A 288,358-nucleotide genomic window follows, 5' to 3' on the forward strand; every position below is an offset into this window, starting at 1 on the left:
CCCCTTAGTGTGTGTCTCTTGAAATTTAATGTCAATATACACAAGGTTGAAGCAGTGATACAGTATCAGTAGGCCCGTCCGTTAGTCAAGTCACCCAGTGTCTATTTCAGTAAAGTCATGGCAACCGTAACAATAGGCAACAGCAGACAAAAATGGCAGACATGCCTAATATAAACCAGACACATAATCAGAAATAACGACTAGTACTCTAATTCAAGTATCATTCTGTTTCACGGACTAAAGTTACACCTCTTACAAGTTACACACCACAGTCCTAACATCCTAAAGTACTCCATTACAGCGAGATCGCCATTGATAAAAATCTGTGGACTATTAGCTGATGAGTACCACCGTTTTTATGAGTCAGAAATCAATGAATGATTTTTTTCAGTTTCTCAAACGCAGAAAGCTGGTGGTAAAACTCGACGACACTTTTGCATGACTTATCAACTTCGGTAATTCATCTGAAATTACGTTGACTAAGCATGACACGTTCCCCAAAATGTCCCGGATATATGCGTCAGTGGTCCCGGACAGTCGGATGACATGGTCAGACTGTATTTACAGGCGTATGCATGTGGAATACTACTCGATGAAGTGGTGTGAATACAGGTTTCAAAGCAGTCTTAATAAGGTGACATCATCACGAATAAACAGACTAAGACCAGGAACATTAAAGTGCTCCATGCAGGACAGACAAAATGTACAGTTGTGTTGCCGTTTTCACAGTTCATCTACAAGGCTTTTTTTTTTTTTTTTTTGTCAAAGCTCAATGTTAGGGGATAGAAAACGCAGAAATATTTGTTCAGCTTTTCGCACGGTTTGAAACATTAAAGTGAGATAAAGTCAACAAATATTCATGTTTCAGGTACTAGACAGGGGTGAGGATGAAGTTACTTGTGTTTTTTAAAAAAAAGACAGCAACCTGCTGTTAAAGGGATAGTTTGCATTATTTAAAGTGGAGCTGTATGAGGTATTTATCCATAGTCAGTGCACTATGTACAGTAGATGCCGGTCAGCATGCCCCCAGTTTGGAGAAGCACAGAGGAGCACCGGAACAGAAGCTAAGCAATGAACTGCTGTGGACAGGGTCAGTAGCAAAATGTATTTTAGCCACTTAAAAAATCTATATCAGTGTATCCTATATTCAGAATATTTTGACAGTTTACTTTGCAGCATTTCTTTTGACAGGAAAGCACTGTTATGTAAGCCAAATATCGCTCTCTCTAAAGCAAACCAACTCCACAGGCAGAGACAGTAATCTTACCTCATAGTCTACCGCTGCTTCGATCAATAAGCCTAGTGTATAGTTCATGTTTTAGATGATGACATCAAACTATGCTGCAGTCTCATTTCATCAGATTGATTTCAACATTAGTAATCAGTAGGTTGTTTTTTTGGTCCAGTTTATCAATAAGCATTAATGCACCAATAGCTTTCTTATGAAACAACCATAAGAATCACTATCACATTGCGTTGCTGATCATCTTGAACTTCTTCATGTATCTGACGTTGCCTGGAAATTATGTTTCATGCAATTTGAAACCTGCAACTAGTTGCATGAACGTTCCTCTGTGTAAAGCCTTAGTTTTTGTGTTATTGTGACTTTGGCGAATCTGAAGTAACCTTTAAAACAGTGTCGCACCAGCGGCCTAAGTCTCATCTTCTTTGAGGTAAAATTACAGTTTTTGCAAAAGGAGTCTGGTTGCTGTAGATGGAGTGATATTTGGCTTATATAACAGCAGTTTCCCATCAGAAAAGGCTGTCTGATGGCAAGGTAAAGTGATGAAAATATTCTACATATAGCATACATTTATAGCATACATTGCATCAATATTTTGATTAAATTGGCCTTTTTTTAGGTGGCTAAAATACATTTTGCTGCATCCTCAGCAGTGCATGACTTAACTTCCTACAGCGGTGCTCCTGCTGCTCCATGATGTAATACACCGACTATGGACGAGTACCTCATACAACCCCGCTTCACATAATTCGAATTATCCCTTTAAATCACGGATGTGTTGAGGTGGAACATAGAGTGGAAAAGCAAATTCGACACAGGTGTACTGTAGTGTCCCAGTAACTTGAAAGTCACCCCTGTCCTTGTGCTGTATTGCATCAGTACATTCACCAACGTCTACATACACAGAAATGACATTTTTCAGCAGGCATATTCTGCACTCCAGTGAAAATTCAACTGAAACCCATAAAGTATAATATTGGTTTTATATTGCGGTTCAGACAGCGCGCGCGAGAGTTTTGATTGGAATAACAATCAACAGAATTTATCCAGTCAAAAATATACTAAAGCCTATTGTATGTATTTACAAAAGTATAGTTTTCAATACACACAATAAGCGGATATCGTATGGTCACGTGGAGTACATATATCAGCTTTTTGGACGGGAAATACAATACAAACATGCGTGTTTTTACGAGTACCTAGAAGTGCCCACAGTAAACGTGACGTTTTACATTTACACATCAGCATATCAATCCAGAATAACCAGCTGCAATGAAGGCATATAAGAATATAAATTAACCCAACAAACTCCATATAGAGTAAATATCTATGCTTTATCAAAATGTGTCAAACATAAAAAAAGTCTTTTTTTTTTTTTTTACATGAATTGGATAAATGTAATGGCATGAGATTCTTCTGATGGTCACAGCACCAACTGGAATTTAATGACGTGGAAAAAAAAAACAAAAAACAGCATGAAAACAAATTTCTTGTTTTGAAATAAAACTATATAGAGCTGTGGCTCCCTCCAGTTTTAGCTATTTACAAACTTTTCCAGGCACACCATCAATGCCTCATGAATTTTTGAATAAAAGTATTTCAAGAATTTTGTTCATTTCCGCATCGTGCACAGCTATCATTCTATTGCTCTGGCTACATCCACTTTGTCATCTTTCTCCCTCTGTGCCTTTTACTGGTTAACATCAAATATTTATTGCTTCTTTATTCTTTAACAAGCTCAGCACTCTTCTATCTCACAACCGCCTCACTCCTCCACTCGGGTTATTTCCATTCACAGGTGAAAAGGGAAAGTTTAGGGATTCACTTTTCTGATGATTTCTCCTCTTCGTCCGCCCAAACTTTTTTCCCTTTTGTCTTTTAACGGTAAAACCTTGATTTCCACTTTGACTTCTCCTTAACTTTATATTGTCATTCTGTCCGCTCTCTCCGTGCCGTCCCCTCTCTCCCTCTGTCTCATGCCTTCGTCCCGAACCCCCCTCCTCCTCCGCTCTGCATGCTGAAGTACTCGGTGAAGGAAGGGAGCCGGGGAGGCAGCGGGGGCGAACGTGCGGCCGGGCGCGGGGGTATTGGGGGCGGTGGTGGGGGCAATATCGACGTCAGGTCGGCAGCAGTGGTGATTATCTTCTGCTCGCTGTTCCTCGGCACCTCGGGTCCTTTACGGGCCACCGTCTCCTCCACCGTCTTAACTGGGTCCTGGAAGGAAGAGGAGGATGGTTTTACACTTTTGACCTGGTCTGATCAGGATGTAGGTTAAGGAAATATGTTGCCCCTGACATAAAGTGGGTCTCTGTTGACACTGTGACGCCACATGATACATCACATTTTGACAGCTTCCTCTACAGCTCACAGACGCTCTCGGTGTTATGTAGGTCAGGGTAACTTACACATGTACAGGGTTTCCTGACCTCTAGGTCAGTTACTTTACTCTCCACAAACTGAACCCACTGCATGTTAGGGCAGCCCCCTGGAAGTCGATTCAAATTGGAGACCCCCCAGTCAACTTTCAAGATCCTTCAGGTTGAGCAGTTACGCTTTTTCTTACTTTTCTTTTACAATAACAAGATAAAACAAAAGCTTACAAAAATGCACAGGGATAACATTTCAGTGCAGAATCAAACAAATTTTATATTATTCAAAAAATCCATGTGACAACCTGCACAGGTGGTTAACTGAAAGTAAAACCAGAGGTTTTTTTAGCTCTGTCATGCTGTTGCTTTGTTCTGGATACAATGACAGTTTTGTGGTTTGTGGTGATTTAAAGAACCCCTTTTTTTTTTTAAAGTTTACAGCCTAACTGTAATGAAAGTGGAGGGCAGGTGAGGCTCTGTCAGCCACTACAGTCATCCCGACGCACTGCAGAGCAGCAGGGCAGGTAATGTGCTGCACTGGGATTTGATACCTGAACTATGAGCAGCAGGATACACACACTGACTGTAAGGAAATCTGATGTTTGCACATCACAGGTGACAAAAAATCATTAAAGCACTGAGTGTTACTGGTAAAACATTCTCCTGTAGGCGGAAATAGGAGTTTAGTCCATGGCTGAACTGAAAAAAACAAACAAAAAAAAAAAAGGAATTATCAAATCTTCGTAGTGAATCTGATTTGAATGACAAAATTAAGAATCAGGCAAAGCCCTACTGCATATTAATGTTTTAATTTATATTCACATTATTCATAATAATGTGTGTATATAGTAATTATTTTGAATTATTGTTGAATTATCGTTATCGAGTCCTGCCTTCATGTCGTCCACGTAAACGTGAAAACACAGTATGAACAACACCTTCCTAATGATTTGGACTGTTTAATCCACATCTCATTTATCTTTATTGTGCGTGTGTGACGATCTTAAAACTCACAGTTCAGATCGTGTCACCGTTTTGAGTCCTTGATGAGCGCTATGTGCTTCACGAGTCATCGCCTATCAACTGTGAAGGCTGTGCGGCAGGCAGGCCGCGATGAGCGAGTGAAGCTGTGTGTCGAAGGGACAGCAGGTATCGCTAAATTTGTAGTAAACATCTTTGATCTATTTTTATGATGGCAAGCACCCCTGAAAATGCTTGAAATCTCAGCCTACAGGATTTCACTCAATGGGGGCGAAAGCAATGGCTTTTGAATTAGTCGCTCTTGCCCCAATCATTGATCATCAGCGTAAAACACAGCATGCATCTGTCTCATCTTTTCACCGCAACTCTGCATCGATATTTGAGTTATTAAACAATAAGTGGTGGTAAAACACGACTTCATACTATGATTAATGCAATTATGTGCAATTAATCCACATGAACTGACTATGTTCTGTTTTCAGATGCAGAACTTAGCATTCTATGTGCTGCAACACATAACTGGCATCCGGCATTTTCCCAAAGTTACTAAAACCTGCAGTTAGAAAATTAAAATCCTCCAGCTTGATTGCTTTTATATTAATACAGTATTTTATGCAGACAAATTTGTTTTATCCGGAAATTGGTTTCTAGACAATTTTCAATCTGGCTTCTGACCACATTATAGCAGAGAGAGACGGCTGTGACGAACTCAAAATTCACCCTGTGGGCCAAATACTGCGAACACTAAGACTGTACACCACACTCAGATTTACTTTGTTTTTCCACCAAACGACCCTGGTCCAACAGACTACTGTCAACACAAGTAATCACAGGCAGCTACATTTACTTCAGCAACAACAAAGAGGAGAGACTCTTATTTCCCACCTTGATACCGCAGTAATAAAGACTAAAAGCCAAGTTGAAAAGTCAGGGTGTTTTATCGTACTTTTTTTGTGTGGTCTCTCCAGTGTCTTCCAATTAGATGTCTACAGCCAATGCAGCAATTCTGATGTTAGATTTCTAACAAGAACCAGGGGAACTAAGCACATCAGTCCTCTACACTGGCTTTCAGGAAGTTAGACAATTAATTTGTAAGTGCTGGATTGTAAAACACATAATGGCTTACATCAGAACATCAAAACCAACTTCCTTCATCCCAAGACACTTTCAAATGTAAATTTAAAACTTTTCCTTATCTGAACTTTTTGTTATAATTTAGGATATTAATTACTGCTGTGTAACTTTAATAATGTCAGTCATTAACCAAACCCCCAAATCAAAAGTACATATTTTCCTCTTGACGGTCGTGCTGTTGATCTATCTAGATTGTTTAAGTGTGAGTTTTGGAGCTCGTCGTAGAGATGTCTGATGTCTGGTTACTCATGAACAAGAGGCTCGTGCTTGTGACAGTGTGGGACGTAAACATTAATGCTGTCCTCCATGGCTGAGCTGTGACTGTTCGTCCATGAGTAGATGCACACTTCCTTCTACACGGAAGTGACGTAGAAAAGACGTACAAACCCCAATTCCAAAAAAAAAAAAGTTGGGATGCTGTTGTGAAACACATAAATAAAAACAGAATGCAATGATTTGAAATAAAAAATGGTGGCGTGGCTTCATAGTAAAAGAATTTGGATACTAGACTGAACTGCCTGCAGTTTTGTCCTGGCTTCCATTGAAAATGTGTGGTACATTATGAAGAACAAAATATGACAGACGCTTACTGACTGTTGTTAAAAGCAAAGTGGTAACTTTTTTGTTGCATCTTGCAGGCATCATATTCAGAGTGTATATTAATAAAAGACAATCAGTTAATCAGTTTGAACATTAAATATCTTTGCACTGTATTTAGGAATTGGGGTTTATAGTTCCTACATGAAACAGTTCACCAGAAGGTCTGTGAATTATTCTGAATGACTGTGTAATGATTTCTGGAATGAGATGTTGCTGTTGAGTTTTTCAAAAAATATTTTAGCACCACAGGCAAATGTCTCTATGGTTGATATCTCCAAAAATCTGCACTCAAACCAAAACAATCTAGATGGATAAATAGCACTACCGGTAAGAGGAAAAATGTGTTTTTGATTTTGGGGTTGGTTTTAATGTCTTTTTATACACCGATTATTTTGCCTCTGTGTTTGAAAGGTGCTGCACTTGTAAACTTGTCTTTCCTTGTCACGACTTTGTGTGAGCTGTCGTACATTTTGTCAACATTGCACCACGTATTTGGGTCGCTCTTTTGTGCATTATTATTCCTGCTAGTGTTTGCACACTGTATCCGCGCAGATGAAAATTTAGAGCTCTTCTTCTGTCACTCATTTCTTGGCGGTGTGAAAAAGAAACTTCCACTGACTCGAAAGCTCCCTACAGCTAAACAATTCATCACAGCAAACACGACACCTTAATTTGGTGTTGTCAGAGTTTCCATTTAATCATTATTTCCTTGTGCCCGAGTGTTTTCATATCAGTGCGTGTGCTATGTTACGCTCGACTTACTGTCATTCACCTGACGCCCCACAGGAGGAAACGGCAGCTTCCACCAAGAAAAAACCCTTGGAAATATGTCCCCTCACAAACTGTATTGTTACACTGATGTCTTCTAATTTGAGGCGTCTTTGTTGGATGAGACAGCATTTAATTTCAAGCTAGGTTTGACATGGTAAAGTTTGCATTTTAAAAGCATCAAACATCTTAGATTAATCTAATTACATATAGCAAGCACTGCAGAATAGTTGGGGGACGTTTAAACTGGCTACAGACTCACATACTACTGTAGTACTTTTCAGAAATGCTTCATCACTCAGATGAGCTTTATCAGAGCTGTTCTACTGACGAGTTCTGGCTTCATGTTTCATGAGCTCGATCTAAACTTTGAAAAACTGACTTTAACTCTTAGTGCACCTGACTCCTGCAGCAAAATACAACTCCTCCTTAAAATAGTTAAAGTTAAACCTTTTGGACATTTTAGAAATTTCATTTTAAACCTCCCTCTACTTGCAATTGTTTTACATAGCTGTATTTTATCTTTTATTTAATTTATCTATCAAATTATCTACCTCGATTTTTAGGGTTTTTTACATAACTCTATTTTGATTATTTTAATTGATCTATCAGATTATCTTCCCTAATCTGAAAGTTTGTATGGCTTTTTGTGGTATTGTCTTTGTCTCTTGTATATCTAATTGTTGTCTTTTCCTTTTCTTTGTTTTTGTATCATTGATTACATGTCACTGTAAATGCCAGTCACCTCTCAGTGATCTTTTGAGTGTAAATAAAGGTTGCATAAAATTATATGCTGTTCCTGAGCTAAAATTTGTATAATTAGTTGACTGTTGATTGAAAGAAAATTAGCAACTATTTTGAGCACAGTTGAATCTTTTCTTTTTTCAAGCAAATGTCAAACATTTGCTGGTTTCAGCTTCATAAATGTAATAATATACTGCCTTTGTCATTTGTTTTGTCCATTAATTCATTCATTTTGAGTTCCCTAACTTTGTGACAGTTTAACAATATTTAGTTGGAGGCTTCACATAAGCACACTGGGTTTTCTGCCTCTCTGCACTGTATATTATTATCTTTGTCACTTCCATGTACTTTGTAAATTCTGCCAAAATAAAGCAAAAATAAATAAATAAAAGAAATAATAATAGTTTTCACATGAATTTATCTGCTCATTCATTTGGATAAACACAACACTTGCTCTTCAGCTTCAACAACTTCACTCCACAACAGCGGGCATTAAGCATCCCAAAACATACAAAGTTAAACTCACTGATTGGATGGAGAAGAGTTCAGTGAAGTTGGGCTGAGAGTCTCCCAGGAAGGAGCTGTTTCCATAGGCGTGATGGGGGAAACTCTCCGCCCCCTCGCCTCCTTTTGGACTGGACAGAAGGATCCCTATCTGGGACGTCCGAACATGATACGGGAAATTCTTATTGGCTGCTGAAGGTCGCGTGATAATCTAAGGGGCAGAAGGACAAAAAGAGCTGGTGATTTCTGATGCTTCGTATACATATATAATCTATGTAAAACAGTATATATAGTAGCTAACATATATTCAGAGAACATAAGGTCCAAGTGAGAAGTGGAAATTGCAATGCATGCAGTGAGCATGAATATAAAAGTGAATGTTCGTGAGCAGCACGGCCCATTAGTAAAGAACAATGTGTCGAAGGTGAGGAGGAGGCAGATAATGATGTGTGGAGGAGACAATCAGCATGAGGCAGTTATGACTCAAGAATAGTGAATAATGTATGACTGACAGTGGCAATAATGACTCTTGAATAATGTCAACTATGTAAAAGTGCAAGGGTCTGCAAGAGCCCAAGTGTGTGCATGTGTGGTACGGACGAGGAAGACGATGTGAGCGTAGAGGTGGATGCCGAGCTGAATGCCGTTGACGATCTTCTCCCGGGCCCAACGGGGAATCCCAAAGTTGGCGATCAGAGCCATAACAGGCACCGCGAAGAACCTGAGGAAGACAAGTGAGCAGATTTAGGATAATGGCGCAGAGAAAACGCATTAAAAGGGAAGATGAGAGCAGAGTTTGATGGTGAGAGGCAGAGAGAGGAGAAACAGATGTAAAGCACGGGGAATGATAAAGATGGGAGGAGAGGAGTGGCGTAGATAATGAAGCGGGAGATAGTGGCAGCAATGAGAGAGAAATACAGAGATAATATTAGTCTTTGTAATCGACTCTTTATTTCAAGCTTTTGCTATTATACACAGTGAGTGAAGGGCAGCAGAGAAGCTGAGCAGTGTGTGTAGAAGGGTTTTTTCTCATGAAAAATGCCACTTTCCAGTACAAAGCTTTAAAGTATCAAGCACACATATATGCAAGCATAAATTATTCTAATTGAAGAGACCTCATCAGCTTAGTAAAAATAGATATTTTCCTCTAGCAATCATTCGCTCAAGTACAATTATCTACAGCGTTGTTAGAATGCACAGGCTGGGCACACAGTGTTGTAAAACGGTGGTGTAAAATAAACAACTTTTCATTCCCGGACTGCTAAACCATCAGCTATCTCGTGCACATTTTTACCAAGCGGCATAAATTATTCAAATTGAAGAGACCTCAAACAGAGAAATGTGTATTTTCCTACTCCTGCAATCTCTCACTCAGGTGCTATTATCCACAGCGAGGGCAGAGGGGAGGAAGCTGTGTGGCTCTCACCATAGTGTATACGTGGTGAAGAAGGGGACGTAGAAGGGCTGTTTCTCAGGGTAGTGTTTCAGAGAGACCAGCACGGCGTAGCAGAACCACACGTAGGCCAGCAGCTGCAGACCCATCAGGCCGTAGCCTGCAGGGCTGTCGTAGGCGTACAGCACTTCACCTGGGTCAAAGAACTGGCACAGGGACAGGAGCCATTAGGCCAAATTGAGGACACACACATTACAGTTTTTCTCAAATGCTTTGGCTCATTTTTTGAAACAGTCTTAATAACCTCTTAACTGTAAGGGCCATTGTCACAACTGTTTCATGGGACATCACAACTTGAATTAATGTCTGCAAAAGGTCATCCTAGGGCTGTACCTGACCCAGAATTTTATCAGTTGATTTGGATTTGGCTGTTAAATACATGTATTCAAATATTCATTCCTTTTTTTTCCAGTTTGGTGCCACACTAAACTTCTATATCATCCTACAATAGCATGTTTAATCAGTAAGATCAGTAAATAGCACCACAACACAGTATGTTTCCTATGAGACAAGACTTCCTGCTGTCCATGGAGGACAGCAGGAAGTCTTGTCTCATAGGTTTCCACAGTCATGTGACCCAGGAGAGCTAAAAAAAACATCTGGGCTACTTACTGCACAAAAATTATACAAAAGTACTGATAATGTTTGGAAATGATGCAGCCACCTACATTTTGTATTTATAGAATGTTATCGATATTCTTTTAAAGAAATCAATACTAAATGGGTAGCTTGGGAGAATCGATACATTGATCCTGTGTTTACTGTGTGAAAAACGTTTACTGTACTTACTGTTTTGCACACATGTGCCAAAACTTTTCTTGAATAAAGAAAAACGTCAATCAACAAATCTGCTTTAAACAACAAACTAATAGTTCGGAGAAGCTGAGCTAAAAATTCACACAAAGTAGAAAAGAAGCATCTATTGGCTTGACTTCACATTAGAGTCGGCGCCCTAATTACTAAGATGGATGACTTGTGGTTCAGCTGATGCACAGCAATGACCGAGCCAAAGCTCAGCTCGTAGAGTTCTCTGTGTGAGTCTTTGACACTCTTTCTCCACAACTAGGTCATCAGCATGTGCGTGCACATGGTTTTTGTATGCGTGTGTGTGTGTGTGTGCATGCGCGTGCTCGCATCTGCGGACACTAGATTGCATTTCACAGTCCAGTGACTGGATAGCATTGGCCACCATACAGGGTTACCCTTGCTACATAATGTATAGGTGTGACGGCTCGGTGTGGAGCTTCTTGGGATCCGACCAGCCAACCGGAGCCTGTCAGGTCCCCATCTGCAGGCCCAGTACAGTAAGTCTTTATTTCAGTACCAATTGTAACCTAGTTCGGCGTATTTTTAGCAGGAACTCCCCTGAGTTTGGAGCTCTTTAATAGAAAGGACCATGTAAGAGGGCAGGCAGCAGATAAATTACACCGCTTCACATCCACATATTGCAGCGTGAGAGATGGCTATAGGCTGCGGCGTTAAATATAGCACAGATACTTCCACAGCGCTCTTCCCTCTGGGTCATTACCACGCTGTATTCAAAAGATTGTAATCCACTGGCCCTAAATGTACCATCATTACATCTGCCTTTGCTGAAGCCTCTGCAGAATGCAGAGATGTATGTAACTGTAACACTGATGAGGGTGTTATTAATTCATGAGCTCATATGCTCAACATCATAGCTGCTTCCGTCTTCACACATACAGAGGCAGAGTATAATTAATGAGGGGAGATCTCACAGTATGCTGATTAGTAAGTCTAACTTTCCAGTCCCAGGATACCTTAAAGAAACAGTCTTTGATTTAAGATTTATTATCTCAGGTACAGAAGGAAGTACTGCAAACCTCTTTAGCTGTATTTGTAGTTGGGATTTTGCCTGTCAGGATCTATAATTTGTAACTCATCAAGGATTTTTCTCCCTTAACAATCAACTTGATGCATATTCATAATTAGCAATGTATCAATGTAATGAGTGATTTGACAGGAAAAGCCATTACAGCCCACATTAATCTGTGGGCCCAACTCCTCTATGAGTCATTAACGGATTATTAGAAAAAAGCCAAAGAGAGCAATAACACAAGTGCGTCGAGCATTGTCAAGTCAGAAATCTAGCATTCAGACGCTGCTTTCAAGTCACATGAGAAGAGGAGGAACTTGAATGTGTTCACACTTTTTACGAACTGAATTTAAGAAGGAAATAACTGCAGTAGAGTTTGCTTTTAGTAACTACTGTGCATATTTTATTAGTGTGAATCAGTGCTGCCACTAAAGATTGTTTTCACTGCTGATTATTCTGTCAATTATTTCCTCATTTAACTGATTAATCTTTGTCTATGAAGTGTTAAAAATGCCAATCATAATTCCCCAGAGCCTGAGCCAAAGCCCTCGTATTGTTTGTTCTGTCAACTCAATAGTCCAAATTTACATAATGTGATAGACATGATATAATAGATAGAACAACAACAAATCTTCACATTTGAGAAGCTGAAACCAGTGGAATTAAACAACATATTATCAAAACTGTTACTGATTCATTTTCAGCTCAAGTGAAAGCAACTCCCAATTGTGTCAGACTTCTACTTCTTCCTACTTGTATTTATGAATAACAGATATTCTTTTTCCAGTTGGCAGCTCATATTAACAGAAAATCGAACTAAACATGAATATATAACAATTATTGTCCATCCAACTGTTGATGAGGAAAGTGTAGGAGCCGAGTGTTGACTAGTGATGAAACACTGAAACTAAAAAAAGATGGAAGGATCATTACATCAGTACAGAACATTCTGCAGACTTTAATGTCAGTTGAAGCTTGTGGGAGATGCAATCTTAATTTGGAGACCAACGGCAAATAAACAAATCCAAACATTTCTTCATCAAAGGTCATAGAATGCAGATATGTTCTCCCAGTAACTTCAGTAGAGCTTGCAACAAAGTCTGGCACCAAGCAGAGCAAAAAAAATGTCCTACAGTGATATAATGAGCCTTCCTTATTTTTCAGTTTACTTGTCGATATATATAAAATGAATCATTAACCATTTTGATAATAAACAAACCTAGTGCCTTTGGGTTTGAAGGTGTCACTTTAGGCTCATCACAATTTTCGCAATTTATCTTAAAAAATTCATATATTACTAAGCTAGAGGAGTGCACTCTGTAAAGTGCAGATCTCCACCAGGCGACAGACGGTGAAGCACATATTGCAATGCCACCACAACTGCCAGATGCAACCAGCTGAGATCTGCATATATTTGCAAGTATTTAAATTTTTATATATAGTATGGTGTAAGTTTTTTATTTAATCTGAATGTATGCAAAGTTTTAATAAAATGTTTTTGTATAGTATAGTCGCTTAGTCTCAATTAGATCACCCCCGTAACTGAATTTAATTACGACAACTGCTATCGTGTTTATTTTTTCAGGTTTATAAGAAAACAAAATGAATCAACGTAGAAGATTTTGGAATAGAGTCTGCATCTTTGATTTGTTTACTAGCAGACCTTGAATACTCCAATATGGCAACAATGATGAAGCTGACAAAACAGGGTTATCGAGTTAATCTGCAGATGCTCCAGTTAAAGATGAAATTAAACTTTTCTATGGACGCCATGACAATGGCTAAAATATGGCCTTCAACAGACCAGGTAAGCCTTGTTTTTATTCTAGCTGTTGTTGATGGCTTGTGGCCTCTCCTGGTTGGTTGAGAGGAGTGAGAAGTCAACGGGCAGAATAAAACAGAGCAGCGAATAACATTTTTTTTTCTAGATTTTTCAAAAATTGTGAATCACCACAATTACAAGTCCTTGAGCATTCATACATACATAAATGTGGACAAAAATATTAGGCCAATGAGTTAATCAGTATGCAAAATAATCTGAGGACAGTCAGTTAGGCTTTCTGAGTTTTATTCCAGTAGCATTATTGCTATACTGCATATAAAAGTGGTAAATAAAATACTTTATGAAGTAAACTGCCACATTTAGCTGTTCCTGCTTAGCAAGATAGTGGAAAATAAATAACACAGAAGATATAAATATGCGACGCCCTCTCCTGGCACGCAACGTTTCCACCAACTCGTAGCTGTATTTTTAAAACCAGTGGGAATTTTGAGTTTGATTTGTGATGCCACAAGAACAGCAGACCGAGTTACCAACAGTTAAGTCAGCGGCTATTAGATCATTTCCACAAGGTATTGGAAATGTGTGTCTGAAAGGCACACATGTTGTTGAGCATGTGACGTAAAAAGAATCAGTTTAAAATAATATTTCTGCGATAATGATGCTTGTTTCCGTTATGTTTTAGCATTAAGCTCAAGGACTGAGCATGAATTATTTATCTATATCTTAAAAAAATCTATTCAGCAACAAAAGAACTGATTTTTTTTTCTTCCATCCCTATTGGTTACTCACAGATGTACACAACCTATCGTATGATCTCCACCAGAATTATGCCTAGACAAGACAATAACTGGCTGTAGTGTGCAGAGTGGGTGGTGCATTGTGTGTGTGTGTGTGTGTGTGTGTGTGTGTGTGTGTGGTGCTGTACCTCTGCCTCATAGATGAAGAGGATGACGTAGGTGATTGTGTAGACAGTCATGTAGATGCTCAACTTAACCGACCCACTGTGACTGATTCTAGCCCTGACACAAAACAACACACACACATAAAGACGGTCAGAGGTCACACAGAAGTTAGCAGGAGATAAGAAACAAACACACACAAAATCATGCATCGGTTTCTTCACACTGAAAGCAAAGACAGCTTAATCAAAACGCAGCTATTCAATACTGCAGAGCACAAAGGACTTGGTGGGCTCAGCTCTGAATATTCTATATATAAAGTGGCTGCAGACGTTCATGGACACGGCAGGCTGTGAAAAAGGCTGTCCATGCTAACAAAAGCAGAAATTAATGCTTCTTTATTTGCACAGCAGCAGTCAACAAATAGAAGCATTTCAGCGTTAAGCCTTCATCAACATTTCAAACATCCTTTTGCTCAGACTAATTCAACACCACACACCAGAGAAAAGATATCAAAGTCGTGGGGTAGTTATCTCCAAACTGTCAACTTATCAGTTAGTCCAGATAAACAGACGTGTTTTTGGCTTGATGGTGAAGCAGTTTTAAGTTTATTCACTGGGGGTTTAAGAGGATTTAATAAGTGAGCGAGATCACAGAATCTTCTGAACCCAGAGGAGGATGTAATCCTGGAGTCAAAAGAGCCTGCTTTAAATCTTGCAAGCTCAGTTTTCGCTACAAGAGTTCAGTCTGGAAGATATCCACAGAGATTCAATGGGGCCCGAAGCAGGATCTATCTTGAAAACTATGAGCAGTGGTTTAGATGATGAGTCACCATAAATCAAAACCTTGTGAGCAGACTATTTTAGCTGTTTAGCATCATTGTGCCCTTTTCTTACATACAACTGACTAAGAAACCGACTTCTGGGTATAGCTTGGCAGAAATCTCAAGAGCAGCTGGCATGTTTGATAACCAGACTTTCAAATTGGAATTGGACAACTGGAAAGACGTCTGACAGTCAGGCGAGCCGGGCATTTGTCCAGTCAGGTGTGAGATGGATACATGCTGATGTTCCAGCAAAGGAGAGAGCACTCGTAAATCATCTATTGTGCAGGCTATCTGAAACGATGCCTGTCGCAAACAAATGTCCGCTAAATGTTGCCAGAAAACAGCGAGTGAACCAAAAATGTGTCAGCTGGCTTCGAAGGGCGATCATAATCCTTCAGCAGACACAAAACACACAAAAAAATGACATGTAAGTTCACACCAGAGCAGCATCTGTCTATCACACTCCCCTGACGTATCAGGTGTTCATCAGCCCCCAGCTAACTCACAGACTTTTTGACTGACACCTAACATCGTCATGTCATGAGTTACAGTGTCATGACTGTCGTAGCGAGGCCTGATGAAAGACACTGGCAGCATAAACACGCCCGCAAAAGGTGACAGGCTTGCATAAACAGAGACACACATACAGGCACGAACAAATACAAGTGCACACACACGCAAGCTGCAAAGAAAAAAAAGTGCAAACCCCCCACCTGGTGACAGTGAAACCTTTGCCCAACAATATGAGCATCAGAAGGAACACCAAGAAACTGACGGAGAACAGTAATTTCCCTGGAGACAAAGAGAAAGTGAGAGAGAGGAGACCGAAAGTGAGAAAAAGAAGACAGAGGGGGTAATTAGGCTGTGGTTTCCGAATCTGTAATATCAGAGGGGAGGGATAAAATCAGGTCGCCGCACACACACACACAGGCACACACACACACACAGGCACACACACACACACACACACAGGCCTGGGGAGTTACAGATTACATGCAACGGAATTACGTAATTAGGATATAAAAAAAAGGTAACTATGCAGATACATTTATTAAAGACGGTGATTATTAACAGGATTACAACTTTAATACAGTGGTTTTCAAAGTATGAGGCAGGCCTCCCCCAGGGGGCTCCAAACAGTTTCAGGGGAGGCTCAGTGAATGGAAGTGAAAAATTAATCCATTAGTTATTGCATTAGTTATCAAAAAGAGATCAAATTAAATAGCACAAGTGTGTGTGATTTGGTTAAAGTGAGTTCAGAGGTACAGTATTGGAGACTTTTCCCATTTTTACCACTTTCACAGGGACATAAACTAATCAATGCCTTTTCGACAGACCTTTTTTTATGTATTTGGTATAGTCTGAAGTCATATTAGGCTATATTAGCTCAACTGTTGTGTGTCAGTTGTATCAAATAACATAATCATGATCCCACAGACATCCAGGGATGAAAAAAACTAAGCGAATAAACTAGCATTTCAGTAGTCTCTCAAGACGCTCATTATGACGACCTCTAGTGAAAAAAATGCCTTCACTGGATGGAAATTTCACCATTAATTTGTCTTTAAATCAGAGAAGGAAGAACATTTACAGGTAAATCCAACCACTAATGTTAGCTGCACAGAAATCCAGTTAGCTAACTACAGCTAGCTCAAAGTCCTGTTCATACAGATTAACATGAACTAGTTAGTATGTTTATAGTTCATATTTTTGAATTCTGAACTAAGTTTACAGTCCAAAAATGAATGAGGTCATGTTCATTTCTTCTCTCTTTTTAAATTTAATTTCAAATAGAACCACCTACTGTTTTTCTAATTTAAATGGCCAGAATAATGTTTTACACACCAGCAGACAGCAAACTTGAACATATTGTTAAAATTTCCAACTGGGAACTGAGGCTGAACAGTTCTGAAGAAACATCTAAATGCAATTATTTTAACTGATATTGCAATTTGTGACATGATTTGCAATATTAGAGGAAAGGATATTTATTACATCATTATTCTCCTTTACATTAAACATTAAAATGATTATGGTGTGTTACTTTTCCAGAGATCTGTATTAAACAAAGATGTTTTCTGAAGTCTAGAGAACAATTTGTCGGCTAGAACACCTCTGCAGCACCGCAACATGTAATTTAAAATGGTATTTTGGCACACATTTTGCTGTTAACAAACATTGCACATTCTGTAATTTTAAAATACCAGTGGCAGATGATTTTGATAAAATTCTGATTAATTGTTCAGCCCTACTGGGAATGCAGAAATTCTTACTTTCCAGTTCAAACTGAACGCATCATGATGCATGAGAGCTGCAAGGAGATGAAGAGAGAGACGAGATAGAGGAGACGACTACAACTGTAAAAAAACATGGTGCTGTCAGTGTTAACAGAGACTCTAGTCTACAGTGTGGCCCAGATCATACACTACATGCTGCATGATCAAAGAAAGTTTTTTGTTGTTTTGTTTTTTCTTTAATCATGTCGCTCTCTCTTTCTGCTGTGAGTCTGCATCACTTTTTTTTGATCAGCTGACAACGTGAACATCGTTACCTCTCTCAGGAGTGAGCGACACTCACATTAATTAGTTGCAAACTGATCCATTCGGTTCACCATTCATCAAAAACATTCATGAAGAACTCTTAGTGCATTCAGGCATAACGCTGACTGATGGTGTGAGGGTAAAAACACAAGCCCCAGAATATGTTCATGGTAGTTTACTTGACGTTTGAGTGCGAACGGCATACTTAACGAAGCACATTTAAATGCACATAATTACTGCTATTGATCTAAACAATTTCACCATATTTGGTATCCAAAAGAATCATAAAGTAGTAAAATTACAATTCTTTAATATTGAGATACTTGGATTACGTTACTGACAACAGTTTTTAACAATTAATTAGTAATTGTATTGGAATACATTTTTAAAGTAACTCCCAGCCCTGCACACACACAGACACACAAAACTCTGCATGATCCTGCCTGTGCCCATCAAACCAGCTATTGCACTTCTTCACCCGCACACACATCCATCCATCATCATCCACTCATTCATTCTGCTTGGGTAGCGAGTGATTTTCCAGCACAGAGGCAGTGTCAGTCAGTCAGTCAGTCAGTCAGTGGCTGATGCAGGAGGAGGAACTCACCGAGTATTTTCAGGCTGCCATTGCCGACTCCATCTCTAGCATACAGGCCCCAGTAGACACAATGGAACAACAGGCTGAGCACTGCCAAGTGAAAAAGATGCAGGGAGGAGACAAATAAGAGGAAGGGAGAAGGAGAGGAGGAGAAAAGAGGTGGGGGAGCAGCGAGACGAAGAAGAGGAAAGGTAGAAAACAAGGAGAAGTCAGAGTGAAGTAACGAAAAGATAAACAACAGCGGAGACAGGGAGATGATAATGAGGATAAAGAAAGCACAGGAGGGGTAAGAAGCGGAGGAGAGAAACCAGACAGAAAAGAATTGATAAAAGGGGATGAAAAAGGAGCAGAGGGCTTGAGAGAAGTTGGAGGAGAATTTAGAGGTGGCAGGAGAATTGAGAAGGGATTTGGACAGGGGGACAAGCAAGGGAGAAGGAAGAAGAGTGAGAGAAGAAAAAGGAGAGTTAGTGGTGTTCGTCAGTAACAGCACGCTCCAGTGAACACTGTAGAGGCTGTTGGCAATAGTTCCCATTCAGAGGCTAATAAGGGTGATAATATCTCGTCTCTTGAAGTTGGTATTACGGTATGAGATGCTGCAGCCATGTGTCATCTTCTGTGTGAGTGTTATGGTACAGTATAATGTGTGTGTTATTGTTTGTGTGTATGTGTGTGTTTGGAAAAGAAGATCTCACCCTCTACACCTGCCGCCGTCATAAACATTTTGTAGGTTGTGTGAAGAAGCTGTCTTCCCTTCAGATTGTCTGCAGGGAGGAAAAAAAAAAACACAAGAATAAGATAGAGGTGATGGAGGTGTGTGTGTGTGTGTGTGTGTGTGTGTGTGTGTGTGTGTGTTGGTGGGGATAGAGATAAAAAGGATGGCGATATGCTAACAGATGGCGAAGGAGAGTGAGAGAGGTACAGAGAGAAGGGAAACAAATAATAACAAGGGAGGGAACGGGCCAGATAAATAAGCGGAGCGACCATTAGTATGCATCCATCTTGTGATGTCCGTCTCCAGATGAGGCTGTATACATCTTCTCTATCCTCGCTCCCTAATCTGGGAGGAAATATTTTTAATGCGTATTTAAGCAGGCAATTTTACTACCAAAACACTCCTACAAACATCAGTGGCCCAGGGGGAAAATTTACAACTGGAGGAAGGGCCATAAACATTCAAATACACACTCGCAGCTGCCCTGTGTATAACCACAGGCCTGGCCAGCCAAATGCTGCTCTGGCTTCCTCAGAGGTAAAGATGACTGTCAAAGGAGCATTTCTTTCACAGATGAAAATCCTGGATTTGAAAAAAAATCAATATTGGGATCTGGTATATTAAGAGTTTTTATTTCAGCTTGCAGAGCAGACCTGTGTCTCAAAACAATTTCTAAAGCATACAAGGGCTCTCAAGAGCTGGGGCGGATTGAACACATCCAGCATGAAAAAAATAAGCAGGAAAGCAAATAGGGCTGGGTATTAGGGGTGTAAGAAAATATCGATACATGTTTCGTGATACTGTGTAGATTCTAAAAATGTTATCATCATACATGCAAAGATCGGCAGTGGTTCATTTTGCATTGTGTTTAAACCCTGGTAGTGTTGTTAAAAGGTAAACTTTTTTTTAAAACTCAGATTTAATGCACATGGGCGTCTTTATACTGGGACAGTTTTCTTACAGTTACATTACAAATAATTTATTTTCTTGCTCACATTATCACAGTATATTGAATCTTCATGCCTGTATCATGATACATGCAGTTTTGCTAGATTCTTGCCCATACACAGCCCTACTGGGTATTGGTACATTATGGTATCGACTGAAATAACCCAGTGCCAGAGTTAAACAGATATATCAGCGCCCTGAGATGTACATACATAGAGCAGACATGTATAGCTATCAGGGTGTTTTTGCTGCCTAATATTCACACTGGACCCCAAAAAATCAGTACCAGCCAGGCTCTACCCAGTACCAAGTCAAATGATACCTGTATTTGATCATTTTTGTACCTTGATGTAGAAAAAAATGACTATTTGTACGGTTTTGCTCGCAGTCAATCACCATAGGCATTCTATGATGTAATATGACGTGTGATTGGCCCACTACCGCAGCAGCTACGACCCATACAGTCTGTGGTGTGATGAAGTCAAGTGTGCTGTAATAGAGTTGACAGTTAAATGTACCAAGATGCCACCAAAATGTTCCAAAGTATGGCTACAGTACACGGCTGCGGCATCTGATAAAAATAAATGCGTACAATATGGAACAATTATGTCAGAAATCCTCCCATTTACCTGATGGGTACTGAATGAAATAGAAATAAAGGTTTCAGATGAAGTACTCTATTGGTATCAGTATCACTTTAACAGCACTGGTATTGGTACTCATATTCTAATTTTTTAAATGATAACCATCCCTAAAACTGAGGGGAAACTCATCCACTCCTGGGAAAACAAGCAATGCAAATCAACCAACTCATTGTCTTGGAGAGAGTTCAATTAGAGAAACATGGTCAGATACTTTATACAACCAGCACTTCAACAATCTAGAATGAAGCAGACAGCGTGCTGCAGAGGCTGTGGGACTGTGGGAGCAAATCATTACCATGTGTTTTGGGGATGCTTTGAGATTCACAGCTACTGGAAGACAGTCAGAGACAGCATGGAAAGGGTTGTAAAAACGAACACTGGTCTTGTACTTGGGTTAGATGCCACCACAGCTCTTGGCTTTTCTAAAACATGACGCTGTTCACCAGGAAAAAAAAAAGCCATCATGGAAAAATGCTTAAATCAAGGCTGACTCACATTAGCAGACTGGTTTAATGTGATGTAAGGCATTTTGGTGAGGGAAACATTAACATTTGTTTTGAGACTCAAGACAGACACATTTAATAAATGCTGGGCAGGATGGATTGAGTCTTTAAACCCCTACTGAACCGATTTCTGGTATAAGTGCATCAGGTATAAAGCAAACAGCTGTTAAAATAAAAAAGAAAGAAAGAAGAAAAGAAAGAAGAAAACATCCTGTCATCTTCTCTCGACTTCGGTGTTTTATAACCTTTTCCCATTCTTCACAATCTACATATGTCTATGACGTGAATATTGTTCTCATTTATGTACTATATAAGGAATGGCCGCTTTCAAGCCTTTTCCCCTATGTGTACAACACTCCACAATGTTCATTTTATGTCCTTTGTTTGATTTTAACTTGTGCACATAAATGAAACTCAAGCCTGCATGTCAGTGAATATTCCAATGAAGCTGGCAGAGGCAACATACTGTACACATGGTGAAGAAGATACCGCAGTTCATTCAAAACCTTCTCCCAATCTGCATAAAATCACAATAAGATTTCAGCAGAATCCAAGAGTCAGAAGATGTATTTGCACCTCATTATGTAGCTTTAGTCCTCTCCAGTATGGCAAGAAAAGCAAGGAATAAACTTCCCCCTTCTGACAGGCCCACTTCCATTTGACTACAAAACACTAGAATGACACTGTAGAGGTTGATTTGGGGATTTTGAATTACATTTTATGCCAATTTTGGAGCTTAATATCCATATTTCTTTCACTTTAAAAAGGATCAGTTCACCCCCATTAAGTATTTCCTCGTGCACCTTTTGTTGTATCCAGCCATGCAAATGGTTTTGGTTTTACAAGCCCAGATTTTGAGACATCTGTGTCTCAGATTTCTGCCTTCACACTAATGAAATGGAGGTGAATGGAATTTATTTTGTGCTACTCTCTGCATAAAAAACACATTAAAATTTCTTATGTAAAAAACATTTCTAAAGAACTCTAGGCTCCAGATGTGAACTTTGACTTGAAAATACCTGATACCTTCCCCCAAGACCAAAGATTAAAAAGTTTGTTGTTTAAAGAGTGTGAATCCATGAATCCATGAATTAATCTCCCTTAATTTCCTGAATCAACACTAACATTATTCATTCCCAGCAACCTGAGACTTTAATTCCCCAGATCCACTTAGTTTGAACTAATCTGACAGCATCAAATCAAGTTGCAGAACAGAAACATGAAGAACTAAAGTTGCGTAACTGAGCTCCAGTTTGAAAACATGAAGATAATTTTGTTTGCATATAAAAAAGCTTTTGCTCGATATGTGCAGTTGCTCGAAGAACTGCAAAACAAGACTAACAGTAAAATAGTTAGCGAGCTAATGATTAGCTAATGTTAGCTTAACAGCTAAAAAACTTTGCAAATCAATGAAGCTGGAAAATCATTGTCACATTATGACTCGTTAAGGACTTGGGACTTGACTCAGGACTTACTTGTGACTTGCAAAACAATGACCCGGTCCCACCTCTGGTTTCTACCAAAGAAATATTCCCGGTAAAAACTATTCACAGTGTGTTCTGTGGGTTGTCCAGAGTATTTGTTGCCGTTTTATTTTTCGAATGACTTTCTTTTTTTTAAAGCCGTTGGCACAAAAACTAATTCCATTCACCACCACTGTGTTGAGGAGGCTGCAGAAAACTCAGAAACAGATATTTTAATGTCCTGGCTGATAAAACCAACACTATTTGCATAGCAAGTCTCAACCTGAGGGTCGGGAAGCCCTGAAATAATAATTAAATGAATGAGGAAGAAATATTTCTGTTATTCTGTAATTTTTTAAACGACTTTTCTCAAAGTTGCATCATTTTTCTAATATCCAAGCAGTTTCAAATGAGAGAAAGTCAATATAATTTGAACAAATGATAAAAAAATAACATGTTCTATGTGGAATGGATGATCGGAGAGTGATTTGCACTGTTCTGTTTTTTTTCAGATTATTTGCTTTTGCTGTGTTATGAAAGTTTACTTTTGTTTGATTTATTTGTGCATGGTGAAAACTGGGGCAAAAAGCTGGGATATTCAAGTTTAACACAAAGTTTATTGATGAAATATAAAAAAAGGGGTAAGACTTGATAAGTATTCACTTCTTCCTTCTGGTTTTCCAACATGAATAATTTATTGTGAGTTTGCTGAATGTTTGCTGTTAAGTTCATTTGTTATTCTTGTTTTGTTTTTTTTTAACTTACTTTTTTATTTATTTTGCATGTTTGAGATAAAAATCTAAGTTACATCTTTGTAAAAACACTGATTTCTTTCACCTCAAGCATCTAAAAATCCTTCAAAAGAAAGAATCTGAGAAGGAAAAAAATGTCTTTGATTGAACTGCTCATAACTCTTCTTCATTCTCCAACATGTGATGATGTGGGGCCATTGTTTAATTTTAAGGCGTTAGAAGCTGAAAAGGGAACCAGAGCACCAGAGCTTTTGTTCTCAGCTGCTTCAGGTTATTTGAGCTGTGACCTTCATGTGACAAACTCGCTTCACTGACCTTCAGGCTACCACTACCTTCTCCATTCAAGCGTTCACCTTTACATGAAAACCTAGCCCAACTCTCTCCATCCTCTCTGTGCTGCTCACGCTCTGTTCTGACAAAATCAAGGCCCCGAGAAAAAATAGGCACATGCTCCACCTTTACATATCGGGGGAAACATGAAGACTTACTCCAATCCCATCAAGAAAACATGTAGATTTTATTATAGATCTGAGAAAAAGGACACTTAATGACTGCTTCGGGCTTTGAAAGTCAGAATAAATTGGCTTGCTCATGGAAGGAGAGGGAGAAAGAGACGTACAGTAAGTGGAAAAGACGGTACTTACAGGCAAAGTAGCAGGACAGGAGGAACACCATGGAGAAGATGACCAGGAACGTGATGTCTGTCTCCAAGATTCCTGAGAAGAAGAAATGAATAATTGATAAGAAAGAAAGATGGAAAACACAGAGGAAAGCGGGAAAGGGAGAAACAAAAGGCACAAGAGGGGAGATGAAGAAGAGAGGGGATGATAGAGGAAGAAGAAAAAAAGCTAATCTCTCCTAATGCAGTGGCTTAGCAGTGAATTTCATGATATACCATTTTATCAGCCATATACTAATATTAGTTAGTTAGTATCCTAATAAATGGGATAGGATGATACACTTATCCTCCGATTCAATACAGTCACGATACTTGGATGCCAATTCAATATGTAGTGCGATTCTTAAGTACTGCGATTCTACAAGTGTCATTCGATAGTATGATTTATTCTGAATTTTTGTTTGCTTTGTAAACACCACACCATGAGAAAAAGTTGAATCATACACTTGTAGATACTATATCATGAGTCATTATTATCACAAAAACACTGCATATCATGTGTCAGTTAGCCTTTTAGTTTTATTTTAGCACCATCATGCATATAAAAATAGCAAATTAAATACTCTTTGAAGTGAACTTCAGCAGCTCCTGCTCAGCAAGCTAGTGCCATAAGAAATATATAAAATAAGATGTTAGGCCAAAATTAGGAGAGCAGTAGTGTGTAGTACTTAAAGTGCTACATCTGGCTGTTCCTGCTCATCAAGCAGTAACAATAAATAAAATATAAGATAGAAATACATTTGCTGCCCTCCCCTGGCACGCAATGTCTCTTCTGTTTAATTAATAATTCTGTATTTTGAGCTTGAGTTTTGACCCTTTGAAGTCGCTGTAGCTGGTCAGTGTTGAAGCCTAATAAGTAGACAGATAGACTGAGTTAGCGATGTGAATTCAGCAGCTATTATTTTGTTTCAACAGAGCAGAGGAAATATACCATCAGTCTGTCGGCTTATATTAAACATGTTAAGAAAAATTGATCTGTTTAGGAAATTATTACAGCGATGCTAATTTCCCTTACAGTGTCAATGGGAATTCCCATTATGTATTAGCATTGACTTAAGGGACCAAGCGCCTTGTACAGTATATATGTTTAAGAAAAAAAATGAATTCAGGAATCATAAAAAAAGATTTATGACACTTAAGAGTATGAGTTTTTTCTCCAACCCCTACTAACTGAGATGTAAACTTTTTATACATTTTCAAAAGAGATATTTGTTGACATTTATTTAATGCTTATTATAACGCTAATTAACGGTTTGTTAATGCTTATCTCAGAGGATTAACTAATGTTAATAGCATCTTTATAAACAATTAAATAACATATGAATTAATACCATAGTTAACATGAACACCATTAGTAAATGATTATTAGACACATTGGTTAACTTTTCATTAACTGTTATTATTGCTTATCACAGGATTAACTAATATCAAATGATAGACCCTTACTATACTATACTATATAAAAAGGTACAAAAACAGAGGGATTAAGACTCCAGAGAGGCAGGTATGAGATGAGGATATTGGATTAGTTAAGAATTAGAGTTACAGGAGGAGGAGGATGGGGGGGCAGAGATGTAGGAATAATTCATTTAGAAGCTACTCGGCCCTCTTCTTCTTTTCATCCCTTCCTCTCAGTTCATCTATCATCATTAATTCATTCAGCCGTCCCTTCATTATTGTAATTTGTTCAGTTCAGTGTGCTTTATTGGCCGTGCTAAGTGGTGTTGGCTTGTGCCATCAGCGATTCGTTCCATAATCTCTCTCTTTCTGTCTAATCACTCTTACCGAACTCGTCTGCAGAGAAATGCTGCGTCCAGAAAGACTGCCCATTGGTCAGTTTCATCTCATACTCCAGCCGCAAGCCATCGCCCTGCCAGAGAGGAGAAAAACATAGACAAAGAAAAAAAGAGAGAGAGGAGGCAGGTGAGACTTCTTCTCTTACACAGTTACAGGTTTTGTGATGCGTACAAAATATACATTAGTGCTTTAAGCTGCACTGGACAATTCTGCAGGTTGAAATGGCAGTAAGAGGTAACTCTTAAGACGTCTTTTTTTTTTTTTTAAACTTAGTCTTTTATTGTTGATTTTTTCATCCATATATTTGCATGTACAACAATCCACGTTCAAGACAAAACAAAATTGTAAAATAAAAATATAAAATACATGTTTGGGAGTCGCATCACCAGCAGTTCATCTTTTGTCTTAGTGTCTTAATCTATATCGGTTGTTTCTGTCTGTTGTCTTTGTCGCTGTTTTTAGCTTTGAATAATGTCCATTTCTCCCACTTTTCTTCCATCTGTGCTTGTTGTAGTCTCAGGCGATGTGTCAATTTTTCCATTGTGTAGATTTCTTCTACAATCCCAATCCACTGGTCTTGACTGGGAGGATCTTCTTTACCCCATTTCCTCGTAATAGCTTTCTTACCTGCTATCAACAGTATTTTGATCAAATACTTATCCCTTACTCTTATAGTCTCTTTAATAAAATTAAAATTACAGAAATATAGCACCATGTAGCTCATAGGAATGTCATACTCCAAAATCTTTTGTATAGTTTTGTGTACCATTTCCCAAAAGTTCTGTACTTTATAACATTTCCAAAATATGTGTGAGTGATCTGCACTCACTGCTCCACATTTCCTCCAGCATGTTAAGTCGGTACCCTTATACTTGCTCTTGACCTTGGGTGTAATAAAAAACCGAATTAAATTTTTCCAGGAAAATTCCCTCCATATCCGTGAATTGGTGGATGTCTGATGATTTTTCCATATATCTTGCCAATCCTCATCTGAGATTTTCACGTTAAACTCTGATTCCCATTTGTCTTTTATATACTTAGTTGAGTGTTTATACACCATCAATTTTTGGTATAGAGCAGATATGATTTTAATTTTTATTCCGTTGTATGAATTTATTATAATTTGAATCACACCATTCATTTCCATGGAGGGATCCACCCTGATTTCCTTTTTATAATAATCTCTTAATTGGAGGTACCTGTAGAACTCATGCTTATCTAAACCATATTTATCTTTCATGTTTTGGAAACTCTCCAGCTCCCCGTCCTTCTGTAAAGTGTACCATGCTGTGACTCCTTTGTTTATCCACTGTTTGAACCTTTTATCATACATTGCTGGTTTAAAATTACTGTCAAATGCTACCCATTTAAGCACATCTCTTTCTTTCTTTATCCTGTAGTTTTTCAGTACTCTGAACCATAATTCCAATGTAAACATTGTAATTGAATCCATACAATTTTTAATTTTCTTGTATGCATCCTCATCTCCAATTATGCTCTGAATTGGGTATCCTCCAAATTCTTTCTCCATGTCTTTCCACTTGGCTGTATAATCTGGTGTACACCAGCATACGATATGTCTTATCTGGGCAGCATAAAAATATTCTTTGAGTTTTGGGAGTCCCATACCCCCCTTATCCTTTGGTAGCTGGAGAGTTTCATACCTTACTCTAGGTTTCTTACCTCCCCAAATGAACCTTGATATTATCTTATCCCAGGTCACAAATTGTGTTTGGGGGACCTCTATAGGTAAGGACTGGAATAAATAAAGAAGTCTTGGTTGTACATTGATTTTAATAGTCTCAATTCTTGAATTGAGGTCTAGGGGCAGAGTAGACCATCTCTCAATGTCTTTTTGTATCTCTTGACTTATCTTATTATAATTTGCTTTGTAAAGTTTGGACAGTCCTTTAGTGATGTTAACCCCCAGATATTTAATTTCCTTTGTATTCCAATTGAAATGAAATGATTCCTGAATCTCTTTTGATGGAGTATAATTAAGTGCTAGAATTTGTGTTTTTGAGACATTAATTTTATATCCCGAAAGATATCTGTACTTTTCTAGGAGGTTCATCAACACAGGTAGTGACTTATCTGGTTGTTCTAAGAAGGTTACAACATCATCAGCAAAAAGTCCTATTTTGTGTTCCTTGCCATTTACTATAACCCCCTTAATTTCTTCGTTTTGCCGTATTGTTTGTGCCAGTGGTTCTATGAAGAGAGCAAATAGGGTAGGTGATAAGCTGCATCCTTGTCTGGTTGATCTCTGAATATTAAATTTGTTAGTCAGGCTTCCATTTATTTTGATTCTCGCAGTGGGCTGATGGTATAATGTCTTTATGCACTGTACTGCTTTACTGCTGAATCCAAATCGTTCTAACACTTTATATAAGAATTCCCAGTTTACCATATCAAACGCCTTTTCTGCGTCTATGCTTACTAGTATAGTACTTCGTTTTTTCTTTTGTGCTTGATCTACAATATGCAGTACTCTTCTAATATTGTCGTGTGTTTGACGTCCTCTTATAAATCCTGTCTGATCTTCCTCTATCACTTCTGTTATAAAAGTATTCAATCGGTTAGAAATAATTGTTGTATATATTTTATAATCTACATTTAATAGTGAAATTGGTCTATAATTCTCACAATGTTCTTTATCCCTTCCTGGTTTTGGTATGACTGAGATGATAGCTTCAGCCCATGATGGAGGTATTTTATTGTTGTGGAGTGTCCAGTTAAAAGAGGCAGAGAGTAGTGGCGCCAGCTCCTCCCTAAACATCTTGTACCACTCTGCTGGGTATCCATCACTACCCGGGGATTTATTATTCTTCAATGTATTTATTGCATCTTTCACCTCCTTTACTGTAATATCAGCTGTTAATGTCTTATTTTGTATTTGACCTATTGATGGTATATCCAGTGAATTTAAAAAAACTCTCATTTCCTCCTCATGTGCGGATGTAGGTTGTGTATATAATTTCTCATAATATAACCGAAAGATTTCCTCTATTTCCTCTGGTTTATCTATTAATTTATTTGTATGAGGATCTCTGATTTTATGAATATTATTTAACACTTGTTGTTTGCGTATTCGCTTTGCTAACAATTTCGCTGCCCTTGAACCTGCTTCGTAATAATTTTGTTTCAAGAATCTGTCCCTTTTTTCAACCTCATCTAGTAATATGTCATTTATCCTTTTTTTCATCACATTGATTTCTTGATATATCTTTGGATCTTTTGTTTTCTGATAGCCCTGTTCTAATTCCCTCAATCTCTCTATATTTGTTCTATATGACTCTAATTTAACTTTTTTTTCGTGTGCTGTTTCAGCAATCAATTTTCCCCTGAGAACTGCCTTCATGGCATCCCATAATATTGTTGGGTCTACTATTCCATTGTTATTGTCTTCTATATATCTTTTTATTTCTGCTCTTATTTTTTCTTTTCGTCTTTCACTGTTCAGTATTCCCACATTCAATCGCCATATAGTATTTCGTTTTCTATTTCTTAGGCATAATTTTAAATAAAGTGGATTGTGGTCTGACACATCTGCCCCTCCTATCCTACATTCTTTCACTCTATGTTTATCACCTACATTCATTAAGAAATAATCTATCCTTGAATGGACTTTGTGAGCCGCTGAGTAATGCGTGTAGTCTTTTTCTTTAGGATGTAGGCTTCGCCATATATCCATCATTCCCATCTCTTTTAATGATACATTTATAAATTTTGTTATCTGCATTTTAGTTACTTTGTAACTTGTAGTATCCATACTATGATTCATAACTACATTTAAATCACCTCCACAAATTAAAATTCCTTCTGTTTCTACTGCTATAACATCAAAAAGGGCCTTGAAAAAGTATTTATTGCTCTCTGGAGGCGCATATACATTTACCAGTGTAACTTGTTCATTTTCTACTTTTCCCTTTACTATTATATACCTTCCTTCTTTATCTTTGATTTCCTTTTCATACTCAAATTGTGTTGTGTTTGATATTAATATTACCACTCCTCTCCTGCGCCCCTCTTTGTAAGTACTGTGATATAAATTCCTGTAACCATACCTTTTTAATTTTTCGTGTTCTAGTCTGGATAAGTGTGTCTCTTGTAAGAATAGAATTTGTGCTTTTTCCTTCTTCAACTTTGTCATTACCCTTTCTTTTTTCAGTCGTGCATTAAGACCATTCACATTCAGCGACATTATCTTGATGTTGTCAGTCATAATTATGATTCACTACTCCCTGAAAATGTGCTCCCAAACAATGCAGAACAAAATAATCATGAACATCCATTAACCGAACATAAACCACAGATCTGGCAAACTTCCAACCTGGGGGTATTCCTTTACTTCTCCCCAAATCCCCGTTGGTGGGTGAAGGGGGAATCCTCATCTTTAATAAGGGCCCCTCCCTAGACCTTGAACTACACCCAATTTGTGGGGTACCACAATATCTAGACATGTCCAACTTAAATAACTCGACCTCTCTCAGTCGGTTTTTAACATATTTTATAAACTAAAGAAGTCTGAATGTTTTCAGATATTCACACTGTGGATCTCTTCTTTTATCAGTCATTTTAACCCCTATATGAACATAATTCCGTACAGTGTTTAGTAGTTAAACTTTGTTAATTATTCTGTTGTGGTCTTTGTCTATACCTGTTTTTCCATTGTCCACTTAGTTGTCTCCTTCCTCGAGTAAAACGTTTCTAAGTTCTCCACTGGTAGTTTTGTAGCTTTTCTCTCGCTCGATGCGCTGTCCCGGGTCCCCGTTCTTTCCCCTTCACTCGTTGCCACACCTCCGCTCCTCGCTGCCTCTCCTCCGCCGTAGGTGGTGTGTTCCCACCTGGCTCTTCCACATTGTAGCCTCTCTCCTTCATGTTCCGCGCGGCTTCCCTGGCACTTTGGTATATCTTCGTTCCGTCGTCCCAGTGTATCCGTATTTTAGCGAGCGGTGTCTGAAAACGGATACCTTTTTCCTTAAGTACTTTTTTAATGCCCGCATATGCCTTTCGTTTCTGGACGATTTCTGATGGATAATCGTGGTCAAAATATATTTGTTTGCCCGCTACTTGTATCTTTTTCTGCCAGGCTTTCTTCAGAATCATTTCTTTCGTCTCGAACTGTAGGAAGTTGACCACGATTGATCTGGGGGCAGCGTTCAGAATCGGTTTTTGTGCGAGGGCTCGGTGGGCTCGCTGGATCTGTAGATCGGTTCCCTCAGGGAGCTCGAGCTCGGCTTTTAAAAGTTCCTCCAAATATCTGGTTGTGGAGCTCCCTTCTATGTCCTCTGGTAGTCCAAATACTCGAATATTGTTTCTCCTTGATCTTCCCTCAAGGTCGGTCAATTTTCTTGCATTCGACGTGTTTGCTCCATCATCTCTGTTATAATATCGTTAGCGTCCGTCCTCCACTCCTCAACCTCTGCTATGCGCGTCTGAGCTTCGTTGATGCTCACCTGTTGCGCCTGTAGCTCTCGGTTGTTCTCTGTTAGCTTACGGTCTATTTCTTGTCGGAGACTGGTTATTTCTTCTTTCATCTCCCTCTTCAGCTCGTCTTTAAATGTGGTCAGTTCATGGCGTAGCTCCTGTTTCAAGTCCTGAATATCTCTACTGATAGTAGCTAGCCCGGTTCGCAGCATCTCCGTGTTGTCGTGTCCATCCATTTTCTCAGTTGAATCTTTTTCGTGTTCGCTGACCTCGTGTTCGGAGATTTCTTCCATAACAGCTTGCTTTTCGATGTTGTCTTGCTTTTTATTATTTGTCCGACTTCTTCTCTTGCTTGTCCCACTCATATCTTATTTTTGTCTGTCGAGTTCTGCTTCGCTGTGGGCATATTTTACCCGACTCTGGAGAGCTAGTTGACTAAGCGTCTACCCTCTCCGCCATCTTGGATCCCTCCCTTAAGACGTCTTTTTAAATATTATTCCTGTGACATTTTGCTTTTTCATTATAAAGCTGACATTTGAGGCCTGCACAACCTTTTAGGGGAGAAAAAAGATGTGAGCTGGACGTAAAACCAGCATTTTACAGTTTAAGTGTATGAACCTCAGAGTACTGGATCACTCAGATCGCACAAGTAGGAGGGAAAAGGGCAGCAAGGGATGGGTAATAATATAATTATATCTTTGTATCTATATAGAAATATCAGTATAATATGATATGAGCTCCACACAATTGTAAAATATCACAAAGAATTACATCAAATCATCATCAGCAAATCATTTAAGTCCAAATGACATTAAAAAAATGCATTTTTTCTGCTACAGCATTTGTAAATCATATGTGCGACAATCTCATTTGAAAAATGAAATCAGACCCAACGGGGACAAATTTACACCATTTCAGATTTTTGTTTCATGGAGGCCCTGCTTATCTTTCAAGATAAAAGATGTAAAACAAGATAATGAACACACATTTTTGGATATCTAATAAAAGAAGCCAAGTTCTCAAATGTTAACAGGTTAAACAGCCACACAAGAGCTTTCAAAAAAAGAAGAAAAAGGGCAACATTGTGATCAGAATATATAAAATATGAGAATGAATAAACAAGTTGTGACCAGACATTTGACAGCTGATACTCACTGTTGCTCAGTTGGTACCAAAAAGTAGGGATGCACAAAAGTATTGTCATATCACCGCTACCAGCAAAAATACGCTTTGAAAAGAAATATATTAACATTTCTGCTGATCTGACAGGCTGATAAGATGATGCTTTAATTATACACACACGATGCAAGTATGTCTGCAGTGTGGAGGTTTGCTGAAATGTTGATAACAAAGTTACTATTTGCAATGACTGCTCATCATCTGCCATCAGAGGAAGAACCAGATGACATTCTTTCAACACTAATTTAACTTCCATTCCATTGATTCAACTGAGTACGTTACGTTGCCTGGTTTTGTTGACTTGCTCAGATTTTGATTTGGTCATTTTCTGTTATTTTTGTGCTTCTACCATGGATACGTAGGCTATGTAGCATTTTTGTCTGTTTTTATGATTGTGAGTCTGCACAGGGCCTTTTATTTTGAAACTTGACGGGATTCTCTTTGCCATTTCTGTGTCTGACTTCCTGCCCTCTGATGTGACATCAGTCAAAAATAGACTTTGAGCGTATCTGACGTGGAGCAGAGGGGAGAGCCTCTTCTGGGACGCGCCAAGGCACTGCTGATAGAATCACAAGCATTGAGTAGAAACAATCAGCTCCGGTGCCCACAGCATCCACACTCAGTGGTATCAAGCCCTAAGAGCTGTCATCCCGATCATTATGACGATTTTTTGAAGAACAAAGACAAAAAACTGTCAGCGGTAATTTTTGATTTTGCCTGGTAAATGTGTAAATTTTGAAAAGCATTGTATATTATCCCTGCATCTGCCAGTCGGCCATCACAGTATAAGCAGGCAGAATAATATGTTAATTCTACTCCAGAAGAGACTTGTTCTCTGAAATTAGGTGGAAAAAATATGTGCACATATTGGCCTCAGTAATTGGCCAAAATGAGTTGGAAAACATCAACATATCAGATCCAATATGGTGCACCCCAACCAAGAAAGTATTAAGTTCAGCCAGCCAGCCTTATCAATAATGTTGATATGATGACCGAAAGATCACAAACGATCAACAATGCAGCCTTTAAGGCGAGGAAAACAAAAATTTAAACCACCAAATTAGGAAAATTACACTACCCATTTCTAATCTCATATCTCAATATCAACACATCACTCCGCTTGTAAGGACCAGTGTGTAGGATTTAATGGCATCAAGTCGGGCTACTGTAGAAACATGGCGGTGCAACATGGCAGACTCCATGGACTAGACGAGGACCTCTATAGATATAAACGGTGCATTCTATGGAAACAAAAACACAATCATTCTTACTTTCCTGTGATTATACACTATTAAAACAGAGTTATGCATATTCGATTCCTGCCATATTCTGCCAATAACTCCACATAAATCTTACACACATTTACGCTCAGAAAGCTTGTGTCTGATCTCTAAACTACAATCATGACGAAAATTTTCTTACATTGCTCAGCTGCTGCTGACCATGAGACATTTTTGTGTTTATTATGGTCATTGATTAATTTTCTGCAGCAGAAAATTTCCACTGATATCCAGTGTTCACACCAGGATGTCATGTGAGTGAAAAGGGCAAATGCATCACAGTCAATGGGCTACTATTCTCTGTTGCTACTTTTGGACCGCTATTTTAACATAAGATTCCTGCCTGCCACAACTTGGAGTTTAAATCACACAGAGCTCAGATTTATTCCAACTTTTTCTGTTACGGGAGGAGGAAAACATCCGAATCCTCCTTGGAGAGACACATACATGCAGTGTAATTGTGCCATATAGACAGTCGGTCCCCCAGCTGGCCTCAAAGTGCCTCGGGATCCCCCAGGTGTGCAGAGGAAGTTAGTGGAGGAATAAAAATGAATCTAGGCTGTTCTGCCTACTGTGCTGCCAATGAGAAGATGACCCAGATTAGCAGGCAGGATGGATGGATGGATCATATCCATAGCAACAGTTTTCTCTGCTTTAACTCTTGTTTTTTATTATTAATAGTGCAACACATATCAATTATTTCTTAGGCTCATTATAATTCGATCAGATATAATTGTTCTACATTGTGATGTTATGAAAGAGAGCACAGAAAGGGAATATTTAGGTAGGTAAACATGCAGGAGCGGAGAAACACCTTGGAGAAAACGAACGTGTGCCTGTGTGGTAAACCACAGTTGGAATGATGTTAATTTTTGGCAGCCGCACAAGTGAAAAGTGTCAAACTAAAGTGAATTTGGGAGGTGAGAAAAAAGAGGGATGGGGAGTGAGAACAAGAGAGGGGGAGAGAGGGAAAGGGGGGGTGGGAGATGGGTTGACAATCAGAGCACAGAGAGCTCATTTCACACACACAAGTTCAAAGCCGATGGAGTTCGCGCTTGTTGCGGTGGAGCGAGGGAAAAGGGAGAGGGAGGGAAAAAAGACTTTGATTTCATTTGGCAGCCTGAGACTCCATCTCACTCCCTCTATCAAAAAGGGCGAGAAGCATGGAGCGTGCACTGCCACAAAATCAATACAGACACAAAGAGCAAGGAGACAGAGATAAAGAGAGTGATAGATGAAGAGGAGAAGAAAGTTAAGAAAGCAGGTAGAGAGAGAGGCAGAATGAGGAAAAAAGGAGCACATGTAAAGAGGGAAGGAGAGATGGATGAAGAAGAGAGAAGGATAGATGAGGGAGGACGAAGCTGCACTTCATACACAGCGGGAATTCTCCCTCTGTGGGACTGACAGGATGATTTTGGGGCTTTTTTGTTGGTTTCAGGTGTAAAAGGCATCAGCTTCTGATATACTGTACTGATATATCACACACTGAGGGTGTTCTCACCCAAACACCTGTGCAGTCTCATACATCTCATGCTCCCCTGGGCTGCTGATAACTGCATTTAAAAAGGGACTTCTGAGAGTCTTTTGAGATTGTGCATCTCATGTCTCAGGAACACTGAGTGTTTGGTTACACCTTACAATTACGGGTACCTGCCTGAGTGTGAAAATTGAGTGTGCACAGTCACTTATGCACAATGAACATCTGAATAAGGTAATATCAACACCCAACCACGGGCATTTTAGTAATAATTTACAAAATAAAACTTGCAAATATCCTGACTTGTACTCCCTCGCAGTGTATTCAGTTCCTTCATTAAAGCTTCTACAAGAAACTCATATTGTTTTGATTTTGGAGGCCCCTTTGGACAAAAGCGGTAGTGTTTCCAATCCCACAACCACAAAATATTATGTCAAATATGTAATTATCTAAGAAAAAATCTCCTTCTGCTTCTCTTTAACTGGCTAATACACTAATCACTTGAACTTTGCCTAGGAAATTGGTTGCTTAATCTGATTTTAAGGAGAATCCAACCCAATGGCAGGCATTAAGAACAGCTATATAGAAAAGACAGTCTTCTCACTGATGGTCTCATTTGCTTATGTAGGTCATAAAGATGCAATAGTATTAAATTGAGACTGTGTCATAAACAGTTAAAATCTCCTAGTATGTTAGTATATGTAAGTAAAAGTACTAATACCACACTGAAAATACTCTACTACAAGTAAAGATTCAAAACACAGTATAATCAGAAACATTTACCAAAAGTTTCAAAAGTAAAAGTAGTCATTCTGCAGTGAAATGGTCCCTGTCAGTGTTTTACTGTCATACATGATGTTTTTGGATTAATGTTACCGTTATGTAAAGTAAAAGTACTTGAATTTTTACTGAAGTACAGCACTTGAGTAAAGCCACAGAAAAACATTATACAGCTGTTTTCACAGGCGATGTAACACCAACAATAACAAATTAATTGACTATGACATGGGTACAGTGTCCCATTAAAATGCTGTAATAACAATATCCAATGTTCTTTTGGAACCTGGCTGCAAGAATTTGCTCCCACTTAGCTACAAAGCTATAAAGGCCTGACTCGGAGTTGGTCTCCAATTTATCCTGAAACTGTTCGATGAGGTTGAGGTCAGGGTTCTCTGCAGGCAAGTAAAATTCTTCAATAAACTCAGAAAAAAAAGTTTCTTTATGGTGGAAAGGAATGGGCCTACCCCAAACTGTGTCAACAAATCAATAGTCAGCCTTCTAAAAGATCACTGTATGCTGTAGCAGTAAGATTTCCCTTATTTTAAACTAAGGGTATAGAGCTGACTATAATCTGACATTAAGACAACTAATCAAGAAAATAATCATCAAACTGTTGTTGAAAGGTCTCCCACAGGCCCCCCTGATGGCTATCATTGACCAGGCAAGTTTATACAAGACTGCACAAACCATGCATGTCAGTATGCTGGAGCACACAGACTCAAGAGTCAGAGTCAAACGTTGGTTCAACAAACGCTAGTTAAACTCTGATGAAGACACATCTGGTGTCAAAACATTAGTCTCTGAATAAAAGTCCACAAGCTCCAGTATACTTTAGATTCATTTTCCAGGTTCCTCTGTGACAAGATTATCCTGCCCTTGAGAGCACCAGACAGGCCTGCAATTCCTTCTGAGTCAGTTAAAGCGCATTTCATTTGAAACTCCTCTCCCTGGCCGTAGATTCGGAGTACCACAGTTTAAGTGCAACAGATAAAGAATCTCCTCCTTGTTGACTGTGCAATACTCCTGCTTAATCTGTAGGTTTAGCATTTTAGAGATTATTTGTGTATACTGTATGTGCAGAAAACATTTTTATACTTCTGTTTTTGTACTCGTGTTGTTTTTGTTTTTACATTGAGTCTCTGACTGCAAGATAAGTTTCCCATCTGGGATAATAAAATGACTGAACTGATAGTGAAAAGCAGAATCACAGTCTAAAGTATTGCACTTGGTGTTTCACACTACGAGCAACACAATCTACAAATCATCTGGTCTGTTCATTTCCTATAAAAGGTGAGCATATCTCCCAAAAGACTTGCAACACTGCCAAATACTCCTGTTGTTATTTCTTATTTATTACAATAAAGAAGTGTGATGTTTCAAGTCCAAACTGGCTCCATGATAAGAATCCTTCCTCTGTATGAGAGATACAGTTTACAGTTTTATGACTGAGACTTGGACAAACCACAGCAGATGTGGGTGTGTTTCTACACTGTTTGTTCTATAAAGATGAGTCACCTGGCCAAGTTTACAGCTGAGAAATTTTGGCCATTTTAGCAGCGTGCGCCCATTAACATTCAGTCTAATTTCAGTGGTTTCTTGGCTCCCTGCTGAGGTAATTTTGTTTCATTAACAGTGGCTCAGCTCAGCATAATAAAGCAGAGGTTGATTACAGCCATTCAAAGCTTTTCCGTTCCTCCACTTCTGTCTGAAAGACCACAAGGATATTTGCCACACAAACTAAAGCTCAGACAACAGTTGCTGTGGTCAATGGCACACAAGGAAGCCACATTATGGAGCTGCACAATTAGTTCTACCTAACAAGTTAGGAGAAATATGTTTTATGTATATGTTTTGTGCTTTAAAAACTTTGTGCCTGTACATGGCAATGATGCAAATAATAGCTGGACTGCACAGCAACAGTGGGGGACCTGAGTCTTGAAGACTTGACTTTCTTGACTAATATTCACCTAAGAACACCTTAGTGCTACATCATGTCCGTCTCAAAAAATATCAGAGTTTTACAGTAGGTCTATATGGTAATACATGATTATTATTACTATACATCAAATAGTGAGGGATGAAAGCGTTTTTTGGTTGAACTATGGGTGCAAATAGTGCAGTGATTTGCAGTGTTGCCTCACGGCAAGACAGTTCTGAGTTCAAAGTTTGTGGTTGGGAAAGGGCCTTTCTCTGCAGAGTTTGCTCCCCGTGTCTGACTGGGTTCTTTAACTTCACTTTGACAGACAAACAACAGTAGCGTATGACTCACCCTTGCTTGTAATTGTGAAATTACGATGTTGTGCTCAACTGACAATTCACTTAAACCATAGATTGTAAATTAAATAGGAATTCAGCCTATTTAATATACAGTCTATGGCTCTAACTAACAGCGTTTTGGCTGCACCGAGCCAAACCGTACCGCGCCAAATTACAATTCCATTGTCACTTTCAGCGTGCCAAGCTGCGCCGTGCCGTGCCTGAGATGGACCTACTCTGGAGTGGGGCCAAAGCGAGCCCGACCCTCCTCCAAGCAGGCTGCGGTGACGGTTCTCCCCTTCAAACAAGCCAGTGTCTAGATACATGTGCAAGAGAGCAGAGAGAAAGATGTTTCTTAAAGTCTCTTTATGTTCAGCTCTCAGCACTTTTGTAGCCTCTAACAGAATGTTTAGGAATGGTGTTTCTCTCCTCTGTTGCTGTTTGTACTTTCAGGTATCTGCATTATTTTACCATTTCATACTCGCTTTCAGCCTCCTTGAGCCTCCTTGAGCCTCCTTGAGCCTGTCCAAGCGGGTAGCTTTGTTGTGATGGAAATGCAAACTGCTGCCGAACTGGGCTGATGGGCCGAGTCAAACCGAGTTGAGCCAGACCAGCTCTGTGTATGGAAAAGTGCCATATTTTGACTGCTGTACTCATTTTCCATGCACCATTGCTACATATTGCTCCTTTAAGTTACCTTATTCAACAAATGGCTCCACCAGACAAAACAATGTCAAACCAGGTTCAATTCCTACCATTTCTAGAGTATCAATTTATCATGAATTAACAGATTTTTTTCCATCGACAAGCTTGGTCAGAGCAATCACATGACTTGCTTGCCTAATAGCGGGGACTTGACTTGCTTGCTTCTCACGACAATAATGTGAGACTTGCTTGAGACTTCAAGGTTAAGACTTGAGATATACAGGATTTTTTGGGGGGGGCTTTTGCCTCTATTATGGTAGGACAGCCGAGGACATGACAGGAAAGGAGGTAGAGAGACTGGAAGACGTGCAGCAAATGAGCCGCAGGTGGGAGTCGAACCAGCAGCCACTGCAGAGGACTGAGAGCCCCAGCACATGCTGCACACGTTCCACCAATTGAGCCACAGGGGCACCCAACAAAAGCTTTTAAAAATTTTTGAGACTACAAATTATCAATGGAAATTTTATTAATACAAAGAGGAGTAAAAAGGAGAAATGCAAACAGCGTGGTAATTTTAGTGAAGTTTGGTTACCCTGGCAAAACCTTCATCCTGACTGCCAGAGGTCCTCTGCTCTGTAATTTGTGATGACCTGAATTTTATTTATGATGACTGCCCCCCTCCCCGGCTGATGAAATAATGATTATTTGCAGCTTTGAGATTTCCTGCTATAATTAATCAAGTGAAATTGCCTGGAAATGTTAAATAACCTCAAATTTTACCATTTTGTGCAGGTGAGTCAACATCTGGGGACCGAGAGCAGACATCCTTTCATTTTAATAGCTTAAGATATTGATTTAGACCCACTTCAGGTAGAGGTAAAAACTGAGATGGAAACTACATGAAAGGAGAGTTGGATAAAAGAGAGCAGGGACAAAGAGAGGAAAATATGTAGTAGCACATTAAAGTGATGGTACGTGGAAAAATGCGTGGAATGAGCAGGAGGCAAAGAAGAAACGAGACCAGCGTGGTGGTGAGATGGAGAGGAAAAACACAATTAGAGACAGGCTGACAGACAGGAGCAAGAGATGGAGAGGTAAATAGATATGAAATGGCGTGGAGCACATCACAGCTTGGTGACAGAGAGTTGAAAGAGAGTGGGACGCAGCCAAAGATTGTGAGCGACAGAGGTAAGGGAGATGGAGAGGTGTGAAAGCGAGAGGGAGGCGAGGAGGCGAGCGGCAGGAAGCGAGGGGTGGAAATTGGCTGCGGGGCGCGGCGTGCATATGTCCCCGGGCGTGGAGACGTGCTTTTATACTTTAGTCCAACAGCATTAGGCAGCGTGTCTATCAGCGGACGCTGGCGTGACACTAAACCACACTCCACAGGAAGCATTCGTTCTAATCATATCCCTCTTGAGTCTGTGCTCTCAACTGACAGCACAAAAACAAACCAAAAAATAAATAATTCCCTCTCTCTTTCTCTCTCTCTCTCGCTCACACACACACACACACACACACACACACACACACAGAAGCATGACCCGGAGCATGACACTGATGTAACCCAGAGTATGACACTGATAGGCAGGCACACACACACAGTGGTTCACATCCAACAGAAATCATACTTATTCGCCCTTCTCCTCACCCACTTCCACAAACATGAAAACACTGCACACATAAAAAAACAACAACAACAACACACACACCTATTCCTGGGATTCGTCCTTGACTGGAGCCCTCAGTGTAGGTGGATGTATCATCACTGAGCAGAGCTATCATTATACAGGCTCATGATTTCTCCACGAGTACCCCAGTCCAGACTCGCATCAACAAACAAAAACACCGCAGCTAACACTTTTTGCTCTTTTTCTCCCGGCACAGCATTATAACAACACTGAGTCCCATTAAAAAAACAACACAATGCTTTAAAAGTCCCTAAAGCTAGTTAATCAATAGGCTACAGTGGAGCCCTTGTAAGGCATGTTTAGCACAGTTTAAGAAGAGAGTCGCATATTAAGAGCTTTTGTTGTACAAAGCCCTGTGGCATGGGAGAGAGATAACGTGCTTCACGGTGTCCAAAGGCAATCCAAAGACAGATGCACAGATATAAGATGAGATGTGATACATGAAAAGAACAGGACAACGAGGTATGAGCGGCATTATTATTTGGGATTAGGGGCTGCATTATTGAAACTTCCTAACTTGCAGATCCTCTATTTAACAGATTGGTAACTCCACTTTCTTGAAACTGTCCATCGTTGTTTTTCTCCATTTTTTTTTGTGTTTCAAGAATAAAAACCGACAGCTACAAAGTTGTTTAGTTCAGCGATATGACAAACGTAGTGTTGGTTGCTAGGTAACAGAAATAAAAGATCACACTGGATTGAGTATTAAGGATTTAGAATGAAGTAACATAAGATAGGATTCCCAAAGTTGTCCTAAGTTTCAGTTTTCCACCTGTAATAGTAGCTAACTAACAAACTAGCTAATGGAAGCTAACAGTAGTATTTGCCAACAGTAGCTAATGGTAGTGTTTGCTAACAGTAGTGTTACCTAACATGTTTAATCCGTATGGCTGCTCCTGTCTTACACAATGGATGCCAGATACGGCGGAGACTGTGTCTGCTATCTTCGTACACTGTCTTTTATTTCCCAAGTTAGCCTTGTTGTAAATTTACCAAAAACAACATGATGATTTCTTTTGATGTCTTGAATTTATGTGCAAACATTGTCATCATGTTTCAATGATTAAAAAAAGACAACAATTACAAAGTGGTTTAGCTTGCAGAGTGTTGGTTACTAGGTAACAGACATAAAAGTTGCTAAGAAATATTGGCTTGAGTATTCAGGATTTTCTCACCTGAGATAAGATAGGATGAAGTAAGATAAGATTCCTAAAGTTATTAGGATTGGCTTCTGTCAAACCAAATTGAGAAAAATCCTATCTTAGATTCCACTTATTTTAGTAATTCTTGGTAGAATATCAGTTTTCTAAATCACAATCTTTATATCTGTCTCATTTGGATGAGTGCCGTAAAATTACAGGGTTAAATTTCCTTGCAGTTTTTTCTTTACATTACTTTACTTCTAGAATTTAAAAAGAAGCCTGGTGAAAAATGCTCAAATGGAAAAGCACATACTGGCACAAAGAATTATGCTCAAGTTGATTTAAAATTTAAAAAGGGAGGCAGTACAAAAAGTAGCCTTAAAACATCCAGGTTTTCACAGATCCTTCCTCAGGGTGTGCGGGTGTTTATTCTTGCCTCAGCTTTCCCCATTTTAATATCTGATGCTGCTGCTTGCACCTGAAATCTGCTTTTTTTGGCTTGACTGCAAAAACTTAAAAACTATGATTTAAAATATTAAAACAGTTCTTTCCTCGGGTGTATAAAAAAAGTTACTTTTCAATTAATTAATGGATATCTAGTACCAATTAATGAGTAATCCGTCTTCAACTTTGATGGGTAGATGACGATGACAGGGATGATGTTCGTTCATCTGATGAGCAGCAGGAATACGTCGCCATGGCAACCACCTAGTAGTACACCTGTCCTTACAGAGGGGAAAAGCCAGTGGGGTCAGGAATCATCAGGAGGTCATTGCTTACCCCACACTTGCTGAGAGCGATGTACCACCATCTCTCCCTAACAGAGCGGAAACTGCGGCCGCCCACGCAGCTCAGAACCTCCTCGTTCCCATCTCCCTCCACCTGCAGGGGGGGAAAAGGAAGAAGAATTGCATGAGGGAGGGCGTACAGGATGTTGTTATCCTAAAATGGCAGCACGTTTTACCTCAGAGACACATTGAATTATCACAGTGGAGCGGGAGCCTGATTTATCAAGATACAAACATATTTCACACTCCCAATATAGCCTGAAATGTGGCAACAAGATCCACTAACCACCACAACAACAGAGTCACGCTGGCAATCACACGTTCGTAATGTGATAAACAAACACGTTGGTTTGCTTATTGAAAATGAGACAAAAAAGAATATCTAAAAGAAAAAAAAGGTGTCAGAGGAAAGAAAGATCTTTTGCACCCTTTCTGGTTGACTGGGATGCATCATCAACAGTGGAAATGTGTGAATCAGTAAAATGTTACAAAAACACATTACAGGCCATTAGCTCTCAATGCATCTCCCTCTCTCTGTATTTGTTTGCCTCTTTTACATATTTCTGCTCTTTTTTTGCATCACAAAAGAATATGCAATAGAAAACACAAAAATAAGTTCAACTGTCTGATGTTAAAAAGGAATAATGTGGTTCTCTGCACTGCTCATATCACAACACAGAGAGGTCAGAGATCAATGTAGTTACAAACAGAATCCGCACATTAGATTCTGTGGGATTCTCAAGTGTGCCTGTATGTATTTATGCAGTAGACCATTTGTTAATTTTTAACAGGGGAGATGGCCCAATGGGAACACACTCATAATGATAGGATTGTTTTTCGTAACCCAGTTTGTTTTGTTCTTTGAACTGACTCATGAACAGCTCTTTTGGTTGATGAAACTGACAGAGGGGCAGGACTGAGAGAAAGAGGCACAATACTCTACTTGCGTAATGCAGTGTGACATATATCTGTCTTACAAGCTGTACGCCTGTTTACTTCCTGTCGACACTATAGTAATACTACAATGTAATGTCCTCTTTATTCAAACTCAACAGAAACAAAATAAAAGTCACCAAAACCATTTTGTTTATCTGTCCACTGTTCCAACAATCACCAACTCTGGTTTGGTTCCAATAAACCCTCAGTTCACAGAGTTAGATATGAAAATATCAGGAAAGGAGCGAGAAGGAGGTCAGACATCAGAGAAGCAGTGGGGAGAAACAGCATGTGCAGCAACAATATTTTCATATCTAACTCAGTAAATTCAGGGTTTATTTCAACCCAAACAGAGTTGCTGATTGTTGAAACAGTGGAAAGGTGAGTTTTATTTTCTTCCTGTCAAGTTTGAATGAAGTGTGTTTAATGATGATAAAGTTAAGTCTCTGCTTAAACAAAACGTGTCTCACTCTTTTTTCAGTTTTTTGGGGGAAGAGGGTTTTCTAGACCATCGACTGTTACAGTGAGGACAGGAAATGGGGAGAAAGAGCAGGGGATGACATGCAGCAAAGGGCTGCAGGTGGGAGTTGAGCTCTCAGCCTCAGTGCATGGAGCACACGCTCTATCAACCAAGCTACCAAGCTACTGTATTTCGCTCCTTAACAAAAAGGTCTATTCCTATATGGAACGATTTCTGCGTCCAAAAGTGAAATATTTCATCAGAGGGTGTCATCAGAGGGTGTATGCACAGGCTCTGTGTGGACTTGATCCAAGTAGAGACAGACAGTAGTATAAATAGAACTAATAGATGTCTGTGAGGTCTGCAGCTCTGTGCACGTGTCCATTCGGGACTATAACAGAGGCCTTAGAATAACTGAACCTGTCAGTGGTAAACCAAACACTTTCAGTGGATGTACTTTGACGGTGCACATCGGGATCAATATTACACTGCAGCCAGCTGCAATCTTCAGCTTCATTCAAACTCGACAGAGACTAAATAAAACTCACCAAAACATCTTGATCGTCTTTCCACTGTTTCAACAATCCCCAATTCCGGTTTGGTTGAAATGAACCGTTAATTCACCATGTTAGATGTTAAAATATTCTGGCTGCACACACCATTTCTCCCCACTGCTTCTCTGATGTCTGGCCTTCCTCTTGTTCCTCTTCCCATGATATCTCACATCCAACACCATGAATTAAGGGTTTGTTTCAACCAAACCAGTGTTGGGTTAGGCTCACTGGAACAGTGGAAAGATGAGCCAAGAGGCTTTTGATAAGTCTGTTTTTGTTTCTGTTGCATTTGAATGAAAATGACGATGCTAACTAGCTAGCTAACGATTATCTAAGACACTGAGGTGATCAAAAACACTATATACAAACAAATGGAAAATAATATACACACAAAATGTTCCAAGCTTACTTGTAAAAGTGAAGTAACTTAAGGATGAAATATCCCTTCAGTTTATAGCTGAGTGTAACATTGCTATAATGTTGACAAGAAGTAAACAGACATGCAGCTCATAAGACAGATATACGTCACTCTACATTGTACAAGTAGAGAAGTACTAATCCATCTGTTACTTCAGTACCACAGACAGTGCCATGATTTACACAGCTAGGCTACTGATATTTCAGAGTCATGGCTGGGTCCATATATTGTAACTTGCACAAACCTCAGTCAGATAAAGGATCGGTGAGTCAGGCAGACTAGACTAATGTATCCAACTAAACAGCCTCTCTGCCCCTGCTCTCTCTCTGCTACTATGGGAGGGAGAGTCGGGATGGCAGGTCAACAAAGGGGATGCATTTTGCTCATTTTGCTCATTTTGTTAACAAGGGAGATGGCATCCCTTGTCATCTCCCCTTAAATTGTCTGCAGTATGTATACAGATGTTTGTGTGTATGTGCTCTTACCACACAGCCTGACCAGGTGTAGCGTGTTGTCAGGTTGATGACCTGGTTGTTCTCAGGCCTCAGCACCGCTTCTTTCTGGTAGCAATTCTGACAGGAGAAGATGCAGTAAAATCAAAGTAGGAACAATGTTTAAAACATTCAAAACTGGCCTGACTGAAATGTCTGTCATACCCTCAGGCTTTCTCATCTATTTCTATTTTCAGTTCTCACACATTTAATAAAGTATTTTTCAATAAAGCGCAGAACTGGCCAAACTTGTTGCATGTAGCTGCGGGTTACACCTACGTTCTACTGTATGCATATTAAGTAATAACAGAGCTGCACTGAAAACACAAGAGACTGTTTTTTCCAGTCCAAAAAATGCCTGAAATGAAATGTGTTTCATCAAAATGTAATTGAAATTATGGCCTCATTGCCTTATGGTCTATTGAAGTTGCTGTAAGTGTAATTAAAATTGATATGTTTTGTCTCCACTGTGATGGATTTCTCCCTGTGTGACTGCTGAATATTAGTGCAAAGTGATGAGAGTAGAATGACGTCGTACTATTCGATTCTGGGAAACTGACACAGAAAGCTACATCTCAACAATTTGTCACATCTGTGTGTCAAAACATGCCAACAAGGATGAACCACCAAATGACTACATGGAAAAAAATGCACAACAGTAAACTGACTGTCTTTCGGTTGCTTTGGGAAACACTGATCAATGTTTTTCACAATTTTCTGACATTTTATGGACCAAACAACTAATCGATTATTTGAGAAAATAACTTACAGATTAATCGACAATGAAAATAATTATCAGTTGCAGCCATAATTTACCTACATTTACACTTAATAACGATAGCAACTATTTTTTAATGGAGAAACTACTTTAATAACACAAGACACAGTTACATCTGGTTCTGGGCTTTAAAATGGACGAGTGTAGGGTACCAACATCCGCCTACTGTAAATGGCTTTGTTATACATTATTCATGGGTTGTGAAAGGAATTTAATGTTGATTTTATAGACTGCATCATGTTATATCTCATGGTACCAGCTGACTGTGGCATATACAGGCAAATACAACACAGATTAAGAATTCATGTGTGCTGCTCCTACAGCTGAGGCTAAACTGAGGATATTACATGAATCCACTCTCTCTACTATAAAAACCACAACTCTAAAATTTCTCAGAGCTGAGACTTAAATTCATGGACTCAAACAGTGTTACACTGTATAGACTGTGGATGAGAGAATATATTTGTGAAATCATCAATGTAGGAATTAGGGCTGCATGATATGGGGAAAAAATCATATGATTATTTTGACAGATATGCTGATGTGATTCACACTTAGTGGAAATGATCGATTTTGCATCATAATTTGTGGGCCGGGACATCTCTGCAGCACTGCAGTACTTCATTTTAAAGCTGTTTTGCCACAGATTTTTCCTTAAAAAATTACAGCTTCTGCAATCTGGATATTGCACTTGGCCATATTGTGATTTCGATAATATTTTAATTAATTTTGAATCCCCAATAGGAATATTACAATAAATTAGGGCTGCACAGTTATTCAAATATTAATCTTGATCATGATTTGGGCTTCCCACAATAAAGTGAACATGATCAAGGGTGATATTGACGTTTAATATGTGCGCTCTGTTCATATAAAACTCCACTGCATATCAAATCAACCGCTTCCCATACACAGCCAGCCACCCTGCAGCGGCAGCCTGTTCTAACTGTTCTGGTTGGTGCAGCTGCAGTACAGATTAGAAGAGTGACAAAGAACAGAAAGCAGACGGGCAAAAACGAAAATCAAACGTCTGAAGAAATACGTGAAGAGCTTGTCTCTCAAAACTGATCACCATCTTCATCTGCTAGGACGTATTTTGGATTTAGGGCAAGTGATGTTGAGAAAGAGCAAATCATCTATGGAAAGAATGAGGCTTGTGTCTGTAAAGCAACACAACTAACAGCCAAGAGTGACACCGTATATCGTACCATCGTTTCAATGCAGCACAAAGTGAAAGCAGTGTTTTACTGATTTAATTTTGTGTAAAATGTTCTGGTACAATATAGTGATGAAATTATAATCTGTGATAAAATTCCTAACAATTAGTCTTATCATTCAAATTTTAATTATACAACCAAGTTTCATTACTGCACTTTGAAAAACTCAAGATAAATATCGTCAAAAGTTGCAGGAGCAACGTGGGTTTGAGAGGACACAAAACCATTTCAAATCCTTGAGAGGTTTTCAATATGAAACTTGGTGAAATAATTTCAGTGTGTGTATAAGTACTTTCTGAACATTCATCCAACCTACAATAATACTAATAATCATGCACTGTGCATAAGTCTAATTTTCATGCACTGATCTGTACATTGTACAGAAATGTACACGTAGAAGTGAAAGCATTGCTCTATTAATTTAAATTGCAATAAAAAATATTTTGCCATTAAAATCAATGAATGATAGTGATCAATAATTGTGATCTCAACATTGAGCAAAATATTTGTGCTTATCATTTTGGCCATAATGATGCAGCCCTACTCTAAATGCATACAGTGCAGTCTGTTGGGTACGTGGGATGCATTTTCTAATGTTCTGGCTCTGTTCTCAGATTGGATTTGACATAAAACAATGACTACAAGGCTGAAGTGCTGACTTTCACTTTTAAGGGTGTTCAAGTATTGTTCATCCAATGATTTTGTTGGGTGAGCAATATCAATAATAGCATTTCTATACATCAGATGCACTGATTTTGAACAGTCCATTTAAGAAGATCCAATGTGATGAGTACTGAGCTAAAATAATAGAAATCTGTCCCTGTCCAAATACTTACAGACTTTTCTATCAGATAAAAAAAGGACAACTATCTGCAGAAAATCTTCCTGCTGTCATTTTTTGTGGAGCTGCTTCAGTCAGGCAGAACGCTCTGTTCACAAATATGGATTGTACCATCCTTGATCACTGCATGTATCATCAATAATACATCATTGCCTGTGAGTGAAAAGCCTTTCAGGAAGTGAGAAAGGCCGCTTTGTTTAATTCTGAGCAGCGTGAGCAGCGTGTGATCCTTTAGTTCAAGTGAAAATGTGAAAATTAACTAAATTGGAGTCACGGGGCTTTTTCATTACAACAATGTCATGCGAATTAGTAAATGGAGCTTTATTTCTCTTCAATAATAGGTTGTCAGAAGACATGATGCAGAGGGTGTCAGTATCTCACCTTTTCAGGCCTCTTGTACACAGCTGGCCACTGAGAACTGTCATCAAAGTAGAGCAATATGTTCTGACAGCAGCGAGACTGCACAGAGGAGCGACAGGGAGAGAAAGAGTGCACAGATCAGAGAGGAGGCGGTGAGACGGTTTGAGATTTATACGACAAAAACTGTTTCCAAAGTCTGCAGGCTACGACAGTAAGGCAAGGCTCGGGTAAAAGAAGACAGAGCGGAAGAACAAAACAGACGCGTGGAAAGATAAAGCGGGGGAGAGCAAAAGGAGAAGGAGGAGATAGAAAAATAGAAAAAGAGGACGAGGCGTGTAGAGCAGGAACAGCCGGAGGAAGAAAAAGAGAGGAGAGAAAGAGCGATGGCATCAGTTGAGATAAGGTAAGAGGAAGGGAAGAAAGAGAACTAGTTGAGAGAAGGATACTAAAGTAGAGAAAGAAAGGATGAATGAAGAAGAAGAGTAACATACTTGTGCTGCCAAAGAAGAAACTGTGGGCAAGCTGAGGCAATGTGGAAAATTGATTGAGAATAAAAGATGTAAAATAAAATGCATAATGCAGTCAAACACAAACACACACAGCTACAATAAGTCCTCCTACCTTGGGATAGCGGAACCGGAAGTCTAGGCGTCCAAAGTCGGTGAGAAAGCAGAAGCGAGTGAGGAAAACCCAGTCCTGGAGTCAAGACACAGAAGACAAAAGGAAGAAAGATTAAATTAAAAACAAAAACAACCATGCTAGCAGAACCGTAAGGCTGTACTGCACAACAGAGCTTTGAGTAGGGCTGGGAACTTAACACATTAAAGGTATGGCCTAAAATAACCCAGTACCAAGTAGCATTGAAGCCTCTCCAGTCAAACAACACCTGCATTTGATCCTTCTGCACCCAAATCTGGGAAAAAAAAGACTATTTGTATCGTTTTGATGTATTTCACAGAGTTGGTACTTCAGTGTGCCAAGATGCCACCAAAAAGTTTAAAAGTAATATGCAGTGAATTTGTCATCCCTTGACTTTTCACGTTCAGTAGTATCATCATCAGAGGTTTCACAAAGATAGATCGAAGCCACAGACAAAGTCTAAGATTCAGACTTAGATAAAAGTGTAAATTTATCCATTGCACAAAACAGTTTAGTTCTCAACTGTCTTAAGTAGGACTCATTTGCCATGCATTCTGGGTAGATTAAGACTTTTTCAACCTAAAAAACATGGCTGAGTGAGCAACCACTTAAAACTCTGTTCCATTTATTCCACCAGAAAATGTTTCTGTTTTAAAAGATTTCACCAAAATACAGCATAATTGGAAATTTAAAAAAGTGTGACTGAAAAAAAAATAAATTGCTAATTAGCACTAAACACAAAGTGCAGCTGAGGCTGACTGCAATATTATTAATTTTCCAGAGGCAGAGATATTTTAGACTGGTCTGTCGTGTTAAGCCAGTCTTTAACTCGGTGTAAAACAACAAGAAATATGTGTTCTGAGTTTGTCACACTACTGAAAACATGTTTCATTAACAATCCAGCCAGATTTTAATGATATATGATGATGACAGTATATTAGATTAGGTGTCAAATCTTAAAAAACTCTGCTGTATCCAGTGTCAAACACCACTACAACCTGAAAATGACCTGAAACATGAATGCTCCATCCAGCGGCCTTACTGGACTTGTACGGACATGTCTGAACCACCAGAACCAGAGGACAGTGACCTATCAACTCACTGGAGAAACAACTTCTCTCAGTCTACAACAGGTTGGTATTTTTTTTAGGCTGTAACAGTAACTGGTCGGGGCAGTGTTGTTCATGAGTCGATTCACGGGCTTATATAGTGTTGTGGGAACAGGGCTCCAGCACGTAACAGAGCCATATTTCAGGTCCACCCAAAAAATCCTACACTAAAATAAATAACAACAATTTAACGGTCCGATTCAAATTCTGCACAACATGGTTCTCAGTGTTCTCAAATGTTTTTCTCAATTTCTAACAAGTATAATGTCTTTAGAAGAAAAACTCTGAATTCCTTTTAGACAGACATTCATTTTGCTCCTAGATTAGTCTAATGCAAGTTAGGCCGTTTCACAAAATAAGTAAGTTCTGCAGTGTTACTCACCCTAACCCTCAGGCGAACTCAAAATAAGCAGCACCATGTTTCCATCTTGACAATTATTGACACCTGCTGTGAAGTGGCACCAAAAGGAGATGAAATGGTACTAAGCCCTGTGACTTTAAGAAGCTCTGCTGCAGGTCTGTGCTGTGTTGAGAATTATGCTCCTGGAAGTTTGTGGTATTGTTTCACTTATTGTTTTTGACTTTTTCCCAGTAAAATGTCCTTGTAACTGTTGAATTCTTCCAAAAGGCAAACATTTTCTGATGGAGCGAAGGGAACAGAGTTTTGATGTGGCTGCTGGTGCTGCCATGTTTTTTAGTTTGAAAAAATTACTTAGAATTTATGGCAAATGAGTCCTACTGGGTAGCTGAAAACTAAACAACTTTGGGAAATGAATGAATTCACCCATTTTAAGACTGACTCCAGGTTTGATCCTAGCCACATTCACAGTCTAACTTCGTGAAACTCCTGATGATGGTGCCACTGTAGCTGACTGCCTGTATGTAAGTAAAGAGATAGCAAATGTTATTTCAATTGACCCTGAGAAGAAAAAAAGAAATAAAATCCTTGAAGAAGGCTGTTTGCACTGCTATGTATGGGTTGTGACCCAGGTCTATTTTAACCTGTACAAGCATTGTATCTGCAGTCTGAACAAGGGAATTTCAACCATTTAACTTTTAGCCAGAAGAGTATTTCTTTTCTTGAACTTTTGTGTTCCCTACCAAAGAGCACTTAAATGACACTTTTTTCACATTCTAAGCTTTTCAGACACTTCAATCCAACCAGCTGACCAACGTATCGCAGACCCGTTTTTTTACAGTGAAAATCACACCGTATTGCAAACATTGACACAAAGTAAAATTCATAGCAAACTTAATAGACTACTAACTTAATGTGGGCTCTAACTACAATATTTTTTTTAACAAAGCCTCATTTTGATCCACTCCTGTTTTCCCTGTTACTGAACTATGCTGTTAATTCAAACTCAACACTTCAGTGGACAGTGCAAGTTAGCTGTGAGGTGCAGAGAAACTTAACATTAAACTCAGCAAATTTGATTTTTTTTTATAACGTACTTTTATAATGAAATAAATACATGTCATGTACATTTGACATCCATGGTTTGTTGTTCCCTCTATCAGTTTATAAATGTAAATGTTATGGAAACTGATGATGTACTTTTGTAACTTTTTGTAAATTTTGGGGCCCAGGGAAACACCAAATTTCTGTTCAGGGCGAGCTCTTTCTCTCTGGCCCAAAGTGGTGGAGTGAACGGCCAACACAACAATAGACCAACAGACTGACATCCTGTTATGGGGAGGCATATGGAGGCAAAAGATGCAGAGGAGGGAAGGGGAGCCGTAAGGAAGAGAAGAAAGGAAATTAAAGTTAGAGAGGAAATTAACACAGCCATAAAGAAGAAAAAGAGAGGAGAGGGGGAGTTAAAAATAAGGGCAGAGTTTCAGAAAAGTTAAAGGGGTGGAGGAGAAGTAAAAAAAGAGGTTTATGGAGACGAGAAAAGGAATAAAAAGTGGAAAGAAGGGACTGTGAGGTAGCGCCAAGAGGGTAAACTTGTAGAGAGGGTAAACAGAAAGGGCATTAAGGGGCTGCTGAGCTCATTAATAAGGGAGCGAGGCAGAGAAGAAGAAAAAAAACACTACCCGTTCTTAATATTATTCAGCCATAAGCTTGGCAGCATGAGACCAGATAATAGTGCTGATGGTGTACTTCACTGAGCTTACATAAGGCACTGCAGCAGGATCGGCATGGCGGATCAGTCAGCGGTGGTCTCTATATGCTGTAGATTCTATACAGCTGTGTAGATATGGATCATAGTGCTGAACACAGCACTAACACCACATCACTTATATGTTGTTTACACACAGTTTTCTTTATCTGGAGGGCTGCCCGGTGTGAGAAGGCCCGTACTGAGGCAGCCAGGATAAATGAAGTGTTTTGAACCAGAATGAGACGTCAAATCTTTAGGAAAAGTAATAGCTAGTCTTGCAAAATTAACACAACAAATGGCAAGAATATATATTAAGACAAATGGCCCAAGTAGAGAGAAGCCAAGGCTGGATTTAAAAAATACTACAGATTTCTGGTAAATGCCTTTTAGTCAATAGGAATCGATCCTGTTGACCAACAGAGAATTAATTGGCAACAATTTATAGTCAATCGATTAATTATTTCAAGGAGAAAAATGCCAAAATTACCAGTTTAAGAGGTGTGTATTTGCTGCTTTTCTTAGTCTTGTTTGACTGTAAACTGAACTTTATATTTTGGAATGCTGTCCAGACAGTTAGCAATATGAAACTTGGGCTCTATTATACTGTTTTCTAACATCCTTTAAACCAAATGATTAATTAAACAAGCCGGTGAGAAAAAACAGCAGATGAAGCCATAATGAAAACATCATTAGTTGTAACCCTAATTAAATAAAATATGCCAAACTTCTCTGGTAAACTGCCTTGCAAGAACTTTGCCAAAAAAAAAAAAAAGATTTTGAAATTAAGTTTTCTGATTTTCTGAATTTAATTAAGACATATCACATAACAAGTAAACAAAACTAAGAATTTGATCAAGCATTCAATGGCAGTTTTGAATTCTTGACTATTTTTTATCATTATTTAACATGTATTAAGTTTAATTACGTTATGAATGAATTTATGAATACTTACTAAGCAAGTAAGTAAAGTGTCATCAGGGCTGTAATGAAAAAGAAGTTATAGATGTTTGCTGCAGCTGTCCTGCTGTGGATAAACTATAAACTTCCATCACCCATATACGAGTCTGGAATAATGGAAACCAAATCTTATATCTGCTCTTATTGTTTATAAAACATTAAGCCTATGGCTAAGTAATCAATAAATATTCAATTGCACATCATTTCATTTATTGGATTTCAAATGTCAACTGTTCAAAAGTATTTACAAAACTATTCAAACTGTTCAGAGACCCATCTCTATTGATAATCGCCTATCAATATGTGCATTCATTGTGAAAATGGGCAAGTTAATATCCAGCCAGCATCACTGGAAAGGGAGTTCCAAATGTAAATGTTTGCATTCAGATACATCGCCTACATCTTTGATAATAACATATATTTCACCTTTTATTTAGCCAGCAGACTGTATTTTGTAAATGGATCACCTCATTGAGCTCATCACACTCAATAACAACAACTGGTAATGGGTATGTATGTATGTGTGTTAATCTGACTAACTGATAAACAAGCAATCACTATTTACCATTTGCAAACCGTAGCTGTGCTTTTTTGTGGAGGATGTTTGAAAAACTGATGGATGCTGACAGATGTGCATACATGGCACAGTACTTTGATTATCATCACCCTGCGAGCGCCGAGGCTGTGCTGTCTGCTAAGGAGACAGCGGGTGAGAGGGTGAGAGGAGGGAGAGAGGAGTGAGAGAGGAGGGAGAGAGGAGGGTGTGTGTGCAAGGCAACACTTAAGAGGAGGGGGGGAAGGTGAGGTTGTGTTCCGAGCTGTCAGAAACCATCATAAAAAGGTTGAGTAAATGCTACTTTGTATTTAAAAAGCTATGTAAACAGAATTTATGTGCAGTTACCCCCATTACAGCTGTAGTGTTATGCACCCAAGTGTTTACATGGGCTTCCAAAACAGTATTTTCCCCTTCTCTGTCTTTCTACTGAAAATGAGGAAATATCAGATTATACTAAGACTAAAAAATCTGACAAAAAAATCTGTGTCCTTCACTCAATGAAAAAAATAATGTTCAACTATTCTAATAACTGATTAATCATTTCAGTCATTTTTCAAGCAACAGTGCAAAGTATCTCCTAGTTTCTGCTGCCAAATGTGATGATCTGCAGCTTTTTCTTAACCTGACACAACAGATGGTTTGTTATACCGAACCATCTGGGAAGTCGTCCTTAGAAACTGTTTGGAAAGGGGCAGGCACTTTGAAGAAAAAAAAAAAAACACTTGGCAGGTGATAGGATGAGCCATCTGTCTATCACATCCAACACTGGCAAACTTCAACAAATCAGATCAACACTTCCATGGACACTTTGAGGTCATCACACCTTAAACTATGCCCATAGCTACCAGGAGTCCCTCCTACGACGCTGATTGGCTGCATCACTTTTGGGGTGGACACTAACAGATAACTTTAAGCCTGGCAAAATGGATTCTCAAGTGACTTTGTGATCTTGTGAAGCCATCTGCCTCGTAGGGTAAGCTTTTTCTTGCCTTAATAAATAAAATTGCCTTCATATAATAAACTAGATATCTTTATCTTTCGTTTTGTGTTTAAAAATGTTTTTTAAAAAAAGAAAAGAACATGGGTTGGTATGGACCACACAACAGTATGAAGGTTTAGAAGGATTAGTAGAGGTTTAGTATGAGGTTACCTGAGGATGTGTGGGACAAATAGTCTACCACAAACAGTGTACTGCTTGGATTCCTTGAATCTGGTTCTGTCTAACTTCAGCTCTTTTTTACATTAAGTATTGTTTATAACACAAACTATGTGGCAAATTAGATTATCACAAAACATAAATTAACCATTACTTCCACTGCTTTTCTGTATCATAGCAACCAGAGCGTCTCAGCTGAAATAACGCTGTTCCTCAGCTGGGAAAAAGACGCTTTGGTGGACAAGGAAAAGGCCAGTTTCCCCGTACAGCGCATTTCGCTGACAGCTGCAATCTAGTCGTCCTTTGCCTGCAGCCACTTCCATGTGATGGCTCTCTTGCTCGCATTCAAAAGAACTTTATAAAGATATTCATCCCGGGCCACGGGTTTGTCCAGGATTTGCCAAGGTATAATGTGACGAAAGAGCAATCAATTTCTATTCCAAAATATTCTTTGGCAATCTCGTGCCAATATGAATGGATTAGAGGGCAGCCCCAAAATATATGAAATGGTTTGCCATTGATTTACCACACTGCCTCCAACATCCATCCCATCCCTGAGAACCCCACTGTATGAATTTCAATTTTGGAGTCACAAAAAAATCATATTATGTTCTTCCAGCTGAATTCTTGCCAGGATATTGAGTTGGTCCTACTAGCCTGACTTTCCAAATATCATTCCAATCATCCTCAGATATCTCCAGGCCAAATTCTCTCTCCCATCTCTGTTTGACCCATACAATAGAATAACTTTTGGAGTTTTGTAATCTATTAGAGTGGTACAGTGAACACTGCCTTTCTGTGTGGAGACTGCATGTTCTCCCGTGCCTGTGTGGGTTTTTGCCGAGTGCTCTGGTTTCCCCCACCATCAAACACATGTATGCTGGGTCAGTACCCTTGACGATGGCTTAGAAATGGAGTTGGTCCCCAGGTGCTGCACGGCTGCCCACTTCTCCTAAAACTGGGACCGATTAAATGCAGAGAACAAATCTGACTGCATAACTGTACTTGTATGGTTGTTTATGTCACAATAAAGTTGACCTTTATCTTTATTATATCTTCATGATACAATATATGCGTCCTAGGGCTGCCCCCTTAGAGTTTACTTAACTGTTAGACAATGAGAAGTCTTAAACAACAACAGCCTCAAACTCCAGGGATCTGTGCCTCGTCATTAGGTCCAGGGAGATTGTTGCACATGGACCTTTTCTCTTGTAACACTGAAGTCATCAGCACATAGCTGCTAATTGTGCTGTAGCTGCCATCAGCTAGTTAGCTCAGTTAGCGGTCCTATTGGACCGGGACACAGTTTGATAACTGGGAATACAGCCCCTGAGGCGATTTAACGTTGCAGCGGCTGCAACCGAACTCTGGTGAAGAAGACACAGTGGGATCAACCGCGGATAAGAGGTGTGAAGCAGTTGTGGAGCGAGTTTGTAATTTAGTGAGTTAACTTGTAAGTGTAGATCATCCATTGTGTTGATAAGTCTGCAAGTATTTGTTTTTGTGTGAAGTTGGAAGTTATTTATTCCTGTGTTTTAAACAACAAGGTTATAGTGCGTTGAAATAAACTAACTGTTCAGTCTTGTTGCTGGTTGTTCTGGCACAGTCAGAATCATTAACCTTTTTACGGTTTTACGGTTACAGCCTCAAAAATACATATTTAAATTAATACCATAAACACACGGGCAGCAGCAACGTCAGGTTGAAATCAGTCTTGATGTTGGGAAGATGATGCACAATGAAGTGAAATCAAAGCAACAAGCCAGTTTTGAAAAAAGTAAGGAGTAGAAAGTACAGATACCTGTGTTAAAATGTCAAGAGTAAAAGTAAAAAGCTGTCAGAATAATAAATGCTTAAGAAAAGTAAAGATACCTGTACATTCTACTTAAGTACAGTAGCAAAGTATTTGTACTTCGTTACTTCTCACCTTCTCCTAAATCATTAATTGAAAAAGAAAATTATCATCAGATGTAATTCTATCACAATTTAGATCAGGAATTATCTGATCAAAGACCGAGTAAACAAGAGCAAGAATCTGACCACTTTTCAAACTTCTTCACACATATATTTATCAGTGCTCCAAACACACTTTGGTCAGTACGCAAGAAGAAGTGAGCTTCAATATTCAGCTGCACTCAGATCTGTAATAATGATTTGATGTATGACTACTCATGCTTTCTTGCTCCTAACTGGAGCACTATATGTTATCTGGATATGATGACAAAACACAAACAGGCATTCATTTATCATTTCACAGAACAGTCAGTCGAACACTTAAATTATTCTACTGCAATGTAGCTTCTTCAGACCAGGAAATAACAATTGCATGGTGCATAAATAACAAAATCCCAAGTGATAGAGCCTCTCATATCAGGATATGATTTTATATTGATGTATCTCCAAGTTCTGCTTCAGGTAATTTTATTTCCCCTAAAATCAATTTTACTTTTCAAATGTTAAAACAAGCGGATCCAAAATATGACCACAACTGCATCTCCAACCACGCACACAAAAATCTGTTGCACATTTCAGCCTCTTCATGCACTTCTTTTCCTTATTAAAATGGGCCTTAAGGTTGCTTGTTATGAACTCTTGATCTCCACCCAACCAGAAAAACTCCCCTTGCACCATTATATTGTAATTACCTCTGCCCTGCGTTCTCCCTACATAAACAAGCACAGTAATTTCTGTGCTGAGAAATAAAGTGCAACCAGAGCAGTGTAGCGTGGCTAGCACTGCTGCCTCCATATATCACAGCAAACAAAACCGCAGCCATATTTCAGACGCTGCCAGCCAGCTTCATCCCCCCCGGAGCCTCTGGGTTATAATTCATGGCAAACTCCAAAAGTCACTGAAGCTGAGACTCACTCCCACCTCTGTGTGCGTCGTCCTGGGTGACGCTTAATGCTGTAACCATGACAACCGGGGCAGCAGAGGGAAGCGCTGACCCAGAGTTGAATCCCTGGAGAGAGGAGAGAGGGGTGGTCCGGTTGGGATGATGAGGGGGGTATCATTTAACTCACCGCACGCCAAGACTGTGGTAGACCCTCTTACTGTCGGACACACACACACACACACACACACAAACACACACGAAATTCCCTGTGAGGATCTATTACACACTCTTACAGCATGCCATGGCTGGTCTGAAACAAACATTCATACCCACACTCATCCACCCATGCTCCCCCCACCCACCAACCCCTCAGTATCGCCATAGCAACCACAGCATGCTTTACTTTGTAGCTGCCATAGAAACATCAAAAGGCCAGGACGTTCATTCAAACACATACTGTTGTCCCACTCTTGTACATTTGTCCTTCAAATGACCTACTCAAAAACCCAGCAGTAGTATAACAGCTCCGACTGAACAATGGTGTTCAAAGCAGGTAATTACTAAGACTTCCCTCTTGATATATGAGCCAATTCTTTGAGCTTCACACACACACACACACACACACACACACACACACACACGCACACATACACACACACATTCACACAGAAGAGGAAACATTTGGCCATGGATTGTGAATCCAAAGCATTCACCCAACTAGTTCCTGGACAAAGTTTCTGTGAATTATGTAAAGAGTTAACAGCTGATTAATGAAACGGGCAGGAAATTAATCAGTATGCAGGACACAAAGTTAGCGCCAGCCATCAGCCAAATGCTGGTAAGATATGCAAGTAGCTGGTATAGGGATGTTTTGCTTTCAATTAAGGTTGTTACTGAGTAATCATTAATTTCCACTAAGATTTTAACCAATTAAAAATCATTAATTGATAATTAATCAATAGTCTAGAAATGGCATTAATTATGCCTCATTTGCCATTGTCTGGTGGAGCCATTTACCGGATAAGAAAACTTAAACGTAAAATGAGACAAGCAACAATTAATAGTTTAGTTTAGTCAATTATATTAATCACCAACTATTTTGATAACTGATTAACTGGTTTGGTTGTTTTTTAAGGAAATTCTCTGATTTCAGTTTCTTAAATGTGACTTTTTCTGGTTTCTTTAGTTGTCGGTAAATTGAAAATCCCTAGGTTGTTTATGGACCAAGCAGATCCAGTCAGCGTTACTGAAGTGACAGGTAGTTGTGATATAGCTTTCATTTGTGAGATCTGTCCAGGAGCCGGTGGTCAGAGCTACATGTCTGCCAAGGCTAGCTTTTCACAGTATTTTTGTTTTTGTTTTTTGTCCGTATTATATGCTTAATTTGTGTTTAATCTTTTGAACAGAGGTTCCCAAAGAAAGCAAAATGAATTTCAGTGCACACCAGTGTTTCCCCTACCTTACTTTGAAGTTTTATTTTGAAATTACCGCACTTGTTTCCTCTATCTGTCTCTCCGCTCATTATCTGCTATGTTTCTGCCACTGTTACTGTGCAGAGGTCACTGATGATGTGCTGTCAGATTCATTTGGCACAATAACTCGACTCTCTCTGTGTTTTTCACGATGTTGCACCGTCTTGTCGATGCTCAGTGTATTTACTGTACAGCTGCAATTGCGGTGAAGACTTGTTTCAGTAATTAGTCTGTTCCTAAATTAGCCTCACCAAGCGATAAGCTAAATAGCCCAGATAGCTTACCCTGTATTACGGTAACACTTAACGTGGCCACTGCAACAGTTGTGAGTGTGTGAGAATGCTGATCTCATTTCACAGTCCTTAAATGCTGTTAGTTCATGCTGGCTATCAGTTGCAAGTCACAGATATGTAGCAAAGAGCTGAAATCCAACTGATGACTTTGTTCTGACCGGAGCCTGGTACGCAACCACCCTGTGCCAACAAGTGTAATCTGTCAAAAAATATTTTCTGTGGCTAAACAAAATGTATTAGAGATGAGCCAACATGAAAAAGGAAACACATTAAACACTGATCATAAGTATATGGACACACAAACATTACACCCTTATTCCATTTCTAAGGCATGGACATTAAGATGCTGCTATAACAGCCTCCACTCTTCAAGGAAAGCTTTCCACAAGATCTTCAAACCTTGCTGCAGGGATTTATTCCCTTCAGTCACCAGAGCATTAGTGAGGTCAGGCACTGATGTTGGGCAATAAGTCTTGGCTCGCAGTCAGTGTTCCAGTTCAGCCCAGAGGTGTTTGATGGGCTTTGAGGTCAGGGTTCTGTGCACACCAGTTGAGAATTCCTCAACAAACTAAATTTCTTTATGAACCTGGTTTTGTGCAATGGAGACTGTCATGCTGAAAGAAGAAAGGGTCTTTGCCAAATTGTTGCTGCAAAGCTGAATGCAAAAGAAAACTATTTTGACAACTGATTGATAATACCGGCCATTTTTCATGCTAAGTTGCCACACAGTCATTGGTCCCAGTATCTTCAATGTGAGAATTCAAGATTAGACTGAATATTTCTACATTTTGGGCTATTTGTCAAGGAAAAATGAAATTTTATTTGTAGAAAAGCTTGTCGTAGGCAACTGGACTTGGTAGACTCCATCTGCCTACGACAAGCTTTTGTACCATGACCTGGACGACAGAGAACCTTCACAGATATGACATTTTCTATACTTTTTAAGTCCTAATCTAAACCATGAGAACACCCTAGGTGCACAGATAATGCCCACATATTGTTGACCTAGTGCACTGATGTACAACATAAAAGTGCTTAATATTTATCCTTGATTAGGTAAATCTGTTGATTTATCTTAATACAGAATTTCACATCACCTAGCCCTACTAATTGGCACAATTATAATAATCAAGTCAGGATGGCAAACGTTTAATGGCTGAATTTAGGGTGTTTTTTTCACAAAGTGATGATTGTGATGGGCATTTTTCACTATTTTCTAATATTTATAGACATACTGAGAATTAGTGTTAGTGAGAGGAGAAACAATTGGTTGATAAAACAAGTAGTCACCAATTTAATGGACAATTTTAATAAAAAATTAATTGCATTTTTCAAGCAAGAATATCAAATATTCCCTCTTGGTCTGAGATTTATTGTGTTATGCTAGTAGTAGCAGTAGGTGATTTGAGGTGTTATATCATCCCTCTTATTAGCAAAATGACCAAAGTGTCTCTCCCTTGTTAAGCTGCCACCCCCCACTCTAAATCCTCTAGAACCAGAAAGAGTGCAGGGAGACAGGGGTGGTTTTGTTGAATATTAGTCTAGTCTGATTGAAGTTTGTGAAAATTAGAATCTATGGCTCCGACCATGGCTCTGAAATGTCATCATCCATGATACTGTTTGTGGTGCTAATTTAGCTTCGTGCTGCTAGCCTAAAGCAGAGTTGAGCAAATGACTGCAGAGGTCTTGTAAAATCATCTCTTTCTAACCGCACAATTTTTTTTTTAATTTTCAGATTTGTAGCTTGCAGCCTCAACTGACGCTGACTAAAGTTACATCAAGTTATGCAGTTTCTCAGATTTCACACAGCTACCTCTGGAGCCACAGAAGGCTTTATGAAACTTTTTCACATGTGTAGTGGTACTCCAGAAGACCTGTAAAAAAGGCTAAGACGACATCAATAAGCCAAGCTGTTATCACAATTCACTATCAGGTTCATGTTATTCCACCGATGTCGACAACTACACCAAGTGGCCGCTAGTTAGCCCAGTGCTGTGCGTGTATGCGTGTGTGTGCGTGTCTGCCTGTGGAGAGTAGAAAAGAAACTGAGCCCTGGAGAACAGCAACAGTGGATGAGGTGTCTACCTTAATCCCCTTTTAGTCTTCTTATTTCCCCATGGCCACTGCATTGTGATGCAGAATCACTCAGCCACCTCCCCAAGTGTGTGTGTGTGTGTGTGTGTGTGTGTGTGTGTACGTACACCCCATTAATCAAGTGCTATGCCTTGATGCAGTTTCCGGTCAATTCAGCATCTCTCTGCCTCATTCTCTCCGTCTCTTTCTTTCTTTTTTTTTGTTTCTTTTCTTTCTCCCTCACAGTTTCTCTCCTTTCATCTCTGCAGCTTTCTGTCTTTTCTCTTTCTCTCCAGATCCCTGTTTGCTTGCTAAGCCTCATTAACAATTAATTACCAATCAGCTAGTCAAGTCACCCCTGGACCGCTGGGCTTCTCAATGATTCATTAGTCAGGGTTACACAACGTCGCGACACATAAACACACTCACACACACGCACACAAACACACTCAAGCTCTGTCCCTCTCTGGATGTTTCACACGAGTACACACAGACTTTGTAGACATGCAAAGACACACACACGCATTGAAGGGAGCATATGGACACATGAAAACACTCTGTCACATGCACACACCTGCTTACACACGCACACACATATGGTGCCTGTATCTAATCACAATGTGCTCATTAAAAAGAGATGCAGGTAAACTGATTGAGGTGGAAATTCTATGCATGCAGGTTTCCCAAAACTTACTTCAATGTCAACTTGAGGGATTTTGTAGCGACTTTCAAAGTGTTGTTTTCTGAAATTGAAGAGTTTAGAACTGCCATATTTTAAAGATAAGACATGACATTAATTAAAATAAGACATCACATACTAGGCCTCTTTACTGCTTGATCCTATTAAGTCTATAAATCCTGTTGAAATCCTTAATATCAGAACTGCTGCTGTATCAACCCCAACATCCATCACTGTGTTTCTCCCCGGGATGTGAGATGCTGATTTTAGGATGGCGAGAGGCCCAGTGAGCTGAGGCACGCTGAGGAATATGGGCCTAAGATTTTTAAATTAGAGAAGGAACTTTCAAGGGCATCTGTTCGTTCTCATTAATTTTCAAAAGACAAAAGTTTAAAGACCTTTCTGGTCTAATCCACAAATTTCCATTAACTCTGGAAACCAAAGACCAAAGACATTTTAACCTGTCTACAGCCAATTTTTTTTTTTTTTTTTTACAGAAGAACCGCTCGATGCAGAGTCTCTAAATCCTTAAATCCAAAGAGAATGCAGAAAACTGGGGCTGAATGATTATATTTAATTTCAAAATCGCAATTTGAAAAAGCTGAAATTTCAACTATAAACCATGTACTTAAAAGTCTTAACAAGCTATCAAGTAAGTTTAAACTGTTGAATGAATGCACGGCTTTTTATTAATTCTACTTAGCTGTAGTTACTAAACATTAATTCTTGAGCTGGCTAAACAACAAAAAGGGAACTTTCATCTGTTGCCTGATTAATAAACTCTACAAACTGGTGTCTTTCCCACTTGGACTACATGTGGGCTTCTTTTCATCTTGGAGACATTGGCCAATTTACTGATACAATAACGAGGTTTTGAAACACGAATGAAATGTTTTGGGTGAGTTACGATTTTTTGCAGACATGCGATATAGTTGTGATGCTAAATAATTTTGAGCCTAAAATTTGTTATTGTTTTAGTTTTTTAGTAGCTGTACTATGTCAATGACCTTTTTATTTGATTCCATTTGATTCCTGGTGTCAAAATTATATGAAAAAGTGGGTGCATTTATCTTAATATTTTGTCTGGTTCAGGACTTATGAAAATCTCGACCATCTGCATGGACATCTAGGCCTGGACAATTAAAAGATAGTGATATCTATCTGTGATAGACATGGCAGCAATAGCAATAAGAAAGTAGTTCCATATGCCCCAGCTCATGGAAAGCCTATCATATCCCCTGATAATGGAGAAAACTGCAATTGACATGGGAACAGCCAGTCATTTCATAGATAAACCCCATGTGTGCTCCCTCCCTGGCTAATAAACCCTAACCCTACCCTATCATTTCATATCATACACGTGAAACAACTTCGTGCAAAATGAGAGCAGATAAGAAAGGATCGGTCAGCTTGCTGGTACGGCAGTTTTGTTTTTTGAGCTGGGCAACAACTATCAGAGTGTGAGGGGTTCAGGCATGTGGAGAAAGCTCGGAGTGGAAATGCTGCTGCTTCGTCAAAAGAGTCAGTTAAGGTGGAGCAGCTGGAAAGTGTTGCTGGAGAGTGGGACATCATGTCCGGCCTGCTGACACTGCAACACAAGCCCCCAGATATGGATGGATGGACAATTATTAGAACATTACTGTGAGTTAACTGCAAGAATAGCTTCCCAACCAACACTAATATATTGATAGATATATCAGTAGATATCAATATCTACTGATAGAAAAACCACTATCATCATAGACTTTTCAGCTATATTGCCCAGACCTATGGACATTAAGTCCAGATGGCCACTAAACAAGCCACATGGGACATCAGTTGACCATGGAAACAACAAAAATCACTAATTAGACACCATTAGAGACCTAAAACAACATGTTACAAAAAATGCAACATGGGTGCATGGGAACCTACTTATCACACTAAGTACTTCTACCTCATTAAAAATTCCAGGTTCTACAAATATGCTAATTTTGTTCATTTCTAAAGTTTTCCTACTGGAAACAAGGTGTCTCCTCAAGTCTATTTTCAGTGTACAGTACTGGCGGCTTCAAGTCTCTAGATCATTTACACGTCCATCACACTTAAATAAGTTGCAAATTGGACCAGGATTGACGGCAAGCTGCGATGTCACAAATCATGCTTGCAGGCCCACACCTTAAAACCAGGGGCCTCATTTATAAAATTATTCTTGATTTATACTAGAACTTAGTCTCAGGTCTTAGTTCTGACAGTGTGCATACGTTTGATTCATACAAGACACTGAGTGCAACTTAAAATTGATGGCACCTGCTTCACAATCATATTTCCCCTTACAGCACACTAGCACAAACGAGGATTTAGTCAGGAAGTCCATGTACCAAAAGAGAAAAGCAAACTTTTTGAAAGATGAGATCAGAGTGAGGGCTGGATGCCATTCAAAAATGTACTAATAACTTTTTTTTTTTCAATACTGGTTCAACAGTTCTTTTTTCAATACCATTTTTTTTACAATCCATTTCAATAAAACTAAAACTACATTACACATTACAGCACAAATCTTTGGTTTAATTTTTCAGCTCCTTTTTATATACTCAAAGCAGCTTTATATCATAAAAATATAAACAACGTGATTAAACTTCAGTTGTTGATTTCAACTTGTTTTAGCCTCAACACCTTGGGACCTTTTTTGATTCAAAGCAGGTTCACAACATAAAACAAATTGAATAACAAGGAAATTTTGGATATTCGACAGTATTGAAGAAAGTTGGGCGATGCCACAAAAGTATTTAAGTTCAGTACCCAGCCCTAATCACATCTACGGTGGAGGTCTTTAAAACCAAGTTCACAACCAATTGCAAAGTTCACCACAGACTTCAGCACATATACGTCCCAAACTGCAATACCCTGACATAACCAGCAGGAAAATCACCAAGTCTACACTTCACCTAGATTATAGAAGATTATTTCCAAGTCAAAGCAAGGTTTTATAACTACTTTCACGTGGTTCTCTGCACAAGTCATACTCAAGATCGAAACTGGCTACAAGTCCATTTTAAAAATAGGGTCCCAGATTTTTAATGAGCACAGAGAAGCTTTCAGCAGATGAATGTGAAAATACCCTTTGAGTGTCAAACTCTGCCCATACATTATTCTGCACAGTGAAGCTCAAACATTCAACTGTAGGAACAAGAGGAGAAACATATTTTTTTTTAGTTATTAAGAAGTTCACTCTTCTCTGCCTGACTGGTTTGGGAAACAAAAAACTCAACATCAACAAAAAGCAGCTGCATTAATTATTATTTTTATGAGTATTTATGCAGAAACGAGAAGAAATTAGGTCTATACTTTGTACAAATAATTGCAATCAGTGTTGATCAGAAAATTTGCAACTTACATATTTAAAAAAAAATCAGTGTGTCTCACTGGAAACTGAGGTTTGACACCTATAGCAGTAAGTGTGTTCTGTCAAAATATAACTGAGCAACACATCAGCCCAACCTGAGGTCAGACGAGGACTTTGCTCTAGGAGAAAAAGTTTGTCATCAGTCTGCTGCAAACTTCTACAGCTTTATGGACATGGACACAGGGGAAACAGCCTGAAGCGCAGTGTGGATTTACTGCCTTGCTCAGGGGTCCTGTGCTGTTGTCTGCTAAAAGAATGAAGGGATTTTATTTGTTTCTTAGATTTTCCCAGCTGGATTCAAAACAGCGACCTTCCTCTGACCTTAAAGCTACTACTGAGGGACGTTTTATCAGTGCCTCCACACGGCACAAGCAGCCACTAAAGCTAATTGTACACATCGACCAGCCCAAATAAAGCTGTTGACCAGTCTGAAGCACTGATGCCTTTGGATAACTTTCATTCTGTTTCTCTGCATGTCTACAGATACTCTACAGGTTCAGCAGTTCATCCCCCACAGTGTGGTAAAACACCTTAGTCAATTTACAGCGCTGCACTAACTCTGCCTTCACCTCCGCAGACAATGATACAGCTATAGCATCATGGGACTGAAGCAGAGTTGTTTGTGTGTGTGAGCGCTGAGGTTTATTCTGTGTGTGTACATGTGTGAGAGAGGGGATGTGGACTGGAGCTGTTGGATGACATTGGGGCAGGAATCCATGAGCAAGAGTGATGATATGTTAAACTGGACACATATACACAGACTCTCTCACACACACAGTATCAATATGTCAAGTCTACTGCAGCCTTATGTCATTCAGAGCGCTCTGTTGTTTTGCTTAGGTTGTCAATGATCCACTGAATGGTTCAGAGTGCAGCGCTGTAAATTGACTAAGGCGAGAAAACCACAAGGATAAAGAAAAACACTGACAAGCAAGGAATAAAGCACAATACTCTAACTATTCAGTAAAGCCAAAAGAATTACTTTACACAGATTTGAATCTTAAGTGTTAGCAGTTAACATGTACACCCTCAGTTCCTGGTATACAAAATACCAGTAGTGCAGCCGAGGTCATGTTCTGCACAGATCCCTCAAAAACGATTCCAGCAAGTCTCACGATGCTTGTTCAGCCATTCTCTTCCTGTGCTGATTCCCACCGCAGATCCAGTGGCCCTTCAGCACTGAACTCTTGGATGGCTGATGTCGGTGTCAAGCGACACCAAAATGAGCTTGTCAGTCACCTCTATACTTTCATATGTCACATTCGTTTGTGATGTTGACAGGTTAGTCGAACTTTTCACCCCACATTCAAGCAATTTAATTTGCTTTGCTATAGATCCTTTAACAGTTTGTAAGCAATGAGCAAGCTGCACATGAAGTTTGGCGACCGAAGTATGGCGGATCACATCAGCTTGTCGTGGGTGCTGCAGTTTTGATTGCATCATCAGTCCAGTCAAGACATTTAATAGCTCGCAGCCATAGATGCCACCGATTGCTCAGAAACAGTTGTGATCCTGTCCGAATTCTGTACAACGTATGTGCCACATTGTCTGGTTCTGGGTCTGACTGCAGAAATGTCCCTAATTCAACAAATATTAAAAATTAGCTTATTTATGTGCACGTTTTGCTCTTTGCTGTCCCTATTTTTTTATACGGTAAAAACTAGTTGCCAGTGATGGAAACCAAAGGCCAAGAAACTGCTGCATATTTCTCAAAATAGTTGCCAATAGCAACCTAGCATCCATCACTGTTAAGCCCTGTATTGTGTCGCAGAGATATCAACTGAAATTACCATGCTAACCAGGTAGCTTCAGCCCACCCTGTCTCATAATACTACTTTGTAATACTACTACTAATATCACCACCTTGCCTACAATGTTTCCCAGTGGTAACTTGCAGCATTCCAGCAAAAAAAATCCACTGCTCACTGTACACCTCAACTGCAAATATTCTGATTTTATTATGAACTTCTGATCCATTGAGGTTTTAGATTTGTAAAATTTTCTTTGACCTGAGAAAAGTGAATTAAATATCTGTGGCTTCATCACAATGTTAAGTCTATGGGTCAAATGGGAGAAACACTACTGCGCATGTTGAGTGGACCACATACTACCAAAGTAAACCCGGAAGCAAGAATTTTTTTTTTGCATATGCACCAGGTGATCAACTCTCAGTGAACTGAATAGGTGCCATCTATTTTGTGCATAATACATCAATGGCACTGACTGATGCCCAGCCTCCCTCTCGTGCCTCTCCTACACCTCTCCTGTCCCCACCTGAACCCGTTGTGTTTTTGTCCTACCCAGAGTCAGAGTCATGGTAAGAGATGCTGTAAATCACATTAGTGCAGTATTCCCTGTCGTCCCTGTTGTCATCGGGCAGTGCTCACTCTGAGGCTGCTGAGCACGGTTCCACTGGCTATTCACATGGTCCAGTTCTATTGCTGATTCTGGTGCTGCTCCCTGCCTGCATTCCCCGCCGTTTCCCCCCTGCTCCTGTCTGAAGACCTCCTCCTCCTCCTGGCAATCCAAAGCTCCTGTGCAAGCAGTGCAAACACCAACCCTACCCAATGCTCTGAGTGAAAATGCCAAATATCGATTGGCACCTGCCTCTCAAATAAAAAAAGTTTTTTTGTAGCCTTTAATGCTAATAAACTGAATATCTTTGATTTATAAATGCCTTTTGACAAACCATAAAGTTTGAGGACATCACCTTCAGCTCTGGGGGTTTGTGATGGACATTTTCACTGTTTTCTAACTATTATAAACCAAACAATAATTAAGAAACTATTCAGATTAATCAATAATAAAAATAAATGTCAATTCCAACATACAAAGCCTACAATGTATAACATAACAGACAGGGCCACTAAAACTATATCCTTTTTACTGTAGAGGAAAAGTAGATGCCCTTCTAGTCAAGACCTGGAGAGTCACACACACATACACAAACATGCAAATGCCTGCACACACACACTCACACACACACACACACACACACACTTGGAAGTTGCCCAGTGCAACCTATTGCCGGCCACTGAGCAGCTCCACTGGAGCAGGTGTAGATTCAGCGCTGTGTTCAAGGGCATCTCAACAGCCATGATGGATGGAAGAGTGCCTCTTGTTCAATTTATCCATTCAGATCCCTGTCGTCATCCTGGGGATTCAAACCGGTGACTTCAATCTTTCAGCTCATGACGCATTTTTAAATTTACTGTAGTCAGAGTTCAGGGAATGTGAGCAAAACAAGTCACTGAGCTAGAGTGAGAATTAAAGCTTGTTGGCTCCAACTGCCTGCTGGCTGATAGATTCAGCTCTTGGGTTTTTACAGGGAAGCCAAGTAAGGTGATACAAGTAAGCTGATATACTGGTGCTCTGTAGCTAAGTATTTCACCTTTTTTGAGGGGCTTTTTTTCTGCCAAGTCACATTTTGGAAACATGAAAATCTATGGCATATGAAACACATGAATGCACATATACTGCATTTCAATGAGGGATATTTCTGAACATGGCACTAAGGCTCTTTTTTTAACAAACTTCCATCACACTGTGACCTGAGCCAAACAGTGCAACAACACAGTCACCTCGCCTGCTGCTGGTCACTGAGCAGGAGGTATCAACTGCTGAGGGTGTTCGTGTTTAGAGCCTGAATGATATTAAGTGAAAAAACCCCCACTATCTGTATATTGGCCGATACTGTAAAAATATCTATACACTGAACTTGAAAAAGGATGAAATATACATAAAATCCTGCTTATAAAAATTGAAGAAATAAAAAGAATCTGCACTATGTGTTCTGTCAATAACAAAAAAAACTTTTCAGACTGGTGCATATCGCACAACATAGCATATATCCCAGTACTGATATAGATCAATCTAGCTGCGATTAGGGTTGGGTGATTGGACGAATATATTGTATGTCAACAATGACCTGAATCCACCGCTGGTTGTTTTTTGGGGGGTTTTCTGTTGAGTTTATATGAAGTGTATTTTACCTGGAGTTAACGAGCCAATTAAGCTTAACTGGTAATAATCGTTGCAGTTCTAAAACATACCCTGATTTATCATCTATTTTACTACAAATAGGACTATAATTTACACAATGACCATCATGCTGGACGGAAGAAGACTGAAAATAGCAATTGAGACCATAAACTCATTAGGAGACTGTTTGCTAAGATCATAATCAAGTGACGAGTAGGGTAACTTTCTCATAAGACTGACTTTTTGCAACCAGCAGAGTCGCTCTCTGCTGGCCATTAGACAGAATGCAGGTTTTCAGACCCGGTGGCTCCGTCTACTTATTCTGCTGTCTGGAAAAGATTTGTAGCAGTCGTTCATTTTGTGTCGTGTTTAAAACCCTGACCTCAAAATTAAAAATTATTATTTTTTGATTCTGTTTAAAACTGTTCCATGATTTACACATATGTTGTTTGTCAATTTAAAACATAATTTCACAAGTCAAGACATATTTAGTTTGTGGTAGGTTTGTCAGAGTTTAGACAAGTTTTGTGTAAAACTGCTCAGTGAATTACATGTCTCGTCTCACACGACATATCATCATCATCAACACCAGTTGTGCTGCCCCTTGTAACAGTATTTTACTTGTTTTACTCAGCAACACCTGGTAATTTTATCAGCTGTGGAGAGAGAGAACGAGTAGGACCTGCTGTTGCGTGATTACATCCCAGCACAAAAACACAGAGGCATCACAGCTTCAGTGGCTGATGTTAGTTTCTGGAGGAAAGTCATAACATCACTTATGCAACTTATGGGTGTGTAGTCTTTCCAGTTATGCATCTTCATGGTCTTGACTTGAAAAACTGTCTTTTAAATTGACAAACATCATATGTGAGATACGTGACACAATTAAAATGGGATCAAAAAATAATTTGTCTCTCAACATTGTCTGCAGTTCATATTTTTTCCTTAGTTAGGTCCAATGGTGGTCAACTAGAAGGGGTTTGACTTAGGAGAGCTGAAATACCTATCATGATGGTTAAGTTTCACATCAGTCAGTATCGATAATTATTGATCATGTAGGTCATGACTGGCAACATGCTGTGCACTCCAAGGGGCAGAAGCTGCTAGGGTGATAAAATGACAAAATATCTAGGGCTGGCGATTTGACGATATAATCAACGTCATCAATTCTGAAAATACATCGATTTGAATATTGTGTGTCGACACAACGTTACGAACTGCTGCGGCCAGTCAGAGCATGGATTCACCCGGAGAACAAGTTGCAGAGAGCCAGCCTCGCTGTGAGAGTATTTTAGACAGAGATGCAACAGTTCAGCTCTCTTTAGCTCCACAAACTGGACATGAGTTAATCCAGCAGGACAAACTGCTCCACATAAGTGCTGGAAGTGAAGCATCGAGCGACCTGTCCTCCTCCTGCAGCAGTAGCATCATCCTGTTTACTTTCTGTCAGCACCCAAACATGATATGTGAGGATTATCAGCACGTGAAACATGTTTTTGTTAGTAGAAGTCACTTTAAATAGATCTTCTAATTTTCTACAAGCTTCTTCATCACCCCCGTGTTAAAAGTGATGCTTGCACCCCAGCTGTAACTTTAACCCTCACGTCATCTCACGAGGTTGTTCTGTCGTTTTGTCGTTTCTGTTGACTTTTTCCAGGCACGTATGACTCAGAAATGGCTAAAAATAACATTACAGACTGTCTGTAATTCATTTCAGCTGCCATAAAAACTCTGAAAAGTACTGTCTCTGGCCCACACTGATGTAAAAATGCACTGCCAGTGATCATCTTAATCGCATATGACTCCAGTGATCATGGCATAACTAGTTTAAGATTTATGTTAAAATACTGACTGTCCAGTACAGTGACGGGTTGACAGTAATTAGTTATTAAATTAATATGCACCATAGTTCCTTTTGATTTGAGGTCCAGTGTTTTTCTGATTAGGCATCTGACATGGAGTCTATTAAGCCCTATAATATCACAATATTTTTGATGAAATACCTCAATATTGCAAAAATAATGTAGCGATTACTATTTGTGCTTTCACAAATTATTAAAACAATGAGATTTTCTGATAAATAATCATCAGTAATGTGGAGATAATGACTAAGTAGGTAAAGGCAAAAAAATTGGACAGCTAGAACAGTCTGGTAAGTTCATGATATAATGATAAAATATATCACAATATCTAGTCTCATATCACGATACGATGTAATACTGATTATACTGTCCAGCCTTATAATTTAGTCTCTCTTTTCTTTACTCTTGGTTTGTATCTCCAGCCACAGCTGACCTGAGACTGAAAAGGTCAAACATGCCCCCTGTTGTTTCACAGAGATGAATACTTTGACTTCCACAGCACAGTTTTTGCAGGAACTCCGACAAAATTGCCATAATGCTCTAAATGGACCATGAATAATCTGAATTAAGGTTTATTTGGCAGTGTTGTTACACAGGCTACTCTCTCTGCATACTGGTGGCCTGGTCTTGTTGAACTCCCAACAAAATGGTAGACGGCCCCGGTACTGCACTACACTCGTGTTATGTCAAACTTGATCCAGAAACTCGTGAGGATACCGAGCAGGGATGTGGAACAGCAGGTGGTAGCCTGCTGAATTACAAAGAGCTCCAGCGTGCGAGCGCGGCCGCACAGTTAACATCTCCAACTCGAGGACCATGTCAGGGCAGCGATGATGTCGATGCTGACCGAGGACCTCAGCGGTACAAATCCGGCGCTGCCTGCGCCCCACAACGCGAGTCATATGACGCACACCTGTAACGGCTCCTCTCATCACAAACATCTCCGCCGCTCGTTTACGTTGAGGCACGTTAATGAGCCGCGTTTGGCTTAAAGATGAGCGACCACAGCTGGGGGGGGGGGGGGCTCGACGGCAGCCGCTGACTGGTGGGATGCCGCTTCTCGGCGGGGCTTCAATGTTGCCAAAGACCATCATAATGAGGGTGAAACATACGCCACAGATGACACGCACGCAGATGGCGCGCAAATGTAAGGCAGAACAGAGGTGAGCGTGTTTCATATGGCCGCGGTTAACATCCGAGGCAACTTAACGGTCGCCTCTTCGTGCGTCAGTCCGTCACAGAGGCACCTGCGAGCGGATACGCAGTCTCTCCCTCTCCCGCTGCTCTCGGTCTGTGGCGGTGTCATTGTCGCAACTAATTAAAGAGGTGAAGAAGAAGGAGAAAAAGACGGCGGCTCACCTCTTTCGTGTTGACGACGCCTTTGACGTATTTCCCGAGGACCGAGTCCACGAAGAGGACGCTGGACAGCACCGCCAGGCACAGGAGTCTCTCCCCGACCCTCACCTCCATCTTTCTCTGTCCCCGGCTGTAGCTCGTCTGCTCCCCGGGCTCCTCTGAAGCCTCGCTCTGAGCGGGAGCGCGCACGGAGGAACGGCTCGAGCGCGTTCACGCCGGTCCCTTCAATGCCTGTGGCCCCCTCCAGCAGTGGAAACTGTATGATGTGTGTGTGTTAGTGTGTGTATGTTGGGGGGGGGGGTTACAGAGTGCGCGCATCCGGTTCCGCTCGTGCACTGAGAATGCGACACGTCCACACATTAAAAATGCCATCGCTGATTGCAATCATGTTTTCATTAGAGGTCACACACCTCTAATGAAGTAGCTCTGAGACAGATGATGCCTGGCCTCCAGGCTCAAATTATTATATCACTAATCAGCAGGATATAAAGCAACAGGAACGAGATCTAATTGGCTGTATTACTGATGAATTTCCTCGAAAAGTGTTATATTTTTAACACCGTCTTCAGCCCTGTCACCATTTAGAAACACCATTAGAAGAAGTACTGAGACCCTAAAAGTAGTTATTAGTGCGAAGTAAAACACTCTGTCACAACTAGGGGAGACTGGGGGCAGTTATACCATTTTTTACATTTTCTTTCATAACTCACACTTGAAATACATCTTTTCATATAAGAAACATATATTAATATTTTCTTGAGTAATCAATTAATTGTTGTTTGCCTAAAAATGGAGAAAATGTTGATCACTGTTCCCCAAAGCCCGAGGTGACAATCCTCAAATGTCTTGTTTTGCCCACAACCCAAAGATATTCAGCTGACTGTCATAGTAGAGTAAAGAAACCACAAAATATTAACATTTAAAAAGCTGCAAATCAGAAAAAAATGACTTATTTTCTTAAAAAAGTCTCAAACCAATTAATTGATTATCAAAATAGTTGGCAATTACTTTAATAATTGATTTTTTTTGTTGCAGCTCTAGCACTAATTAATATTACAGTTGATATATTCTCACTAATGGATGAGAGCAGTCGTAAATCATGTCCCACGATTACATCTCCTTTGGCTGAAAACAAGCACTGTAAAAGCAGCCAGTCAGTACTGTGTGTGTGTCTGAGGCTTCATCACAGGTTAGTTTATGATGTTACTGAGTAAATGGCAATCAAATGATTGTGTCTTTAGATTGAAGTGAATCAGAAAAGAGTCTTTGCGATGGTGTAACCTAAGTTTTTATTGTGAAAAAATATGGCTGTACCATAAAACTCTTGCTTTTAGAATGGAGTGCACTTGCAAAATAAACTGTCTTAATGGCCGTTTAAAAGTGACAGATGTCTGAAATACATTATCTGAAAATTTAATAAGGTAGTTGTATGCAGGTTTGTCCACTTTGATGGAGGCAGACTGAAAGGACCCTTATTTCTTTAATTGTTTTCTTTATAACGATGCCAATCGTTATTCTGAAGACTTATCATAATTGCTTACCTGACCAGCCAGAGGATTTGGGCTCCTAGTAGCTAAACAGCTCTCTCTTATTTTCAGTGTTTAAACTGTCGAAGACTTAGGAAATTGTTTTGACTGCCAGTCAAATTAGAGTGGTTGTTTTCACCCAACAGGGGAGAAGGCATGACACAGGAGCAAAGTATGCCAGTAGCTCTCAGCCATAAGGACACGACTAACTAACCTCTGGGTGGTGGTGATTTTTCTGTGTATGTGGCTCAAATTCTTCTAGATGTCAGGCATCAAAGCAAAAGTCTTTCTGTTTTTGTAGAAAGGGCAACTATTCTAGAGGTAACTAGATTTTAATTATTTGAATTGAGTTTAAAGTAACTTTATATTTTAATTTGTGAAATATGTTTATTTAGAAAACAAGGTGTTTTACATTGGGCCATGTGGTTCATGAGTAATTGGAACAAAGTTTTACCCTTTCCACCAATCTTGCATCCACAATAAAAGCTTGTATGCTAGCTTTTTAGCATAGTTTATTCTCGTCTGTTTTCAACCAATAACCTTGAGATAAGTTTTCACTTCACAGTCATCTAAACTTTAGACCACAGAAGAAAAATACATCCAAAAAGTGACTCGCTTACCTCAAAATCAGTTTTTCTTGACCATTTTTGCCGAGGTGAAATGATCCTGCTCCTTAAGTGTCATCACTCGGGCTTGTTTCTGATTGGAGGAATTGAATGCGTTACAGTTGACCCTGGTCTCCCCTATAATACATGCATTTAAAATAAAATTTAAGGATAGAAGTATGAAGTTATGCACAATGTCCGCTTAACAAGTATTATATTTTTACATACATTATATCATTAGATTTTACTTTACAGTTCACTTTTAAATCATACACGTATTTTAAGCTAGTTTTGTTCAAAAAATGGCAAACGATACATTTGAAAAACTCAGCAGCAGTGTCTCTTTACAGAAATCATGGCTAAATTACTCAAGATAATCCACTGACCTTGTTGTGAGCAGTTTCATGTTGAAACTACTTTCCTGGCCATGATTTCTGTAAAGAGGCCTTCCTTTTAGCTTTTCAAATATGTTTTTTGGTGTTTGAAGTACCACAAGCTGAGTGCCATCTAGTTCCATTATAACTGAGAGAAGACAGACATCTCTACAGCTGATATCTCCAAGACTTGGCAACTCAAACCGAAACAATCTAGATGGATAAATAGCACTATAGGCCAGAGGTGAGATGTATTTTTTGATTCTGAGGTGAACTGCTCCTTTAATGGTGTAGCTGATCAATGTGAAGCAAATTATTACTGACGTCTACACTGTTGGGTAGTTAAATCTATATAAATGCATCATATTTTATAAGCTCATTATAGGTTTCATGTTTTGTTAAAGTATAAAATGGCACCAAAAAGAAATATAAGTTCCTCAAAACTTTCTACCTCTGTGTCAAGAAATAATGATCGATGAATAATGGCACAGAGAGCTTTCTGCATCGTGAATTATTTTTGGATTTGATCTGACACTTTCACTGTTTACAAAAGGTCATCTTTGTTATTGACCTTTCCCCAAGTCCTTACTCAATCAAAATTTTAGGAGAATTCAATTAAGAGTTTTTGGTATTCACAGATGCAATCGTAAATCAAAATCATATGAAAAAAATCCAAAGCCATTAGATATACTGAAGATATCTGGCCAGCTAGATTGAATTACAATCTCCGTTTCTTCCTCTCAGTGACTTTTAGTTAACCTTTAGTGTGATCAATGCAAAGAAAAGGTTAATCCTTGAGCTTGAACACAACTGAAGAGCGGGTTCATGGGAGAATATATTTATTTAGATAAAAATCAACAAAGGGAGAAACCAGCCTGCTTGTGGTTGAATCAGACAAAACATTCTAGTATGAAACCTGCAAAGAAAATGCAGTCAAATCAATCAATCTGCAATCAGATGAACAAATCAGAAAATAAAAATATCTACATGAATCATATAATGTTTAATATACATTCTGTCTTTTTTTTATTCACAGGTTTGCACTTGTGGTGTTTTCAATAAAAGAAAATTTAAAAAAACAAGAAAACTTAAAAACAGCTTTGTTTCCAGTCTATGGCTTGTTTCTTTTAAAACGCTATCATCATATTCTACATCAGAGCTGCATTGTACAGTGTGAAGCGATTTGCATACGGAGCGCTGACAGGCTATGACACTGGCTAGCACCTGCATTTTCAATGATACCAGTTAACAGCAAACACTGAATGGTAAAGACAGCACATCTGTTACAAGACTCTGGCTTCAGTCTTTGGTTCTGCTCGAAACTTCAACCATACATAAAGGAATTGTAGTGAGTTTTTTTCTCATCATGAAACATTTCTGAGGAGCGGTTGAGGTCAGTCTGAAATGCACTGATGCATTTTTGTAAAAAATAAAGTTAACAAGTTTCCTGTTAAATCTACTTTAAAACAAGTGTTGTAAAATATATGCTGGAATGGTAAACATGAAGTCCAACCTAGAGATGATTCAAACACATTGCACAGCAGTAAACAGCGTAACCACATTTCCGAGACTGAAAAAAAACAAAAAATGATGCTGGTGTGTAACTGCATAGATTTACCTAAGACCTAATCGTGGAAGCAGCTGGCTCATTTTTGTAGCAGCGTTGCACGTTGCATTGCACTTCATCAAGAAAAAAAAAGAAAAAAAAAAATCAGCCTAGGGCAAAGAAAATCTCAAGTGAGAAGAGCTTTCGAAGAGTAAAAGTGTGGAGGTATGCTACAGTACAACCTGATAATTGAACCAAAACAAACAAAAAAGCAGCATTACACCGAACTACAGCTAGTTTGTTCTCACAGGGACAGTTTGTGATTCTAAAGTTGTTCTGTGGATTGTCAATAATTAGACAGTATGAAACAGTAACACAAATTGAAACAATACCAAGTCAAACATTTCGGCTCCAAGGCCACGTTCAGACTGCAGGTACAAGTGTTCCAAATTAGATTTTTCTTTTGCTCATATGTGACTCAAATCTGTTTTTTTCGTGACAGTGTGAAATAGTACAAATCACCTGGAATCTGATCTTTTCAATTCTGATTTGGGACACTTTCATATGTGGTCCCAAATCGGATACAGATCCGATTTTTTGCAGTGTAACCTCAGTGTGAACAGTCCAATCAGAATTCAAGTGACTGTTATGTCACTCACTTGACTGACTCATCTTGCTGCAAGACTCTTACGGAGAGGTGCTGACAGATGTATAAACATAAATAGACAGGATGCAATGATTTGCAAATCCTTTGATCTGTATTCAATCAAATTAGGTACAAAAACCAAAGTTATTTAATGTTCAAAGTGTTGTTGTAAATATACACTCAATCTGAACTTGATGCCTGCAACATGTTTCAAAAAACTTGGGACAGAGACATGTTTACCGGCATGTTTGTGTTGCAATAGTAACAGCAATAGTTTGGAAACTGAGGACACTAATTTAAAGTTTTGACGGTGAAATTCTCTCTTATTCTTGCTTGATATACGACTGCAGTTGCTCCACAGTCCAGGGTGTTCACTGTTGTATTTTTTGCCACACATTTTCAGTGGGACACAGGTTTGGGCTGCACATGCAGAATGTGACTGCTGCACTGTCTTGCTGAAATAAGCAGGGACGTCCCTGAGAAAGACGTCATCTGGATGGCAGCATAAGTTGCTCCAAACCCTGTATTTACCTTCAGTAGGGGTGTATGTTTACAAGAAACAATTAAGTTTTTCAGTTCGAACATTAAATATCTTGTCTTTGTACTGTATTCGACTGAGTGACATCCTGAAATCTCCTCCAGTGTTAATTTTGACCAAAAAATTGAATTTAATTTTAGTTTTTGTTGCTTGCTGAAAATTGTAGTTAGAGCCACAATTTAGTATTTTGTTTTAGTTAAGAGTTAGTCATAACTTCTCTTCCTCACACTTTCATGATACTGTAATGGATTCTGCAGAATAATATTTCAGTATTATTATTTTTCCATTTACATCGTCACAATTTAGTCATGAAATGAAAGGATGTCAATGAATACTTAATGTCAAAATGTTCTGACATAAAAATAACAGAGTTCTTCTACAAATTCACTAGCTTCCTCTGCACATCAATTTATAAATAAATGTGAATGCTGACTTTTGTGGTGTTTTAGATCTGAGCAATAAATCAGATTTCAGCACTAAGACTTGCAGTGTGAACGTAGCCTAAGTTGCAGGCAGCACATAATCATCAGCAGAACCAGAAAAATATCAGGAATTGGAGAAACTAAAAGGTAACACTGAGCCATCTCTGCACACTCGTGTGCAAAACACCAGATGGGCTCTCTGGTCCATCACCTGCACTCAGGTTAGCCTGATGCGCGAGTGGTCATGGAGGGTAAGAGGCATATGGAGGTCAATAAACAGCAAGTGGGTGTATTTGACACAGTTTCTTTTAAAAAAAAAAAAGTTTTCTAGTAGCTCACATAATTTATACAACAAAGTGCTAATGACCAAACAACCCTGCTGAGCTTCATCAGTGTTTTCACTACTGATGAAGAAGCAAGTCGATGTATATCAGACAAAAACTTTATCCCATGGAGGGGCTTGACTACATCAACAAATAACAGATGATTAATACAACCAATAGTTTTTTGACTATAAAGTGCCATTGCCATCTTTATATGAACACACGACACAAACAAAAAGGACGCGCCCATGTGAGCTCATGTTTCTCACACACCACAGAGGCTGGTGTGATCACGTGACTGAGCACATGCAGACTCCACTTGAACCACACATACAGGCACCAAGTAATGAAAAAAAAAAAATATATATATATATATGTATACAAAAGCTCAAGCTCAAAATACACTTGCACAGATTGACAAATCAACAACTGCGAAAGTGCAGAGTGAGCATAAACAGCGGCTAGTAAAGCAAGTACAAAACTTCAGCCCAGCGTCTCCGAGCGGATGAGTGTATTACTTTCTTCCTCTTCACGGCCCTGGTTCTCTCCATCAATCTGACTAAAAATATTGCGGTAAGTACTGCGAGCTGACAGAACTGAGCATGGTCTAATCCTGTAGCATGACTTTGCAGCTGAAAATCCTGCTCTTCTACGGGGGGGGGGGGGATTTTGCACTCGGAGCTTCAGCTAAATCCTATTCATCACACAGCATCCCTTCTCTACAGACCTGGCAACCCGCGCCCTGTTACCAGGCAAGGGCAGGACAGTGCCAGCATTGTTGGCATCTATATTTAGTTGGACCTGATCGAGAGATTGACCCTCCGAAGGACATTTTTGTGTACTTCAAAGTGCTTTGGTGGCAACACGCTCAAAGAAGTGTCCTCAGATTATCGAAAACAAAGTCGGCTCCAAACGTGATGGTCGGGACCACCAGCCAATTTTAGCTGGCCAAATACAAGTTCAGTGGCTTTTACACAAGCACTCGTGACAATGTCTTTTCTTGCTCAGGGTTTTGGAGCTTTGCCTAAAAGCCGACGATTTGTTCACACAGATTGTCAGGCAGGAAATACCCTGGCTCAAGAGAAGTGGTACTTTGACACACTGCATACTGTGCAGATAAGTAGTGTGAGCAATAACGCCTGGCAAACAACAGGGACCACCTGAGAGGAAATCAGTGCAATGGAGTTTAAAATGTGTAGTGATAGCTGAGGGTGGGTTTTTTTTGCTGCCCCTTTCTCTCTTACTCTACGCCTGCAGAACGGGAATTTCATCTTCCAGTCTTACAGTATTAATAATAAAGATGAGTAGTCTGGGCTGCACCAACAAGGATTAATTTTTAAACCTGACTAAATCATGGTTTAACTATAAATTATACTGCATATAATCTTCAAATTGAAGAAAGATTAAATTTACAGAACTTACTTTACTCTAAACCTATTAGATTTAATTCTGTTGCACCACAACTTTGAACTCCAATTAAAAACGTGATCCAGTATTAACTTTAAACTTACACTTGAGGAGGTGTAACTTTTGGAATGAGAAAAATAATCAAGTTTCTCTTCAAAAGTTTAGTGACAACATCAACCCAACTGAGTTTTATGATGGCTGTCTTCCTTTTACTTCAGTTAATAATTCAGTTAACACGTTTTTTCTCAAAGGAGGGGAACTTAGAGCTTCTCTGATGATCCATCATTAATAGTCTAACTAGGCTAACTTTTCAGCTATCTAGCAAAATAAAACATTAACTTTTTAGCTAGCTAGTGAACAATGTAACATTTTGTTAACTTTTTAGTTAGCAAGCAGACAATATGACTTTTCTTTGAAAAAAAAAAGAGATTTGCTAGGTAGCAAATAATAAACAATGGGGAATACAGAGCGGCTTAAAGTGTCTTTCATACCCTCAAAGCATTAAAATAATTTTTTAAAGTTATTTTTCTATTTTAATTTGGGCCAGGAAGCATCTCCATATTGATTAAACTCCAATTCATTTGGTTTACTAAACTGAGATTAGTTTTTAAATGTGCATTGGAGCTCTGCTTAATTTTAAATCAGAATTTACTCATTTTGAAACTAGTTTTGCTAAATTATGATGATAACTAATCTTAGATTAAATTAATCTTTGTTGTTGCAACCCAGTCTGAGCCTTTTTCAGAGATCAGAGAGCAAGGATTGTTCTTAAATGACATATAAAAATGGGAGCCAAGTTTTCAAAGCAGTACTTGTCTTCAAAAAGTAATGCATCTCAGTGCATCTCCACAAATTTCACTGTAGCCATCAATAAAATGCAGTCCTTGCATTACTAATATCAGCACTACACAAAGCAGCATCTAGATAGGGCTCTGTGTCCCTGTGTTATATTCTACATTTACTTTATCTCATCAGTATGCATTACTGGGAGCGGGATACAGATTAATTGGAAAGGCCGGGGATGTTGGAGCAGCTGTGCCAAAGAAGCAGAGGTAAATATTGAGCACATTCACAAATGTGGAATAAACAGCATAAGATTACATTAAACAAAGAATATAGTGTACAAATCAACAGACAGACCTGCAATGATTCAGGGATTAAAATACAGCAATAAAAAAAGATATAAATAACAAAAGTAATACTACTTGCATAGGGTCAATAATACGATTAAAAACTGCAACAGAATCTCAAGAAACAAGTGAAACTATTCATCCAGTTTGGAGCCTTTCAGTCTGTTGTGTTTTAACTGTGTAATTCTATTTGGGAGGGAGTCAACAGAGTTACTATCCACAAAGTGAGCTGTATTGACTGCCAAACTGGCGTAATGGAGAACACAATGTGGAGTTATTAAGTGTGATTTAGAGTGCCTCCCTAAAGGACAAGTGGCCATTTTGATGGCGATGACTCTATACAGAAGCATATAGTGTGCCCACCACTGTCTGATTAGGGCCTCAAATGACTGCCTTGGCCGAGATGAATCACCCATTCAGGCCTCATCTCAAGATTCTTCTGCACTGCTTTATGTCCGAGCCTCCGCTGTCTAACGGCAACTCTGTTCAATATGTGTGCTGCATGCGCGTGTGTGTGGGTGAGTGCTGGTCTTTGATCTAAGTAGCTGCTAAATTACCATTTTATTCTAAAACATGACTGTCTTTTGTGGGTGTGTTCGTTTTGTCTGCCAGATTTGCGTCGGTGCATGATGGTGCACAGACAAGTGGCAAGAACTGTAAAGCAGAGGAAGTTGTATTTCAATGCTCTTCTATTCTTTTGTCTCTCTAAAACCGTGCAATTTCTTAGAATGCCCCCCCACCCCCTCTTTCTGCTTTCTGCTTTTAAGGATACTTTCTCTCTCCCTTTAAGGCATTGCTCTGCCTAAATCTGTCTGACTTTCATTTACTCTTTCTCCCTTCACTCCTTGGGTGACTGCAGTCCTTTTTTTTTTTTTATCTAACCTTATTTAAGGCCCGATACCAGCATCTGTGTTATTCTGGGCTGCTACAGTGACTAAGTCCTCCCCATCAACGATTTTAGCCCCTATCCCTGCCGTTAGCTCCACTCCCTCAATGGGGCCGACGAAGAGAGAACCAGCTTCCCCAGAAGAACCCGACACACCCCTATCGGTCCGTTCCAGCTTGCGGTGCTTGCGCGGCTCCGGGGGTGTATCCGTCTGCGTGAACACGGCGCGAATTCTCTCCACGCAGACGTTGGCAGCCTCCCGCGTCTCCCTGGAGAGTTGTGATAGGCTGAGGAAGCCGTGGGGGAGGTCGTCCACCACACACAGAGTGACAGGCTGGTCTATGCTCCTCAAACGCTTGGCAAACATCACAGAGTCGTCCAGCATGGGGTCTAAAGCACAAGCCTGAGAGAGGAGAGGCGAGAGGGAGGGAAAAGGGGTGGGAATGATGAAAAGCAAATTAGGATTCCCTTCAGACATGTCAAGAATCTTAATTAAGGGATGAAGAAAAGGAAGCCAAGCGTCCCAGTCTCTTTTGTCCCTGATTTCTTTACATTCTCGCTGACTCACTCTAGCCACTTTAACATCAGCACCAATTTCTTCATTTTCATATTAACACCCTTCTCACAGGAGAGAGCAGGCTTCAGCCTCCCCCATCTCTCCCATCGCACTGTCTGTCTCACTCTGATACAACAATATGAGCAGTGTGTACAGTCCTTGGTACTCTTATCTCTTGACATTTTGATGCTGCTTTGTTTTACCTCTCCAATTCTCCCTCTGCTCCACTCTTTTCTTCGCCATCATAAAAAACAGCTCTTATCAATTGTGGTTTGCTGGTGCATGCTCAAAATTACAATATTACATCTGATAACCTGTTGAAGAAACATTTGAACAAGCAGATTTTTCATAGAGGATGATGTGTGCAACCAAATCAACCAGACAAGTGTGCAACCAGACAGTTGCAAGAACTGAAGAGCCCTTTAACCTCTTCAACTCTGCAGGGACGTGGACCAACATTAGTCTCTTTCAGAGGCTGCAGTGGGCTCAATTTTAAAGCAAAGTGAAAATAATGGTATCACATGAAACTCAAGACCTAGAGGAAGGAGGCCAAATAACACTGCAAAGTCAGGCTAAAAATTTGCCAGACCATTGTCAAAGGGGTCCTTGACCTCTCACCTCAAGATATCTGAATGATGGGCTCTACAGTTTCCCAAAAGTCTTCCCTTTACAGGCCTAGGGTCACTAAATAGAATTGGAATTGCATTAACTTTGTTGCTTTGTGGAAGAAATTTGGCTCACTGAAAGTGGGTGATAAAACTCACCTCACTGGATAAAATGACCTATTGAGACCTTCAGAGGCATTCAGAGGATCAATGGCTTTCCTAGTTATAGTGATAATAAGGGAGTTTCTAACCAATCCCGCAGGACACAAGTGGTCACCATCCAATCACCAAAAATGCTGTTAAAAGCTTTTGATAACAAATCAGATCAAATCAGAGTTTTTCTGTGGTGTTCAGCAAGGTCTTGGTGTCTTAATGTGGTAGTTTGGAGGGTTTTTTTTTTGATTGGTTGTTATCATTTCTTAAATGCTCAAAATGGTTAAATTATGCACCAAATCTGTGTAATAAATGGCATCAACCCAAAAACTGCTGCAATAACTCCTGAGACACGGGAATTTTGCATTGAATGTTATGCCATTGTTAGACTACCGAGTTTTGTTTCGTAAAGATGAACAGATCATTAGTTTTATGGCCTGACAACTGCCATTAACATTTTCACATTCTTCTTTAAAAAAAATATTCTATATGGTATCAAGTGTGATAAAATGGCCAGTAAGCTACACTGTGTCACCTTTTTAAGCATTCTTCTTTTCTTCAAATTGGTATAAGGTAGTGGAAGAGTTTAATCCACTGTCAGTTCAAGTTGAGTGACCTTTGACCCATTTATATTTAACTGTATAAGGGCCATCCTTCCCTGTTTTCCCTGCATTCATGCCAACTATTGCGTCCCCTTACCACTATATGTACGGGAGGCAGCCCTTTCAGCATACTATCAGGAGCCAGCAGTGGAGAGCAGAAAGGATCCTTGACCACAGGAGAGCTTTCCACCTTCATCTCTGCCAGTTGCTCTGAGCGCAGTGGCTCAAACCCCAGAGGAAACTCCCTGGGGTGCTCCAGCTCTGATCCCTCCTCGCCAGCAGGGGGTGGTATGGCCACTGAAGATAGGTCTCTGGTCACAGAGGGATCCACATCCTTGGACAGGAAGAAATTCACATCTTCTGGCTACATAAAAGAAGAGATAAAAAATAATTCATGTGAGTTTAGACAGCACTGAGTGGTCAAGGGAGAGGGTAATGTCAAAGAAATGAGAAGAAAGCCATAAAATATTTGAAAACAAACTTGATTTGAAATACACACATAGCACTTTGTCCTTGTGAAAATCTCCTAAAAACCTTGGCTCATTGCCTGAGAGTCTTGGCTGAACGATCCCCATTTCAAGGAGGAAAAACGTATTTAAAATCTTACATCACCTCTGCTTGCTATTTTTCCCAAGCCAGCCACTAATCCAGTCTGCCTGTGTGAAAATACGCGTGAGGATAATCTGCAATACCTTGCCAGTACCCACGCAACCAAAAAGTTTTGATATTCAGTCAGCATTTTATGGGCAAATCTGTTTTTGAGGCATGGGTGACATAATCTGAGCTGAGTTAAATGAGACGAAGCGTGCACGTCATTGCAGGTTATGCAGCATTGTATGATAGAGGGCCAAAATATCTCCGTGCTTATAAACTGTTCAACCTCTTAAAAGGCTGTGTGCTAAATCTTTCTAATGCAAACTGTATGAAAGCTGAGATAACCTGCTCATGGATGGGCTGATTTCTCCTCAGTGCAATGGTGCAATAATCATCATCAAATTACAAACCTTTCCATAATCACAAGATTTAATTCCCAAATAAATCCGCACGAACAGCCCAGTGTTGTTTAACCAACAACCCTTAGCTGTTTCATAGTGTTAACTTCTTCTGGATAAGAGCACCAACTGAGAGCATGCTAATCTCAATGTAAACATTTTCAAGCGTGACATACGGTGCGCTCGGAGAGCAGCGGTGCACTATGAGAGGTTGAATTGTTGTGGGTTCCCAAGTCCTGGCAGGTCTGGCTCTTCACAGATAATTTCCTGCTGGGGAACTCTGAGGGCTCAACGGGAACAGGGGGGTCGGCATGTGGAGAAGAGATGGACGCCTCTGATATGCTCTTCCTCACTGTGTCTAAGAGACGAGATGGAGAGAGGAGGCAAATAGATGGATGAATGAGACATTTGGCAAAACAAAAATCAAACAACTCCAGTGTTTCCCATTAATTACCTAGACTGAGGCAGCCCGTCACAGTCTAGGTAATGAACCGAGAATATTTTTAGACCTCTCATAACAACATAAAAGGTCTAATGTTGCATTTTAAGCCATTCTTTCAGCAAAGCATCTCTCTCCCAATCGTTCAGCCCCTACATTCCCTACTGTATACATGCACACTCACACACTCACTATGCAAGTTGCATATGGCACCGCAAATTATGCAAGAGCCCTGCCTCCCCCTCGTGTCTAAGCAGGTGTCATTGTTTACAACGCCGATGACAGGATAAAGTGGAACTATCCTTCTGGTCATGAAAAGAGAAAATAAAAAACAAGCAAATAACAGTAACGTTAAAAGCATAATATGCAACATTCTCCCAAAAAAAAAAGTACTCAGATAAACAAACTGTTTAAATCATCACTTATGACCCCCTAGAAATGTGTGGTGGTGACTGTATCTGCAGAGACTCTTTAGCTCTCTGTCTGTATCTTATTTTCTCATGGGTCTTGCTGTTTCACCTACCCAAAACACTGGTATTGGACATCATGGGAATGACACTCAACAATCAACTATCTTTCTGATGCGTTTACGAACAGCTCAGACAAATCCTACTGATTCTACCTTTAAGTTGATATCCTAACTTGCAGTACATCTGGTCTGGCTGTGTCTTGATCTCTGTATTCTGTGACTTTGTGCCTAACAAAAGTGAGAGTGAAGTACAAGTATTTATTATTATTTATTAAACGCCAACGGGCAGTAGTGTTTATAAACTGCAGCTCTGGAAAGATAACCTGAATAAAAATTCAGCAGGTTGTCTCATCTGATCTGAAATCGTGAATGATTCCTCTTCATTCTGACCTGACAAAGATCCAAGCCAAAGCTCAGTGTTATATTTTATTATTTTATATTTTCTACAATTTCTCATTTATATTAAAGCTACTACAAGGAACTTTCATATTCTGTTAGTTTTTTGAAAGAAAGATCTCCTCTGGCTTCTTTTTAACTGGCTAATGTACTACTCTCTGTGACTTTGCTTGGGAAAATGTGAACATAGGATCTTCCAGTCTGCATGCCGTAAATCGCTTCGGCTGATTTCAAGAACTCCTCAACCTGATGGCAGGCATGTATATATATAGAAACAGCCAAACTTCTCACTGATATATACACCTTTTCACAACAGCCATATTGATATGAAATAGTAAAGTAAACACAGTTGTTACAAATGATCCTAATTAAGATCCCGTTGTTCCCACAGCAGAGCCTTTTCAGTGTACCAGCACTCATAATAGCAGCACCGTGACTCTGTTTGACCTGAATGGAGCTGAACCTTAATTAGACTCATTGGTAACACCTGTGTTTAACCAACTATTTAGAGTCAAAATGGCTGCTGTATTCAATAAATCTATACATTTATGTATAATAGTGCACTTTAAAATGCCCCCAGACACACCTAGGGGGTACAAAATCCACCCACCACAGTCTCACAGAATCCTGTAGGAAACACAGGAACGTAGTAGTTCATTAAAAAATAAACATTAACAACACAAAAGTGCAGTAAAGGGTTCATACAGGATGAAGAGGCCACTCAAATTTACTCAGGGTCAAAAACAGCTGGAGGACATGGGGAAAAAATTACACCAACAGTAGTACACAACCACTTTCACTTCTTCTACTGTTTCCACTTATCATGTGTCCTCTGGTTGACAGCCAACAGTTAAAAGCCTAAAATGCAAATTGGGATGTATCAGGAAGAAGAGAGGAGAAGTGGGTGGAGGAAATTCAAATAGTGCTGTCATGGTGATATCATTCGCCCGCCCTGAGCCGTCAAAACACAGCTGTAAGAGTCGTCATGGCTGGTCTCTCCACGAAGCGCTACCTATCTCCCATCTCTTTAATAATGAACCATCTCTGCGCCATGATGGCCTTTTAATAATGTACACCCACCAATGACATTCTCATTAGTTTGGGCTTGCAGCTGTGGGGGTGTCACCTAGCTAAAGGGACACCAGGGAAATTACGATTCGCCACCAGATTTACGGTGACTACAATTAACAATTACTGTCAGAGCCCTGCTGCTCCAAAGAGGTGAATTGATATGAATGGGGAGAGGGGAGTGTTACGCAACAGGGTGGGATAAAGCGATAATTGGTTAGCTGAATGCTGGATAAACGGGATCCATGTCAATAACCTCCTCCATATGGTAATGAACTTTGGGGCGGTTGATGTTGTTGCACTCATAACACTTAAATAAATTGGCTTAATGAACACTGAAAACGTGGGCGGTACACACACACACACAACCACACACATTGAGATCTCTGTTTTCAACAGTTAGATGTGATCAAAGACACAAACAGATTGCATCTATAGAAAACTTCCAACACCGTAGCTGCCAAGCAGAAAACATTTATGCCACCCACATCTCGTCTACCATTCCCACCTGGCTGCACATACACGCACAAACACACTCATGCACACAGTCACAGTTGGTGGTATACCAGTGGCTCCCGGTGGCGCCTCTGCAGCTGTGCTGGGGGTGGCTGAGGCTCTGTTGGGATCCAGCAGCGAGTGGATCCAGTTGGAGGCTCCCTGTCGGAAGTCTCTGAGCAGCAGCGCTGTGTCTCTCCTCACCAGGCTCAGCGTGCTCACTTTCTCTACCTGCGTCTCTGTCTGTGGCTCATTGCCTGGAAAAGGAGTCACGTAGGAAGGTTTAGAAGGGAAAGATAGATGTACAACAGAGATTAAAAGTGTTTTTGTTGTTTGTGTACAAGCATGAATGAGCAACAAAAGAGAAGATGGGAAAGCAATAATAGGAAAGGAATAATAATAGAGTAAGGAAAACCACTGAGAGTGGGTTCAGTACCACCACACAGCAGTTTGAGTGAATAGAAAATGATTAGTGTTTTAATTCAGTTATTGAGAGGCAAACAGGACAGACAATATCTGTGGAATTTGGCATTGCTGGACAATTACTGCAGTCCTTCTGTGAGACAACAATTCTACATGTATGAATGACAAAATATGAAACCTATCCATATAATAATAAGTTTAGTTGTTTTAGTTAGGGTTTTTTCATATACACAATATGACACAGCCAACCTTCATGCGAGACTAAGTATTTTAGAAAATGAATATTTGCTGAAAGATTTTTCATTTTTCATTCTTATGAACTTGTGCAGATTCCACTGAAAACACGCCTGTTTTCATCAGGCTGATTGTCTGGTCTCCAGTATTGCTGCTTGCAGCTTGTTGAAGAACCACTCATCACACTCAACGCTGTGTAAGGTTATCCAAACGTTAGCATCATAAGCCAAATGAGGTGAAGCCTTGTTGGGTACCATTAACGTAATCTAAGGCTGCGCCTAACCATTAGTTGTTGTTTTTTATCAATTAATATAACAATTCTTTTTTGAATTAATCAATTAAACTAACAACTCATTTATTGATTTTCTAAAACTTATTTCATTATTTTTATGTCTTTATTATGATTCAATTAATATAATGATCATATTTAACAGATTCTAAGAACTTGTCTCAGTAATATTTCAATATTTTATTCAGTCATCTAACAATCATAATCTAATTTCCACAGTGCTGAGGTGTTATGATATTAATGATAATGGCAGACCCCACTTGTCAGATGCATGATCAGAAAAATGTTGGCCCTCAAATTCAGAAGGACACATGAATGATTAGGCAGTGATTAACTGCCTGACATAGCAACCTTTTCCCTGAACTGAAGAATCAGTATTTTTACTTAAGTACTTGACTTATAACTTAAAAATATTATCACATGGATTTATTTCATTGCTGAAGTAATATGCAGTTAATTTCATCACTGGAAAACATAATTTTGCATCAGTGTGGGGCAAGGAAAATAAATGAAACAATTTACAGACTGTACCCACAGTCTGTAACATAGTTTAAGTCAATTTCTCACTCGTACATGGCTGTTAAAGTAAATACAAAATATAAAATGACCAAATAAATTAGATCACAAATGGTGAAATGTTAAATTAACAGCAGCAGTGCAGAACATACTTTTAACACTTGAGTGAAGACACATTTAGAAAATCAACTTTAAGTGACTACTACTAACAAAAACACATTCTCTGTGTTGATAATCCTAAGTTTTTGTCCTTGGTTGGAGACAAAAACTAAACAGGACGGTGCTGTCTTTCAGTCACTGCAAAACGCTACATCAACATTTCAGAATTCTCAATAATTTATCACAGGTCACTACTTCACACTCGACACTGCATGGGCCCCCAGCAAAACCCCAACCAAGTGTGAAAAAGATCAGATGAATATTTGTTGAGAAAAGTGAGGAACACACATACAGACAGAGAGGTTGGTAAACACATGCTCAACTCTGCTGCACAGAGTGCTGTTTGGCTGTTTACTCCACGTTTATTATGATTGGATGTGTTGGGTGTCCAAATTGCACCAAGTTCAACACTGCACTCCCTTGGGTCTCGAGCAATACATCCTGCCGAGTGTGAAGTAGATCGGATGAACGGTTCTTGGGAAAGGCGAAGGACATACATACAGACGGATTATACTATCATATCTAAGGCAATTAATATGATCATTATTACTGTCCTAAAATTAAAAGATGGGCAGTGCAGACAGTAGCTGAATGACTGATTAGTTGACACAACATCTATTTCAATTTTGCTAATCAATCAGCTGCTTTAGCTGTTGTCAAAGTTGCTTGCTTTCTCATCATAAAATCAATACTACCACAATGTTTTAGCTGCTGGTCACACTTGAATTTGAAGACATTGCTTTATCAGAGTGTGATTACATTAGTTACTCCAGTAGTCTTTCAAATCGGAGTTCAGGGACCAACAGGGGTCCTTGATTGGACTGCAGGGGGTCCTAAGCAAAAGAAGGAGTGGAATATTTTAACTTTTATCGCATTTTTATTTTTTTTTAAATTGGAAGTCGGAAGGGAAGAAATAAGGTTGGCCATTTTTACTGATTGTAATTCAAAGCGCTCCTCGGTTGATCACTGATTGAATATGAAGACTATTATCTTCAAACCTAAAACTAAAAAAAAATATTACTCGACAAACTCCTCTCACACTGGGAGTCTCTGGTCTAATGAGCATCTATTTTGGGGTCCTTGAAATGAACAAGTTTGGGAGCCCCTGAGTAAATTAATTGTAATAGAATAGACTAATTTATAATGAAAATAGCTGACGAAAAAACCAAAACCAAAACTTCATAATCTAATCATGTATGTTGCACAAGTATCATGAATGATTAGGTTATTAATCATTATTGTTAACAAACACAACTAAAGCCCAGACCATTATGTTAAGAGTATGAATGATGGAATAATGGAGCAACAGACAGCAGAGACATACAGAAACCTTAATCCCCAACTTCATCTGATAAAAAAAAGAACCCTGGCTTCATTTCTTTTAAAAACATACAGACACACTCCTACCTGCGTAGGCGCTGAGACACCTGGAGAGCACACTGAGCGGCAGCAGGGGATCCATAAGTGTTAGCAGACGGGAGGGCGAAGCGTAGGCGGTCAGCAGGGTAGCTGGGTAGGCTGCCACGATGCCATCTGGCATTCGCACGCCAAAGGCAGCAGCGCGCATCGATGTCGTCACACTCAAGTTGCCTCCCGCACTGTCACCGGCCAGACACACTTTCTCTCCAGTCCATCCTAGAGAGATAAAAAGTGAAGACAGAAGTGATGGAGAAAAAACAAGAAAGAGACCAAACAGAATTCAACAGGGAGACAGAAAAATGGAACACAAAATAAAAGGAGACAAGGAAAAAAAATCCTTTATTCTGCAGCTATGAGAAATCCACTGAGGTGCAAAAAAAGCAGTGTGACACACATCAAGTAAGACTATCTCTTTTCTCTGCACTGCTGAATTTGTGGCTGCTGTGGGGGCTGTTGTCTTACTGTCGTCCTCGTGGCTGGATATTGTCTTCTTGTACTACAACACTAACATATTACTCTGCCATCACTGTTAATTTGACACAGTGGGCTTCAGCGGTCGGATGTACCCCAAACCAACCAGATGTCTTTTGTTTTCTGCCTGAATATTGAGCATCACAATTTGTGTGATAATGCATAACAACAGGTACAGGGAAAGGGTACATTGTTCTGCCGCATGATTACTTTCAAAGTGATGAATGAATCCTCTCAAGAGATACAAGGAATATAGGTGAGGATTTACAGAAGCAGTCCAAAGGACACCTTCACTGTGAAAGTGAAAGTGAGTTTTACTGCTTTTGTTGTGCCTGGTCAATACGTCTAATAAACCACTTTCTTTTACTTGCCTAATGTACATTTCATTTCAGCTGCATACACTTTTCCCATGACATTAAAGAAACAGATAAAAAGCCAGCACTCCAGCATAGGTTTAGGGGATATATTGAATATATCTCATATATTCTCATATGAATTAATAAGCAATATAGAGGATTACCATATCATTATATTTGAGTTTTCAGTGTTTCAGCTGGTCGCAGACGTTGTTACTTTAGTTAGCCATTAAGTGTGTAAGGTCAGGTTGCAGTATAATAGTTTGTGTTACTATGCTGTCTACTTGTACTCTTCACACAGAGTTGGTCCAGACTAAAACAGCTAACATTAGCTAGTTAGCAGCTTCAAGTCATTGTGATTTGCTTCATTATGTGATTGCGCTTGTTACTCTACTCCTATATACAACCTATAATCAAACAAATACAGAACAACAGACAGGATATTTAATGTTCAAACTAATTGGAATGTGGACTTGTCAGACCACAGCACAACGTTCCACTTTGCGTCAGTCCATCACAGATGAGGGCCCTGGGAAGTCTGCAGCGTTTCTGGATGTTGTTGATATACGGCTTAGGCTTTGCATGGTGGAGTCTTAACTTGAATTTGTAGATGCAGCATGAAACTGTGTTGACCGACAACTGTTTTCGAAACTGTTCCCGAGCCCATGCACTAATATCCTTCATACAATTATGTAGGCTTTAATGCCATCTTTAATGTAGTGCTGTGAGCGGCGCTTTAAAAGTTAGTTTTTGGCCTTGTCCCTTAGGTGCAGAGATTTCTCCAGTTTCTCCGAATCTTTTAACGATATTATGGATTGTAGAAGATGAAATCCCTAAAATCCTTGCAGTTTTGTGTTGAGAAATGTTCTTAAACTGTTTGCCTATTTGACCACACAGTTTTTTCACAAAGTGATGAACGTCACACTATCCTTGCTTGCAAATGACTGAGCCTTTTGAAGATGTCGCTTTAATGCCCAGCCATGATACCATTATGTGTTATCAATGATCCTGTTTACCTGTGTTTCAAACAGGGGTTTTTAAGCATTCCACAGTTTTCCACAGTTTTTCACAGTCTTTTATTACCTCTGTCCCAACTTTTTTTGGAATGTGTTGCAGGCATCAAATTCGGAATTAGTGTAAAAAATAAATAAAGTCTATCAGTTTTGATATCAATTATCTTGTTTTTGTATTGTATTCAAATGAATACAGGTTGAAAAGGACTTGAAAATCACCGCATTTGGTTTTTATTTACTTTTTACAGGTCATTGCAACTTTGTTGGAATCAAGGTTGCATTTTAACTGTGTTTAGCCTGATTTGTAGCTACTTATTGCTAACTCACTTTCATAATTCATTTTTTCATCTTTTTATGCCATCTTGCTCAGCCCTACCCCGGTATAAACAATACTGTGTGATGTGTGTGTACCAAGTAGGTGGTGGTTTCTCAGAGCCCAGCAGTAGGCATAGAAACACTCCTCCAGGGCCCTTGGGAAGGGGGCCTCAGGGGCCAGAGAGTAGTCTACTGACAGGATAGGGACACCCAGTTCCTGGGACCAGCTCTTCAAATATGGCTGCACAAGACAGAAGAGAAAGAAACAAAGGGGTGAATTTATGAATGGAAAAACACTCAGTTTCACAGTGAATATATTACATGTTAAATTTATGAGAAACAACAGCAGCCACAATAAAACACTAAGGCAGGGAGACGGAGAGAAGAAGAGATGTGGTGGGAACAAGATGTGTGGGGTTGAACATTAAGAAGCAAGAATGAAAAGTTATGAAAATTATGTGTCCCTCTGATGTCATCTGTCTGCTTTCTGGCTTACTGTCTAGACAAAGACAGAATGAGCATTGCCCTCACAGTCACCTTCATTTTCCTTTCTTCTATAACAAAAGGTGCCCACATGTCCTAGTTTGCTACCAAGGAAAAAGGCAAAGCCAAGGGGATGGTGTGGATTTACATGGATGCTCTACAAAAACAAACTCACTGTCAGAATACAAAAAGTGTTTCTCCTTTTCTTGCTGCTACACTCAGGTTAAGTGTTTACTATTCTCATGCCAACCTAAGGCAAGTGCTTTACTTCAAAACTGCAATGCAGTGACCTTGAAATGTGAGAAAGGTATCCAAATTTGTCATGACAAAATATTCCTTCCACAGAGCATTCTTCCTTTCCCCCTCTGTCTTTATCTTCTCTCAACACCTTCCTGAATAGCTATGACAGGGCTGGCGGTGAAAGTGACAGCTCTCCGTTCACAATACCAGGAAAAGCGCGCCGTGTGTATCTTTGTGTATGTTTGTATGTCACCTCAGCGACCAGTGAATCACTATGGGGAAAAAAAAAACAAGAAGCAGCTCCAGCAGTCAGCTGTGCTGTCTTAAAGCTCTACCTGTCACAAGAAATCTTAGAGTGAGACCGCTGACAAGTGTGTGTGCAGGCAGTTCAAGCACCATTCAGGTCAGTGCAGATTTGTACCAATCAGCAACTCCTAAGGTGTGTGTGCGTGTGTGCAACTGTGCGTGAACAGCAGCCATTGTTGCCAGGCTACAATAAGTGTCAACATATGCCAGAGTCCATGGGCAGGTCCGTCAGTCAGACAGTTCATCATCTGCCTGCATAAAAGCAGCTAAGGACTCACAACGAATGGTGTGTGTGTGTGTGTTTTTATTGGGCTGGGACCAAGGCTAGTTAATTTTACATGACTCAGGAAACTCTTCTTGTATACACACATCCTGTTCACAAAGAAAAATGCACACACACCAACTCGGTGGGTCCCAGATCTGTTCTCAAAGTAGGAATTAATGGGAGCTGCAGTCCCACTCATTCTCAGACAGGCAGAGCAGTTAATCTGCAAGCTTATACCTCTACTGGCTAAACACTGTGTCTGTGAGTGTGTGTGTGTGTGTGTGTATGTGTGTGGTCCTTTCCCAAGTTTGCTAAATGCACAGATGCCAGTGCATCCATTCCTGTGATCTCAACCTCATTGGGCACTAAGAGCACCAAAGTCTCCTGCCACTGAAGGACACTAAGTGAGCAAAAAGGATTTTGTGAGATATTAGACCGATTGAGAGGGAGGATGTAATAAAAAAGGAGAGCCCCGAAGAAGAAGAGAGAAGGATAGTCTGACAAGTCTTCCATTAGTGCCCCGGGTAATCTTTCTCTGCGGGGTTGTACATTTCTCCGTTAATTCAACATGACAGCCCTGTTCACCCCCGTCTCTGATTGCTCCTCTCATCCTCTGGTTGCTACGCAGCTGCAGATCAAGGATGCCCATGTCCTTGGCGATTTCACAGAACGCTGTCTTGCGGTAGCTATAAGTAGCTTGATGCCACATAAAGACCGCACACAGCCGCAGATGACCAGATCAGCACAGAACAAACTTAAAGGAGAGAGGCGTGGGCATAAACTGTGTTAAAATAAGCTTTCTCATTAAGATGAACTAAGCAGGTTGGATGCTTCCTCCTGCTACTGTTTCATATTGTCAATTATGTAAACTAATAAAACTGGTTGATTCATTTTCAGAGAAATGACAGAAAGATACAAAACAATCTTAAGACATGAAGCCAAGGCTTATGTGTGTGCGTTGGTGTCACTTTTTTGTATCACAGTGGTGTAGAAATTAAATCTAGGACATGGGCTCCTCCTCTATAAGTAGAAAAGACAGATGAAGTGAATGACAGGAAGCGACAACTCACATGAAAGAGAAGAGCCAGCTTTGTGCGCACCTTGCCAGTAGAAAACACATGGAGGGAGGGCAAATAGTCTCTATTAAGTTTTCAGGGATTAATTGCAAAATAATTAGCTTAACGGCTCATTACGTGCCACAGTATTGACATAGGAAAAGACTCAGACTGGTAACCCCTCTGCTCCTCTTCTGTCAACTACTCCTCAACACTTTAATTAGTTGGGGTTCAATTACAATTAGTTTGAGAAAACACAGCCTGAAGTTGAACTGCTGAAGAGATGAGAAGGTGAACTTAGCTGCATGACCGCTGAGGCTACACTGGCTCAAATCCTGGAAAAACAACATCTGAGCCAAGTGTCTAGTGGTGAAGGTGTAGTGTTGTCAGTATTTGGATATGTAGGTGCCATGTGACATGACATTTCGACCAACTGTTCCATTACAGATATCACAAATAGGTCAAATAGTGTCACATACATTGAGTCAAAATACTACATGATATAAATATGTGAATAATCCAGATTCAGTTTTTCTTGCTAAATACAGGGTTGCTACACATTTTCCAATTCAAACTTCCATACTTTTACAGACTTTTTTTTAGGAAAAATTCTTTTGTGAACAAGAACTGGGAAGAAGGGGGCAATGTTTTACATACTCTTTTTTCCTATTTATCTAGACCTGGAAACTTCTAAAAAAAAAAAATCACAATCCATACTTTTACATACCACGTCAATAACAGTAATCACAGCTCTGAGCAACTTTGGCTGGAAAGGACAATCTCACCTCATGAGACTTGGAGGTCTGGGCCACAAAGCCTCCCCCATGGAAGTGGATCAGCAGGCAGGGAGATGAGGGGAGGCGCTTGGTCTTCAGCCCCAGTGACAGAGAGATGGCTCCCCCCTCAGAGCGGGAGAGAGATAGCAGAGTCTCGCTGTCCTGAAAACAGAGAGACAGAGAGCTGATAAAAGAAGATTGAAAGAATACAAAGAGAGGAAGGTTCACAGAAAAATAATCAAGATTAGCTGAGTTGGTTTAACAGTTAAAAAAAAAGTTACATGATGACAGGCTGTGATGTTTACATCACTCTGATAGCTGCCGACAGACTGTGTACATTGCAAACACAGGCTTGTTTTCATTGTTAATATATTTTATTGCTAGTGTTAGCGACAGGGCTCCTTTGAGAGAGGGATTAACTAGCTGTTCTGCAGCAGCTTGCTGCCAGCCTTCCCTGTGCCTGCATGAACGCACACTAACTCCCATTCATTAACAGAAGAAGGAGGGAGGGGAGCTGTGGCTGAGAGGGAGGGCTTCCGCTGATGCAGGCTTGTATTTTGAGACATTAAAAAGGATACTGTTGTTTGGTTGGAGCATGATCAATGGCTGAAAGTGTTTGTTGATAGCATGTCTGGTTAAGTGCCAGGCTACAGAGAAAGGAGGGGAACAAGCTTGGATTGGAGAGATGGAGTCTCCTAAGAGAATTAGGTAAGGAGGCGGAGTAGGAAAAGTGAAGAGTGATACCTGTGACAGAGGAAGAGAGAGAGAGCGATAATGAAGGGGATTAAGCCCATGAGGATAAGTCGAAGCTGTCATTTACTCAAGCAGCTTGGAGAAAATACCAGATATGCTATTACATAGTATGATAATATTTTAAGAATTTATATGACTGGTAAATGCAAAATGGTTTAAAAAGATAAACAGGAGGAAAACAGTCATAAACTAGTTCAAACAACAAATGCTTAATACTTAGACAGGCCTGAAGGAAGTAGCATTAAACAAGTACACAGCAAATATAAGCTTTCATAAAGCTTTTTATTGCATTTTCCACTGTGCCACTGAAGTCTGAACAGAATAATGATTTAAGTACCTGTCCTTCACGTAAGTCATAAGAGATGAGCCTCATCTGAACCGGAGCAGTGCCGATGTGTGCTGATGGCGGTGCTATAGTCACTGATGCTCTGTGGTTGGCTGCCAGGGGAAGGTCAAAGGGCACAGGGGGCACAGAAAGAGCCCGGTTCACCTTAACTTGAGTGGATGTCATACTGGCAAGACTCTGGAGGAGGAGAGATGATGGAGAAAAAGAGAGAAAGAATTGAGACAGAAAGGCAGAGGAAGAGAAAGAGAAGAGTGCAAGTTACAGAGCGAGTCAGGTCACTGGAGAGAGGGAGAAACCGGATGAATAAATCATGAATCCTATTGAATAAATTGAATTCCACTCTATTATTACTAACGGCCTGTAGGCCAAAATGCATAATGATGGAAAGGTATTTTTACCAGAGGAAGAAAAATATTCCTAATACAGTTTTAACATTAAAAACAGAACTGCATTCTTATCTGTGTCCATGTGTTGGCGGTAACAACACAGGCTACGTGTAGTGTTATTGGATTTGTGTAAACAGCAGCATTAAGTGTCTACTCACTGACAGGACTTCGGTCTCAGTGATGTTCCAGAAGGTCTTCCAGAAATGGACATCCAAGTTCTGGGTGATGCGCTCAAATTCTGCCCCTCTCAACTCTGGGTCGATGGCGTACTTCCCTGAGGTAAAGAATGAGCTGGCTGCTACTCCTGGGGGAGGAAGGACGATGCAAAGAGGAAGGGTATAAAAATGAGTAGGAGACACCAGAGAAAAGGAATGGAGCTCAAATTAAATTGAGGAGGTGTTTGAGTGAAAAATTGAAGCAAAAAGTGACAAAAGCTTGACATCATGGGAATGAAAATTCAATTTCAAAAAGACAGAAACAGAAGAAGGGAGGGTAGAAACAAGGGAATCAGTGCTAATTATTAGTCATAAATGCCATTTAATTTTAGTCACATTTTAGTTATCTGAATTGTTTTAGTTTAAGTCTAGTTTTAGTTGACTAAATATCAAAAGATCTTAGTCGACTAAATATGTCATATTAGAGTAAGTGTACCCTAATACATAAAACAAAATTAGAAAACAACAACTCATTGAGAATACAAAAGAAGGAAGGTGAAAGGATGGGAGGAATGAAAGACAGTCAAGAAGGAAATAAAGAACTAAAACACAGAAAACCTCAGAGATGTAGCCAGTGAGAACAGTCACCAAACTCTAAAACAAAAGTTTTAAGTACTCAAAGCACTATAATCTTATTTAGCCACATTGATGTTTCAGGTCTACTGTACTACTGCAATGTTGAAATTTTATCCTGCTTTCACTGCTCTGCAAAAAGTCAAGGATGTGCAGTTAAGAAAAAGGAAAGGAACTGCACTTTCAGACACTAGGACCTCAGACAGAATCTAAACCACTGGTTCCCAACCTGGGGGCCCTGACACCCACTAGAAGTTGGAAGACCTTTATAATTTTAAATGAGTTTTCATATATATACCATTGAAATAACAGAGTATGCCTTTGTCTCAGCATTTCTTTCATTTTTGCAAAGAAAACCAAATTAAATGGATATTTTTAAATCAAAATTTTTAATTTTGATTATTATTTAGAAGACCAGTGTGTAGGATTTAATGGCAACTGGACTGAAAACACCACATCTTACTTTCCTATTTCTAGCATGCAGGAGAACCTGAGATGGCTATGAAATGCACAAAATGCAATATGCCACATCTACAACCAGTGTTTGCCATATTCAACTGCTATGTTTCTGTAGTAGCTCCATGGAAGAGAAAACCCTGCCCCTGCAGACACAACTCATTCTACAGTAATGAAAACACAAAGATTCTTATTTTCCTGTGATTATATACTAATGAAAAGGACTTATCAATATTAGATATATTCAATTTCTACCATACGCTGCCAATAAATCTCCATAAGTCTTACACACTGACCTGTTAAGATATAAACTAAAAAGAATCTCACAGGATAAGAGCATGGTCAAGCCCTAGCCACAGGCTGTATTCAGAGAATTTCACTGTCTGCTTAACAGCCACCTTCTGTATAAGGAACATACACTGTTTAAACAGCTAAAGAGCTAATAGTACAATGGCCAAGTGCCAGGGATAAGAAAACACTTAATTTGTCAAAATGAAGCCTTTTAAGTTTGTGTGATTATTAAAGTAAAATAAAATATATAATACAGAGAATTGCATAAAAAGTTCCTTAGGATATCAAGAAACCCTGATTGTTTTACACAAATTCCCTGCAGTTGCTGCATTCACTATTTGGGTTAGCCTAATTATACAGTTTTATCAGTTGTTCTGTACTGTTAATCCATTGAATTCAATGTGAAATATCCATGAAATAGCCCAAGTCAATTAGTCAGGGGTCATCAGGAAAAAGGTTGGGAACCACTGTTCTTAACTAGAAACACTCAGGACAGCTAATGCAGCTCACAGTGCTGTGTGCAAAATCATTATTTAGGATTACAGGAGCTGTAGGACAGAAGCAACTTCTTCATATAGTCATATAGCCTGAGTTCACTACAGAGGACTATGATGAAGGGGTAGGGAGGGGTTCCAGTACACTCACCATATGGAGCAATACCGCTTGCCTCCACTGTGGTGCAGCACAGAGCACAAGAAACCATGAGAGTTGAAGGATTCCTTTTTGAACGTTAAATATTAACGTGTGTGTCTGTGCGTGCGTGCGCAGTGAAAATGTGTATATGATTGCAATGTTCTTCTATCTCTGCCTCTGTACATAACTGTGTGCATGTTCAAAACATTCTGAAATATAGACGAAGCACACCAGCTAGCCCTCGAGATTCCAAAGGATGAAAGAGCATCTACTATCCAAACACACAACATCAAAAGGTACACCGTCAGGGGCCAAGGAGCAATGTAGAAGAGGAGCGGGGATGAGTACGATCTTTGAATGAGAATCAAGTGGCTGGATGATGAGAGGGTACAGCTGCAGAAAATATGATGCTGACCTATTCCTGACTGATGGCGTCTGTAGTTTTCCCCAAAGGCCACGAGGCCGATAGCGATGGTCTGGAGACAGGGCCGGATGGCTGGAGTGAACTGGAGGGAGGAACGTACAAAAACAGAGACAGACTTAAAATTCTAATCCATTATCAATAGTTCATTTTAAAAACAAGAAATAGACTACAATTAAAACAGCAATCATTCAACCAGAGAAAGTCAAACAGAGGCGATGGGATATCAGAATATCAGATGAGTCTCAAACATTATAAATTGATGCAGACAGTACTAGGGAGGTTTCATCATTTTTTCCCTTTAGTTTGATTTTGACCTCTGTCCACTGAGAGTTCAGCCTCTCTCGTTAAGCTCCACTAAGAACAGAGACTGGAGCTGTAAAGAGGAGCATTTCCCTCCATCCATCCAAATCCTTTGCTCACTTTTTTACCTGCAGGTTTGAGCAGCAGGTGTCGTTTGTAGCTCTGTATTCTTTTCCTGGCTTTTACATATTATACTTCTCACCACACTCTCTTTTCAGGGTCAATCCCTCTGGTCTAAGATGTCAGTAGTCTATGAGCACCAGGTGACAAAATAGCCCATGGCACAGTTTTTTTTTTTTTTGTTGTCTTCTTACTTCAACAGAATTATTTTTCTAACGGATGAGTACTTTTTGATTTATGGGCTATGGGAGACCTGTGTGGGGAGTTTTATTCTGTACTTGATAAATCCCAATATAATAACAAATATGATTTTTTGGAGCTACAATGTAAAAGCACCTTTGCCAGAGCTTCAGATATGGGTACAATGAGTTGCTTGTTTGCAAGTTTTCATTACCTTTTCTCTTTATTGTTTTGAGATATTTTATTATTAGAAATAAATATCCTTTCAGTGTCAACTGCTATTGTGAGTGGTAGGCATGTGTAAGTTTGTTCTTGTTGAAGATGGTTCACATTGTTAAAGACGCACGGGGAACAGTACAGGATGCATTGATTCAGGGCAGAAACACACCGCACACTGAAGTGCTCCGAAGTGTTCCCTGCCTCCGTTTAGCGCTCATGTTAATCAACTGGCCTGGACACACACACATAGCGTGAAGCTCTGTGGACGGCTTGTGACCTGCAGTGATAGTTTTGGCATCTGATCCATTTATGTCTGCGCTATGCAAGCAAATCTGGCAAAAAAAGACACTGTTAATCAATTATAAACTATGTAAATTATATATTACATGTGATATAAATGTTCTGATTCTGATAAATGATGAAATATGCTTCCTGGATTGTCAACTCCCCCAATATTTCTCCAAATAATGAAATATTACAATCTGCCATCCACTATATTCATTAGAAATAGAATCGGGGCTGTTTGTGGTTGTATATTTTTTTTAATTATGAGGAAGAGAGATGAGCAGAGCAGACAGGCAGGAGGAAAGGAGGCAGGGAGGGTCCACTTTTTATCCAAGAACACATAAAAATGATAAAGCTCAGCTCTGTGTATGATTAGAAAACAGCAGAGGAGCTGAATCACTTGTTGACCGGCACTGAAAAACTGCACTTCTAGTGCATCCAGCAAGGCTGCTGATCGCTACAATATTTACATATTGCAGTGCTTTGAGGCACTTCAGTATGTTGTGTTTTTCTGACGTTATGCTTCTGTAAAGCAACAACAGGAGGTGGGGGGCAACAGACGGTGCCCTGAATTTACAGGCAGGTTGCTAGGATAGGAGGAAGATAGGAGTGTTTGCCGGGATCGTTTATGCCTAGAAATGATGTGCTGATCAAAACTGAGGCTACTATAGTGATATCTATATCTATATTGATATCTATAGTGAGTCCAAGATATTTTAAGTTATGGACCTGTTCTACTGTCCTGCCATGTAATGGCAGGGGCACTGGAGGTGGATGAGAAGTCAAAGGGAACTGTAGCAAAGTCACCCCTCATTACATACAGCAGCTAACTTTGTGCACATTTAATTACTTCCTGCCTTTGTCTCTACTTTTGTTTCACCTAAAATCTCAGTTCTGGACCATCAAGCAGGAGCAGGGCACAAAATTAGCACCGGCCATCAGCCAAATGCTGGTAAAATACACAAATGGCTCACAGATCTGCTTCATTCTCCCACCAAACAAAAAAGAACAATTCTAACCTATTGAGAGACTTGTAAAATGTGAACATTCATTAGCCATTGGACAAAAAAGGTAATTTTGCACCCTGAGAATGATGTACTGCCATCTCTGACCTTCCCCGTTCTTCTCTCTTCTTTCTTATCTTTCCCACTACCCATCCCTGTACCACACAGCTCATCTCACCTGAAAGCCAAGGCAACGCCCATAGAAGCAGCCCTTGTGCATGGATGAGTATTCACGGACGAAGCTCTCACTGAGGCCACTCTCATCCTGGAAAAAAAGGTTGTCGTGGCTGTTGTCATGCAACATACGCTGAGCCAGGTAGAGCAGGGCACGCAGCTGGCACAGAGCATTGCAATAGGCCTCCATCTCCCCCGCATTGTGTGCTACTCGAAAAAAGATGCTGCGGCGGTTGGTGGTGATGTAGCGGCCCTTCTGGATGATGTGGAGAAGGCAGCAGCGCACCACCTAGAAAAGTATGATCAACATGTCAATAAAATGCATGAGAAAATGTGCAATGCATCTTTCTCTATTAAAAATGGGTAACTTAAAAAGCAAGGTCAGTTTAATTAAATTACGATCAAATTAGGTAAAGTTTGTCATTAGGTAATAAAAGGACAGAACTTTTACAAAATGATATACGATATGTATTCTTGAGATAAACTATGATAAACCTCAGGCTATTATTTCTTTTCTAAAAGGGGATGCAGAGTATTTTGCATTAGGACAAAGCAAATCGTATTTCTTTAATTGTGCTATCATTTAAGGGCCATATCTCCTGGGTCTACTTCAGTTGTAATTAAGATTAGAGCAGCAAGCTTGAAGGAAAAAAAACAATAATGTATGATAGCATGGCTGAATGCAAGCACGTGAAAAGCTTACTGCTTCACCATGGTGTTACAGATTAGTAAATGTACCACTGTGGGAATGAGAGGGATTATAAATGTGGAAATCGAGAGGCTAGAAAACAGAGCAGCATTCATTTGCTGCTTGCACAACTCATTTAGTTGTGGTGGGCTGCAGCCATGGAAGGTCATGATGTTTCATCAATAATTGCAGAAGATAAAGTACAGTGGGTACACTTGGGGTAGACATTCTACAGCTGGAGGAATTTATCTAACCTGATTTGCAACATAAAATCAATTTGTTAAACAAATGGACTGACCTTGAAACAAACTGTTATAACTATAGCTTCTGTTCCCTGAAGGAGAGGAACAAGGTGCAACACATGTAGTATGTTATATCATGTCCCTGCATGGCCTGACTGAATACACATCTATTCACACCTTTAAGGCAGATGATCTGTGATGAAGTACAGAATGTGACATTACAGTCATCCCTCAGTTCAATAGCTGCTCTTCACCGAGCCCAGCTGTGCAGGGGGCAACCAAGTGTTATATCTTGTTCCTCTCCTTCAGGGAACAGAAGTTATAGTAATTACATTTTGATCCTCTTCATTTGATTCACGTGGTACAACACATATAGTACGGGGTAGTTATTCATGAGAGCAGAGAAGACACTAAACTGAAATCAAAATGTCTGGCACTCTAGTGCATCATAGTCCCTGCAGAAATGGCAGACTGAGCCACCGAAGGAGTTGTCACGTCCAAACAGTAAAAGTCAACAAAAGTATTAGTGATGACCAACCGGAACTGCAGAACAGTTATCCCTCACAGATACTCACAGTTTGGGGTGCAGATATCTCCTCCTCTTTTCAGGTATTTTTAATCATCCAGCATCCATCCCATTGGGTTTATGGATGTGCATATTTTTCATTTTTTAACCCTCTGACAATGCCCATGATGTTGCAACACAACCAGTCCAATGTGCCCTTGCTCACAGTGAGGCAACAGAAAACCTCTGTGGTTGTAAGCCAAGAGATAGCTTAAACAATCTCAAAGCCGATGTCCAGCACATAAACATCAACGCTGCAGTTCAGAGTGCTTTCACAGGGCTCCAGCTCAAACATTGCTAGCCCTTCAGCACACTCCATGTGGTCAGTCCAGTTATGAGTTACGACAAAGCTGGGTCCCTCAGCACTTTCTCCACAAACATGACCCACTCCTCCAGGGTTGAGTGTCAGAGCTGATGACAAAACACGCTGGATTTGAACTCAGTCAACACTCGACTGGCGTGAACAATCCCCAAACAGATGAGACATGCCTCATGCTTGCCCATGTCATGCAAAGACTTCTTCTTTGCCATTTAGGCTTGGTGTTCATTTCGAGAGACAAAGCTCATGGGCAGAACTCAAAATTAGGAAGCCATACTCTCCAACTGAGGCAGTAGTGGCTTACAGCAACACAGGCCATTAAGTTTACTTCAATCTGATAACAGCTACTGAAGAAACAGACCTAACTAGCTACAGCTAGCTACCCCGACACAGCATAGTGGTTCTTTACAGGGTGAGAGATGTATATACACATACTTCACATACTTCACTGTAGATCATCTGCTTTAAAGGCAAGGTGTCTTCAGTCAGACCACACAGGGGTGTGATTCGATGGGAAAGGGAACAAAGAAGTACCAAGAGCAAGAGCAAGGTGAGCAGTTTCTCATAGTGTGAAGAGAACATTGATAAGAATGTATTGCGGTATTGGGGTGGGTGGGTGGGTGGGGGGGTGCTATTCTGAAAGCTACACTGGGTTCAAATGAGAACACAGACACAGATTCAAATGAAGCTATAATCAATTATGACAATAATAATTACTTAATCGTTTAATTTATAAAATGTCAAAAAATTTCTAAGAGCCCAAAGTCACATCTTTAAAGCGCTTCTTTAGTCCAACTAACTGTCCAAAACCCAAAAACCCTTCATTAACTATCATAAATAACAAAAAAAGGTAACAAGTCCTTATATCTTAAAAGCTGGAACCAGCAAATGACTGAAATAATTAGTTGATCGTCAAAATAGTTGGCAATTAATTATCTTTTGATCAATTAATCGACGAATTGTTGCAGTTCTATGTCTAAGATTTGAAAGCATCGCACAGCCTACCTTGACCAGTGAGCGATAGCCATTTGCAGGTATGTGCGGGTCAAAGTCAAAATGATGGTAGACCGATGCAAAGCCGGAGATAACAGGCTCCAGACTGCGAGCGTGCTCCTGGATCAGCTTCATGACATCCACCAGCCGCCGTGCTGCATCACCCTGCGGCCCTTTGGCTCCTCCTGAGAAGAACGTGGCATTCTCTTCACACACACTGTACAGGGCAGCAAAAACTGCCTTGGTGTCCATCACTAGGAGCAGTGAGACAGAGAAGAGAGGCAAAAGGTTGGAACCAAACAGAAATCAGTGATATGTAGGAAAGGGTCCTTGAGCATAGAAATATTAATATGCCTTTACTAATTATTAGTGTCATTCTTTATGTACTCTAGACGGAAAATTATTTTTCATTAGGCAGAGATTATTGATATAGGGACTCTTATCCAAAAGCACCCACTGATCTCATAATTAAATATGCCATCTTGCCGACCCCAATGTATACTTAATATTTGTATTATTTCAATATACTTGTGTGCATAAGACTGTCATTACAGTGTCATCACCATGTCATGACATCCGTAATGAAGCTGAACAAGTCTTTATAAATGTTTATGACTGTTGACATTAGGTGTGAGTTGGTCAATTACATCTTTTTAATGCAAAGTTGACAATAATGGCCTTGTCATGACAAAATGACATTATAAAAATCAAAAATGTCTTTTTTATGACAACTTTACTTTTACCAAGACAACATAGCCCGTCTGTATTTTTGTCATGGCAACTTGAACTTATCAAACTTAAAGAAACTATGTACCTTTATGTTTTAACATTACATTAAACTGTCAGATGTGGTTGGTTATGACACTGGCTGTCATGGAACCATGATAACTGTGTCATGAATATTCTCCTTGATTTCAAGTAAAGTGGTACATTTCAGACTTATCATAAAGATGTCATTAAGTTTTATTACACTGTCAAATGCTTTTATAATGTTGTGAGGAATTATTTGCTGTATAAATATAAATAAATAAAAAAAGTTTCTTTGAGTTTGATCATGTCAGGTTGTCATGACAAAGACACTGACAGCTTAGGCTGCCTTGGTTGTCATAACAAAGACATCATTGGCTTTATTAATATCAAATAACATAACTGATTATTGACAGCCGTCATTAACATTCATAAAGATCATCACAATAGAGATCATGACATGGTTATGACAGTGTAATGACAGTCTTATGCACACCCCCTCAAATAAAGTGTTACCCATTATTTTCTTCAGTTTTAAAAACTACACTTTCAGCTGGTATCTGGTCCTGTAAGAAAAAAAGGAGCACCCTGATCCCTATTCTGCACCACATATGCACTTGTTATCAGTATGTAGACACTGTACCAGGTGGGATATCATTGGATATATCCAACATAATGTTCTCTTACTTCTATTAACTAATCCCCCATATCCTGGCGTATAGGAGCTCATTGATTGAGACGTGTTAAGCAGGCCTTGAAATTAAACGATGTAAATCCGGGCTAAGCAGCCAAAATCCACCGAGATCTAGGCAGACATGCATGGAACAGGAGGAGAAGGCAGAGGCCCCTTTGCTAACGTCATGCTGCTGAGAACAAACACAGATTAGTCATACACTGACAAAAACACTGAAACACTCACATAGGAGTCCCAAAGGGAGGTATACAGCTGACAATAAACAGCTGAGTGTGTTTACAAAGTGTGCCTGTATCCCTGCCCTAATGCAGCATGACAAAGATCTGGAGCTATGTCCCAGTTGGATTCCTACTGTTGGACTGAGCTCTTCTGCTAAGTCACCTGAGACCGCTGTTTCCACAACACCTAAGTCTGGGAACCTGCTGGTACTTACTGTATAGGGTGACTGGCACGTTGAGAGATATAGGAAATAGGAGAAGGGATAGTGGACACAGAGTAAAACAAAAGAAAAAGAGACAGCTGTGCCTCCCTAATAAATTACAAAGTGAGAATTTTAGGGGCCAAGCTGACAGAGAGAAGGAAAACAATTTCTTTGTTATGGATGGCTTTAAACCACTTACCTTGGAGGGTTGAAGGGCATTTATAGAGAGATGATTAATGGTCTGTACCAAATTACTCTTCAAGAATGACTTTGCTGCGTTACACTATCTTATCGTATCTTATACTTAAACCATACCTAATGAACATCTCTAATTACATCAGCTGCACTTCAAATTAGCACACACCCATCCGCAAACTTTTGCTATTAAAACTTCCACTGAGGCTAGTTCAACAAAGCAACACAATAAAAATAAATAAAAGTAAAGACTATACAGACCCCCCAAAGCGACATCTTTCTGTATGGAGCCGAGGTTGCCTATGCATGCAAAAAAGTGAACAATCATAATGAAGCCCTTATCGCACAATTATTCTACTATTCCCTGCCATTTAGGAAGAGTAATGGGAGAGGCAATTTCAGCTTGCTGGGAGGAATCATAACCCTCTGACATCTGGGAAGAGACATTTATCAGCCAGACAACTTCTGGCACACACATACACACATATTCTATTAAAAATCTCTTCAGCCATTGCCCGTTTTCTCATTTTCCCATCTTGTCTTTGCTACTCACTCCAATACTTTTTCAGCAAGTTTTTTTAACCATACCCTACAAGGCAAGACACCTCTCAGTGGGCAAATTTTCCCATATCAGATGCCAATTTTGTCACAGATAAGAGTTTAGCAAGTGACAACAACAACAGTATATTTGAAGTAGTTTACCTTGTGATCCAACAGAGAGCATTCTAAAAATTCACTATGAGCTTGACCTATTGCATGGCCGATTGACAGATCAGTAAACTAAGCTAGTTATGTTGCTTGCAACACACGAGGAGGACACTAGCCAGCAAAGTTGTCTTGAGTGGGCAATCATGACACCAAAGCATCTTAGAAACAGCGTGTGCAGTATCTTTGGTATAGATGTCAAAGTAACTAACAAAGCTGTTGCTGACTGTGTTCAAAGTAACAAGAAATCTCAAGAGTCACCTGCTAGCTTGCCACCCAAGGAAGGTTAGACCTTGTTAGACAGGTGTAATGTAAAGTTAATAAAACAACAAAGACAATGCTGTGAATGTAAATAGAATTAATTCAAACAAATCACATTTAATTTCAAATTCGTTCAAATTGATTGCTGGAAAACATGACAACCTTTACTGGCTCAGATTACGCTAAAAATGCACGAGGACACAGCTCAATCCAGTTTAGTGTGCTACCGAGCTGTTCCTTGGCACTGGATCTGGAAAACATGCCTCATCTGCTCAACACAAATTTTACAGAGATGGGCCTTGTGACAAACCAGAAATCAATGACCACTCAGAAATATGTTATGCCACAGCTCCACTAATTTATGTTTCCCACCGTTTGTTTCTACTCTAAGGCATACTGTTCAAATGATCTGCAATGTGCAAACTGTGTGATTACATGTGTGTGACGTGCCCACGATAAATGTCCCGCTGGCCCTGAGGTATAGAGATAAGCCAAAGATTGGCTACACCCAGCAGCACTGCACTGGGAATACTTTATTGATTATGATACCATGTTCTATCTACTCCTGCAAAGCTTAATGAAGCAGCTTGGGGCCTAATTTCACATTGATTCAACCATGTCAAAGGAACACTTTCTGGCAGTTCATCCCATGACTTTGCACTAAAACAGAATTTACATTGTGCTATTCAAATCGTATTGGACAGTGAGGTCATCCACAAATATAGCAAAACTATCTGCCTCCAGGCATCAAGACTTTTTTTTTTTTTTAATTTTGAGCTTTTTTTGAGCTCAGAAAATATTTTACCCAAATGACTTAAGAGCTTTAAATAAGCACGCTACCAAATCCCAGTAAAATTTCAACTGGTTTTGTTGTTACATTCCAGTTGTTTCCTTATTAACTGTCTCTGCAGGAGTTTTATAGTAGGATTTGTCTCTATTTGACAGCATCACTATAATTTGTCTCTCCAATCATCTTTAAGAGACTTCCAAAAAACAAGCTGTACAGCATTATGAGAAAACATGAATTACATTTTTGGGTGGATATTATCTTTGATCAAGTCTCAAATTGCAGTCTCATATTGCAGTGCTGTAGCAGGAAGAGAAGGATCAGGGAGACACAAAACATACCAGTTTTATAATAAACCACACTAAAATTCTAAAATGTTTCATATTACCATTTCAAATCTTAATTATCATTAAAATGGGTGTGATTACAGCACTTTGAAAAACTTTCCAGCATCAACCAAAGTTAGCAACAGTCTCCCAGACAGAGGTGCATCAGCAATGTGGGTTTGTTTTGCATCAGTGAAGACAGTGTCATGGTAAAGTTCATGATGCTATTTCAAATCATTGAGAGGTTTTCAATATAAAACTTGGTGAAAAGATTTCAACTTGAAAGATATCAGCACTCTTTGAACATTTCACAACATCTTAACAACACCACAATAATACTGATAACTGTGACAATTTTGTTAACTATAATATGAAATACTACATACTGTTTCATCTCTACCATCCACTTACCTTGAAATACTATGCAAACTTTAATGGTACATATTCATCATAAAGATTATGATGAAAGCTTTCAGTACTTGCATTTGTGATGTCAAAATAATTCAACTGCTAACAACAGAGATGGGAAACTAAGTACAAAACTTTGTTACTGTACTTAAGTAGAGTTTTTATGTCTGTACTTCTCTTGACTATTTATTTTTCTGACAACTTTTAACTTTTACAAGTAGGCTATACCTTCTACTCACTACATTTCCAAAACAGGTTTGTTTAATTTCAATCCATTTCAGGAAAATTATAATTATTATTATTATTATTTTGCATCATTGCACGCTGCCTCCCCAACATCAAAACTGATGTCAACCTACAGAGAAGGGACAATAACACACAGAAAAGATTATTCTTTGTGTATCCACCAGCACATATCACAAACGACAGACGTAATACGACTGAACAGACAAGACAGGCAGACTCAATCATGGAGAAAAGGTGAGGTTCAGTTAGCTTTGTACAAAACAGCCTGTATTAATGTCCTTACTTTTTACTTTATACTTTACATACACTTCAGACCCTGTATTTTTTCACTTCTATTTGAGTAAAGAAGCTGAATCAGTACTTCTACTTTTACCAGAGTCTTTTTTCACACAGTCATCTACACTTAAGTACAGAATTTGTGTACTGTTTCCACCGCTGGCTAATGACAAACACACATAAATCTGGGATTGTTGCTCCATCTCAGGATTTGCCCAAGAACAAGTGGATTATACACCGAGCGTGAATATTCTGAACCTGACAACACAGTTACTCAATGTGAAACAACTCAACTCATTATGTCAGCATAAAGCTGGAAACAGCAAACACACACACACACACACACACAAACACAAACACAAACACCATCTATAAATACACATTCATTTGCCTTAGGGGACACAATGGCTGCTTTGGTCAAGCCGTCACCCAACACCATGCAGCAGGACCAGCGACAGCAGTCAAACCAGTTTGGGCAAGCAGCCAAAATGAAAATTACATTGCTTAATTAGAGCGGGGGGTACAACTCTCTCAGCTGGGCAAGCCAATAGGCCTTATGTTGACAGAGTAAGCTAGACGTGAACTTTATGAACCCCTGGATCAGCATAAGCTGTTTTAAAACTTGCTTAATGATAATGAAGCCCACGCACATTACACCCCTATCTAACTGCAGGAAGTATATCATATGCAAATATAATGCAAATGAGCACAGTTACGTGAACCAGTACAATCTTATCGAGAGCTCACTCAGAGTTCAAACATGCCACGGCCCAGTGAAGGCTTCACCTCTGTTTGACATGAGATAATGCTTCAAACAGAGAAACAATAAAAGGCACAACTACACCCACCAGGATACCATCAATTAAACATCTATGGGAGTACAGAAAGACATAACTCACCTGCCTGCCTTATCACCTCTGCCTTTTGTGCATCAGCAAATAGTCTTTACACCTACAATAAGCTATCTCTAGCTATGTTAATAGTAAGCTATGTTTCAGCATCATCCCCTCATGTGTTAGTGACACAAGCGGCCACTGAAAACTCACTGTAACCATTAAGTTGCAACTGGTCTCTCCACATTAAAGATGGATGAGAGTGTGCATTAATAAGTCATGTACAACAACTAACACCAGCAACATTACAGACATGATAATGACTCCTACGGGGCCCATGTACAGTGTGAATGTTTATGTAAATATACCTACAGTCTGCTTCTATCATAGCATGTAACTGATGATATGGACTAACTACCGAAAAGCTGGAAGAGTAAAAAAAGCAAAAGTGTTTACCGGTGTCTGAGTTCAAGGCTCTGTCCTTGTCTGTCTCCTCTCTTCCACGAAAGCAATGAGGGGAAAAAAGACAGAGAATGAGAGATAGACAGGGAGGGGGGGTGGGAGGCAGAGAGGAAAGAGATAGGGTTTTCCAATTGGTTTTGTTCTCCCTCTCGCCGTCTGTCAATCCCTTGCTTTACGATGTGACTCTTCCCCTGTCAGCCTGTCATAACCAATTCTACTCAGAGGGAAAGTGCTGGCCTTTTCTTTCCTCTCTGCTTGTCCCTCCCATGCCTCTTTTTTTTTTTTTTTTTTTTTTTTTAAAAAAGGGTAGGGAATCTACAGAGACAACCCCAAACCCAGTTAACTGTCTCCCTGTGACAGTAGGGCTATTTTGCTATTGGCAGTTCAGTTTGCTACTCCCTGTGGCCTTCAACCTAATTGGCAGATCTAGTACAGACAGATATTGGCAGGGACACTAGTTGTCATGAGATTATGAGATGATAAAAATATTTCATTTGTGGCTTTTTCCTTTCAAAGCATCTTGAGTGCTTTGTTCCATTTAAATAAGGCAATGAAATAAATGTAACCAGCAGTAAAAGCAATACTGTAAGTATTAGTTTAAGGAGCCATATGTAGCAATTGTGTGTCCAAACATGTGTACTGCAGACCAAACAGTGTGTTGGAGCCACAGGCAATATATAGGTTAAATTCCTTTTAAATAAACAATCTGCAGTTAAAATGACTGGTTTACCCCACCCACTCCTCACCAGACTTGAAGAAGCTCAGGCAGGCTGCAGGAACACTGACATTGTAAATCGACAATAACGTGTGACAACAAGTCCTACACTGTAAGGTGGTCAGCTGATAAGTGTCAATTGTCTGTCAATGTAAAGCTAAGCCTGATATCCTAAAAAACAAATGCTCACTGCTACTGCTCTGCAGTTCGGAGTTCTGTGACTGCCTGTCTTACTGCCTGTCTGACTCCATTAACATATTGTTCAATTCAACATAAATAAACATCTACTCCTTCTAAAAGATTATTAATGATTTCTGACAACTCATAAACAGACACTTACTCATTTGGTGATCCTTCAGCATTAATTTGAACTCTAATAAACATGAAATAGACAAACAAAAACAAAAGTTACCGATCAGAATAGAAATTTCAAGGAGGACACTGAATTAAGTACTGTGGTCAGAGAAACAAGTATCATAGTCAGTTAAAGGATTATCACAGTAAATAAATTGCAGGTTTGATAAAATACATTTTGGCTTTAAAACCTAAAAAATATAAATCAACTGCTTATCAGAACCCCCAATGATGTTGTAAACGTCTTTATTTTGCCTGTCCAACAGACAAAAAACTAAAAAGGTTTACAAATAACAATAATGAACAAAGAAAAGAATGAATATCCGTACATACTACTATAACCAGCTCAGCAATGGTTTTGAAAATTCACTTGACAGTTATCAGCAAATCAAAATTTTCACAATAATTTCTAATCATTAAGTTTACAATACTCCATCAAACCTACTTCGGTACAAGTCCTGCATCTGCAACTAGTGTCTGTCTGTGTGAGACCTTTGATTTTCAACATTCATGGAGCACCTTTGAACATATATCTGCTATTTGTGTACACAGCAGGAACATGCTGTATGGCCCAGCTATTGAGAAATACTAATGTTTGGCAACGAATACAGAACATGGACAAGGCGTGCACACCCAAAATAGAGGGTGAAAATGTTACTCAGGCAATCTATTCCAGGGGAAAATATGACCTTAGTTTAGACTTCTTGGCTCATATCACAGATGACAGTCCCATAACTCCAAGTGAGACGTGGCCCTTAACCCACAGAAATACAAAAACATATCCAAGAACAGTGAGAAACAGACAACACTGAACAACACCCTCTCCTCACTGAAAGTGAACATCCAACTATCGTATCACATCACTTAACATTTAGCGGTCTGTGTTCACACTGAATCCATTAATTATGCTCTTATTTTATGTAATCAAACCAGATACTTAGGGTTGGAAATTAGGACCAGTCACCAGCCAAATGCTGATAAAGGATGACACGACATAGTGATGGTGATGATGGTGCATTGTGAGTTTGATCATTTATCTGTCAGTGGCTGATAGATGTTCACCTTTTATTTCCATCCCAGTACATATCTATCAGCAGCTGCATGCTCTAGATCAGACTGGAGACATAACCACTACAGAAAAAGTTGGGTGAGTACTTGCCATTTTCCTATGCTTCTAGCCTAATTTTCAAACATTTCACACATTTCACATTGTAATATTTAGATGTTTCCCTACTGGAAATGACGTGTAATATAACCAACAGCAAGTAGATTGTTATTAATGATGGTCAATTACCTTGATAAGCCAGCTCCCTGATGATCTCCCTCCAGCCAGCTGCTACCTTATTTAGGTATTTGCAGTTAAATGAACCGGTATCATATAGATAACTATACGATATAGCGCAGATCACAGTGTAACTGCACCCTAAATACATGTGTCATATTCAGTTAGGTCACAGCAGTTAGACCATGGTGATTTTTTTTTTTGCTTCTCATTTTTGTTAATTCCAACCATACTGTTTTCAGTCCCATTTGTTGCACTTAATACACCTTTTTTATATCAGTCACTTTGACATGAAATAGTAGGATAAACACAGATGTTACCAATGATACAAATTATAGCTCCCTTCCAGTAGGTTAAAACAGAGTCAGGGTGCTGTGATTGTGCATGTTGGCTCATCCACTACACTAAACAGAGCAGGATATTGATTAGTATCACTGACAATATCTCCATTTACCCTATTTCATGTTAATATGGCTGCTGTGTGAAAGGTTTATGTTTGTTTACCTATAGGCTTATTTCACAAAAGACATTTGGTTGTGTCACAATAGGAAATACACAAATGTAAATGATAATGCTGATGATGGCTGAATTCCTTCAGCTACTACTGAGTCTTGATTTGTAAGGATCAACAGATCATTGGTTTTATGCCCTGACAACTGTCATTCATATTTTTGAATTCTTCTTTCAAATGTCTAGTTCTAGTACGCCGCAGTCACAGAAAAGTACCTCAAACTATAAGGGTTAGTTACATTACAGCAGTCAGCCATAATGTGGCAAGATAAGCATACATTGATTGTTAATGAAAGGCCATATTATGTGAAACGTTACTTATCATGGCTCAAACTAGAAAGTGTAAATACAAACAATGAGTCGTCCCTTTGTCTGGGAAAAAATGGTCAATTTACATTTATGACAAGATGTTAAAGCTGTGCTGCCCTCCTGCACAAGTGCAAGAGGTGCTCTAATGGTCTAATAGTCTAATGTTGACTTCTTAATGTCAGTGTGATTAAGTGTTCTGATCTTGTCTAGACCGTTTCTAATTCACGTTTTGTTTCTCTTTATCAAGCCTAAACAGACCCATTCTGAGAAAATGTGAATTCTGGGTGAACACAAGGCCAAAGATATGAAAACACAGTGGCTGTTCCTCAAAGTCAAACAGCACAATGTCCTCATCTATAATGGAAACAAAAATCTAAACATTCATCACATGTTGAGACCAGACAGTGTTAAAGGGAAACAATATTTTGTTTTTCTTCTGAAAGATATGGTATCTGCCAAGTCTTTCTGAACTTTGCCAGATATCTGATACTCTCCAAAATGTCATGTCTATAGGAAGCAGGCTTTAAAAATAGCAGACTTGTGCAGTGCACAGGCAAGAGGAAGAACCAACAACAGGGGATCTGTAGTGTTGTGTTTTAGCAGGCTTTGACCCTTCTCCCAGACAGAGCACCTTCATACACACAAGGCCAAGCTCAACAACAGGAAACTAGCAACAATGAGCCTCCACACCCCCTCCTCAATGGGACACATACGGCTTCCCTTCAGCTTTATAAACGTAACACTATAAATGTAAACAAAAATTATAAATATGACTTTCAGGTCTGGTGAAAACTGTGCATGGTAAAAACCATGGTAGAGGTCAAACCTCTTCTAATGTCACTGTACAGGCCAATTTTTAAAAACACATAGGCAGGTTTCAAAACAAACTTTTTGTGTACAGACCAAATGGCTAGAGAACTCAGATAGATTACCATCTTTTCTGATTGGTGAGAAAAGCAAATCTACCAGCCACTTGCACATTTTACAAGCATTTGGCTATTGCTAAATGGAGTCCCCTGTAAATGACCCTTTTTTGGTACCACTTTGCAATAAGTCTACCCTTATAAATGAGCTATAAATAGTTAATAATTAGTTTTGTTGTAAAGACTTTATAAATCATTGATAAGCTGTTACAAAGCATTAAATAAAAAGGGAAACAATGATGAGCTGCTCTTCATCAGCCAGCATTCATACCTGTCAGATTCATCATATTTGTTAATAAGTTACTGCATTAAACCACCATCAGCAAATCTGCAGATCAGCAGGCTTCATTTGGCATATCAAATTACCAGGTTCATACACTAAGGTGTTGTCAGTATTATTTACTTTTCATTTTCAGCATGCACTGTTTTACAATTTACACTAAGGATCCCTTTTGCGCGTTATAAATGGTACTTAGTAATTACTAAGACTAATTAGTAGTAAGGAGTAACTGGATCTTGCCAAATAGTGTTATAACTTGTTTATAATTGTTTATTAATACGTATAAAGTGTTTACAATCTATTTAATAAACAAATTCAAAATATTTCTAGGTGCAGTCTTATTGTAAAGTGCTATTTTTTATTTTCTAAAGATATTGCGATGATATCATTATTGTGAATTCTTTTGTCCATGATAATCATGTAGTGAAAACCTGATCTCTAGACAGCCCTACTCCTGACAAAGCTAATGAAGCCTTTTGAAAAGAGGCTGGGACTGGTTGGATTGTTCCAGTTACAGTGAGACAGTGGCCTAGTTAACAGGAGAATAGAGCAACTGAGGTTTAGTCAGACCCACAGTGCCTGCAGGCAGCATCCTGTTAAGTCTGATACCTTCTTTCACAGGCTGCCCATTCGTCACCAACCATGTGTCAGCATGCCTTTATGTCACCAGTGACCCTGTCAATTTGCTTAATCGATTTATGGACAGTGCTTCCATGTATCACACTCGGCCGGTTAATCTAGTTACATCCCATGCCCTCCCCTCCTGCTTGTTTACGTTTGGAGTACCTGTTCAGGTGGGTCTTGTCCGTGTCACCAGCTGAGACTGGGGGCACAGAACATGAAAGGGTAAATATAAAAACAGCGCTGAGAAATATATTTGTAGTTTAAGTCTATTACGGGGATGATATGACTACCACTGCTACAACTAACGGTACACTAAACGTTTACTCTAGCTATCAGAGGATGCTCGTACTATCATACTATAGAGAACACGGCGAAGGAGTTTGACTGTATAGTCCATGCACGGCCTTCCTCGGTGCCTCCTCGTTTTGATGTCCTAACACAATCACAGCACCTAAGCAGCTGAAACAGACCCAGCGGCTTAAATCCTAGTTGTTCATTTCGGCTACCCGAGGCCAGCTAGCGTAGTAGCTGCTAACGGTCGCTAGCGGGAGGTGACAGTTCAAGGAGCGTCAGAAAAAGAGCCGTTATTAAAGGGAAAAGCGACGGGGGAGGAAGCTGTGACGAGGTTGACGTTACACATAAAAACTCACCCACTGGACCCTCTTTGTGTTTCGACGAGCGTCTTCCATTCACACTTTTCTCAAATCTGCTACTCCCACCACTCTTCTTGTTCGACGCCATCTTCGCCCACTCTGTTTACGCACCGCCTCTCACATCTCCCCTACATACCTGCCTGGGAGCGTCGAGGCCCCGCCCACACCAAAATGGCAACCAATGAATGACCGCGTCGCGATCCAGTAGCCAATCACGACCCTCAAAAATCGATAAATGTCCTTCCCTCTGCATTTGGGGTAGACCTTAGTGAAGACAGAATGGGCACTAGTTCATTGAGTACAGATTAAAGGGGCATTATGTTATATAGACAATTCACAGGGAATTTGTATGATTTCTTTTTTACACAACTTTCTTCAAGTAGAACTGGCAGAAACCAAATAAACTGTAATAAAATATTAAGTAACTCAATAAATTCCAAGAAATTCATAGTACTGATATTTAAACAAATATTAAAGAGCCTGATAACAAAACAATCTCAGGTTCACACAGAATTTGCCTTTGTTGTACAACTTGACAAAGAAACAGTGAGCCCCGGTCCACCATTTAGTACAAATAACAGGGGCATTAACTTTTTTCTTTCTTTCATTCTTTTTTTTCACACAGTTTACCAGGAATCTGTAAGTTTTTTTTACACAACTTTATTCAGAAAGCAAATAAACTGTGACACATCATCATGCCATTCAATAAATCCCCAAGAAATTCATAGCATAGATTTTTAAGCAAATATTTAAGAGGCTTATAATAAAACAATCTCATAGGTTCACACAGAATTTGTCTTTGTTGTACAACTTGAAAATGGACAAATTTTTAAACAAATACTAGGTCAAGTCAACTCAAGTATTTGTATAACTCTGAGTTACCTTGGGGCACTTTTCATAGCATATCTATGCTGTACTCTTCATAATATTATTTACAGAGACCCAATAGTTCCCACCAAGAGTGAGCACTAGGACGACAGTGGCAAAGAAAAACTTCCTTTTAACAGGCAGAAACCTTGAGCTGATCCAAATTGTTACAAAACAATCTCACAGGTTCACTCAGGAGCTCTTCTGGAGCTTTTGATGGCATCACATGATCGTCCTCAGCAGATCATGTTGTCATGAAATAGTGCTCTAACGGTCTATCTAAATATCTAAATAGATACCATTATATTTTTAGACTCAGTGTCCTTAACTTTGGCAATTTTCTGGGAAGGAAAAATTAAGAAATTTTGCTGTAGACAACACACTTAGCTATTTTAAATACACATATGTTTTTAAATCAAACATAGAAAAGAGCTCTTTGCAAAAATTATCTGAAGTGGAGAGGTGTCTTGGTCTTCTGACCTCAGTATTTATTCAATCCTGACTGTTGTCCAAACTGGAGTGGACCTGGAGTGGTCAAACATTAATTATCAATCTCAAATGAAAGAAGCTGATTAAACAATACGCAGTCAAGTGATAAAACTAACTGCAGTCTATGTACAAAACACCAAATACCCATATGTGTGGTGAAGAACAAACCTGACATCCAGCTGGATATCACACACTTAAACTTCAGATATGAAAACACATCTCCCTATCTTTCTTCATTCCTTTTCTCTATCTTTCCCCTTTCCTTCAAGGTTTCTCCAGCTGGATCTCCTCCTCTTCTTCCTTAATGTTGCATACGTCCTGGTACGGGCCATGTGCCTGGGAGCGTTCGATCTGATCATATGTGGTGCAACAGTCATCCAGATTTAGTCCCTGGTGTGCGAGACAAGAAGAGACATTAGATGGAAATCAGAGAGACACACAAAAATCAATAGAGCGTATTCATGTTAAACTGATTTATAGCACAAGATCACATGTTCATTAGTATCTTGTTTGCGCTTCCAGCTAAGTGACTTGCACAATATATTTCTCATATGTCTGCCAATGATGTGTGTTTGACTCAGAGACTGTGACTCGTTCAATGTTAACCTGGTATATGTTCTCCTCTTCCCTCTGCATTTTCTTCCTCTCCAGTTGATTTAGTTTCTTCGACTGTGAGAGGGAACACAGAAGTTGGTAAAAAGCTGTAAAACTGTGCAACTTCACATGACAGAACAGCATGAAACGCTATGAAAAACAACCATTTAGGAAACTTAATAAGTGGAACAATCAAAGTAGGGCTGGTTTACAGATTGCAATAATTTCTGGTGTGTTGACATGAGTGATACAGTAATACCAGTATTGAGAAATGTTGGGTAACCATCGCTTCCACATTTATGCTACAAGTCAGGGGTATCTGACAGATCAGTGTATGGTAATGATGTGACCTCCTGACCTGGCAGAGAAGGGTGAAGGCAGGCAGAATCACACACAGGAACAGTAAGACTCCCTCAGCTGTCAGGATCTTGTTTTTGCTGTTTTCAGTGATGTTTATCGTCTTCTCCAGTGGTTCTGGGCACACAGAGAGGGTGAAACAGAGATGATGCAGTCGTGCCTTTGGGTATTTACCTACTAGTACCTACTTGTTTTGTGAGAGCATTTAAAAGACATAGCCTGCAAGACCATAGTACACAGTTCTGTCCTTATTTTACCTGAGTATAACGAGCCAATACTGGTAATTACACAAATTGCAAGCAACCAAGTTAAATTGCAAAACAAAGTAGTATTTGGGTGTAATAAGCCTTTAAGACTGCAAGTACTTGCCAGAAAGTAGTATTTGAATGAAATAAATCTTTAAAATATAAGTACTGAAACAGTTGTATTTTGGTAGAATAAACTATAGCTAAATTCTATATAGTATTTGGGTGGAATAAACTTTAAAATCTGAATCAGAAAGTATTTGGATGACATACTGTCTTGTTTCTACTTTTGTGGTCACCAATTATATTAATTATATTTAACTTCACCAACTAAGGGTATTTTTCCCAGAAACTATGCTATTAGGTTGCAAAGGAGCACTGGCAAATAAAGCGAACAATTGAGTTGGAAAACTGGTAACTTTTACGTTGACTTGCCTTAAATTTAAGTTGCCTTAATGCAAACTGTTGATCTGAAAGCAATCAGATTTTTATGTGCATCCGACTTAAAGCAATTATGTTCATCTATCATGCTAACTCGATCTGATAAAAAATTATTCATTTTGGTGTGTTTTTTTTTTTAAGTTGGTCCAACAGTTCTCTTGTTTTCAGTGTAATATTCTTATTTTTTTTTTAGTTTCAATCATTATTTTTTGTATTAACTTTTATTTATTTATTTATTTATTTATTTAATTGTTGCATGAAGCACTTTGGCCTACATGTGTGTTTGAAAGTTGCTTTAAAAATAAAGCTGAGTTTGTCTGAATAATTACTTAACAGACAGATTCATTATGAGACTGATTGTTCTGTTACATAACTGTACGATTTAGTATAAAGAACACAGTCTAATATATACAATACATAAATAACAGTTAACAGTATTGTTAAACTAAGGGTAACAGTCTCGCGAACTAATGCAGGTTATTTCACACATAATCCCCAGAAGAGTTTAGTGGTTGTTTTACTTGTATTTCCACATCTGCCATCTGTGTTTAATGAGATTATGATGCAAAATGGCATTTCAGTTTGACAAATGCTTCCACACATCAACTTGACTGCAGACTGGTCTAATCTCGGTGCTATTTAAAGTAAATGACTGGGCAGCAGCAGACTGTAATGAGACCATCCTCATGATGTGAAGATTAACTAGTTTGCGATATGCAAGGATGCTGCCACTGACACAGCTCTTGGGTGGACTAAGGTTAACAGGATTTATGGCTTATGAGGTGTTAGCAGCGCTTAGAGCTCGCTTGACTCCATCTCTCCACGTTAAACACATACACACACACACACACACACACACACACACACACACACACACACACTAGCATTTTGGACTGGTGTGCAATGCAATCAGGGCTCCTCTCACCACACACATACACACATTTACACTCACCGTAGACCTCCAGGTAGGTGCCATGTGAATAATGACTGACATTGCTTATGTTCAGCAAGCACTGGTACAGCCCCTTGTCCTCCATCTTCACCGACTTGAACTTTAAGGTGCCGCAGATTTTGCCATCCTCTTTCTCAACTTCTTGAGTTATAAGGTCTGTGTCTTTCATGATCTCTACTGTCATGTTGGACATAAAAAGAATTTTGTACCAACTTGGTGTCAGTGACTCTACTTGGCTGTTACGGTTGTAGCAGCAACTCAGGTCAGCTTTGTCGTTCACCTTCACCCTCAGAGAGGGCATGTCTGCCTCAAATTCCACCTCAGCTAAAACCACTGTGGAGAAAGCAACAGTTATAGCACAGTGTTATATTGTATTTCTATTCATTATTTGATTTGAAAGTGGCCACATTATGCTCTTTGGGGTTTTACCATTCTTTTACAGGGACAGTTCAACCAAACATCAAAGATACATTTTTTCCTCTGGCCTATAGTGCTATTTATCCACTTATGTAGATCATTTAAGTTTGAGTTGCTGAGTTTTGGAGATATCGACTGCACAGATGTCTGCCCTCTCCAAAATATAATGGGGATAGATGGTGCTTGGCATGTGGTGCCCAAAGCACCAAAAGAAAAACTCAGAATCAATACCTCTGTGTAGAAACATGACCTAATTACTCAAGATAATTCACAGTCCTAATGTTGAGCAATTTCATGTAGGAACTACTTTCTCTCTAGTAGAAAGAAAGTAGTTCCAATGGATTCTACTGCAGAGAACAAATAGTTCCTACATTAAACTGCTCAGAACAAGGTCTGTGGATTGTTTTGGTTTCTGAAAAAGACACTGGCATTAAAATTGTCCAGTGTATTCTTTTGGTGCACTACAAGGCAAGTTCCATTTCGCTCTGTTATATTCAAGAGAAGGCAGACATCTCTATGGCCAGTATCTCAAAAACTTGACAAATCACAACAAAGCAATCTAGATGGAAAAATTGCACCACACACCAGAGGGAAAGTATGTAGAACTGTTCATTTAATTTGTTATATAACGTTTTGTTCATGTAAAAGGTCTGCAATGTCACAAAGACCAAAGTCCACGCCAAAGGGAGTTTTTCATTCCTTCAGAAAACACTGATCCTGAACTGGATGGAAAACCTTATTTGTAATCCAGTCTTCGTTCTGTAACTTGGTGACATCACTATGTAACACGTTTGCAATACGCACAGCTAGTTTGGAAAGAGAGCAGCCACATGGCGACTGTGCCTGTAAATGAAAGTGAATCAAATAATTAAAGTTTTTACTGTGAAAAACTATGGGCCTACCATAGACTGAAGTTTGGTTCAACTGTACCAAAACAGCAACATAAAGGGTCTTAGCAACATAAAAAGTGGCTCATGTCTGAAATGCATTACATGAAGATCCAGTAAGATTGTTGTGTGTCAAGTTCGTACACTTTGATGGAGACAGACTGAGAGGACACTTTCTTATGTATGTTTTTCTATGTAATGACCCTTTTTGCAGTTTGGCAAAGACATAACAAAATTGTAAAACTTATTATATGCATTTAAACAGGCCTCGGAATTTATTTAAATTAGAATGGCAGTTGTTCCTCAAAAAGGAGCAGGGGCATGACTGCAGAAGCAAAGTACGCACAGCCTGTTCTCATCCACGGGCTTTAGGCCTGAAGACGACAAAGAGATAAAACTGTGTGTTTCAAACAGAGGGTGAATAGAGGTGCTGCAGCCACGGCCAGTGTGAGAAAATAATGAGTTTTTTGAACTGAAAGCATGTAGAGACCTCAAAAAATTATGAGCTTGAAAATGAGCATAATATGGTCACTTTAACCCTACATCTGTCAAACTATTCAGTTATGGTTGCATATATCATATAGTAGTAGCATAAACAACATAAAAATGACTTGAAAGTTAAATAACGAAAAAAGTAAACAAATAAAATGAGCTGTAAACATGCAGCACGATGAGCCAGAACAAATAGAGAATTTACAAGTAGAAGATGTAACACGATAACAACACCATCTGCTTTAACAGGAGATGTGGTTCACTGAAGCAGAACTCAAGAAGAGCTAAAGTTCTAAAAATAAAAGTTGTATAGAGTACGTTCTCAGAGTTAACTTTATTGAACATAAACACATTTTCCACAAAAAACAAAAGATAACTGCATCTAGACAAATATAAATTGTTATATAGTATATGTATACATATTATATGAGTTTTTTTTAATTTATTATTGTATCTGAAAATAATTCGACTCACCAACAAAGCTGCAGAGAAGAAAGTATGGAACTGCCCCCATTGTTTTCACAAGTCAAGAGATCAAAAAATGTACTGAAATAACGCAGATCAAATTCTTTTTACAATGCTGGTGCGGTGCTCGTCGCTGTTTCTGCTCTAACACACTAGTGTCTTGCTTTTCTCTCAGCCAGGATTTACGCTCGACTGAATTTGGACTCTCACACATTTGCATTCAAGTTATATTTTGTACGCATGTAGACAATGTATTTTATGGTAATTTCTTCACAAAGATTATTATGGTTATGTATATTTAAAATGAATTTACAGGCATATGATTTATGAAATGAACTTGTGTAGTATCCTAAACTTTGATATGTACCTTTACTTATTTATATGGACCGACAAAGAGTAAAACCAGAGGTTTTTAAAAAGTTATTGGCTTTACAGGGTCCCTACATCCAAAGTGCAGGGTCCAGTTCTAGCATTTTCAAAAGTTATGGTAATCAACATATTTTTAGACATAAACTATTCAAACTGATTATTTCACTTCATCAAATTAAGTCTGATGTTATTGTGCTATAAACAACTAGAATTATGTTCCCTGGTAGGATTCTACAGAAGACAAATTAAAGGAAAACACAACAAATTTTCATGTTTCAAAATGTGTCGCCTGTCTGTAGACTTGGCATCCTATACCAATGGTCCTGAAATAGGGGTCCACGGACCCTCAAGGGTGCCTGAGAGGGTTCCTGGGGGTCCTCGGCAAACAGGGAATAATTTATTTTCACTGTAATTCCATTCACACGTAACAAAATGGCAGAACGTAGGACTATTTTGTTGTGGGAGTTGTCTGTTTTCATTTATCAGTGGCGCATCACCACAGAAAGGAAATTAATGCCACTGCAATATGCAGAAACACTGTAATCTGGCCTGAATATTATCTATAAGTAAATCAAGTATAGTTCAGATGCTTTGGAAGTAATGATTATACAACAATTAAAAGACTGTTAACATCAGCACCTCAACTTTAAGCATAACTAAGACCTAAACAGCAACAGATATAAGACAAAAGAAGAATTAGTGCGCAAAGCACCAGCTGTATTAAAATTAAAGGAGGAAAACTGTACACTTCCTGTAATAAAACATCTAGAAGCAAAAATCTTATCAAATGAGGGTCCATGATGTAGTTGGTGTCAGTTTAGGGGTAGCTGGCATGAAAGTTTGAGAACCACTGTCCTACACAACCTTGCTGAAGTAAGAACCATGTTATTTTATTACTTTATTTAATAAGCAAACTATTCAGATAGATAGTGAAGCAGTTTCTAGCATTTTATCCAAACTCTAACAGCTTTTCAAACACTACATTAAAATCAAAGCGTTTTCAAGGTTTTCCAGAACCCAAACAAACTCTGCTCTACATAAAATGACAGAACAGGAACTTATTTCCCCAATTTATTTTAAAAAATGAAGAATTAAAAAAACAGAACGTACCACAATTTCCTGAAGTATACATCATTAAAGAGCCTTTTACACAATAAAAATCAAAAGCCAAATACACAGTATAGTTCTTGCATATTCTTTGTTTATAGATAGACAAGACGGCAGACGCCTGTATGACAAGGAGCAGTGTCTTTTCTATTCTACAGGGCACTGGTGGGCTGAGTTGGTGGAGGGCTCAAATCTTATTGCTGTCATGGAGTTGGACAAACAAACAAACAAACAAACAAAGAATCCTGGGATGATTTCTCAATGCTTGTTAGTGATTGGTCATTGTCTCTCAATCTCAAAGGTCAATTTCACAGTCCTCCATGAAAGACAAGTCCAAATAAAGCAACAGTGATTGTGTGTGCAGACTTGAGAGCCCTTTATGAAGAAAACAACATGATCGTCAGAACAAGGCACCACTCTATAAATACATTTTCTATACATCTAGGTGTTCGTATATAGAATGCACGAGGAAAAGCATCTGGAGAAGAGAGAGAGAGCCAGAAGCGCCTGTAGACCTGCAGTCGTTCAGCCACTGTAAGCTGGTGTTAACTGGGTTCCACCTGCTGACCGCTGCAATTTGACAGTGAAAAATCCCTGGTTGAGATGATCTCTTTAAATGTATCCCATTAGCTGGCTGGATAGCAACAGTGGAGAGTGGGGGTTACACTGTATACTGCACGCCAAAAAAAAAAGAAAAACTACACTGTAAAAACAAAAAAGTTAAGAAAACACAAAATTTCAAGCCAACTTATGGCAATAGATTTTTGAGTTTTGAGCCCAACTCAAACTTGGGTTTTGAAAAAAGTTTTATCAGCTTCTTATCTTTTGCTGAGATAATTTACTTTTCTAGATAAACTTGACTTTTTGAGTTTGTAAAACACCCAAAAATGCATTTCAAAAATAACTGAGTAAACCCATATTTAAATATTTTCAATCAGTGGAGAAATCTGTCATGTATTTATTATAATGTAATTTCTATCCTGGGCCAGAACAACTGTTTTAGTCCATTCCACATTAGTTAGTGAATTCAAACTAATGCAGAACGTTCGTGGAATAATTAAGTGCCTGATTATGAGTTGTACGTTTTAAGTCCAGAGTGTGTAATTTCAGAGCAGTGGTTGTTGTCAGGATAGCGGGCTTAACTTTACATCGACAGACAATTAACAGTTATAAACAGATGATCAACTTACAGTGTGTAAGACTCCTTATCACTTGTAATTGTCAATTTACAATGTTGCGTGCATCAACAACTTGCTTCAACCATAGCTTGTATATTAAACAGGATTTCTACCTATTTAATATACGTATTATGGCTCCAGCTCACTGTTGGTCTGTTCGTTTTTGCACATGCTACATATGCTACAATTGCTACATATTGCTCCTTTAAAACCTTTAATATTTTCAGGCACCCAAAATAACGACAAACAGGGTTCACAGCTCACTGTTAGCAATTTTAGAAATACACTTTTTTGAGTTTCTAAAACTTTAAGATTCAAGTTCATCTAAAGAAGAAAAGTTAATCATCTCAACTAAAGATTATAGGTGGGCAAGACTTCTTTTTTTTTAAAGTTTATTTCAAAACTTGAAGTAAGTTTTTTTTTGTTACAGTGAATATGGTTGGTTACAATATTTGCATAATTGTTCAATTCATTCGTGCGTAGACAAGTTACAGACAAGTCCTGTCTCTCTCACCGTTCAGGCCAAATGAATTGTACATAATTACAAAAGCTTGTTTGAAGAACAGTAACAAAATCCTCCCCGACCCGTTTAAGTAAATCAAATGAAATACACAACAACATACGGTAAAACTGTGCGGTAGGAAAAAAAAAAGATCATGCTATCACAAGTGAGGGTGTCATTAAGAGGTGTGTGTGTGTAGATAGTAAGCTTAATAAAAACAAAAAAAAAAAGGGGGGGGGGGGGCAATTTATGCTTTTTCAACAATTTTCTTTCCTTCAAGCTGACATCTATGTACAATTTCTAGGAAGAAGACATGGCAGTAATGTTCAAACACAAATTCATATCATTTCGCAACTTGTGACACTCCAATGACTAATAGAAAGACCGTTTTGCATAATTTCATACGGAGGTTCAGTAGGGTCAAAGGGGGCTTTGTTGTTGTGGCAACAACGATGAGAATGCATATCAGGAAGTGATCATGATTACAGTACTGGTGAGAGTGACACAGGAAATGAGACTGCAGTCTTCCTTCCTCCAAACCTTCGCTGTTTCCTTTGCATCCCCGTCTGGCTTCGCTTGTCTCGTTTCCTTGTCCTTGTTCTGCTGCTGGAACAGGTCCCATGTGTCCAATTTAGCACCAGAGGTATTAACTGTCCTCCATCCAGGTCAGAACACTACAGCTTGTGGCAGTCGCACCGGCTTTTACTTGCACTTGCTGACCCAAACAGACTAAGAATTCAGATTCTGTTTGGGTTTGGTCATAAGGCTATGGCAGTCTAACATTCTTCATCTCGGTATTTACTTGTCAAAAACCAGGTAATTTTTATTGACAACCAATGCTTCATTCTTTTATGTGCTTTTAAAATCCCTTCACTTAAGTTTCCACATGTTGGAGTTTGGGGAGAGGAAAAGCAGCTGCATGGAGCAACATATTACTGTACAGATGAAGCGTGTCATTACGAAAATTACAGCTCGTGTGAGGATCTAACGGTGCTTTGTTTACATCTTTGGTCCTGTGTACACGGCCACAGTTATGCCACTACTCAGAAATTATATCATCATAATTATACTTACAATCAAAATGCTGAATAAAATACAAAGATGAGCTCAATTTTGATACAAATATTGCTGCTACCAGGGAAGAATAGAATCTTTTACTAATAACATACGAATCTAACATCATATAATACAATTTATAACCCCATCTGGTGGCAGAAATGACGCTGGCACTGAACCACCGTTGTGAACGTGGCTGCAGCACTGGGCTCTTGGTGTTTGTAGGTGTGTATATGTGTGTGTTTGTGAGTTTGTGAGTTCTCTTCAGTACACTCAGCGCAAATCCTAATCTCATGTTCTCTACACGTCTTCTCATGACCGTCTGGTTCAAGCCGGCTATAAACAAACAACAACAACAACCTCCAAACTCCCCATTCCTACGTCTCTCTTCTTTACCCTCTACCTTGATCTGTGCTACACTTTCTCAGTTTGCCTTCTTGTATTTTGTTTTTTTTTTCTCTCCAACACATAGCTCTTTTTAAAGGCCCAGTGCTGTAACAGTTTCACACAGGTGAGGCAACTCACTGACCCAACAGAGGAATAAATAAAAGCGGTAAATACAAACAAGTCTCCATTATTATTAACAGCATGATTACCTATAGTGCCACTATTTATAAATGTCTGTATGTGACCTAATAACAGTAAGAACCCTCCAAACAAGCAATTAAAAACTTTGTAACACACATACACACACTTTCTTGCATGCAATCTTTTCAATAAACAAGGGCTGCCTACATGAAGCCCACTGACTAGAGAGTTGACGTAATAAATTTTGCACAAACAGTGTGGGTTCAGCTTCTTTTGATTAGAAAAAAGTGCATCTCTGTGGAGCTTTGGCATAGACTAGAAATAACTATATATATATATATCAGCAGTAGTATTTCAATACATCCTCAAACGCTACATTGGCCCCTGAAGGCTTCCACCTGGTTAGACCTAACTTGGCAGGTAAACACAGGGTTTCTCATTTAATGTACAGCTGCTATTGGCAACAATGTAGATTATTTTCTAGCGTGCATGTCTCTGGTGTGCGTATGTGTGTTACAGCAGATCGCAATCACGACATTTTGTTTGTTAGGCAGCGTCTCTCTCACAGCAAAATATTGCTTCATTTTTATTTTTTTTTTGGCACCTCTTTGCAAAAGACAACCTCCCACTAAAAGGTAGGATGTCCCGTTTTTTTCTTCTTCCTCTTCTTCCACTTCGTGTATCTCTCTCTACCGAGCGCGCACGCACACACGCAAACATACACACACACATACACAGTCACACACCTCCCATGTTCCATCACTGAACCACTGCGCTGTGCTTAAAGCGCCCTAATGCAGCGAGGGTCCAGGCATGAGGGTTTAGGAATTTCCAGGGAAGCCTCTGAAAGTAACTCTTGCTCTCCAAACCAGCACCAGTAAAAATCTAAACAGAAGAAAAGATGAGGGAAAGTTTGGGTGTGAGACAACGACATGTAAAGGTAATGAGATCGATGACGAACAAGGGTTCAGTTTCTATTTGATTTGGTCTCTAAAATCACCAAAACGGTGTTCTCTTGTACAACATGACCCCACAGAAACTGCAACAGAAAGTATACAAAAATATGGAGATTGGTGATGCAACTATTTCTCATGGCTGCCTATTCAAATAGATTTTTGCATGTCTTCTTGTTCAGCGCTGTCCACAATCAGCCAACCAGAAACTGTTTTACGTGACACATGGAGTTGGACGCAGTACAGTGAACATGCAAATGGAAATTCTAAAGCCGTAAATGCATTAGTGGGTCAAACTCACCAAGTGGGTCATTTTCTTGCAAGATCTTTGTCATTTTTATAGGTCAAAGTTCATCATTGCCTACATTTATGTTGATTAGTGTCAATTTGACAGTCATGGATATTCAAAAAGATACATAGAAGTGCTGTTTTAAGTGATATTTACATTTCTTATTTATTTACATGAATCAATACCAAAATTTACATGGATTAGTGCTAATTTATGTTGCCCAGTATGCAAGTATGATAATATGGTGATTTAAATTATTATTTTAGGAAGCAAAAGCATCTGGTTAAGAGACACCGATGAACTACCCCTTGGTTCTTTTGGAACTTTTTATTTGTTATAAAGGAGACTTTTATGAGCAAAAAACCTTCGTTAGAATTTCTGTTGTAATTTGTAAGAGGGTCATCCCGTTTTTTCACAAAATGCCTGCCAGAAAAGACATTTTGGTAAGATCATATTCAGGTCATTTCAAAAACTTTCCCTTCATACAATTCCCTAAGACTTTTATATCTCATTCAGAACAAACTGAGGAAACAAAGTTTGTTGAGTTTTTTTTTTTGTTATGTAATTTGTGTGAGGTTGACCCACACATGCCTGGACTACTAGAGAAGAGTTAATAAAAATGTTGATTCGCTCATCAGAGTTCGGTTGTTACAGCTGCAGCAAGTGATTTCCATTTACTGTTTTTGCCCCGAGCTTCACCTCTCAGGTTACATAGAAGCTGCCCTATCTTATTTATGGAGGTGATTTGGGTCCTGTGCACCTTTACAAGAAGACTGCAGACAGCCTCCTTACCTCCATGTTTCTTTTGGGTAGAAAAATAGTTTAAAACTTATTTAATTAATATGTTTATTTGTAGACAATATTCTCTTAAGGGACCAGTGTGTAGGATTTAGTGGTATCTAGTGGTGAACTTGCAGACTGCAAACACCTTGTCTCACTCTCCCCTTCTAAGTCTGCAAGAGAATCTACGGTGGCCACCAAATAAGACAAAAGCCAAAAGTGTTTGGTTTGTCCATTCTGGGCTACTATAGAAACATGGCGGTACCACATGGCGACCGACATGATAACAAAAACACAACAATTCTTGTTTTCAGGGGATTATGCACTAATGAAAACATACTTATGCATATTATGTTTAAGTTTTGTCATATTCTGGCACCAAATCCCTGTAAATCTTACAAACTGGACCTTTAGACAACAAAAAGCTGATCATCAAGTCTTTATCAAAAGCCACTGAGTAGGTTCAGTGCATTAATAATCCAGAACTGTACATAACATATTTTTCCTTTTTAAATCTAACTCATAATGCTGATTTGTTTAGACATTTTTTTTCTATGTGAAGCTCTTTGAAAATCTGTTTGTGTGAAAAGTACTTTAGAAATAAAGTTGAATATTATTATTATTATTATTTATATTATGAAAATTGTACATCTACACCGTTTCAATTCAAAGGATAATAAAAATTTGACAACAAACAAATGGAAAGCCCAAATTCGTAGACAAAACATCTTGTGTCTTCCCACTTCTGAAACTAAAACCTGCACCTTTGATTAAGAATGATGATACTCAATCTGACACCTAACCGTAAATTATACTTGAGCGTAAATTTGAGCGTCTGGTTTGATGTTCTCACCTAGTGGCCAGCAGGTGGTGTGATGGTGTCTTACTGAAAGTTCCCCCCCTCCAGTGAGAACTTAGAAAGGGCCTCCTGCAGTCTGTGGTACTCCTCTTCTACAATCTGCGACACACAAAATCAATAACACCTTAGGAACTGGGACAGACACTCACATCCCCACACCCCCCTACACACACACACACACACACGCACACTCAACCTCCTCCTCTTAACATCCTCTCTTCGTCTCCCTCGCTGCTTCTCTGACACATCCCATTGCAAGCGCTGGACATAATAGCCATTTTCAGAAAAGTCCAATTTCACAAGGCAATTTTCAGCCAAGCAATAACAGCAGTGGTTAAATGGTTTTCTATTCTCCAGTTTCTCTTTTGTGCCATTTTGGCCCCATTTGTCCAAAGTATACCACAGCTCGCTCCTTACTTAAGTTATCCTCAGTGAAATCCTTGATGCCCAACAGTGTGGCTCTTTCCAGTCGGCTCCCATCTTTTGTAACGTCTCTCATCTCTATCTGCCCGTCATCCTCTCTGCTCACGGTTTTTTCTCTATATTCTCATCTCTCTGTCTCTGTGTGTTCACCTCCCCTCACCTGTAGCCTCTTTAGCTGTTCCTGCAGACTGTGGAACCTTCTGCACACTTCCTCCATCCTCTCCGGGGACAGCACCAGAGGCGCGCTGATGCTTCTCTCCTCCTCTGCCTTCGTCCCCGCGCCTTCTTTTTCACAAGAGTTCTCGTTCTCCTCCTCCGCTCCCCTGTCTGTGGTCTGGCTTTCTTCTGTGGATGAAAAGACTCAATTTAGATGTGCCACATGTCAGCTTTGTCCTGAACTGAAGCAAATTCTGACCAACAGAACTGATATTTAACACTGGCAAAATCAGTGGATTGTAGAACTTCCTGGTCACAGTGTAACTCTGAATATTGTGGAATTTCTCTCTACTGTCATTTTATGGTGAAATAGGTCTTGAAATCATACTTTTGGAATAAACAAAAACAAAACTGATTCTGTAATTACTATAATAATTATTTAGGGGAAATGTACAAGTCCACTATGTAAGCGATAATGCACAGTGAGATGTTAAATATGTTGAAATAAACCCCAACAGGGTGATGCAGGTCTTGAATCACCCTGCAGGTGTTTATTCTGCCATACTTGTACATTGTAGCGCCTACATGGCTACTTACCAAAAACAATTAACAATTTGACACAATATATTGATTTAAAAATGAATTTATTGCTTCCAACAAGTCCTCTAGAATTTCTGATCAGATTCTTTACACTTACCGATGAAATAAACAACATATAACGTGTTTTACTTAAGCCACACTAGCTGTTTCTGCTTCCAGTCTTTATGCTAAGCTAGGGTGACCAGATGGGAACGGGTGAAATTCGAGACAGAGGAGTTGGGGATGGGTTTGTCATGTTGGAGGGATTAAAATGTATAGAATAATCCAGACTAACTCTAATAAGACCAGTTAATGAGGTGATATGAAGCACAATGTCCTGGCTGCGTTTACAAAATGCATATGAATCATTACACACAGGTGACACAAAAACATCTGTACAACAACCAAAGTTGTCATTAAGACGTAGGAGCTTACAAACACATTTTTTAAAACATGTTGATCACGAATTCCTTCCACAGTAGTGGCTGCACTCTCCATCAACAATCTGTTATTTATGATATGATAATCTTTTAATACCTAAAGGAATTAAAGCCTACATAAATGATTTGATTAGAATATTTTCATGTATTCAGGGTGTTAAAAAATATATCTACTAATTCATGTAGAATATATAAATCATAATTTAGTGAAAGAGTTCTCTCATTTGAGGTCTTATGTATTCTGGTGACAGCAGCAGCTTGTTTTGCATATCTCTATTATGTTATTAATAATTCAAAAGAGCTTGTTAGCGCTCAAAAATACAGTGCAGTATTTTTAAATATTACTGTGTCACCAAGTCAGGCGTCCTCAGCATTTCTGTCTTCAAGTTTCAAGTCGAGTCGAGTCTCACAGCACACAGACAGCTCCCATTTCAACTTGTTCACATCATCTATCAATTACTGGGACAGGATTTTGGAATAAGGGGACTGTCCCAAATTTTTCAGCATGTCTAGTCCCTCTATACAAAGCTAAACTAACAGCCTACTAGCTCTGTCTTTATATTTAGCATGCAGATTAATCTTATTATCTATCTCTACCAACCTTATTATCTACCCTGGAATTTCTAATTTTGAAGCAACACCTTTGGAAAATCTCGATATTCCAAACCAGGAGGAAAATTTCACTTTGAGGGCATGAAATTCTACATTTATATTAAAAGTTGTAAATGTAATAAAAAACTACAGCACTGTGAGTAAGTGAGAGGCAGCAGGGAGATGAGCGAGAGCGAGGAGTATTGATTATTGATACTCATGTTATACTCTTATTATAGGTATAGTCCTTAAAAAAACACAAAAGCCTACCTGTTGACTGACAGCTGTCCACGTCTTGACTGGGCCCTTCTGTCTGCTCGTCTCCGTTTTCTTCGTCGGGCTGCGAGTCTTCTGATAGGCTGATGCTGCCGACCAGCAGCCTCTTCAGCGACATGACTAACACACAGGAGACACAATCAGTGGTTTCATTAGACGGACAAGCAGGCTACTATTAAAGAAAAGACAATTATGTAAAACTCATCTACAGATGTACAAGGAAGACCCTCATTCACCTTCATCCAGCGCACTGTTGGCCACCTTCTCCTGATCGCTGTTGGAGTGGCCTATCAAGTCAAAGCCTTTCTCTGATAGGAAATCAATCAGCCTGTGCCGGAGGTCCGAAGACTTGTCATCCGCGAAGCTGTCCTTATCTCGATCTACAGGCAGACACAAAGCTTTCAGAAATGTGTAACAATAACAAATTTGTGCTGTTTATTAAGTGTTCGGCTGATAAAACACTGCGATCTCACCGCTGCTGCTTTTCCCAGTCCCATTCTCAGTCGGGCTCAGAGGGGCAATCGGCCTGACGGAGAGAAAATGACAAGAGAAATGAGATATTTTGACATGGGTGAACTTTGGCAGGCGATGAATACATCTCTGCCTTTCAAAAGACGGGTAGAGAGACACACACACACGCACATACATGCACACTGACACACACATAGACACGTACGATTGAAAGGAGGGACTGAAAGGAGCTCCTCCACCTCCCGGAGGCAGCGTCAGCCTCATCGGTGCTCCACTCTTCTTCAGATCATCCACGGCTGATTTTATCATCTCAGTCCAGCTGCAAACACACACAAACACACAAATCAGATTACAACCAGTTACAGAAGTTTAGTAATTAGTTACTGTTATTAGTTACTTCTCTCAAAAGTGCTTGAATTACTTTACCAATTACTGCATATATGAGTAATTAGTTAAGTAGTAAGTAGTTAGTTACTTTTAAACGTTTGCTTGAATTCTCTTATTACTGCAACCACAGCTATAAATTTGAAATATATAATTTCTTATCTATCATTGTGCCTATTATTACTAGTAGGAGTTGTTATTACTACAGACCACCAGAGGGCAGCAATGACTCGTGTTCCTACCTGTAAGCTACACTTTTATTGCCTGTGGATTACTCACTAGGATTTGGTAGAAGACAACAGAAGGAGCTGGATATACATGTTAACCAAATAAATGATAATACTATGATGAAAAACAAGCTCACATCATCTGTACTGTCTTGTGCCATCCAAAGGTCAGCTGATGTTAGCGTATAGATTGGGGAACAGGCTACATTTGTCTGCTACGTTTCAGAAATGAATTTCACTAATTGTAATTTTATTATTAATTTGAATAACATGAGGGAGTCTTAATAAATATTTATGAAATTTATCATTAAGTGTCATTTGATCAGTCATTGTTATTATTGTTATTATACTCTCAAATGCTTTTGCAGCTGTATAATGAATAATTTCCTGGTCTTCAGCTAAAGTGTTACCATTTGGACTTGTCATAAAGATGTCATTACATTTTATAAGGCCAGTCTGATGACAGAGTACAGTACCAAGGTGTTTTTTTTAGCTTATAGTTACCTGATGGACAGAGAACAGTTAACTAGTTTACTAGTTATCTGCTGTTATCTGCAGCTGGTGTTAGCTTGTCAGCTCAGTTAGCCGTGGAGCTAGCCACCTAATTCGCTGCTTCAACAAGAAAATAATGGGTTCTGTATTCGCTGTCAACCCGGCCACCATCCATCTTAAAATGACATAATGACACTTAATGACAACAGTCATAAATATTCATAAAGATTCCTTTGTGTTAATGACAGGTGTCATGACATGGTTATGGCAGTTTAGTAACAGTTTTATGCACACCCCTTCAAATGAAGTGTTACCAAAGTAACGAATTACGGTACTACATTTAATGAGTTTTATGCTATTTCTCATGACATGTCTAGTTACTGCCAAAAGTAGTGGAATTACAGTAGCATGTTACTAGGCAACATGCTACTCACAACACTGACTGCAGTCCATCCTATGATTAAATTTCTGAAACAGACATGATTAGTCAGTGTATTTTTGTCTGACACTTACATTTTCCTCTCCGCAAGAGACTGAGCCACTAGTTCATAGATCTGAGCACCACTGTCCCAGGTAAATATCACATAGAAGGCTTTTCGATCTGACAGAAACAGGAAAAAACAGCAATCGGGAGGTTGAATGATATTGATCTCACGACGGTAGTGTCTGTATTTGTCTGTGAAACTGCTGTGTGCAGCTGACCTGTGGCCACCTCGCGTAGGAAGACCGAGTCCAGCTTGATGATGGGGCTCAGCATCTGCTTGCCCTCCTGCACAGCGATGTTACTCTTGCTCTGGCATTTGAGGACCATCTTGTCGTCCTGCCTCTGCAGGAGCACCAGCAGGTCCCCAAGCAGCACACACTGCACCTCTGAAAAGGAGGAGGACAGTGAAGAGGAAAACGGTGAAAGACAGGAAGGAGAGACAGATAAGAATGAGATAGAGAGGTTTTCTGTTTTCTCATTTAATAATGTTTTCTGCACATGGCTTAATTATTTAGATTGTTTTCTTTTTGATATGCATATTCATTACCATATTTATTGCCTATTCCACATATCATTTCTAAAGTGTATGGCCTTTATTGTTTTTAGTTTTGTGATAAACAGCAGTTCTTCTTTCTTCTCCTGACTATTATGTTTGTATCTGTTCCTCTAGGCAGCAAACTGCTGCATGCAATGGCCCATATAGGAATAACTAAAGTTGAATTGAGGTAAGGTTATTGATTTGAAGTGGATATAAAAAAAGGAGATAAGGGGCTAATAAAATCTAAAAAAAAAAAAAACCTATCTGCACTGCAGCTGCGTTTCCTTTTATAAAAAACATTGAAAAAGGGAAATGAAAACCAAAAAATGTGATAATGAATCTTTCCAGATCTCCAAATAAACCTACCTTTGCATGTTGGAATCAGATAAAGAGCATTCTGCGTCGTTTATACCAAATAATTAAAATAAGTATTAAAATGACCTCAGCATGACTGGCCTAAAATGTTTTAAAGGGATAGGTCGGACTATTTGAAGCCATACTCTGCAGCAGAAAAAAGACAATCAAAGGGATAGTTGATATTCTTTGAAGTGAGGTTGTGTGAGATTCTTATCATTATTAACTACAGTGGATGCTTGCTGGCACACCCTCAGTTAGGAGAAGCAGAGAGGAGTACCAGCGTGGAAGCCAAGCAATGTACTGCTGTGGTAAGGGTGAGCAACAAATGGTATTTTAGCCCCTTAACAAATGTCCGCCTGAAAAAAATCAATACCAGTGTGAAGTGTATGCTATATTGAGAGTATTTTCACTTTACGTTGCCATCAGACAGCCTTTTCTAACTGAAAACTGTTTTCTCGCCAGAAAAGGCTGTCTGACGGCAAAGAAAAGCACAGAAAATATTCTAAATATTATATAAATCATACAGATTTTTTAGGCGGAGCTTCTTATAAATTGGTAATCGCTGACCCGGTCCGCAGTAGTACATTGCTTAGCTTTCATGCTGGCACTCCTGCTGTTCCTGTTGACCGCCATCTACTGTAGCTAATACAACGATTATGGATAAGTACTTCATACAACCTGCTTCGAATAATCAAAATTATCCAGTAAATGAATTAATTATTGTTCAAAAATGGTTCAGGAAATGTTTAAACATCTATGACACATTTTCCATGCTTCTGCACCAGGAAAAGTAGGGTACTTATAACCTCGGGCAGTTTGCATGCATGTAATGTCCTACAAACAAGCACATATTTACCAATCGCCTTCTCCTTTGTGACTCTCCAGGTCAGAGGGCCTTCATAAAGCATCTTCTTCTGAGTCAGGTCAATGTTCTAGAAAAGACAGAGAAAGAATAATGAGGACATTTCTTGCAACAAAAATCTCAAAGAACTAAAATCTGTGCAGTGCAAACAAACTATGCTGACAGAATCCTCACCTTATATTCAGTATAAAGATCATTACTGGGTTTGAGGCCTGATGTGTCCAATCTACGCTGGTAGTCCTTCAGAGTCTGGAGAGAAAGATTAGGAGGTCAGACAGAGGACAGGCAGCGCAGCTCTGATGCAGAAGCAGTCTAAGAAGCGGAGACCTTCAGAGGTCTCAAAAACGAATTTAGCCGACTCCAATTTTGGTGCTCAACCACTACATAACAGTGTGCTGAGTGATGGATTGTGTGTTTCTCACCAATAGGTTCTCCATCACTTTGACCTCCTCATTGACATGGTTGAGGATCTTTCTGCAGCACTCTGCACTCTGCTGGATCTTCTCCTTCTCCACCGGGTCCTCTGCAGAGAGACAGAAAACACAGAGTTGAAGAAAATACAGCTTTCACAGCAGAGCCCAGATACAAGCCATAAATCATGAGAGTAGACAAAAATCTGGGACGGACAGCAATCGATCGTTTTGAAGTGTTTTGCTGCTGTGCTGAAGTTACCATGTGTTCTGATATAGATTAGCACATATGGTTTAAAACACGGGTATAATAATCATCTGCATTTTGACCTAAATTCAATAAAAATAGCAGTTGTATTAGCTTGGAGAATCTACATTAACACCAGACATTCTGTCCCTAGTGAATGATCATCTGTCCACTGTAAACAATAGGCATATAAGAAATATGGGACAATATGATTATATACTAGGGTTAGGCGACTGGATGAATATATATCAGCTATCTGCAAGTGAACAGCTGTTGTTTTTTGGGGCCTTTTTGTCATTTTATTTTGCAAATACAATGGTCAGCATGAGTGACAACCACTGCTCCGTGACGCACTTTCATTCAGTAGCACAGTAGACCGAGCCAGAGGAAGAGTGAGAGGAAAACAGCCTGAAGAGCCAGAATATTTTCACAACGAAGGCAGTGAATTAAGGATTCATTGTGACCAAACCAGAACCGGCCATTGGAGAACAATGGAAAGACTGACCAAGATGGTATTGGTGAGTTTTATTTTGTTTCTGCCTGTCAATTTTGAAGGAGATGTATTTTGCGAAGTTAACAACATAATTAACCTAAAACTCTTGAATTCAGAAGGTGATCGTTTTTGTCTGTTTAATAAGGAAAACAGGTGTGAGAATATTAACTTTCTACACATTTTTATGGGACGTAGTGTACTCATGGCTCACAAAAATCTCTCAGCTGAAACGGGGGGATGAGACAACACACAAACCTGCACGAATATGAATATGTTGGCAATCCTCCTTTGCTGGCTCTACATATATATATATATGTGTGTGTCAATATTCAGTTGGATGCAATCTGCAACCTCAACCTTAAGGTAATGTGGGATTTTTACATGCTCTTTGCATCAATGTAATACAATGTGTAAAGTAGCTAGATTGGGCAAGCATTTAATTTCCTACAACAAAAGATATTCCTGTCTGCTTACTCTATACATGAACATTTTATACATTAGATTTTTTTTGTTTTGCCCACATTTCACAGTTTAATAATTAGCATAATTATGTCACCTGCCATCAGTAAAAACACAAGGTCTGATAAATATGTTTACAATTACACCAGATGCATACTGAATTCCAGACAACACACACACACACCTGTGTTCTTGGCAATATTCTCCAGCAGCAGCGGGTATTTGGTCAGTCTCTGCATCTCTATGGGTATGATGTCTTTGAGCTGCAGCCTGCGGCACTGGGGCTTACTCTCTGCCTCCTGGGATTAAAACACACACACACACACAGACACACACACATATATATATATAGAAAGTCAGATTGAGAGCTGATGTACAGCCCTGCTCATGTTACTTCTTGCAGGTCCATGCATGTGTGAGTGCATCCATGTGTGTCTTTCTGTTAAACCTTTAAGAATGTATTTTTGAGTCACTGTATTTGTATATGTATGTGTATGTGTATGTGTGTGCGTGTGCGTGCATGTGCATGTGTGTGCGTTACCAGTATGAAGGAGTTGAAGCGTGGCTCTTTCTTCTGCCTGCTCTTGATCTGATCCAAGGCCCACGACTGGTGACTGCAGAACCGGGCTGTCAGTTTCTGGAACCACTCCCCCTCTGTGCCACCAAACTGGAACGCACACACAAATCAACACTGTGCTGTCTGAGCCAGAAGTAAAAAAAATGAGAGGAATAAAGAGATGGGCAGGTGGAGTAAGAGCTGGAAAAGCTAGAAGGTATAGACACACAACTAATACGAAGGTGCGGGTTTTAAAGCCAATATTTTACTTTCATAGATAAAAAGCTTTCAGCTCAATTAAATCATAAAATATCAGGCACAATTACTGCCTAATTATGATGAACTGTGTGCACTTATCAGTTGGATATTTCCTAAAAGCAACAAAAATACTTGGAGAAAAAAGAACCTGGATGATATACAGAGAGAAATTATTATGACTCACTCTGTTGAGCACTGTGGTGCTGATGAATTTAACTATGAAGTTGTCATCCAAACGCAGTTTCTTCAGGCTGTCATAGAAGTTATCTGGACAAACAAACAAACAGTTATTATCATGTTATTTAATGTATTATCAGGTGCAATGTAACTTTAACTGCTTCTTAATATCATTGCCAATATTACTTTCAATGCATTTACCAATACTACTTTCTCTATTTTAGCTTACTTTTGTTCTTTCTTTTCTACTTGCATTTACTCCTTATACACTTCATATTTGATTTTCATTTTATATTTGCTACTCCATTGTTATTATTCTTAGATTACTGTTGTTTATGGAGCAATCTGGCACAAGGATTTTCTTTTGGATTAAGATGTCCACCCCAAACCAAGACTGTGGTTAAGATTCAGTTCCTTCTGCAAAATGAGAGAGGCTGCAGAATCTTATCAAAATCTTTAACTTGTCTTAATGATAAGCTGAGGTGAAATGTGTCCATCGGTTCTGTGGCCATAGGCCAGGAGGTGTTGTTGTGCCTGTTTTAAATTAGCAAAATCTCTGGACATCCCCTGGATTATTAAAATTGGGTCTTGGTCTATCTCGACATTGAGCACCCTGCTTTACATTATCCCCAGTAAAGCTGCTGTTGCTGTTACCTTCCTCTAAGTCACATTTTTTTTACATGAAACCAGACCTCTGGAAATATTTTATTCCCTTAAAATAGTGTAATCTGTGTACAATTTTAAACTGTAGTAATTCTGACTTTCCTAGTTGTATCCTGCTCAAATAAACAGGTTCCATGTGCAGGTTCCTTTAGAACTAACACTATTTATGTCAGTATACAAACTTAGATTCATGGCATAATGGAGAGCACTAGCTTCTCAGCTCATGTGTCTGACTCTGGAAGGATATATGTGATATGTCAGAAAAGGCCATGCGGCAGCAGCACTCACAGTGCATATCAATGATCTCATCCAGGCTGGGGAAGATGGCGGCCAGCTCAGTGGCAGTCAGGAGCTCCTCTCTCTCCAAAGGCTTGGAGAAAATCATCTGAAGGACACTCAGCATCCGCACATGAGCATGCTCAGTTGCAAACAACTCTGAGTGGAGAGAGGGGAGCGGACGTGGCATGAGAAAGGGATAACATACAGCAATTTAATCTGAACCTCTGTATCCTCGTCATTATATGCTGCTTCATCTCTCCTCCTCCTCACCGTTGATGACCTCCTGCCTCTTGGTCTCCTTCTTGCTGAGACTGGACAGAGCTTCAGGGGAGGCCTGCTCCCTCCAGTTGGGCGGGTCCTGCTCAAACTCCAGGAGGCGCGGCTCCATCTCCTCCAGCTGTGGGGAGGGGCTGGTGGGAGAGTGGCCGGGCCCCTCAGGAACTAAAACCGGTGCCTCAAAACTGAGGGATGAGGAAAGTGGGAGAATGATTCATTCAGACTGGTCACCACAGTGTAATTCAAGTATGACCCAGGTGGCTATAAAGTAATACAGCACTCTGTCTGGTGGGTCTAGTGGAGATTGTTGGCTGCGGAACGACAGCAGCTGTGAACAGCTGGTTGTTTCTAAATATGCACCAGGGACGGTTCAACATTAGATCATGTAAGGAAGTTAAACAGCTACTGTGAGGATCTAACAGATAAATGATCTATCAGTGTCCTGTTGTTATTCCTGCAGGTTGCCTACAGTATCAAATAAAAATCTACATTAATTAGCAGCTAGTAATTGCATGCTAAAGAAATAGTTTGGATTATATGAGCTGGGTTTGTATGAGGTACTTAATCATAGTCAGTGTTTAGCTGAAGTGAAGCAGGTCCACATGCCTCCAGGGGAAGCAGAGAGGAGAACCAGCACATGGGCTATGCAATGAATTGCCGTGGACAGGGCAGCAAAACGAATTTTAAGTGTACACTATATTCAGAATATTTTCACTGCTTTGCTTTGAAGTCAAGTCAGTTGAAAAGCAACTCCCACGTCCTGTGAGGTAAAACTACTGGTTTCATCAGTGGGGTTTGGTTGCATTGAAGAAAGTGATATCTGGCTTATATAACGGCAGTTTCCTGTTGAAAAAGGCTGTCTGACGGCGAGGTACAGCAGTGAAAATATTCTTAATATAGCGCACGCTTGTACTAACATTGATTTTTTTTAGGTGGTTCTTTTTTAATGGGCTAAAATGCGTTCTGCTTCTGACCCTGTTCCCTGCAGTTCTTCGCTTGGTTTCCATGCTGTTACTCCTCTCTGCTTCTCTGAACTGGGGGTGTTCTGACCGCCATCTACAGCAGCTAATATACTGACTATGGATACGTATCTCATCCAACCCCACTTCAAATACTCTGAACTATACCTTAAAGATTAATGTCAGCCAGGTCACGATTTACATTAAATCCAGTTGAGGCTTTTCAATTGCAACTTAAAGTGCTTTAGTTTAAAAACTGAATAGTGCACAACATCACATGATGGACTTTTTATCATTGTATTAATTCATGAACTTTTAGTGTTTATATTTGCTTCTTCTTCTAGCCTAGTTCTTATTGGACTCTTGGGCTTTATTTGCACAAACCTGCTCTGCACCGGTCCACCATAAAGACAGCTGCTGTCATTGTAAAGATTACTCAAGAAAAAATACAAACAGAGAAATGTAATGAAATCGTTGAATAAACTCGAACTCTATTGTCTCACTCAGGGTCCTTGACGGTCTGAAGACGTTCCTCTGACAAAGTACAGCTGACGGTGTTGTGGATTTATAGTTGACAAGTGAACTGACCCTGAACAGAAGAGCTGGCGCCTACAGTACTGCTTACTCAACGGTCAACCCTGAACTGACTCAATAATCGTTCCCCTAAAGAGCTCAATGGCTGACCTGTCACTTAAAATGAGAGTGTTGTTTAACTGTTACTCAATCCCTGTCGGTTCAGCACAGGTCAACTATGAGAGACAGATCCATCAATAATGACTCAGTAAACCTGTCAGTCAGATTGATTCATTTAGTTTGTGTTTACTAGAGCGAATAGAGCCTTTAAAAGTAATTTGCTTAAACAAACATTAATTTAAATATCCTTTCAAAGGGATTTACCAAGACAGGTGGGTTTGATCCATTAATATTCTGCAAATTATTTGGTTTAACTGCTTTTTGATTAATTCTGTCAGTGTTTGACCGTCTGTCCCTGCTGTGCACCCGTCCAATCAAAGAGGCATTGAGACGGGGGTCTGTCCATCTTACGGATGGAGGTGCTGGGGGGCGAACACGGCAGGTGCTGGTGTTGTCGTGGTAGATGGCGGCTGGAGGTCCACATCACTACGGGAGCGAGACTGTTTGGCCCGGGAAGAGCCACGGCGCCGAGAGGAGTGCCGGTCCACGCGGGCACTCTCGCTACGCCCCACTTTCCTACTGTAGGGATGGAAGGTGGAGGAAGGAGGATGGGGGAGGGATGAGAAAAGACAGGGACAGAAATAGAAAGTAGGAAGAAATGCAGGAAAGGACAGATGGACAAGGGGAAAAAAGGAGGCCACAGAGAGGATGAAGGAGAACACAAGAGCGAAGGTATTGAAGAAGGAGACAAAGAGTTGCAACAGAATGGGGAAAAGAGATACCAAAAGGCAGGAAAAATAACAAAAAATGGTTTTGAATGGAAGGACAGCAGAGGGGATGAGATCAAAGTCATGTGCAGTCAGTGTGCACAGACATTCATGTTAATTATGAGGGTAAAGAGGAGGACAAATAGCAGAGGATTCATACAAGAAAGGAAGTTCACAAAAAGGAAAAAAAAAATCACAACAAAAGATGGAGAAACAGAGAAAATTTGTGAGTGTGCAAAGTCGATATGCATGACATCTGACATGCATATACTGGTTAGACAATGAACCGTACAGAGTATGCTTCATATACTGTAATAATGATAACACTTGAATGCCAACACTTCTTACATGTCCTCATGAGTTACTGAGAGCCAATGTACTACAGTATGTTAAGAAAACAGCCATGCATTGCTTCTACATAAATGTCTGTACCGTAAGTTTTCAATTAGACATCTTTAAAGGGATAGTACAGATAAATTGAAGTTGGGCTGTATGAGCTACTTATCCATAGTCAGTGTATTAAGCACAGTAGATGTTGGTTGGCAAGCCCCCGCTTTGGAGAAGCAGAGAGGAGTACCAGCATGGAAGCTAAGCAACCTACTGTTGTGGACGGAGTGAGCAGCAAAATGTATTTTAACAACTTAAAAAAGGTCAAGCTAAAGAAATCAATATCAGTTTTAAGTGTACATTGCTAAACTTCTGTGCTGGTGCTCCTCTCTGCCTCTCCAAAGCTGACTACAAGCTCTTACAGCCCTACTTCAAATAATTGGAACTATCCCTTTAACGGTCATTCATGTCAACAGTTCTCTAATTTCACACACCAAACATTCACATCCACTAAAAACAATCCAACTGATCTCAACAATCAAGCTCATTCTAACTCCATCACAAGCAAATACATGATACTTAGCCATGTAGTGTGTTTGTGTAATTTATCAGGGGTGCAGGGCTCAATGTGAGGTGTGTGTGTGTGTGTGTGTGTGTGTGTGTGTGTGTGTGTGTGTGTGTGTGTGTGTGTGTGTGTGTGTGTGCATGGAAGTGTTTGTACGTGTGTATAAGGCCTGAAGCATGTCCATGACTCTGTCAAGGCGCTGACACCCACCTTGTCTTCCGTCTGTAAAAACACGGGACACCACATCGTTAAACGCCCGCCTTCACACAACTATTGTCAGCCACAGTAAGAACCACAACATGCAAATGCAAACCCCAACATGATATGCTAAATAAGTTTTAAGTTACCACTGTCAAGAGTAGAGCATGCCAAAGCCCCTGGCACAACATGTAACCGCACACACACTGTTGAAACAAGCAGGACAGAGGACGGGCCCTGGCCACAACAGACGCAGACACCTTGAGAAGCACACGGGTTGAGCAAAAAAAACTAATATACACTCTTAAACTAAGGCTGTATTCAGAGCAAATCAGGATTGTGCAGCTTCCTCTCTTTAATCATTCTGTAGCTCTCTCTTTCTAAAGAAAGCCAGACGCAGATGAAGAAGTTGGGTCCATAAAATAAACCAAACGAGGACAGGACTGGGAGAGTATCATCATTTAGTTAACGAACTCTGCCTTGATCTATGAGGCTGACTGTAGAGCATTCTGAGTACTGGCTTACATGATTGGCCGCAGCATTGTGACACCAGGTTGCAAGTTTTTTTTTCCAGCCAAGTACCACCTGAGTAGCGCAAAACATTTCTTGGTCCTATATAAAGAGGTCCAATATCGTGCTGCATCATCAGTGTCAGCTCGCGGAGGTTCATGCGATTCAAAAATGTTCTTCCTGATACTGATGGTACCCTGTTAGCTCGCTTCCTTTTTCACTTCTTTCTCTGGGTTTTCTGCTGTAAAACTGCTAGGTTTCAATCACAAATCCTTTTTTTATTACATGTCATTCAATAGAGAAATTGGCTTCTCTCTCACAGTGAAAATGATGATGTTTCTTGCTTTCTTCTTCTATCAGATTTTACAGCAGTTGACAGTTTTCAGCAGTTAATGACCACACTGGAAATAGGAATATTGAATATTAAATGTGGTTTAAATGATCTTACATTTGCATTTTTATTAAAATTATTCTAGCATAATTGTTTTAGGGATTATGAATGGATGATATTTTAAAATCCACATTATAAAAAATCTTGAATACCCCCAAAGTGCCCAGAGGGGCACTAGCAGCCCCATTTAAGAAACACTGCCCTATGGTACTCAACTAAATGGACTAACCCTGCTAAAAAAAGAATGAGAGGACTGTTTTTTTTTTGCTCCAACGTCTGATTTGATCTGAATACAGCCTAAACAGCAGCACAGCGCGAAGACTAGCTACTTTATCTAAAACTCAGCTGCAGACTAAGCTGCTATTCTTCATATTTAAAGCTTTAGCCATTGGTAGACAATATCAGCATTTTAGCAAAAATTTCTGACTTAAATGCCAAACCTGTTTACTGGGTAGAAAGCTGCAGCGTATAATGGCTCATCTGTAATCAGTGCCATATAACCATAACAAGTACAAATGTCTCAGTCTAGAAGAAATCACCAATGTTTGACCTGCATGTACCTGAATCCACTCAAAAACACAAGAGTCAGAACTGATAAACGATGCCTGTATGCAACACAAACTGCAATGAAGCTCTGTTGTAAACATTAGGAGATGCACAACAGGACGCACACAGAAGACCACGAAGAGGAGACGGTGATATTAGGAGGAGAGCACGCGAGCCATTATGAGGAGGAAAAAAAAGGAGAGAGGGCATGAAGGAGAGGGAAGGCAAAGGGCTGGAAGGGAGGACTGGGCCGGAGTTCACCTGGTGAGGGTCCTTCTCAAACCTGCAGGCTCTGTTAGCTAGCGAGCAACAGGCAGCGCGACAAAAGCTTGCACACAGCAGGGACAGACTGCTGGGGGAGTTTTACCACGCTCCCTCAGCCGGAGCACTCCACACGTTTCACCCCCCCCGTTCTCCCCGATTGCTGAATCAATACTGTATTTACTATGTACACCTCCCTTACAGTCTTAATTATAATCTGATTACAATCTCTAATCCTGTCATTTCTTACACTCTCTTACTGAGTCACTACGCTGCAGTTGTAATCTCCCTGTCTGGATGCTATTGTTTGTTTTGTTAGCACCTCCATCCTCCTCACCTGTCTTTGTCCGGATTCTCCTCTGTGGGGGTGTCGCTGGGCGAGGGCGGCTCCCCGATGGTCAGCCCCCCTCCCAGCCCGACAGGGGACACATCACCCCCTTCTGACAGGGTCGGAGGCTCTAAGCGATTGCTTGAGAGGCCTGGAAGATAAACGAGAAAACACACGAGGGGTTATGTATTGCAATCCTTTCTGTTAAGAGAGAATAAGTCGGTGTTTTTATCCAGTAAATTGAAAAATGTACAGCATATCTTTTAAACAATGATGCATAAATAAACCATACTAATTATATTCTCAAATATATATATCATATTTATTAAGGGTTTGTTACAGCTGAACAGCTTAAGAGTATCTTGAATCATAGAGGTATCGCTTGTTTTTATTTTAAAGACGCAGGTTTGTCACGCCCCCTATACTTAAGTCACCCCTCTTTAATAACTCAATACACGTTTGTTTTAGGCATCATTATTGGACTAAGCAGAGTTTATTTTGGATTGGAGACAGTCGCCTCCTATACTGTAGCTCTCTTTCATAACTCACAAACCATTTGTTGCATAGTATTGCAGCAGGTGTCACTGGACTTGGCAGAGAGATCCTCCTTCTTCTGGTGCGACTTAATCCCACTCTTTATACTTTAGCCACAGCCGTCAAGTAGTTGCAAGTGTGAATGCGTGCACAAGTGGATGCATGCATGTACATATGTCACAACAGCTGGTCGCAACTACTGTGGATTTGTGTTTAATAATAAAAAGAGGCAGATCTTTACAAATTGGGGCTAGTTCTGGATTTAAAATATGCTGCCAGTATTTTCTAAAATCTGATTTTATGACATGTGATTGAGGAGAATAAGAGGTGATGCAAGTCACAGAAAATCTCTTCTCTCTTTTCTCACTTTTTTTTTTTCCCAACAATTCCGAGCAGGTTTTCTCAGTGCAGTCTCATAAGCCCTATCAATCCATTCAGCAGGGTGCCCTCACTGGACAAATCTGGCTTTCATGTCCTCAGCTTTTTCCACAAAATCTTCTGTGGTATTTTATACTCTTCTTATCCTAAAAAAAATGGCATTTGGTGAGACCTCTCCTGAGTGGGGTGGGATGAAAGCTGCTTGCTAATAAAAGAGTTTTTTTTTTTTTATCAGTTTCCTTACAGCACAAAGTAGTGGATTAGGTGCCTTTGTGTTTTATGACGCGCATATCTACAAAGTGAACCTTTTACTCACTGTAATCCTTTGTAAATTTTATGATATGGTCTTTCATGCTGCATTTTGTTCTTATTAGTTTCTTCAGAGCCTGTGTATATTGTACATCTCTAACTTTTTCTTATATTCTATCTAGTTTATTTTCTTGTCTAGAGACAGGCTCTTGTTTAAGCTCAAATTAAATCTGAATACCATATTTTAAATATTGTTCTTTTACATATTATTTATCATGTACATTTTGAGCTGCAAATAATTTTTTTCCCTGTATATGAGGTTATATATTGTTTCATGTTCATATAGTAGGACTCTGCTGCCATTAAGTGATTATATATGATACTTGTTTGATTCTATGAGTGATGTGAATCTGTAGCTTCACCTGATTGGTCAGTAGAGAAATTATACTTTGTTACTCAATTTTCTTACTGTACAGGTCTTCATAACTTATTCCATCTCACAATTCATTTATCTTGCTTTAACATTTCAAGTTAGCATTTCATTTATTGCCTAGATTCTCAATCTGTGGTATGTGAGCCATTGGTGGTACTTGAGCTCCCTCTAGTGGTACGCAGAGGAACACCAGAAATATTCTTTGAATATGAAATAAATCAATTTAAAAACATATAATACAATCAAAATACTACAAAGTGTTTAATGAAAATAGATGAAAAATTAGATAAGTTTTGTCTTTCCAGTATTTTTGTCTTAATATCAGCCTGCCGCGTAGTCATGATCGTGCATGTAGCACGCAAATGCATCATCCATGATTACAGGTAGTTAGTTAAAAAAAACATTGCAAAAACACAGCAATCGTGGATTCAAATTGAAACTATTTCAGACAGACGGTAGATCAAGAGCAGCCGTGTTGTAAGTGAAATGGACGACTATGAACCAAGCACAAATGCTAGTGGTTTCGTAAGAAGCGACAGTGAAATATTTTCTGAGGCGGAATGCATTGTAAAAAACAATTATTTTGTTCATTTGCATATTTTCAAGTTAAAGATGGGTCTCTTTTATGTTAGCTTTGGCATTTTGAGCATGTTAGCATGCTGATATTAGCATTTATCCCAAAGCATCATTGTTCCTAGCTTCTGACCCACAGAGCCATTATTAAGTGTGGTAGTAGTCTTGTTTTACTCATTAATTTATCAACTGATTATGATCAACACTGGAAAAGTCTATAATTACTCTGGTGGAACAGTCTAGACTTCATACAACACAGTCTGGTCAATGGGAACTCTTACCATCGACGTGTGCGGAGTCGGGGCTGTTGACGGTGCTGATGTTGTTGCCTGAGCCATCACTGATCTCTACCCCAGGCAGGGATGCGGGGCTTCCACTGGTACTAGACTTCTTGCTGGGGAGGGACGGGGCTGCAGAGTCGGTCAGGGAGCCTCTGCCGGGAGCTACACCCTTACGCTCCGGATTCACTTTCTCCTTATCCGCTGAGGAGGGCGAAGAGTGCAACAAGTTTAGAGCGCAAAGCGGGTGCAGAAAAACACGACCCAAAATCACGTCAGTCAGTGACACAGACAAACAAGACAGGATGAGTAAGAGCAATCATGGCCTCTGTAGTAAAATGAGAGGGTTAGTTTGTTACATGAGAACACCCACAACCCTGCAGACGAGATAACTACATGTGCAATGTGTGACGGTTTTTGGCGATGACAAAATATACACTACCAATAGTAACAACCATGAAACAACTAAACAATTCCCAGTTTGATTTGGGACATGCAGACATGCTTATGGGTTGATTAGTAGGGATGTGACCATTCTACAGATAAAAGGCGAGGTGAGAGGGAACTCTGGATGACGAGTACCTTCAGCATCCGTTTTAGGTTTGACCTCAGCTGTAGCGAGAAAGAAGGGCAGGACAACATGTTCTCATATCCAGACCATTCATGGACATCAACATGTAAAGATACTGAACAGTATAGTTCTTTTAATCATCAGTGTAATTATATATCATACTACATTTATAATATACACACGCCTTTAAATGTCATTCAGAAAAGGTAACAAATTAAGTACCAGCTACACAAATCATGAGTAGATACATACTGTTGCCTGCAATCCAGCTGGGGATGCCAGGAAACACCCCTCTGGGTTTGGCCTTTGTGGATTCATCCTTCTTGTTCTGAAAAAGATAACACAGGTAGGGAGTAAGAAAGAAGGTCAAGCTAAAAAGAAGTCAAATTTTATCTTTCCACATACGCGACGGTAGCTCACCTTTACCAACTGTCTCCTAAAGAAGCCTCCTCTGGACTTCTTACTGTCTACTGCCCTGGTTTTTACCCCAAGGTGCTTCATGTAGAAGGCCACCGCTGAAAAGATGGATTGGCTGCAGGAAAAGTTAGAGAAAGGCAGTAATTAATAATGTCTAATAATGTTTTTCTTAATACTTATTTGTTTATCTTCTGTTTTGCAGGATTTTTATTTAATGCTTGAGAAAAATTAATCTTGTTTTTCTTAAAGATGCATCTGTCCTTAAAACTTTACAATCATTAATAAGTACTAAATTGATAGTTAATTAAACTTTAGTTAATAGCAATTTATTTTTTAAAGACAACAGAATGACACTTATGTTTACTAATTATTACTAATGCTATATTTTATGGTATTTTATCATTAGTTAATTATTAACTAATTAGTTAGTTAATTTACTAATTAAACTAATAGACTAAGTTTACTGTTGCACACTTAACATTTTAAATACTATATTAAACTCTTGATTATAATACCTTACCTACATTATGTCATGCATATTTACTTGCATAAGCAACATACTTATTTTAAACCAAAGCATGATATTTAGTTTTTCTGCCTTTATTTTGAAAGTCCACCTGGATGTTGCATATTCATTTATTTATTGCTGCATCTATGAACATTATTTGTAATAAGTTGCAACTGATGTTTAAGAAACTTTACAGTTGCTTAATAAATGTTTTCTAAAGCATATATACACATTATTTGAATGTTTGTTAACAGTAATAACTATTAACCAAAATTAAGTAAAATAAAAATCTATTTACTTTTTATTAATGGTGGTTATTATATGTGTTACCATATATTTCACATTAAAGGCTGCAATAAAGTACAAAAGATGCCACAGTGGTGTGTTTGCATAGTCTCTGGTGTCACTGATGATGATAGCGAGACACTTGTGCAAATGAGGAAAGAGCGCAAGGATGAAAATGAGGATGAGCAGATGCAGGGAGATGGGAAGAGGGAGAGGTGGAGAGTTGTCCAGAAAGAGAGGAGGAGGAGGAGGAGGAGGAAGAAGAAGAGGGGGAGGAGGAAGAGGACAAGGAGGAGTTGAAAAGAGTAGGGAGGAGAGAAAAATATGATACAAAAAGACAAAGGAGGAGTTGAGGGAAATGAGATAAATTGCAAGGGAAAAAAAGGACTGAGGGAGGAGCCTCTGGGGATGTGCACACAACAAAAGTATAAATGTCTCGCATCATCAGTCCCCACAGTTTTTACAGGGCAGCTGTCTGAATACAGTGACTGAAACATAAAGAACTTAAGTACAAAGGACGAGAACTGTTAAGAGAAAAGAAAAACGCTATGGTGTGCATGACAGGATTTAATCATTTTCTGCATGTGCAACCCATTAATCAAAGAGTAGAAAACTTAAAAATGCTTTTTAGTCACTTTACACGATACTGTTATGGAGTGCAGGGACAAATACAAAGATACATACTAGTAGAAACAACTTTTTTTCCAAAGAAAAGTGAACTGACATTGATGTTTTCCATGCATCTGAGCCAGAATGCAAAAATTTTGTGGTTTGACCACACCCAGGCTTGGAAAAAGCATGCAGATCAAATCAGCTCCACGTGCACAAATAGCCACTCAAACTGAACACTCATGCAAATGTTTAAAACTTTACTTTAAAAAAAAAAACTTAACTCACCATTTTTCCTCGTCTGAGACGATCGTAAGCCTGAAAGAAAAGAGACAGGTGTCAGCGATGGTACAGTCAGAAAGAGAAACAGTTAAACCAGACTTACTCATCTTGCAGCATCACGCTCACCTCTTCTTCTTAAGTAGCATTTTTCCTTTCTCTCGCTCGAGTGATTAGTAAAAGTGTTTTGGGCCTATGAAATCTGAAGTGACTGAGTTTTCCCAACTCAAAGCTGAGTGTTGTGTTTTTGTGTTCAGAGCAGAAGCTATTGAACATATTCTAAAATTTGCACAAAAAAGTAGAAAAAAAAAACAAAAAAAAAAAAGATCAAAAAAGTAAAAGATGCATCAAAAGCTGCACCTTTGACCGCTTTGAGAAAATATTAAAATCAAATTGCACTCTTAAAAGATCTGCAAATAAGTCTAAACTATTGTCTGCTGACTGTCTAAAACTTTGTCTGCTCTGGTTTGTCTCTCTACTAAGCTGTCTGCAAAGTCAGAAATGGTCCAGCACAGCGGAAATGTCTATTTAACCATGTTTTTGTCTGATGCAACATGCAGGCAAGACTGTGGAAACTGGATACTCTGTTTTGCTATGAACATAAAGGGTGGGAGGGGTTTCCCCGGGATTTCCCTGCATAATCCAATCAAATGGTCTGGCTGTCTCATTCTCATCACCGGAGGGACCAATCGGAAACAGCTGGGGCGAGGTCACCGTGTTGTGGTCGAATCGAGGAGGGGGGCACTGGGTGCAAGAGTGTGGGAGAATGTTTAAGAGTGAGGGGAATAGAGAGATGATTGTCAGGAGGAATGAATAGAGAAAAGCTGAATGGATCGTTTGTGCGTTGGAGATAGAGATCCAACTGTGTGATAGTAACTGAGTGAGTGAAAAGCTGAATTATCATCTCTTTGATACAGACTGCTTTGCAGGCTTTTTGTGTCTCCTCCACTGGCAGCATGGTTATATCCACAGGACGAGCGCATCTCCTTTCATTTCTGTTGTTCATTTTTTTCCTCTCCTCTGACAAGATGAAGTTAGACAGTCTCCTGCCCTCTCCCTGGCCTCCTCTTTCTCTCTGTCTGACTCGCTTCTCGTAGAGGATAACACATTGTAGTTGGCCACGGGGTCAAGGATAGATTAACTTTCCCCCAGATCTCTTGCTTTCTTTCTTAAACCGTGTCCAGGGCAGGAGCTATCCAGCATCGATAACCCTCTGGCCCTTCCTCTCCCCCTTCTCTCTTCCGCTGCATTACTCCCTCAAAACCCTTCCACCCCCCACCATCCCTCCCTCCGATTGGCAAAATGCCAGGAGAGAGCCTTCCTGCCAGCGTGGCACTGCTGACTCCATCTTTTCCTCTCTGCCTCTTCATTTCCTTCTTGCTCTATTGTGCTCTCTTCCAATCACTGTTCCCCTCTTCGGCTCTCGAGTCCGGTGAACTTGATTTTCTCTCCATCTCCTTCTGTGTTTGTCTCTGTGTGCTTTGAGCTAGATTGGTTATGTGCACAGCCGAAGCTGAATACACCGACTATAGAGCTTTACAGAAAGTGTGGTGCCGACTTCAGAGGGAACAGATCCTGAAAAAAGTTTGCTTTTCCAACTTATCTGACAGACCAGTCATCTTCTCAGCTTAAAGGGATAGTCCAGATTTTCTGAAGTGGGGTCATGTGTGGTACTTACTAGAGGTGAACAGTATAAACGGTATAGAAAGTATACCGACATGAGCTTACTCTACAGTTTGAGTTTTAATTATGCCATGCTAATTGGTAGAGCCTTCATTTTGCTTGACCAAACTAGTTTGCTTGTCCCAACTAGATTTGTTGCAGGATTCGTCATCATCATCTTGCTAATCATCTGGAAGGTGAGAGCCATGCAGACACCTTTGGTTTTAGCTTGTTTGTAAGAATCTGCTATGGTGCACACAGTGAAGGAGAGACCAGTGCAACTTTCTTTATATGGACATGGTTTGGGTTTTAAAAAGTCCAAAAACAAAAAGAAAATGATAATCTGCAAATTATGTCACACAACAGTGACAATAAAGGGAAAAGGTTTTGCTTTTTTGTATTTACTATTCCAGTTCTGCACATTATATGTACTATGTGTCCTACTAATACAGTTTAGAGTAAGAAAGAGTTCAGTCCCCACCACCAAATTTCTTTGACAAAAACAGTACTTTGTGTTGTTGTGTGACTTTGGTCAATCCAAACTAACCCTCTGAAAGTTTGAGGGTTAGTTTTTGCCAAAAGATTCTGCTGCTTTGGAGAGAGAGGTATTTGACTTACATAGTGGTGGTACTACAATGTCAGCAGGCTCTAAAAGCAGTGTGTGTTTCTACTGTAATAACCATAAAATATAATGTCAAAAGTAAAATGATCTAAAGACAAATATCCTCCTGTTTCTTTTTAACCGGCTAACACACTGCTCTCTGTGGGAAAATGTAAATCCAGGTTAGTTTAATCTGATTTCAAGGAGAATCCGATCTGGTGGCAGGCATTAAGAATAACTATACAGATACAGCCGATCTTCTCGCTGATGGCCTACTTCACTTATGTAGGTCATATAGAGACATCGGTGATAAACTGAAACGGTTTAATAACTAATATTGTGTGGCAAAAATACATATTGCTCCTGACCCTGTCCACAGCAGTACATTGTTTAGCTTCCTGCACTGGTGCTCCTGCTGCTTCTCCAAACTGGAGGCGTCCTGACCGTCATCTACTGCAGGTAATACACCGACTGTCTGGATGTGTACCTCACAAAAACCTCCTTCAAACAATCCCAACTATTAAAGTGTAGAGCAGCTGGCAATAGAAAGAAGATGAATATTTTCCCTGCTGTCCAATTATTTTTTGAAAGTTTTATTTTAATAATATCCTCATGACACTATATGTTGTTGTTTTCTTGTTTTCAGTCGTCAGTCTAATTGGCCTGATTTCCACAGTTCCTCAGATGCAGGGGAAATAGAAACAGGAATGCACAAAAGGGACTTTTAATTCCTAGTTAAGTTCCTCCGGCAAATCAAATTTAAAACGCTTCATCATTGCATGTGGGAACAGAACAAGCCCCCTTATTCGCTACAGTCATCCATTATCGGGTTTCTACAAAGTTTAATCTTCAGTTTTAAATCGCCGTTAGCAACATATGCAATCAAAATTCTCCTTAGGAGTCGCAGTTGACTTCTCGCCTTATGCATTTATGTATACAGGCCTGTCCACATTTGACTTTTTTTTTTATCAAATAACCAGATACTTTTTGAAACAGTTGCTCATTTCTTGCACTGATGATTCAGCTGGGTGAGTTTTCATGTCCATCCAAGCTTTTAAAGGACCGGTGTGTAGGATTTAGTAGCATTTAGCGGTGAGCTTGCAGATTACAAACTGCTCATGTCACTCTCCCCTTCCAAGCCTGTAGGACAGTGTTTATAAAACTTTTACCACTTCTGAAAATATCAAGGTCTCCAAGCACCACTTTACTGTTTTGCGCCATTTGGTGCTTGCACTTTACTTCACTGGCAATTCTTAAGTAGCCACTAGCACTTGAGCTTAATTCACTGTCATCCACTTCGTTTTCAACACGGCTGCTGAAAATACTCTCCTCCTGATCTGCACTTGTCTTCATAATAGCTCCCGTTTGGAGCCACAAGTGCAGCGTTTTGAAACCACTGATTTGAACCAGACTCCATTTGATCTCCGCTACCATAACATCTTTGCATCAGTTTAGCTTGTAACTATCAGTAAGGATGCGCTACATGCATCATTGTGACTACGTAATAGGCTGATATTGAAACAAAAATACCTGAAAGTTAAAAATTATTTTATTCCACTTCAGTGAGGTCATATTTTAGTGTATTTTAATTCGAAATTTTGCGGTATTTGATAGTAATATGTTTTTAAATTAATTTATTTCAGTTTTTAAACTGACTGCTCCGCATGCCACTAGAAGGAGCTTGCACACATGGAAGAGGACCTGCACCTTCAGTAGATGTAAACGGCTCATTTTAAGGTAGCAAAAACACGACAAAAATTTATAATTATGAATAGTATGTTTAATTTCTGCCATATTCTGCAATAAATCCCAGTAAATCTTACACACTGTACCTTTAAAGTGCTTCAACCGTGAGTCAACTAAAACAACGTCTATGCAGAAAATTGTTACCACGGGAACCTCTGGCACCCAAAATAACTCACTGCTCTGTAGAAGGTAGACATACTGAGATACTGGCAGGGTCTACATCTGGCAGGGTCTACATCTGAATACTTATTTTATTTTTTGTGTTATAAGAAGCGGCAGAAGAGAGAGACACTCACTGCGTCTCTGACATCTTATCCAGCAGGTTCTCGGCTACGGACTTCTCCTTCATCTCGATCGGGATGCGGTCGGTGGGATAGTGGCTCTCCACGTCAACGAGCTCAGCCTCGTTGGGGGTCATACCCATCATCCTCTTCTGCCTGTGCAACACAAAGCAGATGGAGGCAGGATTAACACTGAAAACACACAGAATGCTGATAAATGTTTTCCTGATTCTGCGAGCAGACACATGATGTAAATGAAGAGAGGAGCTCAGTGAATTACCACACCTAAAATATGTTTTTTCAAAAGAGTTCCAAGAAAGTGGCTACTGAACACAAACCTTTGTGATTCATGAACCAAACTAATTCTCATTATCCTCTCCATGATGTCCGCAGTTACTGATTTTGTGTCTTATTAGGTTTGATTCACTGAAAAGATTGCTCCTGCTTCACTCTCAGATCAGATCATCATCATCATCTTTCCTGTGCAGTTAGGCAGCGGATCTAAAATAACTACCTAAACATAAGCATCACAGAGACACAATGATACTGACAAAAAAAAAGTGGGAAAGAGAGATCAAGATGACCTTTTCTTATGTTCATGTTTCTGCTAGTCACAGTTAAAGCCTTCCAGAAAAGAAATGTTCACATCTCCACAAGTTTATTTTCATATTGACGGGCATAAAGTGAAGCCAAATGCTGCCTTAAAAAAAAAGACAAATGCAAAATGGACTGACTGGTTAAATGTTGCAGTTAGCATTGTGTGGAGAAACCTCACATTATTGCTCTATTAGTCAGTTTTCTGATTTCTCCACCATAATTCAAAACAAAAATGTGATTGTTACCATTATTTAAAAGTGAAATTTTAATCTCATTTTAATTTGACTTATTTATTTATGAAGGGCGACACACATTTCTGTAAATGAGCAGTGTCAACCAGCTGGATAATTTTCAACTGCAGTCATTAGCGGAGAAGTTTTGAAACCTAGAAAGTGATAAAATGTACAGAACCAGGATAAAAAAATACCACAGAGGCAGCTACAGCAACTAAACAAGAATTCTACAAGACAGAACAGAAGCCATGCAGAACAACAGCAAACAGTGAAACATCAGCACAATAATACAGCAACAACCAACACCATTTCAGTATATATATACTCACAGACAAGCAATACAGACCACAACGACCTTTAAGTACACTACAGAACAGAATTTAAGATTCTTCTAGTGCTTTTTTTAAAGATCTACATGGCCTCATTGCATCTCTGAGCTCCTCTGCTTCCTTTCTTACTCCAGAGCTCTCAGATCATCAGACCAGCTGCTCTTGGCTGTCACTCGATTGAGGCTGAAGGCCGACTGGGCATTTGCTGTAGCTGCCCCAAAGCTCTGGATCGGTCTAACATTTCCAATTAAGTGTTCCCCTACTGCTGACACTTTTAAGAAAAAACTCAAAACCCACATTTTTATTTATTTATTCTTCTGCATTTTATATTTTTTATCTCTTCCTTTACTTATTTATTTGTGCATGAGAATTAATTTTTAAGTTATCTCTAATGCTATTCTGCTATTTCATTGCACAGCACTTTGCTTAATGTTGGATGCTTTTAAATGAGCTTATAAATAAACTTAATTTGATTTGGTTTGATAAATGCAGAGCAGAAATAAACAATAGATGCAGAAAATGTGCTACAGAGTTATAAGACACAACTATAGAAAAAAAACACCAGATTGTTCATAAATACTCATAGATATTCCAGCTTGCTTCACTTGCTAGTTACTTGCTAATTACCTGAACATCTTTCTTAAACTTCAGAAACCCTCACTGAGACAAATGTTGTGGATTTAAAAACAAAATATTCTTGGTGTTTAATAAAGGCACTGCTTGACCGCCTGAGTACAGTTCACAATGGGGATTCTTCTCACCTGAAATCTTCCAGCTGTTTGGCCACTTCCGGAGCCTGCAGGGCCTGAACGTCCTGAGCAAATCGTCTTTGGGTGTCCTCAGAGAGCAGATCTGGACGGGTTCGGTCTTCAGGAAGGGGGACAGGAGAAGCGAGTTAATGAGAGGTAGTGACACAGGGAACGAGACATCATGTGGGGCTGAGCTGTTTATGCATATGAGAAAGAATACATGATGGTTTTTGATAAATATAACACAGGAAAATAACTTACCCAGTTCATACATTACGTGTACTGGTGTTGCCACTTTAAGGATCTATAATGTAGAGCAAAAGCCAAGATATGAACAGAGACAAAAGTAAGAATATTACATTGACAATAAATATATTATGTAAAGCATTTAGCATTTGATCTACTTTCAGTTGCCAGTTTGTTAGATAAACCTAAATTAAGTAGTACAGTCTGATGTAGATGTGCCTAAAGTGGGGCCCACGGGCCAAAGATGGCTCGCCATGAGGTTCAACCTTGGCCAGCAGATGTTTCTCACAAAACAAAGAAATAAAAATTAATTTACCGTTTATGATTTTTTATTTTTTGGGAGGTAAACATTCTTTTAAAATATATAGGATCCCTAATTGTTCATTATTTTTATAATCTGAAGCAAAACTTTGTGTAGGATGTCAGTCAATTATGGAAACTTGTGATCCAACTACCATTTTGTATCTTAATAAAACACAGCAGGTGTTTTCTTTTGGCCCAAGGCTCGCCAGTTTTGGTTCTCCAAGGGAAAAAAGTTTAGGCACCACCTGGTCTGATACAACAGACCTGAAAAAGGTGTTGATTCAATCGTCTGGTCAGACTGGACGCTGCAGTTTGTGCTGCTGTTGATTCCTATTGAGTTATACAGGTGGGCGTTTCTATAATTTAGTCCACTCCATTTAAATCAGTGAGGTTCGGCTACAGAACAGAAACTTCTCTCCGTATAATGCAATGCAGTTCTGCAGCATCAAACGTATCCTCCAAAATGACCGTACAGTTTGAGGCTACAACTAATGATTGTTTTCATCATCGATTAATATGCTGATTATTTTCTAGATAAATCCAATTAACCATTTGATTAAAAAGTTGGCGCTCCCCAACCCCACATTTTTTATTCAATCATTAACAATGATATGGGAAACAAAATAGGATTCAAGTCACATTCTAGTTAAATGGTAAAGAGACTGTCATTTGTATTGCCTTTGCCATTTTAGACACTTCAACATCCAGACTGGAGGAGACGAGGATCAAACCACCAATAACCCGCCTGACCTGTGAGCCACATCAAACTCCTGTGTTCCTTTCTTTTTTAGCTTGGTGTGTCTAATAAACTGACAACCGAGTGAACATGGATAATTATTTCTTTGTAATGTGTTGTATCAACTGAACTCAAAATAAATAGTGTGCAGTAGCTACATATCACCACAAGGGGTCATTTAAACATCAGAAATAAAAAGAACAACCAAGAGAAAAAAAAATACAGCTACTTAGATGTGTCAATGACATGAAAATAACCACATGGGCCAACTTTAAGTCAGTGGGTTTACAAAAGACACAGGGTTTAAAAAAAAAAGAGAAGCTGCGAGAGAACGAGTCCCCTGAAAGGACTTTCCCACGATCCTGACAGGAAGCGGTGGGGTCAGACGCACAGACAGAAAGACAGGGAGCGAGTGACAGACATGAACAGCGCATGAGCTTTGGGGAGGAAATAAAACAGAGAAGAGACAGAGGCCAGGTGTACAGGGAGGAAAAGGACAGACAGAGAGTGAAGGATGCTGCACAGACACAGAGTAGAGACAGAGCTGACACCCATCCACGCACAGACTACAGCTGCACAGCGTATCAAATTCCTATTGATACAACTCAATGATAAAATAATACATCCATCCTGGAAAGGCTGTTATGTGTTTCTAAATCATTTTTATATAATACACACTATCAACTAACATAACTCTCTAAAAGCTAAGAATCACAGAAATATAAAGCACAAAGAAACAGAGCGATCATCATCAGTCTTGAGTCTATCATTATAAGACTACTGGAAGTGTTTCAAACCACAAATGCATGCAAAGATAAAGCTGATAATTCAAGTCATATAATGTCTGCAACATCTGCTAAAGTAATAAACCAGTAAACAGTGCAATTGAGGCCTTCACAGAAACAAAAAGCTGCACACGACCTGAAAAAAAAAAAGAGCTGTGACTTTCTCCCCCAAACCCGAGCTGGACATAAAAAACAAAACACAAGAGGTGAAAGGACACCAAGTCCAAACACACTATAAGAAAATAGAATTGGATCTGTGCTTCCTTAAAGAAAAAGTGATTACTGCATATCACTCACTCTGCAATAACACTCATAAGCTTAAGATAGATAAGATGCATGAGAATAAAATGGTGTATGTTATCAGTGTGGTGTCCCTCCCTCTCTGCCTGCTATTTGGTGTTTCAGACAAAGAACCAGACAAAATCTGCAAGCTCATCTTTTCTTTGCTCTGCCAGACAGATTTACAGCCATCCTTGACCCGGAGGGGCTAACATTGGTCTGGGTAGGTTTGATATGAAACAACCGTGACGGATTTGAGAGGGAGGTCAGGCATCAGAGGCAGCGGGGAACCCAGCGTGTAGATCCAGAATATTTTCACATCTAACGCAACGAACTAAAGGTTTATTTTGACCAAAGCAGAATTGGAGATTGTTGGAACAGTGGAAAGATCAACCAGGACAGTTCTGGTGCATTTGATTTAGTTTCTGTTTGAATAACGTGCAGGGTTTCTGCCAGAAAAGTTGTTAAGCCTGGCAGGGGACCTTATATGAGTCGACGTTGTTGCTAACTTTGGAGCTAATCCTGCATTCATGTCGTGTTGGAATAATAGGAAAAATGGGTTCCCGACAGGGAAAATTCACATGATCAAACCCTTAAAAGCTAATGTATATACTGAAGTCTGAAGAATGGGACCATCCCAGAAGCATTCACATGCAAGATCCCCCTTCATCATCAAACAAGACATGGGAACATGAGGAGTTTATTTCAACTGTGCACACACTGAACTGCTACCCTAACTGTCATAACGCACACAACAAACACACACACACTCTCTCTCTCTCTGAAAATGCATAGTTGGTAACACACACAGCTTCTTGAATAACACATTTTAGTTGAAATCCCTGAAATCAGGCCTGAAAGCCCTTGAGAGTGGTTTATAATATTGTGGCAAAAACCACCATGTTTATAGGCTGAAATTTGATGGGCACAGTTGCCCCCAAGGAATACTTTGCAGCAACTTTTTGTACCTTAGTCATTTAGACACCAAGATATGTAACTGCACATATCAGTGCTACACCATGACAGCTCATCTCTGCACGCTGTTTACATTTTTCCGTTGCTCAGCGCTACATCACAGATTTTGTTACTCTAATTGGATGCAGGTTCAATATCATGATATCTTAATATAATATAAAATATCTTTCCAAAAGTTTGACCTGCAAATGTTTGATCTTTTTGCTTGAAAAATGATTTAAAGATTAACTGATGATCTAAAATAGTTGGCAATTTTCTTTTTGACTAATCATAGCAGCACTACATCACAAAATACGTTAATTTCCTATCATATAATTTTAACTTAAGTTAAAAAATAAATAAATATATAATTTACACTTAATTAATGTGTTCCTGGCAATCAGGTTGTTTGTTATGTAAAGCCCAAGCATAAAGACAATGTTCTGCAGGAAATGTGGTGTGTTGTGCTACTTACTGCACCCTTGTCCAAGAACGTGTTGTAGAACTCCACAAACTGCTTCTTGGTCTCTTTAGCACTGAGGTTCTTGAAGAGGTCAGCATGGAGGTAACACAGCTGAGAGAGGACGAGACACGGACAGAAGATCAGTGTTTTAATAGCCTTTACTGTCCTTTATGGCGTATTAATGCAATTCCAAGTTTCTGTGGCATTATTAACTGAGAATTAGACATCATTATTAAGAGGTTACACATTTGTATGACACTTCTACGTCAAGATGTTGACATAAAATGAATAAAGTGCTGAGCTGTTCATCAAATCACTGAGACTAATTGGGTATTTTAATCATAATGACAATATCTCATTGTCATTGCAGCCATAATCGTGCACATACCTCAATATGAATAATTAATTCAACACAGAATTAACACAGTTTTCTATAAAATACACTGATGTTCTGACAGATTTCTATTCTCTGCATGGACCTCTGTGAGGTGAAGGGGTAATAGTGGAGAGGGTGAGGGAGGAAGGGAGGTGGGAGTTTTAACAGTACCTGGGTGGGTCACAGTGGCTGCATGCAGAACAAAGGGGAAAGGACAGGCATGCTTTATATCAGCACTAACACACATGTAGTCAGTGACACACACACACACTCACTCTCTCTCTCTCTCTCTCACACACACACACACACAAACACAAGGGGCTTATCTTTATCCACACCACTGTAAAAACTCACAGGGAATATGTGCCGTCATGTGTTTCAAACAGGGTACGGCTGCACAATAAATCTTCTAATATTATCATGATTTGACTTTCATGACTGAATAATATGCATTAGGTATAATAATGACTCCTTGTATTTGGAGTAGTTTCTGTTTTGCATCAAATAAAGCACTCTCTATTCAACTATCTGTGTGTGCGGTTTTTGATGAAGCTGTGATAATCTGAGTGTCCCAAACTTGGTTGGCTGCAGGCAAAGCTTGGTCACTACACAGAAAACCTGCAGTGTAACATTAACCACTTGTTCCACTTTTAACTGCTTTAGTTTAAATGGCTAAAATATAGCCCTTTTTGCACAGTGGGCGACCCCCACAGTTTCCATGCTGGAGAGGAGACTGCACGGCTCAGGTCCTACAGGCAAAACAGGACATTGTTTAACATCCTAAACTCACATTCTTCACATATATATATTACAATTATAACGTATTACGAACTTTGTGTATGTTCTAATCGCATCTAGAGCTGATAAAGCCTTGGATTTATAACAGAAATCTTTGTATATGTTCCTGAATAAAACAGACCGTCACTTCTCCAGCAGTTAAGTTAAAAAGATTGCCTTGTGTGATAATCTGTGGGGAGGATTTCTCTCCTCCTGCCTGCATGTGTCTGCTCGGTGCTCACAGCTCTGTGTCAGCACTGTAAGGAGCGTCCACTGATCAGCTGAGACACAGCTAACAAACATGTGGAATAAGTACGTAATTTATCACAACAGCTTACTGACTCGCCATGACCGCTTACTCTTACTCAGACAATGGCTCGGCTCTGTTACGACTCTGTTACTACATCCCTTGGCGGATCAGAGGTGGAAGTGGAACAGGACTCCCTGTTCCACCTCCATAACTTCGAAACAAAATAAAGGCGCAACATTCCCGCCTTGAACAGGCTGTGTAACAGGGGCTTAGGGCTTCTTTAGGACCTCATGCCTCTTTAGGACCTGTCTTACTGTTTGTCTTCCTTAACATGGAGCTGCCACACTGACACGTCCCCGTTTGAGAATAAAATCTTAATAAGACCCAGGTTGTAATAATAAAAGGAACTTTCCTTTACATTCAAGTGCAATAAAATTCTATTCCATTAGTGAAGTTGGATGGACAATCATCAATCCTGAGCAAGTTCATATTAATCATATTAATCATGCACTTCTTTAAACGTTCACATAGAGGAGGCATCCAGGTGACCTCATGGTTTAGATGAACACCATAAAACCACAAAGTCCCCGTTTCAACTCTAACCATGACCTCTGCAGACGTCAAACCCGTCCTCTCGCTCTCTCCTCATTTCCTGTCTGTATCTGTACTAGAGCTATCAAACACAGGCAATCTGACAAATTTTTAGGCATTTTAAAAAAGAAAAAAAAAAAAAGTAAATGAGGGTCTGTGACCTGCTTCAAATATTATATCACTGATCTGGTGTGCTAAATCAGTGAGGACGACTACTGCATACTGTCTAACACTGACTTGAATAAACGTATCAGGCTGAATGTTTTTATATAATGGTCTGAGTGAATTCTTGATTCTGCCTGTCATCATTAACACCTAACTAGTTCTGGTGAAACTGTAGTAGGAGTTCCAGCGAACAACGTTTCCATTGTGTAAGAACCTTATAGGATGGTAATGGCTGTGTCAGGCAATGGTTGCCTTGGTAACTCCCTGAGGTTTCGACTGAGTTATGATTTGTGACCAACTTCAGATTTTTATTGCAAAACATGTGAATGGTGTTAATTTTTTTTCTTTGGCAAGTGACCATGGTATTAGAAAGATAATGCACTCTGAGGTGTCTATAATCAGGATTTAAGGGACTCTGCTGCATGCCAGATGTCCATTTATTCCTGAAAATGGACACACTATGGCTTCAATTACTGATTATTGGTGTTATCAACATCTATCAAAACTGGAATTGATTCATTTGGATCACAATTCTTGTCTTTACTGGGTTAAAAAAAAGAACTAAAATTGTGATGATGTGATATTTGTTAAGGTCTGTAACATTTCTGCAGCACTATAGTACATTATTATAATTTTTTTTTTGCACACAATTTTCCTTTTTTCAAAAAAACTGCAATTGGTTCTGGCTCTGTGCTTTGGAAATTGCACACTGCAATTTGATAATATTGCGATTAATTGTGCAGCCCTCATAGAAATACAGACACATACTTGTTAACACAGACGGCCACAAAATGCCTACACAGACTGAAGTGAAAGCAACCTCAAAGCCTAAAAAAAACACTTCAACTAACACTTTAAGTCATTATATAGCCCTTACAGATGGCCGTATCAATTAAAATAGATGCATATCTGTTCTGAAAGACTGGTATGTGGTCAACAACAATGTAAATAGGGTGATGCATTATAGAAGGTTGTTGTTTCTCACCAGAGGAACAGGGTCAAACTGTAGGATGACATGTTGCATGAAGACCAGCAGGTGGGTCGGCCTTTCCTTCAGCTCTTCCATATTGTTGAAGACAGTGCACTGCTCATCCATCGGCTGAGAGACACAGAGAGAGAATGCACAAGTGGAGACAAGAGACAAGCAAAATCAGGAAGACAAATAAGCACAACGAAGATAAGATGTGACAATAAAATTACATTCAGCTGCTTCTTTTATTAACTCACATCAGCCAGATCATTCTCGAAGAACTCATCCTCAGCCCCGATGATGCTCATGGCTGGGTTAGAGCACTGAGCCCCAAACACGCCCTGCTATGGAGGAAGACCAAGAGAGAGGGAGGGAGGGAGGGAGGAAGAAAACAAGGCAATTAGCAAACATTACATGCTACACTTTGAACCGGTAGGCTACCACTTTGACATCCTGAGCCCCCGCTGAGCAGAGCCAGACATAAAGACAGATCAGGGTTTGGACACAGTGAACTTTCCAAGCGCAACATAACATCAAGCGGAAAGACGGAAAACGTCCCAACATCCAGTCCCACATCCTTATGAGAAAAACAGAGACACGGGTCTGACATGTCATAATGGTCCTTTTACTTCCTTTTTATTTTTACTTTTACTTTTACTCACTATGCTTTAGTAGAATATCATATGAGCCAAGCAAGGCAAAGAAATGTAAAGCCATGGATAAAGAAAAATACAGAAGTCTGTACTTTTTTTTCAGTGATAATTAAGTTTGTTATATTTTATGAAAATGACTGCTATGCTATGGGGAACTACTAGGGATGGGTATCGTTAGGATTTTATTTCTTATTCATAATACTCACCATAATTTGATGCAAAAAAATAAAGACATGGCTTGAAAAGATGCGAAAGGATTTAATTACAGATCAAGGCTGTAGGCCGACCTTGAGTGGCGTAGTTGGTCTTGAGTCTGTACGGATCATCTCCCGACGGTTCGGCCCGCATGTGAGTCGTAATAATTTAGTAATAATAATAATAAGTAATAATTTCCTGAATGTCGATGCAGAGTTGCTGTGTTGCGCTGTGTTTTACCGTGCAGTGAATCACTGTGGGGCAGAGCCTTAAAAAAAAATGAAGAGCGACTGAGTTAAAAGTCGTCACCGTCACCTCTACAGAGTGAAATCCCAACCATGACTTTGGGCATTTTCACTGATGTAAGTGGGAAACTGGGAATGCTTGTCATCATAGAATATATGATATCTGCGGCGATATCTGCTGTCTTAACTTAGTGCTGTGGACAGGACATTGAGAGCCACTGCAGAGTGCAGTTCTTTAGTTCATTATTATTATTATTATTATTACATTACTCTGATGATAACCACAGACAAAGCCAAATTCATTTTTCTCACTTTTTCGCTAATCCAAAAAATCATTCAATCTATGACTCAAAATCATGGTATGACCTGAACCATGAGTTTTGTGATTCACTGCATCCCTAGTAACGAGTAGCAACCAGTTATGATTTGTTTGTTTATTTAATCATTTATATGGCTCCGCCAACACAAACAGTTCCACAGCTGGACTGGAACAGGACCGTTGCCAAACAACATATAATTATACTCCTGTACACTACATATTCCTGCACTCCGATGTTTGCCTGCTCGCTGCTTTGTGTAGATCTACACGTTATCACGGTAGATCTCTTTAGATGTTCGTATGGATCCATAAAACTGCCTCAAGACTTCGGCTCGGTCTTCTGAACGGACTGAATGTCCTATTTTTGACATTAACTCCAGCGTGGACCAAACAACTGGACTGAGTTTGAGGGGCGAAAAGCAAACGAACCAACAACAGGATTTAACGATGGCAGATGAGATTTTAATAAATCATCCGCTGATCCTGAAATCTGTTCAGGAAGTGATCTTATAATCGAGATGTATAAGCCATGTATGCATTTAGACATATTATTTTGTAACCATGGTAACGCGTGTGCATGTAAGCGGTGGCCATTTCCTTGACTACTCCATAGTAACCATGTACTTCAAAGTTTCAGTGTTTTACTCTTTATCTTTACTCTTTATCAGCACTCATCGAATGCCTCTTAAATAAGAAAATAACTCACTTATTTGGCATTTAGCGGTATTTTCAGTAAAGTTAGTGAAGTGAGCCCACACTTTTGAACATTTTGCCGTATAAGCTGTTCATGTAACGTCACATAATACCAAGAGCTGTATCGTTTGACCAGGAGGTTATCCATATTTCAATCCTCGATACCCATCCCTAGAAAACACTGACAAAGCATGAAGAGCGTGTGTCAGTAGAGCTTATTCTCCCCTTAGATAAATTATGAGACACCTGGGAATGGGACACTGATAAAAATTTAACTTAAAAAATGATTGAAGCAATAAAAAGGTTTGACTTAAATCATTTTGAGTGTTTTTTTTTAAGATTTATGAAAGTGTTTACTGCGAAATGCTGAAGTCCTCTTCCCCCAGGACTCACTAAAACATTTAGTGCAAGTGCTGAAATCAGGGGGGAATAATTCAGTGTTTAAGTTCGACCCAACTGTGCCTCTGGACATTAGTTTTTCAGATAAGTGTTGGGTTCAGTAACACACTCAAGAGGAAAAGGCTCCTCTAGCTGCCATGATGGAAACCCTCCAGGTCTAAAAATGTAACTAAACTAATCTGAAATTAAAGGTTTATGCCAATGCTTGGCCTTTGAAATCCATGAATGGGAAAAAATGCATCAGAACGGGTGAACCAATTTACCCCCACCCTTTACACCCCACACCACTTCCCCTGCACGCATACACACCCAAAACACACAAATAACACATAGCTCATGTACTGTATTCAGTCCTCTGAAGGCTGCAGACCCAGAGACGCTACCAGGGAACACCCAAACACACACAAAGACACATAAACACACATCAAAAAAAGCCAACAGCTACACTGTACAACATGTACTATTGTCCACTGCTCGGTTAGTACAGAGGGCAGAGAGGGTGAGTACAGAGTCAAAGAGGTGTAAGTGTGAGCTAAAGGAAAGAGTGTGTCAGAGAATGAAAACCTTGAGAAACTGTTAGTGAAGAGCATTTTGAGGATTTCATTCTGACTTATTTTATCTTTTCAGAGTTATGAATACTGTTTCTTATCGCAGTTTCACATCCGTTTTGTGTGGCGGTAATGAATAATACCTGAAGGTCATCATTCGGTACAGGGTTGTAACAGTAAACCAAGATCCTCGAGTGGCAGCCCCTCACCGTTCCTATCCCACAGTCGAGGCTAAAGACCAAGAGTGAGTCTATTCTGTAAAGGAACCAAAAGTCTGGAATAATCTACCAGAGAAGATGCACTTAGCAGAGTCTGTGTCCTCTTTTACTTCTTAAATCAAAGGTCTGGTTTAGGATTTTTAGGCCACAAAACTGCTGGAGTTTCACAGAAAAACACTGCAGAATAGAGAAAGGCCGATATGTTTTTTTTTTTTTTTTTTTTCAGGGCCGATACCAATACTGATTATTAGTAGCCAAGGAGGCCGATGGACGATATTTGGAGCTGATATTCATTTGCAGTAAAAGTGAAAATACTTGCCAAAATTTTGAATAATACAAACTTGTATTTCGTACTTCGTTTGAATGCCTTTAGGCATATGTTTATTAGACAGCTTTTCAGGTTTGCAACATGTTAAAGGTTTTTTTTTATCTTAGACAATAGACATCTTTGTTTTTAAATTCTAACAAAAAGTGCAGGGAGCTCCCAGGCTCAGCAGCATGTCTTATAAAGATAAATGATGTTTAATGTTTAAAAACTTAAACAAATAAATAGCTCCCAAAAGTTTTCTACAGTAAATAAAGTTTTCCAAAATTAGTAAGTGTCTCTAAACACCGGTAATTCATGCACTATGTTCTCCAGCTGTGTCTTCCTTAATAAATAATGGAAAGCGATTCAATTCAAAGAAGAAATTCTTAATAGTTCTGATTAGATGTGCTGAATTAATAAAGGATTCAGTTTAGTTAATAAATTTGAAGACAAACAGGACAAACAAGAAGGCAGCCCAGGCACTTCAAGTGATAGTGAGGAAGGAAAACTTTAAAAAAGCCCTTATTGTGGTGGCTAATTATGTTTGCGTGTTCACAGAGCAGTGTGTCTAATTATATGAGTGAATATGTAGTTATACAGATTGCTAAACTAATTATCCAAATGTTATTAAGTAGGAACTGAAAAATCACTTAGCGGTTAGAGTTTATAAAGAAATGTGACTGTGTACACAACCAAGATTCAATTCATGGCTTGAACACTGTGTGTGTGTGTGTGTGTGTGTGTGTACTGTGGTTGACAGGTAAATGCTTTCAGGTCAAGGTGAGTTCTTGTAAAGAGAACAAGAGGCAGAGGGGAGCGAAACTGACGGACAGACGGAGAGAGAGAATGTGTTCATTCATGGTCGAATCCAGTGGGCTGCGGGTTGAGAAAGGCCAGTGTTGGAGCAAAACGCGTAGGAGGTGTTAGCCAAACACAGAGACACACAGGACACACGCAGGACACACACACAGACATAAACACACACACACACACACTCCACAGAGGGACACAACTCCTCTTTTTCACATGCACGCCCAGCCACCGAGCACCTTACCAAAACGAAACCACCAGCGCCACTTAACCAGACAAACACAAAGTTATGTTACCATGACAACGACAACAACTTTAACTGACTAATGCTGCACAAGCAGATAAAGCCATTTCCTGGTGGAAAGATAAAAAGCTGCACTGTTACAGCTCAAGTCACAACTTCAACTACAGCACGTACATTTTTACTAACAGGTACGTAAAAACATACAACTGTTAACTGAGATGGAAACGGAGATCCTGCACAATGTGGCTCACTGTATTTCCTTAATTTAGTTATCACTTTTTGGTTTAAGATACCTTCATAAAGAGAGATTAATTTGTCAGTTGACACAATACTTTTTTTTTTATCCCATGTTTTCTGTAAACATGTCATTTCAGTTTTATTTGTAAGGCCCAAAATCACAAATTTGCCTAAAAGGGCTTTACAATCTGCACAACATATGACTCCCTCCATCCTAAAACCTTTGATTAATTCTGAGCAAAATTCCAAACTGCCCTCAAAAACCTTTTTCGAGTCTCTACCATGTTTGTTTACACACGAACACAGACGAGTGACTAATAAGGCCACGTTTTATGTGTTGATGGTAGAGAGCGTTGTCTAAACAGTGGGTCTAACATCTCCCATAGAGGGTCCCGGTGACTATGAGAGCCATAACATGTGAGTCACATTAGGGCTGCATCTGAAAAATGTTTTCATTAGGATTTCATCTGCAGATTGTTGTCTCAATTGTTTGGTTTAAAAATATCAGGAAATAATGAAAACTGCCTCTCATAATTACTTTAAGACCAAGATGATGTCTCACTAACAACAACATTCACTTTACTATTTAAATACTGATTTTTAAAACATACTAGACTACTATTGAAAACTTAGACAATTTTTAGCAAATTTGAAATGTTTAAAAAATCTAAACTTGTGCCAGACCCTGCCAATTTTTGTTTTAGTTAGTCTTCTTTCCTTTTCCTTGATTTTGTTATTTGTTGTACAGTTTCATTATTTTTTTCTGTTATTTTTATAATGGGAAATATATTACAATTTACATAACAAAAAATGGAATTTTCTCAGTAAAGTTGGAAAAAAATATATATTGTTCTCTCATCTTAGAACTTATCACATATTTGGCCTTCTTTTATTACTTAAAAGATGTATCAATTATTAAAATAGTTTTTTTTTCCAATTGACTAATGAATAAATCACCTCATTGTTGCAGCTTCAAAAGTGAGTCTAGTTACGGTGAATAACTTCTGTTTCTGTCTCAGTTAACTGTCAAACTTTAATTAAAGGGCTAGTTCAGATTTGTTTAAGGGAGGTTGTATGACACACTTATCCATGGAGAAGCAGTAGGAGTACCTCTGCTGCTGTGGACAGGGTCAGCAGCAAAAGGTATTTTAGCCACCTAAAGAAAAAAAATAAATGAAATTTTAAGTGTACGCTATATTTAGAATAAGTTAACTGCTATATTTTGCCATCAGATGCGTTTCCAATGGGAGCTGCTTCTCTACTGCTGCCTCGATGAACTAATTTCTTCGTGTTATTGTCTGACTTCTGTGTTTTAGAGGGTTAGTTCTGATTCAACCAAGTCAGGCAACAACACAAACAAACTAACGGATCAAGACAGCGGCTGATGAACAACTCCTGTGTTCTCTGAGGAAAAATTATTGTTTGGTTGGTTTGGAGACAGCGTTGGAAAAGGCTGTCTAACAGCAAGGTAAAGCGGTGAAAATATTTTAAATATTGCTGCTGACCCTGTCCACAGCAGCACATTGCTTAGCTTCCTACACCAGTTCTCCTGCTGCTCCTCCAAACTGGGGTCATGCTGACCGCCAGCTACAGTAGATAATGCACTGACAATGGATGAGTATCTCATATAACTCCACTTCAACGATGCAAACTATCCCTTTAAGATGCAAAAGCAGATTTTTGTAAAACCTTTGCAAGAAATGCTGCTGCAATGTTGCACTAGTGATCCCTGCATCTCAGCCTCCTCATTACAGGAGATGCTGAATCCAGTCTCTTGTTATTGTTATGTTTTGGTTGATGTCTGAGTCACTGTAATATGTGTTCGTTTACTCTGAGAGATAAATTGGAGTGGTCAGGGGGGAAGCTAATTGCGGTTACTCAGAGGGAGGCAGGGAAGGTCAACTCTGCTCTGCGTTTAAAGAGCACAGGACTGCGGAGGGGCAGGAGTGGGCGCCTCCTCTGGCCCAGAAGGAGCCAAGTGGTACATTCCAGCATATGGCACAGTTCAGACAACAGATGGAGACAGTCTGTTGAGTTTCAACAGTAACCAGACCCTCCTCCCTTCACCTCTGTTAATACAAGATAGCTGGCATAAGCTCCATACTGTGAGGGTCCTTCCTGGCTGACACAGAAAATAGACACCACCACGACGAGAGTACAGTATTTGAACAGAGCGTCCTCGAGGTGCAGAGATCAGCTCTGGTGCTCCTGAGAGTCGGCAGCAGCCCCCCCACCCTGCCCTCCACCTCCCTCCCATCACATTCCAGTACTAACTAAGTGTCAGGTGGCATCAATCCAATGATAGCCATCAAGCGTACGTGCCTTTGTGTGTGTGTGTGTGGGTTAAGACTGAGCACGTATGTGGGAGGGGGCCATTCCTATGTGATTGTGGGGAGCTGCTAGTGAGTATGTGTGTGTATGAGCGCGCGCGTGTGTGTGTGTGTTATATGACAACTGGTCTTTACAGCAGCATTCCTCTGCACCTCTGGGCCGAGCAGCTCTAATACTGTACATAAGAAAAAGAAAACACAGCACCTGTTTGAACATTGAGATGAAATAGCAGCAGAACAGTTCAGCATTTCATATTTCCACCAGGTCACTAAGAGGTTACGCTGCGGGCTAATTATAACTGTTACTGTTACATCAGCTCTTACGCAAAACAAATCACACATCCATTCTGAAACTGTTAAAACAATCAGCGGTTTTAGTGGAACCCCTCAGCCCAAGAAGAGAGGAGGAGTCAAACTGTGACCTCACCCCGAAGTGGGCATCTTCAGCGTCCATACTGGAACCGGTGGGGCCCGCGCCTGTCAACGGGTGACTGTCAGAGGGGAGTGTTATGAGTTTAGTGCACCGGGAGCAGGTCAAATGATGCAAAGATTATTCATGCAGGTACTCCTGAGCTAAACAGTGCATTAAAACGTAGGGATGCGCCGATCACCCGGCCCTGACCGGTGACCGGCTGGTCAGCGTCACATATCCAGTTCTGTATCAGTCAAATTCACACGCATGCTCCGCACGATGGTCACGTCATGCACGCAGTGACACGGTCAGTAACATCACAGCCACAACAGCACTGGTCACAGACACACACACAGACACACACACACTTGCATGAAGTCAACGTTAGCGATAGATTCCAACATTAACCTTTCTAGCTCTTCAGGCTAATGTTAGCCAGCAGCATACTACTGTTCACAGACAGTTGAAAAAATATAAAAAAATATATATAAAAAATATATTTCTGTAAACATGTTAGGTGAAAAATGTTAAGCCATCTTTCATCGACACTGCCTAGTTTGACAGTTTGTTCTGAAAGCCTTCATTGGAAACTAGAGCCGAAAAAAGCAGCCACCGTATTTTATCAGCACTGCCTAGATTGACAGTATAATTTTGTATGAGCAGTGTGTGACACATTTTTTTCAACTTTATCAAATAAACAAAGCATGCATTTGTTTTGGTCTGAGAAAGCTGGTGGTCTACTGTGATCTCCACAGGAAGTAACATACATACGTGTATACAGCACCTTGAAGTTGACTAACCAACAGTGATTTACTGTGTCGTATCAGTTGCACTCTGTGGGACGTGGGATTAGCGGTCTGTGTTATGAAGATTCTTTTATTGAATGAGGAAGATGATAAAAACGGACGACACAAATCATGTAATTAACAGTGGCATCCAAAACAGATAAGTCATCAAAAACAATAGTATTGATAGTATTGGTGCACCTCTAGTAAAAAGCTTGCACACGCAGTATAGTGATGTGACAAACAATGTTAGATTTGATTTATCAGCTTTCCTCACAATAAAGATCGTCACACATGATAACACGGTCTGACCTGTATTCACCACTGGACTGAGAAGAGGAGACGTGCCAAGAATCCAGCTCAAAGTCAATAACTCATCATATAATACACATCAACCAACAATATACTGTGTGTTGTATATAGAGATTTATATACTTGACTGTTAAATTGATGCTGAAGAAAAGCCAACAAGCTACACACTTGTTCATATAGAATAACTTAAAGATCCCCTCCCGACACGTTTTAAAATAAAAAATACTCACAAATAAATTCAGTTACCTTAAAGGATCTTAAAATGACATCTAACCAACACCTTCTTACTCAAACCCTGAATCTATGACTATGTAAATATTTTATTTTCATTTTAAAGGTTCAAGTGTCAAACACAAGATGTCTCACCCTCCACTGAAATGTCAATTCTTCACACTTGTTGCAGCGATGGTGTGCTCCCGGTGACATCACTGCTGGGTGTGGCTGCAAGTTCAACAGAGCACAACTACCACACCCTTCAGTGATACAGGGTGCAGTGGTTCCCTAACTGGGGGGGGCGGACCCTGGGGGAGGCGCAGAAGCACTAACAGGGAGGGGCGTGGATGACAAGGGAATAAATGTTGAAGTGAAACAAAGTTAAATGAATATATGTAGGGGAAATAAACAAACAATGGTGTACTGATGCTTTTATTCTAACCTGCATGAACTTTTTACGGCGTGCCAGCAAAAGTTTGAGAACCACTGACTTAGAGGGGACACCGACTTTAGGTTTTCAACCGAAGAGGGCAGTGAAACTCTGCATTTCACCCTGGAATTTTAAGTAAACTATTTATACGTGACTAGGTGTAAAAGTTGTGGTGCCGTCTTGAATGGTAGTATAAAAACCATGCAGTGACACTACTGTCCTCTGTCTTCTCCCCATCGATCCGATCCAGGGACACTGAGATGAATGTGTTGAAAGCAACACACCAATTCCATCCATTCTCATAGAGATCAAAGAAGCCATCAGTATAATCTAAAATATGTTATAATTATGTAACATTTGTACACATAGTGGCTTTATATCGGACTGATACATCAACAAACTCTTAAGACACTTCCTGGTCAGTGGTAGTCTGTCTGACAGGATGTACGCTGCGGGTATAAGCCTGTCATTGGCAAACCGTTTCAGTTAGAACTCTCATCTCTTTTTGCTGTCTGCGTGTCGCCATTTTCAAAGTCCCTGTCGCTATGTGAAACAACAACAACAACCACTGAGCCAACGACCTACGCAATGACAATGGCAAGTTTTCATGAAGATTTGGATTGTGCAATAAGGCAGGCCTGAATGGTTCTAAAAATATACAAAGATAAAGAGAAGAGTTTTTTATGGCCATCGTCAGTCGGGGTAGATTTGCAGCAGCATGCACCACTGACACTGACTTAACTACTGTACTGATCCATTCAATTTCACACGAGCGTCTGTAATAACGGTTTAATAACATTCTGTAAGAGCTACACAGAGCCTATAGAAAGTAAGTACAGGCAGACTTCACCTCTGGGCACCAATGATGATCAAGTTATGCTTGTCTTTTTTTTTAATCAGTAAAAGTCACATCACAAAGTCAACATAAGTCTTCTACTGCTATATGTTCCCTTTTGCTCTGTAGGGATTTAGGATAGTCACATTAATGCCAGGACTCGCCTCCCCGTGTGCAAATGTTCCACCAAAACAAGTTCCCTCCAACACTATTATGTAATGGCACCATCACTGCATCCTGAGCTTAGTGCCGTCCAAGACGATTGTGATTGGTTTGAAGAAAGACAAACAAGCCACAGCCTTTTTTTTTTCCCCCCCTACACCAGAATGATAATGGGATCGGCCAGACACTTCTCCGGTGATAGCACAGTGCTAAAGCTAAGTGTAGACATCTGATGATCTGACTACCAAAGACTAGGTCAGCGGAAAACCAGATTAAATGTGTTTTTAAAAAAGTCAGCAGTTATTTGAACTTTAAGTGCAGCGATGTGGTGTAAAATTCAAGATTCACTGTCAATACTTTTTTCTGGAGGAAAACAATGCCTCAAGCCAGTAAAGCGATTCTGCTGTTGATCATGTGTAGGAAACCAAATGAGAGTGAACAACCGACCCAAGCAGGGAAACTGCAATCGGTAAAGCTACCAGCTGGTGAGGGAACTCAGCATATAGGCTACAGTATCTTCCTGTACTGAAAACACTAAAATTAGAGCTTTGCTCAGTCACAATTACTAGATGCACCTGGCCACAGACTCCATTGTATAAGCATAGGTCACTGTTCTCTTCTTACACTCAGTCACAATAGGCTGTGTCCTGTCCTCTATATGCTATGAGGGCAGCGCCCAAAAATAGTCCAGCAGCTAATGGCTATAGCTTGCTGTGTTTGTACTGCTGTTTATCTGGCTCTCTCATCAGGCCTCAGCCTCATTAGCCGAGGCTGGGGGATTCCTACAAGCAGCGCTGCTCCTCCAGCGGCTGCTCCCTGAGGCGCCTGAGCACAGAAGAAGAAAAAAAAAAAAGAACTGGGGGAGTGGAAGGTGGCGAATGGGGAGGCACACAGACAGGAAGTGGGTGTAATTTCCTCTGGAAGCTATCAGAGCCATTTCTCGTATGACCTATCAGATGAAACGAGGGAGAGAGAGAAAAAGAAAGCAAGGCAGAGAGATGGAGAGGAAGACGGTGAGAAAAGGTGAAAAAAATAACGGACAAAGACGCATCAAAAAATGTTCACATGGGAACCAGAAAAGGAAGTTACTGCACAGCATGAACGAAACCCAGTGATGAACAAATGAGGAACAGAGAGCTCATGAGAAGCAAGTGTGAACAGGAGAGGGTGACCTAAAACTGCACGGCTTACAGGCACATACTGCAAATGCTAGCAGGGTTTTTTAACACCATACATAGATCACTGAGGCGGATATACCCTGAGAAACAGAAAAGAAATAAAACTGGAATACTCAACAACATGAAGTGTGATGATACTATCTCAACAATTATTTGTCCATATTCCAGGTTGTCACAAAACTTTTAAATGCTTCAAAACCAGGAAATAAACTTTAATTTCTTGTACTTTTACTGACTTTAAGGCCTGTATTGTGCTCATACACATCCAGGACTTTCTAGGACTGGTAAACATGACTGTGGCTGTAGTGCTAGCCAAATGAACCCTATAGACTAAACAGAGAAAAAAAAAGGCAGGGGGCCTCGTGAGGAGGGAGGAGGAGGAGGAGGAGCGGGAGGGAACGTGGAGAAGAAATTAAAAGAGGGGACACACTGCACCAGGAAATGAAGAACAAGGCAGTACCAGTGGAAAGAAAGAAAGAACAGGCAATGGAAACTGGAGTGTGAGAAACTGTGGAAAGTCCAACAAGCACAGAAGCATCCATAAAGTGTGTTTAAGCAAAGACCTACACCTGAAAGGTCACTGCCTTGACAAAGTGGTTTTGGCTGCAGCTGGCAGAAATGGCAGTCAAAATGTGCTCTATGCATTTTTCAGGATATTAAACTGTAAAATCTGTCAATTGTAGCACAAATTTCTACTAGTCCTACCTGTCTTTTTGCAGTTATGCAAATAAAGAGCAAACTTTTGAACCTCTCGTGACATTGCTTTGAATGCAAATGGAAATTCTGATATTTTTACTGCACAACTAATTATTGGGGTATTTTGTGACCTAAAAGGAAGTTACAGTGAGAAAAGGTAGACACTATACTGACTTAAAACTGCCTTCTCCTGACAGGAACCCAACGTTATACATGCCAAATATTTCACTCCTCAAATCATCTAGACTCCATGGGTGGTAATCAGTAATTTTACCTTGCAGAACACAGGAGTTTCCTGTCTACATCTGTCTCGAACTTTTCGTTTGTTTGTGTTATTGTGTAACCTTTAAAAGCATCAAAGTCACACAATAACACAAACAAACAAACTAACTGACTGAAGCAGCGGTGGACCAATAACTCCCATCTTTTGCGAGGTAAAATTACCATTTTTGTTTAAGGAGTCTGACTGAACAGAAGAGCAATATTTGGCTTATATAACAGCAGTTTCCCGTCACAAAAGGCTGTCTGATGACAAAGTAAAGCAGTGGAAAATATATATAGCATACACTTAAACTAGGGCTGAACAATTGATTGAAAATTTGAGATTGCAATATGGATTACTGCACTTCAAATCACAAGAAGTATGTCAAAATACTATTTTAAATTTAATATTGTTGTGCTGCAGAGATGTCCTGGCCTAGACATTATATTCTACAGACTTTTAAAAAATACTGTTGTTTGATTTAGATCCCTGCAAATCATATCGCAATCAGATCTTTTCCCAAAGTCATTCAGGCCTAATTTAAACTGATTTTTATTTATTTTTAGATGGCCCTCTTTTGGTGGCTAAAATATGTTTTACTGCTGACCCTGTCCAAAGCAGTACACTGCTTAGCCTCCTACACCGGTACTCGCTGCTTCTCCAAACTGAGGGCATGTCGAACACCATCTACTATAATACACTGACTATCGATCGGTACCTCATACAACCCCCATCTAAATAATCCAAACTACCCCTTTAACACCTGAAGTCCAGTTTACATGTCATGGGGAGAACAACTCAGCCGGTGAAAACAGTTGTATAATGTGGTTTGGGATGCAGCTTTCCAAAATCTGAGAAAATAACCTTAATGACGTCATCAGGATTATGATGGATTGGGATCCGGACTTTGAAATCTTTATTAAAAAAAAACCTGCATTGCAAACTGGGGATGTAGAGTTTGAAAAACACAGGTATTTACCAGAGAAAGAGGGTCTGAAGAAAGACTATGTGGCAGGCTGATTCAATTTGAAAGGACCTGATTTGAAAAAAGTGTGAAGAGGCCAGATGTTTGCATTTCCTGTCTGACCTGTAATGTTAGGAATTTAAATGTGTAAAACACTGACCTTTTTCTTTTCTTTTTTTTAAATAATAAAAACAGAAAAGAAACATTTTGTGCAAAAGTACAGGAAACCTACCTTCGTAATGTTAGATTAAAAGCAGTTTGTTGTTTTAATTATCACAATCTTTTTCCCCCATTCAGTTTGACCCTCCATAATTCCTTCTGCTGAGAGAAACAGAGATATAACCACCAAATGGGCTAATTAGCCTCCTATGATGATCTACTAAACAATGTGAATACATATAAACTTAAAATATTAGTAGGTTAATTAAATAAAATCACATGATATACTCTTTTTTTATCATTATTAATAATCAAAATGGTTGGATTAAGGTCATTTAAGGGCCAGGTTTTGCCCACAGGCCGCCAACTGAATAGACCTGCCCTATGGACTTGTATTATGGGAAGTGCTTGACCCATGCCAGCGGCTGAAAGTAAGGACATGTCAAACTTAACTGTTTCGATTCTGACCATTTCTCTTTTAAATTCGTCTTTCACAAGAACCCCACTTCACTGAAAGTGCACAAACAGGAAAAAAAAGCTTGATAAAAGGTATTACTTCAGAACAGATTAGCCCAACGGACAACACAGGCATTTTAACTTATTGCATAAACAAAGACTTGATTAAAGATAAGGCTATTTATGGATTCGAAGAGATAAGTCAATTCAAGATAACGAGGCTGACTCAATGTACGCATGTTAGTTCAACAAGGCAAAAGGGCAACAGAACAGTGGTCTGAGCATTACAGAGGCCAAAGTTGTCCCTGAAATCTCATCACTGCTCTGACAGTAAGCAAACAGCAGAGGAGAAGGTGCACTGTGAGATACTGAAGATAATGCAGCAAGGGAAGTGACATCATGTGTGACAGAGGGAGAGGCTCGTCTGCGGTGAAAAGTGTACGAATTTGCTCTCTGAAGCATTTTTCTCCTCTTTGTAACTACCACATCCTTTTTTTCTTCTTCTACCGTCCCTTCTTTCTGCATGTTTCATCTCTCTACATGTTCTGTTTCATTTTCCTGTCTCTTCTCCTCCACCTTCAGCCTAAAATAAAGCGGCCCCTTGTGCGATTGCTCCAAGACAGCCAGTGCATTCATGGCCGGCAGACAAGGGCCAATTATGTAATTTAACAACCATTACGTAGTGGCTAAAATAAGATTATGGCCAACAGTGTAGGGAAAACACAGGCAGGTCTTTTCATTGCTCCACTGGATCCTACCTTACATGTTCCCGATGTTCCCCTGATTTCAAAAGCACTTTTTGCACGCAGAGATTTATTGCAGTAACCTTTTCTTGATATGATTTTATTTGGATGCAGCCACTGCAGAGAATCATTGACCTTCTCATCGTATGATTTCAGCTGAGTAGACAAGGCCCTCAGAGGTTTTTAACGATGCTGAACAATCCCCGACCCCCCTCATCCCCTCCATCCAAAGTCAGCACAGCATTTTGAGGATGATGTTAAACAAGGTATCCAATATAACAAGCTACCGCTGAACCTCCTCCCTTCTTCGTCATGCATATTCACCGAGGCTGAACACAACTTCTCTTCATTTTCTCTCCTTAGAGCCAAAGTACACTTCACTCTCCTGCTCCAACAGAGTGCTACCCCCACCCAAACCCACCCCCTCCATCCTCTCTCCCTCCCTGTCCCCATATAGAGGTCACTGGCCTCATGGAAACAGTTGATAGGCCGGGGCCAATCGACTGGCATGGATTGGCAGTTCACTGTGAACCTCCAGCCTGGCCTAACTGCTTCCATGTGTGTGTTTTCTCTCTGTGTGTGCAGCAGTAATTGCTGAGGACAGAATCACACAAAAACCTCAGATTCTGTGACCAAAACTGTCCCTCATCCATTCACAGGTCTGTTGTCGTGTGTCCAGTGTTCATTAGCTTTCCGATTTTAAGATGATCCCAAACAAAGCAGCAAGAGAAAGCCGATACTGAACATTTCTGGAAAGAATTTAGTCTGCCCAGAAGAATCAAAGTCTTTGAGGCCAAAAATGCCTCTGTTCTTGAGCACAAGAACACCTTGGCTCCTCATGCCAATAGTGTGCAATCCAGATATGCAACATTCTTCCCTCTCAGGATCAGGCCCTGTGATAAGACATCAAGGGATAATTCGATCTTTATCTGACCGAGCAAAATCAAATGTTTTAGCTCAAAATTAAATTCATATCTAACACTCAAGATAACGATAGAGCTGATAACTGCAATATTGAGAGTCTACGGCCAAAATATTCAAGAGAACTCCACTGTTTTAGCATTGCACGTCTATAACACTGCCAAACTCATAACGGACTTTATTCTTTAAGTATTAAGAATAATTCAATAAAAACAGAGACACTGCCTTTTTTTATTCCTTGCATTCTTCGTCCGTGTAAAAACGTGCTGCCTACATTACCCATCATGCAACTTGACCACTAACAGTTCAGTAGAAGATTGAGATGTTTTATATCATAAGTATTTTTATTACTGGAAATGCAGGTACAAATATTTTCAAGCACAACTCTTTCTCTGACAAAGATGGGACACAAATAAAAACTGCAATTATTTGAAAAGCTTTTGAACTTATATTCAATTGAATACATTACAAAGACAATATAATAAATCTTCAAACCAATAAATTTATTATTTTTGTAAATATACACTCAGTATGAATAAGATGCCTGAAACATATTCCAAAAAAAGTTGGGAAATGAGCAACAAAAGACCTGGAAAGCAGTTGAATGCTCAAAAAACACCTGGTTGGAACATTCCACAGGTAAACAGGTTAACTGGTAGCAGGTAGATGATACCATGGTTGGGTATTAAAGGGGTATCCTTGAAAGGCTCAGTTGTTCACAAGTTAGGATGGGGTGAGATTCACCATTTTGGTGGAATTTAGCCGTTACTTTTGGACTGTTTGCCCATACAGGTTTTCACAAACACAGCTGCATCGTGTTACTGCTGCACCACGTCAGCCGAAGCTGATCGCAGCCATTCTACACAATGGTTGTGATTCCACCACCAGCGCCTCAGCACGTCCAAGAAGTGGCTCTCAGCTCCATTTCAAATACGTGCCAAGTCTATTTTTGACGGATGCTGCATCAGTTAGCACAGAGTAGATCAACTGAGTAATAAGTCAGACACAGAAAAGTCAGAGAGAATCCGATTAATTTTCTAAATAAAAGATCCCGTGCAGATTCATGATTATAAAGACAGACAGAAAAGAAACTATTTAACCACGTAGCCTGCTTATCCATGGTAGAACCACGAAGAGCAATGAAAGAGGACCTAATCAACAAAATCGGAGCAAGTAAACATAATCAGGCAGGCAAACTGGTCCGCTGTTGAAATTCTTCTGAAACGCTGCTGGTGGGGCTTAAAGCCGTGCAGAGGATGGATCAGACTGTGGTGCAGACGTGCCATGCTTGGTGGAATCAACCAATAAGAACTACGTTTCTCAATGCACAACTGTAAGGAACTTAGAGATTTCACCATCTACAATCCATAATATTATTCAAAGACCCACAGAATCTGAAGAAATCTCTGCACGTAAGAGGCAAGGCTGAACACTGATCCCCTTCAATCCTCAGGCTGCACTGCACTGAAAACCAAAATTATTGTATAAAAGATATAACTACATGGGTTCAGGAACACTAAAAAAAACTTTTGTCAGTAAACAGTCTGCCGCCGCATCTACAAATTCAAGTTAAGACTCTACGGTACAAAGTGAAAGCCAAATATCAACAACATACAGAAACACTGCAGACTTCAGAATCTGTGATGGTATGGAGGCGTTGTTAGTGCCCATCATGGCTGACTGTCACATCTGGGAAAGGTACAAACAGGTTTTGGAGTAACATATGCTGCCATCAAGATGATTTCTTTTTCATGGGCATTTCAGCAAGACAACGTAAAGTCATATTCTGCATGTGTTACAGCAGCGTGGCTTTGTAGTAAAAGAGTTCAGGGACCACATTTCAGCCCCTGCCAACACCAAATCAAGTGACATCACTTGAGGCAACTTATCAGATTTTGCACAGCTCTGGAGCCACAAAAGACTGATTATAACTTTTCACAAATGCACAAGTAATCCCCATCAACTGTGAACAAACAAAGCCAAAAACATATATACTACTAGCATGGTCTGCCGAAATCATTAGTTGATCAACACAAAATAAATCCACAACAATGTTGGTAACTGATCAACTATATCACCCAGTGCTAAACACATTAAATTAAAACAATGGTTAGTTGTAGCCCTGGTACACTTATCAGTATCAGCTGATGACTGCTTTAAAAATAGCTTCCATCTATGAGGAGAGGTATCCAAATTATTTTTGGTATGTCATACTGTTGTTCCCATTATGTAATGCACTCCACAAGGAGGATTTAAATACTAGTTTATGGTATGGTAGAAAAAAATGCAAGAGAGGAGAGATGATAGATCCTGTGCCAAAAGAAATGTTTTACATTTTTTACATGTACAGTTCTACAACTTTCTATTGTATGTCTTCCCATACTGCAGGAGGAAACCTTCCTCTATTTCTTTTCTTGCAGTTTCCCCCTTTTGTTCCCTGTTAAATGTTATTTTTGTCTGAATCAAAGGTCTACAGATAGCAAGTGTTTCATGTTGTACAGGTTGTGTATTACCTAAATCAGTGATTTTGGGTTATGTAAAGAAAATTGACTTGATTTGACAGGTAAGTATAAGAAATTTGAGCTTCTCTTCTTTGCAAAGCATCAACTAAAAGTGTAGAAATTAGCAAGTATATCATTATTTATATGGTATACATGTATATGTATACACATTTGAGGAGCTGAAATTAGAGAATATAAAATGACTAAAACAATTAATTATCAGAATACTTGATCCTTGATGGATTTAATAGTTGACTACTAATTGATTAATTAGCCAATCATTGCTACTCTATACAACACCACAAATACAAGATTACTTTTGTTTGTAAAGGCCTGAGTGTCAACATACAACCAGCACGCTGTCTGCACACACTCACTCAGACTGAAGGACCTTTCACCCCACCATACCCCCCATCTCTCTCTTCTCGAGAGTAAACATCATCTATGGAGTCTACTCTCGCTCTTTCCACTCTGACCCTCAAATGAAAGAGCTCATTCTGTGTTTCCTCCCTCTCTCTCGCTCGCACACACACTCTTCGTCACATCAGCTTTCCAGCCATCTCTCTGACTCACACTCGGACAGACAGCTGCAACTCTTTCCATTTTCTACCTTTTTTCAGGGCGCGAGGAACAAGCGGCTGCAGCCCAGGTTACACTTTCACAAAGTCATCCTTATCATGGAGCGCGAGAGCCCGTAAACGCACTGAGATCGGCCGCATTCATTTTGGGGTCATTCAATTGTTGGGGGGCAGGGGGGTCACAGCTGCACACATGACTCACATGTCTCACACATGCACACATACTGCGAGCAGGGAGCCTTGTCTGGTTTGACAGCAGCGTGTGAATGACAGCAGAGGGATGACAGAGATTGGCAGGTGATTACACTGAGCTGCCTGTGTGAGCCACTGTAACATAATGTTATCAGCTCATTCACAGGACAATGATCTTTTTAAGCCTGAACAGTGGCTCTTGTGTTTTAGCTTTACAACGAGCGGTCTGAAACTAACTCATGAAAACTAAAATCAATGTTTTGTCTCCGTCATAAACAGTCTGTCAGCTCAGACAAGGAGCGGTGCAGATGTACAGTGCAGATGTGTAATTCTGTATGACTAGAAGAACTGAAATGCTCTAATAATATTATGTTATATTCTTAAAGGGGTATTCCACCAAGGAAGGTAGGACAGTTTAGTCCTCATGGAAAGTATTCCATACAACACATTCTCTAACGTATCATCGTCACATATTCCATATGTACAGGGACTGAGCCCAGATCTATGGAATATGTGACTGTCTGGAGAGACAGTCTCTTCACTCAGAGAACCAAGGTTACAATGTAACTGAACATTACATTAATGTAAAGTGTCCACATCCAGTTTTGTCCAATATTTGTCAATATCTTTGTCAAAATTTTGCCCATCCTCTTCATTTCAAACACTGAAAAGGAACTCGCTTAGAATACACATATATTTTACACAGGGTTTTGTGTGAACCGTGGCCTGACAGCCAGTGGCCACAAAAAGTTATTATGTGGCTACCAAATATTTCCTGTGGCCACCAAGTTTATCCCCACACTGTGGGACTTCACCAACACAATGTTACAGTTCCACAAACAGCCCAGTTCCTCTGTGCCTTTTAGTTCAACACTTGTTGAAAACAGTGAACAGGACTCATTGACAAGACAAGAACTTTATGTAGTTTTTTATTTTAAAAAAAACACACCTTCAGGAAACACCACATCACAATTCATGGGAAAAATGTGCAACACAAGTGTCATAGTAAAGCAAGTCCAGGGCTCAGTAAAAAAAACAAAAAAAACAATACCAATAACCCAAAAACCCAAAGCAACACTGTGTTAAGTTGCATTAAATTGCTTTTTCTGTACTGTATTTCAAGTAAGTTTACATTTGACCATCAAATGTAGGGGACTAATGGCCTGTGAGTCCAGTGCTCAAATATATTAGCATCTATCTCTGTTACATATTCTTGTTGCTTTTGACTTGTGCAACACAACATCAAAGCAAACTCCTTGTTTGTGAAAACCTACTTTTGAAACGAACCTGTTTCTGATTCTGATGCTTTTCCTGCAAAAACAGTGGAAAAATGTCTTCTGTGACTCTGGAGCAAACTTTCTAGATCCTGGTGATGTCATCAGGGTTATCTTGGCCTGGGCCTTCTAATACCAGTACTACCATAATATTTTGTATGCCAGATTTAGTATGTCCCAACACATAGTATGTTAAGCGCAGTACGCCAAAAACAACAGGATGTCCTTCTGCATCTGACTGCATTTTGAAGCAGTATGCAAACCAGCACACTTTTCTGTCTATTCCGACCCACAATCCTTTGCGCAGCGGAGGATATATCACATCAGCTGAGCCGCTGAGACAGCACAGACAGATGACAGGTCATTGATAGACGACAGAAGCTACAGTGACAGATGACAGCGCATTCAAGCGTGTCAGAAGCTATGAATGTGGAGTTTCAAATATGTGAGCATATACCAGGTTGCATCATGGGAATTGTAGGATCAAATATTTTCAGAGCTTGACTCATATTTAGGAATGAAAGTCAGGATATTTTGGCTTTTGCTGCTTTTGCAAGTCTCCCAACTTTGTAGGTGACTGAGTTACCTTTTAAATCTACTTAGAAAACCCCATATCATTACATTCATACATAATAGAGATAAACAATAAAGTTAAAACTCTTTTATTACAGTACATTTAGTCTTATATTATGATAGCAATATAATCTATAGTGTTTTAGGGTAAATGACTCCATGGGTAATTTTCTCTGTACATACACACAGGCTCAGCGTTCTCTGGCATAGGACTTTTCCACTGCAGACATTTTGACAGCGGAAAAAACACAGTTATTACTCATAGCATCTGTTCTATTCCAGTGTCCAGGTAAGTCCTGATAGTGTGACACTGATCCAGCATCTACAGTAACAGGGCCATGAAACTTAAGGAGCTAAATGGAATTCAGCCATCATTAATTTCATTATTTACACCTGTGCTTTTGTCTTTTTATGCTTCCGTCTTCTGAGTATTGTCTTCAAAATTCAACTTAGGACCTATATATAGGTAAAATAACCAGATCAGTGATAGACCGACTAATTGTGACGATTATCTGGCATTTTGAGGTAATCGGCCGATGCCAGCACTCACAAGGCTGATTAACAAGAAACGTCTGCTGACACATCTGCGGGAAGCCTTGTCCATGTGGCTGCTGTGGAACAACTTTAGCGTTTCTGTGAGTTTTGGGAAGGTGGTGAAAAAGTTAGTTTCACTTTAACTCTTGTGCATCCTGCTGTAAATGTTTGCCTAAATTTCCTCAGTGACCATCATGTTTTCTGTATCATGTTTCTTCCATCGTAAATGACAGCAAATCTAATCTAAAACTGTTAGACTAGCATTAATCTTTCATTCAAAAATCTCCAGCATCACCCAACAGAGGTGTGCCATGTTGTAAGATTAGTTTTTCTGATGAAAAAAAAATCATATAGTGATTATGACAAATGGGGGTGTAGTAGTAGTGTGGAAGTGGTTTGGTTGCAAAAGATCAGATGTAAAATAAACTGAAACTTTTAAGGAGTGCACGAGGGACAATAAAATAAACTTATTTCACCATCTCATGCAGAAAGACCTGGTTGAGTACGAGCTGAAAATCCCTTGAGAGTTCAACAGCTATTGTGAGATCTAAACCAAAAACATTTTTCACTGTTTTGTCATATTGTCAAGAATATTGTTATAACAATACACCCTAAAGTATTGCAATATTATTTTAGGACCATATTGCCCACCCCTTTTAATTAAAGTATTTCTCTATATTATTAAGTAATAAAAATTCCATCTAAAACGACATGTTGCTGGTTAAAACTATTACGGATATCAGATTGTAATGTGCATAGAATTATACATGACCTTTCTTTGTTTTGATATCGGCATCCTAGATCGTCCATGCTCACTAAATATCAGCATCAGCCATTAAAGAACTCATATTAGTTGACCACAAAGTCAGACGGGAATGTCTGTTTGTAGCTAATCCAGCAAATAATCCTGCACATTTACCAGACAAGTCAAGGTACATCATCATATCACCGATGCAAAAATTATGCTAACGGAAATCCTGCTCACTCACTGACCTACAACACGCAAATGACTTATGACAAACACACATTAAAGAAGCTGACAAATCTCTACGTCTGACTTTTTACATATAATAACATACTACATGTGTATACATGAGCAATCCGTGTGAACACTTGCAGAAACACTGACACCTTAGAGTGTGTCACCTTGCTCAGCTCTGAGATTAGATGTGGTTTCAGGCGCAGTGCAGCATAACCACCTTCCTATGCACAAGACACTTTTGTAACTACACTCCACCTCACCCACTGCGCTCATTCAGGAGGAATCAGTGGATTTCACTGCTGACCCGCAGAGAGAAGAAGAGCAGCCCAGTTCGCTCTGTCTCTCATTATCTGCTGCCTGTGCGTCAATCTAACTGCAGCCAGAGAAGAATACCTGTGTTCCCTTTGAAGTCCGAGCCTGACTACAGTAAATTATTAGCTTGCCTGCAACACAGCTCCAGGCCCTTAGGACACCCCCTGGCTGTTCCACTGTGGGTACCATTACCTGTCATTCCAGTTGTCGGTATCTCTCATACAGGCTAACAACAACTGTTAGGCCTCACCGCAGCTCAATCTGACTTTATACCCTCTGAGAGACGGTGCATGTGGGTGAGTTTACGTAGGGCCTATGACAATACAAAGAGTGAGAGACAGGGAGGGAGGCGGCAACTCAGATTTTAGCCAACATTCCTTTAAAAGGAAGAGAAGGTAGCCTTTGGGCTCCAGACAAGCCTGCACTTGTAAAACGTGGAGCAAGAGAGAGATGACAAGTGCAGTGCTCCTCTAGTCTAACAGAGCGTAACAGGAAGTGGCAGGGCCTGCTTCACATGGGGCCTCTGGGGTGCAGCGGCTGGCTGGGGAACACGTCACAGTCCCCGAAACCGCCAGCTGCAACGCCCTTAACGTACACACCCAGCACCGCATAATGATCAAAAAACCTAATCGTTATTAGTAATGAGTTTGCTTAAACAGAGCTCATGCTTCCAGACCAAAGCCTCGGAGGAGTTGGAGTCACACAGGCACAAATAAGACAAACTGGCCTGGCAAGTTGTCTAAAAAATCATTGTTATTCTTTGAGGAGTGATTAATGAAAAATATACCGGCTTACTGGCAAGCTCAACCCACAGAGTTCCAGCCTCCTATCTTTAGTTAATGACTGCAGTGAAGATAATGAAGCTGCACTAGACGTACAGTAATTGCAGTTTCCTGCGAGCACAGGAAACTATTCTGCACAGCCGATGTCCTCCGTTTCACAAGGCAAAAATCATCATGGGTAATCAATTATATGCAGACACTAATTACTGAACACTGTCTGCACCGAAACCCCCACTCTATATGGGCTAATCAGATGAATGAGTGGTATAGGAAGAGAGGAAGTGGGAGGGACTCGAGTCAGACTGTGCAGCAGCAGGTCTGTAGCCTCATTGCAACAATACTGACAATCAAATAAAGAGAACAAAAAGAAAATACAGAAGCAAACAACAAAAAAAGGTAATTTAAAGGGAAACTTCACCCCAGAATCAAAACTACATATTTTTTTCTTCTGGCCTCTAGTGCTATTTATCCATCTAGATTGTTTTGGTGCAAGTTGCACAGTTTTGGAGAGATCGGCTGTAGAGATGCCTGTCCTCTCTCGAATATAATGGAACTAGACAGCACCCGGCTTGAGGTGCTCGAAGTGCCAAAAAAATAGATTTGAAAACTCAACAGCAACGTCTCTTTCCAGAAATCATGACTCCGTTAGTCAAGATAATCCACAGACCTCATTGTGAGGAGTTTAATGTGAGAACTCATTTCTTTCTACAGCAGAAACGACATGTTAAAATGTTTGTTATGTAGTTGTAACAGTGGGATCAATGCAGTTTCTTCCCAAAAACATTTAAAAGCGAGACTGGACTTAATCCAACATTATGAAAGCAGCATTAACTTTGTAATTCAGTCATTTTTAAGAGCTGTCAAAATCATATTAAAAACATTTTATGACGGTATACGGCCTAAAACTCATATTATTGGATTTTAGACTTTTTACTGAAAACTGCTCCAACATGAAACTGCTCAGAACAAGGTCTGTGAGATCTCCAAAACTCTGCAACTCACAACAAAATAATCTGCTGCGTTTCCACAGCGGGAACTCTCCCAAGGGTCTAAGGACCCGTTGGAGGAACTGGATTTTCACCACTGGGACCAGGTTCTAAATTAAGTTCTGAGGACATTATTTTACCCCCCCCCCCCAGAATGTCCCTGCTCAGAGGAGGACTTTGCAAAAGTACAGGAACTTTGATTCCTTCTGACTTCTGATTAGTCAAATATTATTTCAACCACCATTTTCAAAACTCTGCAGCCGCAACCAGATTGTTTCTTGTTCCTTAATGCTTTGGAACGTCAACATAAAGTTACAGTAGAAATATTAATAAATAATGATCTCTGTCTGTCACTTTATATGACGTCATCGTCACATACTATCACATGCAAAAATTACATGTAAAAACAGCCATCACTTTTTCATAAATCATAAAGCTACGTTTTCACATTAAGAACCCAGAACTACTTTTCATGTAACTAAACTCTTCTTCAACACATTGTTGTCTGCATTTCCACCATGATCTTAAGATCTATGATGATTAGTCAGATTTGTCTTTGTCATCAGTCCTACTGTCATATACTTTCTTCTGTAACTCCACGTTTAACAGCTGAAATAAAATGCTACTAATTTTTGACCAATCTGAAATGTTCAATGCTGTGGAAACGCAGACAACAAAGAGACTGAAGGAACCTGTTAAGTCCTTGAACAGTAGTACCTGGGACTAAAAGTTAGAGATACTTAGCACTAATGTCCCCAGAACTTAATTTAGACCCTGGTCCCTGTGATGGAAACGTATTAACATCCTCTAAAAGTTCCTAATCTTTTGTGAAAGTCCTTGCAGTGCAAACGCAGCACAACAATGGGCTGAAGGAACCTTTTAGTTCCTTGAAAAGTAGTAACTAGGGTATGTAAAAGTAGGGCTAGGTAATTAGCAGAGGAAATATGTTATATTCTACAGCTGTGTTTTCTTTAGGAGAAACAACCACAGCACTTCTATGATAAATGTCAGAATGATAGTCTTGCAAAAGAAGATAAGAATACATAAAATTTCACAAGGTCACCAACTATAAACTCCCCCCTGACTACAAATGACACGGCATAACTCCCTGCGAGAATATTAAAGTGATTTGTACTTTGGGATCAGACCTGAAACGAGTCTAGTCGTAAAATCCCAGATGGCTTTGCCAGAAAACAGACACTCTGCTACCTGAAGTTGTTACAGGCTGCAAACAAAACTACTTCCACGCCTCTGACACGAACTCCAAGCTCCCTAACAAGAGTCGCGTTTTGTCCCAATGCTACATTCATTAATAAACCCGTTATAAGCTGGTTTTTGTTTTTCGTCCAGACGGGACGAGATGTGTGGTGCAGCCAGCCGAGCACAGCATTCCTGTCTGCGGACCAAACCGTCTGCAGCTCTCGGGCTACAGGAGGGGGGATAAAGCCATTCCCCTCCGTAAAACAAATATCCTCCGTTTACCGCACGGAGTCGTTAACAGTTAAAAACTCTTCATAATGTCTGTCAGCAGAGTGTTAAGATGTTTTACTCACCTGTAAATACGGAGAAAACGACAGTCGAAGCGTCTAATATGTTTCCTGTTCGAAAGTTGTCGTGTGTCAGTGGGAAAAAAACATTGTACGCGGAAGTACACGTCCAAAAAAAAAAAAAAAAAAACTCACAGGGTCGGTCAGACGGCGGATAAAAAGTAAAGATCTGACCTTTCAAATTTATTTGTCCGATAATACTTTTAAAAAACGGTCGTAAAGTGTTTGCTTATGTGTGTTTTACGGCTCGCCTGTCAGTTTTTTTTTTTTTTTTTATTTTAAAGTATTGCTGAAGTGTTTTAACGGCTTGTTTCCGCACTGTGTCACACAGTAACCCGTCCCCACTGAGTCCTCACCGTGGACCACACAGAGCAGAGGCACGAGTGGAAGAAGTATCCAGATACTCAAGTAAAAGTAAAACTACCACAATGGCAAAATACACAAGTAAAAGTCCTGCTTACTCAAGGAAAAGTAGGGGAGACCAGGGGCCGTTGTAACACTTGTTACATTTTCATTCATAACTCACAGACTACTTCAGTTGCACTTGTGATCTTTTTGCATAAGAAACGTATGTGTGTGCACTAATTACTAATACAACTGATATATTTTCACCAATAAGTGCATGACTATAATACAGTTACACTGATCAAAACCTCGAATGGATCAAAAAGCTTTGGACAGAACACAGAGTTCATTTTGGGTCTTTTTGTACATGACAACATCTGAGCAACAATTCTACAATTACAGTTATTCTAGGGACGTTTCAAGACTTTTTTGACTGCGGTGGCCCAAGCGGGACACTGACTTATGCAGGGGTGACATGAAGTACTTGCGTGCACATGCACATAGACGTGTACGCACGCACATATGTTCATTAATACACCACTTTAATTACTAACATCATAGTGTCTTACAGTTTCTTACATTCCTGTTTCATTTTTTATACAAAAGATAAATAGTCCTACCAATCACAGTGCAACAGAGGCATGATAAAAATAAAATATGGAGTTTCCAAACTTGAATTTGAACTTGAAAAGATTTATTTCATAAGTAAGTTAACCTTACATGTAACATGTAAGTGAACTACATACAAAGAAAAACTATTTAGAAACTATTTAGAAATAGTCATGAACGGTTGGTTCAAACTACTGTCAGTTTCAGGGGTGGTAGTGTGTTACAATTGCCCCCTGTTACAACTGGTCCCAGTCCTCTAAAAAGGGAAATTCAGCCAAATTCATTGAAAGTACAAGTATGAACAGCAAGAGTACGAAAGATGCAGAAAAATGCTCCCTGTTGTGTCAGTGGAAGTTTTAACTCATCTCTGTACTGTTAGAAGTATAATAAGAACATAAAACATGATATGCAAGATATTTAATAATAACACATCATATTTTAATGATCACATCCTTTGCACTTTACAGAACAATAGTGTTCTCAGTACTGAACATCTGACTCATTCTCTGATAAGTCTTAGCCAATTTCCTTCATTAATTTTGAGGAAGCCTTTTGAATAAAGCTGCCTTATCATCGGTATTACATATCTGAACAAACAGAAAAGTTGTTTACTTCCTGTTTTAGGCTCTTATTTGCTCCTAAACAAGCACTGTCAGCTCTATTAAGCATAAATGATTCCACTTTATATTCTTTTCCTACAGCTAATCTGCTATTATATTGGTGTTGGGGTGTAGTTAACTACATGTTGCTACATTTGCTAGCTTAACTACGATTTGCAGAAGTTGTGTGGTGGTTTAACTGCAGATATTTTGACAAGAAACAGTTCGTAATCACAGGTGTTACTAATGATACTAATTAAGATTGCACTCCATGATCAGACAATCATTGGCAATGTGTTATTTCATATCAATTTGGCTGCTGTGAAATTACAAACTAAATATTTATAGCATTCTTACAATGTAGCACAATTCTACATTGACCTCATTTAATGAAAAGTATTTCAATCACCTGTGATTTGCAACCAAGATGCCTGCAATTGAATGACATGAATGTGCATTTTTCTGGTTTCACCTCAACAATTGCTTCCTATTCTGTCCTTAAAACACAGCATCAGGCTGTGTTAGTGAGGACTGCTCTGCCCTGGTCCCTAAATCAAACACACCTGAACTGCACACGGTGTCAGACCTCTGTGTAACAACATGAGATTCCAGACTTTTCCCATCATGTAGTTTGGATGAAGTTGAACTGTTTATTTTAAAGTACTTTAATGTAGTTTTAATTGGACAAACTAATTTTCCAGAGTAACTAAAATGCACTTTAACTACTTTTCTGCTGTTTTAAAGTAGTTTCCCAAACACAGTATACTATTTAGCCTGTCCATCTGCACAGAAATAAATTGCAGACACTATCTGAAGTCAGTCTGAACAGATGACAGATGTTTAAGCACAACAAAGAACATTTGTCTGTCGTGAAATCAAAGCAGCTGTTTGCAAAGCTGATCTCTCAAATCAAACTTTACTCCCTGCTTGGTCACTGGTCGCCTCACTTCTATTCTGGCCTTCTTGCACCACCTTGTGGACAAACACAGACATGGCATGGCCCTTCCTCATACACAGTTTTACAATTTGAGATTGGACTTGTCCTTTTAAAATACGTCTGTTTAGTTAATCTGTAGGGTAAATTGGACAGAATAAAATCTGACGTTCAAAGTCAATCTTTGACCTTGAATTGACCAAAAAATCCCACCTCAGGGTCAATTAAATGTCACATGATCTTCATCATAATCACTTTTTATGCAGTAGAACTTTTTTCACAGGAGCCATTTTGACAGGAAATAGTGGTAAAAAGAGGCATTAGTGATGATACTACTAAAAAGGTTCTGTTCAGTTCAGGTCAAACAGAGTCAGGGTGCATGTTGGTCCACTGGAAAAGCTTTAATAATTAACATTGGTAATACCTGTGTTTACCCTACTGTTTCATATCAGTGTGGCTGCTGTGAAAACAATCTTATTGTAGATATTTGTTCTCATCCATGTTGCCTTGAAACAAAGTATTTCTGGGGTTTAAATCCACTGTTAAGTTTCTGCATTACATGTTGACACAGTGCCGTAGGTTCTGTTGTGTTATCTCCATATTTAAACCCAGGCACACAGTGAGGACTCTAACCACAGATAATTTTGAGATTTGTGGCGAAGGGTTTGCAGATGACAGAAATTGCAAAGAAAAGGTTTGCATAATCAAACACAGAGTTCATGAGAGTTTGCATCGGTCTGTGTTTAGGCATTGTGTGTGTGTGTGTTTGTGTGTCTGAATGGTCGTGGCTTTGTCACTTCCGATTGTGGTCCTTCCTGCTAGACTCTCTGTCTGCTTTGTTTGTATCATGGTCATAACCTTGATTAAATCTAGCTGCTGCACGGCGATTTAAGACTGTTGAGGTGATCCTTAATGTCACAAAGTTGTTTATCACAGCCGTACCCTTTACGTTCAAACTGAAATAAAATGTACTTAAAAAGAAACCTTTGTAGATGCCGTCTCACACCTGGGATATAAATTCAATCCAGTAATTTCCTCATTAATAGTGAAATGACAGAGATGGTGAAGAAAAATACACTGTTTTGTGTCTGCATTTATTATCAGCACCTGGAATGGGTCAATAAATTGTAGCAGTGCTCATAATAAAAGCCCAAAGTGTTTCAGGATTAAAATGTGTGTGTGGTCATGACAGCCTCTACACGTTTAAACATTATACTAACAATAATAATAATTATTATTATTAGCGTTATTATTATGTAAAAACTTGAGTGTGTGCATTTACCAAATTGTGCCAAAGTGAAAGTAAAACAGGAAAACAATAACAGTAACACACCAATCGAGGAGTAAGTTGTTAGCATTAGAATCCGTATATTTTATCATTTTTTTCTCTTTATTCAATTAATATTTTGTTAATCTAATTAATGGAGAACAAAATGGGCTGTTTTAACAAAAAGTTGAATCAATTTACTGTGATGAAGTCAAACTTCTTCATTTTTATTTGATTAATTATAAATATTTGTATCAGTATAGGGCAATTTTTTTTTAGTGATGACTTAGTTTTTGTCATGAAATCTAAACAAGATTCAGAATCACCAACCACCAACCAAAATCTAAATCAGGGAGATAACAGCAGTCAGATCTGAATTATTTAAACTATCATATTTATTAATGACATGAGATATAAAGTGATCAGATTGATAGTTTGATTCAAAATATTTAAAAATACTGTGGTGTCCAAAACAACATGTTTTTGTTTTATTCCGTTTTGTTCACTAGGATGGATAACTTATTTAAGTAGTTACTTATTTAAATAAAAGAAAATGTGATGGAAACCTGAAATTAATTTCAAACATTGTAGATTATATAATAGAAATGTGTCAGAAGAATCATCCTTTTTGTTGTTCGCCGTAACACAATGAATCCATTCGACAAACTCGCAGTCAACAACAGTTCACTATCCAGAATAATGTTTATTGCTTTTGAAGATATTAATCTTTTTCTTCTTTTTTGCACTTTCCATTTTTCCTCTTTACAGTAAAACAAAGAGAGATGACAGGTAAAACCACTGCATTGTCATTTTTGGATGTGTACACACACATACACACACAAAGGAAACAGTATTTACAGCTGTTAGTTAGTCGGAGGTGACTGGAGGCCTTTTCCTGTAGCAACTCAACAAACATAGAGCTTTACATTAACTTTACAATAGAGCTTTCACAACTAATCGTATACCGCCACTGTTTGACAAACCATAGGCTATAAAGGCTATGAAGCTGTACAATATGGTTTAGTGTTCACTCTGTGCTGAGAAACTGGAGAGAGGATGCAGTTTCATTAGATCTGGTAGAGCAAAGATAAACAGTTTTTGAATATTTTTTTTTAATGTCCTCAAGCAAACCCACTTGCCCTGCTGCTGCTGGCACGGACAAAAAGCACTGATTGAAAAATAATCAAAACAGATTTTAGGGGGAGGATTTAAAAAAGAAAATGCAAAGACCAATATTATTCACATTAGACTAATTACAGTACAGTTACACTGGGTGAATGCTAACTATAAAAATAAGTCTACCGGCATATTTTTGAACCCAAAGGGTTTGTACGTTGGGCATCTGGCAAAAATGACCAAAGGGCACAATTAATTGGGGTTGAGAAAAATCGGAGACAATTCCCAGTGTGAACTCTGTCCTCATCATAGAAAAACATCTTCAGAGTGCAGATCTTCTGCCATTAATAATTTAAACTTTGATACACCTAAGCTTATAATTTTTCCAACATGTTTAAATACTGAATTAAATCACAACAATACAGCTAAATCTTATCATAGTGAATAATAATTAAATGTAATGTACACCATAATAAAATATATACACAGAAATATTCATACAAATTTCTAGATTGGTCCAGCTCCCTCTGCTCTCTTTTTCTTTCCTTTGTTGAAAATGTGCAGGATAATACTTGAGTCACAGGACAAAATAAATATTCACAGACTACCACATTTAACACTATCAAAAAATATGGATTTTAACAATGAAAATCAACCCGCAAGAAACAATATCGCGTAAATAAAATGGGTGCAAAAGAAACTTGTGGAGCAACAATTTTCACAGGAATACAGACATGATTTCAGTGAAGGAGACGTTGATAGAAATGACCACGAGGTGGCAGTATTTGACTATGTCTCAAAAGTGATTACACAGAGTCCAAATCTCAAGAATTACTGGACAAATCTGTAAAATTGGATCGATCTGAGCATTATTTGTTGTTCTGTTCTGTTAGTATAGGGATGTTGTTTGTTAATGTTTGTCAAGGCAGGCATTGCTGTGTTGTAATTTACCACCTCACTGCCTTCTATCATAGCTCGGCCGCAGACAGCAAATTGCAGAGCCGTGCTGGCAAACGCGCACAACAAGTCTAGAGACCCGTGGAGCATCACTTGGTGTGAGAGATCAAAACTGAAAGGACGGGATGGTGATGCAGACCCTAAAAACTGTACGCCCCGTATGAGTCAGTGGTGTAATGGAGTGTAGGCGAGTTAAAAACTTGCACAGCAAACAGGGAAACAGTAATCTCAGAAGTAAAGAACATAAACTGCCTTTCCTGGAAAAAGTATCTATCAAGAGCGATCGGCAAAAGCGATCGGGAAAGGTGTCTCCGAGAAAAGAAAAGGAGAGAAAAAGAGAGTTATCAGAGCACAGACTGGCAAAGATGGTGGACGCAGGAGAGAGTGTATTAGCTGTGGATCATTTTGAGAGTCTCTGTCTCCCTGTGTCTTTCATGCAGAACCATGGAGGGGGAAAGTGACGGAGGCAGGGACGGGGGCGGAGGGGTGATGGGCATCAGGCTCTTCAGAGGATGCGGAGACGCGGGCGGGGGGAGAGAGGAGATGGGTGGCAGCACGTTCCCCTTTTTTCCATCCAGCACGATCTGCGATCGGCTCGCCAGGCCGGACTCCTTCCCGATGCCGAACTCGTGCTCGTTCTCGTTGTCCGAGCTGCAGTCGCTCAGGTCTGTGATCTCCAGGTCCGAGTCTGACTCCGGGTCCTGCTTCACCCCTCCTCTCCTCTCTGTGGGGCTCTGCTGGCCCGTCCCAGTCCCGGCTCCCAGGCCGACCGCTCCCAGCCCCAGACTGAGCCCCGTGCCCGGGGGATTGGCCTCCACCCTTTCCCTTTCCCCTAACGACGCCCCGATGTCCGTCCGTCCCATTGACAGGCTCCCCGGGTAGGGTGGCAGGCTGAGTCTGACCGGCTGACCACCCGCCGTGCCGTTCGTCCCTCCGGTTTGCCCCGCCGCTCCCCTCTCACCTGCACCTGCCTCCCCTGGGGGGAGCAGGGAGGAGAAGGGGTGAGGCAGCTGGGAAAGGCTGCTCTGCAAAGGGTTGGGGTAAAACTGGGAGGGGTAGAGGGAGCCAGGGGGCAGTTTGGGGCAGTTATTGAGAGAGAAGGCCCCTGGGAGGTAGGGGTTGAAGCCCCAGGGGTAGTCAAAGGGTGGGTTGCGCGGGTACGGGCCCAGCAGGGACGGGGGTTTGGAGTAGCACGGGGCACCTAGGATGGAGAAAATCCAGAGATGGAGGTTAGCTCTCAGAAGGGCCAAAGGTTTCTTGACATACAACATCCAAGAATGTTCACTAATTATGCTCAGTGGTATTAGCAATTCTAATCAGAAGCCACAGGGGCCAATTCTGGCACGGTTGCTTTCAACAAAAAAAAACCTGATGGTTCATTTATGCATGCCAGTACTGTGGAGTACACCCACTTCACACCGGTGAAAACCAGATGTGAACACAAAAAGATTCTACACTGCAGCAACTAACAATTACTTTCATTATTATCATTTTTAATCTGTCAATCATTTTTTTTGAATTTCTACCTATTTATCTTTTCTGTCTGTCACAGAGGAGTAAAGAAACCTGAAAATATTAAGTGAAATCAGATAATTTGGACATTTTTCTTCACAAATGACTCAAAATGACACTGAAAATCTTTTACTGTCAACTCAATGTAATGTTTTAATAATCTCACGTTAAATCCATTTCAAATTACAATTTTCTTTCAAACCACTTAAGATAATTAACAATTATCAATTATAAACATGAGTTGTTCTGACTAAAAGCATTTTAAGTTGAATGAGTGTACTGTTGAGTTCACTGTACTCGTTTAATTAAGTTTCCAAAGACCTCCCGTGCTCTGTTTGAAAGTCAAAACTCCCCACAGACTCTTTTTTTGTACTTTAAAGAAACCATGATGGAAACCCGCTGTGTTGTGTGTTAAGATAAATCACGGTTGTTTCTTTTCACAATAATGAAAACAGTGATAACCACGATTAGGGTTAATATTGAGTTCATAGCCCGGTACATTTAGTAGGTTTGACTTGATATTTTAAATTTCTTGAACTCGGTTTTACTTTTTCAAAACTCATAAGATGATTTTGCCCTAATTATTCAACCCATGTTCAGTTAAATCACATTTTTAAAAGAGCAGGGGAACTTACATTTGTGAGTGGAACCAGCCTAAAATGATTTACAAACTTATCGATTATCAAAATAGTCGGGGATTAATGTAATAGTTGACAACAAATCAGTTAATTTACTAATTGTTGAATTTGAAAAGACAAGTTGAGGTAATTTTGGAATTAATCAAAACAAATAAACTTTTCTAGTTAAATAAACCATTAAAATATCAATTCAGTTGTTCCTGAGAAAACATGTTTGAAGTTTTTTTTTATCATTGTTACACACACCAAGTTTTCATCATATATGTTTTCTTCAAACTATAAAAAAAGAAGGTTCTCAGGAGAGTTTTAACTCTTAAACAATGCACAATAATGAAGAGTGCATCAACTCCCGAGTTACTTCCAGAGGTTAAGCCACTGACAGAAGTCTAACAGTTCATTTTCAGCTAAAGCAAAGTTTTAGAGCTGCAACAATTAGTCAATTAATCAATCAGATGTCAATCGCCAACTATTTTGATAATTGATTCTTTTTTTTTAAAAGCCATTTCTTGAGAAGAAATGTCCAAATTCTCAGGTTACAGCTTCTCAAATGTGAGGTTGTGGGCTTTGGGAAACACTGATCAACATTTTTCACCATTTCCTGGGCAAAACAACCAATCGATTAATCGAGAAAATGATCAACAAATTAACTGATATTGAAAAAAAAATAATTTTCCAGGACAACAAAAGATTTTCCGGGACATTTTACTGTTTCTTTCATGTTTCATGTGCTTTCCATGATGGGAAAATCGGTCAGCTGTTTTCCAGGTTTGTCAGGATGCATGGGAACTATCTGTGTGGTCCATAAAATGTCAGAAAATGGTAAAAAATGTTGATCTGTGTTTCCTAAAGCCCAATGCGATGTCCTCAATTGTCTCATTTTGTCCACAACCCAAAGATAGTAGGTTCACTGTCAGAGAGAACTAAAGAAAACAGAAATTTTCATGTTTGAGTCACTAAAATCAGAGATTTTTTTTGAGAATTTTTAAAAATACAAATGGCAGTTACTCTAATAGTCTGTATGGTTTTCTTACAGTGTGGAGATACGCTGCGTCTGTTTTGGCTGCATCATCACAGCGGTGACTGTCACCAGAAATAATAAAGAATGCATCAGCAGCAGAGTTACTTCCATAGGGTTAAGTGACTGACAGAGAGGAAACTTCGCAAACTGTCGATCTGTTGTCCCCCCCACCACGATGTTTCGACATGTTGCCGTATCGTCTCAGATCAAGCAAAAAACCTTTAAGAAGCAGCAAATTAAACATTGCAGCGTATTTGAATTCAGTTCCTTGTAAGTATCACTTGCTAACAGAGAAAGGGGGTAAATTTGAGGTGATGCTGGAATTCAATTTTAATGAACAAACAAAAGCATTGCCTCTCAACCTACTGTACTTCCTTCCAACTGACAACCAACTCAAAGATTCTCCCTCTCTGCTGCCTCTCACCCTCTTTCTCTCCCTCCTCTCTCTTTCACTCCGTTATTTACTATGCAGGGCTAATTTGACAGTGGTGAAGTCTCTGCGTGCTGGGCCAGGAGTAGCTGGCAGACACATGAATATTGAATCAGTCAGGCAGGCCTCACTTGCTTATGAAAACACAGTAATGGGCGCCCACAGGCCACAAACTGAAGCCTGCACCCTCAATTAGGGCCTTCCTGCCTGGGAAGGGATTAGGACAGCGGGGACACATGGGAGGGAGAGGAGGGTGAGAAGGGAAGAAGGGGGGAATAGGACCTGAGGACAAACAGAGTGGGGAGAGGGAGGGAGGGAGGTGGGGCAGGTTGTGTGATGAGGAGTGTGTATGTGTGTGTGTGTGTGAGTACATCTGTTTACTCTCTAGCTCTGCTGCACGTTCGTACACATTCTGATGCACATATAGAGCGTGCAGGACCGCAAACAAAGGCAGTATACCGTCAAGAAAACGTACACAAATCCTCGTTGTTGATGGCGAGGAAGAAACAGGACACATAAGAATAACCACGCTGGAAAGGTGGATGATTTCTCCATCCTTTAACTTGTTTCTTACCACAGCTGATATGCATAATTCACAAGCTAACCTGGCCCGTCTCACCTGAAGCACAGCCTCACTGCGCGCTGCGATGGGACAGCCATCTCTCTTATTTCCTTTAACAATAAATGTTCATGCCTCCCCATATCCTCATTCCTCTCCCCGCTCTCCTCTTTCCCTCTACCTTCTCTTCCTCCGCTTGTTTAAGCAGGTCTGTTTTTTTTGTGTATACACTGCCTATACATATTCCATACAAGCTGTCTTCTTCCTCGTGAAGAAGGCTTTGTCTCTGGGATACCGAAACAGGGTTCTCACTCTTCTCTAGAGATCATTTTCCGGGACTTTTCCAGGGATTGTGCCATACGCTAATATGTTCCTCTCTGTGGAAGTTGGATTTAAAAGACGTGCAGCAGGGATGGTCAATATTTTGATATTATATTGATATCGTGATATGGTCTTAGATTTTGATATGGCATAAGTCTTTTCTTGGATTTAAAGGCTGCATTATGGTAAAGTGATGTAAATTTCTGAACTTATCAGACTGTTCTATTATTTGCCTTTACCAGGTTTGGGTCAGATTGCTTTGAAATGTAATTAGGCACTGAATACAAATTACACGACAGTTTTTGCAATTAGCAACATAATCTATTGGTAATCTAATCTGATTATGTTTGGATTACTGCAAAACCAAATACTGAAAATATTGCACCTTCTAAAAAGCCTCAAAAATGTGAGTTTCTTTTTAAAACTTCTCAAACTTCTTCAATGCAAATAAAATCCATGTTGGACGTGCGCCTTTTTTGTAGAGCGTTATTCTTAGAAATCCTGTGTGTCAGATGCACTTTTTTTTATGAGTTAATAGATTTATCATTATTTAATTATTTATTTATCATGAAAAAAGGTGTCATAATTTTAAAATTGCCATAGTTGGAAGTTCTAATCAAAAATGTAAAAAAGTTACAACTATAATCTGAATAAACATTTTGCAAATGTAATCTGGGTTGATAACAGTCAGTATTTCTATTCTGTAATCTGATTACGAAATTCTTATTACATGTAATCCACTACTACCCACCCCTGGCCATTACCCATTTAGTCATTATATCAATTTATTTGTAAAAAACCTCTTTGTGTTAATATTTTTTGATGGTCAACCCTACAATACTGTCACAGTATTGATATCAAGTTATTTAATCTCCCAGGTCTAATACAGTCAGTTTTTGTTTTAGCTCGTTTGTAATGTTTCACAACAGTGAACAGGACTAAGAAGATCAGGAGTTGGTAAAAAGACTTTAATCATATGGACATGGTTCACGGTTTTCTTAAAAAACCACTCAGAATGATTAATTGATTATCAAAATAGTTGCTGATTAGTTTAATAGTTGTTTAATAATCTATTAATCGTTGCAGCTCTGGTGGGAAGCCTGTGAAAGATTCCTATTTTTGCCCTGGACCTTAGAGTTTTGGGCTAACTTTCCTCCTTCTATTATCTCACCTGAACTGAGGAAGGGGAACGTGTCCAGCCTCAGCTTGTCTCCTTCGGGCCCTGGTGCCGTGGTCCCTCGATCAAACAGGGACGTTCCCCTGCCGGAGTCTGGCAAACGAGGAAACAGGGACTGTATGGCCTGAGTGACACAGGGGGGGGGGGGGGGGGTGAACAAAAGAGAGTGGAAAAAGATTAAAATTAAGTTTGTGTACTTCCCAAACAGAGCACACGTCCTTATGGCGCTGCTGTGTAGAAGTCGTGTGTTGACGGCAGCAGCACCCTGCAGAGTGTGATGCAAACAGTGACAGAGTCGCAGCAAGGACAGGATAAAAAGAGGGTGCCATGGGACTCGGGGTAAAAAGGGAGGTAGGAGGACGCAGAGGCTCAGAGACTCAAAGGCAGGAAGAGCAGAGAGTCAAATGGAGACCAGCGATTAAGATTGTGGGCACAAAGGATAAATGACGAGGGGAGAGAGAGGGGGATTGTGGGCCAGTTTGTGTGAGGGGACACAGGACGAATAGGACTGAGATCTGAGAGAATGACATCCATTCAGGATGTAGGGCAGCTGTGTGTCGGTGTGCGCTCATATTTTCTTTTTATTTCTGTGTAAAATACGTGAAGGAGAAGAAGGAGGCGAGGTAAAAAAAAATAAATAAATGGAACCCTTGAATCTCAGGAATCACGGGGACAAAGGGGGGATTTTTTTCCCCTCGCAGGACTTTGGATCAATAGTATCTGTCACCCCGCAGCCCCCAAGTTTGAAAGGCGAGACTGTACTCCCAAGCTGCGAGATCTGCGTTGCTTAACAAACCGCATTAATGACCCGCCATTGATCTGATCTGACGCGACCCCTTTGCTTTCTATTGCTTTCATTTTCAATCGATGACAGATGGATACGCCATCGGAGACGGGGATGAGAGACACAGGGGATAATGTCTTCTTTTGTTTTAAGGACAAGTTAAAACCACCCCCCCTCTACCCGTACCGTCTCCTTCAGAGTCGGTGTCTCCTTATCCCGTCTTAAGGATGGCACAGACAAATGATGGATGATTCTCTCCTACTGTACTTTCAAGTTACATGTACTTTCTAGGACATTAGTTTTTCAAAATAAAACCATCTGCACACAGGCGCTCACATCCAAGTTAAAAAATCCACAGTTATATCTATAATGTAGTGTAGAAATTAAAACATTTAAATTGATATGTTCATTGTTTTATTTTCTCTTTAATAGATGCACAAATAAAGCCATAACATGATTTTTGAGTTAAATCAGGACTTTTTCTAATGCTTCCCTCTTGCTGTGTGTGTGTGTGTGTGTGTGTGTACAATTTATCTCTGTGAAATTTTTACAATCTCTCAGGGCAAATAATAAGTATTCTATTACTATCACCATTAAAGAGTGAATAAAAGATAGACAGGATGAATACCACCCCATTCTCTTGTAAAAAGGCGAATGCACAGCGGGGGCCTGAGAAATACAACGGCAAAATCACTAGAGCAAAATGGATTTCGGTTACCTGAATTAAATCACTATTAATAAAAAATTAAGGAGTGGAGCGCCGTGTCCTGCTATTTCTCCTTCTTCTTTCTTTGTCCAGAGGAGTTAAATCTAATATCAGTCGGATTTCTCAAAAACGTCAGAATGTAGATTCCTGTTCACTTTCTATATGATTCACACTCACTCATTCTTGAGAATTGGGACAAAACCATATTTTGAGTGTTTTTTGATTTTTACACTTCAATTATGTTGGGAAAATATATTTTAAAAGATCAAGCTCTTGGCTATTAAACCTGATAACGGGCCAGCCTCCTAGTGATTTAATTTTCTATCAAATGTAGACGTCAGCTCCATCAGATGGAAAATCCTACGGTGTGGACAAAATGTTACCTTTCTTCATTTCACAGCAAGGTCATTGTGCGTAGCAATCTTATTTTTTTTAAAGCTGCTAAGAGTCCTCTTAATGCTAATCAAAATACACATTTTAAACCATAATTCTTATTTAGCTTTGCTTTAGAAGGGCTACAGAGTTGGCATGTTATGGTAGAGATACATCTGATAGCAGTATTAATAAAAGAATTTGTCATAAAAAACAGAAAGCTGACCAGTGCTTGAGCAGTATTCCTACCTTTTGTAAACCAGGAAGTGAAACAGAGGTCCTCAGGGTATAGCTAAACCTCTTTGTGCCTGATTAAACCATTTTTTTGTAAAAATCTGAAGGATCTGACGTTAATCTGGATTTAAAAGGCCAACAATTTTCATACAAAATCGATTTTTAAAAGATGGTTACAGCAGCACTCCTATGTTACCTATGTTATCAGTGGCTTCTGTTAGTTTTCGATTCTGAAGGCTTTTAACACATTTTTAAATTGTTTGAAGTTTGGGTGTTTTCTAGCAAGTTTAAATTAGAAAAATGAAAGCAGGCCAAAACATTTCATAAATTACATACATTTCATATATATAGAAATCCTTAAAGAATACATGATTTGTTCCAATTCTCAAGAACAGGTGCAGTTTATTATCTGCATCCCTCCACCAGTCCCACCCTCTCCCAGTCCCTCCATCCTACCCTTCGTACCTCTGGGCTGCAGTCGGGTGCGGTGGAGCCCCCGTTGAAGTGGTTCTGGGCCAGAAAAAAGGGAGAGTTGGCCATGTCCAGGATGGGGTAGTTCACCAGCACGACCTTGCTGAAGTTAAACTTGTAGGTGAAGCGTTTCCCTTTGGTTTTGTGCAAAATGCGCTTGTTGTAGTAATACCTGCACAGGCGTAGGAGGAGAGGATATCGAAGGAGGGATAAAGGATAAAGGGAAAAGGAAGAGGAAAAGGAAAAGAGGAGGGAAGGATTAATATAATGCTCACATCAAGGTTTCTGTGTTTCACCGCTAACAGAAAAGAATAAGTAAACAAGTTGAGCGCTGTAGGGCGAGATAGCTATGCTGATTTCCCACTGTTTTTATTCATCTCCTCCTTCCTCAAATCAATTCATGTCTGACTGCCTTGATTCAATACAATGTGGTGCTTTAAAGGGAAATTTTATTCAGCTGTTAACAGACAAAAAGTCAAAAAGCCAAATCCCTCTGAGCCTCAGAGGCCCGTAACATGCAACAAAAACAGCAAAATCAAATGTACATTTCATCATGCACACTATTTGCTAATTCAAAAATAACGGGAATTTGATTATGACATATATTAATATATTGTGAAATTAAAATAACTGAAAAGACACAATCAAAAAAACTGAAAAATGTTGGATTCTTGGAAAAACCAAGCATATTCTGATTTTATTCAGATAATCACAGATTTGTTGCGGTTAAAAAGAGAATGATGCACTAAATGTTAGCGTGGCATTTAATCTGAAACATCATGAGCAGTTTGGACTCTGAAACACGACATCCAGCCCAGGTGACGTGTAAATGTAAATGACACTGAGAAGCTGTCACTGCTTCCCACAGCAAAGCACATTTACAAAGAGGTGGGACAACAAGAGCAGTCTCCATGGCGACGACCTCAGGTGTCTCCCGCTGGGCATGTCGAGCCGCCGTCATGCCAGTTTCCTGTGCCACCCACTGAGGTGTCACAATGTACATTCTGCCAGGATGCCAGGTTGATCGGCAGTAAAGGCAAAACACGGAGCCATCTGGCTCAGGTGACGGAGCTGAGTGCTCAGGTGGGGAGCGTGAAGGTGGGGGAGGAGGACTGGCAAGCTGCAAACTGAAGACTGCTGATATGTTATCGCGAGATACGAGTTTCAAGTCTCAGACGCCATTTCTTTGAACACTAAGGCTGGGTTGCACCAGCAAGGACTCATTTTTTTAACCTGATTAAACCACGATTTAACTATTAATTGTGTTGAACCATATTAAAATGATCCTGTAATAACTTTAAATTTAAAATATGATCCTGTAATAACTTTAAACTTACACTTGAGGAGGTTTAACGTTTAAAATGGCTGTCTTTTTGAGATGAACTGAGAAAAATAATCAAGTTCCTCAAAGAACGGCTAGCTAACTCACTTTTTAGTTAGTTAGCAAACAAAATAATGTTTTATTTGTACTTTTACCTTGTTTGCTAGCTAGCTAACAAGGTTCAGTTTTATTAACCTTTTAACTAGCTTGCAAACAATGTAACATTTCGTAAAATTTTTGGCCCAAACAATATAACTTTTTTCCCCTTTTTAGCTAGCTAGCAAACAAACACGGTTTTGTTAACTTTTTATCTAGCTAACTTGTTAGCTAACTAGCAAACAATATAACATTTTGTTCTCTTTAGCTAGACAGCAAACAATATAAGTTTTGTTTTACTTTAGCAACCTAAGAAGCAACTACCTGTTTTAGTTATTTTCAAAAAATATTTTTACTTAGTTAGCAAGCAAACAATATGACATTTTGTTAACTTTTTAGCCAGTTAGCAAAGAAGCAAGAAATACATACCAGCCGAAAGTTAAAAGATTTCACTGCTCTTTTATATTTACTAGATCCCTAAAGAACTCACACATTTATTTATTTATTTGAATAAACATGCATCTCCACATTGATTAAACTGTATTTAATTTTGGTTTGCATAACTAAACTTGAATTTACTTAACAGAGATTAGATGTCTGGATCTACTCACCTAGTTTTGCTAAACTCTGATTAGAAGTAATCTTATATTAAATGAATTTTTGTTGGTGCAGCCAGTCTTAGATTTCTTTGTTTTAAGGCGACCACAGTGAGTGCAGCCAAATACAGAATGCATTAGACAACCTCAGCATTAAATACTGGTGAGCAACGCCTCATTATGCAGACGCACTATATCAACAAACACAGCAGCGTGTAAGTATCAGCATGTATCCACAGTGGCTGCGCCCAGTGCAATGATGTGTACGTGTTTTGCTTTGCGTGGCAATTGTGCCGTGGCCCTTAATTGAGCAATTAAGTGAGGCTAATTAAGAAGGCTAATTGTGGCCCCAGCCAATTCATAACAATTAGACTCTGACGACAGCCCCCATTAACAAGAGGCCAAAGGAAAGCAGAGGGAGGGGGGGTGGGGTGGGGAAACAAGTCGGGGTAGTGTGTATTTGCATAAGAAAAGTGTGTGTGCGGTTGGGGGTGTAAACTGCTGAAGGTACGTAGTGTGAGGAGTACTGTTTTAATCACCTTCGGTGAGTTCAGTGCTGAGCAGTTTCCCTGCTCTCCACTCTTTAAGAAGAAGTCCAAGCAATTTCACACTGGGGCTTAATTTTGAAATCCCTATTGAATTTTTTATTTGGCAGCTCAATGGTGAACTTTCCATTAGGATGTCCACAGATAAGGAGAAATTGAGGGTATTGACGTTCCTCAGGAAAAGCCCCACCCTTATCTTTCCATTAAACCAACATGAAAAAGAGAGACATGAGTGAGGATTCAGTCAACAAGAGTAAACAATTTATGTAAACTGCGGTGTGATAAACATCTTGATTTATCTGATACCAGCGGTGTTATTGCTTGACATTCAACACATCATGGACAAACACATACCTCAGTGCCCTGCTCAGCTTGTCATAGTTCATGTGAGGTTTGCATTTCCTTATCCCCCACAGCCGAGCCACCTCGTCTGGATCCTTGATGACGAACTCGCCGTAGTCCCCCTGCCAGGCGATCACCCCCTGATACTCCTCCTTCTGCAGCAGCTCCAGGATGAAGTGCCACAGCTGGATCTGTCTGGACCCGGGGCTCGACTCGGGCTTGTAGGCCCAGTCCGGGAAGGCGAACCCTGGGCAGAGCGGGGGAGCAGGAAGGAGAGGAGGATGAGGTCAGGGCCTGTCATTTGTCCCGCTGCTTGCTGAGGGGGATCGCTGTCTGAATGACTGATGAGTGATGGAGGTGAGGGATGATGTGTTTAATATCACAGCACGTGCCTTGAGCAATGTTAGTCTGCGCTAATGCCCTCTAGCCTCAACAGATTGGTCAGCAGGATGATGACAGCTCGCCGGGAGAGATCTGATTGATGCTGCCCGGGCCTGAATCCTAAAAGCCGACTGTATGCACATCAGAGATGGAGTTAAGTAGCTTTTTGACTCATCCTGAAGTGAAATCTGGCACTAACTAGCCTCGTAAAAACATTAGATATACAACCAATTACTACCAGAGACTGAATTTGTTTACCAATGTGCGTGCATATGGTTAATTTTCAGATGAATTTTAACACATTTCACTGTGATTTTGATGATGATGGTTAGGTTTTAACATAACTGAATTTTCTTGCTTTGGTAACACTCAATTTTACGCACGTGACCTGGGTGTAGATTCAGAGATGTGTTTGAAGATTTCTGCATGTGTCATGCATGAGTATTTTTTTTTTTTTACAAAAAACATGACTTTAGGCAAAACCAATTCGGCAAATCAACTAATGGCACGATCACAAAGGTGGGACTGACCTGGCGTCCAGAGTGCGGGCACCGGGGGGAGCAGCAGATCACTGACGCAGTTACAGTCCATGCCTCCACAACACCTGAAACAAAACAGAAGAAGGAAAAAACTATGATTACTTGACTTCTGCGTGTGAATTTGAACACTCTGATAAATGAAAACTACACCAGAGGAAAAACATTTCAGAGAAAAGTGTTTGCTAAAGTCAGAGTCAATTGCCCAGCAGGTTTATTTCAACGAGCTGAAGTTGACTGTAAACTTTGTTGAAAATGGAGGTATTGCATAAGAGTCTAAGGGCGCAAGATGAGTTCAAAAACATACCTTAAATCAATGTGAAATGTGGCAAGGTTATGTTTCATATGTCTTTGGTAGAGATCAGGTGTTTGATGGATGTTATCTTGTGTAGCCACCTGAGGCTGTGTCTGATGCAACATGGTGGACATCCCTATAGTGCATTTATGAACAGGAGGAATTAAATAGACTTTTGAAAACTAGGTCAAAGTTAAGTCATTTTATATGTTATAAATAAGACTTTGGCTATTCATTCAGTTAAAATATCTATCTATCTATCTATCTATCTATCTATCTATCTATCTATCTATCTATCTATCTATCTATCTATCTATCTATCTATCTATCTATCTATCTATGATTTAAGGGCTATAGTGTTTAGCAGTGGTGGAGAGAGAATCGAAACTTCTTGACATATTACCCAACTAGTAAACAAGCAGAACTACTTGTGTTAAAAATACATAAAGTATTCTTCTCAAAAACTTCAGTAGTGAGCTGTGTTTTAAAAGTAGTTAAGTAGATTATATAGTGTAACACATGCATAAAAAGACAGACTTGGAAAAAATACTCATCAAAGTACAAGTACCTAAAAAAAATGAATGAATTAAAGTAAAATGAATAGTTGTTTAGGTAAAATGTCTCCAATCTCTGCTGACTTTTTCTGGTTGGATGATTATAAAAGACTTGAGTTTTTTTGTGGCACTGAAAACAAAGATTTTGGTATGATGCAAATGTAAGATGTTAGGCTCTTAACTGGTTAACATTTCATCACTGAAATGGTTTATTTAGTGTCTTGAGGGCTCATGTTGGCTGGGTACTTCTCTATGTGCATGACAGAAATCGAGGACCCCCTTGATGGTAAATTTCAAGGGGTAAATCCTAATATTAAAGAATGCCCAATAAACAAACAAACAACTACTACTAATGCACTGGTAAGAAGTGGCCGAGTATAAAATATATAATTATAAGTGGAGGAGGAAGATATCAGACTCATTAAAAATGACTATAAGCATACGGCCATTTTTAAAATACATTCCAGATCCTGTAAACGCTTTATTATTAAGTGCAGCCTCATGACATTACACACATTTCACTGATTCACGAGTCCCCAAGTCCTTGCAACAATTAATGCAAGTTCAACTAATCTCCCTGAGCTCTGCACAATCCTGCAATTTTATCAAGTCACTGCAACTTTTGTTTCACAACTTTATCTTCATAGTCACGGCAGTCCTCTACAATAATGTGGGGGTTTTAATCTCCCTGGGACAAGTTACCTTCGACAACAGCAGCTTTCTTTTGCTAATTTTATTTGCTCCCACAATTTCATTGCAAAAAGTGCCTAAAAAAACATTGCAACATGCATCGCAATTTTGTTTTTAGAAAAGCTGCTGTGAAATCAGGCATTTTAGGCTGCAACAATCCCCCAAAAAATCTGTGAAATACTGGAGTGGCTGATTAACGACCGAACAGCACTGCACTTTTGTTATGTCCTGCAAAACCTCAATAAAGAGATTTTCATTAAAAAAAAAATACATCCATGTTTGATAGCACAAATGACCAAAATATATGCAAAACATACAGCTGCATTATAGAAGTGATTAATATTTCTCTCTAAAATATAACTGACTCACATTTGTAATAATGGAGATATTTTAGCTTGTCTTTTTAACATCTCGGCTGTCATTTTGCACCATTTGGTTGCAACTGAGCACTTTGATACAAAGCACCACAGGTGTGCGTGAACAAACTGTTGATTTCCAATCCGTCACACTGGATCATGCTGTTTTTTTTATATATATGTGTGTGAGCAGTTGATTTGAACACATCGTAAACAACAATGTGTGCACGTGTGAATGAGATTGCTTTGTTAAACGAAAGCTCTTAATGTCTCCTAAATAAAAGCATATATAGACATCTGCTGACAGGAGAAGGTGAGGGGAGATTTCAGTGTTTCCATGACGAGCGAGGGGACGGGATCTAGTTTGGATATCACAGTTTCATCAGGGTTGTTTTACAAAGCTCAGATGGAAGAGATGCCCTGCTGCTACACTGGTATCTTTAATGCTGGCCTCTCTATCTCTCCCTTCACTCTCTGCCTCTATTTAATTATGCTCTGTGAATTTTGGATTTTCCCTCCAGCATTGAAATAGAACGTGAATTATTAAGGTGTGTTTGTATAAATTATTATTGCTAACTCCAGGCATTTCTCTCTCTCTCTCTCACACACACTCTCTGACCGGCTCTATCTATCTATCTCTCTGCTTGCTCTCACCCTGCTTCTAGCCTTTGGATTGTGGCCCCTCTCACTCCTCTCCTCCCTCTCTTCATCTTTCTTGTTTTCAAGCCGCTCCTTCTGTCTTCAAATATAGAGTTGGCATTCATCCTATCTCACTCACAGATTTTTTTCTCCCTCATCATTCATGTTATCATTCCTTATTTTCCATCTTGTTTCTCTCCGTCGTGCGTCTCTGCCTACACTCACTTTCCCATAATGAGTCGAAGTTATCTCGAGGGTTCAAATAAGCAGCTACAAGTAACAACTGCGCATCCAGAAATGAGTACAGCAGTCAAAATAGGAAAACAGTATATTAAATAGGTTGAATCCGTATTTAATATACAATCTGTGGTTGAAGTGAGTTATTTCCCCCCGCCCCCTCCTGCACAGACTTGAGGAAGCTCAGGCAGGCTGCAGGAACACTGCAGGAACACTGCAGGACTGCAAGGCAAGCACAGCATTGTACAACAACAAGTGACAGTGAATCCTCCACTGTAACCTGATCAGCTGTTTATTACTATCAATTGTAAACTTGATATCCTGAAAACAAAAGCCCACTGCTCACTTTCATTTACATACTGCTTAGTTTAAGTGTTATAAACATCTACTCCTTCTAAAATATTATTAATGATTTCTCACACCTCATAAACAGACACTAGCTCATTCAGCGAACATTCAGGATTAATTTGACATCTAAATAACGTGAAAGGGGCAAACTAAAACACTTTTTCCAACCTGGAATAGACATTTCGAAGGACACTATGGCTATAGTGTTGTTATCAGAGTATAAACTAAACTACAAACGGCTAAAGTTACAGAGAGCAGCATGTTAGCCAGTTAAAAAGAAGCAGGAGGAGATTTTTATTTAGATAATTTTATTTTTGACGTTGTATTTTGTGGTTATTGTGGGGGAAACAATACAGTTTTTGTCCACAGGTGCCTCTAAAATCAACAAAATATGAAAGTTCCTTGTAGAAGCTTGAATCTCCGCTGACATGTTGTGGCCATTTTACGATAAACTACAGTAAATATATTACAGGTTTCTCCTTTAATAGAAAGCTGGGATTTTTCCACAAAAACATACTACAAGAAGCTCATTTTGTATTCAGCGTACCGGTAGGATATCAAAACACACATCGGCCTTCGAAAGATTAGAAACGTAGGTGCCTCCATTAAAATGCTGATATCTAACCTGTACATCTCACTGAAGGCCTCAGCAGAGATTGGTGCGAGTCTTTAGAAAATAAGATATTCTTTGTGTTCGAGGTAGTAATCTATAAGTTTTCCTCTTCCCTGTGGGCTACAGGTCATCAATACTGTATCATCTCTTTCATTTGCCATATTCTCGTGGTCCACAGCATGTATACGCCGGGCTCCTCGGAGGATGTGCGCTCCTATCTGTCAGGATATCTCCAGCTACACCACCTACGCACCGCCTATATCTATATCCAACCTCCCTTTTCCTTATCCAGCAGTGTATCTATACAGGTGAATCCTCCTCTTCCTCTTCCCCACCTCCTTTTCTATTCACACACACCTATCCACTGTCTCCTCCCGCCCCACCCATCTCCTCTTCTCTCCCGCTCGCTCCTGCTCTGTGTGTTTTGCTTCGGCGCAGTAATTTTCCGTTTGATTTCGGAGGTAATGCATTTTTTACAAATCAAAGAGGAAGCCAGGCTGCCCCCCCTCCCCTCCCTCCCCTCTTCTTCCTCCACCCCTCCTTCCCTCGATCCCTCCCTCCCTCCCTCCTCCTCAACTCCCTCCCCAGTCTCCCGTTCTTCTCACCCCCCTCGGCCCCCCAGGCCAGAGAGGAGATAAAGGAGCCCCCATCATTTCCTTGTTAGTTTTGATTTGGGCAGCGCAGGGCTTTCAAGTTCCCCCCATCACCCCCAGAAACATTATAACTAGCAGCCCAGGGAATACTGTTCCTGGTACGCACACACACTCTGACACACACACACACATGCATGCACAGACTGTCAGATACAGACGCTCGCAGATTGTAATGGATTGTACATGCACAGAAAACACACAGTCTCAAGCAGATATGCCACAAATACACAGGTATTCAGGTAGCACACACACACACAGCGAGAAGCAGCACACAAAATAAGACATGGAGCCCATAGATATTGACTGAATCAATATAGACACACTAACACACATCTCAGCGAGCTGAAAGACAGAATGCACTTTGTTTACTAAAGATGCTGCCGTACTGATGGAGACAAAAACACAAATGCTTTTTATTCCACACAGAGCGACTGTGGACACAACAGTCCAAACAAAGGACCTCCATCCCACAAAAGGCCACCTATAAAAGCCGGTGTGGATGATGGATCACATAGTTAACGGTGACAATGGTAAATACATACAATAGGGGCATCGAGTTAGAGTACAGAAGTCACACATCGTGACAATAGCAACTTCACCGCTCAAAGGCAACCTCTGTTGTGCTCCTCCACATGTTTGTGGAGTGCGGGCCTACACACACACATTCCTGCTGCTGCAAACCCTCTGGTGTGTCGATGAGTCAGAGGCTTTTGATAATTCAGTTGAAAGAGAGCGCTGGTTTTAGGGACAGTCTTTCCTGTGTCTTTAGGACACTACAAAGCAAAGACTCGCACACTTTCGTTAGGTCAAGGCTGGTCGAGGCTGAAAGGTGATTTTGTTTCTGCTGTTATCGCAGCTCGACTTTCAAACAACAGCAAACAAAGTCTCAGAAAGACAAATCATCTTTAAAGCTGCAATATGTGATTTTTTTGGGGGGCATTTGGGACCAATGAAAAAAGGCTGTAAACACAACACTGAAACATTATTACCAAAGACCATTTTGCCACATCTTAAAAACTGATTGGATTATGTTAATGCTATTTTTTTATAAAGTTGCATTAATTCCCGCCTTGCTTTTAAATGCGTTTTTGAAAAAAAGAAAATCTTAAAAAAAAAATAAGTCTTAAAAAAAAAGTCTTAACTTTGACTCGTTGAAACCTTCAGAACTTCGGCATCAACTCGATAGGGTGAACTTATTTGCTTATTTTGCGTATCCAGTGGAGCAACATTAGTATTCACTTGGAGTCTTGTTTCTGGCCACTTGGTCAATGGAAGTTCACTCTCTTTTAGCCCTGTTTTCTTTCCTACAACTTCTGAGCAAAATATATGGTTATTTTGCAACTAAAAGTTACAGTTTCTTCAAAAGCTAGTTGCTAACTTTTTCTGTCTGTTGTTTGTTGCCTGGGCAACGAGTGTACAGTGGGTTTTTAGAGCTTTTTCACAGATGAAGTTGCCAGCTGAATCTGGGAATGATATGAGACTGGCGAGAGTGAAAGAAAGTGATAAATTTAAGAGTGCACGACCAAAACAATGCTGAAAGATGCCAAAAGTGCTTCAAAGAGCTGAGCAGCACTCAGTCAGATGATAATTCTCTGTGGGTTCATCACTACATGACCTCTATAACATTAAGAATAGTCATTTGATCCTTTTTAAATATGAAAGTATTAAAGTATTATGATTACAGCAGCATTAAACTCATTTTCTTCATCTTTTTTTCTTGATTTTATAACTCTTTTAACGTCTGTTTTGACAAGTGCATGGATACTGGATGGATACTGGATACTGGATACATGGATACTCATAAACACTATGTACATGCATGCTCACACATATAGACATCCATAAATAGTATGCACATACACACACATATATATTGCAAAATGCATATATTGTAAAATGATTGTAATATGATGTAAATATTGTAATTTTATATGATCATGTCACATGTATGAGAATGTAAATATTTATTATCTGCTGAATTTAACTAATGAATCCTTGTTATGTTGTGTTATGACCAGGGAGAAGGGTTGCATCAGCCGTGGCTAGAAATCCTATAAACAACACATCTGTACCACGTTTTTGTAACTTGTTTCAATCTCCCTTGCATTTTCTGTGACAAATAAATGAATAAATAAAAGTAAAACAGCACATTGCTGCATCGTCACGAATGTCACAGGTTCAATTCTAGCCAGTGACCTTTGTTGCATGTCATACTCCTCTCTGTCCCTGTAGGCTGTCTGCCTCTTCACCTGCCTCAGACAAATAAAGGCAGAAATGTCCAAAAAAAATCATCTTTAACATGTGGAAATTAGTATGTTGCTCAATGCTATCTGCCAGCGTGCATGTTCTGATCTAAATATTAAAAGAGTCCGAATTTGATGAGATGAGTTTAAGGTGTTTGGAAGAGATCATTATATGTCTGTATATTCGGATCATAACATCTTCATTCCAAACTGACGCAAGTTTGCCACAAGGCCGGCAATCTATAGGGCCAGGCCCGCCAGCAGAACTGGTGTAGTTGTGGAGCCGAGGTTAGTAGGCCACTGACGGGAGTGAAAAGGAAACAGTGTGAGGAGGAATCTACTGTAGTAGCAACTCTGTTTTGAAATTGTGCAGAGTGACTGGGGTAGAAGGAGGAAGGGGGGCAGCCTGACATTCAGGCAACATTACGTCTCCAGTGTTGTCTAAAGAAGGAAAGAGTGATGGGTCACGATATAAAAAGATAGAAAAATATGAGAGGCATGAAGAGTCTGGCCTCTCCCGCTTTCTTTTTCCACTAGATGAAACGGGCTCTGTACATCTGTCTCATCTTCCTTTTTTCGGTTGCCCCTGAAAAAGGCCCAACTGAACCCTCTCTCTCTCCCTTTCTCTCCGCTTGCCTCTCTCCCGCTATCTCTGTCTCTCGCTCTGTCTCTGTTCCTCTCCCTGGTTAGCTCTGACACACTGGTCAGCCTCAGGGTGGAAGAACAGAGGGACTCTGCTATGGGTTTGTTAGAGGAGATGGAACGAAGGAGAGAGGAGAAACGAGGAGGGGAGAGAGAGCGGAGAGGAGAAGGAGGAGGATGAAGAGACGAGGAGGAGGAGGAGGAGGAGGAGGAGGAGGAGGGGGAGGGTTTGGTCAGGAAGAGGGAAAAAGAACCTGTCCATCCAAATGTTAAAGAGAAAAGTCAAAATGAATCACTGCAGTGGCCTATGATTTGTCTCATTAAGCTAAATCTCTTTTCTAAATTATGAGATAACATTTCCAATAGGTCATACAAACAAATACTGAATAATTTATCTTTTACACGTCAAACATACAGCATAATTCAGACACTAATATACTGGAGAATATCTATGTAACCTGCTCCTTCTCATAGAAAACCTCTATTTTTGATGCTAATAAATAAGAACTGTTTCCCCGTGATATGTAAGAGTATGGGGTAGAAGTCATGAGATAAAAATTTGTAGGAAAACTTCAACTTTTCATTAAACTAAGTGGGAACACTTCACCAAATGAGCCTCCCCTAAGCTTAACTAGAATATATTTTCTTACATTCCAAGACGTCTAGATTTCTATAACTGAATACCAATCAGAAGCAGGTTTCCATCTGCACTGCAGTTTGCAGCGATGCATTTATTGATGAAACGGTTAGAAATGCAAAAGAAACAGTAAGTCAACCAATGACTAAAAGAATAATGAAAACTTGTTGTGGCCAAACACCTCAGGTGATTTAGATTTTTTATTCATATATAAGTGCAGGGAACAACTAGTCAATAAAGTACTGGGAGTTGCTGAAACTATGTTATTAAACTATATTTATAATGTAGAATGAAAATAAAATTATTTCAGTTTGGGACAAAGGTTGTTAAGTCTGGGACAGCTGAAAGAAGAATGTGGCAGTTGCACCCCCAAAAAACTCAACCAAAGTTAAAAAAAATAGTGTCCTTATAGATAAAGCTGGGGTTCTTTATCTTGGTCAGTAGGTCGGTAGGGTAGCTGATTGTTGAGTCTCAATCCAAAAACGTGAGATTCAACAATCGACCATCTTTCTCCAGAATTGCTCACTACACCTTTAACTCATTAATGAAAAAACGCTGCAAAAAACAGTCACTTTTTATAAAATATGATATAAAATGTTTAGGTTTTTTTTTTTTTGGGATATTACAGAAACAACTGGATTAAATGTGGGGTTTTAAATGGGCACTGATGTGTTTTTGGTTTAAAGTTTCAATCGTTTAATTTTATGATACATTTCTGTCTTTTAACATCTTTGGACTATATTAGAAATGATCATTCTCACTTCTGTTATCTGTTGAATTAGTGTGTTTTGAAGGGCCATAAATAGACCAAATTGCTAAATTTAACACATTTTTACTGGTCAGGAAAAAAAAATACACACATTTGGAAAGCATCTTTCTTTGTGCACCTAACTCCTTATCTCTTGTCAATAAGCATGTTGTGTTTGGGACGGTGACTGTTAAAAAGTTCATCATGCACGTGTGGAAACTAGATTGTGTATTCCTTTTTTCCCAATACCTTCTCAAAAAATAAACAAAAACAAAACTGCTTTGCACTTATGATTGCAACTATTGTTATGACCTAGGCTGTGCACAGTTTATTCCTCAGTTTTCTCTTCCTTTCTTTGGTCATATTCCTGCTATACTTTAAAAAAAAAATCACACATTAAAAGAAATACAATACACTGTAGTGGCCATATTGCAACTTTGGTTGAAGCTAAATTTCCACATGTTCACTCCCTTGTATCTTGAACACTGTACACCCATCATACTGTCACATCAAAGAGTGAGAAATCAGTGCAACGCTGTAATAGGAGCAGACAGCAGTGCAGTACTGTCACTGTATTTAACCAAGATATATAGTTACAGGAGTACTGAGGCTCTGTGACTCTGCTCGTTCTCCCACAGAGCACCCATTACTCCACACTGCAGGGGTAAAGCTAATACTGAGCCCTTCACACCGAGAGACATGCTATCACCTGACAGAGCCGCCAAACCACAATATCATTCAGTGAAATTCAGTTTGAAAAATACGCACCACATGTATCAGCAGGTGTAGAGATTGTGAGGCCAGTGCAATGTTTCAAAGTGGCGAGATCCACGACAGGGGGATAACAGGTCAGAAAATATGTGTAAAAAACAAAACGTATGTTAGATAAGTCCATAATTATAATAGCTGAAATGTTAAAGAGACATTTCACCCCCCAAAATAAAGATTTTCCTCTGGTCTGTTGAGCTATTTATCCATCTAAATAGTTTTGGTATGAGTTGCCAAGTTTTGGAGATATCAGCTGTGGCGCTCAAAGGACCAAAAAATAAATTTTACAAAACTCAACAGCGATCTCTCTTTCCAGAAATCATGACCGTCAAGATAATCCACAGACCTTGTTTTAAGCAGTGCCATGTAGGAAGTACTTTTTTTCTACAGTAGAAAGAAAGTTCCAGCGTGACACTGCTCACAACCAAGTCGGTAGATTATCTTGAGTAACCGGGTCATGATTTCTGTAAAGAGACATCGCTGTTGAGTTTTTCAAATGTATTTTTTTGGCGCTTTGATCGCCATGAGCAGAGTGACATCTACTTCCATTATATTTGAGGGGAGGCAGATATTTCTACGGCCGATGTCTCACTCTAGATGGATAAGTAGCACTATAGGCCAGAGGAAAAGTCTATTTTTTTTATTTTGTGGTGAATTCTCCCTTTAAGAAACATTTCCACAAAACAACTTAATACTGGTCTCATAAGAGACCTCAGGTTTGAGGCTTTTTATAGAAAATAATAGGGGCATTATATTATATTTTAATTCTTGACAACAAATTCTATATAAAGACCAAAACTGACAGTATATCACTCTGTCTTTCAGCAGCCTCAGATTTCTCTACCCTTTCTGCGGCCTTCAACCCCACACCCAACTGGCCAGTTGGCTGAAGACGCCATCCTTTCAAAATGGGTCGCAAATATATGGTTTAATTTCTTGATACAGCTGAGCACTCCAGTGTTCAGGGGCGTAAATATAAAGACAGAGCAAGCACTCTGTTTGCACTGCGGCCCATGGAATGGGAAGCCTACAAGTGATTCAGACCGTCACCTTGGAAATAAGCCAAAATTACTCTTGAATACAATTGAATAAAAGATGGCGCCATTTACTATACATGCCTTAAAAACTATTTTAAAAAGTCTAAATCAACTAAAAAAAAACATTCAATTAAATAAACAGATTATTGTTTTTGTTATACAGACACTCAATGGCCAATATGTATGTTGACGTTGTCCAATGTCAAGTCTCTATATGATCATGTGACGACTTTGACCACCAGAGCTCAGCCTGTCATGATAACCTTACGCCACGGCAAACAGGACCAAGTGGTGTCAAGTTTGTTTCAGCTGTGGATTGATATACATTTGGTGCCCCAGTGAGTGTTTATGACATCCAGACGGATTAGTTTTGAAATAAACTTCAGAGGTCGTGTTCATTACAATGAACGAACATGTCACTCATCGTATCAGTGAGGATTATTTATCTTCTTAATAGTTTTTAGACAACGATGGAGGTATATGGCACAGAGGAACAGAGGCACACACACACTTAGACCAGTAGTATACTGTCTGTTCACGAGTGTGCGGGCGCCGACATGACGTAGGCTCTGTGTGGACATCTGCGTAACCCCAATTTGTTGTGACCATACTGATTTGAACATAGACGTGCTGCTAGATTGGCCAATAAAAGCGCCCATCTACAGCACGTGTTGCGTCCTTGAAGCAAACTTTGTATGGTTTTCACAATACCAGAATATTAAACTCTGATATGATATTAGTATAAAAAAAACAATGCACAATACCTCTTTTGGTACCACAGTAAAAAGGAAAAGAAAGTCCTGGGTGGAGAAAATAGATTTTTTCCCTGCTTTTAAACTAACTACCTGCACACAGTGCTGGTACAGAGAAACTCACTGAACACTGTCTGCTTTTGCTGCAAGAGAAATTTCAGGCGGGACAATAAAGACTAAACTGGAGTGAGATCTCACACAAACACTTAGATTTTTTCTTTCTTTTTTTTTTTTACAGATTCAGAACTTTCGATCTTATCAAATGTTAGCCTTGAATTGTTTTAAATGTGGCATTGAAAAAGTATTGAAGTATCAATACTTTCAACAACCTTACCAGAAGGTAGCATAAACAGAATTATACACATCAGTTGTCAGGCTCGAGGAGTAATGGATTACATTTAACAAGATTATGTAATTAGGATACCAATAAAAGGTAAGTGTATTCCAAAATTACAGGGAAAAAAAGATGTAATCAGAGTACAGATATACTTAGTAAAATGGGGATCGTGAGCAGGATTACAATTTTAAAATACATTTTATAATACAGTATAATCTTACAGTGGCCTATTCATTATCATGGCCTCTAGCTAGTGGATCCTACTGCACTTTAAACAGTCTGAAAAGCCATCAGCCAAAGATCAGCAGCAACAAAACTGCCCTCCTTCCTGGAAAGAAAAAAAAAACTGTGATAATCAATTTATTTTCATTGTAAATTAGAAAAATGGTTGGAGGGCCACCTGGCACCCTATCGGGGGCCTGATTTGGCCACAGGGCCACAGGTTGAGTATCACCGGTCTGCATCTCAACAGGATCAATTGCTGTTTTATGTCTTTTAATTAGATTTGTTGACAACATGAAAAATACAGAATATCACCGGCCAGTTTCATTCATGTAGAGGAGCTTTAATGACTCCTACAGTCAGGTGAAGCTGAGACTGCTGCTCAGGTCATTAACAGACTACAGTAGCTTCTGATAAATAAGGAAACCTGTGGGTTTTTTTTTTTTTTTAGACTTTCATGAAAGGTGGAGAACTCCAACAAGTTTAAGAAGAGGTGAGTGATGGAGATGATGAGGACGTGAAACGGTAGGTATTAGTATGGTATGGAACGGCGGCCTTAAGAAAATAAGGAAAAGAAGGGGAGAAAAGGATGAAGAAAAAAGTATCAATCGATAGGGTTAAATTATTCATCGTCATTAATTATCGATCGCTCTCCGCTGCCGGCTCGTCCGCCTCGCGCCAGAGTTGAAAGGAGGGAAAGCGCGCTTTATTAAAACCGGCTCGAGCCTCATTGTTTCATGTCCCGCGGCAAAGAAAAAGCTCGAGTTTGGCTCAAATACACACACACACACACACACACACACACACACACACACACACACACACACACACACGTTGCTCCACCTCCCTCCTTTGCGTTCTCCTTCTCTCCCTCTCTCTCTTTCTCTCTCCCTCTCTCTCTCTCTCTCTCTCTCTCTCTCTCTCCGGACGCGCGGGAGCAGCTTTGGGGAGGCTCGCGCGGTGTTCACGGGGCGGCTGTGTCTCGCGTGGATCGATGCGGGATCAATGGCTCGCGCTGACTAATAGCCAGAGAGCGCCTTTGATCTCGCGGCTGAGAGATCAAAACCTGCGCGAGAGGGAAGAGAAACAGGAAGAGAAACTGCGCCGGCGAGCTGACCTTCACACGCGCACACACACATTTATGCAAAAACACACGGAGCACTGCGCACGCGCACCAGCTTTTAGGAATTTGACTGCAGGATATCCTACCAGCTAACACACTGTGAGAGACGCTTCACCAACAAACCAATATGCATCGGACAGAATAATAACAAATCTATCTATAGGCTACACTCTGAGAATTAAAGGTGCTCACTATAGAACCTTTAAAGGGTTCTTCAGCTTGTTCCCTTTTTGGTTCCTGGCAGAACATTTTATAAAAGCTCCACTTGGAACCATTTCAGAGATTTCTACCTTGCACCCAACATAAAGGGTTATACCTAGAAAAAATTGGTAATTTTGGTAAATTTGTTCACCCAGAACCTCCTAATAGAGGTTCTAGGGGAACCCTTATATGGTGGTTCCACCCAGGACCCTCTCTGGGCGGTATATTTAGAACCTTTCCATCAGGGTGATAACAAGAATCCACACATGGGGTTCAACTGCAAAACCTTTTTATATTATAAAGGCTTTATCAGACTCACCCAGGGGGTTCTGCCAAGAACGTTTTTTTTTTTTATATCCCTAGGGTTTCATCAAGAACCTTTGAACATTACAAGAGTTTTAGTAAGAACCCACCTAGGGTGTTCTACCAAAAACCTGTTTATATTCAAAGGGTTTCATCTATAACCCACCCCAGGGTTCTGTTGAGAACCTTTTACTTGTCCAAAAGTTTTAACACCTAGGGTGTTCTATTGAGAACCTTTTTATATTCAAAGGGTTGCATCTATAACTCACCCTCTGGGTTCTGGGTTTTATCTGGAAACCACACAATGGGTTCTACTAAGAATAATTTTATATTATGGTACAAAGAACCCTTGATGACAGGGTTCTTCAAGGATTGCTGAAACCCTTCAAAAACACTTGAAAATACTGTTTAATAAAAAAAAAAAGGTTCTTTTGAAGCATATTATTCCTGGTAGAACCCTTATAACAGAGAGCCTTCACACTCTTCCTCCTTCTCCTCTCTCTCTCTCTCTCTCTCACACACACACACACACACACACACACACACACACACACACACACACACACACACACACACACACACACACACACACCACCTTGCCTCCCCGTCCAGGTTGTTGCTCTTGATTTTGACTTCCTCAGACAAGGTGATACAGAGAGAACAAGGAAACCATCTGTTGTTTCCAGGGAACAGATGAGGGTCCTATGGGCTAAACTTCACGCCTATAGAGATGGAGTAGGTGTGTGGGTGTGTGTGTGTGTGTGTGAGATAGAGAGAGATAGAGAGAGCGAGAGAGAGGGAGGTGGGTGCAATGTCTGAAAAAACTGTTCTGTTCTGTAAAGAACTTCAAAAGGAAACTCCAAGTCTCATGGGAACATTGTAGTGAATGATAATAATAGCAGTACAGAGGTTCTGAGGTCACTATAACTTACTTCTAAACACTCTACAAGGATTAATTTAGGGCTGTCATGATATCACCTGTTCACTACATGATAAGGTGGTCAAAAGTATCAAAGTTATTTATTTTTTAATGCCATGTATTTAAAAAAAACTGAGACAATATCCCTTCATTATAGTATTGAAAGTACCAAAGCTATATATATAAAAAAGCTCATTCAAGACCTCGCTTCAGTTTTGTCTTTGTCTTGCCTGAAGTTTGGCTTGCAGCAGGCATCAGTGACTTTTTCCTGTACCAGCACTGTGTGCAGGTTGTTAGACTAAAAAAAGAAAAAAAAAAAATCATATTTTGTATGCCCAGGACTTTTTCTTTCTTTTTGCTGTAGTATTGAAACAGGTTTTTAAGTACTAGTACTGTATCAAGGTTTAAAATTATGGTTTCTAGACTGCCGAACGATTATTGTGGTCACAAGAGTTCATGATGACAATATTATCACGATATAGTTCCTGGAGACTCAAGCCCCCTTTAACAGATCAAAAAAAACATGCACAAAATTGTTTTATTACCCTGATATGAATGTTTTCCACCTAATTTCATGAGCATTGCTTAAAAATATAATAGAGATATGTAACTTTTATATTATTGGAACCAAAATTAACACAGTTACAAGTATTATCGTGATTTTGATAAAATGTGTTGAAAATGTTCAAAAAGTACCGATACACACAACAAAATCGTTTCACCAAGTTTTACATTTAAAACTTCTCAGTGATTTGAAAAGGCATCATGTCCTCTGTGATGTCAATGATGTCTTGGAGACAGTTGTTAACTTTGGTTGTTGTTATACTAATCAATAGGAATTTAATCGTTTCATTCCTCAAACATGGTTTTTAACTGCTAATGTTTCAGCAGTCAGAAAATTACACCTGTTTGGGGTATCAGAGACCCCAGCTGAAAAATGCAATGTATTTTCATATATTCTACATCAGTAAGTGTTGGTGACAGAACATTTTACCCCTCCCTAATTCCAAATGATGCAAGGATTGGCGCTATTAGAGTGTTATTACAGTTTATTACAGATAAATAGAAGGGTTGGTCAATTAGTGCGAGTAACAGACCAGTTCTGTGGAAGCTGACTGTTGCTATGGACATAGTTCTGATCACAGACTCTGGAGAAGAAATACAATGATTTTTAAATAAATTAAATCATTTTTAAATCAATATTTTATGTCAAATTATTATTTTTTTTAAGTAGCCGTGTAATAAACAGGATCGTACTTCACATCAGGGTCCTGCATCACCCTGTTTTATTGGGGTTTATTTGGTAATAATGACCCGCTCACTAGTTCATATAAGGTCTAACAATGAGTTGGACGCAGTCTATTTAACCTCAAACATAAGTAACCACGCAGAATGACAGTTTGTTTATTTCTTTGACTGTGAAACACTTTTTGGCAAAAATAAAGCCATATATCTGTTTACACAAAGCCCCATATAACAACTACATCATAAAATATTTCCACTTCTTGTGTGATAGAATAGAGAGGCTTTATTGTCATTTCTGTGTTTAGTCACCTTTTTTTGCAGGCCCAGTTTGTGGAAATGGAAAGGGGTCCAATATTTTTGAGTATTTTGGGTTTTGAATGAGATAAGAAGAAAATAAAAAAACATATAGTGATTCATTTCGCACATATAGCAGTTTGAAGTAAAACACAGGGGTTAATACGACCCTCATTAGTCAATAAGAACGCCGGCATAATTCCTTGCAAAATAGCTTCTTGTTTTCCACACTTTTACCTGAGGAAATGCACTTCTGTCTCTGTCCCTCTCCTCATCCTCATCACGCTCCCTCTATCTCTCCCTCTTTACCCCCCTCCTCTCCCCATTCAACCCCCCCGCCCCCCCCTCCCGGTCAGTGAGTTACTCTCTCTATCGCTCTCACTTCCCGAATTAACCACTCAAGAAGTCACCACCGACTCAATCAATAGCTCATACATAAACCCTGCTATAATCGCTCCCCCTGCCTGTCTGTCTGCCCCTCCCTCTCCTCCCCTCCTCCTTCTCCTCTCCTCCTCTCCTCTCCTCACCCTTTAGCCCCTTCTTCAGCCTCTAACTGACACTCCTCTTCCTATCCTCCTGTGTCCCACTGTTTGTCTTTTTTATGTCTTCATCCTGTCCTTCTTCTCTCCTATAAAACCATTGAGCCTCCGTCATAAACAGAAAGGGGGGCAATCAAGGTCCTTCTATCTAAAAATAAAAGTCCTCACACATCAACTTCCATCTGACCCCCACATGCAATTTTGAGCTAACTGTAAAAAAAATAAAACTTTTTTTTTTTTAAATAAAAACCTATCAATTGATAGTAAATCCCTAAATTTATAATAATTGAGTAATCGTAATACACTTGTCTGACAAAGGAGTCATGAAAAATGAGATTTAAGATTTTTCTGCTTTCAGGAATTCTCAAAATGCCTTTTTTGTAGTTTGGTTGTGTTTGCTTTATGGACAGAATTATAATATATTTATAAAACACAATATTAAGACCTTGCCAAGGGTGGACCAGTCAAGTCCTGTTCTTGTTTCCACTGATATCCCTGGTGCTTACTAGTGCCTGACCGATATATCAGTTGACCGATATTATTGTCCTGATATTGTTCTATAACAGCAATATTCCTCCTTCAGCCTAACCTAATTAATATATTCGTTGTCCAATATAAAACCTTTTTTTTTTTAACAGAATATAATATAGACAAACAAGTCTTAACCAATAACCACATTAGGGGGGATTATTGCAAAACATGTCATTGTGTTTATACTTTATATTCTCCATAGGGATTGGTATCATTAGAATTTTATTGACACTGATATCGATATACTGATACTGTTCATCAGTACTCATACTGATACTACACACCATAATTTGGTGCAAAAAATAAAGACATGACACAAAAAATGTGAAAATATTCAACAGTTATTCCTACTTTTTTGCAGAAGTACCAAGATAAATTGCCTTATCAATTGTTTATGTAACATTACATAAATACTGATCACAGTATCGTGTTCAGAAACATGTAATGGTTTCACCACTGTGTATTTTATTCTGTATAAACATTATCAGCTGGTATATCAATATTGTCACTTTTTGTCATGTCGTAAGTTTCGTTCCGTTTTGCTCTGTGCTCCAACAACAGTTGAGCAAAATTAGCACACACTGGAACCTCGATCAACTTTCTCTTTTCCGTTTCTGGTACTTTGTTACGTTATGTGCTAGGCTAAAAGATGTTGCTGTTGGTAGCTTGTTAGCCAGTGTTTAGCTAAAATTAGCTATCATATGTATCTAGCTAGCTAATGATTGATGTAGATTAGCTAGCTACTTACTTAAGGGTTTAGTTACGCAACCAAACACTAACTATTTAGCTAGCAAACAACTAATGCAGATTAGCTAGCCAATTAGCGAGTGTTTTTCTAACAATAGCTAACTTACAATGTGACTATACAGTGTATATATAATGTATATGTTGTGTGTGCAAGTCCCTCAGCAACACTGTTTAGCTATCTTTGAAATTTGGTTTTGCTTTTCAACATGGACTAGCACACAGCACATGTAAGTAGCCTACGGGAAAGAGGACAGGAGAAAGTTGACCGTGGGTATTAGGAAGGGTCAATATCAGTATCAGCATCGGCCCCAAAAATCCAGTATCGGTCAGGCGCTAGCGTTTACACAGTCCATCAACCTTTATCGAGACTGAGACAGGCAATAACAATCACGTCCAACCTACACTTCGGACTGAAAGGAGACCTGATGCTACTCTGGGAGTATTTTTACCCCCTATAGTCTCACTAACCTCACTATCTATATTCCTTTAGGGATTTGATATTTGTGTAGCATCCCTCTAAAATTTATTACAGGATCACAGTAATTCTTTTAAGTGCGAGGGCACCATCGGCCCATGTTAGTGTGTCCAGCCAGAATGGGCCCAGTATTGCGTTAGAGCAAAGACAAGGAGACATCAATATTGCATTATCTCATGTTTAACTGTGAGACACAGATAGTTGTTTTGGGGGCCTTAAAGATATTGTATTACCAAAGGAGATGCAGGCAGACATCCACACACATACACATGAGGAGGGGGGAAAAAAGAGAGAATAACACACAGAGAATTTTAAAATTATAAGGCCTCTACACACCCTCTGCTCGTACCCCTTCTCTCTCTATCTCTCCCTCTTCTTCTTCTTCTCTGCCTCTCTCCTCTCCTCTCTCCAAAGTCTTTGATTCGTCCGTATGGTTTGATCTGCGAGAGAGCGAGTTTTGTAAACACATTTTTCACGATCATATAGCCACGGGCAAGGGGAGCGTGAGGCGCGGAGGAAGAAGAAGAAGGAGAGGGAGAGAGGGAGAGAGAGGGTGTGTGTGTGTGTGTGTGTGTGTGTGTGTGTGTGTGTGTGTGAGTGTGTGAGTGTGTGTGTGTGAGGGACGTTTAATGAGCGTGCAAGATGGAAAGACAAGACTGACAGAAAATGCAAGGATGGAGCCTCAAATGTGACTTAGGCCTGTACTGCTCTACTGCACAGAGCAACAAAGACACACACACACACACACACACGCATGCACGCTCACACACACACACACACACACACACACACACACACACACACACACACACACACACACACACACCAGGGAGCCCAGACTGATGGTTTTGGCACAAGTAAAGCATCACAGGGGTTGACGAAATTTGAAGCAACAAGGAGAAAAAGCAAGTTATTCAGTTTTCCTCATCATGCAGAGGGGGGTGACACTCCAGCACTGTGTATTCCGATATGACACTTCCTGACTGCATGTAGTGTCACACACACACGCACACACAGAGAGAAAGTGATGCATCTCGTTTGGGATGATGAACACAAAACATGTTATGTCTGTTTTTTGATCTGTTAAAGAGGTCGCAGGATCTCCAGGACCCTAAACACAACACTATACAGGAAACAGGCAACACTTCTGCACTGTTTGCACTACTTTTTACACATATAATTACACAGGAAACACTGTGTGCACTGTTTGTTATACATTTCACATTTTATAACAATAATTTCATCTCAGGAGTGTTTCTAGAGTTGGGGTATGGGGCGGCACTGGCCACCCCTGAAGTCTGATTGGCCACCTCAGGTGTCACTCAATTATCTTTAAGTATGATTGGTTATACGTCCAGAGAGAAGGTGGGACCTAAGTGTAAACCAACTGTGTGATGAATATTTTTTAAAATGTGCATTGTTTTCTTTTGTATGTAGCCTAATTTTATTTTTTACTAAAACACTAAATCATAAAATAAAAGTATTGTTCATGATGGAGTGTGGAGGATGAATTTAGAAGTCTCACAGCCTGAAGAAAGAGGCACATTTCTTCTTGGGGACTTAAATAATAAAGTATGGAGCTTTATATTATAGCCTATATGTATGGTGTTAATCTGTTGTGTTTGGTATTTGTCCATTAAGTATAAATGTTAAACACAGGAATGTAAGAATCTGTAAGATACTGCAATGTTAGTAATTAGTAGATATAGAAATGGTATATTAATGTGCACATGTGTGTGTGTGCCACCCCAGCATGAGTCAGTGCCCCATGGGTCACCCGAGTCAAAAAAGTCTGGAAACACACCTGCTTTACCTGTGGACTGTTTGCAGCACTCTGCTCTTTACACTTTCATTTATACTTTTCTATGTATTTTTTTTCTTTCCCTAATGCTTTATATCTCTACTGTGACACTGAAATGTCCCCACTGGGATAAACAAAGAGCTACCATCCTACCAATATGCCAGTATTGATGATGACTGATATTTTTTAAGAAACAAATATGGATATCATGCTATTATTAACATACAATCAACTTTCCAGAAGAAATTGCACTTTTTGTACACTTTTGTACAGTTACGGTTACAGACCCTCTCTCTGCCTCCCTACATTCAGATTATGAGTGTAATTTATTTGTTTAAGAGACAAAATGCACCATTAACAAACTTAAATATGAATTTGACTGATTGCATTGTTTATTCCACTAATTTTTCTGTAAACATCACATTGTGATTTCTTTTGGCCGCCATAATCGTGCAGGGAAACGTAAAACATCACAGAGGTTGATGAAATTTGAAGCAACAAGGAGAAAAAGCAAGTTATCATGCAGAGGGGGTGACACTCTAACACTGTGTATTCCGATATGACACTTCCTGCACGCACACACACACAAACACACACACACATAGACACATAGACAGAGAGAGAGAGAGAGAGAGAGAGAGAGAGAGAGAGAGAGAGAGAGAGAGAGAGAGAGAGACAGGGAAAGTGATGCATCTCGTTTGGGATGATGAACACAGAAAACAGCGTCTGAAAAACAGATTATGGGTCGAGCCAATAAAACGCAGAGGAGCACAGACGGTAAACACACCGTAGTGGTGTAAAGCTGAACTAATAAAAGTGCGACGAGGCTCTCATTCCTTACATTTCTTCTTCTTCTCTTTTTTTCACCTGGTTGGAACACTTTTCTTTTTTTTTTTTTTTCATCTGGCAGCTGCTAATCCGGTTAGGTTCGATCGGCTCCGGTTAATGGCGCTAACCCGTCGCCTCTATATCTACACCGACTCGTCTCCACGGGACACGGCGGGGAGGAGGCGACTCCGGCTCGGTGTGAGCATCAGACTGACACCGGCGACTGGAGGGGAGGCGCGACACGGGGAGGAAGAAGACCATAAAGAAGGAAAATATGTGGCACTCAAAGTTTAGCATAATAAACCACAGAAGTTTCAAACTTTCATTCATATTTGCAGGTTAATATACAACAGTTCCCTAAAAAAAAACAATGTATATACTCATGCAATCATAATTTCTCTAAATTATTACTAATCCGTGACCCACTGGAAGTGTGTGATGGTGTTTGTATCTGCAGAGACCCTGCCCTCTGCCTATATTTCCTTAATTTCTAAATAATTTCCTGTTTACCAACCCAAAACGTCTGTATTTGACGTCCTGAGAACAATCGACTATATTTCTGGTGCGTTTAGGATCCGCTCGGACAAATATAATTCTACCTATAGGAGGCAAATGCAAATTAATGAACGGGAAATTTAGTGAAGGTCAGAAGGGGATATAATCACACACACACCCAAAACCCAAGACGAAATTTGGACCTACTTCTTGGTGTCAAAAATAAAAATCTTGCTTTAATTTGTTCCTTTCAAAATAAAAGGTAAAATCTGGAATAATGCAATATGCAATAATAATTACCACATAATAATAATAATAATAATAATAATAATAATAATAATAATAACTTGCACTTATTTCTATGTTATAACTTTGCGATGAATTGACTCCTTCGACTCCTTTTGGCAAAGCCCGGGCTGCTGGGGTTACATGCAGGCCATCACATTTAAAGTGCTTTTCCACTTCGAGATTTGTTTGTTTTCCTAAAAGACGGGGAAACACTCCTCAACAATTCTGCACAAATCCCTCGCGTCAGTCGTTAAAAAATGATTTTCTTTTCATTTTTCCTTTCCTCCCATTCTTTCTTTTTCTTTATTTTTTATTTTTTTTACTTAGCCTACTGCTTTTTAGAAAGAAGAATAGCTGCAAGCAGTAAAGTCGGTTGTCAGAATATGTGTGTGTGTGTGTTTGTGTGTGTGCATATAGTGCAGTGCAGTGTAGTGTAGCCGTTTCCTCTTCCTCTCTCTTTCTTCTCTCAGTCTTTTCTGTCCGGGGAATTGTTCTCAACGTCCACAAACACATTGCAAATACCCGCCGGCCCAGCTGCATCGATTTCTAATTAGACGCCAGGATAATCGTTGGAGAGAGATGAAAAAAGAGGAGAGAGTGATAGCGAGACCGAGTAAATAAATATATAAACGAATTAGAGCCCAGATTAATTGAATGAATATGAGCATTAAAAAGAAACAAAGGTGATCTTGGGCGGATAAACCTTGCGTGGACTGAACGGGAAATAAGGCTTATACACAGAGGAGGAACATACGTACAGAAAGTGGGAAATTAGGGCCTGCTTCTTCTGTCAGAAATTTGTTTTGCCCTTACTGACAGGTGAATGTGGCAGTGAATAAATAATCATTTTAAAATGATGTTAAGTTTTATGTGATGCCACTGCAGCAGAGTGAGATTTTTTTTTTTTTCTGCAAGAAAAACAAGGATACTGCACAAGAGACTCGCCCTGAAACGATTAAAAACATACAGGAATTTAAATCAAAAGTGAACGAATATCACCAGAAAAGTCTAAACTGGCAGAACAAATATAGGGCTGGGCGATGTGGCTTTAAATAAGCTAATATCTCGATATTTTAGGCTATGCCGCGATATACACAACATATATATAAAACGATTATTGTCATCACTGATCAATATGCTGATCATTTTCTCTATTAGTCATTTAGTTGGTTGGTCCATAAAATGTCGGAAAATGGTGAAAAATGTTGATCAAAGTGCAAGATAAAGTCCCCGAATGTCTCGTTCTGTCAACAACCCCAAGATATTCAATTTACTGCAACACAGGATTAAAGAAACCAGAAAATATTGATATTTGAGAGGCTGAGGTCAGAGAGTTTGGACCCTTTTCTTCTTTAAAAACATGACTCAAAATGATTAATTGATTATCGATTAATTTAATAGTTGACATCTAATTGATTAATAGACTAATCTGAGGAATTTAAACTGCCTTTAATCTCTGTGTTTTGTTTGATTTACTGGCCCAACTAAGATATATTTATAAAACACAATATATAAGTTATAGAGTAATTGACAAGTTGATTAATCGATTAATCATTGAAGCGTTACTAAATATACACATTTTCCCTAAAATTACTGTAAATTCTAAAACAGTGATGACTCTATGAAATATGATGCATTGATGTTGATTAAAATATGTAAACTAGGGCTGGGAGACAGACAAAATCAAATCTCACAATATTTTTGACCAAATACCTTGATATTGTGACAATGTTGTCTGTGTTTTCACAAAATATAAATAATCAGTATTTTGGATACACTGAGTAAGCGGGTAAATGCAAATAATATGGCAAACTAAGTTTAGAAAATTACACCATATTACTGTGATGCAGCCTTTAAAATCAAGAAAAGATAACACATATACCATACCATGATATAAATATTGATAAATTGCCCAGAAACTCGCACTGACAGCAATTAAAGACAAATCACTTCGATCAGAAGTGGAGGAAAATGATCATAAAAGTCCAAACCGACAAAACAAACACGTGCATGTATGATAAAAGTTAAGCATACACAGGAAAAATGAGAGAGTAATTTTTTCAGAGTTACCATTATTTTCCTCTAAAAGAGTATTTTTTATTCATTTTGGATTGTAATTATTTCCAGTGGCCACTAGAGTAGGAGGAAAAAAATAGAGAAAATCCTACTGGAGTAATATCAAGAACACGCCCACTAATGTTTCTTAGGTTTCGTTTCTGCCGCCATCTGTTATCCCTGCAGTGGAAGGTCGAGGTGAAGTGGTGGACGGCGGTAAGCCAGGTAAGTCAGCAAAGTAGCTTACTAAACGGTTTTATTTAAGATAAAATGTCAGCAGAATTTTTGTTGGCTTGCTTGAAAGGTAATGCTTGTGAGTAACATTGCAGCTGGCGAGTTTGTGGGTCTCACACACTGCATAACTGCCAATGTCGATGCTAACGTTAGCTTCAGTACAAATTGTTAGCTAGATGTGAATTTAAACCGAGCCTCACTCACGTTAGCTTAATTTACCACGTGTTTTTACTGAGCTTACTGTTTATTGACCATTTTATCGAAGAAGGTTTTAGTTGTGCTCTCGGTTAGTAAGTGTGTTTAAATTTATTTTTTTATGGGCCAGTCTTGTATGTGTGGACTGTTTTCTCTGCTGTTTGGTTAGCAAGCACGTGTGTTTTACTCTGAGTTGAGTCATGACGTTTTACCGGACTTGTTCATAGGTTTTTAAGTGGGGTTTTTTGTGTGGACAGTTAGCAAGCACGTGTATTTTACTCTGAATTGAGGCATTTACACGACAGTTTTAATTGCTTTTCGGTTAGCTAGCTAACCTACACATGGACCGTTAGCAAGCAAGCACGTGTATTTTACTCTGAATTGAAGCATTTACACCGCCCGTTTAAATTGCTCTTTGGTTAGCTAGTTTTTTGGGGGGGTTTTGTGGACCGTTTTCACCTGCTGTTTGGTTAGCAAGCATGTGTATTTTACTCTGAATTGAGTCTTGTAACTTTAACCTAAGGTTACGGTTTTACCTGCTCTTCGGCTAGCAAGTGTTTTTTTTGTGTGTGTGTTGTAAGACACAAATGGAGACATTGGCTGTGAGGAACACTCATCCGTTACACAAATAAGTTGTGTATTTCCCCGTGTAGCAATGAGTGGAATGGAATTATGCGAGGTTTACGTGGTGAACTCAAATGAAAATGGTTCCCCAACCATTCTTCCAATAGCAGCTCAGAGATGTGGTGTTGTGGTGTGTGCTGGCGCAGCAGCAACATTACGTTTGGTAGGTAAATGCATTTTTGTATTTATTGTCTTTCTTTTAGCCTTTGTCTTTAATGATCTGAAATTTTTATGTTTTATTTTATTGTATTTCTAAGTTCTTGTAAAGCACCTTGAATTGCCTTGTGTATGAATGGTGCTATACAAATAAAATTGCCTTGCCTTGCCTATGTGAATTGAAACGCATGTTAACACATTTGAAGCACCCAACGAGAAAAATAATTATTTTACCCAGCTTTCAAACAGCATTTAATTAGGTGCAAATGCAGAGTGGTATGGAGCCTACCTGTAGATGGGGCTTTTGTAGTACTTAAGCTAATTGTAGCATTCAATGCATGAATTGTTGTGCTCGATATCATCTTAGTAACTGTTTTATTTTTTATTTTTTCCCATAAAGGATGCAGGCTGTAAGAGTGAAGTACAGAGACCGCCAGAAATACATTTGTTATGAAGGGCAACTGACCTTCAAATCATTTTTGGAGTGTGGTAAGTGAAAAAAATTGCACAACCTCATGTGTAAATTAGTGGTGCTGTCTTATTATTATTATTATTATTATTATTATTATTATTAGTATTATTACTATTATTATTATTACTGTCAAGGACCCTTAGAAGTATATGTATTTGATTTTGGAATCTCTAAATGTTGTTTCGTGTACCCTGAGAAAAAGAATTATTTGAGTTAGAAAAATCTTCATGATTTAAAAAAAAAATAAAATGCAGATCTACAAGCTCAGCATGGCACTCGTGCTACAGTATGAGCTTGCAGATCTGCTATTTTTGGAGTATAAGATCCTTGTTAAGTGGTTCGGATCTAAAGTGACGCTGATGTGACCTTTTAATAAAAATAAGATTAATTACACAACAGAATATCAGTCTTGTGCAATATTGTTTTGTCTTCACAGTTTCCAAGAAATTTGACATTCCTACCTTGGACCTAAAAGTCTATGATGATTTAAACACTGAAGTTGATGAGGATGCATTTGCGTTTCTTGTAACAAAACCAGACCTGGGTGTGCTTGAGGTGTGTTTGTCCAAGGGCTCAGATTTTGGCGGTGAGTCACTTTTTAACTTGGAGTCTTATAATCCATACAATCCTGGCTAACCTTGTAATGCAACATAGTAAAGAGAGACTTACCCATGTTGCATGACATTTTGAATAATTACCTCTTCTGACACTTAAGAAAGCATCTGAGGAATAACTAGCTTGGTGTGTGGATCCATCCTAATCTAACGTGATCTTTACATTACTCTTATCACAGATTATCCCCTCTTGCTAGTGACATGTTATTATAATCACACCTGTTATGTCAACATGCTAGATTCAGTGAGCCCCTCTACAAGCCACTCCATTGCCAGCAGCAGCAGCTCCTTTCTCAGCTCTGGTGCAGAAAATGAAGGGGACTCAGAGGACACCATCATTTTGCAGTCTAGTCCTGCCCAAAGAAACAGAGATGACCTGACTCGTCTTGCTCAGGTAAGCTTTGCAGATGGAGTGATCAAGATGGTGATTCTGATAAAAAAAGGGGAGGGGGAGTGGCCAAGTAAAGTTGCAGAGAAATACGGGGCATGGCTAACATTTTTATCACTGTAAATGTAATTGGCCACCAAATCCCTGTGTCCCTTCCCTCTTTTTTCCCCCACACACTTAGATCATTGAAAACATTCTGAGGGAGAAACCTGGTGGAGAGAGGATCCTTACAGAGTATGCTCGGAAAAAAAGCCTAACAGATTCCAGAAGACGTGACATGGTGAAGATATTGGTTGCACACATGGCGAGTGAACATGGGTATGTTGTCATGTAATTAACATCCAACCCAAACATTTATGATTTTATTTGGTACAGACCAAATGCAGAAGGCATCGGCATAGCAGTACTTTTGTTTGGATCTCTCTGTGTGTGTGTGTGTGTGTGTGTGTGTGTGTGTGTGTGTGTGTGTGTGTGTGTGTGTGTGCGCGTGCGCGCACTGTAGGACGAGTCCTTCAAGGCGTGTTAAAGAGGACTACGCAAAGGGCATCACTGCCTTGTTTCCATACCTGGCCGATCCCCAGGGCACTTTGGGCTATGTAAGTACATAAAACAAGTCTAACCTTTTAATCAATACTTCTAGTATTGATCCAAAAACCGAGTGAGATTTCAACCAAATATTAAAGGGATAGTTCAGGTCTTTTGACATGAATCTGTATGGCATCCTCATCAGCAGTGTAGCGCATCAATAGTGACTTACCACCGACTGCGTCCTGTGAGCGGAGTTCTGGCCTGGTTTTGGTGTTGACGAAGGTAGTCCGGCTAGTTGTCTGGGGTCACGAAAATAAAGCGTTTTGCCTCTCAAAACAGTATGCGTTCAAAATAGCGCCAGGCGATTTTGAGGTCTGACTTTTTTGAGGACAGCAGTTTTGTGATGCAAATATATCACTCTTTTGAACGCATATTGTTTTGAGAAGCAAAACGCTTTATTTTCGTGACCCCAGGCAACTAGCCGGACTACCTTCGTCAACACCAAAACCAGGCCAGAACTCCGCTCACCGGATGCAGTCGGGGGTAAGTCACTGTTGATGCGCTACACTGCTGATGAGGATGCCATACAGATTCATGTCAAAAGACCTGAACTATCCCTTTAACATTTTTGTATGCTGACCCTTTCTCCTAACCTCAACAAGGTGAACACAGCACATTTCAGACTGGTTGACCTTGATTTTAGCAATTCTCCAGACAAGGACATGTTAGTTTTTTAAGGAGGAAAAATAAAACGCTTTCTTGGTTTTTAGGAGCAGTATTACAATCCAGTAGATGGGAGTGGATTTCTTGCATGGAGAGTGAAAACGCTTCAAAAAGAAGCCTCAGAGGGACAAAAGAAAAGAAACCCTCAGCCACTGACAGGTACATGATTTTGAGTGTAGTTAGATTTTTTTTAATGAGAATTCACATGTTAAATTCATTTTTAAAGGGCATTTTCAGTCACAGTGGATGTTTACCTCAGATATCAGGTCACCTTTGATCATTTAATTTCATACCATCCGTACTCCCAACTGCAGCGTGCAGACATTTTATATTCTGTTTTTGTTGAAGAATTTACAGTTTTTTTTTAATTTTCATTAATGAGCTCTGGACTAATTTTTAAAATTTCCTGGGGTCGCAAGTTCTGTCTTGTTGCGGTATGTGGTTTCACTGTTACAGGTCACTGTTCACTGGTAACTGTTACAGGTGGTCCAGATTCTGGTGACAGAACCCCCGTCAGTAAGGAAAACCAGCTAACCACGGAAACCCAGTGTCATGAGGCCATCGCACTCATGCAGCATACAACTGATGAAGCAATCATCAAGGAGAAGATGAAACAGACCTTCACCTATCGCCAAGCAATGGTTCATGACCCAGTGAAGTCCTCTGAAGTATTCACCACCTTTCCGAGATTTCTTGACATCACGGGAATGGTATGTCGCTCTTAAACTGCCTTGCATTAAAATCGAGCTGAAATGAAAAATGACCTTAAACAGATCACATCCCTGGTCATCCCTGGTGCATGTATTAACAATGTATGCCATGTTGTTTTCTGTTTTCCATCTTGTCTGCAGATAGAGCAGGATTTCAGTCTGATGTTTGGTGATGACATCTCTGCTAAGTTCCTGGAGAAGTGGCCTACTCACTACAGGCAGAAAGTCCTTGAACAAAGCCGTGGCCTCACCCAGACAAGCGACCTTGAAGATCTTCTTCATAACGCTGAATCCACAACAGAAGAACTGGATGATGGTACACTTGAATTAAAGAAATAATAATAATAATAATAAGAGGGAAATGGTTTTGAAACAAAAATATAAACAGTTTAGTAAAAATGTCTTTCTGAATTTTCTTGTATTTTCAGGATGGGACAGTGAGATGTCCTCCATCTTGCTCCTTATCCACCTCATGCCACCATCACCTCATGGCCGCAACAAGAGACCAGGAAAGCTCTCCGCCAGACAAGCCATTGACCACCTTGTGAAATTTATCAAGGTAATGTTACAGTTTAATTGAAGTTTAAGAAGGCTCACTGTTCTGGCCATAATATTAAACCTTAAAACTATACTCTTGTGAAATCATGCGATGACCATACTCATCTGTAATCAGTGAGGGCCCTGTGATATTTATCTGATTTTGCTCCCCACAGATCTATCATCAGCCTGAGATATGCTGATATGAATAAGTTTATTTCTTTTACATTTAGCAGAATAAAAAATATAAGGCTGAAAATGTTATGGTTCATCTTGCGTTTTGTTTCATTAAGTGATTCTGGTGATGATGATGGGGCCCTTAACTGCAACAGATTAATTTTAATAGCAAGACTAATTAAGTTTTCTTGTAACAGACTGGGACCAGTGTTGAGGGGCATCTGGACAGCATCACAGAGAGCCGTCAACCCTATCTACTGGCTGTGGGGACCCGGAGGAGCGCCATACACAAATATTTCATTGTGATTGACAAACATGCTATCCCGTGTCAGTCACCAGATTCTCTTGCCTCTTTTGACGAGCTTTTTAAAGCTCATTTTGTCTTCGCTACCTCATACAACAGGGATCTGGCCAATGTCTACCACTTCTTGCAAACCGCTGTTTACCAGATTGATGCTGCTACCACCAAGGTGAATCCCAGGGTCAAAGAGATGAGAGCTCGGATGCTGCACTGATTTTGATGCTTTGGTTTGGAGGGTTTTGATGCTATACTGCAAAGATCTATTTTGAGGGCTCTGATGCTGCACTGATTGTGATTGAGATGTTTTGTTTTATTTGCAAAGGCCCTCAGGCAAATGCCAATTCACTAATTAAGCACTTAAAGTTGATCCACGGACTTTGTTCAGGAAAGACACTTCGTCTGAAATGTGGTCAACTTGGTTGTTGTCATTTTTTTGGTACTTTTTCTGGGTTTCGAAAGCATCTTAAAGCACATGAACCTTGTGATGATCCTGGTGAAGGCCCCTCTACAACTGAAGATTTAGCCGGAAGTTTTGTTGATGACTTTCCATCAAACAGTGCCCCTTCTGACCCAGTCCTCCTTAATAAGAGTCTTGTAGACAGCTGTGCTGCAACAGTGGCTGAACTTAAAGTGGCAGGTGTAGGTGAAACAATCATTAATTCTTTGGTTACTTCAATGGAAGAGATTGTTGATGATATCCAAAATCAAGCAAAAGAATCTGTGAAGCAGTGTCTGTCTTTACATGAACCTATCAAAACTGAGGTTGAGTGTAAAATTGATCAGTGCTTTGAAAAAATTGAAAATCCCTTTGGTGTCTTAAATTCTGAAACTAAAAGAAGGCAGTATTTCACAGAGAAGTGGGGAAGGGTGGAACCCGTTGAATTTGTTCTTGGTACAAGATTTGATACACGGCGCAATCGGACTACTGGAACTTATGATCCAGCTGTTGTTACTGATAAATTTGTTTATATCCCAATTTTGAAAACATTAGACTTAATTTACAAACACCCGAAGATAAAAGAGATGATGCAGAGTCATTCCAGTTCAAGAGAAGATCTTCTTAATGACTTTTGTGATGGAGATCTTTTCAAGAGTCATCCTTTATTTTCAAAACAGAAGCATGCAATTCAGTTGCAACTTTTCTATGATGATTTTGAATGCGCAAATCCATTGGGCAGTAAAAAGGGAATACATAAATTAGGAGCAATCTATTTCACCTTACGTAATATTTCTCCAAAGCACAACTCAATGCTGCTTAATATTCATTTGGTCGCTTTATTCCATGCACAAGACATTAAAACATATGGCTTTTCTAAAATACTTGCTCCAATTGTGAAAGACATTAAAGAGCTGGAGACTAAAGGAATTCCGGTCCGACTGTATGAGGAAAATGTGTATGGAACTATTGTCCAAGTTACTGGTGATAACCTTGGCCTTCATGGTTTGTTTGGTTTCGTAGAATCATTCAGTGCCAGATATTGTTGCCGCTTTTGTCTTGCTGAGAAAGAGGACTTTCAGACAGAATTCACAGAAGATTCACCCAAGATAGTGATGCGAACTCAAGCACTTCACGCAGAACACTGCCAGATAATGGAGAAAACTGCTAGTCTTCCGTATGTGATGGGTGTTAAACGTTCTTGTGTTCTAAATTCCTTGCAGTACTTCAATACATGTGAAAACTTCTCTGTAGATATTATGCACGATATCTTGGAGGGCGTGGCACAATACGAAATGAAGCTGCTAATACTACACTTGATCAAAAACTACACAACATCAAAGGAAATAGACAGAAGAATTAAGAACTTTAACTATGGCTACATGGAACAAAACAACAAGCCACCTGCATTGAAGTTAGTAGAGGACTCAAATGACTTAGGTTTAAATGCGATCCAATCTTGGTGTTTACTTCGCAATCTACCACTTATATTTGGAGACTTGGTTTGTCGAGATGATCAACACTGGTATTTGCTTCTGTTGTTGCTTCAAATAGCAGATATTGTATTTTCTCCTATGTTATCAACTGGCATTACCATTTATTTGAAACATTTGATTTCAGAGCACCATGGGTTATTCAAGCATTTGTTTCCCAAAAAGAAGCTACTGCCAAAGCATCATTTTATGGTGCATTATCCTACATGTATTCGTAAAATTGGACCACTTTTGCATACCTGGTGCATGCGCTATGAAGCGAAGCACAATTTCTTTAAAAAGCAACTAAAAAGCTTCAAAAATATAACTAAAACATTGGCAAAGAAACACCAAAGTCAAGTAGCATATAGTTGGCAGATATTTGAGCCCGACAGACTGGTGCTTGGTCCAAGTAAAATGGTAGCTTTAAATGTGATGGACAGGGGCTGTGAGATAGCAGAGGCTCTTCAGGTAGCAATTGACACTAAGGTGTTAGATGTTAGATGGGCCAAACACCATGGAAATATGTATCGTCCAGGTTTAGTTGTTTGTCTGAAAGTGCTTAATGAGATGCCAGTTTTTCACAAAATCCACCATGTTGTTCTTAAAGATGAGAGGTTACTGTTGTTTACATTTGCACTACAAACAGTGTGTATGGATGAGCATTTTTATGCATTTAAAGTTGTGTGTACTGCAGATGGACCTCATGTTGTTGATGTCAAAGAGCTTTTGTGTTACAAAGCATTCGATATGCAGATGTCATACAATAATGATGATTCAAGTTCATTTATTGTTCCATACTGTTTCCTGTGATAAAAGAATCGCTAAGCTAACTATTGCACTGGGGATGAACAGTGGATTTCAGAATGTCTTTGCCCATAACTCAAATTCTAATTTATTTTTATTTTCTCCTCTTTTATCTGATACATCTAATCCACCCAATTTCAAAGAGCACATTGTGTCCAAATTGTGATGGCCCACCAATTGGGTGTGAATGTTTTGGCTGGGCTGATGGCTATTGCAGAAATTTACAGCCTTATCTGCAGCTACTGATGGTGTGGTGATAGTGTGCATACCTGTTTGCAATATTCTGTTTGTTTTATTATGAAATTATAGGGATGTGTCACCCTGAAAGACTTTTTTCCCCTCATATTGATTACCCTGCCTGTGGAGCCTTATTCATGGAGATTTTTGTTGCATGTATTATACAATGCTGTCATATTACAAAGGCCAAACATGTATATTATGAGTGCTCAGTGCATATGTTATGCATTTAAGAAAAATACAATTACATTGTTGAATTTTATTTCTTGTCTTTTTTATTTCAAACATTTTAATCCAGAGTTGTTATTATAATCAATATTGAGTAAAATACAACTCTTTATTGAGTGAAATAGAACTCTATTCATAGTAGAATTAGGCCTCTGTTTTGAGGCAGTTACTACTCTGTACAGAGTAAAATACAACTTTATTAATAGTAGAAATAGAACTCTTATGAGGCAGTTACTACTCTGAACAGAGTAAAATACAACTCTGTATTGAGTGAAATGGTGTTGGAGTTGTTCTCACTTTATGCTAAATTGAGTAAATTTTAATCTTGTGGAGTAAAATATGAACTCTCGATAGAGCAGAAATAACTCTGAAAATTTAACTCTTTGACGAGAGTAAATTTTACTCTTTTTGGACTGGGACCAAATACTATCTTTTTGGGAGTAAAATTTTACTCAAATTGAGTCAAATTAACTCTTCAAAATTTTCTGTGTATCAGAATTTGACCTGCAGATAATTGCTGCATGTAGCTCTGCAGACTGAAACTGTGACACCAATCAACCTTGAACTAAAGCCACAGCTGGATTATCCAACTTCTCTCCTGTTCAGTCAAATTTCCACCACCCTCCTCCTCCTCCTCCTCCTCCTCCTCCTCCTCCTCTCCCCCTCTCTTTCTGTCTCCTGACAGAGTGTGACAGGGGGTTAGCCGGGGAGCTCAGGTAGCTCGTTTACTTTAATTAACGTTTCATCATCCTCGGAGCGGGACCGCGCACCGCATATACTCTTTCATGCTGCTCCGTCTCTCATCCCTGTTCTCCATCCATTCATCATCAGCCCTCCTCCCTCCTCTCCATCTCCTCTCCTCCTGCTCCTCCTTCGGGCTCACCTCTCATCTTTTCTTCCACAACTCCGCCATATCTCCCCCCTTCTGCTCTCTGTCTCATGTCCACTCAGGCATATACAGGATAATAATTCAAACACTTTCCTTCCTTCGCTCCTTCCTCACTTCCCTCCTGCCTCTTCCTCCTCCTCCTCCTCCTCCTCCTCCTCCTCTCTCTTTTTTCAACTTTGTTACTTCTCTCCTTCCCCTCAACTCTTTCCTCTCTTCTCCGCGCTTTTTACAATAATGTTTGTTATTAACGACATAATTACAGGCTGGTTTCTAGTACGAAAACAACTGTAAGCAGCTGTAACGCCTGGATAAAGGATAAATATATGTTCAGACTATCAACATGGAAAATCATAATCATTATAGACGTCTTTGGTCAGGATCCGGGCGAGGAGATGAGAGAGGAGCAGGGTTATTGATCGGAATCGACAGCCTCTGATCATATAATGGAATTTAAACCTCCACGCGGTGATCATCATCTGGCTGCAGCCGCCGATAGATAAAATCAATTTTAAGTCTCTTTCAGCGGGCGAGAGTTTCAATTAGTGAGCTAATGTTTCTATAAGCACAACATCTAGATATTATAATTCATTGTTGTCCTTAATTAAGTTATGTCTGTATGTAATGAGTCAACAAAATTAGGTCACTGATTTTCTAAAGTTGTGATTTGTTTGTCCTTGTGTGAAGGAAAGTGGGCCACAGCCAGTAAAGTCAGACTGATACTGAGTTTTTGGACCCAATGCTGGTATTGGGTAGCAAATAAAAAAATACCGCTTTATCGGCCTATATTCTTTAAACAGAATATAATACACAGAATATATAAATATACATGATTTTTAAATGATCCCTCAAATGTGTTTATCAAGCACTTGAGACAAAGCTATGTAATGGAGGCAGGATATTTTACAGGGTACTGAACGGTCAACCATCACCATTATTTTTAATAATTACAAGTAACTATAAAGAAAAAAAACCCAGACATACATGTATGTGTGTATACTAACTTGAAAAGGATGAAATACACACAAATGCTACCTATAAAAGCCAAAAATAAAGACAATCTGCATTATGTCCTGTAAAAGAAAAATCATTTGTATTATCTCATATTGGACCACATATATGCTAATACTGATATAGACTGATATAGCTGTAATAGGTCAGTATTGGGCCGATAATATCAGTTGGCCAATATATCGGTCAAGCTCTAACAGGAATAATGACACTGCACAGATGAAGGATGTCGCACTTTGCTCAGTTTTGTGCACAATAAACGTTAAAATGAGGAGCATTTAAAAGTTTGACTAACTTCTATGCGTGTTTTGCTTCCAGTTAATAATTCAGTAACACTTTAAAGGAAACCTTTCTCCATTTAGTGCAGCAGAGTCTTTCCAGCGAGCCAACATGCACAAGAGAAGCACCCTGACTGTTTTACCAGACGCGAGTAGAAACTTAAATACTAGGGGAGAATGGGGACGGTTGCAACACTTTTTGCATTGGAACAATTTGCAAAGCAACATACTTTTATTAAACTTGGACATTTCTATTTGAATGAACTATCCTTTTATGTGCCCCAATATGACTTCTTTATGTTGTAAAAAAAACTGAGCATGTGCAGTATTAGTGTCATCATGTTTCTGATTGGAGGAATAAGACATCTGTCCCGGTCTACCCTACGATTGGTAACACCTTTATTTCATGTCAAAATGGCTGCTGTGAAAAAAGATCTATTGTCATCTGAATTTCAGATTTATTAAAACTTAATAATCTATCAATTTAAGGCTATTACATTTTTTAGGTCTGAAAATAGCTCAGACTAAATTTGATACAGGATAAAAAAAAAATTCTCATTCGTCTCTCTTCTCTGTTTTTCTAATAAGAACAGACATAACTGGTTTAATGAGGATGAGCCCGGCTATCGCGATGTTTCAGAAAAATACAATTTTGGCAGAAGAGGGCTCATGAAAAACTGAAAGGACGTTGTGATGATTTAATATTTTTGACTCTACCTTTGAAATGTGCAGCGATGTATTTTTAGAGTAAAGTTGTCACTGGTGTTTGGGTTGTCTGAGCCTGAAGGCTCCTCTCATTAAATCATTTATCCGAATCTTTCTTCTTGCAATAATTGGGCCTCACTCTCATTTGAACTGTGAAACACTTCCTCAAGGGCATAAAAACAATGGTCGTTTTAAGTTTCATTAAAACCTATAATGGTTCATTATGCTAATTGCTATTATGTTTAACAAATATGATAAAATTAGAGGCCTTTGTGTGTTTGTGTCAGTAGTGGGATGTAACTAAGTACATTTACTCAAATATTTTACCTAAAATTCAAGGTACTGGTACTTTACTTTAGTATTTCCATTTTATTCAACTTTGTATTTCTCTTCCACCACTACTCAGAGGCAAATAATGTACTTTCTACATTTCTCCAACAGCTTCAGTTACTAGTTACTTTTCAGGTTCCAGTTTTTCATACTCCTCCTGTCCAGTGTAAACCATGTATCGCCAGAGTTGGTGGTTTTGAATTGGATTTTTCTAATAAACTGGAGGATTAAATATTCCTTTATGAGCTGTACAGCAACACACATTAAAGCAGCAGTTATACTAGTTAAAAACATCAATAGAGGCCATTTTACTGCACAATTAGTATTTTAACTTTTGATTCTTTAAGTTAATTTTCTTGACTACAAAGGCATATTTCTATTTATGTTTTTTATTGCAGAAGTTTTGCTTGTAGTGGAGTATTTTTATTACTACTTTTAATTCAGTAAAGAATCTGAATACATCCTTTACTACTGGTTTGTATTGATTATTATTATATATTATTATTATTACAATAATCCCATAATAATTATTCCAGACTATAATGCAACAACTTCATCTTCATGGGATTCTGATCCTACTGTAAAAATCCAAATATAAGACGTTGGAGGACAGTTTAATCATATACAAGTCTTTTATTTTGCTAACTTGTTAATGAAAAAAAAGAATGATGGAAATGAATCAATAAAAGCAAGAGTAAAAACTTGAGACTATCACAAACCAATACTCGTGATTCCCCTCGGAGTCGGCTCAGAGCTGCAGTTTGATAAGCTGGTGGAAATGGCAGGTGTTATATGAAGCAAAAATAAAATAAGAGAAAAAAGTAAAGTAAATGCAGTTAGACTCATATGGCTCGGTGTGGTCTGGGCGTGACTCGTACACAGCCTGGGACTCAGCGTGGAGCATTTTGATAGTTTAAATAGTTTAAAACACTTACAGTGGTAACCGGATTTGTAGCCTTGTGGGGTTAAGAACTTGATGAAATCCTCCGTGCCCACCGGGACCATAGAGGTGAGCGCTCACATACAAATTGCCATTGATAAAGAGAGAAGGGGAAGCCCCACCATCACCAACCTTAAACCCCATCCCTTTCACACCGGTTCAGACGAAAAAAAATATCCTACCCAGAGTGCACTGCAGCTGGCACCACCTGGGACCCCGGGGGAGGTGAGACTGACATTATGGCACGAAAATGTTTTTGCTTTGCAATTGTTTTCAATGGAGCTTTTCGTTTTCGACCGGGGATCACCCTACTACAATGTATCCCATCAATATTGTATGATGTGGGAAGATTTCAGCTTTGTTGAACCCTAATCCTGTAAAGTGTTGACCTTTGAGAGTGCAGCACAGCCTCAAAGTGAGTGCTCAAAGGTGCCATCAGTAATGGAGGACAAACTGCAAGCGTTTGTCCGAATTTCCAGAAACACACTATGATTAATTAGTGTCACACAGCAGCCACATGAAACGTAACTGACACTGACAAAGTATCATCCTTAAACTAGAACAAGTAATGGTGACATCATGGTAGGTAATTAAGTCTCAATATAAACCACAAAATAAGTATGAACAACTAACCTAAAAAATGTTTGAAATAACAGTCCCTGAAAATCAAAGATTCAAATAATGAGTTGGAGACCTCTCACTCGACTGTGATTCTTCAAGTCAAGCAGGCTCTGAGATAACATTATCTTCTGCCTTCTGCTCAGAGTTGTTGAATTTGCAGCTCGCAGCAAATTAAAGCAGGCTTTTGTTTTGATAGGTAGCGTCGCCAAAAATGTTTTTGCACATTTCCGATTCATCATTAGCTAGCACACATTAGCTCAGAGGTCATGGCTTGTTTATTACATTACGTGAACGCTGCTGTCACTTCAAACGTCCTGTTGAACCCCATTCAAAAATCTGAATGAATGAAAAGGAATGAATAGTTGAATATTTGTACTGAACAGCCAAATCCAATTTAACCGACAAAATTCTGAGTCAGGTATCATTCTAATGAAGTCATTATGATCCTGGATATAAGCCTGTTGCCAAGAGATGAGAGTGAGATTGGAAAAAGGCGCTGAAGGGGTTGAACACTGGACTTTACAAAGCAACACGCAGAGTGTGAGGACCAGGTTTGTCTGCAATGAATGAATGAATGTCCCATATCAGCATAATAAAGCAGGGAGGAGAAGAGACGTGGACGTAGCTTCCAGATCTGAAAAGTGAAATCAATGCAGAGGTGCCTTAAACCGTCATTCTTTCTATTGGCCATCAGTGGTTGCAAAAATAAGTCAGATTCTGTGTGAGTCTATGAGAAAATGACCCTACTTCTCACTTGATTTATTACCTCAGTATACGTTTTCCAACTGAATTTAAGGTCTCAATTGCTAGTTTCAAGTCTTCTTCAATGCAGCAGCATGTTCACTTTGTAAATTACAGTCCCATTTCGAGTAAAATAGAAAAAAAAAAGTGTTATGATTGTGATTGTCAAGTCACTACCGAGGTTATCAGTATAGGCTCTTCCTCAGATCCACACTCCAAAAGAACAAGATGGCGATGGCCAAAATCCCAGACTTAAGGTTTAAAAATGGTCGTCCACAAACCAGTGGGTGACATCATGGTGGCTACGTACTGTTCTCTGATTCAATCTTTGATCTTGTTTATATATAAGCAAACATCTAAAATAAAAGATAAACAGAAGTAGATATAATAAGTACCTTCCTTACAGGATTATTATTAAGTATCCAACCCTTCTGCAGTCTTACAATAACCCAAACACAGCAACATTTTTTTAAACTCAACATAATCATTTTCATTTTCAGTCACAAGCTTCAGATTTAATGGGCTCCTCATGCCGTTTCAACCCTTAATGTTTGGATTGTGAATTTATTCCACCACTGTGAGATGAGTTAGATGAAAACTGGCATGGCACATAGATTTACACTGTTGTTGTCGACTGATGACTGACGGTACAGAGAGAAGCCTTGGCCAACAACTGGCCAGTGAAACTTCGTGTTACATCCCTTGAGGGTGTCTATTATTACTTTCCTAGTGTCTCTCCCTTCAGTCCATTATTATTAGTGCAGCACAATGAGTCCATATGATCTAATAATAAAATGTGGGGGCGTCCGGGTGGCTTAAGGGGGTTAAGCTGCTGACCACATAAACGCAATGTCCACTTCATTGCATGTTATCACTTCTCTCTCTCTCCCCTCGTTCTGACATCTCTCTATTATAGCTGTCAAATAAAGGCCAAAACACTGGGAACAGAATTATTAAACGTGTCCCAAGTAAACGGGCTGTTCAGCTGAAATGTGAAAACAAAATAAACTATCAGCATGACATAGTAGTAATTTTACTGTTTAAAAAGAATTAAAATAATGATTATATGTGCTTTATAAAGTAATTGTAAAGAAAACATCCAGATAAAATTTATAGAGTCAGCCAAGTCACTTTTGCATGTGCAGGGCTCAGCGGTAAAGCAATAATGAGCATCCAATGTCCAGGTAGACGTTCAAAATTCAGTCACAAGAACTTCTCGGTTTAAGATCGCTTTGGGTTAAAATAAGTCTGTTACTTCCACAAGCTCGTGTAACGTAACCTAACCTAACGTAACCAGTTGCTATTTTATAAGAACCATCCAAATAATAGTTATACACAGTTACCAATTAAGAATTAACCATATAAAACTAATGATAACATAAGATAGGTTATATCATTAGTAATAATTAGTAACCATAATTAATTATCATTTCATTGTTAACAGTGAACTATTAACTTAAGTTTAATTAATAATCAATTTACCATATATTAATAATGGTTATTAGATCGGATTTAAGTGACTATATTTAATAATTATGTCATTAATTATAACCTTTATTCTTTTAATCGTTTTTATAAAATATTCAGTTCTTTTGAAACTCTCTAAAATAAACAAATAAAACATTTAGCGCGAACGACTTAATACAACTACATAATGCTGTGTTAAAAACCTGCAGTCCAGGCAAAATCAACCACAAATGTTGAGAATCAATACAACTTAACACCATTTAAAACTGCCTTGTTTTGTACTGTACATCATATTATAACCTTGCTTTCAGACAGTTTTTATATTCCCTGCTGGTTGCTGACTGGTTACATGGACCTTATAGGGTCACGAAACACATTCAGCACATAGATGAACACAAACTTTGAAGTCAAGAAAAATATTTCAGACGCAAACAAGATGCAGCAAACTCAGAGTTCAACGAGCACAGATTCTAAATGAATGGATGTAAAGGCTCTATGTTATATTGTAGGATGTCATTCACTTCTTAAAATGATGGCTGTCTTTTCTGCTGTGACAATTTCCATGTTTAGTACGATTTCTAGTGTCTGTTCTGTCTTATATCTGTCTCTTCCCATTACACAGACCTCTTGGACTGTTGCATTTCTATTGTAGTCATATATCCACGTGCACACATAGACACAGACACCAGCACGCTCACACACACACACACACACACATACACACAGACTTGCACGCACACAAAAATTCAATCTCTCCGTCTTTCTATCTGTGTTTCCCTCTCCCACTCTCTCTTATACACACACACACACACACACACAAACAAATGTACACACACGCACTCAGCGCCCGTCTGCCCCGGCCCCCGTCGGCCCTCTCGCCTGTGTGTGCGTGTCAAATCGAATCTCCACCTCAGTGCGTAGTACACCTGCTGTGCCGGCGTATAATGTGCTGCATACAGTGAGTGCACGATGACGGATTACTGAATTAGACCAATAATGACAAGTGACACTTCTGTTACCGCTCCCTGAGCCACTGCAGAGAGAAGGGGAGAGGTGTAAATAAAGAACAGACACAGAGACAGAGAGGGAGGGTGAGATGGAGGGGGAAAAAAAACAATGGAACGGAGACGGAGGAAGTCATGGAGATGGATTGGGAATTTTCAGCTTGTTCTGTAAAAATAAATAAGTTCTGTTTCATTCGAGTGCAACTTCTCTGTCTGTCCTGTATCTTTTTTTTTTTCCTTTCTCAGTTCCCGTGGTGACACTCAGTTGTCATGGACACATGATGTCAGCTCAAAATAGATTCATATCACAATCCTTCCACCATTGTTTTCTCCCTCTTAAATGCACAATATGCGAGTTTGGGTCTCTGTCACATTACAACAAAAACAAAAGATGGAGCTGATGACGTTGTGAAGAAGCTTAGGATCATGGGAGTCGTCTTTTTAAACTACCACCATAGAGTGCTGCAGGGGGGACGTATCTTTGGGATTTTTCCATTAGATCCTGGATTAGTGCTGAAAAGCAAACTTTAAAGCAACCAAAAGTTTTGGTAATCTTGACAAATGAACACCACTTTTATGATTTTTGAAGAGCAAATGAAATTACCAGAATCAAAAAGCTAACATCAGGCTATAAATGTGCTACACCACAATCGCATGACTTCACGTCACCACAACAAAGTCCAAGACAAAACTCTGTAGTCTCATTTAACGACCTGTTAGCAACCGCTTCTTTAAGGCAGGTAAAAGCTTCAAGGCGAGTGGGGTATTAACAGCTGCATTTTACAAAAGGTGAAAATCTTCCCAACATGCATTAACCTACACAAACTTTAATTCAGGCATCAAACCAAAACTAAACCAAAACTTCAAGACGAGGGAACCACAAACACTACTATGCTAACTCATTTACGATTTTAGGATTCATTCCTGCAGCACCCTACCGTCAATAAAAATCTATCTGATGTGGCAGAAATCATGTTCACAGACGAGGTAATGTATCAGTGTTTTTTTAGTTTTAGTTACGTTTAGTCATGTTTGCTCACTTCCTTCTTCACTCTTCACATGTGTATCCCACGTTTTCCTTTAAATTATAGCGACAAGTGGCTAGCAGTCTTAATTTCATTTCTTCAACTCCATTTTTTCACTGACGAGATGATGAAATGGGCAGAGACCCAATCAGAACTACTCTCTTTTGCCAGCACAGCCATTAGATACATACAGCTGAATAGTTCTTATCTACTCAGGAAGTCAACTGTCATGCACTTTCTGCATGACTCATAAACTGTACAGAAAAGTCAATGTTCGGGAGAAAGAAAAAAAAACAGAAACACAGATATTTTTCCCATTTGATGTCAAGGAAAACTAAACCCCTGTTTATATAAAATATTACATTTTAATTACATTTTAGTCTGTCAAAAAAATATGATATTTATTCAATTAAAACTAGACTAAAACTAAAATGATTTAGATGACTAAAATACAGTCTGGGCAAGTTACTTAATTACTTAAGTGTAATAAGTTACTTTTTAGTTATTACTCCTGTAAAAAATAATATTGCTTAACTTTGTTGAAGTAAATTGTTTAAGAAAACACTCAGACATCAACATAACACACACAGAAATCACCTGGAAAGCTTGCGCTGCTTGACATCATTGAAAAAGAGCAGACTCCGATGAACTCAAAGCCCATTCGTGCATCGCCAGGACAAAAAACAAACTGCACAATGCAGCAATGCAGCGTTTGATTAGTAACCGCCCTACACTGCAAAAATATGACCAGAACTACATGGCATTTTAGTCAGAAGAATATGACTAAAGCAATATTTCCTGTCAAAATTAACACCGGTGGCTAACAGGAGATGCACCTTTACCTTGAATGAATTATGGATTTCTCTGTGTTTTACTGTTGTCGGAATCATTTGAGATGATGTAAGTGCACAACGTAACAAAATATATAATAAAGATCTGGCACTTTTAGATGTTTTAATGTGGTCATGTTCCATATTATAGCTTTAATGCAAATTTCAGGACGAGGTCCTACCAAAGTTACATGTGGTCGAGGCGTCAGCTCAGCTCAAATCTAGTCAGAAAATAAAGGCAAGACAGCAGCAACCTCACATGTTTGTCAAGACAGAGCTGTTTTGAGAAGTTTTGACGTGTTTTCCTAATGAATAAACATGAAATGTAGAGCAGGGTAATTTGTGAGTGTCCACCAGTTGTAGACTGGGGCAGTGTATCTGCAGGATGTCTGGCCCCCCCACGGACCCGGGTCTCCGCAGGCCTGTGCTCAGGATACTAAACCATGCCAAATGAGGAAGAGGAGGTGCAATCCTCCCTGGGACTGCATGAATAAATCAGCCTACCACCCGGTGCTTCTGACTGGAGGAGTAAGGAGTGTACGCATACGGAGAGATGTACACAAACACATGCATTCATTCATACATGCACACATGCAGAGGAGAAACTGAAAAACTGAGACTTTGTAGGTATGAAACACCAGTGGCTGTCTGCTTGTTGTTGTTTTTTTTTTTTGGGAGGGGGGGGGGCGTTAGAGATACAAACATCAATAAGAATATTTGTGTTGGCGCTCTGTCAATGATGTCAATTTAACTGCAAGGCTCATCGTCCTGCCTCTATTGTATCATAATGGAGACTCATTGGGGGATATAAGCCTGCCAAGTCCTCAAGTCATTGTGCCACAGGCGTGTTTGGCTTGCAAGCCAACGCTCAAAGGCACGAGCGACTTCCAAAACTTATACCTTCTGTGTATGTGCACCCACTTGACAGAGAAAGCAGGAACAAAGATGAGCTGCTGTGAAGAAGAAGAAGAGGTGAGCACTTAAGTGGGACAAACACACACGTAGAGAGGGAGTAGAGACACGATTGGAGTCAGAAAAAGAGAGCACGGGAGTGAGGGAGCAATAGGGGGAGCACAGAGGAAGGAAGACAGAAAGAAATATTGACAAAGCCTAGATATACACATAAGTCACCCGACACGACCCGCCTGCTCCCTGTATTTTATAGAGCTGCTCTGCGCTGGCGGAACAGCATGACAGGCCAGTTCCTTCAACGGAAAATATGGTCCCTCTCTACCCTCCCGCCTCTCGCTCCGCTATCACTCCTGTTTTCTGTCTATCCCACCTGATATCATTCTGTCACCTCCGCGCCGGGCTCTTTTTTCCATCATCCCCCTATTTCTTTCCTCCCCGTTCTTGCGTTTTTATTGGTGCTCTACATCCCAGCCGTCATGTTTCACTCCCGCGTTTCTATCCATCTTCATGTCGCTCTCTTAATCCCCTCTCATTTGCTCTCCTCGGCCCTCATCCCTCCCGTTTCTCTTCCTGCTCTTCCCAAAGCCGTTTCCGCGTTGCTGTCCCATTTCCACCTACTCCTCTCCATTTCCCTCATTCTTCCTGATTCATTTCCTCTCCGCTATCCGTTCCATTCATCCCTCTCCTCCTCCTATTTGTGCCATCACCATCCCTCTCCACCCCAGGCTTTTCCCATCTTCATCTTACAGCTTTCCAACTATATTTCCTCTGACCTCCATAGTTTTCCTCCATGGTTTTTCATTCATCTGTCACTCTGGCTCTCTATTAGCCCTGCAAACTTTATCCATCCACTTCTTTAACCTGAAAACTTACAGGGATAGTGCGGATTTTTTGAAGGGGAGCTGTATGAGCTACAGTTAATGTGCCCCCAGTTTGGGAAAGCAGCAGGAGTACCGGTATGAGAAGTTAAGCAATTTACTGCTGTGGAGAGGGTCAGCAGCAAAACATATTTTGGCCACCTAAAAAAGGCACACTTAAAGAAATCTATATCAATTTACACTGTTTTTATAATATTTTCATCACTAAACTTGCCATTAGACAGTCTTTTCTGATGGGAAGCCGCTGTTATATAAGCCAAATATCGCTCTTTCCACACCAACCCGACTCCATTAGTGAAATCAGTAATTTCTCCTTTCGGAACACGGAAGCTAAGCAATAAACTGCTGTGGACGGGATTAGCAGCAAAATATGTTTTAGCCACTTAAAAAAAATAATACAGGCTATTCTATTTAAGTGTACACTATATTTAGAATATTTTCACTGCCTTATCTTGATATCAGCCTTATCTGATGGGAAACTGCTGTTATATAAACCAAATATCATTTTCTCAAACCAATCAGACTCCATTGGCAAAATCAGTAATTGTACCTCACAGAAAACAGGAGTTTACAGCAACCATGGTTGGTTAATTTGTTTATGTTAATGTGTGATTATGGTGTTTTAAACAGTTAGTTCAGATTCACTGGAGTCACATAATGACACAAACCAGTTAAAAGACAGAGCCAGTGGTGGACCAGCGACTGATGACTGTTTTTATCAATGGAGTCTGGGAGTGGTTTCCCATCGGAAAAGGCTGTCTGACAGGAAGGGAAATCAGTGAAAATATTATTCTCCACCATCTTCTGTAGGCGATACCCTAGCTGCAATTACATGGACCTTCATATTCAAATAATCGGAATACCAGCCCAATCAGAGTAATCGTACCTCATGCAAACACCTCATCAGGAGAGACTGACCCAATCCAGCCGAATCGGAAGGAATTTTCAACTGGACTGAGAGGGGTAGTGTAAACCTTTAATAATCTGCTCAAAAGGAAACCACCACTTATTCTAATCATTCCACTCTGATTTGAATAAATATATTCTTTCTGCACGTTTCCCCATGCAGAGTTGGTTGACGTGTCATGAATGAGTTTCCTTGAGAGACAGAAACATGACTGTAACAGAAAAGTACGGGTCAATGGCGGAAACAACTTTTCTGTTAGAAACCTTAAAACATTCAAAGACACTACTTTTGTTTCTAGAATCCATCTTGAAAATTACTGAGAGGACAATTTCTAGTCTGCCATTTCTAGTCAAAATGAGTTCAAGATTGAAGATTGTAGAAATATTAGCTACTGGACTTTGGATGAATACCTCATACAACCCCATTTCAAAAAGTCCAAACTCTCCCTTCGAGCTTGGCCTTTTCAATCCTCAGCTTTCTTGCAGCTTCTTTCTCCTAGATGTCTTTTGTCTCTCCCCTCATTGCAATAAGCACATGCATTCATCACGCTTTCCACTATTTTGCCGTTTGCACTCTTGTCTTCTCATCCAGTTCCTTCTCAGTATCTCTCTCTCTCCTTTCTTTCTTTTCTTTTTCTTTCTTTCTTTCTCTTCTCTTCTCTCCCTCTGCATTCCAGCTGGCCCTCCCTCTCTCATCCGCAGCCTGAGCACAGAGCCCCATGTGTCGGAATCAATTAGGGCTGAGAGCCGTCGCGGCCGCTCTTTCACGGAGGTAAATATTAAACTGCACCAAGCACCGAGGAGGAAGAGAGGCAGGGAGAGGAGGGGAGAGAGGGAGCCCTCCGTCCCTAATCCACCGCATCGATCAGGCGGGGATGAGGGTAATATATTATTTTGACAAGATACTATTCTCCGACGCGCACCGCTATCCCCGGCGATCGATTTCTTTTTTCTCTCCTTTTTTCTTTCCTTTTCTCCCCCTCAGCGAGTGGGACAGAGTTTGTGTGTTGCTGTGTGTGCGCGTCTGAGATTGGGTGCGTGCGTTTGTGTGTTGTTGTCTTGGCGTCTTCTTGGCGTGTGCATGTGCACTGGGGTGTGGATGGGTGACAATAGGAACAGCATTAGGAAATGTGGGGAAGAGATGAGGATGGTGCTGCTAGTAGGTCTGCGCTTTTACAAACAAGCTCCTGTCTAAACAGCTAAATCACACGCTCGCCCAAAGATGGATCGTTGAGAGGAGAATCTGAGAATCTTGTTTGGTGTTTTTTTTTTTTTCTGGGGTAGCTGTATGCACGGTGCAGCAGGGTCACAGTTTTAGTCAAATAGGCAGAGCTGACCTATTGTAAAGTTGAGTGTCCTCCCCCGCACGGTCCCCTCTGCTCCTGTGCCTCCCCTCTCTAGATCGCTTTGTAAACTGTGTCTAAATGCTAAATTCCCAGATCAATTTTTTTTATTCAACCTCTCCCCCCATCAGCGCTCTCCCTCTGCCCCCTGCCTCTGTCCTCCTCAAACTGCTTCATGTCTTGCTGTCCTCCAGTGATGGAGGGTGTCCTATCAGCGTCATGTATGTCTGTGTGTTTGTGTGCAACTTAATCTCACACAGGGCCATAAGAACGCTACAAAAAGGAGAGGTTTTGACATTAGATACTTAAAATTTTGTAGTTTTGTTAGAAAACAACAAAACTGCTGTTAGCTTTTATGGCTACGTGATATTTTTGAAATTTACACTGAATCAACTGAATTTGCAGTATCAAACCCACTGTGAATCAACAGTAAACTGTGAAACACTAAGCCTCTTTTAGACACTTTTAGCTCATTGTTTTGTTTCTCTGACTTACAAATAAATTGCAAGTTTGACTCCAACATGTTCTCATCACAGGTTGTCAAAAACCAACGCTGTTTTTTCACAACCCTCTGTGTCTCATTTCTTAGGTTTAGGCAAAAAAAAACTAATTGGTTAGGTTTTAGAAAAGATGATGGTTTTGGTTCAAATAAGTTTGTTATGTTACGTAGGTCACATGACATATGTGAAGTGAGTCACATGACACTAGCCATGTAATGCACATCATGGTATGAAATTTAAAACTTTAAATGATGCTGACTTTTTGTTTCATGCTGGACAAAAACTCTGGCCTCCTGGCTTAAATTCCTGTTTGTTTGACCCATCCATCCATCCATCCACACCAACTCCTCCTACATATGCAGACTTTTGTGCTTTGTGCCACCTGACGCAGACTGGTTTACACTGAAGTTGAATGCCTGGTGTGTCTCACACAGATGCTAAAGGGTACCTCGTGCATCTGTATGAGACGCCATCGAGCATGACAAAATACTGGTATTTGGCGATCTGGGAATGAAAACAGGCTGTTGTGTCTCACAGCCCTCATCACGCCATGAAGAAAATCATAAGCAGCCATTTCCAACTAATTGTCTTGGACCCTTCAACCTGGCTAACTTGAAACTGCAAAAAATCAAGGAGCTGGTGGAGACCAAAACGTAGCAAAAAGGCCTGTTAAGATTGAACTAAAATTCACTGGCCAGAAACACGATTCTACTGTGGTGCTCATGCTTCTTTGAGTCTGATAGATGTGTAAGTAGGCATGTGTTTGCTAACAACACTTAGCAGTGACTCCTTGATAAGTGAAACTGAAACATGGCCTGCCTAATAGTTGGTAGCTGCACCTTGCTGTTGGACATGGAGGATTTTTGCAACACAGAGCACTGGTGCGACTGTGCTGTAGCTGCCGTTAGCTAGGTAGCTCAGTTTGTGATCCTGTTAGACAGGGACACAGCCTCACAAAATGACAGAGGCCAATTTGATACCTGGGAATAAAGTGAATTTGTAGTGAGTTAATTTGAAGTGCACATTATCCATTGTGTTGTTAAGTCCTCGAATATTTGTTTTTATAGAGTTCGAAGCGATCTAATCCTGTGTTTTGAGCAACGAGATTATACTGTGTTGAAATAAGTTAACTCAGTCTCCTTTCTGGTTGTTCTGACACAGTCTGGGTCATTACTACTTTTGGTGTCTGCAACAGGCAGCGTGCTTTGTGACCCCCAAAAATATATCTAAATATTGAAATTAATATCATAAACGTGTGACGAGTTCTCAACTATTGGCTTAAACTGATAATTACTACTCGAGCAGGAAAATCTTATGCTGGACCACCCACACTGTATTGTGTGTAGATGTGAGAGGCAGAATCATCAAATATAGACATAATTCCTGGCTTGTTTGGCTGGTGGACTGTATCAGTTGGTTTGTTTCTGTGGGCTTGTTTTGGATTATTGTCTTCCTCCTAGTGGTCAGAAATCGCTTAATGCAGCTTTAAGTTCTTTTTTTTTTGGATTAAGATGATTATGATCAAGGTTAAGTTAAAGCAGGCGCTCCATACAGCCCATATCTTTCAAATATATGATACAAATATGCCGAAAATGCAAATGAGCTCCAACAAAATGTCTCATTAGATCAGGCTTGTGCATAAGTGTGTGCGATTGTGTGTGACTGAGCACTTCTACATGCAGACACGATGACCCCAGCAAAAATACAACCTATAGGACACTGTGTGTTGCAATACAGAGCATGAACTACCAAGGTTATACAGTCCCTGTGAGTGTGCGCACAACTATATAAAAAAATTCTACATGCAAGTGTGTGTGTCTGCACTCTGTATGTAAGTATACATGCATGTGTTTGGTGTGGATGACACTTTTCAGTTCACACCAGTGCTCCTGAGTGATACAAACACACACAGCTCATGTCTGTCCATGCATGCACCCCGGCATCCAACTAGTTTCCTCTCTGTCCAAACAAGCCCGACAACACCAGCTTGTGTCTCCTCCGGCTCCTTCTTACTCCTTGTCTCCCACGTTCTGTGTTTCTGCCTGCCGCGACTTAGTTTTCCTCTTTCTTTCTGTCCGCTCTTGCTTTTATTGTGCCATTTTCTGCCACTTTGGTCCAAGAAAGGGAGGCTGTAATGCAATCTCTCCCCCTCTCCGTCCCCTGCTGTGAGGGAGAGTAGCTTGGCCTGTGTGCTGGGCCGGGGAGAAGGGGGAGAGACGGGGTCAAGGTGAGCTCTAATACACTATTGATCCGCCCCAATTGAAAACCTGATGGAAATTTTACCCCCCTCCCCTCCCTTCCTCCTCATCCTCCCCCCGGCACCCCTCTCTCCCTTTCGTCTAACCCCCCCTCTCCCTTCCTATCTCCCACTCTTCTCTTCCCTTATGTCTTTTTTCCTTTCCTGTGTGTATCCTCCCTGGTGTCTGGAGTCTTCCTCTTTTTCAGTGTCTATCCCCGTTCACTCCAATCTGTTTTCTCTCCCAGCTGAATGTCTCTTTCAACCGCTGACCACTTTCTCTCCCTTGCTATCTATCTTTGTGCCGGGCAGCGCTCAGTGCCTCCATGTCTTTTAAACCGTGCCTCTAATCATTTCCTCTCTTCTCTTCTCCCCCTTTTGGTCCCCTTTTTCAAGCCTGTTCCTCTCTTTTTCCCCTTAAATCCCTTGCTAACCCACCCCTCCCTGCTGTTCCTGTCTCTCGCACTCTTTTTCCCCTCATCCCCCTCTCTGAGTGTGCATCAGATGGTCCATTTCTCTCTAACCCAGTGCATATTGATCCCTATGGCAGTAGCATGCAGGGTGAGGGCTGCGAGGACCACTGCTACAGTGTATTAAACGCCACAAATGCTTTGGACGCGGGGCCTGAGACACGCCTCCCCGGCAGGGCCCTGTCAATAGCTGCTCCCTCCTGTCAACAGCAGCCAAATGGCCTCTCAATCTGGGACTTGTGATGGGCTACAGATTGGTACTGCGAATGGATGCGCCACAGAAAAACAGCCAGAATCTTGATAGGAGAAAAGACGGGATAAAAAATGAAATTAAATAAGGAGATGTGACGATAATTTTCCCCATAATGGTGAGCTGCTTTTAAAAAAACATGCATTCAGCATTGATGGAATCATGTAAAACCATTTCCATTCAGATGCCTAACATGTTGCACAACAAAATCTATGACCTCTGCTTTCAATTTGCTCCATTCTTCGCCGTAACAGGCTCCATAATAACACACTGTTGTCCTGCAGTTATGTGGAACAGCAATTATGGATGCGGTCGAGTGTGCTATATACTGTTCAAGCACATCAAACAAAAGAGGCACAAACACTGGAAGGGCCTGAACAATAGGGATGGCAGCAACAGAAGTAAACCTTTCACAGCTACCCATTACTTTCCCACTTAACAAGACAGACCACAACCTCTCCCTCTCCCTCTGACTCTATGCAGAGTTGGCTGCTATCACCGCGCTGCTTGAGTGGGAGATAAATGGAGTGAGTGCGCGTATGTGTGCGTTTGATTTATGTACTGTTGTGTACGTGTCAGACGGCTGAGCTATCGGGACCACCATCTCCCAATAGACACAGAAATGCTACAGCAGTGGAGGGACCCCTCTGTCGACCCCGAGACCTCTGATACACATCTGGAACAACAGAGCACACCGAGCGGGGATTGGAGGGGTTTGTTGGAAGTAGGAGGGGGAGGAGGAGGAGGAGGGAGGGAGGGAGGGGAGCTACCTTCGTTGCATCTATGCTTTTTTTTTTCATTTTCATTCAAAGGAGATTCATCCACTTTGTCCCTCACTCTCAGTCTACTATCGTTTTCTCCTCTCTGCCACTGAACTTTCACCTTAAACTCAAACTTTACAACCTGTGTCCACTCTCAGAGGAATAATCTGACAGGTAGCAGAGCTCTGACATGCAGACTGGAGGTGCTGGTTGGCTGCTTTCACATTAAGCTTCTGTATGATCCTGATCTCATGGGAAATCCATAGTTATTCAAAGAATGATAGTGTGTAAGAAAAACAAAAACCTTATGCCTCATCGTAACCTCTGCTTGACCTTTGACAACCCAACCCAAATGTAGGTTGATCTAATTTTGTGCATGTTGTAAAATATCTGAACCACATAAAATTACATCTCAGTGTGCAGAGATAAAAACAAATACATCAAAAAGTGTTGTTACAAATTAAAAATACTTGCTCATTAAGTGTATTTAAATACACACCATAATACTCACATTATTTAATTAAATTACAAGTAATTTATAATTTGAAAAATCAAAACTACATCTTATACAAACTGATATAACATTTTAGGTAGCCTAAATATGGGTATGTCCTTAACCCCCCTATACTGAAAAGATGAGCCCTGCTAATTTCCCACATTGTAAGTTTGAAGTCAGGATATCATGGAGGTGCCAGGCTATGAATTCAGTGGTGCATGCTGGGTGGTTTCAGTCCGTCCTCACCAAAAAACAAAGGCTGCATAGGTCTTCTGTGCAAGCAGCTTTTTTACGTTTGTTTTTTGGTTGGCTGTGAATTCTAGTGGCTGTAGTAATTGTGGTGCGAGAGGTATACAGAATGAGAAAACCTGCATAGGGAGAGAAGGATCAAGTGCCATTTTTACAACAAAATTAGACTGTGTATATTGATTTTTTCTGGAAAACCAAGACTCAACTCATATCCAAGCAGAGAGAAGAGAGAAAGATGTTCTCAAAAGTCTCTGTGTGTTCAGCTCTCTGTACTTTACTGGCTTCTGACTGAATCTCTGTGGTTTGACGGTGAGTTTCTGTCCTGCGTACCTGTTTGTACTTTCAGATATCTGCTTTATTTTACTGTTTTGCTTTCGGTCTTTTAGGAGTAAAGCAAACTCTGCTGTGCAGGGCTGATGCACCAAGTCAAGCAGCACATGTACGAAAAGGAAGCAAAAGAGTTGCAGAAGATACCGACAGAGGCAACAAGCCTCTGCTGAAAAGGGCCAAAACAATAGCATGTCCATCTGGATGTGTTTACATCTCTGCTAACTGGAGCTGGAGCTGATAAATAGCCACAACAACTGCAGAGTCCTTTGACCCAGGGAGTGAATGCTGATTGTATCCTTTCCCAATGACGACAAAAGAGAGATATTAGTGGAGTTTTTGTACAATGTTTTTGACCAAAGTCAACACTGGCTGATTTAAAGTTTTAAGTTACTTCAGTTAAGTGCTGTCACTTGTAACTTGCTTATTTTAATCCAAACCATGATCTTTTCTTGAACCGAACCAGTTGTTTTGGCGCCTAAACCTAAGCAAACTGCGACTGTTTCACAATGTTAACCATATTTTTAACATGACGTGACATGTCATGTGACTTACATTACATACATACTGCTGCATTCCATTAACCTCAGAAGTCGGAGCTGGGACTGTCGTCACACACGAGTTGGCAGGGTTCTCCAGTAAACAAGTCGGAAAGTCAAAACAGAAAAAAAATAAATAAATAAACCACGGTTTGTGCTAGCCTGGCTAGCCATTATTAGCAATACCTGTTGATAACAATGCATTTCACAGTACTTTGCACATATAAACACCATGTATTTTGGTCGAAAATTTGACTTCACTCCATGTGAACTTCCTGACTGGTAACTTCTAATTTCCTGATACTAATGGAATGAACCACTAAAGTCTAGTATTCCTGTTGCTGGTACTCTGCTACGGTCTTATGTTTTGGTATGAGGACATGTTGGTGGTTTCTAAGTAGTTGGTATATTTGCCAGATTTTGTTTTCTACTTGCTCTTTTCTTCTGTTGTGTTTCAGTGTCATTCACTAAGCTTTCCTTAGCATGCAATATCTGATCACATTTTGATTACTTATCTGAGGGTAAAGCTGCACCAAACACCAAAGCAGCTATCTTTCCTCAAGCTATTGGTCCCGAGGAACACAAATTAAATATAGTAATTCACAACAAGCGTGTTGCTGAATGTGACAGGACATGTCACCTGATTCACTTATATTTAACCAAAGATTGTGATTTTTTACACTTTTCTTTACAGTTTAAAAGTGGTTATAAAAACGTGTCTTTACTGATAATACAATGTCAGATTAAAAAAATTATTTTAAGTATTTCAATAACACATAAAAGCTCTTAAAGCATTTTGTTACAAATTACAAACTATTCCAAAGTAATTAAGTAGAAATTTTAAAAACATTGCATTGAAACAGTGTCCATCTCTGACAATTTGAAATATTTTGTGATGTTTATTGTTGCACTGTCTAATTTCTCCACTGACCGGCATTCAGAGTTCAGACACCTGTTTTATTTTCCCACTTTTCTCTTTCAATCACTCTTTTCTTCTCTCCCCTGCTGTCTCCTTTCTTTCCCCCCCCCCCTCTCTTCACCCTCTCCATCTATTTCTTTCTCTCTAGGAAGGAATCAGTCTCACCTTAATTGCTCTTAAATCGGATTAATGACTGACCGGGGACAACTTGACTTAATCTCTCTTCTAGTAAATCTCTTCCTCTCCCCTCTTCTCGTACATCACTCTTAAACATTTTATCCTCTCTTGCTCCCTTTATCTCTTGTCCTCCCTTTTCTCCCTGCTCACTCCATAGCTCTCCTACCTTCCTTTTTTTCAGCTTTGCTCTCTCTCTCACCTCCTCTACCTCCTTCTTTCTCTATTTCATCTCCCTCCCTCTTTCTCCCCTCTCTCCATCACTCTCCCGCCTGCAAGCCAATCATTCTTTCATCTTTTTGGACGCACTCTGTCATGCTTCAGCTCTGCTCGTCATCCGGGTCCCTTCATCATTTTTCTCCTCTTCTTTTCACACTTCTTTTGACAACTTTCTATCATCCCTTAACTTTGTCATCCTGAGATTTTGCCAAAACCTCTCTGACTCGGCTGTCACTCCATCTCTCCATTCTCCACTCTGTGTTATTCCCTCTCTACAGGGTTGGCCAGTCGCAGGCTGTTGTGTACGTATGTGTTAGCAGACGTCGATGCAGTCCTGTCATTGCCTCCTAAGTGCTTTGGCAATACTAGGGATCTGCTGTCATGCCAGTGCAACTAATCTCAATCGAATTACATTGAACTTGTATTGAGATGGAGATAAAGGACATGAGCGTCTGTCTGTGTGATTGCTCAAGCAGCTCTCTGGCAGCTCTTGACGGAAAGTGCACAAGCGCACACAGACTTAAAGAAATCAGTTTTGGTGACGATGACATCATTCTGATCATGAGATTAATGCCTATAAAACCACAAAGTGCATTAACAGTTCAATACAGAACAACTGCCGCCATGTCATACCGGGGTGATACTTGTTAAGGGTATAAGGGCAAAGAGATTGTGCCACCTTCCAAACCCCCGCAGCTCAAAAAGCTGAGGGGAAAGAAGAGGCCAGCCTTGTGGACAAAAGCTCATTTTCCTCTTGGTTGCACACTGCTGCAGGCGGGCTAACATGCCACAGGAGAATTCAACCACTCATACACCTTTGTTTTCCTCAGGTTTTTCTCAACTTTACACACGGCAGCAGAGCCATAACCGAGAGTGAACCAGGATTCCTGTGTCAGCCCGGGAGGCGTGTGCACGGCCTGTCCAGCCTGAGGCGAGTTCGATGATCTGAGACCCACGGAGTCGCCCGTTCTTTTTTGTTTCATTGTGACAGAGAAAAGGAGAATCTGTCATTTCCAAACGCAGACACATTTGTTCACCTTCCAGTTTTGCTTTGAGCCACTTCCACATCGGCGTCTTTCTCCCATTTCTCTCCAACTCTTTCAAAGCCCCCCCACCAGCCCACCTCCAAACCTTTGCATGCCCGTGTGCTTCACAGCACTCCTGTATCTGTCCTCTCTCTCTCTCTCTCTTTCTCTCTCCTTCTCTCTCACAGTGCGGTCAGGATTAAGCATTTATCTCGGTGGTCCTCCTTTCGGCCCTAAACGCCCGTGAGGATGATAAGAGTCGCTGGGATTTGTCAAATTGTGCGCCATTGATTAACTGACCTTTCACGCCTGCAAGTCTCTCAGCCACTCCACTAACTGCCGACAGGCTAGATAGAGAGATAGATGGATACATCTGGCTGTTATTATTGTGTACAAGTTTGTAGTTACCAGGTGTGGCAGCGAGAGACAACAGGGGTATGAGGGCCACAGGAGAGAGGAGGGGGGAGACGGGGGAGCAGTGGGGGGGAGCAGGACAGAGGCTTGGAGATGGTGGGAAAGATAAAGAGGAGTCCTTCAATTGCCCTATAGGCTCAGAGTGTAACAGGTAGAAGTGTGTCTACAGCCAAACAGTAATGCATGTTGAATAATGAATAATGAAACACAAATTTTAAGGTGCGCCAAGGGGCTAATATCAGACAGGAAGAATTAAGGGGGGAGCAGGGGAGCCAGAGGAAGCGTTCAGACATTGGCTGGATGGAGGAGAATGTAGCATGTGATCGGTAATGGCCGAGGGCTATTGCATGGCGCATTGAACACCTTTGATTATTCACAGACACACTGTCTGTGCTGCTTCACCTCCGACACATTTTCAAAAGCAAAAAAAAACAAAACAACACAGATAAAACAAAACAAACAAAAAAAAAAAACCTGTATCCAAAGCTGATTAAAGTGCCTGAATAAGAAAATCTTGCAATGTTCAAAACTGAAACTGCACATCATATCATGATCAAAATGTGAGTTTCTGGCAGCCACTAAGAGAAGATATCAAAGATCTCAGACTGTGCATTAACCCTTATCCTATCAACATATTTAAAGGCATAATGCAACATTCTAATAAAAAAAAAACACAACGTATACTCATACAAACACAATCCCTTTCAATAATCACATATGACCCAGAAGTGTTGGGTAGTGTGTGCATCTGCAAAGACCCTGCTCTGCCTGTATTTTCTTATTTTCTCATTATTTTGCAGTGCTCGGGATCCTGTACCAACCCAAAACGTTGGTGTCTGACATCCTGGGACTGCAACTCAACAATCATCTATCTTTCTATTGTGTTTATGAACAGCTTGGACAAATCCTACTATCATATCAGGAATACCAACTGGATAAATTACTGTAAGAAACAGCCATCATAGCAACATGCCAACTTATTTCTTTCTTATAAAATCATTAGTATATAATTAATGACAGTGGAGGGGGAGGGGGGGAGGATTATTATAATTATTCTAGGTGGCCATTACCCTCCCAACAATAAGGTCTAAGTCAAGTCAGATGTTACTTATATAGCCCCAAATTACAAATCACAATATGCCACAGGGGGCTTTACAATCTGTACTGTGAGCAGCGACACTCCCATCCTTTAGACCCTCAGCTGGTAAGAGAAAATTACTTCCAAAAAACTTTTGACGGGGAAAATATGTAACAAACTTCAGGGAGAGCCACATTAGGAAGGATCCCTCTCACCGATAGTGTGTGATACCTCATATTAGGACTCACGGCAAACATGAACTCAGTCAATAAATAGTATAAATAGTTCCTATCTATTAAAAGGCGGAATTGGTGCTTTTGACTGAGGTCCGCCAGGAGTGTTGGGTCACTCTGGTATTTTAAAGAAGCACTGATAAAACATTAACAGAAAACTACAATTTGAAATATTAGGAACAAAAACTGACCTCGTCCTAAAGGTCAAATTCAAGCACTTTTTTCAAGGTGCATTTTCAAACTTTTCCAGGACCTCATGGTAAATAACATATTTACTTGAAATTATTATTTCACCTTAAATCAGATGTTATCGTGCGATAAACAACAAAAAGTATGTTTTGTGATAGTGTTCTACAGAGGCATGACAAATTAAAGGAAAACAAAACAAATTTTCATGTTTTAATGTGAATGCAATTCGTAGCAGTTTTCAGCACTTTATCCAAAATTCAAGCACTTTTCAGACTTGAAAATGATAAAACTCAAGTGTTTTCAAGGATTTCCATCATCCATATGAACCCTGAATAAAGCACATGTGAAACATGGCAATAATTATATTTCTGGGGTCTGCAGGTACCCCAGTAGATAGGACTAAGGATAATGACTCTTAAAATCTAAAAAAGAATCTAAAATTACTATTCCAACTATAAACGTCACACTTTCCCCCCCTATGAACAGTTGTGGTCTTCAGTTTTAAACTAACAACACAGGGTTCCTCTCATGTAAAACACATCTTGACCTTAAGTGACTTCAGGTCCCTTTAATATAAAAATAATGAGGCGTTTTTGTGCAGCTAATGCGCGTGATTTTGAAAAGACAAATGAAGGTCAAGTGAAAAAGAGAAGCAGCGAAAGGGAGACTGAGAGACTGAGGATGAGGAGGAGGAAGTTGACCCACCTGGACCTCCGCGTCGCCCCGCCTCAGAGATACACCTGAGGCCGAAGCCCGATCACCGTCTCTCGGACTGGACTGGAGTTTGTTCGCCGCTGCTGCGCTTGTTCCGACCCGGGAAGGGAGGAAGAGGAGGAGGAGGAGGAGGCGAGAGGGGGGAAAGTCAGTGCCGCTGTCGCACTGCACGGAGGCGTCACTAAAAAAATAGAGTGAGAAAAAAGATAATGAATTAAATTTCATCAAGGGTCAAGTCTATGTGGACAAATTTCTCATCCAAATAGGAAATGAAAATAAATTAAACAAAAGTAAATAAACTCCGGGACCGGTGAGAGTTTGGTCCAGCTGAGTGAAGCCGATCCAGAGTCTGGTGTTGTCTTGTTTTCCCGCAGGACCACTGCTGCCCCACAGACCACAGATCACAGATCAATCACCTTATTTACTCTCTGCTGTCATACAGTAACGGAAACAGAGAAACGGAAGAAGAGATACGAGAAAAAATACTTGAATACTTCTACAATGACTTAAATTATGCGTCTTTTGCGCACTTATTTGTGACTGACCTCACCGCACTTAATGGTTCCCACCAAAAAAAAAAAAAATGCCCAGACTCACTCAATTTTTTTCTGTATTTTTATTAAACCTCTCTGAAATGTAAATATATGAGGTTATCGCTCTTTTTACGCACGGGATGTGTCCGGGTTCATCGGCACACAGAGCGGCTACACAGAGGGCCCCTGAATGCAGCTCAGCGAGAGGCTCCGCTGTCTTGTTATCGATATATGAGAAGCTTGCTGGAAAGGATATTGACCGCACTAACTAGCCGCACTTTGATCATACGAAATTGCTTTCCAGATGACAACACATTAAGGATGAGAGCATTTTTAAAAAATCAAACCCGCCTCCCGCACCTGTCAGAAGTTTCTTTTTTCCGAACGAGATGGAGATGAGGAGAGGTGAGACTGAGCCCCCATAGGTCGACTGCCTTGATGAATAAAAGAAAGCCAATAGTCTATTTCCAAAAAAGAGCAAAGAAGAAGAAAAAGGAAAGAAAAAAATAGGAAGGGAGGTTACATCCAAAAATCTTAACTCCTCACCAAGGAATCACGATCACAGCCCGAAAAGTAAGTCTGATTCTCAGCATATATTGAATATAAAAACTCAAGTAACTTCTAAAAAAATTGGGAATTTTATATAAAATAACATAAATAACAATTCTCTACAAATAAAGCAAAATGATAAATAAACAGATACAAAAGAAACTGCAATATATTTGTATTTTGTGTTTGTGGAAGTGACTGCGAGTGAAATTAAAGGGAAATACGCACAGAAAGGCAGTAAATTAGTGCAGCGTTTTTCTTTATTTTAAAGGTTAAATTAAATCTGTTAATCTGAGTAAATTAAATTATACAATGATTATGAAAATAATATAATAACATAATCGAAAATAAAGTGGAAATGGTGGAGTTTCAAGTTCAGACCAAGCAAAATAAAAAGTAGTTTCCTTGGTTCAAACCAGGATGATTTTGAAATAAACAGATCATTCGTTCGATATAATAAAAATGATTTAATAATAAACTCATTTGTGTGAAACGAAAATAAGCTTTATCCTACTTACTAATGCAATATAGCATTAGTATTATCATTATCAATATTATTATTACTCCTGTTAATTTATGGTGCAGAAAAGTGCTATCAGTGAAAGGAAGGATGTTAATAAAATCTGGCTGCACAGTCTGTGGTAAATTTCAGAAAGCGTTAAAGCGCTGGTATTATTAACAAACGTAATTGGACGGGTTAACAAGTTCAAAGGCGGCCGCGCAGAGGTGAAGGATGAAGGAGGGGGGTGAGGAGGGTGAGTGACGTGGGGAGAAATTTCCCCAAATGCCATTTAATGTCGGAAATATTTCCACCAAGTATTGGCAGCGCAGAGAGGGATGTGAGACGGCCGGTCGAGAGAAGAAGCACACAAAAAAGCGGGGAAATAATCCAATTAAACGGCCTGAGAACACAGAGGAGACCGAGGAGGAGAGGTTCAACACGTTGGCCTGAAAGTTCACACAGAAAAAAAAACACACAGACAGGATGGACTGAGGCAGCCAGAGAGGATGTGTGATGGATGTAAAGTTGCAAAAAAACCAAAACGAATTTTAATGATGAAGGATAGATAGAAATCAGAAAAACGATAATTATGGGTAATTATAGGCGTATTATTTTATTAATTCCCTGCACTTAATTAAGAACAAATACAACCAGAACAGAATTATTATTATTATTATTATTATTATTATTACTTTTTGGAAAATTAATTTGTTGTCAGCTGCAAATTAAACAAATTAACTAAATGCTTCCTCTTTTGTAAATTCTGTTTTCCGGCACACGCATACACACTCTCACATACGCGTGCGCGCACACACACATACACACACATACACAAGCTTTAAACTTTGTTGGGGTGTTGTATAAAGTTAGATGTGAATAATTGACGGCAAAAAACAACATTGGTCGGGGTTAGGGTGGATCCATTGATCGATCTCTTAATCTGCAATAGTTACATGCATGTATCGATTTACAAACACTGTTTATCTGGAAATATACTGGCACAAATAATTGATGGAGTACACCCACGGCGCGCATAAATATGCATCAAAGTTGTGAGGGGGGTAAACACCTAAAAAGCGAAAAAAAAAAAAAATCCGAGGAGAAACCGGCGCATTCACGTAAAGATTATTCCAAATATTTTCTTTTTTTTTTTTTCAAGTTGGCGCCGCGCGGTATTGATGCGCTTCACTTCAGAAACAAACTCCCCTGCGAGTCTGAAAACACATACACACACTTAGAAATCAGCGGCTTCACTTCTTATATAGAGAGTAAACTTCGGCTTTTTCCTTTGGTGAACACATTGACGGGATGGCCACAGAGAGGCCACGAGCTGTTGCTGCTTAGTTGATTTTTTTTTTTTTTTGGAGAGTCAGAAAATGTGTTTTTGTGCAGAAGAACGAGGAATATAAACTTGGAAAAATAGGTATATGTGGCGAAGAAATTCAGGCTCTTCATGGCAGATTTGTGAACTTGAAATTGATTTAAACTTTTAGCTGAGAAACTAAAACAAACAATTGATTAATGAATTTATTAATTTTGTAATTCTCTCTGCAATTTTGGAGCAATCCCTGGCACAAGAATTTACTTCAAGATTACTAGACTTCTATCGTATCGTACCTTCTCTTATCTAAAAAAAAAAAAAAAAAAAACCAAAACAAAACAAAACATATAGAACAAAAATATTGTCACGTTTAATTACAGCTCAAAGCTGGGAACAGAACACAAGCAGCATGACACACACATACACAAAAAATGCACCCGAGCATAAACATCACACACACAAACACACACACACACACACTCTCTCTCTAATACATTTATAAACGTAAATTAAACGGGGTCACTCACACACTCACATGGAAGAAAGAGACAGAGAGGGAGTGAGGGAGATGCACCGGCTGAGGTCTCCCGCCGTGTGTGTGTGTGTGTGTGTGTGTGTGTGAGCGGCTGTTTAATTGACTGATTGATACGGCGGTGTGTGTGGAGGTGAGAGCTGGACGCTTTAACAAATAGAGACACTTAAAGGCTAATCCGGGCCAATGCCGACAGCTGAACGCATCAAAGTGCTGCCGTGTAGCCAACACTTTTACACCTGCACGCATGCAGCCAAAAAACAGGATATATATCCCCCTCTTCTAAAGATCTGTGTGCGCGTGCGTGTTTGCAAAATATTTCAACTTTCAAAACGTTCCCGAAAAGAATAAAAGCTTCCAAATATGAGCAGCAAAAAGAGCCTGCATGCGTAAATTACGCACGGTTCAACTTTTTGCTGCCAGCTTCCATCGTCAAACAGATGATAATAATAACAGCACAGGCAAAACAGCTGTCCGTGTGATAATAAAATCATATAAATAATGAACAAAAATATCGGCGGCACAGATCTACCAACACTCACTACTCGTGTACAACAACCACAACTTTTTTTTTACTCGAGCAAAACAAATAATTCCCAAACCAAATAATAATAAAAAATAGATAAATATTAAATATAATAAAATGTCCAAAGCGGACAACATACCTCCAGTTTTTTTTTATGTTCAGAAGCGGTGTTATTAAAGCTCTCAGCGGCTGAAGTGCGACCAGTCTATCCACACGCATTCACTGTGACGGCGCAGCGCGGAGCAGCGACCGGAGAGGCAGCACTACTACCAACCTGAACCCGGGGAGGAGAGCAGAGGGAGGGAGGGAGGGGGAGGAGGAGGAGGAGGAGGGAGGAGAGGAGGTGTGCATCTCTCTCTCTCCATCTCTCTGTCTGACTGTCTCGCTCTCTCTCTCTCTCTCTCTCAGTGTGTGTGTGTGTGTGTGTGTGTGTGTGTGTGTGTGTGTGTGTGTGTGTGTGTGTGTAAGTAGTTAATTAGTAAATCCCCATTCGCTGTGCCTCGGGTCGGTTTGTTTTCCCCGGTCGACAAGCCGAGAGGAAAGAGAATTTGAAGTAGGATTCGACCCGTTTCCGCTCCTGTGTCTCATATATGAGGTTTGTGTGTGTGTGTGTAGGAGAGTGTGTGTGTGAGTGTGTGTGTTTTCTCTTTGAGGGCTCCACCACGAGAGCAGCCTCTCCATCCATCCCCTCTGTCTGTCTCACCTCTTGGCCACCAAGGAGTCAACTGTCATCAACATGCTGACCCCCAAAGTTGCTCAACTTAAGTCACTGGAGCGATTCCTCACAAACAGACAGCGAGACTTGGTCACTTGAAGGATTCATTGTGCCTGACAGTGTTTTCTCTGACAGGAAACCTCCACCTGAACCACCATCCAAAGTCTGGATTCAGGTCTGGAGCTGAATGAATCGCTGCAACATTTACCATCTTTACATGGAGTCTGAAGCTACACTCTTAGTAATAAGCTTTACAACTAGATCCATAAAGGGTTCTTCAGCTTGTCCCCATAGGAGAACCCTTTTTGGTTCTTGGTAGAGCCCTTTATAAAGGTTCCACTTGAACTCTTACAGAGAGTTCCACCTAGAACCCAACAAAAAGGGTCACATGTAGAACCACTTGTGAAAGGCTTCCCCTCCAAAAAAACCCAATGAGAGGTTCAACAAACTAACCATTTTATGGTTCCACACAGAACCCTCACTTCAAAGGCTTTATTTAGAACCTACTCAGTGGGTTCTAATACTTCAAGGGTTTTGTCTAGAACCTGTCCAACGGGTTCTGCCGAAAATCCTTTTATATTCCGAAGGTGTTATGTTCTACTGAGAACACATTTATATGCCAAAGGTTTTATCAAGAACCCACCCAGAAGTCTTTAACTAGAACCTGAACTAACTAGGTTGGGGGGTTCTTCTGAGAACCCTGTTATATTCCAATGGTTTTATCTAGGACCTACCCGTGGGGTTCTACCAAGAACCCATTTCTATTCCAAATGTTTTATGTTCTACCAAGAACACATTTATATGCCAAAGGTTTTTATCAAGAACCCACTCAGGGAGTTCTACTAAGAAACCTTTTATGTTCCATAGGTTCTATCTAGAACCCACTTGAGAGGTTCTGCCGAAAACCTTTTTATGTTAAAGTACAAAAAACCCTTAGCAAAAGACAAACCCTTGACAAAAGAGTTCTTCAAGGCTTTCAACAATTTTTAAAGAACTCATTCTGTCAAAAAGCTTCAGGAAGAACCTTTTTGGAACCCTTATCTCTAAGAATGAGAGGAATCACAGTGATTTCCCGTCTTTACATGGAGTGTAAAGCCACCAAACCACAAGAATATTCCCTTTTTCTAAGATGCTCGAATATAAAGGAAAACTAAAAGGTCGAGCTCTACCTGTCAGTCTGGCTTTAGAAGAAAAAATTCACCTTTTTCCCTGAAGCAAAATCCACATTACGATGAAACACATTATCTTCAACTCAATAGCATCACTTCTATCAAGCGTCTGCATAAATGAAATCACACACAGAGAGAGGAGAGGAGAGGAGAGGAGAGCGTGCCCCGGCTCCCGTGCCAGTAAATCGACTCTGCCCTTAACCAACTTTAATTATTTAATTGATCCCCAATCAGCAACTTAATAATCAATTAGGTAAACCTATGGAACTCACTCAAGTGCAGAGAGCCGGAGTCTATATGACAAGGGAATCAAAAGAGGAAGAGGAAGAGGAAGAGGAGAGGAGAGGAAGATGAGGTGAAGGGAGAACAGGATGCTGTGTTCTCTGCTGGATCTCTAGCTGAAGTTATAATGACTCTTGACAGTGGAATAAGGTCAAATTCTTGTACTGCCAACATGACTTGCCCCCACTGCTAAGGAGGGTAAGAGGTCATATCAAGTAAAAAGTAGCTTTGGGAGGCGATCATTCTTTGGTATGACTTGGTTGGTTTTAGTGCTGAACAGGAGTAACATGGGAGTAAGAAGTATTTTCACTTAAATACTGTATAGTTCAGGTGCTCTGTGGACATGGATACATGTGTACTTTTACTTGTGTAACACCAAATCATCTCGGGGCACTTTTCATACAGAGCAAGTCTAGACCATACTCTTTATATATCGAGTTTTTCCCACCAAGAGCAAGCACTGAGGTGACTGTGGCAAGGAAAAACTTCCTAAAATCACAAAAAACTCCAAAATATTCTCTTTAAAACAATTAAAATATCCTTACTGGCACATCATGGTCATGTTGGACCTGAAAACAAACAAACTCTTTTGGCATGAAGCCTTCATCAGCAAGTCAAAAAAGTATTTTCACTTTGCTTAAAGTAGAGCCGACATGACTGTCAGAGAATCTGTAGGTGGAAAAGTTGATTTCTAACTAAACTTTTAAGCAAAAATCCCAAACGTCCACTGGTTACAGCATGTTAAATGTAAGGATTTGCTGTTTCTTATCATTACAAATTAAATATCTTAGGTAGAATATACAGGATTTGTCAGTTTCTGTTTATAAATGCACTGGAAAGACAGTGGACTGTTGAGTCTGATTCCCAGGTCATTAAATACAGATGCTTTGGGTTGGTAAAGCAAAATAAAGACAAAATAAGGAACTACAAGCAGAAGGCGCAGTCTCTGCAGATACAGAACCAGCACATAATTTTACTGGGTCATAAATTACGATTGAGAGGAAATAACAGGTAACTGTGTTTCCTGCTAGCTAGAAGCCATGACTTCTGGGCAAATTACGGAATACATCGGATACTTCAGAGAGTAAGGAAGAAGTTGGCACGCATGACTAAATGTGAATGAAACTTAAATATTGACCCGTCCATGAACACGATTTCTGCCTGAATCATGTGAGATAGATTTTCACACTACATCACGACACTATCAACTTACGTCTTTTTGTTATTGTATTAATGTGACAGAGGCCTTTAGCAGCAGAAATTGTATGATGTACATTTAAATGTCAGTTTTGGTCCGCCAGACAAAGCAAGCAACCTGAAGATGTCACATTGAGCATTTTGCACTACTTTCTGTCATTTTATAGAAAAAAACTAATCAAAAAATAATCAGCAGATTTATTAATAATAAAAAAAACAGTTGCAACCCTATTGAAATATAATGAGCAAATGCAGACTTGGTGTCTTACAGATCTTATGCGTTTAAATCAGTTTTTTTCAAACTAACTGTTGGGGAACAAAAATGTTGCATGTATGGAGCAACGTTGGTACAACTTGGACTAAGACAGGGAATCAATAGTCAATACCTTTAAGTTATCGACTGAAATAATGTAGTACCAAGTAGTATCAGACTTATCCAGTCAAACAATACCTGTTTGATCAATTTTGTACCCAGATATGGAAAAAAAATCACCAACTACTGCAAGCATTCTTTGATTTAATGTGACACGTGATTGGCCCAGTACTGCAGCAGCTACATGCACATGTGGCATTTGGGGAAGGAATATTTTAGGAATGCTTCCCTTCACAAGATGGGTTTCAAATGAAGCAGAAAAAAAGGCATAAAATAAAATAAGAACTGACACTAGTATCATAAATTTTTTAATGATACTTAGCCCTAAACTTAACCATTGTCACATCTACAGCCATACATCACCAAACATTCAATCATTAAAATAATCAAATAAAAAGGGCAAATTCACTCCTCAGTATCTCATGTTTGAATTACTCCTTTTTCTGACTAACTGCTGGGGAGCAGAAATGTTGAATGCATGGAGCACTGTTGGTTCAACATGACCATGGTCACTACCACAGCCATACATCACCACACTCTCAGACACATGCGCCTCTTTATCGCCCTCTAGTGTCGACTGCTGCTCTCAGCCTTCAATCACTGCTTGTTAAAACCTCCAGCTGACACTTTCTCAACTCTGTGCCCTGATTTTTGAGCTCACATCTGCACAAAGTTACAACCAGACAGCATTTGTTTGGCTGTGTGGCTGTTTTTTGTTTTTTTTTTTTTCTTACTGTATGTCATGTTTGTGTCTGTGAGCGTGTGTGTCGGGAGCAGGGAGTATCAGACACTCACACACTCAGCAGATGAAAGCTTTGCCAATACTGCGAATCCCCTGAGGGTCACGGCAATATTGATGTGACCACTGGTGTGTGTGTGTGTGTGTGTGTGTGTGTGTGTGTGTGTGCTGCCGGTGCATGTCAGTATTTGTGCATGCATGCAGTTGTCTGTTGCATTGGTGCATGTCACCTCTAAAATCCGAAAAGGGCACTGTGAAACATGCCAGCAACCTCTAACCACTGATTCAGACCAGCTCATTCTAACATCCACCGCAGGCTTTTTTTTTTTTTTTTTTTCCTCCTCGCTGATCTCTGGAGCTGGAGCGTCTGAGCCTCTGACACCTGGGAGGTATGTGTGACAGAGTGGGGAGGCGCTGGCTGGAAGAGGATGAATAACTGACCTATCACATCCACATTGACTGAGTTAATTAATATAAGTAGAGCAGGGGATTCTTAGCTCACTTTTCACTGTATGGATTTGCTGTCTCCTCACATTTGGTATGTTTTATGTCTATTCAATGCAAATCCAATGCGTTCTGTCCCGCGGCCCAATCATGACAGCTAATTTTGGTATGTGAGCGGTTCTGATAGGGCGGATTTTAATTGTGGCACAACGCGGGGCCTCTGTGTGACTGATTGATATAAAATCTCATGTGAATGGATGTCAAATTGCAGCAGAGTGAACTGTTAAAAGGCTCACATTGTGTGCATTATATTTCCGCTTGAGGCTTTTGTAGACTTCTTGTCAATTGGTATGCAGCTTTTAAATTTGATGAAGCTAAAATTAGGGCTGCAACAAACGATTATTTTCAATGCTGATTAATCTGTCTTATTTTTTCTAGTAATCGATCAGTTGTTTGGTTTATAAAATGCCAGAAAATGGTGAGAAATGTTGATCAGTGCCAAAGATGACGTCCAAATGTCTTTTATGATGTTAGTTTACTAACATAGAGGACCAGAAGCTGAAATCAGACTCAAAATGATTAATTGATTATCAAAATAGTTGGTGATTAATTGAATAGTTGATCATTTATCAGTTAATTGACTAATTGTTACAGCTCTACAAAATAGGGTTGTTACAATACTAGAATTCTAGTCTTAAATGTTACTCAATACCTCTTTCAATACATAGCAAAATAAAGAAAGTCTTCGGCACACAAAAAATATGCTTTTTTAAAAATTATTAACCTGCACACAGCGCCAACCTCACTGAACACTGTCTGATTTTTAAATTATGCCAGATTTCAGCGATTATTTTCATTGTTGATTGAAATGTTGATCAGTGTTTCCCAAAGCACAAGATGACGTCCTCAAATGTCCTGATTTGTCCACAACCCAAAGATACTGAGTTTATCCACATAGAGGAGTAAAAAATACACAAAATATTCACATTTAAGAAGCTTGAACCAGAGACTTTTAATGTTATTTTCATTTAAAAAAATTACTTAAACCGATTTATCGATTATCAAAACAGTTAGCGATTATCTCTGCCAGGCATAATCCTGGAAGGGATTGTGTGATAGCTTGCGTGTGTGTGTACATGTGAGTCGTGTGTGTGTGACCGTTGGAGCAGGTGGTAGTCTGCAGCTAATCTTGTACAGTACTGGACCGATCAGCCTATTTTTTTTGTGTTCAAATCCATGACTGTGTGCAGAAGGACCTCTGTGTTTTACAAAAAGTTCCAAAACTCTATTTTATGTCTCCAAGCTGACGATAGCCGTGGCCACAGGCATTATGTTTTTGGGTCATCCCATTCTTGTAAACTAAATATCTCAAGAACGCCTTGAGGGAACAAATGTCCACTTAGACTCAAGGATGATCTGATTAAATTTTGGAGGTCAAAGGTCAACGTCACTTTAACCTGACTGCCATCCCATTCTCACTATCGTGATCTCTCAGGAATGCTTGGAAAATTTGGTTCAAACGTCCATTTGGACTCAAGGATGATCTGCTTATATTTTGGTGGTCAAAGTTCAAGGTCACTGTAACCTAACAAACCTTTTGGCCATAACTCAAGAAATCATATGCGAATTATGACCAGATCAATCAAAATGTTGGTGAAACACACAGGTTACATCCAAATATGCTTTTCACGCTGTCTGGTGTAGATCTACACTCTTAGTGAGTGCACTCTTCCAGTTAAATAGTTGACAACCGATCAATTGATTGATTAATCATTGCAGCTCTTGCTAAAATACAATGTTTTGAGAGAACAGAGGAGGTTGGATGTCGACGCAGACATTAGGAGAAGGAAGCTGTGAGAGCTAGAGAGGAGGGACAGGGAGGAAGGACAAGGAAATCCTCATAGACTCTGAGACTCTCTTATACATGCAAACACTCTTTCTTCTTCTTTGTGGGTGTGAAAGACAAGAGAGGAGGGAGAGAGGAGGGAGATGACACAAGCAGGACAGACAGGAAGACAGGCAGAAGAAGGTGGGAAATGGAGAGAAAAGGAGGGGAAAGAGAGCAAGAAAGAGCTCCACTGCCTAGTCTTAATCTGAGCTGTTCTGATCAATAGCCCATTTCCCATTGTTGCCAGAGCTGTTCGATCGCTACACCACGGAATTAACACACCCACTTTAATCTAGGGGGAGAGGAGCGAGAGGAGGGAGAGGAGGGAGGGGGGGAAGGGAAAAAGGGGAAGAAGGGGGTTAAGGGGGTGAGTGGGGAGCAGCTGTGGAGGCATTCTCAAATGAAATCAAATCTAATTGTTATCACTGTAGCTGCTGCACTTATTACGACCACTGTTACAATTATCCACCCACCATATAGCTCTTTTTTCTCCCTCTCATACCTCGCGTCATGTGGTGTAAACTGGACGTAAATAATCCGAATTAGTGTTTATTTGTTTCATTTTGCCGGCTGTAGATTGGATTGGGAGGTTGAGGAGAGGGGGCGTGGGGGGTGGCGGCGGTGTGGAAAGGCTCGGCTCATTCCTCGGTGACAGGGAATGGGGTTTGTGGTCAGGTATATTGTGCCGGATACACTCTAACATCTGGGTGTCTCAATTCAGCTCGGCTGCAGCTGTGAGACTGTTGCAGCGAGGTTTCATGAGATAATGCTGTTATGTTACGAGAATGTGTTCATGATCGCAGTGGAACCTTATTATTAAATGTTGGAGGGTTTGTTCTGGTCGCACCAATCAGACATTTTTTTTTTTCTACTGGTCATTTCATATTGTGTGTTTTCATGTGTGGCAACCTGAAAACATGACTGGAAAAGTCAGTTCACAAAAAAAAAAAAAAATTAAAATAAACTAAACAAAATTATATATATATTTTCTCACTTACCTCTACTGGTACCTATGCTGATATTTGCTTTATGTGGCCACAGTATGAGATAACTGTCACCCCAATATAATGGATGTGAACTGATTTTCAATTATAGTGACCACAGCAATAAAAAGTGGGAGTTAAATTCAACATCAATGCGTCTTTCCAAAAATAAGTCCTGGTCACTCAAAATAATCCACAGACCTCAAAATGAATATGTCGAGAGTTTCAAGTCAGACTATTTCTTATCAAAGAAAACTACTACATACAGTAAGCCGTCGCCAAAACGTTACAGCTCCACAAACCTCGCTATTTCTTTGCGCCTTTTAGTTTAATGCACGACGAAAACAATGAACAGCGCCCATCGCCCGCTAGCAGAGTATGAGTTTACTAAGCTGACTCAAACTGGAAACACGATCCTCACAGAAGAACCAGAAAAATGAAAGGCTATCTATGAACAAAATGAAAGCGCAACGAAAACTTAGGAGAGAATAGAAGCACGAGTTTATATGATACATCTATGGATGTAATGTACCGTAAGTGTGTGCCTTCAGTTTCCTCAACTAGCCGAGAGGTCTGGATCCTTTTTCACAGGAAAACAATGGCCTCAGGAAACACCACATCAGAATTCATGGGAAAGGTGAACAACACAAGTGTCACAGTGAAGGAAGGCTGTGTTCAGTCACATTGTATATACTGAAATCTTCTGGAGCTCCACAACAACCAAACAGTCGTCGTTGGGTTATTTAATACATTACCATGAAAGTGCTAGCTGGTCTTATTTGTCAAAACTAAAGCTAACCTGGCTAAAACAAGCTAGCCTCGACAAGGAGCTAACATTTCAGCTGACGTGTATGTAACATTGTGGTGTAGTGTTATTTTAACAACTCGCCTGCGGACATCAGCTACAGTTGTCGAGGCCGCTGGTGGGGATGTTTGATTGACCTGACAACTTGAAACTTCATTTTTCAAAATAAGGGGAAGCTCTAAAGATTTAACGCCAGGCAGCAAAATGAACTCTTTTGTCCACTGGACAAATGGCTAAAAAATTGTCACAGTTTACCAGCCACTCAACAGATAACCACTGCTTTTTGGCTGGTGAGTGAAGCAAATCTACCAGTCATTTTTATAGTTTTTACTGGCATTTCAATCACCACTTACGGGCCACTAAAAGTATGTGGTGGCGGCTCGGAAAAATCCTACTTGTTATACTTTTGGGTTAAGCTGCCCTCTAACGTTAAAGATATTTAGTGTCATCAGTCATGTCTTTTCTTGTAAAAAGTCTGGTGTAATCAATAACACTGGGGCTATTAAGAGAATTAATTAACTGCAGGAACTGATAAAAGTAAGTGAGAAAAGGTTTTGTTGTTGTTATATTTCATTTTTTGTGATCTGACACTATACTTGTTTGGACTGTGCAGCCAACGTAAAACAGCAAGTCTATTAAATTCATGAAATTTGTTGTCTTTGTTTGCCATCACTTGAAACCGAAACTCATCTCGGTTGCGATATTTTTCGTGCTTTGTCATAAATACATTAACAGCAGGTATGACATGTCTTTGAAGAGAATGTCCGTGAAGACCATGACATGTACAGCGATTACATTCTGCCACCACACAAAATGTAATAAGCATCAGCTTAGAGAACATCCATAATTTCATATCATACAGAGTGCAGGCAATCTATTTAAACCCCATTGGTCACACCAGCTACAGTGACTGCCATTATTTCTGTGTAGTCATTGTGTATTTCTTTTTAAGTGAGATACATGAAATGACATACATCATATAATATGCACTGCTGTGATTAAAGAGCCCAGAGAGGCAATCAAAGTCATTTCCCCTTTCACAACAAAGCTTTCAAACATCCACTTCTCCATTACTAAAGTGAACACTTGTGCTTTCTCAGTACTAACTCTTGAGTTGAGCTGTTGAATATTGTAGTCTACAGCTTTAGGTGTTGCCGTTGGAGTCTTTGCTTACTGCCTTCCACTGAGACAGCTTGAAGGGAAAACACAGCACAGAAGCTCTTCCCTGCCACCCAAGGCTATACCCAACTTTTTCCTCCAATCCATTCTACTTACTCCAGTCCTTTTGAAGTAATTTCATAACAGAGCAATTTTCTCGTTAGCGTTTGGCTTTAATTGTGGGTAATTAAGCGTGCTCCAGCAGTAGAGAGAGCGCTGTTCGGAGGACTGGGGGGAAATTAGCTGTAGTTCAGCTGTGAAATATGGGGTTAAGTGGGAGACGGTAGGGAGAGGGGAGAGCCGAGGGGGGTCAGTGACTCCAAAACAGGGGGCACGCCGTCTAAAAGGAAAGCTGCTTTGGGTGTAGCGGAAGATGGGAGGGTAGCAGAAAGAAGGAGGGGAACACAAATGAGTAGTTTTAGCAAAAGACACAATTCGAAAACAGAAGCTCAACGAGGCTGAAGGAGGAACTGTGGGGAGCGCAAGAAAAAAATGATTTGAAGGAGAAAGGATGTTTAAAGGGAAAACTCCCCACTTTTGATGCAGATCTCCGGTCAGTGTTGATGGTAAAAGTATTCAGTGGAAGATGTTCTTCTTCCTGCACCAGTGAAGTCACAGTGATGTCACTGTTAAGTAGGAACTACAGGCTATTTTAGCTTTCTAGATTTCTAGTCTATGCCTCTGGGTAGCCAGGGGGTGTGCTAGATAGGGCAGCCCCCAAATAGTTGACGAGACATGGGTTGAGTCTTGCCACACACAGCTGTTTGGGGTGGGGGTTGTCTGCACTGAATGAAATGTCACTGCAACCCTTATGCTATGGTTTGGACAACACAGTAACAGCTACAGGTTAGGATGGTGATACACTGCAATATTCAGGAATACTGGGAATTTTACCAATAATTTTGTGCCAATCCACTGAAACTGAAATATAGAAAGCTATAATTTAGCACTACTTGCACGTCATCATAAGGTAATCTGAGTATTTTATGGATGACTTAGTGCCTACATTCTCAAACTTTGGTGAGCAAGGACTCAGACCCCTCGAGAAGTACGTGGAGGAATCTCGATGAATGAAATTTAGACTATGAGATTGCTGAAATGTAATTTAAACTAAGTTTTGTTTTTCCTGTACTGTGTTAGGGGCTGCCAACAGTTAACACTAAATTATCTTCTTGTTAGAAGTAAACCTGTTTCCTATATGAATTTTCTGTACTTGAATAGGGTAGAACTACACTACTGTATTGTAACGTTGGTCATAATGGCGGTTTCTGAGTTGGTACAGAGAGTTAAATGTTTGAGAAACAATGATTTAACAAGAGTGCATTTAATGGCATGATGTTGCTAACAAATGCAGGAAGTGTGACAGTAAAGGAGCTACACTACAGACAATCTGAAAAGCGTTCAGCATGAGGAAAACAGTTAAGTTGTGCATGAGAAAAGATGTGTGTCTGAAAGTGCATCTGAACATGTACTTTAATTCGACAGATTCAGTATGACATGTCTCAGCAAATATTACTGCAAACATTTTATTGATGCATTGGGTCAAAAATCTAGACAAAATCATGCTTATTGTTTATGTTATTTTACATGCGGGACATGTTGGGACCAAAATGACTAATAAATTGAGTACAAGTTATCGAGAGCGTGTTGATTTTGCTTTCTTCACGTTTCAGTAAACAAAACGAGCACATTTCACCCATCACCTCCCTTGAAGCAACAGTGTGCGTATACGAGCAAAACCCTGGGGTGGCACTAACTGTCAGCAAGTGGATTATGGACTTTACACAGAGTGACCCTTGATTAAATGCGGCACCCTGCTGAACAGAGCCCCTGCCTTTCGCATCCATTAATGCTTTCATTTTAACCCCATAACAGCCATAAACGTCGCTGCGGCCATAAAGCAGATGAGGAATGATTGGAGCCATTGACTGTACTGTCAAATGCTCAGTGGATGGGGACATACTCCGTTGGGCCCTTTATGAGAGCTTCATCCCTCGGTGGAACCATCCCCACTGACTATAATGAACCTGTTAAAGCCTCTATAAATATTGGCTCCCATGCTTAGCGATCGTTTGAATACCTCCGAAATGGAGCGCCGTTTGCAAACAAGTGGCTGGGCGTTGGAGGTGGTGAAGCTAATACCTAATCAATGGAGGGATGCTCCCATGCAGTGGGTCCTCACAGAGCCTTGATTCATACAGAGGGTGCGGATATAATAAGGTTTAGAATAAGCACAAAACTACCGTATTGATTAACACATTATCAGCGTCAATAGGAAAAGTTCTTTCAGGAAGAGCTGCTGGGGTATTGGCATTGGCCATGTAGGAAAAACATATCAAGACTGCAGTGGGAACTAAACATCTTCCTGCCAGCTCCAGTGAGGAATTCAGACTTAAGAAGTCTCAGGCAGGGTCCTTCTCCCCATGTTAGGAGCAGGTGTTAAAGATTAGATGTGAGTCCAGGAAATCCAAACATCCCCCAGTTGACAAAAGGAAGATTTTCTCCATGATGAAGGGAGATATTTAGCTTTACACGGTCTTAAAGGGATGGTTTAGATTTTTTGAAGTGGGTTGAATGAGGTATAGTAAGTGTATTACCCACAGAAGATGGCGCTTGGCACGTCCCCAGTTTGGAGATGCAGCAGGAGCACTGGTGTATGAAGCCAGGCAATGTGCTGCTGTGGACAGGGTCAGCAGCAAAGATATTTTAGTCACCTAAAAAAAAATCATTATCAGTTTAAGTGTATACTATATTTTCACCACTTTATGTCAGACAGCCTTTTCAAACGGGAAACTTACATAAGCCAAATATCGCATTCTCCAAAGACACCAGACTCCTGTTGCAATAACAATAACTTTACCTTGCTGTGCACAGGAGTTGCTGGTCTAACACTGCCTTGATTGCTTATTTTGTGACTTTGGTGTATCTGAAATAACTATTCAAAACACCAAAGTCACACAATAACTCAAACAAACTAACTGAGGCGGCAGTGGACCACCAATCCCTGTGTCCTGTGAGGAAAAAATAAGTGTGGTTGCTTTGGAGAGAGCCATGTTTAACCTGTTTAACAGCAGTTTCCCATCAGAAAATGCTGTCTGACAGCAAGGTAAAGTGGTGCAAAAACTGATATTGATCATTTCTATTTTAGGTGAGATTTTTTTAGTTGTCTGAAACACGTTTTGCTGCTAAAACTGTCCACAGAAGCACATTGTTTAGCATCTTACACCAGTACTCCTGCTGTTCACTGCCATCTACTGCAGGTAATACACTGACTATGGATAAGTACCTCACCTACAAACAACCAGAAAATTCCAACTACCCCTTGAAGTGTACATTTTAATTTTAAACTTAAAGACTATCACTTAATTTCCAGGTAGAATGTTATATGAAAATTTAGAGCCATATTAACCAACACAGTTTGTGCCACTACGAGATACTGCAGTGAACCTGGGTGTACGCAAGCATCCTTACCGGCTTCACAGTAAACCACAACACGACTCCGGACAATTAGTATTATCATTTAATATTTTAACTATCATTAAAACCATTTTTGATCACTGCACTATAACTCACAGTAAATACTGTCCAGCATCAACCAAAGTTAGCGAATGTTTCCCAGGTGTAGGTTCAGCAGGAAGTTGCACCAATGAATACATGGACACTGTAAAGGACATGATGCAATTTCAAACTGCTGAAAGGTTCTCAATATAAAATTAAATGCAATGATTTCAGTGTGTCTGTTAACACTTTTAGAACATTTCTAGCACATTTTAACAAACCACAATAATACTGATAATTGTGCAATTTTTTTCGCTATAAAAAAGGTGAAATTTTCATACTGCTTCATCTCTAGTCCTTTACTTTTGCCATCTAATGGAATTTTTGACTTGCTGTTCAAAAGCAAACACTTCAAACAAGCTGAAAAAAGGACATTTCTCTACATTTTGTCATCAAAAAGAAGGGGAGTGTTTTAACAGACTACTCATCAGTTGCATTATAGATTGGTAGATATGCAATAATTCATGAATGAAGTCAAAAAATGAAACGTTTCATCTCCTGTAAAGGCATTTGACAAATCACTGTAGCTTTTGCAAAGGTAATGCTTCAGTCGAAGCAGCAAAACACAGGCAGAAAAAAACTGAACAAATTAGTATGACTCAAAACTACGATCAATCTACATACTTAATATGCTTTTTACCGGAGGTGTTTTAATGCACATGTATTTTTACTCATCTGATACATACAGTTTTGATCGTATGAAGAAAAAAACAATACATGTATTTATTTTGTCTTATCTTTCTAGTGAAACCACTTAAAGCAGATCATTTATTGGTCAGGCTCCCATGTTAGATGCTACACTCTCTGTACCTTGCAAATCATTTGTTCAGATTATTTATGTTATTGTATTAAAGCTATATTAACCAAATATGAACTATTTAACATCAGCAGCTGTGTTGCACCGTCACCAACTGACATTTTTCATCATTCATTTTTGTGTAACTGCTTGGCTAACACGGACACAGATGACATTCTTCATTTCCCCGCACATTTAGAGCAGTATAATTTCATGTCGCACATTGGATTTTGATCTATAAATGAGAAAAACGGCTGGAGCCATCTCAGTTTTACAAGTGATGTTATTGACCTTGTGTGACACGAACTTGAAATCAATGAAAAGGTCACGCTGACAGTATCCAGGGAGGGCTTTTTTCGGATGCTGTATATGTCAGGAGAGGAACCACAAGAAAAGGGAGTGCATGAGAAGCAGTTTGACGCTTTTAACAATATTTTACAGTGAACATCTATGCAGTATTGAAGTAGTCCTGTCTAAGAAATATCTTTTATATGTTTTAAATGTGGTTGTTGCTGTTGTATGTAAATAAATAAGATTGTTGATAAAATGTAGAAAAAAATTCAAAGATATTAGCTGGTGGTGATTTTGTAAAATCAGAATAAAACTGCAAACGTTGAGGTGCATGATGGTGTTCATATCCATGTGTTCTGTGTGTGGTGAAAGACTACATGTGACCTTAACTAATAATGAGCACACTGGCTTGTTTTGAAATTATTATGAAGAGAACATAAAGCTTGCAAAGATGTATAAACTTAATCCAACATTGTATGAGTTCACAAAGTCAGTTTCCCATGCTGCATCAAAGCCAATAGCTCCTGAGTGTCTGTATCAGTTGGACATCGAAGATTAAAGTCTCACTTCTGCTCTCTGTGTTTGGGAAGGAGTTCTTAATAATCACAAAAAAAGAGCAAATGTTAACATCTTAAACTGGGTGAAATTCCCTTTTTATCACAGCATCCGCAAGTTAAATTGGACCATATTTGTTTGCTTAGCGATGTATAAATTGTATATGTGATAGGAGGCTGTTTGTGCACCACAATGCAAAAAAGGATGAACAACATTTCTAATGGTAAATTTTAAGAAACATATTAAAAGAGGTCTCCAGACATGTCAGAGCTTATGAATTTTAGACACATAAGACATCAGCTACCTCTAGCCGCTGCTAAACTCTTGCATTCGATGATTTTCTCATTCTGTGCCACATGTTGGTTCCAGGCAGGTGTGATGGCACTAAAACCATTACGCACCCTTTACAAACAATCCGTCTGCCATCATTGTACCATTATTCAAATGTATAAATAACTGACCTTTGCCAGTTTTCTTTGCTGTGTGTCTGATTCATGATGTTGCGCCACTACTACTTAAGCAGTGTGTGTGATCCTGCAGGGACAATGTAAGGGGGACCAGAGCATCAGAAGTGACTGCTCGGCTAAACTGCTTTCAGACAATCAGCATTAACAGTCAGAGCAGCAAGTAAATAGAATTCAATTCACATCCATATCAGAGAGCTCCAGTATTTTTAAAACAACACTTAAACCACAGCTCAGTACAAATCAATCATGCGATTACTAAACCTCTGCATGGAACCAGCAGTTTTTCATGAGGTGACTACATAATAAATACTGTATTTACATCGGTGGTTCTCAAACTGGGGTCTGGGGACCAACATGGTCCCTTGATTGGGATGTAGGGGATCCCCAGCAAAAGGAGGAATAGAATATTTTAACTTTTATCACATTTTTTTCAGTTGGAACAACAAGAAATGAGATAGGGTTGGACGTTTTGATTGGTTGTAATTCATAGTGATCCTAGCTTGAAGACTATCTCCAAACCTAGAAAAAAATATCATCAGAGGGGATTCCTTAAGACAAAGTTCTCTCTAATTGAGGAAAAAAGCTTTGGCAAACCCCTGTTGTCATGATGTTTTATGTGTGGTTTGTGTATCATTGTAGACTTTGTTAATTCCTTAATTATTTGTTAAATAAGTGCATGGACCCTGTTAAATAATCTGAGCAAAATCAACTGACATGTTCCTGTGCTATAAGAAAATAAAGATACCACTTGAATATAACATTAAGATATGATTCCCTGTTCATAATTAAGGAAGCAGGAATGCATTTACGTGAGCTGAATGGTTATGGTCACTTTCACGCATACAGTATAGAGAATAATCCGCAATACCATGGGAAAAAATAAGATAAGATTGATCCCCCCTGAAATGACACAGTAGCACAAAAAAAGTAGCAGTGCAAGGGGAAATGTAGTAAGAAATAAAACAAAAATAGAGTCCACAATAAATAAGATAAAACAGAACAATTATACAATGACTGAGGATGTGCAATGTGCATATAGATGTGTAATGTGCAAATGTTAAAGTCATATGGACTGTTTATGTGCATGTGAAATATGTCAGTAGAGTACAGACTGTGCAAAATGTCAATGAAATATGAATGTTTATATATATGCAACATATTACTTAAATATAGACTTTTGTTACACATGTACAATATGTCTATGAAATATAGACAGTTATATATACAGATGTACAATAACTGTCATTTAAACTGTGAGTGTTGGTTTATAGACAAGTCATCAAATATTGAAATATAAGTCTGTGCAAGAGCATATGCACGTGCAACTACGCTGTGTTGACTTGGACAACTTTTTTTTGAAGTGAACATTGTTATTCCCCAAGTTCATGTTCCTCTTCCTCGACCGCTCTCCTACTTTTCATCTCACATTTGTCGAGCATCATCCTCTCTCTCCCGCCTGTCTGGGTCCCTGAAGCAGTAGCAGTAGGATATAAATCACAAATGCAACGCGCAAACACGTTTTCACTTAAAAAAAAAAAAAAAAGCAGAAACCTTTTAGGAATTGTTGCCGATCTATTTGGAGGGAGACGTATTGCGTACTGCGCGCTGTGTTCGACAACTCTCCGGCGCTCAAGCGTCCACACACAGAGCCTACACATCAATCAATTTCTGCAGGAGGTGCGCACGTTTCCCCGCTCACCAAAGTGCATTATATTTCTCACGAGAATCTTATTTCTGACGCGTTTGTCTATTATTAATGCCACTTGTCCGCAACAGAATAGGGAAGTAGGACGCTTACCTTCACCGATGCACCTTCATTGACTTGACCAGCAGCTCCCACTTCACTTGGGTTGATGGGGAATCCTGTCGACTTGCGCCGAGGACTGAGGGTAATCTGGGCAATTTAACAGATCGGACCGCGCATCCTTCCTCCTGCATTAAACTACATTGGTGAAGAGTTAGACTGACATGATCTATGACTCGCTGTGTGAGTGAATACCGCCCGTAGGGAGGGAGGGAGAGGGGGGAAAAAAAATCAGGATGAGAGGGATGAAGAGGAAGCAGCGCGCAGGACTATAGCGAGAGAAAAGTTGTCCTCGGAGCAAGAAAAAGTTGACAGGAGAAAAGGGGGACTCCACTGCAACCGGTCCGAAACAGTGATGTAAGGGGGGGAAAAAAGAGGGAGGAACGGGCAGGTGTTTGGGGAGAGGAGATCCGGGTGCAGGGAGGGATGAGAGCGCAGAGAGAAGAAGAAGGGGGAGGAAAAAGAGAAACCTCCAGCTCACATCAGCCCCACTGCATTTAAGTTTCTATCAGCTGCAGCCTGTGTTCTGCACGAAAATTGACCTGCACAGTGAAGAGAGCGCACAAGGAAAATATATGTAGACGGGTGGTGGCCAGAAAGCGGATCGATCGGGTTATAATTTTGTCCAAAGTCGGGGGAAAATAAAGTTCATGGAGGAATGAAATTTGAAAACAGATGGCGAATCCCGTCGCCCCTAAATAAGATTCGATCTTTGGGAATGGAGTGTAGATAATATTTGGTTGGACGTTTGATGAAAATGACGGATTTTTCATTTTGGACAGGTGGGGGTAGATGGAGTGAGCAGTGAGGGGAGATAGAGAAGGGTGGAGGGGGGGTGGGGGGGTGGATATGATGTGTCTAGGGACAGAAACTAAACTTGGAGGAGAGGAGAGGACGCAGTGTTTTTCCCCCCTTCAGATTTCATCCAGGGATCTCATCCCCA

The 288,358-nt window shown here is 39.7% G+C and overlaps 6 protein-coding genes across 11 annotated transcripts; 1 reads left to right on the forward strand and 5 right to left on the reverse strand.

The window, feature by feature from the left end:
- Window positions 1-2,219: 2,219 nt before the first annotated feature.
- On the reverse strand, window positions 2,220-73,179 carry tmem145 (transmembrane protein 145). Its single transcript, XM_084725748.1, has 15 exons — window positions 72,963-73,179; window positions 49,119-49,193; window positions 48,519-48,596; window positions 45,296-45,382; window positions 42,435-42,536; window positions 25,766-25,850; window positions 23,946-24,017; window positions 18,972-19,040; window positions 18,289-18,369; window positions 15,855-15,933; window positions 14,342-14,435; window positions 9,770-9,942; window positions 8,944-9,064; window positions 8,366-8,554; window positions 2,220-3,457 (listed from the first exon to the last, which is right to left on the reverse strand). The coding sequence occupies exons 1-15, from the start codon at window positions 73,071-73,073 to the stop codon at window positions 3,218-3,220; spliced, it is 1,656 nt and encodes a 551-aa protein (XP_084581874.1). The 5' UTR covers window positions 73,074-73,179; the 3' UTR covers window positions 2,220-3,217.
- A 3,107-nt stretch (window positions 73,180-76,286) lies between these two features.
- Window positions 76,287-117,764, reverse strand: lipeb (lipase, hormone-sensitive b). Of its 5 annotated transcripts, XM_084727151.1 has the most exons (16): window positions 117,632-117,755; window positions 117,144-117,180; window positions 113,040-113,072; window positions 111,979-112,019; window positions 105,636-105,877; window positions 102,821-103,105; window positions 100,526-100,616; window positions 98,101-98,246; window positions 97,548-97,733; window positions 96,467-96,619; window positions 93,429-93,573; window positions 91,166-91,393; window positions 88,209-88,394; window positions 85,447-85,628; window positions 84,376-84,642; window positions 76,287-82,765 (listed from the first exon to the last, which is right to left on the reverse strand). In XM_084727151.1, exons 1-16 carry the CDS (start codon window positions 117,720-117,722, stop codon window positions 82,364-82,366), a joined length of 2,715 nt encoding a protein of 904 aa, XP_084583277.1. In that variant the 5' UTR covers window positions 117,723-117,755; the 3' UTR covers window positions 76,287-82,363. The 5 variants fall into 5 exon arrangements, with proteins under 5 accessions (XP_084583277.1, XP_084583276.1, XP_084583274.1 ...); XM_084727150.1 differs by lacking the exon at window positions 117,144-117,180 and having other exon boundaries at window positions 117,632-117,716; XM_084727148.1 differs by lacking the exons at window positions 113,040-113,072; window positions 117,144-117,180 and having other exon boundaries at window positions 117,632-117,733.
- A 561-nt stretch (window positions 117,765-118,325) lies between these two features.
- cd79a (CD79a molecule, immunoglobulin-associated alpha) lies at window positions 118,326-124,321 on the reverse strand. Its single transcript, XM_084727152.1, has 5 exons — window positions 123,850-124,321; window positions 121,580-121,912; window positions 119,943-120,058; window positions 119,597-119,659; window positions 118,326-119,380 (listed from the first exon to the last, which is right to left on the reverse strand). The coding sequence occupies exons 1-5, from the start codon at window positions 123,887-123,889 to the stop codon at window positions 119,255-119,257; spliced, it is 678 nt and encodes a 225-aa protein (XP_084583278.1). The 5' UTR covers window positions 123,890-124,321; the 3' UTR covers window positions 118,326-119,254.
- A 4,732-nt stretch (window positions 124,322-129,053) lies between these two features.
- On the reverse strand, window positions 129,054-172,938 carry arhgef1 (Rho guanine nucleotide exchange factor (GEF) 1). 2 transcript variants are annotated; one of them, XM_084727154.1, is made up of 32 exons: window positions 172,877-172,938; window positions 165,509-165,595; window positions 165,267-165,380; window positions 162,135-162,233; window positions 158,618-158,660; window positions 158,369-158,474; window positions 156,464-156,604; window positions 152,168-152,197; window positions 150,481-150,592; window positions 150,313-150,388; window positions 150,072-150,101; window positions 149,493-149,693; window positions 147,054-147,195; window positions 145,021-145,032; window positions 143,563-143,730; window positions 141,554-141,744; window positions 141,293-141,439; window positions 140,349-140,431; window positions 139,892-140,017; window positions 139,535-139,649; window positions 138,164-138,264; window positions 137,916-137,990; window positions 137,736-137,811; window positions 136,203-136,370; window positions 136,014-136,101; window positions 134,603-134,716; window positions 134,400-134,452; window positions 134,163-134,306; window positions 133,921-134,046; window positions 132,045-132,229; window positions 131,456-131,560; window positions 129,054-129,465 (listed from the first exon to the last, which is right to left on the reverse strand). In XM_084727154.1, the coding sequence occupies exons 1-31, from the start codon at window positions 172,901-172,903 to the stop codon at window positions 131,486-131,488; spliced, it is 3,255 nt and encodes a 1,084-aa protein (XP_084583280.1). In that variant the 5' UTR covers window positions 172,904-172,938; the 3' UTR covers window positions 129,054-129,465; window positions 131,456-131,485. The 2 variants fall into 2 exon arrangements, with proteins under 2 accessions (XP_084583280.1, XP_084583279.1); XM_084727153.1 differs by lacking the exons at window positions 150,072-150,101; window positions 156,464-156,604; window positions 158,369-158,474; ... (3 more) ...; window positions 165,509-165,595; window positions 172,877-172,938 and having other exon boundaries at window positions 152,168-152,705.
- Window positions 172,939-195,675: 22,737 nt separating this feature from the next.
- On the reverse strand, window positions 195,676-287,945 carry erfl1 (Ets2 repressor factor like 1). The gene is made up of 7 exons (XM_084725750.1): window positions 287,410-287,945; window positions 266,220-266,409; window positions 209,099-209,172; window positions 208,200-208,434; window positions 205,282-205,459; window positions 202,715-202,844; window positions 195,676-198,266 (listed from the first exon to the last, which is right to left on the reverse strand). Exons 3-7 carry the CDS (start codon window positions 209,157-209,159, stop codon window positions 197,455-197,457), a joined length of 1,416 nt encoding a protein of 471 aa, XP_084581876.1. The 5' UTR covers window positions 209,160-209,172; window positions 266,220-266,409; window positions 287,410-287,945; the 3' UTR covers window positions 195,676-197,454.
- Window positions 234,330-238,592, forward strand: LOC146321860 (uncharacterized). The gene is made up of 10 exons (XM_084725749.1): window positions 234,330-234,417; window positions 234,837-234,986; window positions 235,254-235,480; window positions 235,584-235,720; window positions 235,905-235,998; window positions 236,701-236,812; window positions 237,137-237,363; window positions 237,505-237,679; window positions 237,792-237,922; window positions 238,275-238,592. The coding sequence occupies exons 1-10, from the start codon at window positions 234,330-234,332 to the stop codon at window positions 238,590-238,592; spliced, it is 1,659 nt and encodes a 552-aa protein (XP_084581875.1).
- Window positions 287,946-288,358: the final 413 nt, after the last annotated feature.

The sequence above is a fragment of the Lutjanus erythropterus genome, chromosome 9 (genome assembly GCF_056507025.1).
Source record: "Lutjanus erythropterus isolate fLutEry1 chromosome 9, fLutEry1.hap2, whole genome shotgun sequence".
Taxonomy (NCBI): Eukaryota; Metazoa; Chordata; class Actinopteri; order Lutjaniformes; family Lutjanidae; genus Lutjanus; species Lutjanus erythropterus.

Coding starts and splice junctions, on each gene's coding strand:
- arhgef1 (XM_084727154.1), bottom strand. CDS start 172,903: ATGGACGCTGAAGATGCCCACTTCGGG. Junction 150,102..150,312: donor CAGCTGGATTGCAGGCAACA/GTATGTATCTAC, acceptor TTCTCGCTACAG/CTGAGGTCAAACCTAAAACG. Junction 134,047..134,162: donor CAACAGTGCGCTGGATGAAG/GTGAATGAGGGT, acceptor CCTGTGTGTTAG/TCATGTCGCTGAAGAGGCTG.
- LOC146321860 (XM_084725749.1), top strand. CDS start 234,330: ATGCAGGCTGTAAGAGTGAAGTACAGAGACCGCCAGAAATACATTTGT. Junction 237,364..237,504: donor TTCTTGACATCACGGGAATG/GTATGTCGCTCT, acceptor TCTTGTCTGCAG/ATAGAGCAGGATTTCAGTCT. Junction 237,680..237,791: donor AACAGAAGAACTGGATGATG/GTACACTTGAAT, acceptor TTGTATTTTCAG/GATGGGACAGTGAGATGTCC.
- cd79a (XM_084727152.1), bottom strand. CDS start 123,889: ATGGGGGCAGTTCCATACTTTCTTCTCTGCAGCTTTGTTG. Junction 121,913..123,849: donor TCTTCTCTGCAGCTTTGTTG/GTGAGTCGAATT, acceptor CTTTCTCCACAG/TGGTTTTAGCTGAGGTGGAA. Junction 119,660..119,942: donor CCTTCACCCTTCTCTGCCAG/GTCAGGAGGTCA, acceptor TCCCTCTCACAG/TCGAAGAAACTAAATCAACT.
- tmem145 (XM_084725748.1), bottom strand. CDS start 73,073: ATGGAGGTGAGGGTCGGGGAGAGACTCCTGTGCCTGGCGGTGCTGTCC. Junction 48,597..49,118: donor TCCGGTTCCGCTATCCCAAG/GTAGGAGGACTT, acceptor TCCTCTGTGCAG/TCTCGCTGCTGTCAGAACAT. Junction 9,943..14,341: donor TCTTCATCTATGAGGCAGAG/GTACAGCACCAC, acceptor TCCCTGTGCCAG/TTCTTTGACCCAGGTGAAGT.
- lipeb (XM_084727151.1), bottom strand. CDS start 117,722: ATGGCGTCGAACAAGAAGAGTGGTGGGAGTAGCAGATTTGAGAAAAGT. Junction 113,073..117,143: donor GACAAGACCCACCTGAACAG/GTACTCCAAACG, acceptor CATGTTTATTAG/AGTTCAAATTAATGCTGAAG. Junction 91,394..93,428: donor GAGAAACCACCACCTACTTG/GTACACACACAT, acceptor TTATCTCTCTAG/GATGGACTGGAGAGAAAGTG.
- erfl1 (XM_084725750.1), bottom strand. CDS start 209,159: ATGGACTGTAACTGCGTCAGTGATCTGCTGCTCCCCCCGGTGCCCGCA. Junction 205,460..208,199: donor AAGCTGAGCAGGGCACTGAG/GTATGTGTTTGT, acceptor ACGCCTGTGCAG/GTATTACTACAACAAGCGCA. Junction 202,845..205,281: donor CACCCGACTGCAGCCCAGAG/GTACGAAGGGTA, acceptor TGTGTCACTCAG/GCCATACAGTCCCTGTTTCC.